This window comes from Hoplias malabaricus, chromosome 5, assembly GCF_029633855.1.
Source record: "Hoplias malabaricus isolate fHopMal1 chromosome 5, fHopMal1.hap1, whole genome shotgun sequence".
In the NCBI taxonomy this organism is placed as follows: Eukaryota; Metazoa; Chordata; class Actinopteri; order Characiformes; family Erythrinidae; genus Hoplias; species Hoplias malabaricus.
In genome coordinates, this window is record NC_089804.1 from 33,908,606 (window position 1) to 34,196,963 (window position 288,358).

General features: G+C 39.8%; 14 protein-coding genes, 2 long non-coding RNA genes and 3 pseudogenes across 24 annotated transcripts in view; 11 read left to right on the forward strand and 8 right to left on the reverse strand.

Annotated features, from left to right (window-relative positions):
• The first annotated feature begins 5,739 nt into the window (after positions 1–5,739).
• On the forward strand, positions 5,740–30,014 carry LOC136697046 (myosin heavy chain, fast skeletal muscle-like). The gene is made up of 40 exons (XM_066671926.1): positions 5,740–5,940; positions 6,279–6,422; positions 6,516–6,672; positions 6,805–6,832; positions 6,945–7,056; positions 7,147–7,227; positions 7,329–7,392; positions 7,530–7,628; positions 7,724–7,827; positions 7,914–8,052; positions 8,139–8,270; positions 8,362–8,498; positions 8,591–8,761; positions 8,847–9,171; positions 9,303–9,373; positions 9,511–9,598; positions 9,687–9,804; positions 9,893–10,016; positions 10,333–10,469; positions 10,558–10,813; positions 10,905–11,147; positions 11,263–11,439; positions 11,544–11,689; positions 11,790–11,880; positions 11,960–12,349; positions 12,524–12,650; positions 12,736–12,854; positions 13,433–13,629; positions 13,718–13,901; positions 13,987–14,152; positions 14,238–14,362; positions 14,452–14,760; positions 14,841–15,044; positions 15,131–15,256; positions 15,342–15,512; positions 15,611–15,715; positions 15,798–15,893; positions 15,996–16,127; positions 16,382–19,846; positions 25,714–30,014. Exons 1-39 carry the CDS (start codon positions 5,740–5,742, stop codon positions 16,400–16,402), a joined length of 5,817 nt encoding a protein of 1,938 aa, XP_066528023.1. The 3' UTR covers positions 16,403–19,846; positions 25,714–30,014.
• Positions 30,015–31,493: 1,479 nt separating this feature from the next.
• Positions 31,494–43,643, forward strand: LOC136697042 (myosin heavy chain, fast skeletal muscle). Its single transcript, XM_066671924.1, has 40 exons — positions 31,494–31,834; positions 32,059–32,271; positions 32,619–32,762; positions 32,856–33,012; positions 33,145–33,172; positions 33,292–33,403; positions 33,481–33,573; positions 33,675–33,738; positions 33,886–33,984; positions 34,083–34,186; positions 35,464–35,602; positions 35,689–35,807; positions 35,899–36,048; positions 36,150–36,320; positions 36,406–36,712; positions 36,837–36,907; positions 37,047–37,134; positions 37,214–37,331; positions 37,420–37,543; positions 37,837–37,973; positions 38,062–38,317; positions 38,391–38,633; positions 38,755–38,931; positions 39,024–39,169; positions 39,270–39,360; positions 39,440–39,829; positions 40,059–40,185; positions 40,271–40,389; positions 40,603–40,799; positions 40,890–41,073; positions 41,159–41,324; positions 41,412–41,536; positions 41,625–41,933; positions 42,021–42,224; positions 42,311–42,436; positions 42,522–42,692; positions 42,791–42,895; positions 42,976–43,071; positions 43,174–43,305; positions 43,548–43,643. Exons 2-40 carry the CDS (start codon positions 32,071–32,073, stop codon positions 43,566–43,568), a joined length of 5,811 nt encoding a protein of 1,936 aa, XP_066528021.1. The 5' UTR covers positions 31,494–31,834; positions 32,059–32,070; the 3' UTR covers positions 43,569–43,643.
• Positions 43,644–51,540: 7,897 nt separating this feature from the next.
• LOC136697044 (myosin heavy chain, fast skeletal muscle-like) lies at positions 51,541–61,707 on the forward strand (annotated as a pseudogene).
• A 1,850-nt stretch (positions 61,708–63,557) lies between these two features.
• Positions 63,558–65,364, forward strand: LOC136697302 (general transcription factor II-I repeat domain-containing protein 2A-like; annotated as a pseudogene).
• A 658-nt stretch (positions 65,365–66,022) lies between these two features.
• LOC136697069 (uncharacterized) lies at positions 66,023–113,347 on the reverse strand. Its single transcript, XR_010802671.1, has 3 exons — positions 113,326–113,347; positions 111,470–111,607; positions 66,023–66,108 (listed from the first exon to the last, which is right to left on the reverse strand). It is a non-coding gene; the product is annotated as an uncharacterized lncRNA (long non-coding RNA).
• Positions 69,001–80,400, forward strand: LOC136697053 (myosin heavy chain, fast skeletal muscle-like; annotated as a pseudogene).
• LOC136697056 (myosin heavy chain, fast skeletal muscle-like) lies at positions 86,859–96,910 on the forward strand. The gene is made up of 39 exons (XM_066671933.1): positions 86,859–87,059; positions 87,151–87,294; positions 87,405–87,561; positions 87,790–87,817; positions 87,948–88,059; positions 88,138–88,230; positions 88,330–88,393; positions 88,518–88,616; positions 88,780–88,883; positions 88,972–89,110; positions 89,193–89,311; positions 89,415–89,564; positions 89,651–89,821; positions 89,906–90,212; positions 90,361–90,434; positions 90,544–90,631; positions 90,719–90,836; positions 90,914–91,037; positions 91,159–91,295; positions 91,369–91,624; positions 91,718–91,960; positions 92,048–92,224; positions 92,305–92,450; positions 92,538–92,628; positions 92,718–93,107; positions 93,193–93,319; positions 93,417–93,535; positions 93,642–93,838; positions 93,906–94,089; positions 94,176–94,341; positions 94,433–94,557; positions 94,661–94,969; positions 95,241–95,444; positions 95,525–95,650; positions 95,731–95,901; positions 96,004–96,108; positions 96,202–96,297; positions 96,447–96,578; positions 96,893–96,910. Exons 1-39 carry the CDS (start codon positions 86,859–86,861, stop codon positions 96,908–96,910), a joined length of 5,811 nt encoding a protein of 1,936 aa, XP_066528030.1.
• Positions 101,210–114,296, forward strand: LOC136697055 (myosin heavy chain, fast skeletal muscle-like). Its single transcript, XM_066671932.1, has 39 exons — positions 101,210–101,410; positions 101,490–101,633; positions 101,792–101,948; positions 102,159–102,186; positions 102,288–102,399; positions 102,479–102,571; positions 102,682–102,745; positions 102,853–102,951; positions 103,042–103,145; positions 103,578–103,716; positions 103,819–103,937; positions 104,028–104,177; positions 104,264–104,434; positions 104,519–104,825; positions 104,951–105,012; positions 105,105–105,192; positions 105,284–105,401; positions 105,966–106,089; positions 106,234–106,370; positions 106,482–106,737; positions 106,823–107,065; positions 107,168–107,344; positions 107,441–107,586; positions 107,686–107,776; positions 107,869–108,258; positions 108,338–108,464; positions 108,540–108,658; positions 109,070–109,266; positions 109,344–109,527; positions 109,609–109,774; positions 109,853–109,977; positions 110,085–110,393; positions 110,490–110,693; positions 110,781–110,906; positions 111,419–111,589; positions 111,680–111,784; positions 111,885–111,980; positions 114,012–114,143; positions 114,269–114,296. Exons 1-39 carry the CDS (start codon positions 101,210–101,212, stop codon positions 114,287–114,289), a joined length of 5,802 nt encoding a protein of 1,933 aa, XP_066528029.1. The 3' UTR covers positions 114,290–114,296.
• Positions 114,297–114,588: 292 nt separating this feature from the next.
• Positions 114,589–162,432, reverse strand: cacna2d2b (calcium channel, voltage-dependent, alpha 2/delta subunit 2b). Its single transcript, XM_066671937.1, has 38 exons — positions 161,897–162,432; positions 154,598–154,679; positions 145,346–145,462; positions 145,002–145,061; positions 142,579–142,623; positions 142,368–142,491; positions 141,738–141,869; positions 139,520–139,577; positions 139,151–139,201; positions 138,721–138,820; positions 138,098–138,259; positions 137,806–137,916; positions 135,961–136,039; positions 135,539–135,588; positions 134,536–134,625; positions 132,130–132,195; positions 130,788–130,862; positions 130,625–130,699; positions 130,292–130,363; positions 129,557–129,628; positions 129,305–129,366; positions 127,861–127,937; positions 125,142–125,202; positions 124,958–125,055; positions 124,415–124,505; positions 124,226–124,288; positions 123,559–123,662; positions 123,217–123,315; positions 122,550–122,641; positions 122,188–122,235; positions 122,024–122,095; positions 120,920–121,072; positions 120,765–120,817; positions 119,911–119,966; positions 118,908–119,031; positions 118,601–118,710; positions 118,074–118,156; positions 114,589–117,768 (listed from the first exon to the last, which is right to left on the reverse strand). The coding sequence occupies exons 1-38, from the start codon at positions 162,010–162,012 to the stop codon at positions 117,667–117,669; spliced, it is 3,285 nt and encodes a 1,094-aa protein (XP_066528034.1). The 5' UTR covers positions 162,013–162,432; the 3' UTR covers positions 114,589–117,666.
• Positions 162,433–166,355: 3,923 nt separating this feature from the next.
• Positions 166,356–175,933, reverse strand: LOC136697062 (aminoacylase-1A-like). Its single transcript, XM_066671945.1, has 15 exons — positions 175,796–175,933; positions 174,603–174,737; positions 173,650–173,714; positions 173,433–173,537; positions 173,221–173,315; positions 172,898–172,974; positions 171,667–171,756; positions 170,640–170,696; positions 170,470–170,543; positions 170,294–170,343; positions 168,972–169,116; positions 168,619–168,687; positions 168,432–168,511; positions 167,973–168,033; positions 166,356–167,588 (listed from the first exon to the last, which is right to left on the reverse strand). The coding sequence occupies exons 2-15, from the start codon at positions 174,733–174,735 to the stop codon at positions 167,424–167,426; spliced, it is 1,266 nt and encodes a 421-aa protein (XP_066528042.1). The 5' UTR covers positions 174,736–174,737; positions 175,796–175,933; the 3' UTR covers positions 166,356–167,423.
• LOC136697068 (uncharacterized) lies at positions 175,809–179,860 on the forward strand. The gene is made up of 3 exons (XR_010802670.1): positions 175,809–175,971; positions 179,094–179,271; positions 179,710–179,860. It is a non-coding gene; the product is annotated as an uncharacterized lncRNA (long non-coding RNA).
• abhd14a (abhydrolase domain containing 14A) lies at positions 176,199–183,086 on the reverse strand. The gene is made up of 5 exons (XM_066671948.1): positions 182,740–183,086; positions 181,232–181,510; positions 180,490–180,605; positions 179,774–180,009; positions 176,199–179,310 (listed from the first exon to the last, which is right to left on the reverse strand). The coding sequence occupies exons 2-5, from the start codon at positions 181,486–181,488 to the stop codon at positions 179,128–179,130; spliced, it is 792 nt and encodes a 263-aa protein (XP_066528045.1). The 5' UTR covers positions 181,489–181,510; positions 182,740–183,086; the 3' UTR covers positions 176,199–179,127.
• A 1,710-nt stretch (positions 183,087–184,796) lies between these two features.
• Positions 184,797–202,545, reverse strand: hyal2b (hyaluronidase 2b). Of its 4 annotated transcripts, none has more exons than XM_066671942.1 (6): positions 198,220–198,444; positions 194,078–194,127; positions 192,634–193,230; positions 190,814–191,177; positions 186,928–187,017; positions 184,797–186,716 (listed from the first exon to the last, which is right to left on the reverse strand). In XM_066671942.1, exons 3-6 carry the CDS (start codon positions 193,203–193,205, stop codon positions 186,309–186,311), a joined length of 1,434 nt encoding a protein of 477 aa, XP_066528039.1. In that variant the 5' UTR covers positions 193,206–193,230; positions 194,078–194,127; positions 198,220–198,444; the 3' UTR covers positions 184,797–186,308. The 4 variants fall into 4 exon arrangements, with proteins under 4 accessions (XP_066528039.1, XP_066528040.1, XP_066528041.1 ...); XM_066671943.1 differs by having other exon boundaries at positions 194,071–194,127; XM_066671944.1 differs by lacking the exons at positions 194,078–194,127; positions 198,220–198,444 and adding an exon at positions 202,522–202,545.
• A 7,360-nt stretch (positions 202,546–209,905) lies between these two features.
• tusc2b (tumor suppressor 2, mitochondrial calcium regulator b) lies at positions 209,906–215,180 on the reverse strand. 2 transcript variants are annotated; one of them, XM_066671951.1, is made up of 4 exons: positions 215,077–215,180; positions 213,422–213,618; positions 212,604–212,724; positions 209,906–212,304 (listed from the first exon to the last, which is right to left on the reverse strand). In XM_066671951.1, exons 2-4 carry the CDS (start codon positions 213,568–213,570, stop codon positions 212,239–212,241), a joined length of 336 nt encoding a protein of 111 aa, XP_066528048.1. In that variant the 5' UTR covers positions 213,571–213,618; positions 215,077–215,180; the 3' UTR covers positions 209,906–212,238. The 2 variants fall into 2 exon arrangements, with proteins under 2 accessions (XP_066528048.1, XP_066528047.1); XM_066671950.1 differs by lacking the exon at positions 215,077–215,180 and adding an exon at positions 214,918–215,070.
• Positions 215,181–215,724: 544 nt separating this feature from the next.
• rassf1 (Ras association domain family member 1) lies at positions 215,725–238,683 on the reverse strand. 2 transcript variants are annotated; one of them, XM_066671946.1, is made up of 8 exons: positions 238,553–238,683; positions 236,758–236,856; positions 236,204–236,502; positions 233,143–233,264; positions 220,363–220,467; positions 219,702–219,978; positions 217,627–217,742; positions 215,725–217,226 (listed from the first exon to the last, which is right to left on the reverse strand). In XM_066671946.1, the coding sequence occupies exons 3-8, from the start codon at positions 236,493–236,495 to the stop codon at positions 217,077–217,079; spliced, it is 1,062 nt and encodes a 353-aa protein (XP_066528043.1). In that variant the 5' UTR covers positions 236,496–236,502; positions 236,758–236,856; positions 238,553–238,683; the 3' UTR covers positions 215,725–217,076. The 2 variants fall into 2 exon arrangements, with proteins under 2 accessions (XP_066528043.1, XP_066528044.1); XM_066671947.1 differs by lacking the exon at positions 236,758–236,856 and having other exon boundaries at positions 238,553–238,656.
• A 3,725-nt stretch (positions 238,684–242,408) lies between these two features.
• cyb561d2 (cytochrome b561 family, member D2) lies at positions 242,409–246,173 on the forward strand. The gene is made up of 3 exons (XM_066671949.1): positions 242,409–242,978; positions 243,395–243,432; positions 244,427–246,173. Exons 1-3 carry the CDS (start codon positions 242,855–242,857, stop codon positions 244,928–244,930), a joined length of 666 nt encoding a protein of 221 aa, XP_066528046.1. The 5' UTR covers positions 242,409–242,854; the 3' UTR covers positions 244,931–246,173.
• A 929-nt stretch (positions 246,174–247,102) lies between these two features.
• On the reverse strand, positions 247,103–270,857 carry rad54l2 (RAD54 like 2). Of its 3 annotated transcripts, none has more exons than XM_066671936.1 (22): positions 270,741–270,857; positions 262,698–262,907; positions 261,104–261,398; positions 260,806–260,918; positions 260,515–260,631; positions 260,152–260,390; positions 258,727–258,909; positions 257,498–257,631; positions 257,209–257,405; positions 256,270–256,612; positions 255,509–255,686; positions 255,095–255,319; positions 253,840–253,958; positions 253,593–253,702; positions 253,381–253,480; positions 253,023–253,228; positions 252,752–252,927; positions 252,083–252,279; positions 249,756–249,928; positions 249,552–249,641; positions 249,069–249,158; positions 247,103–248,841 (listed from the first exon to the last, which is right to left on the reverse strand). In XM_066671936.1, the coding sequence occupies exons 2-22, from the start codon at positions 262,852–262,854 to the stop codon at positions 247,898–247,900; spliced, it is 4,386 nt and encodes a 1,461-aa protein (XP_066528033.1). In that variant the 5' UTR covers positions 262,855–262,907; positions 270,741–270,857; the 3' UTR covers positions 247,103–247,897. The 3 variants fall into 3 exon arrangements, with proteins under 3 accessions (XP_066528033.1, XP_066528032.1, XP_066528031.1); XM_066671935.1 differs by lacking the exon at positions 270,741–270,857 and adding an exon at positions 268,449–268,470; XM_066671934.1 differs by lacking the exon at positions 270,741–270,857 and adding an exon at positions 266,930–267,063.
• On the forward strand, positions 268,020–279,055 carry bap1 (BRCA1 associated protein-1 (ubiquitin carboxy-terminal hydrolase)). Of its 2 annotated transcripts, none has more exons than XM_066671938.1 (18): positions 268,020–268,220; positions 268,994–269,023; positions 269,178–269,232; positions 269,373–269,505; positions 269,788–269,907; positions 270,042–270,103; positions 270,767–270,909; positions 271,877–271,955; positions 272,338–272,461; positions 273,100–273,238; positions 274,036–274,253; positions 274,352–274,485; positions 274,701–275,034; positions 276,466–276,649; positions 276,962–277,188; positions 277,535–277,627; positions 277,821–277,893; positions 278,026–279,055. In XM_066671938.1, the coding sequence occupies exons 1-18, from the start codon at positions 268,184–268,186 to the stop codon at positions 278,157–278,159; spliced, it is 2,319 nt and encodes a 772-aa protein (XP_066528035.1). In that variant the 5' UTR covers positions 268,020–268,183; the 3' UTR covers positions 278,160–279,055. The 2 variants fall into 2 exon arrangements, with proteins under 2 accessions (XP_066528035.1, XP_066528036.1); XM_066671939.1 differs by having other exon boundaries at positions 276,965–277,188.
• A 5,333-nt stretch (positions 279,056–284,388) lies between these two features.
• The window catches only part of bsnb (bassoon (presynaptic cytomatrix protein) b), a 101,547-nt gene continuing 97,577 nt past the window's right edge, over positions 284,389–288,358 (forward strand). The window contains exon 1 of the mRNA XM_066671923.1: positions 284,389–284,707. Within this exon, the coding sequence (XP_066528020.1) occupies positions 284,565–284,707 (143 nt within the window). The 5' untranslated portion in view covers positions 284,389–284,564. The remainder of the gene's footprint in view (positions 284,708–288,358) is intronic.

The following is a 288,358-nucleotide window of genomic DNA, read 5'->3' on the forward strand; positions in this document are numbered from 1 at the left end:
CAAACCTATTTATTCTGAGATTTATCCATTTTCTTTCCTCTTAGAACCCACAGCCAGGCCTTTCCTTTCTCAATTTCTACACTCTAGAATGGTTTGTGCTATAATATACTGTATATGAGCTGACGATGTATATCTACAAAATAGATCTATCTGAATTTAAAAAATCTATCTATCTGATCTACATAATTCAAAAAAGACGAACATATTATTTGTCTGGAAGGATGGAACAAAATTTCACAAGTGTCCTCTTCCTAATACAGCATGTTATTCAGAGCAACGTCCTGTAGCTAAACATCAATAATTTTCTAAATCATTTTGTTACATGTGTAGTCAGACAGTTACTTAATGTGGATCATTGCAACATCTAAACAAAGAGTTTAGTGTCTGTAACGTGTGTAAATGGCTGATGTTGCGCTGACGCTGGGTTTAGCAGACAGCTCTGCACAGAGAATTTTAATGTCTTTGGAGATGGCCCAGGTTTATTGTTTGCTAGCTGAGTGACGCCCCTCTGGTCAGCTGACTATTGAGATCCATTGTACTTGTGCTCGTCATTTTAGAACCCCGTAACAGTCCCGAACCTGTGTAGGAGCTGTCCGTGTTTGGCTCATTGGACATGGGAAAGTTTAAAACATGAATTTTTAAGTCATCAATCATCCAAGCATCATCCCAGGAATTTTAAGCTGTGTTATACTTGACACACTGGCGCAAGGGTGTGTGCGCCAAAATGATATTTCAGTGTCGGTGCTTCGTGCTTTTGCTCTGTGCCCTCTGATATTTTCTAACTTGCTTCATAGAAAACTAACACATTTAACGGAACTGTTGAAGATCAGAAACAAATCCACAGGCATTTGTCCCTCTATTAGAGACGCCACAGAGAGTCAAATGGCCCAAAACCCATAGAAGGAGCTTGTATCAATAATAAACGCCTTTAACTTTTCTGCAGCTTCTCCCACATTTAGGAGAATTGTGCAGCGTAAACTGCAGTCAACATACAGTGCAACTGTCTTAGGCACTTAAAATTATCATTATTTAAAATAATGTATCGTCTAAATAAGAGCTGTACTTGTATATGGTTCTATATAATTATTAATAAAACAGTATGTGTTCCGTGAGTGAGTGTGAAGAAAAAAGTTTGTTTCCAGATGCTCTTGATTGTATGGATTTGTGAAATCAACAACACACTTGATTCAGCATAATTAATTATGATAACCTCAAATAAAACTGTACTGCCACAAGGGCAGATGTTAAAGGTTAAACAAATACATTAACACAGAGATAATAATAATGTTATTTACTCAGATAATAGCTTGTTAAATGTAAATAAATGTATTCTCCGGTGCTGAAAACTTTTGCACAGTACTGTTTAACATAATCTGTGTAATGCCTCGTTATACTTTCTCATAAGTGAATGAATAATACACATAGAATGAAACTAAAAAGTGCAGATTTGAATGCATATCGATAAAATTGATTTCCACTCAGAACATTTGTTTTTTTTTTTGTGGTGATTTCTAAGGCATTTTGCTGCAGTTTCTCAGTCTTCTTCAGTCATCTGAAATTCATGAGCGGGAATTATGGTAATGGTATGTTAATTGAAAATAAATGTGAACTCAATTTGCGAATATTTAGTTTTCACTAATGTTTCATGAATGAGGCCCCTAATGTCCATAGTATGCGAAGGGTTTTAGCACAGGTGAAATGGCATTAGAGGTCTGCTTTAGGCTTTCCTATATATTTTCACCATCCCACTCTCTAAGAAGCCATGTTTTTGTCCTTTCCCATTCCTTACCTTTCCCTTTTCACTTAATAAATGTACTTCTGTCGCCATGTCTAGCCTTATATTATTCATTAGCTTAGGCTTTTGAATTAATTTTTTGAATTACCATACCTTTGATTATGAACCTTACCTTTTTATGTACAGCAGTTTACTCCTTTAAATTTCCTGTTCCTCTCACTTTCTGTTAGCCTAACAATTGAGTTGATTTCATGTGATGTTTATGTAGTGAATGCCGATTTCAATTATACACAGTTTGTTAAATCTCCATAGAAAAGCATGAAATGAGGCACTATTAAGCAGTGGAGATAAGCCTATACGGTCAACACTCTAAAGTAAGAGTTTTCATGCTGCCACTTTTAGTTGATGGTTTGTTATTGTCTCTTGTGTAAGTACGTAAGCCTGTCGGTTTAAGATCAAAACGAAAGTCAAAAGGCAAACAAACACAAAAACATTCATTCATTAGAACAATTTAAAGTATTGTTTTGCTAAAACATCATAGTACATAATGTAAAAAATAGGAAAATGCAAACAAGTATTTAAACTTTTGCCAAAAAAACACACAGGATGCAAGGTCAGATGTTTTATAGTTTACACAAAAAGGCAGATTCAAACATTTGTTTAATATAATGAAATATTCTGTAATATCCTATTTGTTATAGATTCCCACAAGTATAGGTTACAAGGACAAAAACAATTGACCCAACATGAATAAATGTGTACAACTTGTAAATCAGTAAATGATCTAATGATGTTAATCAAATCAAAAAAATTGTTTTAGTAAAGAAACAGAGCACCACTCACCTATCCAGGTGCTGATTTTTTCATACCAAACCAGAAGCATGCTGACACTGCTGAGCAAGTCAGAGTCATGGTGCCAAGAGCTGTAAAGATGACAAAATATCAAACTGAAACAACATCAAATATGAGTGACGAATATTCTAAAGGCTAAAGGTAAAATAAAAAGCTAACAGACCAACAATAGAAGCTTTAGCATGTCCCAAAGTGAACTGAAGGTAGGGCAGGTTAAATGGCACAGTGCAACATCCCATGGCAATCTAAGAAATATAGATGGGATTTTTTAAACACCTTCACATTTGCCAATGTTGAGTTAATCAGTATCAGGGGGCCTCACACATAGTCATGAAAAACTTTGTTATTTTTGGAATTCTCCGATATTGTTACCCTCTTGCTATTTCCAGGTAATCATTTGATCTACATTTGAACTACATTTACATTACATAAAATGATAGCCCAGTACACTCCACCTAAACTCACCTCTAGGTGTTTCAATGAGTTGTTCCTCTAACTACGGGCTAAGATTCATAATTTTCATAATTCATAATTTCACTGCACTCCTCTGTGAAAACAATATATCTTTTTACCATACTGACCTCATTTACAACAATAGCTTAATTGTATATAATTACAATTGTTACATAGCTCCAGGGTCCTGGGGTTGTAGGTTTGAGCTCTGCCTTAAGGGACTGTCTCTGTGGAGTTTGGTGGCTTCTCCATGTACCTGTATGTGTTCCGGTTTCCTCCCACAGTCCAAAGACACATGTTGTTAAATAAACTGGCTAGTCAAAAGTGTCCCTAGGTGTGAGGGTGTGAGTAAATGTCCAAGTGTGTGATGCCCTGTGATCCATCAAGACACGAGTCCCAAAGTGTGTGTGTGTGTGTGTGTGTGTTCAGCACCGCTAATCACTAGTGTGAGTGTGTCCACTACTACATATAAGTTAAATGTAGAGCTCAAATTTCGTTATACATTAGTACAATGATCATAAAACATGTACATTTATTTAATTACACTTCTTTTCATTGACTCAGGTGATGAAAGATAGAGCAAACAAGCATTAACAGAGGGAGTGTGTGCATTCTCTTAATTTTTCAAAAACAAGTTACAGAATTAGTAATTTGCAGTTTTTGGTATGTTGCAGTTATTTATTTATTTATGTGAAATATTAAAGGTTTTAATTCTGCAAATAAATAACAATGTAGGCTTATTTGGAACACACATGGGCTCGAATGGTGCCATGATACCAATTAAACCCATGCCAGAACATTGACAAATTTCTTATAATATCTTTACCTTATACTGTAAATGTACACATTTTCAAATGTGAGATTAATCTTACATTTTCCCAAAATATACCCCTTATAAATCACGTCAATATCTAATAAATATTCCTGTAAACAGATTAACTGGTAAACTTACTCTTGGTTACAATATTAAATTTGCAATCAATAACAGAAAAATCCACAAATATATTTGAAATAAAGGAAGAGACTTACTTCAGAGTGTGCCCTTCTTGAGCATCCAGAAAGCTCTTAGGGGGTCTGGCTAAAATCTTTTATAACACTTTCAGAAATGGACTGCATTCTCAAACTCTGAGAGCACGACTTGTATGGTTTCTATATCTGCATTAATTCCCACTGTGAATATTATACTAAGATATTGTGTGTCAAAATTTCAATTTATGTGCCAAGTCATCACAAGAAATACTCTATGAACTTTTCCTGACAACTCATCATTTGCCAAGTTCATATTACCTTTCATTTGGAAGGAAATGCTATAATCTGGCACTTGTAATAGATATTCCACAGAGGGCACACTCTGCTCATTTACAATTCACAATATTTTAGTCCAGGAACATAGTTGGTGTAAAGTTTATGTAAATAAACATGAATAAATATCAGAAGAAACTGAAAAACTGTACTGGTAGGATTAAAATCTAATAACATTTAAATATTTACAATAATTGACCCAGAAGCTTATGTTGACATAACAGTTGATGATTCTCCACAATACTTGTTCTTATCAGAAAGTGGCACTTCAACATACAGATAATGAAGAACGTCCAAAATGGAGGATTGATAATATAAAAGGCAATTAAATTACAAAACCAGCTGGCAGTGCAGAGTATTTTATTTATATCATAAAACGTTGAACTGACCCTGACATAAAACACCAGTGACAAAAAACAGCTTCTCCAAACATGATCTAAGGTTTCTTCACTGCCAAATCCCAATAAAAAGCACCCTCTTCTTGTAACCTTAGAATCCCTTTGAAAGTGCCTAGCATGCAAACTTAAAAATAAATCTAACTGAAAAATACACACCATTTGTTGTGTGTCCATTAGAAAAGCACATAGCAACCTAGAATAAATATTCCCATTAACGACCAAGCATTACTAATCTTCATAAAAGTATTGTTACGTTAAAACAATTCACATATATCCTGAAATGATTCATTTATCAACATGACTATTGACAGAAATTCAAGTATATTACTGTTTATTGAAAATTTTTAAAAAGTGTTATTAATACATGTAAATTATGAAGTATTGTGGGAAATTGAGGCAGAACATTTCTGAGAGTACAAGATGATACATGAGCAGATCATCATTCCCACTAGGGAGGAAGAGCATCAAGCAAGAATATATGACCAAACATAGCATGAAACTTGTGCTGAGCGATCATAAATGAAACTATATAAGAGGCTCCTCCAAGTACTGAGGCTACCCCAGGACCCCTGCGAAGGTGAGGGGATGTTGTATTACTTTCTGAATAATAGCATGTCTCCAGTTTTTTGGAATACTCACTTCATCGTGGGTAACTCTAATAATTTATTTGATTAAAATTTATTTATTCTGACCTTCCATTATTCCTTCTCTTAGAATCTGCAAACAGCCACGCCTCTGTTCACAAATTCTACACTTGAGGACAAAAAGGTAAGGTGTATGTAGTGACATGCTCTATATGAGCTAGCAATCTGTCAAAATTTAATTAAAACCATTTACAAAATCAAAAAATTAAACAAATACAAAATTGTGTAAGAGGGAAAAAAGCCACAAAATCCAGAAACTGCAGCTCAGTACATGACTTTAACCTCAGGAATCGCACTACTGTGAGTTTACAATAAGTACGACAAACATTATTTGTCTCCGCAGTAAAACGTCATCATGGGGGATGGAGAGATGGAGTGTTTTGGCCCGGCGGCCATGTACCTCCGCAAGTCAGAGAGGGAGAGGGTTGAGGCCCAGAGCAAACCTTTCGATGCTAAAACAGCAGTGTTTGTGTGTGAGCCTGCTGAGATGTACCTGAAAGGTACACTGAAGAGTAAAGAGGGGGGCAAAGCCACAGTCGAAACTCTCTGCGGCAAAGTAAGTGGAAATACAAATTATTATATTTTCAAAATTATTAGTTTTAAAAGAACTTTTGCAGAAAAACTTTATATAACACATGTGTAACTTGATTCTTTCATGTCATGTTTCATGCAAGTTGTAATTTAAATATTCATATTGATATTTCAACATTACAATGAATAAGATTCCATGAAAATGATAAAATTTGTCTGCTAATTTTGTATGATTGTAATAACACTTCACGTCAGGAATGTGTATGGACTGCAGAATCTCAGAGTAGAGAAAGCTTTAGACCAACATTAATGTTAAAGCAAATTGGACTCCTGTGTAATACTGTAATGTTCGTTATTTCACAGACTCTCACAGTTAAGGAGGATGAAATCTTTCCCATGAATCCTCCTAAATTCGACAAAATCGAGGACATGGCCATGATGACCCACCTCAACGAGCCCTGTGTGTTGTTTAACCTCAAAGAGCGTTACGCAGCATGGATGATCTATGTGAGTTTAGTGAATTAAACTAAAAATGACAACTTTTAACTAAGTATTTATATCCTGACAAACTTCTGAAAATACTCCTGTTCACAATGTCAGACCTACTCTGGGCTGTTCTGCGTCACTGTGAACCCCTACAAGTGGCTCCCAGTATACGATGCAATTGTGGTAGCTGGATACAGAGGAAAAAAGAGAATTGAAGCCCCACCCCACATCTTCTCCATTTCTGATAATGCCTATCAGTTCATGCTCACAGGTAGTACATTGTTCAACAAGTTTAATTTAAAATGGCATTTTATAAATATTTACTACTATCCCCAACTGTAGCTTTAGAAAAGGTGCATAGATTTGTTGCTGTGTACTTAATGTATCTCATGTGTTCCTACAGATCGTGAAAATCAGTCTGTCCTGATTACGTGAGTTCAGACTTGTATTGTTTAGCAATATTCCTTAATATTAATTACTTTCTATATTGTATGTATGCTCATTTGTAAATGATTCATAAAACTGTTCTAACTCTAACCACAGTGGAGAATCTGGTGCAGGAAAGACCGTGAATACCAAGCGTGTCATCCAGTACTTTGCAATGGTTGGCATGACTGGAAAGAAGCAAGCAGAACCTGTTGCTGGCAAAATGCAGGTCAGTAAATCACAGTTTCGGGGTTCTGAGAGAATTTGTGAGTGAACTCCTCACCACAACAACTACTGTCACCTCTAGGGTTCACTGGAGGACCAAATTGTTGCAGCCAACCCACTGCTGGAAGCATACGGTAATGCCAAGACCATCAGGAATGACAACTCCTCTCGTTTTGTGAGTATTAACAAACAGCGCAGAATCTCTTCTGACAATGAAACAAAATATGAATGCCATGAAAATAGATTAATTTGATGTAAACATCTTTTGACTTCCAGGGTAAATTCATCAGAATTCATTTCGGGCAAACCGGCAAGCTGGCCTCAGCTGATATTGAAACATGTACGTTTCAGGCACTGCTGGTGATTTCTGTCATTGTTCTGAAGTTTTATAAAGCATGTAGTAAAAATGCAAATAATCTAAAATACAACCTTATTGGACAAAGCATTAGATGATATGTTATACCAATGTATGAACAGATCTACTGGAAAAGTCAAGAGTCACGTTCCAGCTATCTGCTGAGAGGAGCTACCACATCTTCTACCAACTCATGACTGGACACAAGCCAGAGCTGATTGGTACGAAATCTAAAGTCTTTAATACTGTGTCATTATAGAGGAGCAGTAAAATTGTACATGTTATTGTATTTCATTTTATAATTCCTTACACACAGAGGCACTGCTCATCACCACCAACCCCTATGACTACCCTATGATCAGCCAGGGTGAAATCACAGTCAAGAGCATCAATGATGTGGAGGAGTTCATTGCCACAGACGTATGTAAAGCTTCACTGAACTACAGGAAGTTGTGAAAATATTTCTCATTCTCACTGGTCCATCCAATCTGTTTCTCTAAACACAGACAGCTATTGACATCCTGGGCTTCACCGCTGATGAGAAAATTAACATCTACAAACTGACTGGAGCTGTGATGCATCATGGGAATATGAAGTTCAAGCAGAAGCAGAGAGAGGAACAGGCTGAGCCTGATGGCACTGAGGGTATATATAAGAAATTCTTATGAGATTGTAAGTACTACACAGACCTGCAAATGACATTCAATAACACTTACACTTATTCACTTCAGTGGCTGATAAAATCGCGTACCTCCTGGGCCTGAACTCAGCTGACATGCTGAAAGCCTTGTGCTACCCCAGAGTGAAGGTCGGGAATGAGTTTGTGACCAAAGGCCAGACCGTACCCCAGGTAATGTGCAATGGTGACACTACAAGAAGTGTTTAGGGATTAAACCCTTTAAAATGAACAGACGCTCAAAGCAGACTCTTCAACTCCACAGGTCAACAATTCAGTCATGGCACTTTGCAAGTCAATCTATGAGAAAATGTTCTTGTGGATGGTTATACGTATCAATGAGATGTTGGACACCAAACAACAAAGGCAGTTCTTCATTGGTGTGCTGGACATCGCTGGATTTGAGATCTTTGATGTAAATAATACCTGAATTTAAGGTGCATCTTAAAGTTTTGTAACATTCATTTTTCAAAATCTTTAAATATCATGTTTTTTAAACTTTAACAGTTCAACAGCTTGGAGCAGCTCTGCATTAACTTCACAAATGAGAAACTGCAACAATTCTTCAACCACCACATGTTTGTGCTCGAACAAGAGGAGTACAAGAAAGAAGGAATTGACTGGGAGTTCATTGACTTTGGTATGGACCTGGCTGCCTGCATTGAGCTCATTGAGAAGGTGAGATTGCAGTCATTTTCAATTCTCTGTAACAAATCCATTCTTACATAGGTCTGTCTAATAAACATCCTTTCTCCCCTATCAGCCAATGGGCATCTTCTCCATCCTTGAAGAGGAGTGCATGTTCCCCAAAGCAACAGACACATCCTTCAAGAACAAGCTCCATGACCAGCATCTTGGCAAATGTAACGCTTTCCAGAAGCCAAAGCCTGCCAAAGGCAAGGCAGAGGCCCACTTCTCCCTGGTGCACTATGCTGGCACTGTGGACTACAACATTTCAGGGTGGCTGGACAAAAACAAGGACCCACTGAATGACTCTGTTGTGCAGCTCTACCAGAAATCAGGAAACAAACTGCTGTCCTTCCTGTACGCAGCTCATGCATCTGCTGATGGTAAGGTCACCAAAAATTGTTTACCCTACAAGATAATATGTACAAGTATTTCAAATATTATCAGCACAAATTGGTACCAGTAAAAGTACTAATGTATTATTAAAAGTATTAATGACATAATATTGATGAATAATTTCAATTGTCTGTAGATGCTGGTGGTGGAAAGAAGGCTGGCAAGAAGAAGGGTGGTTCCTTCCAGACTGTGTCTGCTCTCTTCAGAGTAAGATCACATACATATTACAATATGAAATGCATGACAAAAGTTCTACATGTCAACAATAAGCATGGAAAACTACACAAAATGTATCCAATACAAAATACCATGGCATAACATAAAAATTACATAAAACTTCACAGGAGAACTTGGGCAAGCTGATGACCAACTTGAGGAGCACTCACCCTCACTTTGTGCGCTGCTTGATTCCCAATGAGTCCAAGACTCCAGGCATGTTCTCCATATTGCTTTTAAGTATTGAAAATTTTATAGCAATATAGAACTCTATCACATGGTGACATAAATGCTATTCCTCTAGGTCTGATGGAGAACTTCTTGGTCATCCATCAGTTGAGGTGTAACGGTGTGCTGGAGGGAATCAGAATCTGCAGAAAGGGATTCCCCAGCAGAATCCTCTACGCTGACTTCAAGCAAAGGTCATTTTCAAATTCAAAGTTTTTCCAACACTCAAATGTACTTAAAAATGAAAGTGAAATTGATGCTTATTTATAATTTCTAAAACAGATACAAAGTCCTGAATGCCAGTGTGATCCCAGAGGGACAGTTCATTGACAACAAGAAAGCCTCAGAGAAACTCTTGGGCTCCATTGATGTGGACCACACCCAGTACAAGTTTGGACACACCAAAGTGAGTTAAATTACTGAATCTGTAAGATTTTATTTTTGGCAGCATATCATATGTGTATAAACACTTTCCAAAGAATGTTTTAAGAATTGTTCCTTGGAAAGATGAGCAGATGATTCATTGTTTACATGAAGTAAAAGTGGTAGTGTGCACATCATACAACAAATTAATTTTTTGAAAAACCAGTATCATAATTGAACACGATTCTACAAATGCAAAGAGCAATTTACATACTTCACAGTTTATAGGTGTATGGGATGCAAACAGATAGGTGTAAAATTAACAGTGGATAAATAACAATTAAATTATCTGTTTGTAGGTGTTCTTCAAAGCTGGTCTGCTGGGTACCCTTGAGGAGATGCGAGATGAGAAACTGGCAAATCTTGTCACAATGACTCAAGCCTTGTGCCGTGGCTACCTTATGAGGAGAGAGTTTGTCAAGATGATGGAGAGGAGGTATCTTATGTTTAGATTATGATGTTGTGAAATAACAAACTTTAAGGTGATGAAGCAGCATATTAAACTGGTACATCCTGAACTGCAGAGAGTCCATCTACTCCATCCAATACAACATCCGCTCATTCATGAATGTGAAACACTGGCCATGGATGAAGCTGTACTTCAAGATCAAGCCTCTTCTGAAGAGTGCAGAGACTGAGAAAGAAATGGCTAACATGAAAGAGAACTTTGAGAAAATGAAGGAGGATCTGGCAAAGGCACTGGCCAAGAAGAAAGAGCTTGAGGAGAAGATGGTATCCATTCTTCAGGAGAAAAATGACCTGCAACTCCAAGTAGCATCTGTAAGTATTCAAAGATCATTTTTAACTATAATAATATTAATCATTTTTTTAATAATTATTGAACATATTTAAAACTATGTCTCATTGACAGGAAGGTGAGAGCCTCTCTGATGCTGAGGAAAGGTGTGAGGGGCTCATCAAGAGCAAGATCCAGTTGGAAGCCAAACTCAAAGAGACAAACGAGAGACTGGAGGATGAAGAGGAAATTAATGCTGAGTTGACCGCCAAGAAGAGGAAACTGGAGGATGAGTGCTCTGAGCTAAAGAAAGACATTGATGATCTGGAGCTCACCTTGGCTAAAGTGGAGAAGGAGAAACATGCCACTGAGAACAAGGTTAAAATCTAAAACATATAACTGTAGTCAGTGGATGATTATTCTCCACAAATATGCAATTTTACATTAAGACGAAGCAACATTTGCTTTTTTCATAAGAAATATTGTCACACAGGTGAAGAACTTGACTGAGGAGATGGCCTCTCAGGATGAGACTGTTGCCAAACTTACCAAAGAGAAGAAAGCCCTCCAAGAGGCACACCAGCAAACTCTTGATGACCTCCAGGCAGAGGAAGACAAAGTCAACACCCTGACCAAATCCAAGACAAAGCTTGAACAACAAGTGGATGATGTAAGATCTTGTAAAACAACATTTATGACAAGAATTTACATTATAAACTAATCATATTGCCTATTTTTGCCATTCTATAAACTGCTGGTTTACATTAATTAAAGCTCGAAGGTTCACTGGAGCAAGAGAAGAAACTCCGTATGGACCTTGAGAGAGCCAAGAGGAAGCTTGAGGGAGACCTGAAACTGGCCCAGGAGTCTATAATGGACCTGGAGAACGACAAGCAGCAGTCTGACGAGAAGATCAAAAAGTATACTGCTACTCATAACACATAACACATAACTGGAAAAATTACATGCCAGTCTATAGAAACAAGAAAAAATCTTTTCCCTGCTCTGTTTTCTTAACAGGAAGGATTTTGAAATCAGTCAACTTCTGAGCAAGATTGAGGATGAACAGTCCTTGGGTGCTCAGCTTCAGAAGAAGATTAAGGAGCTCCAGGTAATTAATTGCTGCAAACTCTATTGTGCATTACCACATTTAATGGAGCACATAGGCCTAATACATGTATCTCTATAAGGCTCGTATTGAGGAGCTGGAGGAGGAAATCGAGGCTGAGCGTGCAGCTCGTGCTAAAGTTGAAAAGCAGAGAGCTGATCTCTCCAGAGAACTGGAAGAGATCAGTGAGAGGCTGGAGGAAGCTGGTGGTGCCACTGCTGCTCAGATTGAGATGAATAAGAAGCGTGAGGCTGAGTTCCAGAAATTGCGGCGTGATCTGGAAGAGTCCACTCTGCAGCATGAAGCCACTGCTTCTGCCCTCCGCAAGAAACAAGCGGATAGTGTTGCTGAGCTCGGAGAGCAGATTGACAACCTTCAGAGGGTCAAACAAAAACTGGAGAAGGAGAAGAGTGAATACAAGATGGAGATAGATGACTTGTCTAGTAACATGGAGGCTGTGGCCAAATCAAAGGTGAGTTCCTTTGTTTTCAGAGTGAAAATACATAGAACAAACAAAAAGGTCATTACAAGCACCAAGGTCAATATCGGTTTTGTGTGCATATAGCAAGAGGCTACTTTAAGTTAAGAAGCTAGTCTACATCATCAGTGACTTAGGATACTACTAATAATTTCATTTCATTTCCAGGCAAATCTGGAGAAGATGTGTCGTACACTTGAGGACCAGTTGGGTGAACTCAAAGCTAAAAATGATGAGCATGTCCGTCAGCTGAACGACCTGAGTGCACAAAGAGCCCGGCTGCAGACTGAGAATGGTAATTAAAGCCAGGTCAACTAAACTGGTAAAAACAAACAATAATATTGCTGAACATTCCTCAAATTATCCATATTGTTTCCAAGGTGAATTTGGTCGTCAGCTGGAAGAGAAAGAAGCACTTGTTTCTCAGCTGACCAGAGGAAAACAAGCCTACACGCAGCAGATTGAGGAGCTCAAGAGACAAATTGAAGAGGAAGTAAAGGTAGCATTAATTAGAAAGTATTTCATACAAAATTGTTTGATAAAACTGAACATAATACATACAGTTTCCAAGATAAATGCTATATCTGCAATATTAGCAAGAACCTATATAAATTCAACTTATTATTATTATTATTATTATTTATTCATTCATTCATTATCTGTAACTGCTTATCCAGTTCAGGGTCGCGGTGGGTCCAGAGCCTACCTGGAATCATTGGGCGCAAGGCGGGAATACACCCTGGAGGGGGCACCAGTCCTTCACAGAGCAACACAGACAGACAGACAGACACACACACACCCCTATGGACACTTTTTTGAGTCGCCAATCCACCTACCAATGTGTGTTTTTGGACTGTGGGAGGAAACCGGAGCACCCGGAGAAAACCCACGCGGTCACGGGGAGAACAAACCAACTCCTCACAGACAGTCACCCAGAGCTTGAATAGAACCTACAACCTCCAGGCCACTGGAGCTGTGTGACTGCGACACTACCTGCTGCGCCACCGTTCCACCCATTATTTTTATTATTATTATCATTATTATTATTAATAATAATGAAATTTTATTACTTTTTAGGCCAAGAACGCCCTGGCTCATGCTGTCCAATCAGCTCGTCATGACTGTGACTTGCTCAGAGAGCAGTTTGAGGAAGAGCAGGAGGCCAAGGCTGAGCTACAACGTGGAATGTCCAAGGCCAACAGTGAGGTGGCTCAGTGGAGAACCAAATATGAGACAGATGCCATCCAGCGTACTGAGGAGCTTGAGGAGGCAAAGTAAGCAAAGTCTGAAAAGTCATAAAGTAAACATATTTTATACAGTTCCCAGATATAGACATTAAGTTACATAAATTGGTCTCCTCAGGAAAAAGCTTGCCCAGCGTCTACAGGATGCTGAGGAATCTATTGAAGCTGTGAATTCCAAGTGTGCCTCTCTGGAGAAGACCAAACAGAGACTGCAGGGTGAAGTGGAGGACCTCATGATTGATGTTGAGAGAGCCAATTCTCTGGCAGCCAATCTTGATAAGAAACAAAGAAACTTTGATAAGGTGATTTGCTGGCTGACCCTGGTTCACAGAATGACACTTAACTGGTTCAGTGGAAGTGATGTTTATATTCATTCAACCTTTTCAGGTGTTGGCAGAATGGAAGCAGAAGTACGAGGAAGGTCAGGCTGAGTTGGAGGGAGCACAGAAAGAGGCTCGCTCTCTCAGCACTGAGCTGTTTAAGATGAAGAACTCATATGAGGAAGCCCTTGACCAGTTAGAGACCCTCAAGAGAGAGAACAAGAATCTGCAGCGTATGTGACTTAACAACTACAGTAAGCACATACACATATTAGTGGATAAAATAAACAAAAAATACTCAATTTCTCATTTCTGCAGAGGAGATCTCTGACCTGACCGAACAGATTGGAGAAACTGGAAAGACCATTCATGAGTTGGAGAAGGCAAAGAAGATTGTGGAAACTGAGAAATCAGAAATCCAGACCGCTCTTGAAGAAGCTGAGGTAACACCATATATAAATCTCACCAAGTAAAAATAAAAAAAGTGTCTTCTTACTATATTGTTTAACATTATGTGCTCATAAATCCTCAGGGCACACTTGAGCATGAAGAGTCCAAGATCCTTCGTGTCCAGCTTGAGCTCAACCAGGTGAAGGGTGAGATTGACAGAAAACTGTCTGAGAAGGATGAGGAGATGGAGCAGATCAAGAGGAACAGCCAGAGGGTGATTGAGTCCATGCAGAGCACTCTGGACGCTGAGGTCAGAAGCAGAAATGATGCCCTGAGAGTGAAGAAGAAAATGGAGGGAGATCTGAATGAGATGGAGATTCAACTGAGCCACGCAAACCGCCAGGCTTCTGAGGCCCAGAAACAGCTCAGGAACGTCCAAGGACAGCTCAAGGTAAGCCTTTATTGTTTTTTCTTTACTTTTTAATTCATGTAGTGTTATAATTTTAACAAATGCGATTCCTTTCACACAAGGACGCACAAGTGCACCTTGATGAGACTGTCAGAGGACAGGAAGACATGAAGGAGCAGGTCGCCATGGTGGAGCGCAGGAATAACCTGATGCTGGCAGAGATTGATGAGCTCAGATCTGCACTGGAGCAGACAGAGAGAGGCCGCAAAGTGGCTGAACAGGAGCTGGTGGATGCCAGTGAGCGTGTGGCACTGCTGCACTCTCAGGTATGTCCTGATAGATTTTAAGTTTGCTGTACATTTTACATTCCTTAGCAAATCAACTTAACATCTTTTCTGTTCTCTTTCAACAGAATACCAGCCTGATCAACACCAAGAAGAAGCTTGAGGCTGATCTGGTGCAGATCCAAGGTGAGGTGGATGACACAGTCCAGGAGGCAAGAAATGCTGAAGAGAAGGCCAAGAAGGCCATCACTGATGTGAGTGTTCACCTGCATAGATCATTTACCCATTTGAATAATAATGAAAAATCCTAAACCAAAATGTCCATGGCCTATACATTAGGCGGCCATGATGGCAGAGGAGCTGAAGAAGGAACAGGACACCAGTGCTCACCTGGAGAGAATGAAGAAGAACCTTGAGGTTACAGTAAAAGACCTGCAGCATCGTCTGGATGAGGCTGAGAACCTTGCCATGAAGGGTGGAAAGAAGCAGCTCCAGAAACTGGAGTCTAGGGTATGCTACAGTCTTTAAATTAAAATGTAGTTTTAGTACATTAGTTTAGATTTCTTTAACTGATCAGTTATAATTTAACATGATATACTTTGTTACAGGTCCGTGAACTGGAGGCTGAGGTTGAAGGTGAGCAGAGACGCAGCACTGACGCTGTTAAAGGCGTCCGCAAATACGAGAGGAGAGTGAAAGAACTCACTTACCAGGTAAACAATAACTCAGTAATGTAAAGAGCATGACATATTTAATTATGAAGCTAGCAAGTCTAAATTAACATTTTTTTTTCAGACTGAGGAAGACAAAAAGAATGTGAACAGACTGCAGGATCTGGTGGACAAGCTGCAGCTCAAAGTGAAGGCCTACAAGAGACAGGCTGAGGAAGCTGTGAGTGTGCCTTTGCAGAACTGGACATGCATTGCAAAAATGACATGCAGATATTGCTCCTTTATTAAGAAACCTAAAATGGCTGACGTTTTTCACTGACAGGAGGAGCAGGCCAACACTCACCTCTCCAGGTTCAGGAAGGTACAGCATGAGATGGAGGAAGCTCAGGAGCGTGCTGACATCGCTGAGTCCCAGGTCAATAAGCTGAGAGCCAAGAGTAGAGAGGCTGGAAAGGTAAATGTTCCCAATTCAAACAAGTTTGTATCATTAAATATAAGTATTAATAATAATCATTAACATGTAATAAAATATTAGAAACAAATCATCTTCATTTAGCGTAGATTGGCATTCTTTCAAATGATTTCACTTCATAATTACTATTGTCACTGCTGTTTTACACTATTAAAGCAACGTTAAAAAGAAATCAGCACAAAATGAGAGGTAAAATATACTGTTTATTTACTAATGATGTAACCATTATTTTTTAGGGCAAGGACGTAGGAGAGTGAAGGATGAAGACCATATCTGAAATTAACAAGTAATCACATGTAATATGCATTCTTGTTAATTTTGTTAATTCAGTACAATAAAATTGAAATCAACAAAATCAAGCATTGTCATTTTTGTCACTTAAATTAAAACTGTTGTATGGTGCTTCATTTGTTCTTGTAAAATCATTATTTAGCTGCTCAAAGACAATTTAGACAGGAAAGAGTAAATAACAAATGCAAATACACATACAAATCACCATTTGGCAAAACGCACAGCAGCCACACACGTTTTACATACACTGAACCGGAAATGTGAGAAACACAATGGAGTAATAAAATGTAAGGCTCTCGGAAAAAGAAAATCCTGTTTAAGATTCTAAGTGTAAGATGTTACACATGAAGCACTGGTCACGCCGAGTTGGCTTACAGGCTTTCCATACCTAGATGAAGTGTAGACTCTGGAGTTGCTTTATACAAACACTAACTTTTACTTTATTAGATGTTACTTTTATTACAAACAAAATCTAAATTCTAGACACATAAATGATGTTATTTTAATTTTTTTTATTTAAGTCCAATAAACATATTACATTATGAGTCCACCTAAAATTTAATTTGTTTCTTATGTATAACATATTTTGACAGCATTTTTAACAAGTCATGTTTACTTTAAACAGGAGTTTAAAAATGTATAAAAAAAATCTAAATCTAAGTAATTGGCAACTGGTGTGTTCTTTCTGCTTCTACAATACAAACATAGAGGTTGTGAGTAATGCCTGCTTTTAGCAGTGGAGCAGTGGAACTGTGTGTTCTGGCTTTTACCAGAAAGTGTGATGAGAACTAACCATGCAATATATTTGCTGAATACAATCAAATTACAAAATATTCCCACATCTAGCTTAAGGCCTTGCAAAATCTTTTACGGCATCAAAATGGGAACACACTTCCTATAAATACACTTAAATCCAGAAGAAATTTATATTAAGCAGGTTTTGCAATCTCTTGGCAGTAGAGTGGGTTTTAACTTGTATTAATATTGTAATTGATGCTACACTGAATGTAATATTTTTCATATGATCACTTTCAGCTTGTGGTTTGTTATTGTTCTTGAGATACTGCATAAAATATTTAAACAAAATTTAAAAATAATTATTTAATAAAAAAATAAAGATACAGCACTAAAAAGCACCAGCAACATTCATTTATTACAAAAATATAAAGTTTTGCTCCTGTAAAACCTCATTGTACATAATTGAATAAGAAGGACAGGGCCATTTCATTTTCTGCAAGCTCCTGCATTGAGTTAAAGGTCAATGCCAGGTGTCAAACATACTATATTATTGTTTTGGTTTAGTTATTCAGTTCTTTCTCAGTTTTACTTCTTTTGTTTTACTTTGCATGTGTTTCTCTGTTTATATTTGTAGTTGAGGAAGGACAAGGTATGCTGATCATCTTCAAGAGTATGGATTATTCAAATCATTTCATTAAGGAATCTAAGATTCTCCTCCGGCTCTCCAATTTATGACCAAGAGGATTTCTATGTTTCTCAGCTTGGGCTGTGATGAAATGTTAAATCCAACATTCATAGTTCAACCCAGAAGAAACAGCATGGAACAACAGTGCCTCTAAGTGGACATTTGGGAAATCATGTCACAAAAGCACCGTTGTGACAGCCAGAAAAAAAAACGGAGTCAAACAAAGTAAAGGCGTCAAGCAGAGTTAAAAAAGGAACAGAGACTGACGAAAGAAAAAGGTCAGACAGAATCGAATGAAAAGAAAAGGGAGCAAGAACAAGATCCAGAACTATGCTCCTATTCTGGCAGACCAAAACTCACTCGGAGAAAGGAAAGAAAAGTGCGCTGGCTCCCGCTCACTCTGAGGAAAGACGCTAAGGACAAGGGCCTCTCTTAGATCTGGACAGAGTACGCTCTGATCAGGTCTAGCATTGAGTCACTATCAGATATTTAAACCTTTTAGAAATAACTCCGTCAGATCCAGCCTCAACTTGGTGGTGGCTGGCATCCATGTCATCTCTCTCTCTCTCTCTCTCTCAGAGTCTCTCGCGACCACTTCATCAGAAGATTGCTTACAGCGCAGCCATATTCAGTTGACCTTTACTTTGTGCAGTGTTTTTTTGCGTTTCTTTGCGATTTTGACCCTCTGCAATGGCTTCCAAGCATGCTTCTTCATCCAAGGCTGGTACTGAGGCTAAACGCAAACGAAAAATGATGAAGATTGCTGAGAAGATTAAACTTTTAGATATGGTGAAGGAAGGGAAATAATAAATCCACCGTATGCTCCATCAAGAAGTATGAGGCTAACATCAGGAAGACGGCTTCTCTCTCCTTTAATAAGATGGTAAAGAGGGTGGTTACGGCTCGTAATAAAACCATCGTTCGTATGGAAGCTGCTTTGGCTGTATGGATAAACGACTGCCGAAAGAAGAACATAGCCTTTTATTCGAACGTCATCCAAACCAAGACTAGGAGCCTGTATGAGACTTTTGCGTCTGAAGAGATCGGCAGCAACAAAGAGGAAGAAGACGATGAACCGCAACCAGGAAGGTCCAGTGAGTGTCAATCTAGACGTAAAAAATCTTTTACTGCTAGCAAAGGGTGGTTGGCAAAGTTTCAGCAACGCTACCGCCTGAAAAATATTTCCTTGTATGGAGAGGCTTCCTCTGCTGAATCATACGTGAACGAACAGTTCAAGAAGATTATATGGGATGGTGATTATAAGCCCAAACAAGTTTTTAATATGGACGAGACGCGCTTATTTTGGAAAAGAATGCTGTCAAGAACTTTCCTGTTTAAAGAAGAAGCAAAAGCATCTGACTTTAAAGCCTTTAAAGATAGCGTAACCCTCGTGATATGCGGCAATGCTGCGGGAAAAGCCAGCGTTTATTTACAAGTTCTTCTCCTTATGGATAACGCTGGTGGCCACGCTACTGATTTACAGTATGACGGTGTACAGATCAAGTTTCTGCCACCGCTTATTCAGCCAATGGACCAGGGGGTTATCAGGGCATTCATGGCCTTATACACAAGGAATGCCATGGAAAACCTTGTTGCCTACGTCGATGCCGCTCAAGAAAAGGAAGAGGAAAACGTCAACGTCAAGACATACTGGCAGCAGTACACAATTGCTACGTGCCTTCAAAATATCCAAAAGGCATTAAAATGTTACCATTAACGCGAGCTGGAAGAAGTTGTGTCCGGCTGTCGTTTACGACTACAAGGGTTTTACACCTGCTGAAATCCAACACTCCGCCGTTCAGAAAGCTGGATTTTCGGACATGATAGTGCTACGGCAGAAGAGAAGGGGGGCTGCCGTCGTCTGCAGAGACATAAGAGTAGTAATGGCTGCGCAGTAAACGATAACTTCATTAGCGTATTCATTCTTTTTCCTGCACAGCTAATTCATCATCATCATTCAAGTTTTAGAACTTCTGCTTCTTTCATGGTGAGTACAGTAACAATGATTTTTTTATGGCTTAAGACTAAGGTTTTTTATGGTGTGTGAATGAAAAGTGTTTTTTTATTACTGTACTACTGTATTTATTAGAGTAGATGTGTAAATGAAAACAGTGTTTTTTTTATTAGTGTACTGTAAAGTATTTATTAGACTAGGTGCCTAAAAATATCATTCTCTTATGGTGTGTAAATTAGAAGTTTTTTTTTTTACATGTATTAGACTAGGCCTGTAGTTGACAAAATATATAATTTATAAGTATTTCTTACATACAGTACATGTATTGTTCATGTCCACATCCGAGTGAACTTTACTTACGCTAAATTACAGCTTAGGAATTACTCTATTAAAGAAACTGGTAGGATATCACATGCAGTTCCAGCTGAAAAACATTATAGAATGACTGTTTAATGCAAAGGGTGGGTTGTTAACAGCAAAGGGAGGGTTTTAAAAGTCCAAATACTTGTTAAATACATAAATAAAAATATCTGTCCTCTACTTCGCGGAAATTCGTTTTTCGCGGGTGGTCTTGGAACGCATCCCCCACGAAAAATAAGGGATCACTGTATTCATCATTTCAGAGTAGCAATTTTTTAAGTAATTCTGTCAAAATGTACTTCATTCTATGTTCAATTTGTGAAATAATCTTAAATGAGAAAATTTTTGACCTTCCAGTTTAGCCACTTAAACATCTGTGGGAATCAAACCTAGGCAGTTTAGTTCCAAGGTCAATCGCTAACAGGTTGCTCTACTTGTGGAACTTGCTTAGACATGTTTTCATTGCACTCTTTTAATGTTAGGATGAATAAGAGGTCCCGCATGAAACACACCAAACTAAACAGCCACAGGTTTCAAACACCTGACTATTTGCATTCAACGTAAAGCACTGGAAGCTTGCACCACAGCCTTCCTCAATCATTCATTACACTGTTTGAAACTGAATATCAGTAAGGAATCAAGCACAATTTCAGTCATTGTTTAAGATTTTGCAATTCCTATGAACATTAGTTGTCTTTTCAGTCTAAAACCTTCCTGTAACATTCTCTACATATAACACTGCCACAGAAATTGTAAACAAATTTCTCAATCAATGCAGCCCAGCACAAGATTCGAACCCTGAACCTACGGGTTCAGTAGGCAGTTGCTCTCAAGTCAAGCCACAAGCAACTTCTACAGAGACCCATTTTGAGCGTCTTGAAAGGGTGGAGTAATATGGAAACAAGCTAAACTTTTTTTTGGTGGCATGGTGGAGCAGCAGGTAGTGTTGCAGTCACACAGCTCCAGGGACCTGGAGGTTGTGGGTTCGAGTCCTTCTCCAGGTGACTGTCTGTGAGGAGTTGGTGTGTTCTCCCTGTGTCTGCGTGGGTTTCTTTTGGGTGCTCTAGTTTCATCCCACAGTCCAAAAACACATGTTGGTAGGTGGATTGGAGACTCAAAAATGTGTGAGTGTGTGTGTTGCCCTGTGAAGGACTGGCGCCCCCTCCAGGGTGTGCTCCTTCTTTGTGATTCCAGGTAGGCTCTGGACTCACCGTGACCCTGAACTGGATAAGTGGTTGCAGATAATGAATGAATGAATACACCTGAGAAAACCCTCAAAACAAACCCCAAACCTATGGGTCAAGGAAGCAGTTGCTTGCATGTTATGCCACAAGGGAACTGTGAATATCTTAAGCCTCTTAAAATGGTGGAGTAATATGGAATCAAGCACCATTGTTGCAAGCATTTCAAATACTTTGAATATAAAAATGGGACAAAATGTTGCTGATTGGGGTCATTTAATTTGCCTGAGTAGTGGGAAAAGAGTACTACTAGTTGACCATGTTTCATGTCTCTAGACCTTATGGTTTGGTCTGTGCACAACTTTACTTATGGAAGGAAAAACATCGATATTAATCATTTCAGTTTTGAGGTATTATTAGCAATAATAAAACACTGTACTGGAAATTTGACTCACATTTGTGTACAAGGTTCTAACAGCATTCACAAAAGCATTTTTCTGTTGTTGTGGCCCAGCTCAGGATTTGAACCCTGAACCTGAGTCAGTTGCTATCATGTTACACCACAAGGGACCTGTGAACACCCACCACATATTGAGCCTCTTTAAATGGTGGAGTAATATGGAATCAAGCTCGTTTTTGCAAGCATTTCAAATACTTGGAGTTATTATCATTATAACAAAATGCTTATGAAAATTTATTAAACATTCTGTTTCAGGTTGAAATTGGGGTTTTAAATTTCGTCACAATTTTAACATTCAAAATAAAGTTATACAAGCAGTTAAAAACATACCCAGCACCACACTGACTGATTGCTGTACCCCAGCCAAATGATGCAAAAATCTCATCTCACCATTTTATTGATAATTACTTACTTTGAGACTCCACAGATTATTTTAATACCAGGTTTGAACATATGTGGTGAAAGCCCAGTGACTAATTTGAAATGGGCATTTTTCAAAATTTCATGAGCTGAACATAAACTATCTACTTTAATAATGAACATTTATATACAAAATTGTCAGGAGGCTTGGTGCACTGTATAAAAATATATAAAACATTTGTGCACAAGGTGCACAACACAGAAGTTGTTATCCTTAGTTTTTCTGAACAGTGCCACCTTGAGGTTGATGGTGGACATGACATTTTACAGGCTATTAAATCATGAAGATATATATATATATATATATATATATATATATATATATATATATATAATTTTATGGCTATTGGGCTATGTTAAGTCTCCCAAATGGCTGTAGGGAATAATTGGCCATATTTTTTAGTTGAACGTGTTGCCATTAACGGACTGGTCAACAGGTAACTCATGGATGAATCATGCAAGATTTCACTTCAGTAGGTCTATCAGGAGCTGAGAAACTGATTTTTGGATTTTATAGCTCCCCCTAAGGGTTAATTGACACAGCATTTGTGTAGGTTCCACAGAATTATGTGCCTAACAAGATCGCTAAATTTCATAAGTATATGTGCCAGCAATCTTGATTTATAGCCATGTGACAATATTGTTGACAAATTTCTAATTTATTTTGAAGATTATTAATCAGGAGACTCCGCTGATTATTTTGATACTTATATTGTTGGGGTATCTAGGAGTGGTAGAAACATTATGGTTTTGTGGTTTTTGCCAAATATGGGAGTGGAGGATATGGGAGGAGCTAAACACACCCAATGAGACAAAAATGCACAAAACTTGACTGAACAAAATGCAGTAAGAATTTTCAGTCTAGGTGCCATTGTTAAAGAGATATGGGCCAAAATGCAAAACTTTGCTCTATAGCCCCACCATCGGGCTGATTGGAGTAATTTTCCTTGCTAAATTCTTCCTAAATCCAGAACTGAGGTGACCTTGAGCAAGGCATGTAAACCCAAATGCTCCCTAGGCACAGGCGGTGATTGCCTGATGCTCTCTGTCCTAATAATTTTATGTATTATTTGTGTCTCTCTGTGTGTGTGTTAAATATAAAGATCAAATTTCATTGTAAGTTTCTATGATAATAAAGCACAAATTTCAATTTAGAACTGCAGTGACTATTTAAGAGTTGGCATAATGCAGAAGTGTCAGTTATAATGGTTATATCAGGGCTATAAAAATGCAGAACTTGAAAAAAATTAATATTTTGCCATATTGTATGTAAATGCCACCCTTACAGCACTATAAAATTACAAATAAATCCACAAAATATTTAAAAAGAAGGGACTTACTTTAGTGTCTGCCCTTGTTGAGCATCCAGATGACTCTTAGTGGGTCGAGCTAAACTCTTTTATAACACTCTATAACTCTTTTATAACACTCAGAAATTTAATTCTCAACCTCTGAGGGCATGACTATATCTGCATTAATTCCTAATGTGAATATTATACTAAGATATTGTGTTTCAGAATTTCAGTTTATGAGCCAAGTCATCATAAGATGGTCTATAAACATTTACTGGCAGGAATCATTTGCCAAGGACATATTAGCTTTCATTTGGACATAAGTGCTATAATCTGGTACTAGTAATACATCTTCTAAAGAGGGAGCACTTTACTCAGTTACAATTTACAGTACTTCAGCTCACTGAGATTTTTCATGTAAGATTTTGTGAATGTACATTCAGAAACTTCTGAATCTACTCAAAAACTATGCTAACATAATACTACTACTACTACTAATAATAATAATAATAATAACATTTAAATTTGAATGGATTTGGTTTTAAAACCAGAAATTGAAATTAATATATTAATGGCTGTGTTAAAATGGGTAATTTAAGAGTAGATGTTTCTCCACATAATTTCTTATAAGAGACTCTAACTTCAGCACTGAAAAATTACAAGACAATAAAAGTCCAGAACCAGGCAGCAATATGAAGAGAATTTTATTTATTTACATTAATTACATTTTATTTGTTTTTATTAAAAAACAAAACAAAACAGTGACATCCCATAGCTTCTCTAAATATTATCTAAGATTTCTCATTAGAACACCTTTAAAGGTGCCAAACATGCAAACTTATAAATCTGAAAAATACAAACCATTACTTTTGGTCCATTAGAACACATAGCAACCATAAATATTCCAAATAACCACCATTCATTTCTAATATTCATAAAAGAATTATGACTTTAAAACAACTCACATATAATCTGAAAAGGTTGTTATCAAAATGATTGTTCCCAGCTTAAACGGAACAACACATAGAAAAGACTGCATCCAAATTCATTCATTATCTGTAACCGCTTATCCAATTCAGGGTTGCGGTGGGTCCAGAGCCTACCTGTATTCATTGGGTGCAAGGCGGGAATACACCCTGGAGGGGGCGCCAGTCCTTCACAGGGCAACACAGACACACACACATTCACTCACACCTACAGACACTTTTGAGTCGCCAATCCACCTACCAGCGTGTGTTTTTGGACTGTGGGAGGAAACCGGAGCACCCGGAGGAAACCCACGCGGACATGGGGAGAACACACCAACTCCTCACAGACAGTCACCAGGAGCGGGAATCAAACCCACAACCTCCAGGCCCCTGGAGCTGTGTGACTGCGACACTACCTGCTGCGCCAAAAAAGTTGTTAGACCTCTCAGTGCAAACAACAAAAACCAACCACGGAGATCACGAGTGGGCAAAACTGCATAGCTACTACATTGTGACAAATGACACAGTGGTCATGCCGTATGGTCTGCTGACAAGCATACCTTGCTTAGCTGAAATGTAGTGGCTGTGGATTGCCATTAACAACGACACTAAATTTTACGCCACTGGAATGAACTTTTATTACAAAAACTACACTATAGGGTAGTCATTGTGGAAGGATATAGATTTCTTTGTAACAGGATGATGGTGGGTACAGTGAGACATGCTGGGATAACAGCACTGCTCAGGAAGATGTGGAAGATGGAAGTTGTTGTAAATAATATTTTCTTTAGTTGGATTAAACCACTCTTCTTTACATCTAACATAGTTTGAAAGGTCACACAGTCCCTAACCAGTATATATCTCTAAACATTGTCAGACAAATATGCTCAACTCTAAGACATCTTATGTCTTACAACAGGTGAATCTATTTAATTGCAAAGTAGTGTTACCACCTAACTAGGGACAGATGGGTGAACTGGCTGGGAGAGATTTGGGAAGAATTGTAAGCATGTAGGCTACAGGGGCCACACCCAAAGTGAAGATACCCTCTTTCTCCCTACGATCAGCATTCCTCACTTCCAGCTATTATCTTAGGAACCCACTGTCAGTTAGGGTAAGATGTGGTAGCACTATGCAGTATTGAAGTGATGTTCTTGAATATGTAAAATAAAACTCATATTCAGCTTACAAGATACTGCCAATTTTTTTCATCTTCTAGGTAAAGTCAAGGACACAAGTGGATGGACTGTCCCTTGGTGGTTTCTGCGTGGATGTGTTCATCTCACCATTCCTGATAATCCAACTCAATTCTTCAGAGAAAATAACAGGAAGAAAAGCGGAACTGTTGCTCCTTTTACTGGATATATGGACACCTTGTCAATTACCATAGCAATTAAGCAATCCGGCACCCAAACAGACCCTAGAATGGTATCATCCAAACAATTGCATACTGAGAGATGGCCATCTCCGAAGGTACTTAACCCTATGAATATCAGCATACAAATGTTAGCATTACAAAGGATAACCCCTATTGTGTTGAAGGCAAACAGTATGTCTTCAGCTTAGCCCAAATGGTTGGAACAAAGACACCCCATGGTAATTACATGATACAAAGACACCAAGGTGGTTGCATCCTGAATTATCTTACAGAGTTTATGAGAAAGAGAGTGTAAGAAAAATTATTTAGAACAGCACAAACTACATAAAAGTAATAAATTAATTAATAATCAAACAAATTTTCACAAAAGAGTCCTCTACTTAATACAGCATGTTATTCAGAGCAACTTCCAGTAGCTAAACATCAATAGTTTGCTAAATCATTTTGTTACATGTGTAGTCAGACAGTTACTTAATGTAGATCATTGAAATATAAGAGTTTAGTGTCTGAAACCTATGTAAACGGCTGATGTTGCGCTGCTGCTGGATTTACCAGACAGCTCTGCACAAAGAACTTCAATGTCTTTGGAGATGATACAGCTTTATTGTTTGATAGCTGAGTGACGCCTCTCTGGTTAGCTGACTATCGAGATCCACTATACTTGTGCATGTCATTTTAGAACCCCGCAATCGTCCTGAATCTGTGCAGGTGATGTCCGTGTTTGGCTCATTGGACACTGGAACGTTTAAAACATGATTTTTTAAAGCTATCAATCATCCAAGCATCATCTCAGGAATTTTAAGCTCTGTTATACTTGACACACTGGCGCAAGGTTGTGTACACCAAAATGACATACCAGTTTCTGAGCCTCGTGCTCATTTGGTCTGTGCCCTCTGATATTTTATAACTTGCTTCAAACAAAACTAACACATTTAAAGGAACTCTTGCAGATCAAAAACAAATCCACAAGCATTTGTCCCTCTATTAGAGACTCCACAGAGGGTCAAATGGCTCAAAACTCATAGAAGGAGCTTGTATCAAGAATAAACACCTTTATCTGTGCATCTTCCCCACCTTTGTGCAGGGTAAACTGCAGTCAAGGTACAGTGTAAATGCCTTAGGCATATAAAATGATCATTATTTAAAATAAATATCTTCTAGTTTAGAGTGGTACTTGTATACGCTTATATATAATTATTAATACAACATTTCTAAAAGTATGCGTGCTGTGAGCGAGTGTGAAGAAAAAAGTTTGTTTCCAAATATTCTTGATTGTATGGATTTGTGAAATCAACAACACACTTGATTTAGCATAATGAAGTATGATAACCTCAAATAAAACTACACTGCCACAAGGAGAGGTGTTAAAGGTTAAACCAATACATTAACACAGAGAATATCACTACTTACTTTAATAATGTTATTTACTCAGATATTTGCTTGTTAAATGTAATTAAATGTAATCTCATGTGCTGAAAACATTTGCACATTACTGTGTAACTCAGCTTTTAGACGATATAATCTGTCTAATGCCTCATTATACTTTCCCATAAATGAACAAATAATACACATAGAACAAAACTAAAAAGTGCAGATTTGAATGCACTTCGATAAAATTGATTTCCACTCAGAACACTTGATTTCTTTTGCTTTTTTGTGGGGATTTTTGCAGATTTCAATTATACACTTTGTTAAATCTCCATAGAAAAGCATTAAATGAAATGAGGCACTATTAAGCAGTGGACATAAGCCTATACGGTCAACACTCTTAAGCAAGAGGGTTCATGCTGCCACTTTTAGTTGATGGTTTGTTATTGTTTCCTGAGTAAGTACGTAAGTCTGTCAGTTTAAGATGAAAACAAAAGTCAAAAGACAGAAACAGGACAAACAAACACAAACAACATTCATTCATTCATTCATTATCTGTAACCGCTTATCCAATTCAGGGTCGTGGTGAAACAACATTCATTCATTAGAAAAATGTAAAGTTTTGTTTTGCTAAAACCTCATAGTACATAATGTAAAAAATAGGAAGATGCAACCAAGTATTTATACTTTCCCCAAAAACATGCACAGGATGCAAGGTCATGTGTTTTATAGTTTACACAAAAAGGCAGATTCAAAATTTTGTTTAATATAGTGAAATATTCTGCAATTTCCTATTTGTTGTAGACCCCCACAAGTATATGTTACAAGAACAAAACACCACCATTGACCCAACATGAATAAATGTGTATAACTTGTAAATCAGTAATTATTATATTTTATATTTTATTATAAATGATCTAATCAAATCTAAGCAAAAAATGTATTTTAGTAAAGAAACAGAGCATCACTCACCTATCCAGGTGCTTATTTTTTCATACCAAATCAGAAGCATGCTGGTACTGCATGTCCAAGTTATGGTGTTGTGGCCAGCAGGTAGTGTCGCAGTCACACAGCTCCAGGGACCTGGAGGTTGTAGGTTCGATTCTCGCTCCGTTTCTTCTCTCGTTTGTGAGGAGACAGTTAGGCTTGTGAGATGCCAGGTAGGCTCTGGACCCACCGCGACCCTGAATTGGATAAGCGGTTACAGATAATGAATGAATGAACAACATCAAATATGAGTGATGAATATTCTAAAGGCTAAAGTTAAAAAAGCCAGGCCAATTATAGAAGCTTTAGCATGTCCCAAAGAAAACTGAGGGTAGGGCAGGTTAAATGACACAGTGCAACATCCATGTATTTTTTAAACACCTTCACATTTACCAATATTGAGTTAATCAGTATTAGGGGGCTTCACACATAGTCATGTAAAACTTTGGTATTTTGGGACCAGCGGCGATTGCTCTAAGACTGCAAGGGAAGCTCAGCTTCCCCTAAAATGTAAAAAAATAAGTGATCAAATATATACTGTTGTGTGTACATGTCATTGAATAAATATGCACTACAACGCGCTCAACTTTTGTTCAGATTTAGCTTCTTATCACTGGTTAAGACGCGGCTTTCCTTTCAATCATTCCCGTTTCACAGTGCTTTAAACAGTGAGGACGCTGAGCGTCCAGAGTTCAATAGCGAAGCAGCGAAGTGCAGCGAAACGAGACGAGTCATTGGATAAATGCTGGGCTTTGTCCCGCCCATCGGACGCTCAGCGTCTCTGGGGGTCTATGGGGCAGTGGGCTGGCCTTGGCTGGCCCGGACGCTCAGCTTCTGCATGATGATCGGATGATCTGTCTGAGGCTGAATCCCTTTTTGATTGACAGCGAAATGAGCGAATCAGCTCACCTTTGGTGTAAAGAGCCGTGGGAGCACAAGCGGACACACTTCACATGGGCCAAGGCCGTTTAAGCAGCCTAGCTCTGCTGGCCATTGAGAGGACACTAGTCAAGTCCCTGGAAAAGACGCCTTGTTGGTACGACAGGGTCACAGATCATTTTCTTAAAAAGGAACGGAGGGTAGAATTTACGTATAAATAAACCGACACATTTCATGATGTAGGCCGAAATTGAGCTTCCCCTCCTTGAAAGACCAGCATCCGCCACTGTTTGGGACCTCTCTGATATTGTTACGCTCTTGCTATTTCTAGGTAATTATTTGACCTACATTTAGCTTACATAAAATGATAGCCCAGTACACACCATCTAAACTCACCTCTATGTGTTTCAATGTGGAGTAATTATGGGCTAAGATTCATAATTTTCATAATTGTCACATAGCTCCAGGATCCTGAGGTTGTAGGTTTGAGTTCTGCCTCAAGTGACTGTATGTGTGGCGTTTGGTGGCCTCTCCATGTACCTGTATGTGTTTCCTTTGGGTGTTCCGGTTTCCTCCCACAGTACAAAAGCACATGTTGTTAAGTGAACTGGCTAGTCAAAAGTGTCCCTAGGTGTGAGGGTGTGAGTGAATGTGCGAGTGTGTGATGCCCTGTGATGGAGTTTTGCCCTGTCCAGCAAGGCACCTAAATCATCCCAAAATGCTCCCGTAGCACTGAGGAAGACTACACACTGCTTCAGGTGTATAGGTATGTGTGTGTGTGTGTTCAGCACCCCTAATCACTAGTGTGAGTCACTTCGTTATCGTTTGATCGTTGTATCAATGATCATGTCAATTTCTTTTTTTTTCACTGACTCAGGTGATGAAAGAAAGAGCAAACAAGCATTAACAAAGGGAGAGTGTGCATTCTCTTCATCTTTCAAAAACAAGTTACAGAATTGGTATTTTGCTGTTTTTTATTTATTTATTTGAAAAATTAAAGGTTTTAATTCTGCAAATAAACAATGATGTAGGCTTATTTGGAACACACATGGGCTCAAATGGTGCCATGATACAAATTAAACCCATGCCAGAACATTGACAAATTTCTTATAATATCTTATACTGTAAATGTACACAAACTAATGCATACATTTTCAAATGTGAGATTAATCTTACATTTTCCCAAATATATCCTTTATAAATCAGGTCAATATCTAATAAATATTCATGTAAACAGATTAATGGGTAAACTTACTCTAGGTTACAATATTAAATTTGCAATCAATAGCAGAAAAATCCACAAATATATTTGAAATAAAGGAAGAGACTTACTTCAGAGTGTGCCCTTGATGAGCATCCAGACAGCTCTTAGGGGGTCTGGCTAAAATCTTTTATAACACTTTCAGAAATGGACTGCATTCTCAACCTCTGAGAGCATGATTTATATGGTTTCTATATCTGCATTAATTCCTAATGTGAATATTATACTAAGATATTGTGTGTCAGAATTTCAATTCATGAGCCAAGTCATCACAAGAAATACTCTATGAATTTTACCTGACCAGTCATCATTTGCCAAGTTCATATTACCTTTTAACGTTACAATTCACAATATTTTAGTCCGGGGAGAAAGTTGATGTAAAGTTTATGTAAGTGTACATTTATAAACACCAGAAGAATTGAAAAACTGTACTGGTAGGATAAAAAACTAATCAAATTTAAATGCTTACATATGATTATTGACCCAGAAGCTAATGTTGACATAACAATTGATGATTCTCCACAAAATTTGTTCTTATCAGAAAGTGGCACTTCAACAAACAGATCATGAAAAACGTCTAAAATGGTGGTATTATAAAATGCAATGAAGGTTCAGAACCAGCTGGCAATGCAGAGTATATTATTTATATCATGAAACATTGCACTGACCCTGACATAAAATACCAGTTACAAAAAGCAGCTTCTCTAAACATGATCTAAGATTTGTTCCCTGCCAAATCCCATTAAAAAGCACCCTCTTCTTGGAACCTTAGAATCCCTTTGAAAGTGCCAAGCATGCAAACTTAAAAATAAATCTAACTGAAAAATACACACCATTTGTGTGTCCATTAGAAAAGCACATAGCAACCTAGAATAAATATTCCCATTAACCACCAATCATTTCTAATATCCATAAAAGTATTATGACTTTGAAACAACTCACATATATTCTGAAAAGCTTAAGAAATCAACAGCATAAACTGAACACAACGAAAAAACTGAAATCCAAGTATATTACTGTCTATTGAAAATGTAAAAAAAAGTGTTATTAATACATGTAAATAATGAAGTTTTGTGAGAAATTGATGCAGAGCACCGGTATTTAAGAGTACAAGATGATACATGAGCAGAACTCCATCATTGCCACATAGGGAGGAAGAGCATCAAGCAAGAATATATGACCAAACATAGCATGAAACTTGTGCTGAGCGATCATAAATGAAACTATATAAGAGGCTCCTCCAAGCACTGAGGCTACCCCAGGACCCCTGCAAAGGTGAGGGGATGTTGTATTACTTTCTGAATAATAGCATGTCTCCAGTTTTTTGGAATACTCACTCCATCGTGGGTGATTGACATAATTTGTTTGATTAAAATTTATTTATTCTGAACTTTTCATTATCCCTTCTCTTAGAAACTGCAAATAGCCAGGCCTCTGTTCACAAATTCTACACTTGAGGACAAAAAGGTAAGGTGTATGTAGTGACATGCTCTATATGAGCTGACAGTATGTCAAAATGTAATTAAAACCATTTACAAAATCAAAAAATTAAAAAATAAAACAAATGCAAAGTTGTTTAAGAGAGAAAAAAGTAAAAAAATGAATAAAAAGCTCAGTACATGACTTTAACCGCAGGAATCGCACTACTGTGAGTTTACAATAAGTACGACAAACATTATTTGTATCCGCAGTAAAACGTCATCATGGGGGATGGAGAGATGGAGTGTTTTGGCCCGGCGGCCATTTACCTCCGCAAGTCAGAGAAAGAGAGGATTGAGGCCCAGAGCAGACCTTTCGATGCTAAAACAGCAGTGTTTGTGTGTGAGCCCGCTGAGATGTACCTGAAAGGTACATTGAAGAGCAAAGAGGGGGGCAAAGCCACAGTCGAAACTCTCTGCGGCAAAGTAAGTGGAAATACAAATTATTATATTTTCAAAATTACTAGTTTTAAAAGCACTGTTGCAGATAAACTTTAAAAAAGACACATGTAACTTGTTTCTTGCATGTCAGAAGTCATGTAAGAACTGTAATTTAAAAATTCAAATTTTATAATTTTACATTACAATGAATAAGATTCCATAATAATAATAATACAATTAGTCTGCTAAGTACGATTGTAATAACACTTCACTTCAGGAATGTGTATGGACTGCACAGAGCAGAATCTCAGAGTAGAGAAAGTTTTAGACCAACATTAATGTAAAAGCAAACTGTACTGGTGTGTAATTCTGTAATGTTCGTTATTTCACAGAAACTCACAGTTAAGGAGGATGAAATCTTTCCCATGAATCCTCCCAAATTTGACAAAATTGAGGACATGGCCATGATGACCCACCTCAACGAGCCCTGTGTGTTGTTTAACCTCAAAGAGCGTTACGCAGCATGGATGATCTACGTGAGTTTACTGAATTAAACTGAAAACGACAACTTTTAATTAAGTATTTATATCATAACGAACTTCTGAAAATGTTTCTGTTCACAATGTCAGACCTACTCTGGGCTGTTCTGCGTCACTGTGAACCCCTACAAGTGGCTCCCAGTATACGATGCAAAAGTTGTGTCTGGATACAGAGGCAAGAAGAGAATTGAAGCCCCACCCCACATCTTCTCCATTTCTGATAATGCCTATCAGTTCATGCACACAGGTAGTACATTGTTCAACAAGTTTAATTAAAAATGGCATTTTATAAATATTTACTACTATCCCCAACTGTAGCTTTAGAAAAAGTGCATACATTTGTTGCTGTGTACTTAATGTATCTCATGTGTTCCTACAGATCGTGAAAATCAGTCTGTCCTGATTACGTGAGTTCAGACTTGTATTGTAAAGCAATATTCCTTACTATTAATTACTTTCTATATTGTATGTATGCTCATTTGTAAATGATTCACAGTTCATAAAACTGTTCTAACTCTAACCACAGTGGAGAATCTGGTGCAGGAAAGACTGTGAACACCAAGCGTGTCATCCAGTACTTTGCAATGGTTGGCATGACTGGAAAGAAGCAAGCAGAACCTGTTGCTGGCAAAATGCAGGTCAGTAAATCACCGTTCAGGGTTCTGAGAGAATTTGTGAGTGAACACCTCACTGCAACAACTGCTGTCACCTCTAGGGTTCACTGGAGGACCAAATTGTTGCAGCCAACCCACTGCTGGAGGCATACGGTAATGCCAAGACCATCAGGAATGACAACTCCTCTCGTTTTGTGAGTGTTAACAAATAGTGCAGAATCTCTACAGAGAATAAAACAAAATATGAATGCCATGAAAATAGATTAGTTTAATTTAAACATCTTTTGACTTCCAGGGTAAATTCATCAGAATTCATTTTGGGCAAACCGGCAAGCTGGCCTCAGCTGATATTGAAACCTGTAAGTTTCAGGCACTGCTGGTTATTTCTGTCATTGTTCTGAAGTTTTATGAAGCATGTAGTGAAAATGCAAATGATCTAAAATACAATTGTAGTGGACAAAGAATTAGATGACCCATATACCATTTTATACCAATGTATGAAATAGATCTGCTGGAAAAGTCAAGAGTCACTTTCCAGCTGTCTGCTGAGAGGAGCTACCACATCTTCTACCAGCTCATGACTGGACACAAGCCAGAGCTGCTTGGTACGAAATCTACAGAAATGTCTTTCATACTGTGTCATTTCAGAGAAGCTGTAATATTGTACATGATATTGCATTTCATTTTATTATTTCTTACACAGAGGCCCTTCTCATCACCACCAACCCCTATGACTACCCTATGATCAGCCAGGGTGAAATCACAGTCAAGAGCATCAATGATGTGGAGGAGTTCATTGCCACAGATGTAAGTAAATGTCCTCTATCTCCTCTGTTGTAAGCAATAGCTTTAAGGTTACACCCACAAGTTTATGGAATCACAATAAGAGGAAGTGAACATAAGATATCTCTTTATACTGATGATGTAATTTTGTTTATCACGAAACTAAGTAAATCAACACCTGCTATATTAGTACTAATTAAACAATTAGGTGATATTTCAGGATATGTGGTAAATATGCAGCAATATTACTCCTTTGTAAAAATGAAAGAAGACCACCGTCTGAAGTGACACAATTTAAAATAATAGATCAATTTACATATTTAAGAATACGAACTGTACCAAAAATAAAACAGGTAGCTTGTGTTAACTATGAACCTGTGATGGAAAAATAGATGGATATCTCTACCCATCTCACTAATTGGTAGAATTAATATTCTAAAAATGAATGTTCTGCCAAAATTACTTTATATTTTTCAAAACATTCCTTTACCACCACCTATAGATTTGTTCCATATGGAATGACAGGAGAGCAAGGCTTTGCCTCTCTTTGCTGTATTTACCATTTGAGTCCAAATTTGCTATGGCATTACTGGGCTACACAAGTAAGGTCCATTATGTTTTATTTTTCAACAAATGGTAATCCTCACTGGACAGAAATGGAATCTCAGGGTATAAATTTAACTTTTCCCATGTATATATCCTCCAATACTATGAAGAAATTGTATAAGCAAACTAGTAATCCAATTGTCAAACACATGAATAAAATATTCGTTTAAATTTTTTAAAAGAATCAGAATTGTACAGAATTTTAGAATGTTTTTTTATCTAGTTCTCCAGAGAGTGAAAATGTAAAAAAAAGTGAGCAATATTTTAAAACAAAATGCTGTCTGTTTGTAAATTTTTTTCTTTTAGAATTTAACTTCTCATGTTTAGTTTACAATAATTGCTAGAGAAAAGTTTAGAAAATATAGTAATTTTGTAACAGATTTCTTTTTATGATTAAAAACGGGGTAAAAAAAAAGGCGTAACTTTGAGATGGCAATCTAATATGATTTTTCTCAGTATATGTGTTAATGTAGCTATAATAAGAGCTTGTGCAATAGATAAGTGCTGTAATTTATGAACACTAAACACAATGCATCTAATTATATTGCAAAGTTGTGTGTTGCAGTTCCATTGTAGTTGTACTGTATGTTAAATAAATACAATGAAAAAAAAAAAAAAGCCACTGAACTTCTACAGAGACTGTGAAAATATTTCTCATTCTCACTGGTCAGTCCAATATTTTTCTCTAAACACAGACAGCTATTGACATCCTGGGCTTCACGGCTGATGAGAAAATTAACATCTACAAACTGACCGGAGCTGTGATGCATCACGGGAACATGAAGTTCAAGCAGAAGCAGAGAGAGGAGCAGGCTGAGCCTGACGGCACTGAGGGTATATACAACAAATTCTTATGAGATTGTAAGTAATGTATAGACCTCCAAATAACATTCAATAACACTCTTACTTGTTCACTTCAGTGGCTGATAAAATCGCCTACCTCCTGGGCCTGAACTCAGCTGACATGCTGAAAGCCTTGTGCTACCCCAGAGTGAAGGTTGGGAACGAGTTTGTGACCAAAGGCCAGACCGTACCCCAGGTAATGTGCAATGGTGACACTACAAGAAGTGTCTAGGTGTTAAACCCTTAAAAATCAACAGACAATCAAAGCAGACTCTTCAACTCCACAGGTCAACAATGGTACCATGGCACTTTGCAAGTCAATCTATGAGAAAATGTTCTTGTGGATGGTTATACGTATCAACGAGATGTTGGACACCAAACAACAAAGGCAGTTCTTTATTGGTGTGCTGGACATCGCTGGATTTGAGATCTTTGACGTAAATAATACCTGAATTTAAGGTTGAAATGCATTCCTAAAGTTTTGTTACATTCATTTTTCAAAATCTTTAAATATCACATGTTATATACACTGTAACAGTTCAACAGCTTGGAGCAGCTCTGCATTAACTTCACAAATGAGAAACTGCAACAGTTCTTCAACCACCACATGTTTGTACTGGAACAAGAGGAGTACAAGAAAGAAGGAATTGACTGGGAGTTCATTGACTTTGGTATGGACCTGGCTGCCTGCATTGAGCTCATTGAGAAGGTGAGATTGCAGTCATTTTCAATTCTGTGTAACAAAGCCATTCCTACATAGGTCTGTCTAATAAACATCCTTTCCCCCCCATCAGCCAATGGGCATCTTCTCCATCCTTGAAGAGGAATGCATGTTCCCCAAGGCAACAGACACATCCTTCAAGAACAAGCTCCATGACCAGCATCTTGGCAAGTGTAACGCTTTCCAGAAGCCAAAGCCTGCCAAAGGCAAGGCAGAGGCCCACTTCTCCCTGGTGCACTATGCTGGCACTGTGGACTACAACATTTCAGGGTGGCTGGACAAGAACAAGGACCCACTGAATGACTCTGTTGTGCAGCTCTACCAGAAATCAGGAAACAAACTGCTGTCCTTCCTGTACGCAGCTCATGCATCTGCTGATGGTAAGGTCACCAAAAATTGTTTACTCTAGAAAGTATAAAAGATATGTTCAAGAACAACAAATATCTGCACAAAATGGCACCAATAAAAGTGACAATATTGGTGAATGATATTAATTGTCTGTAGATGCTGGTGGTGGAAAGAAGGCTGGCAAGAAGAAGGGTGGTTCCTTCCAGACAGTGTCTGCTCTCTTCAGAGTAAGATCACTTTCATTATACAATATGAAACGCATTTAGATCTTGCTCTATAAGTCAACAATAAGCATGGCAAACTACACAAAATGTATCCAATACAAAGTACCATGGCATAACATAAAAATGACATAAAATTTCACAGGAGAACTTGGGCAAGCTGATGACCAACTTGAGGAGCACTCACCCTCACTTTGTGCGCTGCTTGATTCCCAATGAGTCTAAGACTCCAGGCAAGTTCTCCTTATAGTTATTAGCATTGTAAATGTGAAGGAGATATAGAAGTCCATGACATAACTCTTATCCCTCTAGGTCTGATGGAGAACTTCTTGGTCATCCATCAGTTGAGGTGTAATGGTGTGCTGGAGGGTATTAGAATCTGCCGAAAGGGGTTCCCCAGCAGAATCCTCTATGCTGACTTCAAGCAAAGGTCATTTTCTAATTGATAATATTTCCAACACTCAAACTAACTGAAAAATAAAAATGAAATTGATACTGAATAATTATTTCCGAAACAGATACAAAGTCCTGAATGCCAGTGTGATCCCAGAGGGACAGTTCATTGACAACAAGAAAGCCTCAGAAAAACTCTTGGGCTCCATTGATGTGGACCATACCCAGTATAAGTTTGGACACACCAAAGTGAGTGATAATCCTAAAAAAAAGTATTTTCTTGGTTCATACTTTTAAAATAACTTTCCAGAGGTATTACAAATTTTTACTTGGAAAAATTAGCAGGTGTTTCATTATTTAATATCATTACATGTAAGTTCAAGTGGTGGCGTGCACATCATAAAACAAATTCAGATTTCCATACACTAGAGAACTAAATTCTATGCTCGCAAAAATCTATTTTGAATACCTGCAGTGTAAAAGAATATGCAATGCAAACACGTAGGTGCACAGTTAACTGGGAAAAATTTTATTGTTTGTAGGTGTTCTTCAAAGCTGGTCTGCTGGGTACCCTTGAGGAGCTGCGAGATGAGAAACTAGCAAATCTTGTCACAATGACTCAAGCCTTGTGCCGTGGCTACCTTATGAGGAGAGAGTTTGTCAAGATGATGGAGAGGAGGTATCTTATGTTTAGATTATGATGTTGTGAAATAACAAACTTTAAGGTGATGAAGCTGCATATTAAACTGGTACATCCTGAACTGCAGAGAGTCCATCTACTCCATCCAATACAACATCCGCTCATTCATGAATGTGAAACACTGGCCATGGATGAAGCTGTACTTCAAGATCAAGCCTCTTCTGAAGAGTGCAGAGACTGAGAAAGAAATGGCTTCTATGAAAGAGAACTTTGAGAAAATGAAGGAGGATCTGGCAAAGGCACTGGCCAAGAAGAAAGAGCTTGAGGAGAAGATGGTATCCATTCTTCAGGAGAAAAATGACCTGCAACTCCAAGTAGCATCTGTAAGTATTCAAAGATGATTACATTACATTCGAGTAATTATTGAACATATTTAAAACTATGTCTCATTGACAGGAATCTGAGAGCCTCTCTGATGCTGAGGAAAGGTGTGAGGGGCTCATCAAGAGCAAGATCCAGTTGGAAGCCAAACTCAAAGAGACAAACGAGAGACTGGAGGATGAAGAGGAAATTAATGCTGAGCTGACCGCCAAGAAGAGGAAATTGGAGGATGAGTGCTCTGAGCTGAAGAAAGACATTGATGATCTGGAGCTCACCTTGGCTAAAGTGGAGAAGGAGAAACATGCCACTGAGAACAAGGTTAAAATCTAAAACATACAACTGTAGTCAGTGGATGTTTATTCTCCACAAATATGCAATTTTACATTAAGACAAAGCAACATTTGCTTTTTTCATAAGATAAAAAAATTTTGTCACACAGGTGAAGAACTTGACTGAGGAGATGGCCTCTCAGGATGAGTCTGTTGCCAAACTCACCAAAGAGAAGAAAGCTCTCCAAGAGGCACACCAGCAAACTCTTGATGACCTCCAGGCAGAGGAAGACAAAGTCAACACTCTGACCAAAGCCAAGACCAAGCTTGAACAACAAGTGGATGATGTAAGATCTTGTAGAACATTTTCTATGAGAAAAAAATAATTATATTGCCTATATTTGCCATTCTAAAAATTGCTGGTTTCTATAAATTACAGCTTGAAGGTTCACTGGAGCAAGAGAAGAAACTCCGTATGGACCTTGAGAGAGCCAAGAGGAAGCTTGAGGGAGACCTGAAACTGGCCCAGGAGTCTATAATGGACCTGGAGAATGAGAAGCAGCAGTCTGACGAGAAGATCAAAAAGTATACTGCTACTCATAAAACATAACACATAATTGGACGAATTACATGTCAGTCTATGGAAACAAGAAAAAATCTTATCCCTGCTCTGTTTCCTTTACAGGAAGGATTTTGAAATCAGCCAACTTCTGAGCAAGATTGAGGATGAACAGTCCTTGGGTGCTCAGCTTCAGAAGAAGATTAAGGAGCTCCAGGTAATTAATTGCTGCAAACTCTATTGTGCATTACCACATTTAATGGAGCACATAGGCCTAATACATGTATCTCTATCAGGCTCGTATTGAGGAGCTGGAGGAGGAAATCGAGGCTGAGCGTGCAGCTCGTGCTAAAGTTGAGAAGCAGAGAGCTGATCTCTCCAGAGAACTGGAAGAGATCAGTGAGAGGCTGGAGGAAGCTGGTGGTGCCACTGCTGCTCAGATTGAGATGAATAAGAAGCGAGAGGCTGAGTTCCAGAAACTGCGACGGGATCTGGAAGAGTCCACTCTGCAGCATGAAGCCACTGCTTCTGCCCTCCGCAAGAAACAAGCGGATAGTGTTGCTGAGCTCGGAGAGCAGATTGACAACCTTCAGAGGGTCAAACAGAAGCTGGAGAAGGAGAAGAGTGAATACAAGATGGAGATAGATGACTTGTCTAGTAACATGGAAGCTGTGGCCAAAGCAAAGGTCTGTTTATGTTATATACTAAAAACAGAAAATGAGAAATTAATTGAAGGTATACAAGAGGTTGGATGAAATATCACATAAATACCACTTAAAAAACAGTTCCCTTTTAGAATCAGTGATTCAGACGACACGTTGAATGGGATGGAGGTGTTGTGTATTAGATAAAATATAAATATCTTTTATTTGTGGCCAGTAAATCCATTACATATTTTGTTGCTTATATTTCTAGGCAAATCTGGAGAAGATGTGTCGTACACTTGAGGACCAGTTGGGTGAACTCAAAGCTAAAAATGATGAGCATGTCCGTCAGCTGAACGACCTGAGTGCACAAAGAGCCCGGCTGCAGACTGAGAATGGTAATTAAAGCCAGGTCAACTAAACAGGTAAAAACAAACAATGATATTGCTTAACGTTCCTCAAATAATCCATACCTTTTCCAAGGTGAATTTGGCCGTCAGCTGGAGGAGAAAGAAGCTCTTGTTTCTCAGCTGACCAGAGGAAAACAAGCTTACACACAGCAGACTGAGGAACTCAAGAGACAAATTGAAGAGGAAGTAAAGGTAGCATCAAAAAGAAAGTGCTTCATACAAAACGATTTGAAACAAATGAATATACTACATAAAGTTTCCAACATATATGCTACATCTGCAATACTAGCAAGCGCCTATATGAATTTAACTATTCATATATAATATTTTTTGAATATTATTATTATTATTATTATTATTATTATTTATGTTATTATTATACATGTTTTTATTATTACTTTTTAGGCCAAGAACGCCCTGGCTCATGCTGTCCAATCAGCTCGTCATGACTGTGACTTGCTCAGAGAGCAGTTTGAGGAAGAGCAGGAGGCCAAGGCTGAGCTACAACGTGGAATGTCCAAGGCCAACAGTGAGGTGGCTCAGTGGAGAACCAAATATGAGACAGATGCCATCCAGCGTACTGAGGAGCTTGAGGAGGCAAAGTAAGCTAAGTCTGAACAGTGTCATAAAGTAAACATATTTTATACAGTTCCCAGATATAGACATTAAGTTACATAAATTGGTCTCCTCAGAAAAAAGCTTGCCCAGCGTCTACAGGATGCTGAGGAATCTATTGAAGCTGTGAATTCCAAGTGTGCCTCTCTGGAGAAGACCAAACAGAGACTGCAGGGTGAAGTAGAGGACCTCATGATTGATGTTGAGAGAGCCAATTCTCTGGCCGCCAATCTTGACAAGAAACAAAGAAACTTTGATAAGGTGATTTGCTGGCTGACACTGGTTCACAGAATGACACTTAACTGGTTCAGTGGAAGTGATGTTTATATTCATTCAACCTTTTCAGGTGTTGGCAGAATGGAAGCAGAAGTATGAGGAAGGTCAGGCTGAGTTGGAGGGAGCACAGAAAGAGGCTCGCTCTCTCAGCACTGAGCTCTTTAAGATGAAGAACTCATATGAGGAAGCCCTTGACCAGTTAGAGACCCTCAAGAGAGAGAACAAGAATCTGCAGCGTATGTTACTTAACATTTACAGTAAGCACATACACATATTAGTGGATAAAATAAAAAAAAATCTTTAATTTCTAATCCTTTCTGCAGAGGAGATCTCTGACCTGACTGAACAGATTGGAGAAACTGGAAAGACCATCCATGAGCTGGAGAAGGCAAAGAAGACTGTGGAAACTGAGAAATCAGAAATCCAGACTGCTCTTGAAGAAGCTGAGGTAACACCATATATAAATCTCACCAAGTAAGAATAAAAAATTGTCTTCTTACTATATTGTTTAACATTATGTGCCCATAAATCCTCAGGGCACACTTGAGCATGAAGAGTCCAAGATCCTTCGTGTCCAGCTTGAGCTTAACCAGGTGAAGGGTGAGGTTGACAGAAAACTGGCTGAGAAGGATGAGGAGATGGAGCAGATCAAGAGGAACAGCCAGAGGGTGATTGAGTCCATGCAGAGCACTCTGGACGCTGAGGTCAGAAGCAGAAATGATGCCCTGAGAGTGAAGAAGAAAATGGAGGGAGATCTGAATGAGATGGAGATTCAACTGAGCCACGCAAACCGCCAGGCTTCTGAGGCCCAGAAACAGCTCAGGAATGTCCAAGGACAGCTCAAGGTAAACCTTCAGCGTTTTCTTCATTGCTCCATTTTATAAAGTTCTATAGTTCTAGAATTGTAATAACTGTGACTCACTTCACACAAGGATGCACAAGTGCACCTTGATGAGGCTGTCAGAGGACAGGAAGACATGAAGGAGCAGGTGGCCATGGTGGAGCGCAGGAATAACCTGATGCTGGCAGAGATTGATGAGCTCAGATCTGCACTGGAGCAGACAGAGAGAGGCCGCAAAGTGGCTGAACAGGAGCTGGTGGATGCCAGTGAGCGTGTGGCACTGCTGCACTCTCAGGTATGTCCTGATAGATTTTGAGTTTGCTGTACCTTTTACATTCCTTAGCAAATCACCTTATCATCTTTTCTGTTCTCTTTCAACAGAATACCAGCCTGATCAACACCAAGAAGAAACTTGAGGCTGATCTGGTGCAGATCCAAGGTGAGGTGGATGACACAGTCCAGGAGGCAAGAAATGCTGAAGAGAAGGCCAAGAAGGCCATCACTGATGTGAGTGTTCACCTGCATAGATAATTTACCTATATAAATAATAATGAAAAATCCTCAACCAAAATGTCCATGGCCCATATACTAGGCGGCCATGATGGCAGAGGAGCTGAAGAAGGAACAGGACACCAGTGCTCACCTGGAGAGAATGAAGAAGAACCTTGAGGTTACAGTCAAAGATCTGCAGCATCGTCTGGATGAGGCTGAGAACCTTGCCATGAAGGGTGGAAAGAAGCAGCTCCAGAAACTGGAGTCTAGGGTATGCTACAGTCTTTAAATTGAAATGTAATTTTAGTACATTAGTTTAGATTTCTTCAACTGATCAGTTCTAATTTAACATGATATACTTTGTTACAGGTCCGTGAACTGGAGGCTGAGGTTGAAGGTGAGCAGAGACGCAGCACTGATGCTGTTAAAGGCGTCCGCAAATACGAGAGGAGAGTGAAAGAACTCACTTACCAGGTAAACAATAACTCAGTAACGTAAAGAGTATAAGATAATTAATTATGAAGCAAGCAAGTCTACAGAAACAAATTTTTCAGACTGAGGAAGACAAGAAGAATGTGAACAGACTGCAGGATCTGGTGGACAAGCTGCAGCTCAAAGTGAAGGCCTACAAGAGACAGGCTGAAGAAGCTGTGAGTGTGCCTTTACAGAACTGGACATGCATTGCAAAAATGACATGCAGATATTGCTCCTTTATTAAGAAACCTAAAATGGCTGACGTTTTTCACTGACAGGAGGAGCAGGCCAACACACACCTCTCCAGGTTCAGGAAGGTACAGCATGAGATGGAGGAAGCTCAGGAGCGTGCTGACATCGCTGAGTCCCAGGTCAATAAGCTGAGAGCCAAGAGTAGAGAGGCTGGAAAGGTAAATGTTCGTAATTCAATCAATGTTTGTATTATTAAATATTAGTATTAATAATAATCATTAACATGTAATAAAATATTAGAAACAAATAATCTTCAATTACCAGAAATTGGCGTTCTTTCAAATGATCTCACTTGTCACTGCTGTTTTACACTATTAAAACAACGTTAAAAAGAAATCAGCACAAAATAAGAGGTAAAGTATACTGTTTATTTACTAATGATGTAACCATTATTTTTTAGGGCAAGGACGTAGCAGAATGAAGGATGAAGACCATATCTGAAATTAACAAGTAATCACATGTAATATGCATTCTTGTTAATTTTGTTATTTCAGTACAATAAAATTGAAATCAAGAGAATCAAGCATTGCCATTTTTGTCACTTGAATTAAAATGGTGCTTCATTTGTATCTGTAAAATCATCATTCAGCAGCTCAAAGAAAATTTTCTAGAGCACAAAGTGCAAATAAAAAAAACAAAACACAGAGATCACCATTTTTCAAAACTGCAAAGCTACCACACGTTTTACATACAATGAACTGGAAATGTGAGAAACACAAAGGAGTTTTAAGAAGTAAGGCCCTTGGGAAAAGAAAATCCTGTTTAAGATTCAAAGTGTAAGATATTACACATGAAACACTGGTCACACCGAGTCGGCTTACAGGCTTTCCATACCTAGATGAAGTGTAGACTCTGGAGTTGCTTTATACAAACACCATGTTATTCTTTATTCGATTTGACCTTTATTACAAGCACTAACAAAATCAAAATTCTATACATGTAAATTATGTTATTTTAAAATGAGTTACATTTTACATTTAAGTGTAATAAATATATTACATCATGAGTCCATCTAATATTAAATTTGTTGTTTTTTATGTATAACATATTTTGACAGAATGTTTTAAACAAGAATTTAAAAATCAATCAAAAAATTTAAATCTAAGCAAGAGGCAATTGGTGTTCTTTCTTCTCTTCAACAACCCAAACACAATATTCCAACATTTCAAAAGAAATTCATATTAAGCAGGTTTTTATTGTACTTGTGATACTACATAAATACTACATTCATTCATTCATTCATTATCTGTAAGCGCTTATCCAGTTCAGGGTCGCAGTGGGTCCAGAGCCTACCTGGAATCATTGGGCGCAAGGCGGGAATACACCCTGGAGGGGGCCCCAGTCCTTCTAAATACTACATAAATCTTTTAAACAAAATGAAAAAAAATCCATCTTTAAATACATCTTAACTCTATGTGGACAAATCATAAACTAATATAGTAATTACATGTGGACAAATTATGAACTGATAAAGTAACTATACATGGACAAATCATGAACTGATAAAATAACTGTATACATGAACAAATCATAAACCAATATAGTAACTATATGTGGACAAATCATTAAGTAATATAGTAATTACATGTGGACAAATTATGAAGTGATAAAGTAACTATACATGGACAAATCACTAACAGACGTTGACGATTTGACGATAGAGTACTCAGGCAAAACTCTGAATCTGGTGTGCACTGTGTCTGTATTCTGGGATAACTTTGCCCCAGGCATCACAAGTTTTCAGCATGAAAATTGAACCGCTTCTGTTTCTATGCAGATTCTTCGAGGTAAGTCAGTTAACTAGCATCCACACAACAGCACACTTGCGTTCTCCAACATCAAATATTAAGCAATTGATGCCATGTTTCCAGTAAAATTTAAAATACAAAATAATTTCAGGCCAGGCTAAATCTTGTTTTCCTTATAGGGGGAGACTAGTACTGTCTATTGGGGGTGTATTTGTGCTGGCCCAAAGTGATAAATGACCTCAAATTCCCTCCAGAATCTCAGCCTCACATTTCTTTTGTTGTGCACAATTGCTCAATATGACATGTTTCCAGTCTAAGATTGAATTGAAACTTTTTCCTAGAACCAATTTCTCAGCTTATTTCATGTCAAAAATGTCTTAATATGACTTGTTTATATGGACACTTGCATTGTCCAAACCTGATCTTCAACACAGTCCCACAGTTTAATTTGACTGGTCAATACAAAAAAATAAATAAATTTAAATCAAACCATTTAAAATATTTATGTATTTTAAACTGCAGAGAATGAAATAAACAGCTATTAAGTACAGGAAGAAAGGAAAATTTTTTACATGTTTTTGGCTTGTTTTGTGTCTTGTGAGGGTAAACAGTTTGTTGCTTTCTGTATTTATTTATTCATTTGTCTATTCATGAAGCGTTAAAAGCAATGTGCTCAGCATTAAGTGCACATCGAACATTGCGGCTCACTGAATCTGGATCTGCAAATAAGGAACCAACTTCAGTGTCATAAAATCGTGTGTTTTAAGCTAGATCTTCAGGATGTCCACTGAGTTTGTTGAATGTTCAACTATTCAGTCAGTAAATTCACTTTGCACTGTAAAGGTTTGGCCTTCTTAAAATATAAAGCTATATTTTATATTTTATGCCCGTTTGGGCAATACATAAAAAAGAAAGAATTGGAGCAGTGAAAGTGGACTAATGTAAACAAACATGAACAGGCATAAATACAATGCTAGGACTAAGATACAGGACTGAAGCTAAGACGAGTGACTGACAAAATGAATTAACAGGAGACGAAACATGATAACAGACAGGGGACTTGACACCAGACTGGTATGAAGATGGGACAAATGACTAACAGTGGGGTCCAAAAGGACAAGAAAACCAAACAAAACTAAGGAGAACTAGGAACGACTAAAGAACACAACAGTACAAGAGACTAGAATTAAAGAACTAAGCAGAAAGAAATGAACATAGCTAGGGCAAGGTAACTACAATAAGTATGTAGAGTAACATACCAAAAATACCTCCACTCTGCCCCCCTCTGCCATTATTTCCTGCGTTCAGGATCTGAGACACTGGTTGCATGCCAACTTTTTGAAACTCAACACAGAAAAAACTGAAGTCTTGCTCACTGGCCCCAAGTCCACTCTTTCAAATATTTCTGATATCACACTTAACTTTGATGGTGTGGCTGTAAAAACCTCTCCAGTTGTTCGCAATTTAGGTGTACTTCTTGACTCCTCTCTGTCCTTCAAACTTCATATTAAGGCCCTAACCAAAACATCCTTCTCCCATCTACGTAATATTGCTCGCCTTCGTCCCCTGCTTTCTGTTAAGGACGCTGAAATTCTGGTCCATTCTTTCATTTCCTCCCGTTTAGACTATTGTCTCTTCATTGGCCTTCGTTCTACGACCATACACTCCCTTCAGTGTGTTCAGAACTCTGCTGCTCGTGTCCTCTCTTATTCTAAAAAATCAGCTCATATCACCCGTTCTTCATCAGCTCCACTGGTTACCTGTCTCACTCCGTATTCAGTTTAAAGTTCTCCTGCTCACATACAAAGCTCTGCACGGTCTGGTGCCAGCCTACCTTTCTGAACTTTTACACTCCTACTGTCCTACTAGATCACTGAGGTCCTCTGAGAGCGGTGAAGGATTGGCGCCCCATCCAGGGTGTGTTCCTGCCTGGTGCCCAATGACTCCAAGTAGGCTCCTGACCCACTGTGACCCTGAACAGGATAAGCGGTTACAGACAATGAATGAACGAATGAATCAATGCTACCAAGCCATTTCATTTTCTGCAATCTCTTGCATTCACAGAATTAAAGGTGGGAGCGTAGGCCAGATCCCTATATAGCACCAATGTTCCAAGAATCCTTTCTAAGAGTTTCCAAGACATTCCTTGTAAATATAAGCATCTCTGCACTTACCTCTGCTTCCTTGTTCCTTCTCTTCACACATTGTATGACTGTCAGATATTTAACAGCTCACACATAAAGCAATTCTAAGTATTGTTTAATACAGTTAAATACTCAAAATATTCATTTACTTAAACATTTTCCTATTCGTTATAGATTCCCTTATGGTTAGGTAAAAGAACAAAACAGAGAATTTGACCCAAGATGCATAAATATGTTTAATTGGATAAATTACAAAATTATGAATGCTGTAATCATGTTAATCCTAGTAAAAAAAAAAAAACTTTCGTAAAGAAATAGAGCAGCACTCACCTCTCAAGATTCTGATTATTTCAGTGCATTATTTCAGAGGCATGCTGAAACTGCTGAGCTGTGAAGATGAAAAAATATCAAAGTTAAACAACCAATCTTCATCCATCCATCCATCCATTATCTGTAACCGCTTATCCAATTTAGGGTCGCGGGGGGTCCAGAGCCTACCTGGAATCATTGGGCGCAAGGCGGGAATACACCCTGGAGGGGACGCCAGTCCTTCACAGGGCAACACAGACACACACACACATTCACACTCACACCTACGGACACTTTTGAGTCGCCAATCCACCTGCAACGTGTGTTTTTGGACTGTGGGAGGAAACCGGAGCACCCGGAGGAAACCCACGCGGACACGGGGAGAACACACCAACTCCTCACAGACAGTCACCCGGAGCTGGAATCGAACCCACAACCTCCAGGCCCCTGGAGCTGTGTGACTGCGACACTATCTGCTGCGCCCGCGTGCCGCCCCACAAGCAATCTTCTAAAGTTTAAAGTTAAAAATAGGGTTAACAGAGCAACAACAGCTGAGTTTTCATCCAAATATGGTAATACCAAACAATATAAAAGGATAGCAAACATTTATTTACATTTACATTTATGCATTTGGCAGATGCTTTTATCCAAAGCGACTTACAAAAGAGGATCTAACATTCAAACTACAGCACAATTTATACAAAATACCTTACATTGAGTGCAATATGCCAGGAAGTAATATGTGCATTAAAGAAAGACTTTCAGTGCAAGAGATACTCTCGGAAGAGCTGGGTCTTCAAGGATTTCTTGAGTGCGGAGAGGGTTTCTGTTGCTCTGATAGTGCTTGGAAGCTCGTTCCACCAGCGTGGTACCAGAGATGAGAATAGCCTCGACTGACCTGTACGGGGGGTTAGCCGTGTTAGTAGGCGCTCCTTTGAGGAACGAAGAGGGCGGGTGCTAACATATGGTTTTAAGAGTCTCCTGAGGTAGATGGGAGCAGAGCCAGTGAATACTCTGAAGGCCATCATTAGTGATTTAAATTTGATGCGAGCAGCTAAGGGTAGCCAATGCAGCTCAACTAATAGGGGCGTGACATGTGCTCTTTTAGGCTGGTTGAAAACCAGGCATGCTGCAGCATTCTGGATCATCTGTGGCGATCTCACAGCACAGGCCGGAAGACCTGTCAGAGGGGCATTGCCAAGTCAAGAAGTTGCCACTGAAGTGTCACCTGGAGGAAAGGATAAATATAGCTCTGTGTCATCTGCATAGCAGTGAAAAGAGAAGCCTTGTGAATGTATGACTGGGCCTAAAGAGGTGGTGTACAAGGCAAAGAGGAGGGGTCCGAGCACTGAGCCTTGGGGCACACCTGTGGTGATGTGGTGTCGCGCTGATGTTTGTCCAAGCCATGACACATTGAAGGATCGTCCAGTGAGATAAGGCTCAAACCAGGAGAGTGCATTGTTCTTGTAGCCCATGTCAGTAAGTTTGTTTAGAAAGATGTGATGGTTGACCGTATCAAATGCTGCTGATAGGTCAAGCAGGATGAGAACTGAGGACTGACCTGTCGCTTTGGCATCTTTAAGAGCTTCCAATACTGACAGAAGCGCAGTTTCCGTCGAGTGGCCGCTCTTGAAGCCAGTTTGGTTAGAGTCAAGGAGGTTATGTTGGGAGAGGAATTTTGTTGCCTGCTTAAAGACAGCTCTTTCAATGATTTTAAACAGGAAGGGGGGGAGAGAGACTGGTCGGTAGTTCTCTACTTAAGAAGGAGCAAGAGAAGGTTTTTTGAGTAGAGGTCTTACCTTACACCTTCAAGGTGTTTGGAAATGTTCCCGAGGTTAGTGAAGAATTGATTACATGAGTGGCTGCAGACACAATGGACGGAGCTATGGTTTGCAGTAGGGAACCAGATGGCAAACCAATTATAGGGGCAGCTGTTCCCAAAAGATTGTCAAGCTGTCAGGACAGGAAGGATGCAGAATTAATCAACTGGCAGAAAAGTTGGTTGAAGTGGAAGTAAAGGAACAATGCTGAATCCTTCCTAAATTCAGAACTGAGGTGACCTTGAGCAAGGCACCAAATGCTCCCTGGGCACAAGCAGTGATTGCCTGATGCTTTCAATGTGTTTTTTCATGGCCACTAATAATTTTGTGTGTTATCTGTATGTGTGTGTGTGTGTGTGTGTGTGTGTGTGTGTGTGTGTGTTCACTACCATGGGTTAAATATAGAGATCAAATTTCATTGCAAATTTGTACATTGATAAAAAAAAAGCACAAATTTCAATTTAGAACTGCAGTGATTATTTAATTGTGATTATTTAGTGATAAGTCGGCATAATGCAGAAGTGTCAATTATAATGGTTAACAGGGCTATAAAGAATGCAGAACTTAAATAATAAATAAATAAATAAATAAATATTTTCCCCCATTGTATGTAAGCACTACCCTTACAGCACTATAAAATTACAATTAAATCCAGAAACGTGTTTAAAAAGAACGGACTTACTTCAGAGTCTGCCCTTGTTGAGCATCCAGGAGACACTTAGTGGGTCTAGCTAAACTCTTTTATAACACTCTCAGAAATTAAATTCTCAACCTCTGAGGGCATGACTATATCTGCATTAATTCCTAATGTGAAAATTATACCAAGATATTGTGTTTCAGAATTTCAGTTTATAAGCCAAGTCATCACAAGAAATGGTCTATGAACATTTACTGGCCGTAAACATTTGCCAAGGACATATTATCTTTCATTTGGAAATAAGCGCTATAATCTGGTACTAGTAATAAATCTTCTAAAGAGGGAGCACTTTACTCAGTTAGAATTGACAGTACTTCAGCTCACTGGGATTTTTTGTGTAAAATTTTGTGAAACTTCTGAATCTACTTAAAAACTATACTAGTATAATAGTAATATTAATAACACTTTAATATGAATGGATTTTGTTTTAAAACCAGAAATTGAAATGAATATATTAATGGCTGCTTTAAAATGGGTAGTTTAAGAGTTGATGTTTCTCCACATAACTTCTTCTTATAAGAAGAAGAAGAGATTGTCACTTCAGCACCAGGTCAATGACATGACAAAACTGGTCGATTGACAACTTACAAGACAATGTAAGTTCACAACCAGGCAGCAATATGGAGAGCATTTTATTTATATATATCATGAAATGACCCTGATATAAATAAAACAGTGACATCCCTTATTCTCCAAATAAGATCTAGGATTTATTTACTGCCAAATCCCATAAAAATGAGCCCTCTTCTTGTAACCTTAGAAGGCCTTCAAAAGTGCCAAACATGCAAACTTAAAATTAAATCTGAAAAATACAAACCATTTGTGTGTGTCCATTAGAACAGCACATAGCAACCATAAGTATTCCCATTAACCACCGATAATTTCTAATTTTCATAAAAGTATTATGACTTTAAAACAACTCATATAATCTGAAATGATTGTTATCAAAATGATTGTTCCCAGCTTAAACTGAGAAACACATAAAAAAGACTGCAGCCAAATACTATTTTCTATTCAAAAACGCATCTTAAGTGATATTAAACCACAAAAATAATGAAGCATTTTGGTGACCTTGCCGCAGAACGCCAGTGTTTGAGACTACAAGATGATATATGAGCAAGGCTTCATCATTGCCAGTTAGGGGGGGAAAAGCATCAAGGAAGAATCCATGACCAAACATAGCCTGAAACTTCTGCTGAGCGATCATTAATGGAGCTATATAAGAGGCTCCTCCAAGAACCGAGGCTACCCCAGGACCCCTGCAAAGGTGAAGGGATGCTGCATTAATTTCTGAATAATACCATGTCTCCAATATCTTGCAATACTCAGTCATTCATGGATGATTATAATAATTGTTTGAATTCAAAATCATTTATTCTAAGTTTTTATCATTTTCTTTTCTCTTAGAATCCACAGCCAGGCCTTCTCTGTTCCCAAATTCTACACTTGAGAACAAAAAGGTAAGGTTTATGCTGTAATATACAATACATCAGCTGACAATCTATATATAATCTATATACAACATCTATCTCAATGAAAAGAAAATCAATCTATTTAATCTATACAATTCAAAATGGGAAAAAATGGAACAAAATCCATAAAACTGCAGCTCAGTACTGTGAATGTACAACAAGAATGATTAACATATAATTTGTCTCTCCAGTAAATCATCATCATGGGGGATGGAGAGATGGAGTGTTTTGGCCCGGCGGCCATATACCTCCGCAAGTCAGAGAAGGAGAGGATTGAAGCCCAGAGCAGACCTTTCGATGCTAAAACAGCAGTGTTTGTGGCTGAGCCTGCAGAGATGTATGTGAAAGGTACACTCAAGAGTAAAGAGGGGGGCAAAGCCACAGTTGAAACTGAGGGTGGCAAAGTAAGTGGAAAAATAATGTATTACCTTTTTCAGAATATTGAGAAAAAGGAACATTTAACAATATATATATCTTTCAGTTTCAGAACTCATTAAGGTAACTGTAATTATGAAGTTCCTGTGTGAGAATTCTGTACTTTATTATATACTTTAGCTGAATAACAATAAAACTAATCTGCAAGTATCTTCACTTCAGGCATGAGTCTGCACTGCACAGAGCAGAATCTCAAAGAAAGATTTAAACCAACATTATTGTTAAAGAAAATTTTACTATTGTGTAATACTGTAATGTTTGTCATTTCACAGACCCTCACCGTTAAGGAGGATGATGTCCATCCCATGAATCCTCCCAAATTCGACAAAATTGAGGACATGGCCATGATGACCCACCTCAACGAGCCCTGTGTGTTGTTTAACCTCAAAGAGCGTTACGCAGCATGGATGATCTACGTGAGTTTAGTGAATTAAACTGAAAACAACAACTTTTAATTAAGTATTTATATCATAACAAACTTCTGAAAATGTTTCTGTTCACAATGTCAGACCTACTCTGGGCTGTTCTGCGTCACTGTGAACCCCTACAAGTGGCTCCCAGTATACGATGCAAAAGTTGTGTCTGGATACAGAGGCAAGAAGAGAATTGAAGCCCCACCCCACATCTTCTCCATCTCTGATAACGCCTATCAGTTTATGCACACAGGTAAATGCATTTTTCAACTAGTTTAATTATAACAGTGTTCTATAAATATTTAATATTATCCCTAGCTATGTTTTTATCGAAAATAGTGCATAGATTTGTCCATGTTCTTAATTTGCTTAATGTCTTCCTACAGATCGTGAAAACCAGTCTGTTCTGATTACGTGAGTACAGACATGTATTATTTAGCAATATTCCTTATGTTTAATTTCTTTTAAAATTGTTTATATGTTCATTTGCAAATGATTCACAGTTCATAAAACTCTTCTAACTCAATCCCCAGTGGAGAATCTGGTGCAGGAAAGACTGTGAACACCAAGCGTGTCATCCAGTACTTTGCAATGGTTGGCATGACTGGAAAGAAGCAAGCAGAACCTGTTCCTGGCAAAATGCAGGTCAGTAAATCACCATTTCAGGATTCTGAGAGAATTTGTGAGTGAACTCCTCACTGCAATAACTGCTGTCACCTCTAGGGTTCACTGGAGGACCAAATTGTTGCAGCCAACCCACTGCTGGAGGCATACGGTAATGCCAAGACCATCAGGAATGACAACTCCTCTCGTTTTGTGAGTATTAAAAAACAGTGCAGAATCTCTTCTGAGAATAAAACTAAACTGATATGAAAATAGATTCATTTTGACATCTTTTGACTTCCAGGGTAAATTCATCAGAATTCATTTTGGGCAAACCGGCAAGCTGGCCTCAGCTGATATTGAAACCTGTAAGTTTCAGGCACTGCTGGTGATTTTTGTCATTGTTCAAAGTTTTGTAAAGAATGATGTGAAAATGCAAATGATCTAAAATACAACTGTAGTGGACAAAGCCTTAGATGACCAATAATATTTTATATCAATGTATGAACAGATCTACTGGAAAAGTCAAGAGTCACATTCCAGCTGTCTGCTGAGAGGAGCTACCACATCTTCTACCAGCTCATGACTGGGCACAAGCCAGAGCTGCTTGGTATGAAATCTACAGAAATGTCTTTGATACTGTGTCATTTTAGAGGAGCTGTAATATTGTACGTGTTATTATATTTGATATTATCAATCCTTACACACAGAGGCACTGCTCATCACCACCAACCCCTATGATTACCCTATGATCAGCCAGGGTGAAATCACAGTCAAGAGCATCAATGATGTGGAGGAGTTCATTGCCACAGATGTAAGTAAAACTTCATTGAACTTCTACAGAAGCTGTGAAAATATTTCTCATTCTCACTGGTCTCTCTAATCTTCTCTAAACACAGACGGCTATTGACATCCTGGGTTTCACGGCTGATGAGAAAATTAACATCTACAAACTGACTGGAGCTGTGATGCATCATGGGAACATGAAGTTCAAGCAGAAGCAGAGAGAGGAGCAGGCTGAGCCTGATGGCACTGAGGGTATATACAACAAATTCTTATGAGATTGTAAGTAATGTAGAGACCTGCAAATGACATTCAATAACACTTATACTCATTCATTTCAGTGGCTGATAAAATCGCCTACCTCCTGGGCCTGAACTCAGCTGACATGCTGAAAGCCTTGTGCTACCCCAGAGTGAAGGTTGGGAACGAGTTTGTGACCAAAGGCCAGACCGTACCCCAGGTAATGTGCAATGGTGACACTACAAGAAGTGTTTAGGAGTTAAACCTTTAAAAATCAACAGACAATCAAAGCAGAGTCTTCAACTCCACAGGTCAACAATGGTACCATGGCACTTTGCAAGTCAATCTATGAGAAAATGTTCTTGTGGATGGTCGTGCGTATTAATGAGATGTTGGACACAAAACAGCAAAGGCAGTTCTTCATTGGTGTGCTGGACATCGCTGGATTTGAGATCTTTGATGTAAATAATAGCTGAATTTAAAGTTAAGCTGCATACCTAAAGTTCAGTTATATTAATTTTCAAAAAGATTTAAATATCACATTTTATATACACTGTAACAGTTCAACAGCTTGGAGCAGCTCTGCATTAACTTCACAAATGAGAAACTGCAACAGTTCTTTAACCACCACATGTTTGTGCTGGAACAAGAGGAGTACAAGAAAGAAGGAATTGACTGGGAGTTCATTGACTTTGGTATGGACCTGGCTGCCTGCATTGAGCTCATTGAGAAGGTGAGATTGCAGTCATTTTCAATTCTCTGTAACAAAGCCATTCTTACAAAGGTCTGTCTAATAAACATCCTTTCTCCCCAATCAGCCAATGGGCATCTTCTCCATCCTTGAAGAGGAGTGCATGTTCCCCAAGGCAACAGACACATCCTTCAAGAACAAGCTCCATGACCAGCATCTTGGCAAAACTAACGCTTTCCAGAAGCCAAAGCCTGCCAAAGGCAAGGCAGAAGCCCACTTCTCCCTGGTGCACTACGCTGGCACTGTGGACTACAACATTTCAGGGTGGCTGGACAAGAACAAGGACCCACTGAATGACTCTGTTGTGCAGCTCTACCAGAAATCAGGAAACAAACTGCTGTCCCTCCTGTACGCAGCTCATGCATCTGCTGATGGTAAGGTCACCAAAAATTGTTTAATCTACAAAGTATAAAAGATATGTTCAAGAACAACAAATATCTGCACAAAATGGCACCAATAAAAGTGACAATATTGGTGAATGATATTAATTGTCTGTAGATGCTGGTGGTGGAAAGAAGGCTGGCAAGAAGAAGGGTGGTTCCTTCCAGACAGTGTCTGCTCTCTTCAGAGTAAGATCACTTTCATTATACAATATGAAACGCATTTAGAGCTTGCTCTATAAGTCAACAATAAGCATGGCAAACTACACAAAATGTATCCAATACAAAGTACCATGGCATAACATAAAAATGACATAAAATTTCACAGGAGAACTTGGGCAAGCTGATGACCAACTTGAGGAGCACTCACCCTCACTTTGTGCGCTGCTTGATTCCCAATGAGTCTAAGACTCCAGGCAAGTTCTCCTTATAGTTATTAGCATTGAAAATATGAAGGCGATATAGAAGTCCATGACATAACTCTTATCCCTCTAGGTCTGATGGAGAACTTCTTGGTCATCCATCAGTTGAGGTGTAATGGTGTGCTGGAGGGTATTAGAATCTGCCGAAAGGGGTTCCCCAGCAGAATCCTCTATGCTGACTTCAAGCAAAGGTCATTTTCTAATTGATAATATTTCCAACACTCAAACTAACTGAAAAATAAAAATGAAATTGATACTGAATAATTATTTCCGAAACAGATACAAAGTCCTGAATGCCAGTGTGATCCCAGAGGGACAGTTCATTGACAACAAGAAAGCCTCAGAAAAACTCTTGGGCTCCATTGATGTGGACCATACCCAGTATAAGTTTGGACACACCAAAGTGAGTGATAATCCTGAAAAAAGTATTTTCTTGGTTCATACTTTAAAAATAACTTTCCAGAGGTATTACAAATTTTTACCTGTAAAAATTAGCAGGTGTTTCATTATTTAATATCATTATATGTAAGTTCAATTGGTGGTGTGCACATCATAAAACAAATTCAGTTTTTCATACACTAGAGAACTAAATTCTATGCTCGCAAAAATCTATTTTGAATACCTGCAGTGTAAAAAAATATGCAATGCAAACACGTAGGTGCACAGTTAACTGGGAAAAATTTAATTGTTTGTAGGTGTTCTTCAAAGCTGGTCTGCTGGGTACCCTTGAGGAGATGCGAGATGAGAAACTAGCAAATCTTGTCACAATGACTCAAGCCTTGTGCCGTGGCTACCTTATGAGGAGAGAGTTTGTCAAGATGATGGAGAGGAGGTATCTTATGTTTAGATTATGATGTTGTGAAATAACAAACTTTAAGGTGATGAAGCTGCATATTAAACTGGTACATCCTGAACTGCAGAGAGTCCATCTACTCCATCCAATACAACATCCGCTCATTCATGAATGTGAAACACTGGCCATGGATGAAGCTGTACTTCAAGATCAAGCCTCTTCTGAAGAGTGCAGAGACTGAGAAAGAAATGGCTTCTATGAAAGAGAACTTTGAGAAAATGAAGGAGGATCTGGCAAAGGCACTGGCCAAGAAGAAAGAGCTTGAGGAGAAGATGGTATCCATTCTTCAGGAGAAAAATGACCTGCAACTCCAAGTAGCATCTGTAAGTATTCAAAGATGTTTAAATTACATTCTAGTTATTATTGAACATATTTAAAACTATGTCTCATTGACAGGAATCTGAGAGCCTCTCTGATGCTGAGGAAAGGTGTGAGGGGCTCATCAAGAGCAAGATCCAGTTGGAAGCCAAACTCAAAGAGACAAACGAGAGACTGGAGGATGAAGAGGAAATTAATGCTGAGCTGACCGCCAAGAAGAGGAAACTGGAGGATGAGTGCTCTGAGCTGAAGAAAGACATTGATGATCTGGAGCTCACCTTGGCTAAAGTGGAGAAGGAGAAACATGCCACTGAGAACAAGGTTAAAATCTAAAACATATAACTGTAGTCAGTGGATGTTTATTCTCCACAAATATGAAATTTTACATTAAGACAAAGCAACATTTGCTTTTTTCATAAGATAAAAAAATTTTGTCACACAGGTGAAGAACTTGACTGAGGAGATGGCCTCTCAGGATGAGTCTGTTGCCAAACTCACCAAAGAGAAGAAAGCTCTCCAAGAGGCACACCAGCAAACTCTTGATGACCTCCAGGCAGAGGAAGACAAAGTCAACACTCTGACCAAAGCCAAGACCAAGCTTGAACAACAAGTGGATGATGTAAGATCTTGTAGAACATTTTCTATGAGAAAAAAATAATTATATTGCCTATATTTGCCATTCTAAAAATTGCTGGTTTCTATAAATTACAGCTTGAAGGTTCACTGGAGCAAGAGAAGAAACTCCGTATGGACCTTGAGAGAGCCAAGAGGAAGCTTGAGGGAGACCTGAAACTGGCCCAGGAGTCTATAATGGACCTGGAGAATGAGAAGCAGCAGTCTGACGAGAAGATCAAAAAGTATACTGCTACTCATAAAACATAACACATAATTGGACGAATTACATGTCAGTCTATGGAAACAAGAAAAAATCTTATCCCTGCTCTGTTTCCTTTACAGGAAGGATTTTGAAATCAGCCAACTTCTGAGCAAGATTGAGGATGAACAGTCCTTGGGTGCTCAGCTTCAGAAGAAGATTAAGGAGCTCCAGGTAATTAATTGCTGCAAACTCTATTGTGCATTACCACATTTAATGGAGCACATAGGCCTAATACATGTATCTCTATCAGGCTCGTATTGAGGAGCTGGAGGAGGAAATCGAGGCTGAGCGTGCAGCTCGTGCTAAAGTTGAGAAGCAGAGAGCTGATCTCTCCAGAGAACTGGAAGAGATCAGTGAGAGGCTGGAGGAAGCTGGTGGTGCCACTGCTGCTCAGATTGAGATGAATAAGAAGCGAGAGGCTGAGTTCCAGAAACTGCGACGGGATCTGGAAGAGTCCACTCTGCAGCATGAAGCCACTGCTTCTGCCCTCCGCAAGAAACAAGCTGATAGTGTTGCTGAGCTCGGAGAGCAGATTGACAACCTTCAGAGGGTCAAACAGAAGCTGGAGAAGGAGAAGAGTGAATACAAGATGGAGATAGATGACTTGTCTAGTAACATGGAGGCTGTGGCCAAAGCAAAGGTCTGTTTATGTTATATACTAAAAACAGAAAATGAGAAATTAATTGAAGGCATACAAGAGGTTGGATGAAATATCACATAAATACCACTTAAAAAACAGTTCCCTTTTAGAATCAGTGATTCAGACGACACGTTGAATGGGATGGAGGTGTTGTGTATTAGATAAAATATAAACATCTTTTATTTGTGGCCAGTAAATCCATTACATGTTTTGTTGCTTATATTTCTAGGCAAATCTGGAAAAGATGTGTCGTACACTTGAGGACCAGTTGGGTGAACTCAAAGCTAAAAATGATGAGCATGTCCGTCAGCTGAACGACATGAGTGCACAAAGAGCCCGGCTGCAGACTGAGAATGGTAATTAAAGCCAGGTCAACTAAACAGGTCAAACAAAACAAAGGTATTGCTTAAGATTCCTCAAATTATCCATGCCTTTTCCAAGGTGAATTTGGCCGTCAGCTGGAGGAGAAAGAAGCTCTTGTTTCTCAGCTGACCAGAGGAAAACAAGCCTACACCCAGCAGACTGAGGAACTCAAGAGACAAATAGAAGAAGAAGTCAAGGTAGCATCAATAAGAAAGTGCTTCATACAAATTTATTTGATAAAAATGAACATACTACAATCAGTATCCAAGATATCCTACATCTGCGATATTAGCAAGAACATACATGAATTTAACGTTCTAATATTATTATTATTATTATTATTAATATTTTTTTTATTATTACTTTTTAGGCCAAGAACGCCCTGGCTCATGCTGTCCAATCAGCTCGTCATGACTGTGACTTGCTCAGAGAGCAGTTTGAGGAAGAGCAGGAGGCCAAGGGTGAGCTACAACGTGGAATGTCCAAGGCCAACAGTGAGGTGGCTCAGTGGAGAACCAAATATGAGACAGATGCCATCCAGCGTACTGAGGAGCTTGAGGAGGCAAAGTAAGCAAAGTCTGAACAGTGTCATAAAGTAAACATATTTTATAAAGTTCCCAGATATAGACATTAAGTTACATAAATTGGTCTCCTCAGAAAAAAGCTTGCCCAGCGTCTACAGGATGCTGAGGAATCTATTGAAGCTGTGAATTCCAAGTGTGCCTCTCTGGAGAAGACCAAACAGAGACTGCAGGGTGAAGTGGAGGACCTCATGATTGATGTTGAGAGAGCCAATTCTCTGGCAGCTAATCTTGACAAGAAACAAAGAAACTTTGATAAGGTGATTTGCTGGCTGACACTGGTTCACAGAATGACACTTAACTGGTTCAGTGGAAGTGATGTTTATATTCATTTAACCTTTTCAGGTGTTGGCAGAATGGAAGCAGAAGTATGAGGAAGGTCAGGCTGAGTTGGAGGGAGCACAGAAAGAGGCTCGCTCTCTCAGCACTGAGCTCTTTAAGATGAAGAACTCATATGAGGAAGCCCTTGACCAGTTAGAGACCCTCAAGAGAGAGAACAAGAATCTGCAGCGTATGTTACTTTACAATTACAGTAAGCACATACACATATTAGTGGATAAAATAAAAAAAAATCTTTAACTTCTAATCCTTTCTGCAGAGGAGATCTCTGACCTGACTGAACAGATTGGAGAAACTGGAAAGACCATCCATGAGTTGGAGAAGGCAAAGAAGACTGTGGAAACTGAGAAATCAGAAATCCAGACTGCTCTTGAAGAAGCTGAGGTAACACCATATATACATCTCGCCAAGTAAAAGTTAAAAATTTACTTTTTACTAAAAAACTTAATATTACAATAAATCCTCAGGGCACACTTGAGCATGAAGAGTCCAAGATACTTCGCGTCCAGCTTGAGCTCAACCAGGTGAAGGGTGAGGTTGACAGAAAACTGGCTGAGAAGGATGAGGAGATGGAGCAGATCAAGAGGAACAGCCAGAGGGTGATTGAGTCCATGCAGAGCACTCTGGACGCTGAGGTCAGAAGCAGAAATGATGCCCTGAGAGTGAAGAAGAAAATGGAGGGAGATCTGAATGAGATGGAGATTCAACTGAGCCACGCAAACCGCCAGGCTTCTGAGGCCCAGAAACAGCTCAGGAATGTCCAAGGACAGCTCAAGGTAAACCTTCAGTGTTTTCTTCATTGCTCCATTTTATAAAGTTCTATAGTTCTAGAATTGTAATAACTGTGACTCGCTTCACACAAGGATGCACAAGTGCATCTGGATGAGGCTGTCAGAGGACAAGAAGACATGAAGGAGCAGGTCGCCATGGTGGAGCGCAGGAATAACCTGATGCTGGCAGAGATTGATGAGCTCAGATCTGCACTGGAGCAGACAGAGAGAGGCCGCAAAGTGGCTGAACAGGAGCTGGTGGATGCCAGTGAGCGTGTGGCACTGCTGCACTCTCAGGTATGTCCTGATAGATTTTAAGTTTGCTGTACCTTTTACATTCCTTAGCAAATCACCTTATCATCTTTTCTGTTCTCTTTCAACAGAATACCAGCCTGATCAACACCAAGAAGAAGCTTGAGGCAGATCTGGTGCAGATCCAAGGTGAGGTGGATGACACAGTCCAGGAGGCAAGAAATGCTGAAGAGAAGGCCAAGAAGGCCATCACTGATGTGAGTGTTCACCTGCATAGATCATTTACCCATATGAATAATAATACATAATCCTCAACCAAAATGTCCATGGCCCATATACTAGGCGGCCATGATGGCAGAGGAGCTGAAGAAGGAACAGGACACCAGTGCTCACCTGGAGAGAATGAAGAAGAACCTTGAGGTTACAGTAAAAGACCTGCAGCATCGTCTGGATGAGGCTGAGAACCTTGCCATGAAGGGTGGAAAGAAGCAGCTCCAGAAACTGGAGTCTAGGGTATGCTACAGTCTTTAAATTAAAATGTAGTTTTAGTACATTAGTTTAGATTTCTTTAACTGATGAGTTATAATTTAACATGATATACTTTTTTACAGGTCCGTGAACTGGAGGCTGAGGTTGAAGGTGAGCAGAGACGCAGCGCTGATGCTGTTAAAGGTGTTCGCAAATATGAGAGAAGAGTGAAAGAACTCACTTACCAGGTAAACAATAACTCAGTAATGTAAAGAGCATGACATAATTAATTATGAAGCTAGCAAGTCTAATTTAACTAATTTTTTCAGACTGAGGAAGACAAGAAGAATGTGAACAGACTGCAGGATCTGGTGGACAAGCTGCAGCTCAAAGTGAAGGCCTACAAGAGACAGGCTGAGGAAGCTGTGAGTGTGCCTTTACAGAACTGGACATGCATTGCAAAAATGACATGCAGATATTGCTCCTTTATTAAGAAACCTAAAATGGCTGACGTTTTTCACTGACAGGAGGAGCAGGCCAACACTCACCTCTCCAGGTTCAGGAAGGTACAGCATGAGATGGAGGAAGCTCAGGAGCGTGCTGACATCGCTGAGTCCCAGGTCAACAAGCTGAGAGCCAAGAGTAGAGAGGCTGGAAAGGTAAATAATCCTAATTTAATCAATATTTTGATCATTATTTATCAGTAATATTAATCATTATTAGACTGGTGTATATTTAATGATGTCACTTATTATTTTATTGCTGTTTTTTTACACTATTATATCAATTTGTTCAAGAAGAGAACACAAAATAACTGATAAAATAGAATATATATTTCTAATAATATAACCATGTTTTTAGGGCAAGGAGGTGGCAGAATAAAGGATGAAGACCACATCTGAAATTAAGAAGAAATCAGATAATATGCATTCTTATTAATCTTGTAAATTCAGTTCAATAAAACTGAAATCAAGGGAATCAAGCATTTGTCATTTTTTTTACTTGGTCAAATTAATACAGCAGTTCTTGTAATCATCATACAGCTGCTCAAAATAGATTTGCTATACCACAGTGCAAATAACAAAAACAAACCACAAGTTGGTAAATCGGCACAGCTACCACATGGGTGTTTTACCTACATTAAACTAGAGGCATGAGAAACCTCTACCAACACAAATTAGTGTTAAGAATTAAGACACTCTGGAAAAGAAAATCCTGTTTATGATTCCAAGCATATAGTTTTAAACATGAAATACTTGTCACCCAGAGTCTGCTGACAAGCCTCCTTTACCTAGTTGAAGTGTAACATTTTAAAATAATTGGAATCTACCTTTATTACAAACACTTACAATATCAAAAAATGCTGGTATTCATAATGTGCAGAAATAATTGTGTTGGCTTGTCCCTCTACACTCTCTGAACTGTACAAAATAGAAGCACTTTGTACACTCTAAAAAGAACCAACTTAATTGAATTGCTTCAATTGGTAACAAGTAATTCAATTAAGTTTATCCAACTTAATATTTTAAGTTTTTGAAGGTTGAACTTAAAAAATTAAGTTGGATAAACTTAATTGAATTACTTGTTACCAATTGAAGCAATTCAATTAAGTTGGATCAACTGTTCTCTTTTTAGAGTGTAGTTCTACAATTACACACTGCAGTCCATTTGTTTTTCTGTATATTTTTTACCCACCATTCACCTTGTTTTTCAATGGTCAGAACCCTCACAGAGCAGGCATGACACTGATGTGGTGGTGGTGTTTTAGTGTGTGTATCACTGGTACGAGTAGATCAGATACACAGCAGTGCTGCTGGAGTCTTAAACCTCGGAGTGTCACTGTTGGTATGAGAATAGTCCACCACCCAAAAACAGCTGACAGCATCCTGTGTTCATTGATGAAGGACTAGAGGACAACCAACACAAACTGTGAAGCAGCAGATGAGCTACTGTCTCTGACTTTACATCTACAAGGTGGACCAACAATGTAGGAGTGTTAAACAGAGTGGACAGTGACTGGACGCTTTTAAAAACAACAATAGCACTTCTGTGTAGAAACCCCTCGTACCAGCACAACACACTAACACAATACTTCCACGGCAGTGTCACTGCATCTCTAAGAATTTTCCACCAGCCAAAACATATATGCTCCGTGGGGGTCCTGACCATTGAAGAAAAGGGAGAAAGTAGCTAACAAAATATGCAGAGAAACATGTGGACTGCAGCCTGTAATTGTAGATCTACTATGTTTGATAAGTGGAACTGATGAAATGTAAAATAAGTGTAGATACAAGGGAGTTTTCCAAACCCAGTAATCGTTCAGTTTATATTATATATTGCTCCTTTAATTTCAGAAGACATTGATGTTAAGCAGGTGTCTGCAAACTTTAGGCAGTATAGTACATTTGATGACTACAGCTCACTTGATTTTACATTATAAACAAAAGTTTACATGCTGCCAGCTTGTGTGTTTTTTTACTGTTCCTTGAGTAACTACATCACGTGTCAAACTCAAGGCCCGCGGGCCACATTCGGCCCACCATACAATTATATCCGGCCCGCAAAATCGTTTTATATATCTGTTTTTAATGGCCCTGTGATATGACGCCCCAATAACACACACTACAAATCCCATGATGCAATGCAATTGCCGCCAACGGCAAGCCGCGGTTCAAGTTCGCGGTCTGTTGATGTATACAATGCTAATATCAAATCAAAGCTAGACCCCAACAATGGCCAAGAGAAAAATTTATTCTGAAAACCGAGGCTTTCAAAGCCGGTGGGAGAATGAGTATATGTTTACTGAAATTGCAGGTAAACCAGTGTGTCTCCTTTGCGGGAGTAATATCGCTGTAATGAAGGAGTATAACCTAAGACGGCACTACGAGACGAAACATGAGAACAAATTCAAAAACCTGAGCGCAGGACAGAAGCTACAAAAGGTAGAGGAGTTGAAGAAGAATTTGACATCCCAGCAGACGTTTTTCACCCAAGCAAAATCACAAAGTGAAGCCACTGTGAAAGCAAGTTTCATTGTGGCCGAAGAGATCGCCACATCAGGACGGCCGTTTACCGAGGGGGAATTCGTAAAGAATTGTATGATGAAAGTGTGCGACGTCCTTTGTCCAGATAAAACGCGAGCGTTTGCAAATGTAAGCCTCAGCAGAAACACTGTTGCTAATCGGGTTTGTGAGATGGCGACTGATTTGAAAACACAGTTGATTGAAAGAGCAAAAGATTTTGTTGCATACTCTCTTGCCGTGGATGAAACTACTGACGCGACTGACACTGCACAACTGGCGATATTTATCCGTGGTGTGGATTCCAATTTGTGCGTAACAGAGGAAATACTGGACATTAAATCGATGCACGGGACAACGAAAGGAGAAGACATCTTTGGAAATGTATTTCAAAGTGTAACCGACATGAAACTGCCGTGGGAAAAACTCGTTGGACTTACAACAGATGGCGCACCTGCTATGTGTGGTGAAAAAAATGGACTGGTGGGAAGGATGCGCTCAAAGATGCGGGAGGAGAACTGTGCCGGTCAGTTGGCAGTGTATCACTGCATCATACACCAGGAATGGCTGAGTGCTAAAGTCCTAAAAATGGATCATGTGATGAACACTGTAACACAAACTGTCAACTTTATCAGAGCCCACGGTTTAAATCACCGCCAATTCCAGTCTTTTCTGCGGGAAATAGACAGCGAGTTTGGCGATATGCCATATCATACGGAGGTCCGGTGGCTAAGTCGGGGAAAAGTTCTCAAAAGACACTTTGAGCTGCGAGAGGAAATCTGCCAGTTCATGGACAGTAAGGGGAAAGACTGCACAGTTCTGCGGGATGAAAAGTGGAAATGTGAGTTGGCGTTCCTGGCTGACATAACGTCGCATCTTAGCGCTTTAAACCTTCAACTCCAGGGACAGGAGCACATAATAACTGATATGCATGATGCAGTGAAGGCATTTCAAGTGAAGCTGCGCTTATGGGAGACACAAATGCACCAATGCAACTTGTCTCACTTTCCCTGTTGCCAAGTAATACGGAACCAAGAAAGTGCCAGTTTTCCCAAATGCCACCTTTGCTGAAAAACTCAGCGCGCTGCGCACTGAGTTCGCACGGCGCTTCAGTGACTTTGAGGCACAGAAAAGTAACTTCGAGCTGCTTCGCAACCCATTTGCAGTCGATGTGGAAACCGCACCTGTAGAAATGCAGATGGAGCTGATAGAACTGCAATGTAACGGGACACTGAAGGCAAAGTACGACACTGCGGGGCCAGCACAGTTCACTCGCTTCATTCCTGAAGCGATGCCGCAGCTCCGCCAACATGCGGCTCGAATCCTGTCCATGTTTGGCAGCACATATCTGTGCGAGCATCTGTTCTCTGTGATGAAAATTAACAAAACGTCACACAGGAGTCGCCTCACTGATGAACACCTGCAATCGATCCTGAGAATCTTCACAACACAGAACCTAACCCCAAACATAAACAAACTTGTTGCAAAGAAAAGACTCCAAGTATCAGGCTCTGACTAAATAGGACAAGAAAATGGAATGTTATGATTTGTTATGATTATACTTTTGTTTTAAGTTCAATTTTTTATTTATATTTTCAGATTTTTTAATATTCCAGCATGTACAGATTTTGAATGTATTGTATTGACAGGATATTTTTTTTATGAAGAGCAAAATATTTTAAGTTGAAATGTATTTATTTTGGAATGATATCCTGTATTTTGGTTCATATTAATGGTTAAAAAACATAAATATTTAGTCTGTTAAATAAATGGTTATACTGTTCGGCCCGCGAGTTTTGAGTTTTGGCCCCCTGTGCAATTGAGTTTGACACCCCTGAACTACATCATTAACTATGTCTGTTTTAGAGCAAATCAAAACCCAACAGGCACAAACAAGCACCAGCAACAGTCATTCTTTGCAACCAGACAATTATAATTTCCCCACAAATTCACAGGATATAACACAAATATATATCACACAATTTTTTTTAATATTGTTAATTGTTCTCTAGTTTTTAATAATATCCCATTTGTTATAGATATTAGCATGTATAGGGAAAAGAATAAACACAGGATAAAATATTGGTGCGACATGCATAAATATGCAAAATTGTGTAAATTATTACATTCTACATGATATAAGCAGCAAAGTATTTTAGCAAAGAAACAGAGCAGCACTCACCTGTCCAGGTGCTAATTATATCAGTACCAGCTCAGAAGCATGTTTACACCACTGAGCAAGTAAAAGTCATGATGCAGAGAGCTGTGAAGATAAAATATATATATATATTAAATTGAAATAACATCTAACTGAAGTAATCAAACTTGTATAGGTTAAACGTGAATATCGACAAACAATGAGTAGCTTTAACCCATCTACAGTTAATCATTGTATTGTGCCTCACAGAAGAAAGAAGATCCAAACGGAACTGAAGGCAGGACAGGTTAAATAGCACAGTGCTACATGACCATTTAAAATATAAAGACATGGGGCTCTAAAAATAAACAAGTCAAGTGTTGATGTGCACAGAGCTGAAAAATCTCATAGCTTTGAAGTGCAGTTAAAAACACTCACACATCTGACCTTTAAAACAGACATTTGAGACCCCAGTAGGGCATCACTGAGAAACTTCACTGTCTTTAACTATTGCCTAAATATTACCTCTTCATTCAAGTCTAGATGTACAACATCATCTTATTTGAAACATAAAAATACCAGCAAGGTCAGGGATGGCCAAAAACAGTTTAAACTACTTGCAATGATCACTTCAGATCTGAAACAATGTAGACGTGCTAGATTAAAGTGGAAAACAACAATGCAATGCAGCCAAAACATTAAGACCACCACCTTTTTAATGCACTCATTATGCAGTCTTTTAGCGGCACTGACACACAGAAACATTTTAAAGTTCTATAATTACAAACTTACAAATCTATCTGTTGGTTTGCATCCACTGTTTGCACTGTTTGCCCCATTTCACCCTGTTTTTCAGTGGTCAGGACCCCCATAGGACCCCAAAGAGAAGGTGTGATTTGTGCCAAAGACAGCATCTTATCTGTTGATGCACACTTTGTGTTGGTTATACTATAGTCATTCATTAGTGGTCACTGGACGCTACCCAAAGGATGTTTTTGGCTGGATGTTTTCGGGTTGGAGGTCTATTCTCAGTCCAGCAGTGACATGAGTTTAAAAACTCCAGCAGCACTTGTGTCTGATCCATTTGTAGCAGCAAAACACACAATAATACAATAATACTACATAGATACTACTGAACATAACTGCAGATTGATCCATTATGGTCAGTGGAGCTCAGAGAATGCACACTGAGTGAAGAAACAAGGAGTATATTAGTAACAACAATTTTCCATATTGTATATAAACACCACCCTTATTCTGAAAACAATTTACAATATACAATTGGCATACAATTACAGAAAAATCCACTTTTGTGTTTGAAATGAAGGAAGAGACTTACTTCAGAGTCTGCCCTTGTTGTGCAACCAGGAGACCCTTAAGGGGTCTGGCTAAACTCTTTTATAACACATTCAGAAGTGGAATAAATTCTCGAGCAATGAGAGCATGACATTTCTATAGACATATTCTCCACTTGGAGTGGAACGAAGGTTTCTATATTTGCATTAATTCCTAATGTGAATATTATATTAAGATATTGTGTTTCAGAATTTATGAGCAAAGTCATCACAAGTAATATTCTGTAAAATTTTACTGACCAGTAATCATTTGCCAAGGACATATTATATTTCATTAGGAAACAATTGCTATAATGTGATACTATTAATAAATCGTCCAAAGAGGGAGCACATTGCTCAGTTAGAATTTGCAGTATTTTTCTTCACTTATTTGGTTTAAGATTTGTGTAAATGTACATTACAATTTCTAAAACTACTTAAAACATGTACTTTTAGAATAAAACCAGGTTTAAAACGTGTATGCTTAGGTTTTAAAACCATAGGTTTAATATTTTATACTTATTTTTTTTCAAACAGTGGTTTGGCGATAACAGTTCTGCACAGAACATTTTCTTATCAGAAAATGTCTCTTCATCATGTGGAAAGAAAATAAATTTTCAAAATGGTAGATTGACATATTACAAGGCAAACAAAAGTTCAGGATAAAGTGGCAATAAGCAGAATATTTTATTAATTTATATCATAAAATTATTGCACTGACCCTGGTCTAAAACACTACCGACTTGACACAGCTTCTCTAAATTTGATTTTTGAATTTAAAGTTTTCTTCACTGCCAAATCCTATTAAAAATTGCCCTCTTCTTGTAAACTTAGAATCCCTTTAAAAGTGCCAACCATGCAAACTTAAAAATAACAAACAAAAAATATGAACCATTTGTGTGCCTATAACAACAGGTCACAATAAATAAATATTAGAATTAACCACCAATCATTTAGAATTTTCATAAAACATTTTTTGGTTACATTAATTCTCACATTAATCCTGAAATCATTAGTTATAAAAACAATGGTTTGTAATTGAAACTGACTACCACAAAGTAAAGACTATATCCAAGGATATTATTGTATATATACATAAAAAAAGCATGAAAATAATGAAGTGTTGTGGTGACCTTGCCACAGAACGCCAGTATTTGAGAGTACAAGATGATACATGAGAACGGCTCCATCATTGCCACTTAGGGAGGAAAAGCATCAAGCAAGAATCCATGACCAAACATAGCATGCAACTTGTGCTGAGCGATCATTAATGGAGCTATATAAGAGGCTCCTTCAAGCACTGAGGCTACCCCAGGACCCCTGCAAAGGTGAGGGGATGCTGTATTATTTCCTTAATAATAGCATTTCTCCAATTTCTCGGAATACTCAGTACATCCTGAGTGATTCTAATAATTTGTTTCATTCAAACTTAATTAATCTGAATTTTTTTTTCTTCTTTCCTATTAGCATCCACAGCCAAGGCTACACCTGAGAACAAAAAGGTAAGGTTTATACTGTAATATACTGTATATGAGCTGGCATAGGTAAGATAAGAAACGTGGGAAAATGCAACAAAATCCAGAAAGCTAAAGCTCAGTACCAGACATGAAGTACAGGAAACATGCCAATGTAAATTTATGATAACTTTGACAAACATTACTTTTCTCGACAGTAAAACGTCATCATGGGGGATGGAGAGATGGAGTGTTTTGGCCCGGCGGCCATTTACCTCCGCAAGTCAGAGAGGGAGAGGATTGAGGCCCAGAGCAGACCTTTCGATGCTAAAACAGCAGTGTTTGTGTCTGAGCCTACAGAGATGTATGTGAAAGGTACACTCAAGAGTAAAGAGGGGGGCAAAGCCACAGTCGAAACTGAGGGTGGCAAAGTAAGTGGAAAGATAAATTATGTATTTGTATTATGTATAATGTATTTTTCAAATCATTACATTTTCAAAAGCAGTGATGCAGACTGAAATTAAGACACATTTAATGTTGTGTATCTTTCTTGTAAGAACTGTTAATGTTCAACTGTAATTATACAATAATAATAATAATAAATAATATTCCAGAATTACAGAAGGCTCAATCTGCAAAGTATGATTGTAATAAACCTTCACTTCAGGAATGACTATGGACTGCACAGAGCAGAAACCCAGAGAAGACAAAGCTTTAAAGCAAATTGCACTGGTGTGTAATACTGTAATGTTTGTCATTTCACAGACCCTCACCGTTAAGGAGGATGATGTCCATCCCATGAATCCTCCCAAATTCGACAAAATTGAGGACATGGCCATGATGACCCACCTCAACGAGCCCTGTGTGTTGTTTAACCTCAAAGAGCGTTACGCAGCATGGATGATCTACGTGAGTTTACTGAATTAAACTGAAAACAACAACTTTTAATTAAGTATTTATATCATAATGAACTTCTGACAATGTTTCTGTTCACAATGTCAGACCTACTCTGGGCTGTTCTGCGTCACTGTGAACCCCTACAAGTGGCTCCCAGTATACGATGCAAAAGTTGTGTCTGGATACAGAGGCAAGAAGAGAATTGAAGCCCCACCCCACATCTTCTCCATCTCTGATAATGCCTATCAGTTCATGCACACAGGTAGGATTTTGTTTAACCGCTTTAATAGAATATAGCACATACAATTTAAACTATTCAAAAACACATAGTAGGCGAACTGGCTACTCAAAAATGTGCAAAGGTCTGAGTGTATAAGTGATTTTGTGAGTGTGTTACACCGTGATGGACTGGCAACCTGTCCAGTGTTATCTCTACCTTGTGCCCAGTTATTTAAATTGTTTATTAATTAAGACTAGTATCAGTCACACAAAGAGTAAACAAAGAAAATATTCTGCAAAAATCAAACATCCAGTAAAATAAATCATGTTTTTGTGCAGATCGTGAAAACCAGTCTGTCCTGATCACGTGAGTGCAAATTCAAATTACTTTAACATTTCTTAATCATAATATACAAATATATTTGTTGATTGAAGCAGATGACATTTATTTATCATTAACTGACAAAAATAAATAGTGCTGAATTGTCTAGGTATAGTAGTCACCTCTCTTTGGACGTTATCACAGAGAATGGTGATTTAGCTTATAATTACAAGAAGTACAAAAAGCTTCTTCAGAAAGTGAGGGTTTGTGCACCAATGAACAGAATATGGTTAATCTGCTCCATCCTCAGTGGAGAATCTGGTGCCGGAAAGACTGTAAACACCAAGCGTGTCATCCAATACTTTGCAATGGTTGGCATGACTGGAAAGAAGCAAGCAGAACCTGTTGCTGGCAAAATGCAGGTCAGTAAATCACCGTTTCAGGGTTCTGAGAGAATTTGTGAGTGAACTCCTCACCGCAACAACTACTGTCACCTCTAGGGTTCACTGGAGGACCAAATTGTTGCAGCCAACCCACTGCTGGAGGCATACGGTAATGCCAAGACCATCAGGAATGACAACTCCTCTCGTTTTGTGAGTATTAAAAAACAGTGCAGAATCTCTTCTGAGAATAAAACTAAACTGATATGAAAATAGATTCATTTTGACATCTTTTGACTTCCAGGGTAAATTCATCAGAATTCATTTTGGGCAAACCGGCAAGCTGGCCTCAGCTGATATTGAAACCTGTAAGTTTCAGGCACTGCTGGTGATTTGTGTCATTGTTCAAAGTTTTGTAAAGAATGATGTGCAAATGCAAATGATCAGAAATACAACCGAGGTGGACAAAGCATGAACCATAATTGTTTTTAACAATGTATGAACAGATCTGCTGGAAAAGTCAAGAGTCACTTTCCAGCTGTCTGCTGAGAGGAGCTACCACATCTTCTACCAGCTCATGACTGGACACAAGCCAGAGCTGCTTGGTACAAAATCTACAGAAATGTCTTTGATACTGTGTCATTTTAGAGGAGCTGTAATATTGTACATGTTATTTGATTTTATTACTCTTTACACACAGAGGCACTGCTCATCACCACCAACCCCTATGATTACCCTATGATCAGCCAGGGTGAAATCACAGTCAAGAGCATCAATGATGTGGAGGAGTTCATTGCCACAGATGTATGTAAAGCTTCCATGAACTTCTATAGAAGCTGTGAAAATATTTCTCATTCTCACTGGTCCGTCTAATCTGTTTCTCTAAACACAGATGGCTATTGACATCCTGGGTTTCACGGCTGATGAGAAAATTAACATCTACAAACTGACTGGAGCTGTGATGCATCATGGGAACATGAAGTTCAAGCAGAAGCAGAGAGAGGAGCAGGCTGAGCCTGATGGCACCGAGGGTATATACAACAAATTCTTATGAGATTGTAAGTCATGTAGAGACCTGCAAATGACAATCAAAACAATTTTTACTCATTCATTTCAGTGGCTGATAAAATTGCCTACCTCCTGGGCCTGAACTCAGCTGACATGCTGAAAGCCTTGTGCTACCCCAGAGTGAAGGTTGGGAATGAGTTTGTGACCAAAGGCCAGACCGTACCCCAGGTAATGTGCCATGGTGACACTACAAGAAGTGTTTAGGGGTTAAACCTTTACAAATCAACAGACAATCAAAGCAGATTCTTCAACTCCACAGGTCAACAATTCTACCATGGCACTTTGCAAGTCAATCTATGAGAAAATGTTCTTGTGGATGGTTATACGTATCAATGAGATGTTGGACACAAAACAACAAAGGCAGTTCTTCATTGGTGTGTTGGACATCGCTGGATTTGAGATCTTTGATGTAAATGCCTACTCAATTGGAAATTAAACTGCAATCCTTAAGTTCTGCTATTTTTTTATGTTTACTGAAAACAAATAATTTGATCCTCTGTAACAGTTCAACAGCTTGGAGCAGCTCTGTATTAACTTCACAAATGAAAAACTACAACAATTCTTCAACCACCACATGTTTGTGCTGGAACAAGAGGAGTACAAGAAAGAAGGAATTGAGTGGGAGTTCATTGACTTTGGTATGGACCTGGCTGCCTGCATTGAGCTCATTGAGAAGGTGAGCAACCCACACTCAAAAACCTACAATAAAATTAACTCATTTGTGACTAATAATGCAACACTTTCATTCAATGTCCCAATCAGCCAATGGGCATCTTCTCCATCCTTGAAGAGGAGTGCATGTTCCCCAAGGCAACAGACACATCCTTCAAGAACAAGCTCCATGACCAGCATCTTGGCAAAACTAATGCTTTCCAGAAACCAAAGCCTGCCAAAGGCAAGGCAGAGGCCCATTTCTCCCTGGTGCACTATGCTGGCACTGTGGACTACAACATTTCAGGGTGGCTGGACAAGAATAAGGACCCACTGAATGACTCTGTTGTGCAGCTCTACCAGAAATCAGGAAACAAACTGCTGTCCCTCCTGTACGCAGCTCATGCATCTGCTGATGGTAAGGTCACCAAAAATTGTTTACTCTACAAAGTATAAAAGACATGTTCAAGAACTACAAATATCTGCACAAAATGGCACCAATAAAAGTGACAATATTGGTGAATGATATTAATTGTCTGTAGATGCTGGTGGTGGAAAGAAGGCTGGCAAGAAGAAGGGCGGTTCCTTCCAGACAGTGTCTGCACTGTTCAGAGTAAGATCACTTTCATATTAAAATATTAAATTCTTTGAAGAAAAGGTTCTACATATCAACAGAAACATGACGATCTGCATAAAATGTATCCAATACACACTATATTGACATACGATACAAATTATATGAAACTTCACAGGAGAACTTGGGCAAACTGATGACCAACTTGAGGAGCACTCATCCTCACTTTGTGCGCTGCTTGATTCCCAATGAGTCCAAGACTCCAGGCAAGTTCCTTTCATAACATTTTAATTTTGAGATTTTTAAAGAAGTATATAAGTCTATCACATGGTGACATAACTGCTATCCCTCTAGGTCTAATGGAGAACTTTTTGGTCATCCACCAGCTGAGGTGTAATGGTGTGCTAGAGGGTATCAGAATCTGCAGAAAGGGATTCCCCAGCAGAATCCTCTATGGTGACTTCAAGCAAAGGTCATTTTCTAATCCATCATGTTTCAAAGTCGGATATAAAATTTAAAATTAACTTTAATATGCATCTTAAAAAAATATTTTTGATTTCTGAATCAGATACAAAGTCCTGAATGCCAGTGTTATCCCAGAAGGACAGTTCATTGACAACAAGAAAGCCTCAGAGAAACTCTTGGGCTCCATTGATGTAGACCACACTCAGTACAAGTTTGGACACACCAAAGTGAGTGATGATGCTGTCACTATAAGAAATCTTTTTTGCTAGAATTTCATGTTTAAAATAATTTTCCAGAAATTAAAGTACGGTAAACGTACTTTCTTATCACTAAAGGTTCAAATACTGTGAATGTACTTTTAAAGATACAACAGTGGCTTTAAAGTCCAGTTTTGTTCCCTAAATGTACAATACATTCTTTTCTCCAAAAGGAGACAGGGACATTTGTAGTCTTTCACTACTGAACTCTGTAAAATAAAAGAACATAATACTCCTGAACATGAAATTCAGTGTGAAATCAACACAATTTTAAAATCTATAATAATAATATGGTGCAATTATATTCCCTAACCTAAAATACCGAATATGTGCCCTTAAGTATACCACCAGAGTGTCAGTTTTTTTTTCTGACAGTAAAGGGAATTACCTATGGCTAAATGAGTAAGGATACACCCCTGCTTAAAGTCTAGCAGTTGTTCCCAAACTTTTCTGAAGTGCCCCCCTTTTGTAGATGACAATATTGTCGTGCATATTGGCACATGTACAAATCTTTTATTTGCAAGCTCCACTGGAATTTATTAATACATTTATAGAGAACTAAAAGTACTTGTAGAAAAAAACAAAAATAGAATGATTCTGATTAACATCTCCTAATTGCTTCACTGCACAGAAAATAAGTTACAAATCAGTTTCCTGATAGGAAAAGCCTAAAACTTGCACAAAAATGACACTTTTAATTCCCTCATCTATTCAGTGACAACTATGAGCTGGCTTTGTGATATGCCTCATCTTGTATTTTGAATTTTCTTGTTTTCCCTTTTTGAAGTGGTTTGAGAAAACTCATCATCTGCTGCACGTTTACCTCTCACAAGCTTGTCCATATTTTTGCTAGCAGTGCTCAAACGTGCATAGCTAATTTTTGTTTGCCGCTCCCTCCCTGTAATAGCTCCCCATCTTGGGAATCACTGCTGTATACAGAGATTATTACATTATCTGTTTGTAGGTGTTCTTCAAAGCTGGTCTGCTGGGTACTCTTGAGGAGATGCGAGATGAGAAACTAGCAAATCTTGTCACAATGACTCAAGCCTTGTGCCGTGGCTTCCTAATGAGGAGAGAGTTTGTCAAGATGATGGAGAGGAGGTATCTTATGTTTAGATTATGATGTTGTGAAATAACAAACTTTAAGGTGATGAAGCTGCATATTAAACTAGTACATCCTGAACTGCAGAGAGTCCATCTACTCCATCCAATACAACATCCGCTCATTCATGAATGTGAAACACTGGCCATGGATGAAGCTGTACTTCAAGATCAAGCCTCTTCTGAAGAGTGCAGAGACTGAGAAAGAAATGGCTTCCATGAAAGAGAACTTTGAGAAAATGAAGGAGGATCTGGCAAAGGCACTGGCCAAGAAGAAAGAGCTTGAGGAGAAGATGGTATCCATTCTTCAGGAGAAAAATGACCTGCAACTCCAAGTAGCATCTGTAAGTATTCAAAGATGATTACATTACATTCGAGTAATTATTGAACATATTTAAAACTATGTCTCATTGACAGGAATCTGAGAGCCTCTCTGATGCTGAGGAAAGGTGTGAGGGGCTCATCAAGAGCAAGATTCAGTTGGAAGCCAAACTCAAAGAGACAAACGAGAGACTGGAGGATGAAGAGGAAATTAATGCTGAGCTGACCGCCAAGAAGAGGAAACTGGAGGATGAGTGCTCTGAGCTGAAGAAAGACATTGATGATCTGGAGCTGACCTTGGCTAAAGTGGAGAAGGAGAAACATGCCACTGAGAACAAGGTTAAAATCTAAAACATATAACTTCAGTCAGTGGATGTTTATTCTCCAAATAGGAATTACACAAATATGCAATTTTACATTAAAAGAAGAAGCAACATTTGCAATTTTCACAAGATATTGTGAAAATATTGTCACACAGGTGAAGAACTTGACTGAGGAGATGGCCTCTCAGGATGAGTCTGTTGCCAAACTTACCAAAGAGAAGAAAGCTCTCCAAGAGGCACACCAGCAAACTCTTGATGACCTCCAGGCAGAGGAAGACAAAGTCAACACTCTGACCAAAGCCAAGACCAAGCTTGAACAACAAGTGGATGATGTAGGACCTCATTTTTATTAAAAAAAAATTCAAACACAAAAAAATCATATTGCCTATTTGTGCCATTTTAAAAATTGTTGGTTTCCATTAATTACAGCTTGAAGGTTCACTGGAGCAAGAGAAGAAACTCCGTATGGACCTTGAGAGAGCCAAGAGGAAGCTTGAGGGAGATCTGAAACTGGCCCAGGAGTCTATAATGGACCTGGAGAATGAGAAGCAGCAGTCTGACGAGAAGATCAAAAAGTATACTGCTACTCATAAAACATAACACATAACTAGAAAAATTAAATGTCAGTCTATGGAAACAGGAAAACTTCTTATACCTGTTCTGTTTTCTTAACAGGAAAGATTTTGAAATCAGCCAACTTCTGAGCAAGATTGAGGATGAACAATCCTTGGGTGCTCAGCTTCAGAAGAAGATTAAAGAGCTCCAGGTAAATATTTCTGCAAAGTGTTCTGTGCATAATAATTTTAATGGAGTGCATAAGCCTGATAAATAAACATTTTCCTATCAGGCTCGTATTGAGGAGCTGGAGGAGGAAATCGAGGCTGAGCGTGCAGCTCGTGCTAAAGTTGAGAAGCAGAGAGCTGATCTCTCCAGAGAACTGGAAGAGATCAGTGAGAGGCTGGAGGAAGCTGGTGGTGCCACTGCTGCTCAGATTGAGATGAATAAGAAGCGTGAGGCTGAGTTCCAGAAACTGCGACGTGATCTGGAAGAATCCACTCTGCAGCATGAAGCCACTGCTGCTGCCCTCCGCAAGAAACAAGCTGACACTGTTGCTGAGCTCGGAGAGCAGATTGACAACCTTCAGAGAGTCAAACAAAAACTGGAGAAGGAGAAGAGTGAATACAAGATGGAGATAGATGACTTGTCTAGTAATATGGAGGCTGTGGCCAAATCAAAGGTGGGTTTGTTCGGTTTCATGGTGAAAACACATAACAAAGAAAAAGGTCTTTACAAGTTTAAAGGTGAGAATCAGCGTTGTGTGTATACAGCAAGAGGCTATTTTAAGTTAAGAAGCTAGTCTAAATTATCAGTGACTTAAGATACTACTAATAATTTCATAATTGCATTTACTACAAGTATATATTTCCAGGCAAATCTGGAGAAAATGTGTCGTACACTTGAGGACCAGTTGGGTGAACTCAAAGCTAAAAATGATGAGCATGTCCGTCAGCTGAACGACCTGAGTGCACAAAAAGCCCGGCTGCAGACTGAGAATGGTAATTAACACAAAATCAACTCAAAACCTGAATTAACCCAAATTTTGCATCAGTATTGTACACTAATGTGCTCAATCCTTTTCCAAGGTGAATTTAGCCGTCAGCTGGAGGAGAAAGAAGCGCTTGTTTCTCAGCTGACCAGAGGAAAACAAGCCTACACCCAGCAGATTGAGGAACTCAAGAGACAAATTGAAGAGGAAGTCAAGGTAGCATCAATTAGAAAGTGCTTCATACAAAATTATTTGTTAAAAGTAAATGCACTACACATAGTTTCAATAATATATGTATGCTACATATTAGGCCAAGAATGCCCTGGCTCATGCTGTCCAATCAGCTCGTCATGACTGTGACTTGCTCAGAGAGCAGTTTGAGGAAGAGCAGGAGGCCAAGGGTGAGCTACAACGTGGAATGTCCAAGGCCAACAGTGAGGTGGCTCAGTGGAGAACCAAATATGAGACAGATGCCATCCAGCGTACTGAGGAGCTTGAGGAGGCAAAGTAAGCAAAGTCTGAACAGTGTCATAAAGTAAACATATTTTATAAAGTTCCCAGATATAGACATTAAGTTACATAAATTGGTCTCCTCAGAAAAAAGCTTGCCCAGCGTCTACAGGATGCTGAGGAATCTATTGAAGCTGTGAATTCCAAGTGTGCCTCTCTGGAGAAGACCAAACAGAGACTGCAGGGTGAAGTGGAGGACCTCATGATTGATGTTGAGAGAGCCAATGCTCTGGCCGCCAATCTTGACAAGAAACAAAGAAACTTTGATAAGGTGATTTGCTGGCTGACACTGGTTCACAGAATGACACTTAACTGGTTCAGTGGAAGTGATGTTTATATTCATTTAACCTTTTCAGGTGTTGGCAGAATGGAAGCAGAAGTATGAGGAAGGTCAGGCTGAGTTGGAGGGAGCACAGAAAGAGGCTCGCTCTCTCAGCACTGAGCTCTTTAAGATGAAGAACTCATATGAGGAAGCCCTTGACCAGTTAGAGACCCTCAAGAGAGAGAACAAGAATCTGCAGCGTATGTTACTTAACTGTTAAAACAAGCACCTATACACATTAGCAGATTTATAAATCCCCAATTTCTAATTTCTGCAGAGGAGATCTCTGACTTGACGGAACAGATTGGAGAAACTGGAAAGACCATTCATGAGTTGGAGAAGGCAAAGAAGACTGTGGAAACTGAGAAATCAGAAATCCAGACTGCTCTTGAAGAAGCTGAGGTAACACAATATACAAATCTCACCAAGTAAGTTAAAAATTTACTTTTTACTAAAAAACTTAATATTACAATAAATCCTCAGGGCACACTTGAGCATGAAGAGTCCAAGATTCTTCGTATCCAACTTGAGCTCAACCAGGTGAAGGGTGAGATTGACAGAAAACTGGCTGAAAAGGATGAGGAGATGGAGCAGATCAAGAGGAACAGCCAGAGGGTGATTGAGTCCATGCAGAGCACTCTGGACGCTGAGGTCAGAAGCAGAAATGATGCCCTGAGAGTGAAGAAGAAAATGGAGGGAGATCTGAATGAGATGGAGATTCAACTGAGCCACGCAAACCGCCAGGCTTCTGAGGCCCAGAAACAGCTCAGGAACGTCCAAGGACAGCTCAAGGTAAGCCTTCATTGTTTTTTCTTTACTTTTTGATTTTATGTAGTTTTATGATTTTAATAACTTTGATTCCTTTCACACAAGGATGCACAAGTGCATCTGGATGAGGCTGTCAGAGGACAAGAAGACATGAAGGAGCAGGTCGCCATGGTGGAGCGCAGGAATAACCTGATGCTGGCAGAGATTGATGAGCTCAGATCTGCACTGGAGCAGACAGAGAGAGGCCGTAAAGTGGCTGAACAGGAGCTGGTGGATGCCAGTGAGCGTGTGGCACTGCTGCACTCTCAGGTATGTCCTGATAGATTTTGAGTTTGCTGTACATTTTACATTCCTTAGGAAATCATCTTAATATCTTTTCTGTTCACTTTCAACAGAATACCAGCCTGATCAACACCAAGAAGAAGCTTGAGTCTGATCTGGTGCAGATCCAAGGTGAGGTGGATGACACAGTCCAGGAGGCAAGAAATGCTGAAGAGAAGGCCAAGAAGGCCATCACTGATGTGAGTGTTCACCTGCATAGATAATTTACCTATATAAATAATAATGAAAAATCCTCAACCAAAATGTCTATGGCCCATATACTAGGCGGCCATGATGGCAGAGGAGCTGAAGAAGGAACAGGACACCAGTGCTCACCTGGAGAGAATGAAGAAGAACCTTGAGGTTACAGTAAAAGACCTGCAGCATCGTCTGGATGAGGCTGAGAATCTTGCCATGAAGGGTGGAAAGAAGCAGCTCCAGAAACTGGAGTCTAGAGTATGCTAGTTTCATACAGTCAAATGTAATATACTAACAACATTTTTGGTAGATTCCTTTGACCTGGTCATATGAAATTTAACATATCTTGTTACAGGTACGGGAACTGGAGGCTGAGGTTGAAGGTGAGCAGAGACGCAGCACTGATGCTGTTAAAGGAGTCCGCAAATACGAGAGGAGAGTGAAAGAGCTCACTTACCAGGTACTGTACCAACTCTACAACAAATAGAGTATAACATAAATATATTTTTAAAACAAGGTTTAATTAAGGGCAACCATTGCAGACTGAGGAAGACAAGAAGAATGTGACCAGACTGCAGGACCTGGTGGACAAACTACAGCTGAAAGTGAAGGCCTACAAGAGACAGGCTGAGGATGCTGTAAGTGTGTCTTAATCTGTACCATATATTTATGCAGTGCAACAAAATGTGTGACTAGGACATGCAAGTACTGGGTTCCACAGCACTAAACCAGGTGGTGTTTCTCACTCACAGGAGGAGCAGGCCAACAGTCACCTTTCCAGATACAGGAAGGTGCAGCATGAGATGGAGGAAGCTCAAGAGCGTGCTGACATTGCTGAGTCCCAGGTCAACAAGCTGAGAGCCAAGAGCCGTGAGGCTGGAAAGGTAAATTCTAAATACTGAAAAAATATTTTAATTTTACAAATTGCACATTATGTTGCCTTTTGATTGAGAAGTTGCAATCACAGCCACTGTAATTAGTCTTCTATAGAACATAATATTTTCAACACTGATTAAGAATATTTTTTCGATAGTGGGTACATTACAGAGTCATTATCTATACACCCTTTAGCAGACATTAGTAATCTAAAATCTTTTTCTATTCCTGCTTTAGGATTTTTTCCTCAGTCTTCTTTGCAGAAGCCCTTTAGCTGAGATATTTTTGGTTGTCTTGCATGCGCAGCTTAAGGTCTAAGGTTAAGGTTTAAGGTCTAGCTACAAATTTTCTATATTTAGATCAGTGGAATTTGAGGGCCTTTCTAAAACCTTCAGTCTGTTTCTCTTGATATATATATATATATATATATATATATATATATATAGGCTTAGAACACAAGTTTTAGTAATGATGTATATATGTGTTTTAGGGCAAGGAAGCAGCTGAATAAAGGATGAAGGCCAAAAGGACCACCATCAATGAGAAATGGTTTAATATCGATTTCTTGTGAAATGTTCATTAAAAATGAAATTAAATAAAGCTACAGGAATGACAATGAAACCCTTGTATTTCATTTCACCTTATTAGAATAGACCTGTTAATGGTTAAAATAGTTATGTATATTTTGCTAAATTATGCCTTGTATAAAATCATAATTAGTCTGATGTGTTTCATTTATTAAAATGTGAATATATGATTTTCTGTTTAAAAACCAGTGCATGTACTTAAACTTACTTCAATCATGTGACCATAGAAGGTTCACATTAATTGATCTGTAACATATACATATACTGTGCGTAACCTTATAAATGATAGACCAATGAAACCTTTCACTATTATAAAAATCATAGATTACAGTTAAAAGTTTGGGTAAACTTCAAGTAGCCAATACAAACTTCCAAGTCTTTCATAATTTCATTCTTTCAATACAATGATTTCGGAGCACAAAAAATATCCAAATTCCTTTACAAAAATAATGAAAGCATAAAAACAGTTTAGGATTTAAAACATAAGACCTAAACTGTCAAATACAATGAAAGACCAAGAAGAAAAGCCTCTTTATGTGGTCCCTTACTGATTATGAATAATGTACCTATCTATTTCAGAGTAATGTTTATTTATCTACTTTCCCTATTATTATGAAAATTTAACATACATGGTATTATGTAAAATTATTTAAACAACCAGGGGTAGTGCAGCTGTAATGTTTAAAGTGCATAATAAAACAGCTAAACAATAGTGATCATAGTTTAATACTTTAGAATACTTTAAATAATACTTTAGAACAAAATTTCCCTTTCTTATTAAAGATGCAGAGTCTGCCATTCACGCATGTTCATATCTCGTGCCATTCACCACATTATTGCAAGTCCATATCTCCTGCTATTAACGCACCACACATTCACCCCTGTAGGCATGTTCTTATGAGCCTACATAAAAGTATATTTACAGTCGTATATTTAGGAGGTAAATATGGTCAAAAATAAACGTGTGCATACTCGTACATAAATATTTAATTTGTAGACAAAAGTCTGTTTTGTGTGTGTTTTCTACAAATACAACTTTAAAAACATACGATTATAAAAACTTACACATACGAATTGAATTATTCCAGGTACAACTTCTAGATTACGAACACGAATTGAAAAGTGAGAAAACTGTGAAAAATACGTCACTGGCCTCACAGGCACAGAGCAGAAGGCCAATCGTTTCGATATAGTGCACATGCATGGTCTGCTGCATCCTGTTTTGAAATGGTGGTGGTGGCAGGATCAGTTTACATTTTATTAGTTTGGTTCTTGGACTGAATGGACAACGGAAGAAACAAAAAAAAAAAATCCGACTCATTTATTCATTTCAGTTTGAACATACGAAAACAGGAGCGAGAATGCAGTCTGTGTTTTGAATATGGTTCATTAATTGTATTAGGAAGTGTGGGCGGGCCTAAAGCATCCTTTACACCTGGCAATGTAATTCAACCACATTCATTTATTCAAAAATAAATTATATGTTATATTTTAGATTTTTTTTAATGCTCCAGGCACATAAGCTTCATATTGCACAAGCAGGAAACATTACAACAAAACAAAACAACATAGATAAAAACAAATGACCAAAATAAAATTAAATACAACTCAGATGATGTTACTTTTAACCCTTTGGTGTCTAAGAACATTTTCTCAATTTTCTGAAATTCGCCTTTAAAATACTTGTATCATAATATATTGCCCACATGTTTTATATTAAAATGTTCAGAACATCTCTCTCAGTAAGAGAGGCCCATGTGACCTAGAGCATTTTATGAAGAGATAATCTGTCTCTAACCCTGAAAAACTTATATCCAATTTTAGAAAATCTTTATATTTCTTATGAAAAACTCCCTTTACTCATGTGGATGTATTGTTTTGGTGATTGAAAGAGTCTTAAAAACAAGCGAATCCACCAGTAAGACACGGCGAGAGGCAGAGTAGGCGTGTCTCAAGCTTATACATAGGCTTGTAACTCGGGATGTACAGTAACGCATACAGTCATGATATCATGCAATCGAGTTTCTGCACATTCAGTGTTTGAACTGTATTTCTGCACTGTGCTATCGTTAACATTAAGAGAGGCATCGTGAATGGTCGTTGACGCGCCAGCGTGTTCTTTCGACCCCAGAGGGTTAAATAAATGTGTCCTTATCATGAATATAGCTATCAGCTATACTAAAAGTTTATAATTTTAACAGTGGTTCCAGACTTGCATTCTTCACGTTCTTCACTTCATAAATTTCATACTCTATAAGGCAGATACAATATGAAGGTCACATATGAAAGCTGGAACTATCCTCTTTCCATCGGAGCAGTATTATTATGTAAAATGTGGACAACTAATGAGGAATCTGCTTCAAATATAAAACGCAGAAATATGAAAGGGAATGGAAATTAAATCTGCCTCTCGCCGTGTCTTACTGGTGGATTCGCATGTTTTTAAGATAAAACAATTTCAATCACCAAAACAACTCATCCACATGAGTAAAGTGAGTTTTTCATAAGAAATATAAAGATTTTCTAAAATAGGATTTAAGTTTTTCAGGGTTAGAGACAGATTATCTATTCATAAAATGCAGTACAATAAAAGTTATAAATCATTCATCAAATCAATGGGCTGGTTCTTGGGATTTTGAACTGACTATTCAGTCAAGTGTTCAGATTTATAATATATATGTAATCCTTGATTTTGGGGAAAAACAAATCATTAATTCATTCATTCATTATCTGTAAGCGCTTATCTAGTTCAGGGTCGCGGTGGGTCCAGAACCTACCTGGAATCATTGGGCGCAAGGCTGGAATACACCCTGGAGGGGGGCCAGTCCTTCACAGGGCAACACACACACACACACATTCACGGACAATTTTGAGTCACCAATCCACCTACCAACGTGTGTTTTTGGACCGTGGGAGGAAACCGGAGCACCCGGAGGAAACCCACACGGACAACACACCAACTCCTCACAGACAGTCACCCGGAGCGGGAATCGAACCCACAACCTCCAGGCCCCTGGAGCTGTGCGACTGCGACACTACCTGCTGCGCCACCGTGCCGCCCAAAAACAAATCATCTCTACTAAAATACATCTGTGGTTATACAACTTGTATGTATAAACCTGGAATCACTGAATTTCTAAGATTATCCTGACACTAACAAGCTCTCATATGTCTGTCTACAACTCTCCTTGTTCCAAATAAAATAAAACATAGAAATAGGACTCTAATATGTAAATACACTTCAATCCAGGTAAATACCATATAATCATAAAATAACAATTAAAATAATAATAATTGGGCAAAAGGGGACACCATAAGCTTTCATTTGACACCTCTCCTTCAAAACAAGACACAGCAGACCACACATGCGCACTATTTCGGATCGATTGGCCTTCTGCTCTATGCAACTTGCCTGTAAGTCCAGTGACAAATTTTTGACAGTGTTTTCTCACTTTCCAATTCGTGTACGTAATCTAGAAGTCATACTCTTAATAATTCAATTCCTATGCGTAAGTTGTATAAATCGCATAAAAATCGTATACTTAAGTCGTATTTGTACAAAACACACAAAATAGACTTTGTGTATAAATTACATATTTATGCACAAAAGTATATGAGCATGCACACGTTTGAACATGCTCCAGGTGCGTTGTATTTATTTGCGTTCATGAAAGATTTTGTAGTTTGGGCTCTGTTTTTATTTTAGTCGGCATGAGAGTTTATATTTAATGTATATATTAAAAAAATACCCATGGGGTGGTTTTCTACCCTCCTCCAAAAATACATAGTGCGTTTTCTGTAGTGCTGAGCCCACAGTAGTGAGAACAAAGGCTCTATTCTCCCTATTACAGGTCAGTGGAGTATCACAATGATTTTTTTACTTACTCTTTGTAATTTTAGGGTTAGAATATTATGTAGTGTTCCTTTAACACATTAACATATAAATATTCTCTTCAACTAGCACCACATCCCACATTTAAAACATAAACATAATCTCTGAAAGTATTAAGTCATAATATTATCATAATGAGAAAATGATTCTGTTGAGGTGTTGCAATGAGAAAAACTCCTAAAGGTCACAGCATGAAAGAGGGCAAATTATTATCAATAAAGTCAAATTTTTACAAGATATAAGACCATACATATGTTTTAAGGGGAAAATTCCATAATTACATGCAGGTGAAGCATGGTTTAGTAAAAATATGCCTAAATTATTTTTATATGTAATTCACACAAAGTCTACAAATGCAACACATTAAATGACAGTGTCGTTAAAATACACTGTTGATCAGAAAGCACTCGGGAATATATCCCTATGCGTATAGTGTGACTTAATAAATGCCTGAGCACTCAAAGCCGATATTACAATCATATCTTAGTCACTTGCAGACAACTTGGATTCTTCCATCAACAAAGGTCAAGGTTGTCTAAAAGAAGGAGCTACTCGGACAAGACTTGCATCTTAGTAGGGCGGAAACAATTTCATCACAGTACAAGATCTTTGCTGCTGAATCTTATGTATAGTGGTATCCTATTCACAAGCTAGAATTTTTTTATATTATAACATTTTTTTAAAAACATATACATTTATCAGCACAATGAACAATATTGTATCAAAGCAAAGTTTTTAGGATCAATTTTGTTTCTTACACCTCAAAAAAGCATAAAGAGTGTACTGACATTTCTGAGAAGTATGAACTGAAAAATGAATGATGGCATCACAATTTTTGATAAGTATGAATTCATAAAAAGGCAAAGGAAGGTGTTATACATCTGTATCAAGTCTTCAGCACAACCGTCCTCTACAAGTTGTGTGGTATTAATATCATCATTCTCACAAGATCACAGAACGACAACTGTTGTGCCAAAGTTTCCTTCTTTGTCATATGAAAGGCTCCCAAAGACCTTGAAAGAGAATTCCAGAGACATATGAGAGCTTCTCCACAGCTAAACTGGGCTCAGAGTTTGAGCCAATGCGCATTAAGGAGATTAAGCTTAACATAAGACCAAAACAATGTCTGCTCTCCAGTAACTGATAGCTTTCACATAGCAGCACACACTAGAACTTGGCCACCAAGAAGATTATTAAACATACTTGCCAAATTTCAATGATATCTTGTTTGATTGTTTTGATTTTGCTTAGGACTAACTTACACTACTCTAATGCATAATTTATTCATTTGTTATCCTCAATCACAAATATATTTATCTCTTTTCATTTTGAAAATGTACAGTCAGAAGTAAAACAAAACAAAAAAAAAACATATAAAAAAATAATAAAAGAATGGAACAGAATATGGGAATAATAAGAGTCATTGTCAGGGTCATTGTCAGGGGTAAGTGTGAAGGCATGAAATGTGCACAAAAATTCACACCTAAACAGATCTAAAAGACATGCCCAAATTGAGCGAGTTAATTTTGCTGACTGAACATTCATCTCTCTATATAAGAAGCTGCCTCAGAATCCAAGTAACAGGCACCCAACAAAGGTGAGTAACAATGGATAAACCAAAGCCCTTGGGTTTTAAATTATGATTAAAATAATGGATTTCAGAGTATTATAAATAGTATTTCTGAGTATTATGATACATTTCTGAATTGTATCTTTTACAATGCTTTTTTTTCTTATAGTTTTAAGTAACCTTAATGGAACATTTTATCAACTAACAAGTATTGGTGTTTTGATTTCAGCATCTCCAACCAGGACCTTAAGACACGTATTCTCTCTGCAAAGCACAGAGGTGAACTATTTGGAATATTATAATCGAGGTTGTTGGGATGTAGAGCTAATTCTAAATAAGGGCAACAGGACAGGTTTTGAATGTAAAAAAATTTGGAAATTTTGGAATAGGGATTTACTACATTTTCTGCTAGCATACTGAAGGTTTTCACAGTTTAGGGTCAAGTTCAGAACAAAATTAAATTCACTTCATTAAACTTCATCTGACATTAATTAACTATTTCAGGTATATCACAGGGTTGGAACTGGACACTACACGACAGCTATAGACATATCAATAATGTATCAAATAAACACCACAATTCATATTTACTGATCAGTAGCATGATCAATTAATCTGTGTTTCACAAGTTTTTGAATCATTTATGTTGAACTTATAGCTGTTCTTGCCAAATTACCTGAGGTATATTGTACTGTAAAGTGAAGTTGTACTTGTCAAACTAAGCCTGGGCCACATTCTAAAGGAAATATTAAAAAAAAAATTATAGTAATTATTATTCTTAAAACATGTTTTTGTTCTTTGTATTTTTTACAGAACTTGTGTAGAATCATACCACTATCCCTAGTCTAAAATTAGTTTCATGTTTGTTTTCTGTATTTATTTATTCATTTATTTGTTTTTTTCAAAGTATAAGCACCACCATGGGAGATGGTGAAATGGAGTGTTTCGGCCCAGCAGCCATTTTCCTCCGGAAACCAGAAAAGGAAAGGATTGAAGCTCAGAGCACACCCTTTGATGCCAAAACAGCATACTTTGTGTTTGAGCCCAATGAAATGTACCTCAAAGGGGTTCTCCAAAGCAGAGAAGGGGGAAAAGCCACAGTCAAAACTTTATGTGGAAAAGTATGTCCGGGTCCTCAATGCAGTAATGATCAATCCTCTTAGCACTGTCAAAGCTCCTAAAATAATTATTGTTCTTATTATATTACTACAGAACATTACAGTCAAGGAGAATGAAATTTTCCCCATGAATCCTCCAAAATTTGACAAAATCGAGGATATGGCCATGATGACCCACCTCAATGAGCCCGCTGTGTTATATAACCTCAAAGAGCGTTATGCGGCATGGATGATCTATGTAAGTCATATAATACAAACATTGAAATGCTAATGTTCTAAAATCTAAATGAATACTATAAATGTGATATATATTATTAGTAAAAATAAAAGAAATTTAAAAATCTTCAGACATACTCTGGGCTGTTCTGCGTCACTGTGAACCCCTACAAGTGGCTCCCAGTATACGATACAGTTGTTGTGGCCGGATACAGAGGCAAAAAGAGAATTGAAGCCCCACCCCATATCTTCTCCATCTCTGATAACGCCTATCAGTTCATGCTCACAGGTAAGTGTTTTATTATGTATTGCTTGTACTTAATAAGATAAAATATGTAACCAAAGACAATACTGGGTCTGGTATCATAGATTTATGTTCAATTGAAAACTAAAACAATGATATACATTATTGTTAAATTTTTAGATTTTCTCTTTTATAATTTGTGAACATATTGTAACTATATTGTGACTATATCCATAAACAATTTGTGGTTTATGGTTTAAATTTGTCATTCAGACAGGGAGAACCAATCTATCCTGATCACGTGAGTATGCAAATAAATGAGCATGTACTGTGCATGAGTGTTTGTAAGATTTTTTATATGTAAGAGTAATAAACAAAAATAATTCTCTATTTTCTCATTTTTTTAAATTATTAAATATTTAAATTACCAGTGGAGAATCTGGTGCAGGAAAGACTGTGAACACAAAACGTGTCATCCAGTATTTTGCGACAATCGCAGTGTCTGGACAGAAAAAGTCAGAGCCTGTTCCTGGCAAAATGCAGGTATAAGAACCGTTAATATTACTGTACAATTAATACGTTCTCAGAATACTATCTTGAATAACTGCTTTTGTATTTCAGGGTTCGCTGGAGGACCAAATCATTGCAGCTAACCCCCTGCTGGAGGCTTATGGTAATGCCAAAACTGTAAGGAATGATAACTCCTCTCGTTTTGTAAGTATGCCTCTGACCTTCCTATGATAATATAATTATACCATGGTCAATACATTCAAAACCTATATGGTTAATAATTCTAAGATTTTCTACTTTTAGGGTAAATTCATCAGAATCCATTTTGGTACCTCAGGAAAACTGGCATCTGCTGACATTGAGACTTGTAAGACACATTACTCCACAGAAAAATATTTTTAATGATCATCATGATATTATATATTGTATAACTACATTTCTTTTACATTGTTGCCCTGCACCGTTAATACATTAACACACTGCACTTCTAGATCTTCTGGAAAAGTCAAGAGTTACTTTCCAGCTCTCTGCTGAGAGGAGCTACCACATTTTTTACCAGCTCATGACCGGACACAAGCCAGAGTTGCTTGGTGAGTTTCAACAAGTCAATTTAAGACAAAATTTTAGTGATCTTTATATAGATGAATGATTGCTTAGTTGATTGATTTATAATATATGATTGTCTTTACTGTCACGGCACAGTGGAGCAATTATGTTGTTATATTCATACAACTAAATTCTTGTCAATTCCAGAGGCACTGCTAATCACAACCAATCCATATGACTATCCAATGATCAGCCAGGGTGAAATTACAGTTAAGAGCATAAATGATGTGGAAGAGTTCATTGCCACAGATGTAAGAATAGTTATTTACATTTATAAACAAATTAAATATTCATGTGTCTGAGCTCTGATTTTGTTTACAATTATTATGCACTACACAGACTGCTATTGACATCCTGGGCTTCAATGCTGATGAGAAAATTAACATCTACAAACTGACAGGAGCTGTAATACATCATGGGAATATGAAGTTCAAGCAGAAGCAGAGAGAGGAGCAGGCTGAGCCTGATGGCACTGAGGGTATGTGAAAGATTGGCTATAATCTGAATGCTGCTGTTTTGACTGGGACAAAATATTCACCAAAAAAACACTTTTCCACCAGTGGCTGATAAAATTGCCTACCTCCTGGGCCTGAACTCAGCTGACATGCTGAAAGCTCTGTGCTACCCCAGAGTGAAGGTTGGGAATGAGTTTGTGACCAAAGGCCAAACGGTACCCCAGGTGAAAACTTGCTTTTATATTACTATATTTAGTTAAGAGAAAATAAAGCATATATTGCAATTTAAAATTCAAATTGTAATATTACGCTTTTCACATTAATCAGGTCAACAACGCTGTCATGGCTTTGTGCAAATCTGTCTATGAGAAAATGTTCTTGTGGATGGTTGTGCGTATCAATGAGATGCTGGACACAAAACAGCCAAGGCAGTTCTTCATTGGTGTGCTGGACATTGCTGGATTTGAGATCTTTGATGTAAATATGACATATTTATGGTTTTGCCATATACAAGTTTACAGATAATATCTAAATTATGAGCAATAAATATTTTTTAAATGTAGTTCAACAGCTTGGAGCAGCTCTGCATCAACTTCACAAATGAGAAACTGCAACAGTTCTTCAACCACCACATGTTTGTACTGGAACAAGAGGAGTACAAGAAAGAAGGAATTGACTGGGAGTTCATTGACTTTGGTATGGACCTGGCTGCCTGCATTGAGCTCATTGAGAAGGTGAGATTGCAGTTATTTTCAATTCTCTGTAACAAAGCCATTCTTACATAGGTCTGTCTAATAAACATCCTTTCCCCCAATCAGCCAATGGGCATCTTCTCCATCCTTGAAGAGGAGTGCATGTTCCCCAAGGCAACAGACACATCCTTCAAGAACAAGCTCCATGACCAGCATCTTGGCAAAAGTAGTGCCTTCCAGAAGCCAAAGCCTGCCAAAGGCAAGGCAGAGGCTCACTTCTCCCTGGTGCACTACGCTGGCACTGTGGACTACAACATTGTTGGCTGGTTGGACAAGAACAAGGACCCACTGAATGACTCTGTTGTGCAGCTCTACCAGAAATCAGGAAACAAACTGCTGTCCTTCCTGTACGCAGGTCATGCATCAGCTGACGGTATAATGAATCTCATTTCATAATTTTTATTTGCTTATTAAAAAACATAAATTTTATTGTTCATAGTTCAAAGTTAGATTCTTTAATGCAAATCTCAGGAAACATAAACTTACTACTGGTATCTACTGGAATTCTGTCTACCAAATAGCTGAAAGTGGTGGAGGAAAGAAAGGTGGTAAAAAGAAGGGTGGCTCCTTCCAGACTGTGTCTGCTTTATTTAGGGTAAGAGACCTTGAATGATGATTTTGCAAATATGTGCAACATATTTTCCTACAAATTAAAAATTTTTTTGTCCTACATTTTAAAAAATTGACCATGTTTGTTTACACAGGAAAATCTGGGAAAATTGATGACCAATTTGAGAAGCACCCATCCTCATTTTGTCCGTTGTTTAATTCCCAATGAATCCAAAACTCCAGGTAAGTATGACTTGTGTAAATGCAGCTATTTAAGAAAACTACTTTTCCTTTGGGAAATTCAAAAATTAAAAAAAACTTAAATTCCAGGTCTGATGGAGAACTTCTTGGTCATCCACCAGCTGCGGTGTAATGGTGTGCTGGAGGGCATCAGAATCTGCAGAAAGGGATTCCCGAGCAGAATCCTCTATGGTGATTTCAAGCAAAGGTCAGTTTTCAATTTTTTTATATCAGAAATAAATTTAGCAATTAATATCACAATGGAAATTATATTTTCTGGCACAGATACAAGGTCCTGAATGCCAGCGTTATCCCAGAGGGACAGTTCATTGACAACAAGAAAGCCTCAGAGAAACTCTTGAGCTCCATTGATGTGGACCACACTCAGTACAAGTTTGGACACACAAAAGTAAATAACTTCATCTTAAATATGTTCATACTGCATTGACATATTGAAAAAAATCCATTAATTATATATTGAATATATTAAATATTACATCTCCTAGTAAAAAATTCTATTATTGCTACAGGTGTTTTTTAAAGCTGGTCTGCTGGGCACTCTGGAGGAGATGCGTGATGAGAAACTAGCTGAGTTAGTCACAATGACTCAAGCCTTGTGCCGTGGCTTCCTCATGAGGAGGGAATTTGTCAAGATGATGGAAAGGAGGTATTATTAAATTACTATGACTACTGTTTGTATTTCAGGTTGCATCACATTGACATGTTTCTTATTTTCACAGAGAGTCCATCTTCACTATTCAATACAACATCCGCTCATTCATGAATGTGAAACACTGGCCATGGATGAAGCTGTACTTCAAGATCAAGCCTCTTCTGAAGAGTGCAGAGACAGAGAAAGAAATGGCTGCCATGAAAGAAAACTTTGAGAAAACGAAAAAGGATCTGGCAAAGGCACTGGCCAAGAAGAAAGAGCTTGAGGAGAAGATGGTATCACTTCTTCAGGAGAAAAATGACCTGCAACTGCAAGTGGCAGCGGTACTTATTTCAGGCTTTGGTGGCAAATTTCACTGACGTTTCAGTAATATCAGTAAAAGTTCATTATTAGTAAATTTAAATTTAACTTTAAAGGAAACGGAGAATCTTTCTGATGCTGAGGAAAGGTGTGAGGGTCTCATCAAGAGCAAGATCCAGCTGGAGGCCAAACTCAAAGAGACAAATGAGAGACTGGAGGATGAAGAGGAAATCAATGCTGAGTTGACGGCCAAGAAGAGGAAACTGGAGGATGAGTGCTCTGAGCTGAAGAAAGACATTGATGATCTGGAGCTCACTTTGGCTAAAGTGGAGAAGGAGAAACATGCCACTGAAAACAAGGTTAAAATTATTATTAAATTATATTGCTTACTACATTTCTCTACTTAAATTAATTACAATTAATTGATAAATACATATTTTATTTAGGTGAAAAACCTCACTGAGGAGATGGCTGCACAAGATGAAGCAATTGCTAAGTTAACCAAAGAAAAGAAAGCCCTCCAAGAAGCACACCAGCAGACACTTGATGATCTCCAGGCAGAGGAAGACAAAGTTAATATTCTGACAAAAGCTAAAAGCAAACTGGAGCAACAAGTGGATGATGTAAGATTTTATAACTTTTCATGTACTGCCTAAATATACCACATCCACATAAATGACCTAATCTCACATGAATATTTTAGTTAGAAGGCTCTTTGGAACAAGAGAAGAAATATCGAATGGACCTTGAGAGAGCCAAAAGAAAGATTGAAGGTGACTTGAAGCTTGCTCAGGAGTCAATAATGGATCTGGAGAATGACAAACAGCAGTTAGAGGAGAAGCTCAAAAAGTGAGATTTTTTAAAAATGAAAATTAGCATTTTTCTTTGATATGTTCCTTAAAGATAAACAAAAATGTCTCCCTCCCTTACGTGCAGGAGGGATTTTGAAACAAGTCAACTTCTCAGTAAAATAGAAGATGAACAAACTATGGGTGCTCAACTACAAAAGAAGATTAAAGAGCTTCAGGTGAGTTGCAAGATTCATTAAATTAAAACTTTGAAGGGCTGCTGAAGAATCTAAGTTCACTTTTTTACAATACATTCAAATTCTTTTAGGCTCGCATTGAGGAGCTGGAGGAGGAAATCGAGGCTGAGCGTGCAGCTCGTGCTAAAGTTGAGAAGCAGAGAGCTGATCTCTCCAGAGAATTGGAAGAGATCAGTGAGAGGCTGGAGGAAGCTGGTGGTGCCACTGCTGCTCAGATTGAGATGAATAAGAAGCGTGAGGCTGAGTTCCAGAAACTGCGGCGTGATCTGGAAGAGTCCACTCTGCAGCATGAAGCCACTGCTGCTGCCCTCCGCAAGAAACAAGCTGACAGTGTTGCTGAGCTCGGAGAGCAGATTGACAACCTTCAGAGGGTCAAACAAAAACTGGAGAAGGAGAAGAGTGAATACAAGATGGAGATAGATGATCTGTCCAGTAACATGGAGGCTATGGCCAAAGCAAAGGCAAGTTTCTTAAAGAAATTCAGGAAAAATTACCACATACAAACTACATCATGTAAAAATATATTTTGCTCATTCAACTTTACAGGCTAATCTTGAGAAGATATGTCGTACATTAGAGGACCAAGTAAGCGAGTTGAAAACAAAAAATGAAGAACAAATTCGCCAACTTAATGATGTAAATGCCCGAAAGGCAAGACTTCAAACTGAAAATGGTATGAATATAAAACTAAATAAACCCTAAATATACATAATAATGGAATAAATTATGCAACAAAATTATATCTAAACTGTAATCTTTTGTGCTAAAAGGTGAGTTCGGAAGGCAACTAGAAGAGAAAGAGACACTTGTTTCTCAGCTGACAAGAGGCAAGCAAGCCTACACCCAGCAGATAGAGGAGCTAAAAAGGCAGATTGAAGAGGAGGTGAAGGTATGTATCAGTTTTTAAAAACATACAATATAACTTTTTATATAACATTTTAGAAGAAAATTCAGTATATTCCATCACAAGATACAAAACATTTAATCATCCTTAGGCCAAGAACGCCCTGGCTCATGCTGTCCAATCAGCTCGTCATGACAGTGACTTGCTCAGAGAGCAGTTTGAGGAAGAGCAGGAGGCCAAGGCTGAGCTGCAGCGTTCAATGTCCAAGGCCAACAGTGAGGTGGCTCAGTGGAAAACCAAATATGAGACAGATGCCATCCAACGTACTGAGGAGCTCGAGGAGGCAAAGTAAGAATATCTAACATAAAACCATAAACCAAACTGCATGGCTCAATTAATTCAATACTTCTTACAGGAAAAAGCTTGCCCAGCGTTTACAGGAGGCTGAAGAATCTATTGAAGCTGTGAATTCCAAGTGTGCCTCTCTGGAGAAGACTAAGCAGAGACTGCAGGGTGAAGTGGAGGACCTCATGATTGATGTAGAAAGAGCTAATGCACTGGCCGCCAATCTTGATAAAAAACAAAGGAATTTTGATAAGGTGAAGAAACTTTTCACTGAATCCATAAAATAACACTCAAGTCTGCAATCAGAAATAAACATTTAATTTGACTCAATTTTTTTCAGGTGTTGGCAGAATGGAAGCAGAAGTATGAGGAAGGTCAGGCTGAGTTGGAGGGAGCGCAGAAAGAGGCTCGCTCTCTCAGCACTGAGCTCTTTAAGATGAAGAACTCATATGAGGAAGCCCTTGACCACCTGGAAACCTTGAAGAGAGAGAACAAGAATCTTCAGCGTATGTGTTATAAAACATGGTACTACCTAATTATTTAAATATGTATGAAGATCCACATCTTTAATAAAAATATTGTTACTTATTTCTGCAGAGGAAATCTCTGATTTAACTGAACAACTGGGTGAAACTGGAAAGACTATTCATGAGCTGGAAAAGGCAAAAAAAGCAGTGGATTCAGAAAAATCTGAGATACAGACTGCTCTTGAGGAGGCTGAGGTACAAAAATATATACAAGCATTACAGCATTCTCAAAACCATTAACTTTCAAAAAAGATTAGACAATACAGTATGTTAAAATTGTATATTCATGGTCTGTTAGGGAACACTAGAACACGAGGAGTCGAAGATTCTTCGTATTCAACTGGAGCTCACCCAAGTTAAAAGTGAAATAGACCGGAAGTTGGCTGAAAAAGATGAGGAGATTGAGCAGATTAAGAGGAACAGTCAGAGGGCGATTGACTCAATGCAAAGTACCCTTGATGTTGAGGTTAGGAGCAGGAATGATGCACTTCGAATTAAAAAGAAGATGGAGGGAGACCTCAATGAAATGGAGGTTCAACTGAGCCATGCCAACAGACAGGCAGGCGAGGCACAGAAACAGCTCAGAAATATACAAGGACAGCTTAAGGTACAATATGATTTTTTTCCTGTCTAATTATTGTGCTTTGTAACAATCGTTCTCAACTAGTATTATTTTTCCAAGGATATTAATTTATGACCTATGGTTTTCACACCAAGACTTTTTTGATAACGGAAACTGTTAGCTTACTGTATATTTTTTATGCAAGTCTGTCAAAACAAAAGCTCAACAACAGATAACTGGCACACAAGTTGAGAACCACTGCTCTATGTTATCATTTGAGTTAATACAGATAACAGCTCCCTGAACTTACACACAGGATGCACAACTTCACCTTGATGATGCTCTCAGAGGACAGGAAGACATGAAGGAGCAGGTCACCATGGTGGAGCGCAGGAATAACCTGATGCTGGCAGAGATTGAGGAGCTGAGATCTGCACTGGAGCAGACAGAGAGAGGCCGCAAAGTGGCTGAACAGGAGCTGGTGGATGCCAGTGAGCGTGTGGCACTGCTGCACTCTCAAGTATGACAAATGCATCAAACCACTGCATTCTCAATACATTCATTACCTTTCAACGATTGTAATGATGTATTCTTTAACAGAACACTAGCCTTATCAACACCAAGAAGAAGCTTGAAGCTGATTTGGTTCAATTTCAAAGTGAGGTAGATGACACAATCCAGGAAGCACGTAATGCAGAGGAGAAGGCAAAGAAGGCCATCACAGATGTAAGTGTCTTGCAATCAGTTATGTCAAGAAAAGCATGTTTAAACATCAGGATTTAAGTCCATATTTGTCTGTCATTCAGGCTGCCATGATGGCAGAGGAGTTAAAGAAAGAACAGGACACCAGTGCTCACTTGGAGAGGATGAAGAAAAACCTTGAGGTCATTGTAAAAGACCTGCAGCATCGTCTGGATGAGGCTGAGAACCTTGCCATGAAGGGTGGAAAGAAGCAGCTCCAGAAACTGGAGTCTAGGGTATGCTGTACTTTAGAACATCAAGAATCAGTTAACTATCAGCACTGAGTTATATATACTATGAGTTATCCTATGAAACTCACTAAACTGTTACTGCTACAGGTGCGTGAGCTGGAGGCTGAGGTTGAAGGTGAGCAGAGACGCTGTGCTGATGCCGTTAAAGGAGTCCGCAAATACGAGAGGAGAGTGAAAGAACTCACTTACCAGGTATCAACACATACATATCCACATGTTCAGAGTTTAGCTGCAAAATAAATTGAACACAAAACGGACGATTACTTAAAATGTTTTAATACAAAGACGGAGGAGGATAAGAAGAATGTGAACAGACTGCAGGATCTGGTGGACAAGCTGCAGCTCAAAGTGAAGGCCTACAAGAGACAGGCTGAGGAAGCTGTAAGTCCATTACATGCTAATATTACAATAGCAAATCTGTATTAAGATTCATCTGGATCAATTCATGGTTTCCAAAATAATATTTGTGAAACGCTACAAATCAGAATATAAAATATTTTATTGTAAGTAATAGTATGTTTCTTTAATAGGAGGAGCAGGCAAATACACACCTGTCCAAGTTCCGGAAAGTGCAACATGAGCTGGAGGAAGCTCAGGAGCGTGCAGATATTGCTGAGTCCCAGGTCAACAAGCTGAGAGCCAAGAGCCGAGATGCAGGAAAGGTAACTCCAAGTTCAAATTAAAAGATAATTAAGTGAGCATTTGTTGCACAGTGGTACACAATAGTGGTTTGTCATCACTGTCCACTTAAACATATATGTAAAAAAAAGAAAAGAGAGAAAAATGTGCATTGTTTTTAATTGCAATTTCCAGGACCACACTTGGGCACAAATTACATACAGAAAAATTGATGTATGTCTAATAAATATTTACCAACACAAACAAGAAATGTGATTTATGTCAATGCATCAGTGTCAAACATACTACATTACCATATCTGTCCTGTAGTTTAATTATTCATCTCTATTTTTCTTAGGGAAAGGAGGCAGAATGAAAGAAATCAAGATCTAACAAAGTTGCAAGTATTCATATAATATGATTTACTGGTGAGATGTTTTAATAAACTAGTAGGAATAAACATGCATCTGTGCTGTCATGTTTATTTACTGTGCATTTCATGTTTTCCATTTTGCCCCTTTACTTCCTACAATACTTACAGCAATATAAATCAAAACATAGTTGTATACACTCCCCATCTTCCTTTTTACCTAGTTCCCCACAATCCCTAAACAGGTCACAAGTTCATCATAGGGCATCACACACCCAGTCACTTGCACACTCTGGCCCTGTGGACAGAACAGTCAAAGACTCAATCCACCTTAGGGATGGGCGGTATAATGGCAAAACCCTATTTATAAATGTGGATCTGTACCACTGGGAGGAGGCGCTGTTGGGACTCACGGACTGATGACAACATGCTCGAAAAAAGGTGTGGCCCACTATAGTTTTGAGTTTAGTACCAGGTTCGGGTAATATCCCATCAAGTCTACTTTTTGCTCACATATATGAGGCTGTATCCTCTAATTGTGTGAGATTTGTGCCTATATTAGTTGAAACACTCTGATGTATAGCCTGTTAGCTCACTTTACTAAACCTAGCTGTCCAATTATCTGGACAGCTTTTATGTTAATCCAGAACAAGTCACTCGTCATCACTCTCTTAGGCATGAGATTTTACCTTCAACACTGTTGGTGTACACTGAGCTGAATAGCAGCTGTGCTGAGCTGAACTGCTAAAGGTTTGTCATCACTCTTAAGTCCCCACTGCCTAGTAATACAGTATATCATGTTAATACTTTGAGATGATATGATGGGATGAGAAAAATTGATACCATCCATCCCTAATCAACCTACTAACGTATTTTGGACTGTGGAAGGGAAAACACAAAAGAAACCCACACAGACACTGGTGGAACACACCACACTCCTCACAGGCACCTCAGGAACCCAAGACCTTGAGTCGCTGTTGCAATGAAGCTACCTGTTGTGCCACCGTACTGCCTCCTCTCAAAATCATAAAATTTTACAGTTAAATGGTACATAAACAATACTGATTACCAACTGTATTGTCATTTTGTTTCCATTGTATGCAGCTAAAAATGTATAAGCCTAAAACAGCCAAACTGAGTACAGTAGTTGCCAAATTGCACCAAAGAGAGCTTGACCTCAAAAATATTTTACTCACTACGCCCGCTAAAATTGTCACTGACATTATTATTCTCAAACAACCATAAAATGGTGAAAATTCATGCCGGTGTGAAAGCTAACAACAATAAATATCAGTTATAAAAAAAAACTGCAGTCCGCACAAATAAATTATTTAATAATAAAGGTGATTTCACAATAATTGTCAAACAATTAAGCAGAGATTGCATACTGTACTGCATTAAAACTAACAGAACTTGCATTTCTTATCGAAATTTTTGTGGTTTAAACATTTTTCCCCTAAGAACAGAGAGGACTGCCACAACAAGAGTACACATTATGTGAAAAAATAAAAACTGTAAAGCATAGTAGAGGATCTATAATGTTGCTGGGGCTGCTGTCTTCTAAAGACAATAGAGAGCATGTTAGGATACATGGTATCTTGCATTCCATGATGTGCAAAAGATCAACTGAGTGTGTAACATATACATTTTTGTTTATAACCCTAACCCTAGATGAATACAAAAAACATGCAAATAATCCTATTTTATCACGTGTAGAAACTGTAGAAAACATAGTAACCTTCACAAATATCAGTTTAAAAATGACTACTGCCAAAAACAATGTAAAAGAAATGTGCAACATATTTGTTGCTGTGACAATTATGCCATTTCTTCATTAAGATATTGCTGTTAAAAAATACTTACCTTTGTTTCTTAGCTCTCAGAGTTGATTCAGTCAAGTGCCACTGTTTGTTGTGTGCAAGGATGATTTCATTGTGAGTGCCACAGATAGCCAGGTTCTGCAGTAACCAAGTCACAATAAGATTCTCACACTGTTGCCAAACAGTGATGGTGTGAGATCATACTTATAAAAGATAAGTTATGGGTATTCATTCTCTAAAGGCTCTCTGACACAGAGCTATCCAGTATCAAATGCTTATTGAGCTCATGAAATCATTTTGTAAGGGTTGTTGTTTTAAAAGGCCCAGGTCACACAGCCAGACCTTTCAGACAACAAACCACTTCAACTAGGAATAAAGAAAGCATGAGTTTCACACTTAATAGTATAGTCTTATTACTGTGTGTCATTATTGCTTTTGTCCAAGAGCAGCATTTATAAAGTGTCAGCTCAATCCACATGGAGACATCCGGCATGAAATGTAAAGCAAATAATCTAAATTTAAGTGTAAGTACATGTTTTTTAGTTTAACTCTAGGCTAACTCTAACTCTCATATGATGGTTCCATAGCTGCTCTTCTCGAAGCTCAAATCAGCACCAACACCAGCACCTTTGAATACATTTCTGTAGACCCTTCCAACTGTTTTTTTTTTCAAGAACATAACAAACATATTACCTCTATTTTATAGTAGTGACATTTAGCTAAATGAACTGAACCGTAGCTTCAGATGAGAATATTTCTAAAGGATTAAAAGGTTTTAATCTCAGCCAGACTAGTTAATAGATTACAGGAGTAAATGAATGTGGCATATCTCATCTGATACCATTATGTATACCTATAAAAACTTCATTTTATTTGATGGAGTTAATATTACATTATTTTGGCTGACTATTTTATTGACTTAATAAAAATAATAGTAAATTCAGTTCACAGAAGCAGAAGATGAAGTCCAGAGTGTCACAGATGGCTATTATTCATGTTTTGAAATAAGTTTTAGTAGTTAATAACAGTAGTTGCTAACAGTAGTTAGTAGTTAATAACAGTAAAACGCTTAACAATGATATGTCCACTCCTTCCTGTTGTGCCAGATTTGTCTCATGGACAGCCAGTTGTTGGCCCAAGGCACAGGCCAAGGAAAACAGCTGAAACTAACTCCAAAAGGCTATGGCAGTTAATCCTGGAAACAACCTTTGACATCTACACCAGCTGTCACACCACCCACCATTCATTCCTGGAGTGTACACATTAAAAACTGCAGTCTGTTCATTAATAGGCAAAAAAAAATAGTTCTGAAAAAAGTCCATCAAAATCTGTTCCTTTCAAAGGCTATAAGAGCTATAGGTTGAATTTGTATACTCACTTGTATATTGTGATTTTAAAATCTCAATAAAAAGAGAATAAAAAAATCTACAGTACAAATACACAATAATGTGAACAAAACAATCACTCAGGTGAATTCAAATCCTAAATACAAAGACTAAAATAATTCTAAATAATCTAAGAACAGCAGGAGATCTGTGGGAAAATAATTTGAAAGGGGTTTGAACCAAATCAGTAAGTCATCCATTTAGTTTATATCATCCATTTCTGGGTTTCTGCCACATGGAGAAAAAGGTCAGTGTATGTTTGCATCTATTTAAGGTTTGACTATAAAGCTCCTGTGAACATAGGTCAGTGACATCTGAGTCGTCTCCACAGCTGAAAGAACCCTTTTATATTTTGAGCCCATTCAAAGGTTTGTTGTGTTAAGAACATAAATTAAACTAAAACACAAAATCTAAGCTTAAACTAAAGTATCACAGGAAAGTACATTTAAACACACACGAACATGATTTATCAATGCTATTAAATATATATATATATATATATATTTAATTTTCCTTGTGTAGACACATGGTCATGCAGGAATCACTCAAAAAAAAAAAAAAGCAATGACATTTCCAAGGCTTCAGTAACATTGTCAAAGAGATTCCTTATTGAGGTTTCCACAGAAAATAAAAAAGTAGCACTAGATGCAAGGTGTATTTTTACACCCAACAAAAGCAATGTTATGCCTAATAAGGAAAGCCAAAACAGAGAGGGGACCTTTGCGACCAAGTACAGAAGTGAGGCTTCTGCTGACCAAACAGATGCATTTCTATAAAAGAGGCAGACAAAAGGCCTCCAACAACACCGGTGCAGACAGGGACCCAGCCAACAAGTGCCCAGTGCCACAAGCCAAGAACAAGCCTGAGATTTATTTAAGGTAAAATGCTCTCATATATACTTTTTCAAACTAAAATATGTTATCAACAGTTAAAATCAATAACATTGCAAGTTAATTATTTTTCTATCAAACATTGATAAAAATGCTATGTTTTTCTTCTCAGAAATACCAACAAGACTACTGTTCCTCTGTAGTTAAAGCGCATTGAAAAAAAATTCTAATATTCTGTCACTTTTTGTTTTTATCAAAGAAAAAGCAATTATGGGAGACAAAGATATGGACTGTTTTGGCCCGGCTGCCATTTTCCTCCGGAAGCCAGAAAAGGAGAGGATTGAGTCCCAGAGCAAAGCTTTCGATGCTAAAACTGCCTACTATGTGTCTGAGCCCACTGAGATGTACCTGAAGGGTACACTCAAGAGTAAAGAAGGTGGCAAAGCCACTGTTGAAACTCTATGTGGCAAAGTAAGTACTGCGTTTGTAGAAATAGTAAAACATTAACTTTTACCTCATGGCCAATGTCAAATCTCCTCTCTCTTTACAGGTTCTCACAGTAAAAGAAGATGAAATTTATCCAATGAATCCTCCTAAGTTTGACAAAATTGAGGACATGGCCATGATGACCCACCTTAATGAGCCCGCTGTGTTGTATAACCTCAAAGAGCGTTATGCAGCATGGATGATCTACGTACGTGTAAAGCAAATACATGGGATGTTTTACTATATTTGTGTTTCCATGGTTCTACTAAAATCATCTGTTCAGTATAGAACTGCTTTAACCAAAATAATAAAGTCAATAACCATTATGCACCTCAAATATTAAATTGGAATCTTATATTTTTGTAGACCTACTCTGGGCTGTTCTGTGTCACTGTGAACCCCTACAAGTGGCTCCCAGTATACGATACAGTTGTTGTGGCTGGATACAGAGGCAAGAAGAGAATTGAAGCCCCACCCCACATCTTCTCCATCTCTGATAACGCCTATCAGTTCATGCTCACAGGTAACAAAGAACTAAATTTACACAGGGACATTCCTTACCTTCATTTACCCTGTAAGATTCTATGTGCCCTGAACAACCAAAGATGCTTCTCCAATCCACTGAAAAGAATATGAAGCATTATATACATCCTCTGTCTATTCCGGCATAGAAAACTTTATATAAATTAATACATGAAATTATTTTTCATGACCTTTTCTTTGGCTTTACTAGATCGTGAAAATCAGTCCATCCTGATCACGTAAGTTTCACGCATCCTGAAAATTAGAACAGAATTATTTAAAAACATTTATTCAAATTACTCTTCAAAGGTGTCTAAAAAACATCTTCTTATACCCTCAGTGGAGAATCTGGTGCAGGAAAAACAGTTAACACAAAACGTGTAATTCAGTACTTTGCAACAATCGCAGTGTCTGGACAGAAGAAGGCAGAGCCTGTTTCTGGCAAAATGCAGGTCAGTAAAAACTTCAGTACTGCAGTTATTCCATGGCATCTCAGCTCAGAGTCTTTCTAAAAACATTTCACATTTCCAGGGTTCATTGGAGGATCAGATCATCGCTGCCAACCCTCTGCTAGAAGCTTATGGCAATGCCAAGACAGTGAGGAACGACAACTCCTCTCGTTTTGTGAGTCATTTCCCAAGTAACATAAGCTAATTATATTTAAAAACAGGAGATAATTATATATTCTTGTGGAAAATGTGTATTAATCTGTAATACTGTGTGTGAATAAATAGGGTAAATTCATAAGAATTCACTTCGGATCCTCTGGAAAGCTGGCTTCTGCTGATGTTGAGACATGTAAGTATATTTACTACTTGAGGTCTTTAGTCTCATAAATAAATAAATAAATAAATAAATAAACACAAAAGGCAAATTATTCTAATTATTCACACCTCTATGTGTAGATCTACTGGAAAAGTCAAGAGTCACTTTCCAGCTGTCTGCTGAGAGGAGCTACCACATCTTCTACCAGCTCATGACGGGACACAAGCCTGAACTACTCGGTATAAAACATCTAATTTCAAGCTAATATTTAAATATTTATTTCGGGTAAATTATGTTAGTTATTAAGTCAAATGTTCTTATTTGGACAGAGGCACTGCTCATCACCACCAACCCCTATGACTACCCTATGATCAGCCAGGGTGAAGTTACAGTAAAGAGCATCAATGATGTGGAGGAGTTCATAGCCACAGATGTAAGCAGTTACAAACGCACATTTTATTTTGAGTGATCATAATTCTATTTTGTTTTTAAAAGTATTTCTGTGCTTACACTGAAATAAAATGGTGTCAGATCTAAAAGGGTCCACTAGTAACAAATTCACTAACACACCCAGAAGATTTAATGTTTTATTAAACAAATTCCAGGCATTATTATCTCTGTCAAACTGTGATGTGTCCTCTGTTATGGAGAGGAATAAACACAAAACTCGGCAAAGCGCAGGGTCCTCAGAACTGAAATTGAGAACCTTTGCTGTAGAATCTCTGCCAGATGTTATGTTATGGCAGAAAAAACACATTTTGTGGACAGGTGAACTGATTAAAAAACATATGGAAAGATTTTTGTTTATCCATGTGGAAAAAAAAAATTTTATGTTTATAATTTAGTAATTATCTTGATTGTTTAGACTGCTATTGACATCCTGGGCTTCACCGCTGATGAAAAAATGAACATCTACAAACTTACTGGAGCTGTCATGCATCATGGCAACATGAAATTCAAGCAGAAGCAGAGAGAGGAGCAGGCTGAGCCTGATGGCACTGAAGGTAAAAAATAAATATGTTAATATTTACTGGGTTTGTCCACATGAAATACAACAATTATGCTTAAATACGGACTAATATGGAATTCTCTTTTCTTGTTTTCAGTGGCTGATAAAATCGCCTACCTCATAGGCCTGAACTCAGCTGACATGCTGAAAGCCTTGTGCTACCCCAGAGTGAAGGTTGGCAACGAGTTTGTGACCAAAGGCCAGACCGTACCCCAGGTAATGTGCAATAGTGTAAGCACTAAAAACAAAAGGTTTTAAAATCATAAAAATCAACACATTAATAAACTATACTTTGGAATTCTTCAGGTCAACAATGCTGTCATGGCTCTGTGCAAATCTGTCTATGAGAAAATGTTCTTGTGGATGGTCGTGCGTATCAATGAGATGCTGGACACAAAACAGCCAAGGCAGTTCTTCATTGGTGTGCTGGACATTGCTGGATTTGAGATCTTTGATGTAAATATGACATATTTATGGTTTTGCCATATACAAGTTTACAGATGATATCTAAATTATGAGCAATAAATATTTTTTAAATGTAGTTCAACAGCTTGGAGCAGCTCTGCATCAACTTCACAAATGAGAAACTTCAGCAGTTCTTCAACCACCACATGTTTGTACTGGAACAAGAGGAGTACAAGAAAGAAGGAATTGAGTGGGAGTTCATTGACTTTGGTATGGACCTGGCTGCCTGCATTGAGCTCATTGAGAAGGTGAGATTGCAGTCATTTTCAATTCTCTGTAACAAAGCTATTCTTACATATGTCTGTCTAATAAACATCCTTTCCCCCAATCAGCCAATGGGCATCTTCTCCATCCTTGAAGAGGAGTGCATGTTCCCCAAGGCAACAGACACATCCTTCAAGAACAAGCTCCATGACCAGCATCTTGGCAAAAGTAGCGCCTTCCAGAAGCCAAAGCCTGCCAAAGGCAAGGCAGAGGCTCACTTCTCCCTGGTGCACTATGCTGGCACTGTGGACTACAACATTGTTGGCTGGTTGGACAAGAACAAGGACCCACTGAATGACTCTGTTGTGCAGCTCTACCAGAAATCAGGAAACAAACTGCTGTCCTTCCTGTATGCAAGTCATGCATCTGGTGATGGTAAAGTTTTGAATAATTTTGGTTCATATTTAATTAAACCCTACAGAAACATTTTTAAATTAAGCCCTGTTTTAAAAAAAATAATATTTACTGCTTTATTTTTCTAAATAATAAAACAGATGCAGCAGGTGGCAAGAAGGGAAAGAAGAAGGGTGGGTCCTTCCAGACAGTATCTGCTCTGTTCAGGGTGTGTTCTGCAGTTTAAAGATATTTATTTAAAGTCAGAAAATTAAACTAAAACTTAACTCATCCACACTTATAACCAACCTATTTCAACAGGAGAACCTGGGCAAGCTGATGACCAACTTGAAGAGCACACATCCACACTTTGTGAGATGCTTGATTCCCAATGAGTCTAAGACCCCAGGTAAGTTAAATGTAGATATATGTAAATGTAAATAGAGATATTTGAGATCTTTCAGTAATGACTGTTCCAAAAATAAACTATTTTTGTCTAGGTCTGATGGAGAACTTCTTGGTCATCCACCAGCTGAGGTGTAACGGTGTGCTGGAGGGTATCAGAATCTGCAGAAAGGGATTCCCCAGCAGAATCCTCTATGGAGATTTCAAGCAGAGGTATAATCTGATGAATCTCAGTTTTCATATTTCATATTTCTGCAGTTTTAAAAAGTAAAATAGTCTGAATAAGAGTAAGTTCAGTGGTTTTATATTGTTGTCAATATTACAGTTAAGATCAAATCAAATTTATTTATATTGGGCTTTTTACAACTGACATTGTCACAAAGCAGCTTTACATAATTAGTAACAGAAAAGATTGTTTGCATCAAAGCCCAGTGCAAACAAGCCGAAGGCGACTGTGGCAAGGAAAAACTCCCTCAAGTTAAGAATTGTCTCTAAATGTATCCATTCATTCATTTTCTGTAACCGCTTTTCTAGTTCAGGGTCACGGTGGATCCAGAGCCCACCCGGAATTACAGGGTGCAAGGCAGGAACACACCCTCGAGGGGGCACCAGTCCTTCACAGGGCAATACACACTCACACATTCACTCACACACTCACACCTATGGACACTTCCGAGTCCCAATACATCTGCCAACGTGTGTTTTTGGACCGTGGAAGGAAACCAGAGCACTCTGAGGAAACCTTGTATATTTATAAATAATTTAATTCATTTCCAGATACAAAGTGCTGAATGCAAGTGTCATCCCAGAAGGGCAGTTTATTGATAACAAGAAAGCAGCAGAAAAACTGTTGGGTTCTATTGATGTGGACCATACGCAGTACAAGTTTGGACACACAAAAGTAAGAAACAGACTTGAAAGCTATAGTAAATACATATATAACTATAAAATGGATAGATTTTATTATTTAACTGCCCTTTAAAAAAAACAACCCTGAGCATTCAAGGCCTCTTGTGAGTACTTACAATTTCACTTTTTCTCATAGGTCTTTTTCAAGGCTGGTCTTCTAGGAACTCTTGAAGAAATGCGAGATGAAAAGCTAGCAAACCTAGTGACCATGACTCAGGCAATGTGCCGTGGCTTCCTTATGAGAAGAGAGTTTGTCAAGATGATGGAGAGGAGGTCCATGCCAAATAACATATAGACATAGCTGGATATATTTGTTTTCTAATATATATGATGAATTGTCACTGCAATCATTTTTTCACTTCTTCTGTAATGTGTCCTTAACAGAGAGTCCATCTTCACCATCCAATACAACATTCGCTCATTCATGAATGTGAAACACTGGCCATGGATGAAGCTGTACTTCAAGATCAAGCCTCTTCTGAAGAGTGCAGAGACTGAGAAAGAAATGGCTGCCATGAAAGAGAACTTTGAGAAAATGAAGGAGGATCTGGCAAAGGCACTGGCCAAGAAGAAAGAGCTTGAGGAGAAGATGGTATCCCTTCTTCAGGAGAAAAATGACCTGCAACTGCAAGTAGCATCTGTAAGTATTAAAATATGTAATAAAATAAAAGACAAACATTTTTGGAAGAGAAACAGTTAGAAAATTCTGTTGTTTACTTTAAAAGGAAGCAGAGAACCTCTCTGATGCTGAGGAAAGGTGTGAGGGGCTCATCAAGAGCAAGATCCTGCTTGAAGCGAAACTAAAAGAATCAAATGAGAGGCTTGAGGATGAGGAAGAGATCAATGCTGAGCTGACCGCCAAGAAGAGGAAACTGGAGGATGAGTGCTCTGAGCTGAAGAAAGATATTGATGATCTGGAACTCACCTTGGCTAAAGTGGAGAAGGAGAAACATGCCACGGAGAACAAGGTTTGACTACTATGAGATAGAAATCAGGCATTTTCATTTTTAAAAACATATTCAAAATGAATAAAATGCATTATCTTACATGTATAAAATATTCATTCATAGGTGAAGAACTTGACTGAGGAAATGGTCTCTCAAGATGAGAATATTGCCAAAATTACCAAAGAGAACAAAGCCCTCCAAGAGGCACACCAGCAAACGCTTGATGACCTCCAGGCAGAGGAAGACAAAGTCAACACTCTGACCAAAGCCAAGTCAAAGCTTGAACAGCAAGTTGATGATGTAAGGTTTGATAATTAATGTAATATGTAATGTAAATATATTCCAAATAAGCATTATTGAGTAACACTCTTAAATGCACTGTTTCATACTAAACAGTTAGAGGGATCTCTAGAACAAGAGAAGAAATTAAGAATGGACCTTGAGAGAGCCAAAAGGAAACTTGAAGGTGATCTGAAACTGGCCCAGGAGAACATAATGGACTTGGAGAATGACAAACAGCAGTCTGAGGAAAAACTCAAGAAGTATGCTTTTCAAAATAATTATTTGGTCAGTATGAATGAAATGTTATGATATGTATATGGATACATATGGGTGCTCTTTTTCTCAATTTCCTACAACAGGAAGGACTTTGAAACAAGTCAAATCTTAGGCAAGATGGAGGATGAACAGTCTGTTAATGCACAATTGCAGAAAAAGATAAAAGAATTACTGGTACATTTATATTTCCATCCTACAATATATTGGTAGTTTGTAAGAAAAACGTTTTAACTAGAAAACTGACAATTGCTTATGATATCGTTTAGGCTCGCATTGAGGAGCTGGAGGAGGAAATCGAGGCTGAGCGTGCAGCTCGTGCTAAAGTTGAGAAGCAGAGAGCTGATCTCTCCAGAGAACTGGAAGAGATCAGTGAGAGGCTGGAGGAAGCTGGTGGTGCCACTTCTGCTCAGATTGAAATGAATAAGAAGCGTGAGGCTGAGTTCCAGAAACTGCGGCGTGATCTGGAAGAATCCACTCTGCAGCATGAAGCCACTGCTGCTGCCCTCCGCAAGAAACAAGCTGATAGTGTTGCTGAGCTCGGAGAGCAGATTGACAACCTTCAGAGAGTCAAACAGAAACTGGAGAAGGAGAAGAGTGAATACAAGATGGAGATAGATGACCTGTCCAGTAACATGGAGGCTGTGGCCAAAGCAAAGGTATTCTTAGGTTACTTTAACTAAAGTTTGATTATATTCTTCTTCCACTGTGCAACATTAAACCACATTTTTCTGACAGACTAATTTGGAGAAAATGTGCCGGAGCCTTGAGGACCAACTAAGTGAAGTGAAAACAAAATATGAAGAAAATGTTCGACAGTTGAATGACTTGAGTGTTCAGAAAGCTAGGCTTGCTACTGAGGCTGGTGAGTGGGCAAAATACTTTAAATCCCTGCATTTTTATTGTGATGAACTAGCACTAACTTAAGCTATTTGAATAGGTGAGCTTGGACGCCAATTAGAAGAGAAAGAGGCTCTTGTTTCTCAGCTGACCAGAGGAAAGCTGGCCTATACACAACAAATAGAAGAGCTCAAGAGGCATAGAGAAGAGGAAGTTAAGGTAAAGCATAGTATTAATAGTTTATCAATCTTCATATTTTATCGCATTACTTAAAATATGCAATACAAGCCTTATTAATTAGCTTTACATCATATTTATTTACAAAATAAATAAATAAACCTTACAATCTCACAGAACCTATTGATGGTAAAATAAAGTAGCCTTTTGCTCCCAAGGACAATGTAATAATAATCAGTGTTGAATAACACTGAATAAGAATATCTTTGTACTATTAATTTCACTCTATGTTCTTCTACTTTATACTGTATTATAAGCAGGTATCAGTAACCAGTAAAATCAGTAGATTTTACACAAGAAATATTTTTTTCTCATCCTTTGTCCAATGATACTGTAAAACACATCAAATGTTCACTGACATAATAATAAAATATCACACATACAATGCTTTAGGCCAAGAACGCCCTGGCTCATGCTCTCCAATCAGCTCGTCACGACTGTGACTTGCTCAGAGAGCAGTTTGAGGAAGAGCAGGAGGCCAAGTCTGAGCTGCAGCGTGGAATGTCCAAGGCCAACAGTGAGGTGGCTCTGTGGAGAACCAAATATGAAACAGATGCTATTCAACGAACTGAGGAGTTAGAAGAGGCAAAGTAAGCACTATAAATTAAAAATAATTAAATCTTTTCAAATTTACAGAACAACTCATTATTTGTGCATTCATTCAAAGGAAAAAGCTTGCCCAGCGTCTACAGGAAGCTGAAGAAACTATTGAAGCTGTGAACGCCAAGTGCGCTTATTTAGAAAAAACTAAGCAGAGACTACAGGGTGAGGTGGAGGACCTAATGACAGATGTGGAAAGAGCTAACGCCCTTGTGGCCAACCTTGATAAGAAGCAAAGAAACTTTGACAAGGTAATAAAAGAATTTTGTAAACACTTTCATCATTTAAAAGAGTAAATTGGACTAAAACTGAATTTTCTTCCATTATTTTAGATCTTAGCAGAGTGGAAGCAGAAGTACGAGGAAAGTCAGGCTGAGTTGGAAGGATCGCAGAAAGAGGCTCGCTCTCTCAGCACTGAGCTCTTTAAGATGAAGAACTCCTATGAGGAGGCCCTTGAACATTTGGAGACCCTGAAGAGAGAGAACAAGAATCTTCAGCGTATGTGATCCAAGCATTAGCATGAAGACAAATTTCTGCTACAAGGATATCAAATTAAACTTCTTGATATTTCCACAGAGGAGATCTCTGATCTGACTGAACAGCTTGGAGAAACTGGAAAGACCATCCATGAGCTGGAGAAGGCAAAGAAGAGTGTGGAGTCTGAGAAATCGGAAATCCAGACTGCTCTTGAGGAGGCTGAAGTTCGTTTTTGTTTTTTATATTAGATTACATTTTAGATTGAACTGCATTTGGAATTTTAAATCTGATTTAATTTACTATTTTAACTAATGATCTGATACATCCTCAGGGCACACTTGAGCATGAAGAGTCCAAGATTCTCAGAGTCCAGCTTGAGTTCAACCAACTGAAGAGTGAGATTGACAGAAAATTAGCTGAGAAGGATGAGGAGATGGAGCAGATCAAGAGGAACAGCCAGAGGGTGATTGAGTCCATGCAGAGCACTCTGGACGCTGAGGTCAGGAGCAGAAATGATGCCCTGAGAATCAAAAAGAAAATGGAGGGAGATCTGAACGAGATGGAGATTCAGCTGAGCCACGCAAACCGCCAGGCTGCTGAGGCCCAAAAACATCTCAGGAACATCCAAGGACAGCTCAAGGTGTGCTTTCCAAACTTTTGAAATAAAAAATTAACATCTAGTCTTGAATAAAAGAAGACGAGGATTACAATATATCTTTATTTAAAACATTTTTAGGATGCCCAACTGCACCTAGATGAGGCTGTCAGAGGACAGGAAGACATGAAGGAGCAGGTCGCCATGGTGGAGCGCAGGAACAACCTGATGCTGGCAGAGATTGAGGAGCTGAGATCTGCACTGGAGCAGACAGAGAGAGGCCGCAAAGTGGCTGAACAGGAGCTGGTGGATGCCAGTGAGCGTGTGGCACTGCTGCACTCTCAGGTAAGACATTCTAGCTAAACATTTTGCTATATATTTTTGTATTTTCTTAGAATGCGGTAAAGGAATATTTGTTGTTTTTATCAACAGAATACCAGCCTGCTCAACACCAAGAAGAAGCTTGAGGCTGATATGGTGCAGATCCAAAGTGAGGTAGAAGACACCATCCAGGATGCAAGAAACGCTGAGGAGAAGGCCAAAAAGGCTATTACTGATGTGAGTGTAAATTTCACAACTCTGAAATCATTTTAGAAATAGCCAAACGAAATATCCTACACATTCAATATTTTTGTCCCAGAAAACACAAAAACAAAGGCAGAAATTCTGGCAAAACATAATATATCAAATAAATGTATCAGTACAAATGACTTTTTGAATGTTTCACCACAAATCTGTATGAATTAGTGTGTAAAGTACAGATACCTTAATCTTAGCCTCCTGAAAATGACACCATTAATGTGTTTTTCCCTAGAAAAAATTAGCTACCACATCCAGGATAATCTGTACCTTGCTTGATTGTTTGATTTTTTTCAATCTGTTTCTGCTAATTTTAATTAATTAATGTTAAGTATTCTATTTAAAGTAAAACATTATTGTGAATTATCTTTTTCATTATTGTCAATATAAAATATCCTCGATTCTTAATTAGGGCCCCCTTAGAATATTACCTCCTAAATTCATAAAATATACAATATAAAAAAGAAATCCTGTTAAATATTTTTCACCAGGCTGCCATGATGGCAGAGGAGCTGAAGAAGGAACAGGACACCAGTGCTCACCTGGAGAGGATGAAGAAAAACCTTGAGGTTACAGTCAAAGACCTGCAGCATCGTCTGGATGAGGCTGAGAACCTTGCCATGAAGGGTGGAAAGAAGCAGCTCCAGAAACTGGAGTCTAGGGTTGGTACTCGGTATAGGCTAAAAATGAAAACAATAAAATTATGTTACCAATCCAATAGTTATATATATGATATCAAATATACGTTCTAGGTGCGTGAACTGGAGGCTGAGGTTGAGGCTGAGCAGAGACGTGGTGTTGAGGCTATTAAAGGAGTGCGCAAATACGAGAGGAGAGTGAAAGAACTCACTTATCAGGTAAAAATTTTATGTAGACTAGACTTTATGTTTTTAATACCTTTTTATGGTAAATGGACTCTGCATTACATAACTCTTGACAAAATTTCTATTTCCACAGACTGAAGAAGATAAGAAGAATGTGAACAGACTGCAGGATCTGGTGGATAAGTTGCAGCTGAAGGTGAAGGCCTACAAGAGACAGGCTGAGGAAGCTGTAAGTAGAAATTACACATTTCTTTGAAATAGATTTAAGACCTAAATCTACACTAGTTTAAATGTTCTAGTTTAAATGAAAACTTCTAAAATATTAACAAAACTCTAGGCATATGTAAAGGGGAGCTAGATACTTGTTTAGAATGTTATGCCTTACTTTATAAATTCCATTCCCCAAAATACGTGTGTCAATCCATAACATTTGCTCAGCCACAAGTTTGAACAGAGGAGATAAAAATACTAGCGTAAAAATTATCAGAACCAGATAAATTGTTAAAAATGTAACTTTTTATAATATAAAAAGGTTATATAAATACACTTAATGTATTTACAGAGTTTGAAATATATTTAGTGTCAATATATGTGTTAGACAAGCAAATAAATGTAAATAATTCCATTTTGGGATGATAATATATTGGGGATGTAGGCTATATTAATATATTCACACAGAGCCTTCAGCTGTCTGGTTCTGTTATATGATTACAGATTTCCTCTCTTAAATTCTTTTTTTTTTCTTCAATAAAAGCCACAAAATATGAGTTTCCTTGAGTGGTAAAAACTTTAAAATTTTATTTCCATGGTTTACCAATTTTACCAATCGAGTCTAAAATACTTGGCTTTAAGTAGTAAATGCATTTTCTTTTTTCAATAAATAGTATTACAGTCAGTGGGCAGTGATAAATATTTATTTGTAAGTTTGTAGCCTATTCAAAATCAGCAAACTGTTAAACTATCTGGAATATAGAACAGAACATAGCTAGAGGTTATAATTTGAACTTTTTATAAAATCCTTTGTATGGACTTACTTCATTCATATTAATGTATTACTACTGCTATTGATAATAATAATATTCATCATCATCATCATAATAATAATAATAATGTTAAATTTAATGTGAACTGTAGATATAACCTTCCTAACGCAGCCACACTAATTTACTTTTGAGTCATCTAGTTACAAAACTAGCCTATTAAATATCAGCTGTTAAACAATAATGTAGCAATATAGTAATAATTAATGTAGTTTAACTCTTTTATTCTCTCTATAAATATATCAATGTACAAATATTAATATTACATATACTACTATTAATCGTAATGTTTAATTTAATGTAAACTGTAGATAGCTAGTTATGCTAACGTTATTGATAACAATATCGCTAATGTTACTGCAACAAATATGCTAATTTATCGAGATTAATGCTAATATATCGGATATATATCCAATATACTCTCATATTCTGTCATTACCAAGCATTTTCGTCTTGACTTTAGTGGACTTATTCATTTTTTTAACACGTTTTTTTTTTAAATGTCTGTTTCTCTCTTTACTGAGGTTGACTCACAGTAAGTGCACGAGCCTTCCTTGTCGAAATGAGCTACTTTGCATCTCTGCGCATGCTCAGACCAAAGTTTTCTCCGGTGCATTACACTGTGGTATTTTACTGTTATTATTTGCTTGAGTGTTCTAAATCTGTACACGGCAAATTAAATGTAAAAAACTATAAAACCATTTCTTTTTACCGTAATATTTTTTATATAAGGTAAAAAATACCTTATAATTTTTTAATAAGTTGATTTGCCCTGCTTATTCTTCTGTAGGCAGCATCTTCTGATACACTATATTTAGCTTACCTACAATTTTATTTAAACAACTGTATAAAGTACAGTATATAAGTACACTATAAAAGTATAAAAGTACACTATGGCAGAACATTTCCACAAGGTAGCACAACTCGTTAGAACAGCGCCTCCCCTCAGCGATCTTGACGGGGAGAGCCTTGTATAACAATGGAAACAGCTGTAGCTAGCGGATCCTTATTAGCAAAATAAATAAATTTTTGTTGCACATCAGTTTTACTTTAGAAGAAAACACATGAAACTGGCTAAATCTCTCTCAATAGCACACGTTCATACTTGTGTTGTTTAGGAACTACATCACAAGGGCAGCAATTTCTCTCATATTCACTCATACATTTGGGGACTGCTCCCCAAGACCTTGCTTCACATCAATAACATTTTGTTTGCACAGGAGGAGCAGGCCAACACTCACCTGTCCAAGTTCAGAAAGGTGCAGCATGAGCTGGAGGAAGCTCAGGAGCGTGCTGACATTGCTGAAGCCCAGGTCAACAAGCTGAGAGCCAAGAGTCGAGAGGCTGGGATGGTGGGTGATCTCTGCTGACTTTTGAAGGTCTTCAAAAAGATGAGCCTGATTGTTTAGATAGCCTGAATATTATGATGTGTGTAAAAATGTGAATATCTAAGAAATCTGTTTCTTTTTCATTTCAGGGAAAGGATGGTGTTGAGTAGAGAAGCAATGTGAAGGAAGTGGTCATAGTATGTGGATGAACTGTGTGACATCTTTTGCAGTGTGACTACAATAAAAAGAGCATCAATGTTATACATTATGATTTTTGTAGTTCAGTGATTTACCACAACCCATTTAGAGATTTATAAGGTTTTTATATTGGTTTCTTGTGAAATGTTTGCACACAATGTTTCTCCTTTAAGCCCTTTATAACTGTGGTGTGCTTTTTAATGGAATTTAAATGTAAAAACAGGGCGAATGAGGGAAAGCAAACAAACACATCACACAAAACTGACGTGAAAAATATGAATGTCTTTATCACTAATTATCTTATAAACATTTTCAGCTTATCATAGGTGAATGACACAATATGATACAAAGTTAGCCTTTCTGGACATTGTTGTGCCATCTGTACAAAATGGAGCAATACGGAAGACTCAAGAAAAAGAGACAGAACTCCCTCACAAACATCAACAAAGACAGTTAAAAAAAACAGAGGGAGAAAAACATTCCTATTCACATCATTAAATTCACTGTAATACTCAAGGCTTTTACATGACATGATTATGTTAATACAAATCATTTCAAATAGCAAATAAATATCAATAATATAATTATTTCAAAAGTATACAAACATCAAAGCCAAGCCTTAAACCAAAACGGCCACGTTGAAGCTGCATCATGCTGTTTCTTTCACTTTCTCAGTCTTTGCATTCATTGTTGTGCTCTTACAAAGAATTAGTTAAAGGTAATATTCCCAGGATTGTAAAAGATTAAATGTAAAAAAATTTTAACACAAAATTCTACACTAAAAATAAATTCAGTGCAGAGTCCACATAGGCCGTCTACTCAACCTGACAACAACCTGAATCCAAATTGTGGGATCTCTGAATATTAACAAAACATTTCTAGAAAACTTAGTCGCAACTATACTTCTAAAAATCTACAACAGAATAAAGACTACTAATGCATGTGCACATATCAAAATTAAAGCTTATAAAAATTCCACACAAACTGAAGATATCTGAACTTTTTTTAAAAATGTAATTGCCCATTTAGGACAACGGCTGCAGAGTCTCGGGCAGTTTCCAAGCTATGAATGTGCTTCTGTGGATGACTAAAATTTGGAGTTAGAAATGGTTCTCTGATTGATATCTGCACTGTTTAAAAAACATCTACTGAAGGGTCACTTGGACCCTGCAATGCCTTTATTTAGAAAACATAACTATACCTTATCCTGTTGCAGTTATATTTTTTGAACTAGATTTTTAGCTAATTTTTAAACCCATTTTGGCTGAAACGCTGACCAAAATAAATGAGTTAAACATCAATTTAAACATCAATTTGAGGAGACATCTTACATTATATTTTTTAAATCACACAGTGCACATCAGAATTTAAACTGCACTAGTTCCATGAACTCTGTAACAGTCACCTATGAACCTTAAAACAACTGTAGTATCTTTGACGTACATCTACATTGTGGCCCCTGTACAGTGCATTGTTTTCTCACATTGCATGGCACTAATAACATATACAAGATATATGCTCGTACCTTGCAGCAAATATCAAATCAGAGACCATTCTGGAATTAGCCTGGAATCATTAGTTAAACTTTTAGTTTCCCATCATGCACAGGGAAAGCACAACAGCAAACATTCTATTCATCAAAAAGAAAAACAAAACTTAAGTTACATTAACCTCAGCTCAGCGTGGTTTTAGAATCTCATATTTACAAGAACACACAGGCAAAATAGTAGATTGCTTCCCTACAGACACAGGCAAGAGCACGGGCCCAGAGTTTAGACAAGGAATCATACAGCCAATCAAAAGAGAGAGATTCCAGCTGAAAAACAAGATTCACTGCTGCTGGAAATTTCTTAGTGCCTCAAAACAGGAGCGTTTTTAACCAGAGGTGGGTAAAGTAAAACATACTCAAATAAAAACATGATGACTGCAGTAAAAGTAAGTTCCCAAAACTAACTGGAATTAAACACTTCTCCTTTAGAGAGAGACTGGGGTCAATGAAAATTCTCAGAACCTCAAGCATCACTCAGCACAGGAGCTGAAGTGTGGACCACTTTGTTCTTCTCTTTCTGAATCATTCAGTTTTAAACAAAAAAACTCCGCAGCCATGGATACGACCTGGTCACAAAGCAGCTCCTCTACAACACTTTATCACCTAACATCACACAATCACACTACATACACAGAGAAATAGAAACTGAATTTGAATAGAGGAGATGGAGCTGAGGGGATGTAAAGTTTTAAGAATTGCCTTTAAAATACTCCGGAAAGCACTGAAAATAATAAAATAAATTTACAAAATCATATACTGTGTAAACATAACTAGTTACTACCCACTTCTGGTTATAAAAAATCTCTGGTTATAAGTCATTTTTATCGTCATCAGGTATTCACATTAGTTCAGGATTGGCCAAACCGAAGACCCCTACCTTGCGTCTGTCCAGTAGGAGTAGTGCACCAAGGCACTGTTGGGTAGCAAATTAGGCAGCCAATTTTTACACAATGTACGCCCTTTAAACATTCTACAAATATCTTTTCTGAAATAATAAGTCAAATATATGTCTTTAAAAGACATAAGGGCCGTACACTAGATATGCATAACGGGTTAACACCTCAGAAGCTGTAACAATGCAAGATGCACATTTTCATAGGAAGTGCTATTGTCATCAGTACATTTACAATAGTATTGTAAGTGTAATGTTATTGTAAACACTGGTCAAGATCCAACACACACGTCTCATCTCTGATCCACTGCTGGATTTGGCAAGCAGAAGCACATAGTACATTTATGTCAACTTGTGTTCCAAAACAAATAAACAAAAAATAATTACATTTGAAAAAGAATTAACTATCAAAAACAAATAAATAGGACAAATAAGGAGTCTGTAGAAGATATGCACAATGACAGGTCACCAAGACACAAACAGCATCTCACCCAACCTGTCCAGCTCCATACAGAACACTGCTCTTCCTAAAAGCACTTCAGAAAAGGAGCAGGGGTTTGGAAAGACACCAGGAGCAGTGAGGAACATAGAGACGTGTGAGAAGCAGGAGATCGCTGGTTTACGCTGCATTTAAATGTTGGTTGGGTGGAACTGGTTTTTCCATTCATTTCAGCAGAGCTGTGACAGAAAATCCAGTTCATGTACGACAAACACAACTTTCAACCAAAACACACTAGTAAAGCTGTCGCTCAGGTCCGATCTGAGCGGGTCAGATGTTCTGTTGCCGGATTTTTTCCAAATCAGATTCAAACCACATTTATAGATGATTCTAATCTGATTCTGAACATGTGCATGTAAACACAGCTTAAAAACTCACATAGCAGAGAGAGAGAGAGAGAGAGAGAAACTTAAGGTCGAAAAACTAGGTACAGCAAAGTTAACTGGATCAAGATGAGGACTCTGATTGGGTGGTGTAAAGAATGGCCCCGCCCACATTCTGATGTATTCTCCTGAAGAGAAAGATGCAGAAAAAGATGAGAGAGAGAAAAAGAGAGAGAGAGAGAGAGAGAGAGAGAGATGAGAAAAAAGTGAAAATGTTACACATACTGTAAAAATTACTTAAACCTATAAATTATTAACAAATCAGGAGTATTTTTACATACACTTTAATTTGAATGTGTCATAGTAAAACTAAAAGCTTAACAGCTAATAAAGAAAATGAAAAAAGTTGGTTTTATACGGCTGTTAGAAAAAATCCCAAAGTATTATAGAGAAATGTTGAGTAAACACATGATTTACTCCAATAAGTTCATACCCCCTCGTTGTAGTCGAAGCACTTCTCTGGTCCTTTCCTGTACCGAGCTGGACTCCAAACATCACATGGAATGTGCTCCTGAACTGGAAAACGCTAAAGAAAACCTCCAGGATTTGATAATAACTGGTGTAATCTTAAAGAAACTGCTGGGGCTATAAACACTCCTTCCTTAACACCCAAAACAAAACATGTTTACACAATTACGTTAATCGATAACACACTACCACACGTGGCCTACAACTGCTCAAGCCTTGCTGATATGTCACACATTCATTCATCTCCTTTGGCTTCTTTCACCTGGATCTCTATTATTATCATCTTTTCCGCTTAATCGATTTCAGGGTCACTGTGATCTGTTTTATCTGCTCTTCATTTTAAGGACATTTAATACTGTAAATAATCTCTGTGTGTCTTGTTTATTCAGTATGTGACAAATTCTGGATATGTGTAACTTTGAGAAATGTTGGAACGTAGGACTAAGTCACAATTATAAAGTGGTCTCTGTGTTTATACGAGCTGAAGGATACACTCCGTTTTGACTTGTGTGAGTCTCTCGATTTTACAGGAGCTGCAGGGCAGTGTTTCAGCCACAACAAACAGCAGGTTGGTGTTCTCTATCCTCTTAACATGGAATAACCTGAGAGAGAACGGGGAAAGGACTGTCAGTGTAGGAATTTAACCCTAGAGGTGTTAAGTTAACAGAGAACAACATCGCACCTGTTACTTGGTCGTGATAAAAATGATTAAAGCAAAGAAGCTCTGCAAGGGACTACATTCCGTGTCTAAAATTACAACACATTTAAGACACAAACACACGCACAAACTGGGTGGTACCTAGAGCAGTTCCCGCAGTCCTGCAGCATGTTGAAGGAGTTGGTGTTGTTGGTAAAGTAGAACTGGCTTTGAATGGACACACAGCCACTGCCTTTGGCTTCTGTTCCATCAGCAAAAACATCATCTACAACACAACACAAGCCAGTGATGTACAGTTATTATCCAAAATTCTCAGGTGCCTAAGATTATTATTATTTTTTATCATTATTATTTAAAATCATTGATCTTCTCATTAATAGTGTTGCTTGTATAAAACTGTATATAAATAATTTTTCCTCTAAAAAGTAGTATCTGTGTTATGAGCAGGAGTGTGAAGAACTAAGTGTTTCCACATGTTCTCCTTCATCCTTCACTTGGTTTAACATATTGAAGTATTTATTAACCGCTAAAACTAGGGATAGGATGATAACCTCAAATAATACTGGACTGTCACAAGGAGAGATTAAAGGGTTAAACATACACACTCAAACACACAATATCACATTCATTGGAAAAATGGGGTTTAGTTTATTCTAATGTTAGGGGGTTGTTTGTTGTTCTTCTATGAACAAATAAACTCTTACTGCTCGGATAAACAGCTTTAAACAAGTCTCATTTTCTCTGGAGTCTAAAACCTTTGTGATATAACGTATCACCAGTGATAACACACACTATGCTGTGGCTTTATCTGAATTACTACTGACTCAAGGCTTGTGAAAAGGTGGTGAGAAACTGTGCAAACTGTTGTGTGTAAGGACCTTGGTTTTTCACGTTCTTTGATTTGACGTTTGCAACAAACAAAAGAAGCTGTCAGTTTAGATTCAGCTCCAACAATGCTGATTAAATAAAGTGAATAAATTAATTTCTCAGGTTACTAAGGGGGTACACAAATCAGTCACTACAATTTCAATAAAATTTTGATGTAATAGATCAACAGTAGCTGCAGACTTTTGAGGCAGCAGATGAAGTCCATACGCGGACCCAGTGTGCAAGTCCTAGAGTAGATGTAGTAAGGCACACTGACCTGTGTTTAACCAGCTTTTGAAGGCCAAGCCATGCACAACCTGCTGCAGCAGAGACCTGAAACAACAATGAGTTAAAGTTTTTTAACTCCAGGTGCAAAAATATATACAACCCTGAAGAAATAACATTATCACCACCTCCTTGTTTGTACACTCACTATCCACAGGAGCACTTTGTAGTTCCACAATGAGTCCATCTGTTGCTTGGCATACTTTGTTAGACCCCCTTTCCCCCTGTTCTTCAACGCTCAAGAGGATGATACAGAGGAGGTATGATTTGGGTGGTGGATCGTTCCAGTGCTGCAGTGACACTAACGTGGTGATGTGTTGGTGTGTGTTGTGCTGGTATGAGTGGATAAGACACAGCAGTGCTGCTGGAGTTTTTAAAACCTGTGTCTACTCACAGTCCTCTTTGTTAGAGTGAGGGTAGAAACAAGATGGTAGTCATAATGTTATGGTCGATCAAAGTATGTGTAAAAGGTAAAAACACAATCAGTATACGCACATATGAATTATACTTATGTAAGTACTAATTATGTAAGTTTATCTATTGTCTGAACAAAGAAAAACTAAATTTGTTTAATTAAACCATTTCACACTGACTTCCACTGAAAGTCAAGGTATAATATGTAATAATATTTTGTTCCAAGTAATTCTGGAGCATTTCTATTGGTCCAGTCACCATGAAATTTTCACACAGTGTGCTGCGTTCAAATGATGTAGTAAACTAAACATTCACAAACATGGGGATATTTTCTGAAGAGGCCTGGCTTTGTAGGGCATGACTTGGAATAATGTACAGGGAGTTGTATATTATGTTTAAATAAAACATTTAAAATCAAATTGAGAGGCTCACCAAGCCACAGCGGATGTCCACCAGGCCAAATTCAGCAAATCAGGGATGGACGGCTGGAAAAGAAGGAAAGATTAATAGAAACACAAGCATACACTCAAACACATTTTTCAAGGTGTGACCTAACATGCATGTTGAGTTTTTTCTGGTAAACTGACCACAAAAAAGCGTCGAGGGGCTGCTCCGGTCCGGCTGCTGGCTGTGGGCTCACACACGGACTCGTACTGAAACGACTGGTGGCGAGCGTAAATGGAGTTACTGTAGAGAGCATGCATCAAGTAGGGGTCAACATCTCCAAAGAACAAGCCCACCTAGGAGAAACAAACAGAAACAATATGAGACAAGGTTCATTCAGAGTCAAATCAAAGAGAACATAACCGCCATTTCTCTCTCTCTCTCAGGGTTGGAAGAATGGCCCTTTCTGTCCCCCTACTCCAGATGTGATGATCTCTTAGCCAACATACAACATTTGTGTAAGCAGTGTTCTCCTCCAAGTATGTTGAGCTTCAATCTTAGCAGTGTGGCAAAGACTGAATGTGTGTGGGGTGTTCTGTTACTAAAGGGGTCAGTCACACTGTACTTTTCCTTTTATTCATTCGTTCATTCATTGTCTGTAATCGCTTATCCAATTCAGGGCTGCGGTGGGTCCGGAGCCTTTCCGGAATCACTGGGTGCAAGGCAGGAACACACCCTGGAGGAGGCACCCGTCCTTCACAGGGCGACACACACCCACACATTCACTAACACACTCACACCTATGGACACTTCTGAGTCCCAATCCATATTCCAACGTGTGTTTTTGGACCGTGGAAAAAAACCAGAGCACCCCGAGGAAACCTTCTAAATTTATAAATAATTTTATTCATTTCCAGATACAAAGTGCTGAATGCAAGTGTCATCCCAGAAGGGCGGTTTATTGATAACAAGAAAGCAACAGAAAAACTGTTGGGTTCTATTGATGTGGACCATATGCAGTACAAGTTTGGACTCACAAAAGTAAGAAACAACTTTAGGATGGATTTTATTATTTAACTGCCCTTTAAAAAAAACAAACCCTGAGCATTTAAGGCCTCTTGTGAGTACTTACAATTTCACTTTTTCTAACAGGTATTTTTCAGGGCTGGTCTCTTTTCCTTTTAATAAATCTTTAAACACTCAAATGTTTGATTCTGTAGAGATCCATCAAATAACAACACTGACACGTTTAGCGTAACCTAAACCTCTGGTGTTTGTTTACAAAGGAAAGACTAAATTGTTGGCACCTTCTTCCAGTGGTCTCTCTGATTCGACATCACCAGAAACCCCCCGTCATCAATCAGGTAGCAAAGCAGATCCTGAAACAACAGCAGATTTACATAAAATCCCCACGTGGGCCAAGTTTCCTCTGCAGAATTCAAACAAAGACAAGAAGAACAATGTTTCTTACATCACTGTTGACTTCACAGTCCATCTCACAGGATCTGGAGGGACCACACTGCCCACACACACACACACACACAAAAATAAACCAAAAAACAAGGGTTTGATTTTATAGACTAATCATAAAGTACTACTTTGGATAAAAATCAAATTTTTAAAATCCCAAAAAAAACAAAATGTAGTAGATTTCCTCAGTTATGTAGATCAAAAAAATTATATACAGTATATACACCACAAATTAGCATTATGCTAATTTAAGACATACTTGTGACATTATTCTAGGCAAAATAAAGAAATATTATTGTAATACAAATGCAGATTATAACAGTCTTTAGTAACAAACTAAAGTCCATTGTGTGAAAACTGTACCTTATGGGAGCCCTGTCTACTGTCGGACACGTTACTCGCCAGGATCTTAAATTTGTCCACCCACGCCTCCAAATCCAGCTTAACCCCCACCACTAAACACACACATACACACACACAAACACACACACAGTTACTGTAGATGTCATGTTTAAAATTGATTTTATATTAATATTTAAGGGAGGGCAACAATAGTCGTGTTGGAAAACTTCACAGTGTTATCCTTCAGGATCTTAACTTGACCTTATCTACACACACACACACACAACACACACACACACACACAGGTTAAATTACTTGTTAAAATTCTGATGAATATATTTATAGACTGTCAGCACTGTCATCTAGAACTCTTTACCCCAGAGAGATTAACTTTAGGAATTGTGAGGAGATACTTCTAAGGCAGAGTTACACCCCACACAATCCCCCCCAAACACCCTCGTGTCCAAACACACACACACACACACACACAGTCTTGTCTCTGTGGTTTCAGTGGACATTATATATCTTAAAAAACATAACTTAACCATAACTACTACTAACATATTCCATTTCAAAGTTTGTGACTGGGTGGATTTACCACAATGTGTAAACAGATTATGGACCCACAATGAGACAACCCCCGCACACACACACACACACACACCCACACACACAGACACACACATACCTGCTGGTTTCAGCACCTCCCCCTCCAGAGTGACCTCCACTGCAGTGGTGACCAGGATACCCACAGTGCCGTTCTCCGTAATCAAAGGGTCATCCATGGCTTTCAGGTCACAGTGAAGGCGTTACAAAGCAGTGATTGTAAACAGACACAGACAGGTGCAAAAGTGTGTCCACTCCTGGTTAAAATGCCTGTTCAATTTCTGAGTGAAACACATCCTCTTTTCTGTACATTTTTGTAATATATATAATGAAATTATGTATTATGAAATATTTATGTTTATTTTTAAATATTTATTTATTTAAAACTGGAAGTAAAGCAGAATTTGTGACAGACATAACTCACACATGCGAGTCGGTGCCCTGAAGATGTAGCCTTTATTATCCAGACTGCGGCGGTAAAAGTTAGAATTGAGGGGCTCTAAATCCTCATCCCATGATTCGGCCGCTCTGATAAACACACACACACACACAGAAAATATTCAGATCGGAACATTAATAGGACTAGATGTGCAGCATATAATACGTACAAATAAGCATTTTGTGTAACGTATGATTGTAATTCAAGTCGTTTTATTCAACAAAAAATGAAAAAATTACAAAAATGAAGTATTAATACGCTATGTTCATGTTCTAACATTGGAATCCCCATCTTTAAATCATCTAAACAAAACTCCCCAAGAACAGAACGCATCCAACAGATGCTTTTGCAGCATTTTTCCTGATGGAGCTCATAATGAATGCAGCGACCAACACATTCTTCACTTGCCATTTTCACAATATTTAGGTTATTTTTGTCAAATAACAATAGAAATGTCATTTTTAAGACTGCAACAGTTACCATGAAATCACAAAATAGAGGGAGAATTTTTGAATTACAATTATATGTTACAAAAATAATGTTTTAAAACCTATTTGTACACCAATTAAAAATACATAAAAGTTTAATAAACCATTATATCATTATATAATTGTTTCATTATTTAAATTTGTACTATGTCCAACACACTCACGAGTTTGGATACACTCTTGTTACACCTCCATTAGTGATGGCAAACAAGGCCAGGAAGCCATACCTGCCCCAGAGTGAAGACACAACATAAAACCATAAAACACAAAATAAAACTCCTCCTAATGTCCAGCAGTTTTTATGACATATGCTTCCATACATGCCATTTATCAGAATATCTCTGAGCTCTCACGTGTTCAGGTCTTTGTTCTTCCAGACATTTGTGGCCAGCTGCCAGATAATCCCAGAATCCAAAATCAGATTATGGATGAGACCCTGGTCACCTGTTTCATACAAAATATTTAAACAGACATTTATACAAGAGACACAATGAGTTTCTTTTTCTGCAAAGGACAATTGGCACTTCTAAAACATGTACCACAAATGTTACTATAACAGTCACATAAATTAATAATATAAATATCAAAAATCTTTTGGGTTATTATCTACACTCTATCTCAAAGGTATTGGATGGAGGTCCATCATTCCAGAGAACATAGTTCCACTGCTCCACACACAGCCCAGTGCTGGAAGGTTTTATACCACTCTAGCCAACACATGGCAGTGGGTATATTTAACTTAAGTTCATATGCAGCTGCGCCAGTGTCCTATTCCATTTCATGCTTTTCAATAGCGATTATGCACACTGTGTTTACAAATGAAACCTTGTGTACAGTTACTTATGGTTGAAAACAGTGAGAGAGAGAGAGAGAGAGAGAGAGAGAGAGATACATACAATCCTCTGTCTCAGGTGTGATTTCCACCAACAGGGAGAGGAAGTTTTCCAGAAACTGAGTGTTATTCTCTGCCAAGTGCAGACGCTTACAGTATTCTCTACAAAGAGAGAGTGAATGCAACAACATTAAACACACACACACACAGAGAGTCCTGTGTATTAAAGTGTGTGGTTGATTCTGTACCTTGGGGCTAAGAAGACATGTCCAGTGGTCTCAAATGAGCTAGGCAGAAGAGACTGAAGATCTGTACACACACACACACACACACACACACACACACACACACACACACACACACACACACACACACACACAGGGTATATTCATGGAAAAGTTTATGTTTTAATCAATGACTTTCAAAAAGTAAACATGAAATAAGACCATTTTACTTATTTAAAATCATTTAAAAGAAAAAAAGCAGTTAAAAGGCATAATGTTAAATATGAATAATCCTGACTAGAATTAAATGTATTATAGATGATATTTTTGGAGATCATGGTTTTTAGAACATATTAGAGCTAATATTTTTCGAGTAACAGAGGAGAGCGGTTTAGAAAAGTCAGGAGCGCCCCCTAGAGACTCCTACCAATTCAGTCTAACACACCCTCCAGACGATTTGATTTCGGTGCCAAACTCTTGGAGGTTAAGTGTCTATTTTAGCAGCGACTTAAGTCACAGAGTTTCTGGTTTCTGTTTGACCGTGACCCCATGAAAGAAACGGTTCTGTGGTAAATACATTTCTTTTTAAACCAGCAGAATGTCAGGACTTTGCCAGGTCTAGTGTCAGGTTTTCCTTTAAGACTCCGGCAAGTTCTCAAGTCGGATTGGGTTCACATTTCTGGGACAGTTTCCCTAACCTTCACAGAGATCAGTCAGAACAAAGTTCAGACCCCAAGACAGCGGCAAACTGACACCAACCAAACAGGACAAGCCTCTCCAAAAAATTTCACCAACCCAGTGTCGACAGGCTGCTTTACACAGCTGCACTCACTCAGCCAAGAATCAGCTTCGAGCTTTAACACTACCAACAGTCAGTCTCTCTCTCTCTCTCACACACACACACAGTCTTGTATCCATAAGCCCTACTAGACTAACGCTAACAACTCCCTTGCCTTTACCTTAAGGGTAATGGTTACATTGTGGGGACCAGCTGTTAAATTCAATAAGCTTTGGCATGACCATATTCAGATACAGAATTGCCAAATCATTAATACAACAACATATAGCATTAAGAACATTACAACATGTTTCTCACTTTCATCAAAAGTAATATTAATAATAATAAATATAATGGAACAACCCACAGTCCAAAAACACACGTTGCAGGTGGATTGGCGACTCGAAAGTGTCCGTAGGTGTGAGTGTGTGAGTGAATGTGTGTGTGTCTGTGTTGCCCTGTGAAGGACTGGCGCCCCCTCCAGGGTGTATTCCCGCCTTGCGCCCGATGATTCCAGGTAGGCTCTGGACCCCCCGCGACCCTAAATTGGATAAGCGGTTACAGATAATGGATGGATGGATGGAACAACAATCTAATACTGTAATATTAATAATATTAATAATTCATGTAATAATCAGGCAACCAGTTAAACATTATAATTAAGCTTAATTGAAGTATGAAAATGGTAACAGATAGGGCATTTGTGTGTGTGTGTGTGTGTGTGTGTGTGTGTGTGCGCGCGCTGGTCACTCATTATTCCTTACTGTGTGGCAGGCAGATAGGTATCTCGCTGCGTGAGTGGTTTTTTTTTCAAATTTTGGGATGTAACTTTCTCGAAATTCTTTGTATTTATCACAATTGGTAAGGAAGTGCAACTGTGCTACTGCCGGCAGTGTCTCTGGGGAGGCAGGTCTGTCTGTAGCGGACAGTCTGTACGGCCAGGCTTTGGCCACTGTGTTTATACCTGCTCAGTGTGGCTCTGTGTGTGTGCTCAGTCACCGTGCTGAGGTACCTGCTGTGGTTTTAGGGCCAGATATCACTGCATTCTGCTGTGTGTGTGTTCCAGTAGGTGATGTAATTGTGTGTTTGGAGTGTTATAATTTGGTTGACTCTGATTATGGGTGTTTCAGGCTGGTCCTGATGGGGGTTAGTGTGAGTTAGTGAGGTCAGGGTCAGGACCAGCTGTGTGAGGGAACTCTTCTGTTTACTCAGCTCTTGGCGTTGCAGGGCTTTGTAGTGATAGGAGCGGGGGTCACTGATTTTTTAAATGTAGCCTATATTAAATAATTCAATTTTGTATTCTCAGTAACAGAGGGTACTGGCCTAAAAAAAGTCCCCACAATGTCCTGGTATATATACACATACACACAAAAGCATGTTGACCTTCAGCACTTTAGCTCAAGACCCACTATGCGAAACATCAAATCTTTACTGGACACTCATGACCCAATCTTCTGGTCAAAGTTAAGACTCTGAATTCACAATAATATAAATAAACTTACAGTGTATATACTGTTTTTATAATCAACAACAAAAAAGTCCCCTAAGCCCACAGTCCCTGTATCGTCAGTGGCCAAAAACATTAAATGAAATATGAAATTTGAAAATGGAGAAAACATGATAATCTCCTACAATTACACCACCCACCAAATGTTCAGAGCACCAAAACGTTAAAAGAGTTTTAATATAAATGTAGCCTTTGCTTGTTTGCAACGAATCTGCATGTAAAATAAACAACTATTCATGTTAATTCTTTATAAAAACAAAATTCTACGTGTAAACAACTATTTTATCAACTCTGTGTTGCAGTAACCTTAATGTTATGGGCTGAAAAATGAACCTTTTTGAAGACCTGCTGTTTCAGACACAAATAATGTCATTTATGACATGGACTTTATGAAAACACAAGCACAACTGAGACATTTACTGTAGTAAAATATATTTTTATCTTAACGTGATACTCACACTGAAGCTGTAGCATGACGTCACTGAGGTCGGCCTGGATATAATACTCGCCATAGGAGGGCAACACCAGACCCAGACTGCAGAGGGCAGCACACAATCACACAACACAGTCACACAACAGAACAGACAGAAAAGCAAGACTGCTTCAGAGACAATATGGGACATAAAAACAAAAACAAATACATAAATCCAGGGGGATTTATTTACAATATTTAGTATTATTTACAATTTTTATTCATTCCTATATTAATTAATGTTTTAATTTTTTTAATTATTTTTTTCTGTATTTATATTTTAAACTTTGTTTGATTTACGTATTCATTTACTTATTCTCTTTTTTCCATTTATTCATTTGTTTATTTCTGTATTTCCTCCTCATTATATGCTAATAAAGGGGGCATGTTTTTCACACTCAGGCTTAGCAGTCAAGTCCACAATACAGCAGTTGATTCCAATAGACGTGTCCAAGAGCACAAATGTTAGGGCGAAGGTTGGTGTCGGATCTCCACAGAGAAGCAGCTGCTTGCCTCAGTGAAATGGAGCAATGCATGTATCCGCTTGTTAAGTGTGATGCCCTGCCATTTCATGGGTCTATCATGGATCGTGCCTTCTGTCCTGTGTCATACATTTATAGACATGTGTTTGCTGTTTGAATAAAGCTGAATGCCTTAATCAACCATATGATCTCAGTTCAGGAGTTCAGAAAAAAAGACTGAATTCAATTTAAAATTAAGCAAATGTCTTTGGCAGTACTTTTTGCACATTCACAGCTCATTTTGATCTGTGTGAGCTGTCGCGTGGACGGACTGTGCTGCTCCGTCTCTGGGAGCAGAGGTGCCATGGAGAGAGAGCTGTCTCTCCCGCACACGATCAGTCCTGGTGTTCCATCGAGTTGTACTTTGGGTAAATAAAGGCCTCCGTTATTATACAGCCGAATACCACTGATAGAGCAAGATATGTACAGTTGATCTACAGTATTGGGCATCAATCAACCAATAAGAAATTTAAATTACAAATAAATGTGTCAGGTAAGAAAGAGAGAAATGAAACTAAATACACAAGCAGGAAAACAGACATTTTAATTTAAAGTAAGGTTTAATTTATTATTTTCTCTGTGGTTTTATTATATTTATTATCATAATTATGAAGGAAATTTATTTTATTGAGTCATTTATTAATTTATTGATGTATTTTTAGTTTTGACAGGTTTGGTCCTTCATTCTGGATCACTTCTGTCTGGACTGTGAAGAGAGAAATGTCAATGTGACCAGATTTCAGCGGCTTTAATGTTCATTCAGTCATTCATTCATCTTCTGTAAGCACTTCATCCTGATCATTGGCGTGGTGAAGGTCCAGAGCCTACTCTGCATCACTGAGTACAGCTCAATTATTCAGAGGAAATTTGAGAAGTGTAAAAAATGATGATTTATAATATAGGTCTGACCTGTAGTCTGTGTCGTTGATGGGGGTCCAGGTGTAAGTTCGCACCACATCATCAATATAACGCTGAGGAAAAGAGACTGAGTTATCTTTCATCAAAAGAGAAGAAACAGAGCCTGTCTGTATTGTTTGTGAAGAATGAAAGAGCTGAATGAGCCCAGATTGAGCAGTAAAATATTTTATTAGCAAATCAGCAACAACAAGTTCAAACCAGTGGCTATACACTCTCACACAAAGCAGGGAAACGCATAAATACCTCGTCCATGGACTTGACCAGAGTTTTGATGGTCATCTCTCCAGAGCGGCCATCTATCATCTGCCGTCGAATCTTAGTAACACAAGATGAGAAAACTCACTTTACACTACACAGCTTTCAAAATGCAGTTAAATAAATATGTAAATGTGTTAAATATGTTTCTCATAGTAGAGCTACGCTAACAATAACACTGAACAAAAACAAAAAAAGCACAAATGTGTGCTATCTTTGTAAAGTACAGCTGCACAGAGCATTATTTATCTTTCATGTTTGTGGATTCGTTAGTCAGGATGCCCATGGTGTAACTTTGTGATCTGTAAGAGGTTCATTTGCATATTGCAGCCCTGTGAGGTCAGTATTAAACAAGATTTTCAGGTCTGCCTCCCCTTCTGGTGTCAGATGGGGATATCCTGCCCGCTCGTCTGAGTCTCTCCGATCACGGAACTGTGTTCTGTCTTGGAGTAGGGAAGGATACATCCCTTTAAAGAATAGTATTGCTATTATCAGTATTAAAAATTGTGCTATGCAGATCTGTACCTTCACTGCATCGGTTACAGTCACAGTGAGTTCACTTTTAACTGTCTGAAATCCCTCCTAACAAAGCTGGGTTTATGTGTTAGCTGGAAAAGTTAACTTCAGAGTCAAGACTTTCCAAGCTGCACATAACCCCTGATCCAAAGTTGGACGGAGCAAACATGTTTGTTTTGAAGTTAACGCTTATGGTTATGTTGGTACCTCTTGTTTATTGTTGTCCTCCACCTCAGCGTCCAAGAAGTCCAGAGTCACAGGTTCAGGAAGGTCAACAGCCTGAAAATATAATAGAAACCCTGGTCCAGTGTGTGGACACTCATCTCCTTTTGATTTCTAGCTCAAATACCGTAGTACTGTGATATCTCTGTACTATAACACACAAACTTATCTCCTCAAACCCAGAGAGTGGAGAACTCACTAGCTCCCTCTAGCTACCTCTACTCCAGTGTAAGTGAACAGAGCACAAACAAAACCAGGCAGAATACACAAGTATGACTTGTCTAGTCTACTCCTTGTTTATGCAGAAACTGATCATACCTTGGTGTGGAGGTTCGGGTGGAGGAGCAAGTATCCGTTGGGGTTGAGGGCAAAGATGTATCCATTGGCTCCCAGCTGTATACAGAGAAATAAAGCTCATATATGTCTTTCTTCTGAAGACGTGGTTAAAAATGAAGTGTGAAAACTAAGAGAGAAAGCTCACGTTGTAGCGTGGAGCAAGTCTCTTCAGTTCGTCCAAGTGCACATCCACACCCATCACTCCCAGGATCAGCTGGTTCTACACACAGTAGGAAAACAGAAGCTGAGGTTTGGAAGCTGGGTTAGGATTAGGGACAGGAATTCCAGGGAATGTCTATATAGGTATACTTCACAAATCCAGTTCTATACACACAAGTAAAAAAAATATTACACGCTCATAGTTTTGCTACAGTTGTAGCGGTGAATATGGTGCAAAACACACTCACAAACTCATATAAAACATGCACAAAAGTTGCAAATTTGTAAACCAATATGTGAATCTGTGCAATGCGAATCAAAAACAAGTCAATGATTACACCTGCTCCAGCCTGCGGCTACGAGTCACAAATGCTTTTTCTTTTTCATTCACACAGTACAACTCCCGTGTGCTATCACCTTTGCACTATATATCTCAGTCAGTGTGGTGCAAATTTGTATATCTGTAGAACAAGGGCCAGGCACGGCTCAGAGATCAGCGAACCCTTCTGACCAATCAGAGGGCATATTAGGCACATGTCAAATGCTATTGGCTGAGGTGTCCTGGTTCTGTGACTGAGCGCCTCCTATGAAAACTCCTCTCCAGAAAACAAACATGGAGGACCGGGAGTCCATGTAGAAAATGGAATAGAAAACGGGAATTTGCTCTTTTATTTCTATGCCACTTTAAGTGTTCCATCAGAAATCTGATAAACAGTTATTTCCCGTTTCTACAGGTTTACAGTAATTTCCCGTTTTCTAAAAATCTACAGGGTTGCACAGAGGTTTTCTCTGTGACTTCAGATTTACTGATACACATCTGTGATTATTTTCTACAGCTAGAAACTTAACTGTCACAGGTGCTCAGGGGTTTTGCGCCAGATATACCTCCATAAATGTCAGGATTAAAGGGGAATTCCACTCAGAGAAACTTACTGATTTAGGATAGGTTGTGAATGGAACCAGTGTCCACCTCTAAAAGCTCCTAAATAGAATGTTATTACAGTAAATGGTCCTGAACACAGTGCTGATGTCTGGCCATAGTCCCATCACCATCATTTCATATAAAGCACTTTAAACAGGTGGAGTTGCTAATGGTGGAGAGAATATAAAATACTGGGTGTGGTTTGGAGACATGGAGACGCCTGGTTCCATTCACCAACACTGGAGGGAAATATAATCCCACACATTTTTCTACAATCACCCTCTACAAAATTACTGCAGAATTTTAGAGGTATTATGGGGGAATGAGAAAATTCTATGTGTATCTTATGATATGCAGGATACCAATTTTAAAATAGACAGACACTGACAAATTTGAAAGGAAATACCTGTGAGTTTCCATCCATAGAGAGGTTAAAAACAGGCATCGTTCCAGTGACCACAAGCCCCAGACCCTGCCAAAATCATCACATCAGCATTACTTCATCATTACATTACTGCTGAGGTAGAAACTCATATATTTATCTGTTACTTCAAGTTGTTTGTTTCTTTAATCTTTCCGAACACAAACCCGAACAAAACAACAAGAAAAAAAAGAGTTCTGAAAAGATGATTTAGAAAAAATCAAGAGATCCAGTGGTCAACACTGGTCTTTTAATGACTTCAAAATATTTCTGATCCTCTGCGGATCGGCTAGCAGTCAAACAATAAGCCTCTGATTGGATTAAAAAGGTAACGTCCAGATGCTGGATGATGACACTACTGTTTATCCCTGAGAACCAGCAATAAAACCAGACTCTTTCACTGTAAACATAGTAGAGTTTATAGACCAAATACAATGGCTTCAAAGATCTGCTGCTTGGGAATTAAGGTACAGTAAGTGTTGTTTAAATTCTGTACGTGAGCAGACATGCCGCCAGTAAACTCTGTGAGTGCTTGGCTTGTTTGATGAGGCAGGGAAAAAGTAGAGTGAGAGGAACGGTGGGGAATGATCAGGTGTAGACTGGCTATGCAACAGTTTACACCAGTACAAACATAACTCTACTGAATTGAATAGATTTATTCACTGTTACCACAATGAAACATTCTCAGGTGGCACTGGTAAACAACTGGGTCAGCTCAGAAAATCAATTCTCAGCCTATGATTTGTTAACCCATTTTAGATTTACCAATCACTGTTTCTTTGTCAGATTGAGGGAGGTGGTTGGTAACACACACAGTGGCACAGTAAAGATCTCCCAGACTGGTGTTGGGTGGAGTTGGCAATGAGTCACAGCACCGGTGGCTCTGATGGAGACAGTATTTCTACCTCTTCATCATCTTTAAGCATTTCACAAATTTATTCCTTACCACGGTTTCCCAGTTTTCTCCTGGGGTCAGTGGTGATAGTTCTTTACTGAAGTAAGAGGGAGAGAGAGAGAGCCCAAAGTGAGAGTTAAGACAGACAGAGAGAGACAGGAAGAGAGAGAGACATTCAAAGAGAGAGGGGCAAGAGTGAGAGAGAAAAAGTATGAGAGATAAGAGTGAAAGAGGCAGAGGGAGACAGAGTAAGATATAAAATAAAGAAGGAGTGATACAGTTTGAGAGATAGAGAGAGAGAGAGAGAGAGAGAGAGAGAGAGAGAGAGAGAGAGAGAGAAGGCTAGAATGAGCTGTGTGCTCTGACTGTCGCCCCCACAGCATCAACACATTTGGAGGAGAACTCAAGCTGCCATTCTCAGAGGAAAGCAGATCTCTAAACTCTCACCAACAGCATCCAACTCCAGACGGCAGGCTGTCAGAGGAAATCACTCCATCTCAGCAGATCTGACGTTTGAGAGGAACACAGCGACTTCAGCAAAGTCAGTGTGCTGCACCCTTCTGTCCTTCTGGCCTCCGCCTCCAACCCCTGGGCATCCCAAACCTCTTCCTGAACTGAAGGGCTTTAATCAGGAGTGTGACCTGATGGCATTCAGCCACATAAACATCAGTGAGGTCAGGTGAGTCAGAGGATTCATTCTGGATCAAAAACACTGCTCCAGATCATCCCAGATATCCAGAGTCTAGTGATGTGGGTTTTTATACCCCTCTAGTCCATGCTTGTCTCTAGGCAAGATGTCCAGATCATCTGTTTTCTGAGAAAATAGTGGCCCACTGATGGAAGATTGTTTGCTGGATTCTCCTGCGGCCCAGACCAGACCAGACCAGCTGCTCACCTTATTATTATTATGTAGCATAATGACACTTCATTGGTGATCATTTAAAATTCAATCTATAGTTTGATCAGAGGAGGATGGGTCCTTTGTGAGTCTTGGTTCCTCCCAAGGTTTCTTCCTCCAGCCTCGAGGGAGTTCTTCCTTGCCACTGTCGCCTTCTGCTTGCTCGCATTGGGCTTTGATTTAAATGTTCTGTTCTGAAACTGTGAAGCTGCTTTGTGACAACGTCAGTTGTAAAAGGCGCTATACAAATAAATTTGATTTGATTTCATTTGATCACATTTTCTACAGTGCTGATCTTTAAACACAGTTTCCACACTATGGGGCAACTCAAGTACAGAGGGGTGTTCACAGACTTTGGCAAATACAGTGTATATTTAATTGCTTATATAAGTAGATGTCCTGCATTTTACACTATATTTAAACCACACACATACACACACACACACACACACACACACACACACACACACACACAGGCTCTTGATGAAAGTTTTCTGAAGCAGAACCCAGTTACGTAGAGGCCATATGTCAGAACCACAGTCACGTGTGGCTTAGGGGCGTGCAAGCACACTTTAATGAATCAGACAGACTCTCTCACCAGGGCATCCTGATAGACGTTGGTCCACTGCACCTGCTTGGCACTTCTCCCAGCCAAAACCATGGGACGTCCCAGCACGTCCAAGTACTCCTAAAAACACACACACACACACACACACACACACACACACACACACACACACACACACACACACACACACATTTAAGAGATAATTAGCACAGCACATTTTGGACAAAGTACTAGAAATGTGATTATAGGGATAAACACTGAAATATGCCATGTAATTTAAAGACACACAGTTTGAAACAAAACACACTTTTGATTTAAATAAACATAAATTCAGAAACTTAAACACTGTATTTTAGAAGGCCAATTTTTGAACAGTTTACTAGAGCTCTATTTATTGGGGAAAAAGGAGCAATAACTTATGCACAGGCCACATTTTCTTATTTTATCTTTTGATTCCAATGTGTTATATTTATTAGTCACTCTTTAATACTGCATTAAAATGCGTACTGTTGATGATCAGAGAACTTAGAAAATCGAAACATATACAGCTGAAGCAGACAGCCTTTAATACAATAATGGCATAGACAATTTGAATTACACCACTGTTAATAGAGCTGATGTTGAACCAGGACAACAATTGGCTCAGGAGCTTTACTTTGATTGATTATCAAGTGCAAACTGAAGCAAACCTGAGGAATATCATTTACTAAAGAATATGTAAACAAGGCACTAGGGCATGGACATGTTTCCATACAGATACAGAACAGTCATAGTAGTCATATGTCAATGAACGCTTTTAAATGACATTTTATGCAAATTTGATAAAGAAGGGCCACTGTGATTGGTTAGAATGGTAACTTTAATGCTGAAACCTAATTGTTAAAAAAATTATATGTGATATTAATAGAGATAACTGCACGATTAGTATCAGCTCTCCGAGCCCAGAACATTGACAGTGGAATAGGTGTGTGTGTGTGTGTGTGTGTGTGTGTGTGTGTGTGTGTGTGTGTGTGTGTGTGTGTAAGAATCTCACCTGGGTGTTAATCCTTATAGCACAGATGGAGCGGATCTCAAAATAGTAACCTGCAGCATGAAGATAGGAGGGGGTAGAGAGAGAGAGAGAGAGAGAGAGAGAGAGAGAGAGAGAGAGAGAGAATGGGGGGTAGTCTTTATTCACCACAATGCATTGTTAATGTTAATGCAGTCTCCAGCTCCAATACAGCAGCTAATACATCACACAGTAAACTCAAAACATATGTTTCACCACTCTTAATGGTGTGCAAGTTTGTGTGTGTGTGTGTGTGTGTGTGTGTGTGTTATGGTCTCTCTTAGAAAAGAAAGACACCCAAACACACAAAATATCCTCAAAAGTAAATTTCAAGGATAACAAAGGGGACAGTGGTCCTAAATGGCTACACACACACACACACACATACATAGACAGATAATTCTCACCTTTGTTTGCGCATGCGATCCACTGCAGCGGTGTGATGTCATAGTTGTGCTGCCCCACGGAGAAGGTAAACACTCGAACCTTCAACAGAGTTCACACACAGTTTCGTTTAGTCAGGACTCCAATACATAGCTCAGCTGTAATTACCCAGCACTAACCCTACACTCACACTGAGACACTGAGCTGTGTGTAAGAGCACTCAGACAGAGTCAGAGGCATATTACAGCGTCAAGCACACTCCACACATTGCAGCCCTGGGATGTCTGTAATATTTACATCTAATTCTCACTGTGTTAGAAATCTCACAGAGTTGGGAGCGGTTGCTTTCTCAAGGGATGGAGAGGTCTTTAAAGGGGACATAATATGAAAAATTCACTTTTTGAGTGTGTGTGTGCTTTAATGTGTGGATATGCACAAATTAGATTTGCACCATATTGAATGATATATTTGGGGAAAAACTGAGAGCGTGCGTATGTTGTCATGTGTGAGCAGAAAAAAACCATTTGTGACTCATAGCCACAGACTTGAGCAGATGCAATCACTGATTTGTGACTGTGCAAGACAAATATCCCAAAAATAAACCTAAAAAAAGAAATACCATGTTTCCTGGTGCAACTGTAGCAAAACTGTGAGTGCATGATATTTTTGTATTTGTGTGTGTAGAATTGGATTAGTGCACCTGCAATGAAGAATTTGTGAAGGTGTAACTGTTAAGTTGTATTAACCTGTATAAGAAATATACAGGTTTGCAACTCCTGAAGAGATACTCTATGTGACTTCAAATTTATTGATACACTATTTTCTACAACTGCAAATTTCACTGTCACATGTGCTCAAGGGTTTGGCACCAAATATACCTCCATAGGATATCTTCCCTCGCAATGCATTGTGGAAAGAATCTTTTTGAACGTCTTATCCAGCCTCTACAGGCATCAGCTGTGATACAGGCATCTCACGTGCTGAATCCCTAGCAGCCAGCAGGAGGTTCAACTGAGTATGTGGCTGGCTCCTGGTTGTTTCCTAGTTCTTCCATTGTCAGAAATTGTAACTATGTGATGTGCTCTGTCTATATATGTTTGGCAATTAAAGACTCATGAGATGTACCTATGCGCTATTTTAGAGGACTGGTTGGTCACTGGTTGATCTAAAGCTGCAAACACTCCATTACATCAGTGAAAATTATGATTCACCTGAGAGCTAATCATCAGTTCAGTAGACATTTACCAAAAACAAATATGTGTAAAATATTCTTCACAGCTCATGAAAACTGGATCAACATTCCTGAGTGCCCTGACATAGGCAATGGACTATTGTCTGGATGTTTTGGGGGGTTGAACTGTTCAACAGAGAAGCAGTCTAATACATTCTGATGATAAACATGATAAAAGCAACTGATAATGTAAGAAAGGGCAGACAGCTGTACAGAATCATCTGCATGATTAACCAAAGCAGGTGCTGTTTGTCCAAAATGACTGAGAAACACCTTTTATGTGGTGCACAAGTAACTAGATGATGTAGAGTTTAAACAAGTAATTTTGATAACTTCAATTCTGATCAGAGAAATGCTCCAAACTGGCTGAAGTACAGCGTGTATATGGGAGAGGCAGAGAAACTGGGCCCCCCACAGTTAGGCTGAGATTTACTGAAGGTTGGTCTAGGGGATTATTTTATAAATAAAAGAGGTACATTTTTTCATCCAGGATCATCAGAGTACACACAGCCTCCTGCTTGAGAATGAACTCAGATTTTTAAAATAGAAGTAACAAATAATACTAATGCTCAGCCGTAGAAAAACTTGGAAAGCAGACAGTAGATGTTTGTGAGGTCAGAAACAGCTGGACACTCACTGTCTTGTTGGGCCAGTTGTGTTTCTGAAAAATCTCCTGAGCCCTGTCCTCTCCTCCATCCGTAAACAGCATAATGATCTTATTACAGTTCGCTCTGGGTACCTTTGTATGCTTCAGACCAGAGAGAGACAGAGAGAGACAGAGAGAGAGAGAGAATAAGAGACAGAGAGAGACAGACAGACAGACATTCCAGTTTATATCAGAATGATGAAGTCATTACTGCAGTGGATGCATTGCAGTACTGTGTGTTGTGTGGTTGTTAATTGGGAGGGTTGTTGTATGTGCATCTTACATTCAGTAGCTGGTCGAAGGCAAATTCGAACCCTCTCTGATACAGCGTGGTTCCCTTCGCCTGCATCTGAGCCACATGCTCCTTAAAGATCCTTTTATTACGAACATTAGCCTGAACCAGGTGCGTAAAACACGGCACCACTGCAGCAGCCTCATCATTAAACTACACAAAGAGAGAGAGAGAGAGAGAGAGAGAGAGAGAGAGAGAGAGAGAGAGAGAGAGGGGTGGGGGGAGGGTGAGAGTAAATTAATTAAACAAAAGGAAAAATGGGAAACAGAAAACAAAGGGATATGAATAAATAGATCAAACACAAATAGAAACAACCAAAGCAAAAAAGAATGAGGGAGAGGAAGTGAGAAAAAGGTCAGAGAGTGAAAAAGAGAATGAAGAGAGAAATAATTATGGAGAAAAAGCAGAGAGAGAGAGAGAGAGAGAGAGAAAGAGAGAGACTGTATGAGTCATCAGATCACTATCTGGAGTCATGAGAAAATCTATATTTAGAGAGATCTCACACTCAATGTGTGTGCGTGCATGTGTGTGCGTGCATGTGTGTGTGTGTGTGTGTGTGCACATGTGTAAGAAATATTAAGATGGTCAAATGTCATCAAAACCTTCTCACTCACCCGTGCTACGTTAACATAGTCATCGTCTGAGAGGGTGTCCAACATCTCCATTACAGATGCTTTTATTAACTTCAGAGTCAAACCACTCACACTGCCACTACTGCAGAGAGAGAGAGGGAGAGAGAGAGAGAGAGAGAGAGAGAGAGAGAGAGAGAGAGAGAGAGAACAGAGAGAGAGAGAGAGATAGAACAGAGAGAGAGCGAGTGAGAGAGAGCGAGAGAGAGAGAGAGAACAGAGAGAGAGAGCGAGAGAGAGAGAGAAAGATAGAACAAAGAGAGAGTGAGAGAGAGTGAGAGAGAAAGATAGAACAAAAAGAGAGAGAGATAAAGAGAAAAGGTTTTAGGAGATTCACTGCACCATGGTTGCATGTCACACGCTGCTGTGGTTATAGTGATTACAGCTAAATATAAGAAAAAACAGTGGCACTCACACATCTACAAGGATGACCATGTCTTTGGGTGATGAAGCTCCTTGGATGTACCTTTACAGCACAATAAGATACATTTAGATCAACAATGTAGAACATCTAATAAAACTAACAAACATACATTCACAAAATATCCCTGAATATACCCATTACTTAACACTATAACACAACACTTTTCCAGTAAAAAGTCATCAGGGCAGACTTTAAATGTGTGTTTTGATTAGGTCTAATTGTTGTGTATTACTTAAGTTGAACTTCCCAACTCAGAACTTGTTAAGGTATCTGTGCTGGTTATGTACCTTGTTGCACAATGAGTAAGTGAGTGAGAGAATGAGTTTCAAACCAGTTCCACTAGGGGCTACGCAGACTAACCAGGGTCTCCTCCGAACGTCGTAGAGGTCGATCTTATCCCGGGCTTTCCACGGTGTAGCTACAACACGCAAACATAACATAACACAAACAAACCCATATATCAATCTCCGCTGCTCAGCCATAAGACACCTCGCCTAATGGCTTAAAAGAGAAACTCACCTTTCATTTTTATTTAATCCACTTTCCTGTCGTAATTTTTTCTAATAATAATAATAATATTTAAAGGAGCAATCTGTAAGATGTTTACTGTACTTAAAATGTTCAGGGTGTGTGATCATAGATTAAGGAAACAGTCAAAGCTAAAACACTGTTGCCTCTCATAGCATTGCTGAAGCAGTATATTCTAGTGATGTGTTTATCGATACTCAAATATTGATACCTCTGATACTAGATGTAGGTAATGACAAACATGTGCAATTATTGTGGTGTTTTTTATATTGAATTAAATATTTAAATTTAATTTGAGTCACCCAGTATTATAAAACAGCAAGTGTTTGTATCCCCTTATTGTAGGCTATTTGGAGAAACTACATACATAGTTGGATCTAAATAAGATCAGGCATTCAGTGCAGAATAGGCTCATCATTTATTTTGCCCTGTGATTTTATATTGTTTGAAGATGATATCCCAAGAGCAGCAACACTCAATATAATGAGCCGTTATCTCAATATACATCAGAGTTTAAAATAAATAAATAAATAACTCTAATAATATCTTGTACTCTATATGAAGCGATGATTTGAAATACACTACTTTTTTTTATCAGACACATTAGGTGTATTTGCACAAAGAATTGGTATCGGATTGGTATCGCCGATACCAGTCTGAATTTTACTCAGTATCGGATCGGAATGGAAATCAGTGATGTCGAACATCACTAGTATATTCTCTTTGAGAATTGCCCGGTCCAGAGCGGAGCTCCTGTTTTCCCACACACCGAGGTCCTGTCTGGGATCCCGCCTATTGTCCAAGCACAAATATTCCAACCATACCGTGTTGCCAGGTCTACAAGCATAGCGTCTTGCAGCCATGAAGTGACCAAGTGAACAGAGTTAATGTAATATATTAGCGGACCCAAAAACCCACATTGCCCTTCTAAAAATCTCCATGACCAGAGACAGAGTAAAATGAGAGAAAAATTGGCCCTGTGTTTGAAAACTGGTGGCGGTTTAGAAACAGCAACACTCGAGAACAGAGCCAGAGCTGGCTAATTTTCTCCTGAACAGGTAACAGCAAATAACTTCTGGAACAAATATAGAAGTACAGATGCCTATGTATAGATTAAAAGGAGTAAATCCATAGGTTGTGTGTTTAATATAAAGAAAGTGAGGCATAGCGATGTTTGAAAGGTGTTATGACTGTGTTTTATCGAAAAGCGTAAATACCATTTTTTGTTTGTTTTAAAGAAACTGATGCAGATTCATGTGTGTTTCTCCGTGGTGTGTGTGTGTGTGTGTGTGTGTGTTTTGAACAAATTAAGGAGTAAGAATTGTGTTTGAAAAGCCTTGCATATTCACCTATTTAAGGTGGAATGGAGACAGAAAAAGTAAGCGTTTCACTAGTAAGCAGATGTTTTAGTGACATAATTTACACATGGTCGTGTGTTTTAAATGAATAAAGAAAAATAAGAAGTGTTTCAAAACGAGTACGGTTCATAAAACCTAGCACTAGCTTTAGTTTCGCATATTTATTGTGGATTTGGACAGTAAATACTTGTAAATGCAGGGAAACGGCAGCCGCTAGTTTTTTTTTTCTTGCATAGGTAGATGTTTTAGTGAAATAATGAAACTGCATTATAGTTCCAATTTTAAATGCATGATGTCAATATTACAGATTGCTCCTTTAATAATTATGTCATTAACTGGTTGTGAACTGAAATGCTGAGTAAACTGATTGGCCTTTGAGTGTGGTGTTTGCAGGATGGGGGACTGGATTACAGATCGATACAATGCATACATGTATTAATACATAGTGTATAGTGTGTCAATTACCTTGCATCCTCCTCCAGGAGGTAACTGTTGAGTAATAACTGCCCAAATCTGTTACATTTGTTTTTAAATGATGAATTCATGAATTGTAAACTCTGCCTAAATGTATGGTCTATAGTATTAGAATAATTGTGTTACAGCACATAATAAAGTATCGCTGGGTATAAAGTTTTATAGTGTGTACAATCAAAAGCAGTGATTCTGTGTGGGTCAGAGGTCAGAGGTCATACCTGGGTAGTACCTGGTGACCCCGGTGGCGCTGCCAAAAGCCTGCCAAAGCAGTGAGGGGTCTTCTCGACTGTTCTCCATAAAGACCCTCTCCAAAGCCTGAGTCCAGTTTAACTCATTTAGAATCACAGGAGCTAGAGAGAGAGGGAGGGAGAGAGATGGAGAGAGAGAGCAGATAGAGGGAGGATGAGGGAGAGAAGGAGAGAAAGAGAGAGAGAGATTAGACATCATTACCTAACTTAAAACCCTCTGGGACACATTCCCATTTCCCACTGCTATCAATTTTTACACTTTGTAAATCAGACCCGTGTTTTTGCCGTGAGCTGTAGATAAATCCCCATGTGCAGGTCTTTCCCGAGTCTCCGAAAATCATGCCACGACAGGTCACCTTCCATTTGGACGATGTTTCAATCCTCTAACAATTTACAGCTGTGCCACAAGAGCGATTTACTTGTTTGGGCTTATTAACATCCGCCTTGTTCCACCACAGAGCGCAGAACATTGTACTGTTCTCTGGACATAGTGGGTGACACAGTTGGGGTTCGATTCCTATCTTGGACAATAACACCACATTACACTAATAAAAATCCTGGTGCAAGACTCCTAACAGTGCTTTAGTTTAAGGTTCACACCTCCTTTGTAGATGTCGGTAGGGATCTGCACCGCCGTGTAGGAGTAGTTCACATTGTTCTTGAAGTTTGGATCATATACAAACTCCAGCTTCAGAGACATTTGAGACTCAATCTCGTCTCCATCCTGCGAACACAACCAGTGTCAGACAGAAACCCGTACACACACCAACACTGCGCTATCACGGACTTACAATGTAATCAATGCACTCACGTAATCCAGCTCAGCTTTAGAGTCATAGTACTCAATGTCCCACTCCTGCAAAAAAGGACAAAATCATTCATTTTCTGTAAGCACTTCTGTCAACAGTTTCACCAAGTCACTCACCCACACACACCTTTGGACAGTTTCACACTATTCCAACATGTGTGTGTTTGGACTGTGGGAGTAAAGTTGAGCACAAAGAGGAAACCCACATAGACACTGAGAGAACACACCATACTCCAACCAGACCGTGATGCGAGGTGGGTTTGAACCAACAACCCCAGGACCGTGAGCTGTGTGCACCACTGTGCTGCTATTTATTATTACTATTATTCATTTTATACCCAGTTTTTGCTGCATTTTTCCTAATTATCTACCACTGTGGACAATGATGGGGAAGGGGCTGATTTACAAAGTGAGTAATAGGGAAGCTATTTACGAGAGACTACATGCAGAGAGTGATTAAAATACATCCAACATTTGCAGCCATTTAGGCATAAAATTATTATAAATAAATATAATTATAAGGCTGAGACTAAAGTAGACCCAAAAAAAAGTACTGTAAAAAAAAATAACAAAGCCTGAAGCCGGTCAGCTGTGGCAGGCGTATGGAGGTGGAGGAAGTGTTTTTCAGAGTAACAGAGTAAATCATGTGGAAAAAAAGAGCTGCCACACTCTGCACACCTTAAAGCCCCCAGCAGCAAATCAGGCTCAAAACACACAGCAGAGTGGACACAACCATGTCCACAGTCACAGTGTGAGTCACAGTGTGAGTCTGTACATATACACAGCAGTGTGCAAAGTCTGGGTGCCCCTACTCAGATGATGTTTCTGTGGATTTTCTGAGTGAACATAAGAGACACACCTTCTGCACATTTCATCACTGTGTATTAGCTGAAAAAGAATATACCACCGCAATTAAGAACACAAAATGTGGCCTGTGCCCCTTGCGCCCAATGATTCCAGGTAGGCTCTGGACCCACCGCGACCCTGAATTGGATAAGCGGTTACAGATAATGAATGAATGAATGAATGAAATGTGGCCTGTGGCTTAACCTATGGCTTATGTCATATGATGTTAATTGATTTTGTGTCCTAAATGCAGATGAAAATGCCCTATTTAAAGGCAGTGCTTGGATTTGAATCCAAAGCACTTTTTATAAAATTGAGAGAACGTTTCCTCACATCTATTTTTGCGCTGGAAAAAGAGTCATTGTATGAACACAGCCCTTGTTCTGTAAAGGGGAAACAAAGAAGGTGTGACTCAGTCTGAACTGGCTGAGGAGCCCTCTCATAGTTTTCCACTCAGCCACAGCTAAGAAACAGCATCCGGAGGCATTTGGACAGTGGAGAGACTCCGAATGCTGAAAAACATGATGAGATGAGGGTGTGGCTCTGTTCCTGCTCCATAGATGGGTAAAACTGATTTATTTTTGCTGGTAGAATACATTACTTAAGGTAGAAATTACTCTAAATTGTAAATAAACACAGAGTGGAAATGCTATACACTATTTTCTGTGGTAAATCAAACAGTGAATAAAAATTTACAGACGTTACACTTCATCCACTGCATAAGAAATGTGTGGTGGATAACTTCTAATTCTCTCTCTCTCTCTCTCTCTCTCTCTCTCTCTCTCTCTCTCTCTCTCTTACGTGCAATGGGGTCAGGGAAAGAAGAGCTGTGCTGATCTTCACTTCTTCTACATCAAAGTAGAAACATCTGGGCCACTGGTGACGTAGTTACATCGATCTAAACCAGGCCAAACTCACCAGAGGGGGAGCCAGGAAGACACAGACCTACTGCACTCTCACATAACAACTGGTGAAAAGTGAGTGTACTGTCATTTTTTGCCCAGTTTTCTTCTGAATTTACTTTGCCCTCCCTCTGGCGGTGAAGTTGGGAGGCAGAAGGCAACACAAGCTCCCTCTGAGACACATGAACCACCACCATATCGTTTCAGTTTAGCTTCACTGAAGCTCAGCACACTTGGAGGAGAACAATAATGGCCCAACTGTTTTTTCTTAGATATAAATAAATAAATTCGGAGGCATCCAAACAAACAGCGCATTTGTCTTAAAAATCTTTCCTAAATCAAAACATGTCCTCTGCCAGAATGTGAGTAAGAATTTACTGGACATTTCTGCTTGAAAACAAACAAAAAAATACATGCAGGTCATTTCCTTTAATAGAAATAATGCTAACATCCAATCACAGGGTGCTCTCACAACAGCAAGAGTAAAAGGCAGTGCATTTCAGTAGTTCCTAGTGTTCGGATCATCCAAGACGCAGGGCAATGCCAGGTGTGTTCAGGATTTCTGACTAAAACTGTGCACATTCATGTGTGATAGGCGCTGTCTGTCTAATGCTTCATGACCCACAAAAAACAGAGACATATAACAAACAAGGAGAATGGTATTAAAGTCCACCTAACCTTGATGCTGTCCTGCCATCGATGAGCTTTCTGCACTCTCTCAGCTTCACTGGCCAGTTTCTGTGAGAAACAAAACATTTGCATCTGATTAATACACCTTAATTAAGCATTTGTTAAACTGAGGGAAGCAGCCTTAGTTAAGCACTTAGGTGTGTTCTCTGTGGAACAGGAATTTAGTTATTTTCACTGAGAAAATCCATTAAAACATGGACAGGAAATAGGGGTGACCAAACTAGACCTTTAACCCCATACATTCACCCCCAGCTCATTAAAAAAAAGGACATGGCCTGATTTCTGCACTCTTGAGTTCAGACAGCACCACGTGGTCAGAGGTCCCCTCTCACCTCCAGAGCTCTTTTCTTCTTGGCCAGCAGCCTCTCGATGTCGGTCGCCACTTTCTCCACAATTTCTCTGGGATTGTTTCGAATGAGTCTGTACTGCCTCCTCTTCTCCAGGTAGATCTGAAACACAGTGAGAAATCAAAAAGATGTCTTCATTTTCAGCCTCCAGACTGACTCCCCACACAACTCGTCCAGGTTGAAATGGCAAAAATAAACAAATAATCTTATTTGAATACACTAAGTTTTAAGTTACAGAGAAGTAAAGCAACACTAGGTAGTATTTTTACCTTAAAATTACACCTTCAAAATCACAGTGATGCTCCACTGAGCTGTAATAGTGAGAATAAAGCCTCTGTCGTTGCTACTCCAGGATCAGCTGTGCAGAAACTACACTATGTAACTTATGGAAGAGGGTAGTAAACCAGCTCCTCCCTGCCGCCCTGATTTAACCCTCTGGGGTCAAAAATACGACTATTCGCAATGTTTCTATTAATATCTTAGCGATAAGACAGCGCAAAAATACAGTTCAAACACTCTGTGAATGTGCAAAAACTGCTCTTTCGATTGCATGTTATCGCAAGACTGTATGCGATACTGTACATCCCGAGTTATGAGCCTATGAATAAGCTTGAGACACGCCTCCTCTGCCTCTCGCCGTGTCTAACTGGTGGATTCGCTTGTTTTTAAGACTCTGATAAAACTATTTCAAACACCAAAACAATTCATCCACATGAGTAAAGGGATGTTTTCATAAGAAATATAAAGATTTAAGTTTTTCAGAGTTAGAGACAGATTATCTCTTCAAAAATGCTCTAGGTCACATGGGCCTCTCTTAGTGAGAGAGCTGAGATTGTTCTGAACATTTTGATATAAAACATGTAGGCCATATATTATAATACAAGTACTTTAAAGGCGAATTTCAGAAAATTGAGAAAATGTCCTTAGACCACAAGGGATTAAGGACTGTGCTGTAAAAATGTGTTTTGATGTAAAGGGTAAGTACACTTCTTCACATCTGCCGACTCTATGTCTGGTAGACCGTTTTACAGTGCTGTGAAGGGGGAGGGGCCACAGTGAAATGCGCAGTAGGAGGAGGCGGGGCTCAGCTGTGTAGTTTCAGACTGGTGGAATTTTAGACAAAGTACAAGTGCAATATGTCATCTGTGGACGGGAACACTTGCAGATTTGCCAACTGTGACGCCTCATTGTACACTGGTACAGAGCTACATATTGTACAAGAGAGTTTAACTGATGGGGGAGTTGCAGAGCCCAAACTGACAACAATACACAGGCTTTTAAAATATTTGGGGAAACCTTTTGCATTTTAAGTTCTGATTTATCTTATTATTACAGGTCTTGGGTGTCATGGCTGTTTTAAGAGATTGTAGAGGATTAAAGGAGTACATTGTATGTGAAGATGGCTGTCTCTATTTCGATAATAACTGGACCTTGCAAAACCAGCAGCTGGATTTATTTCTCTAATAAAAGAGGGTATAAAGAATGTCCAGTTTGCCGTCCAGGACACGGTCTGAGCCAGAACAGCTGTAATTCTCTCAGCGTAAAAGGATTTAATTAAAGCTACAGACTCTTACATTCCTCTCTGACATTTTAAGGGGAGGATAGTTTGCCTCTCAATCTGTGTGTGTGTGTGCGTGTGAAATAAATGCCCCTCCACTCGCTCTGGCGTTATTAGCAGTTTGCCTGAGGAGATTATATTGCTCCGACAAGTCTCTGACAAGTCATTTGGACAAAAGGCCATGAAGGATTTTAAAAAAGCATGTTATAAACTTAAAGTACCTGTCAGTCTCTTTTACTCCAAAAATAGAGTATAGAGAATTTATAAAATGAGGAAGGTCATGTTTTAAAAATGTTAAGTACAGAATCTCTGACACATCCAGGCCACTAGGTGTCAGCATAAGCTCTCAGATATGAAGACGAACCAGAAAATTCTCTCATATTTACAGTTGGTTATTTCCCATTTAACATTAAAGGAGCAGACAGTCATGTGAGAGGTATTCTGATGCCTGGATGTATCAGAGATTCATGTTGTGTTCGGGTGCTCATTGGAAGGTTGTATGTATCGGGTGGTTAAGTAGTAAATATGACTTCACTGCATTCAGGTGCTTGGCTGATGATCCACACACTGTACACAATATGTCCCCAAAAAGTGATTTACAACACCTAAATAACAACTAAATGTTTTTTGAGTAAAAACAAACCTGAACATAATATTTGACCTTTACAGAAAACATGCATAATAAAACTATTCAAATACATATTTGCCATTTTTTCCTAAGGAAGGTCACAGGTCACAATAACTCGTTTATCATCGAGAATCACAAGTTTAACAGTGGTGACTACGGCTTGGTCCGCTGTTCGCGTACAATTTACAAGTCAGAAAAATGGTATTTCCCAATTTCTGACATCATCTCGAATGCAGCATTAGGACTAAACAATTCAAACATGGCCGCCCCCAGCTGGGGACCCACTGTATGAAGTACAAAGTATATTTCAGTCAAGGACAACTATTCAGTTTGATTCTTTATTTCCTCTGAGCTTCATCTTATGGAAAATGTTAAAAATCACTTTAATAAAATATTTTTTGACTATTTTTGTGGTAAAATTGGCTGACTGCACCTTTAATCCCACAGTTGGATAAATGATAATTTCCAGATAAACAAGCATCTTTAATTTCCTTCCTGAGATGAACGCCGAGGCTCCAGATGGGATGGAGGGGTTCTTTTCTTGGGAGTTGTGCCTAGGGGTCCCTGAGAGACACTCTCTCCCTCCTCTAGTCTCTCACTACTATGGCTCTCTTTCTCTTCCCTCTGTCTCTATTCCTCTTCTCTCTCTTTCTCTCCATCTTCAGGACTCTAACTCTCCTCAGCAGTATCTGAAGCCATATGTCATGACGCTCACACAGATTAATGCAAAAATGAAGCAAAGGGAATGTGAAAGATTCAAGTCTCTTGTTAAAAATCCCTTTATCTCCAGGACTGCACACTGCAGGAGAAATGTTATAATAACTAGGTTTTAATGTGAGTAATTCTGGACCGTTTCCACTGGGTCTGTCATTGTGAAATGTTGAGGAGATGGTGTGAAATGACATGAAAAATGAATAAATAAAGATGAAAAAGAGCTGGAATATGGCAGTGATATTGCGTATGAAATAAACTGAGGTATGAGAAGATGTAGATGTGAAGTGCTCTGAAAGAAGAGAGCGGATGTGTTTTCTTGTTGATTTACACGCAAAGGCTATAAATAAACAGGTTCTGGAAGATGCTGCGAGTGTGTGTTCTTCAGGCACTGTGTGTGTGTGTGTGTGTGTGTGTGTGTAGGAGTTCTGCCCAGTTGGACATGCTGGTATTGATCTGATTGTTAAATCCTGGTGGTGGTCTCAGTGACAAGCTGGATAATGATTTCTTGGTTTGGTTGTTGTACAGAAGTAATGAGGCATTGTGCCTGCTGTTGAGCGTCAGTTTCAGATCTCTCAATGACAGAGAAAACACTGCTGCATTAAACACACCCCAGCAAAGAACTGCCAGATACAACAAACGAGCCGGTTCAATGTAGACTTGTGTCTCCATACCACCACAAATTAATTATAACAATAACAGTTTACACCACAATATGCATCCAAATTAAACACAGAAAAATGAAAATAAAAATAATATAACTCTTATATAAAAAGTTATAAACAATAAATACAATTACATGTAAATCATATATATGATTGAATATGATGAAGAAACACATTTATTGATCCCCTTAGGCAAATTGCTTCTCTGTATTTGACCCATCCGTGGCAATGAACACACAAACACACACGAGTGAGGTCCTGGGAATTAAATTGGTGTCCCTCCGGCCTCAAGCTCACTTCTCTAACTAAGGCCACAAGCATCTAAGGCCCCAAACAAAATTTTAGGCAAAATTTAAAACGATTTAAAAAGATACTTATATGAGCAGTGTATTTGCTCAAAAAATTATTTTAGTGATTATACCCTATCCCATTTTTCTAGTGACTGTAATACTGTGTGCATGTGACTGTGTTTGTTTAACTCTTTCCAGATCTTTCCTTGTGACAGACCATTGGACTGAGTCCAGTATTATTTGAGGTTATCATCAAATCCCTAGTAATAAATGTTTCAAAATATTAAATCAAGTGTGCTGTTGATTTAACAAATCCATACAATCAAGGAGAACATCTGTTAAACACACAGCTACTACTATATAAACAAGATTGATTTTGCTGTATTTATGTTTTTGTATTTTCGCAACCCTGCACTGAATGAACAGTTAGACACAAAAATTAAAGGCAATGTTCACAATTATAATCAAAAGACACTTTTTAAAAAATAAAATGCAGTAGATGTTTCATCACCATTCGATAGCTCTTAAGTCTGTTTGTGCGCTTGAACGCGGTCTGATGTGTTTACGTAGTCCCAGTGTCTGTAAATAAATGAAAAAAAAAAAAACCTTTTTGGTCTAGTATGCTAGGTTGAGAGATGCTGGACACTGTGAGAAGCTGCACTGACCACAGATCTTTCTCTCGCTCTCTCTCTCTCTCTCTCAATATTTCAGGAGAATGTATGATTCTGAGCATTGTGATAAATTTATGACAAGCCCCTGAGCTACAGGACGGCAAACAATAACTAGAGAGGTAGAGCTATGAGAGAGGTATTTATGATCAATTCTCCTCTAAAGACATGTGGACCTGTCAGATGAGGGACTCAGCTCAGCGTCTGATTGGTTGAAACGTCCATGGATTCAGGGGAAATTAAAGAGGAAAAAACACCCAGATCTCAAGACTTTATCATCTGCAGCCAGACCATTTGCTCTTCTCCAAAACAGCATATGCACACGTCTCTATCTTTCCATTTTTCTTGTAGTGGGAGATGAATATGTTTTATAAATTTTTTTATATAAAAGAAATTTGACTTTTTGGGACTAATACTTGAAATTGAGACTGGTCACTCAGAGACATCTCAGATTTCCCCAAACCCAGATTGGAATCTGAGATGACCCAGAGGGTCATAAAACAGAATCTCCAGGCCCTTTTTATGACCCAAGGTTGATTAAACCAGCTCCCCTCAGTGGAATCCAGAGAGACACAAAAACACTCCAAGAATCAACTTATGCTCTCTGTAAAACTGTTTAATCAAGAACTTTTCAAACCATTGAATTAAACCTTAAAACTGTAAAATTAATTCCAGTTAGACAATCAAAACTGGAATTATAACCATGTATTTAAAATGACCTTTTTATGAACTTATTCAGGATCAAAGGTTGTCACATATATGTGTGTTATTTGGTTAAGAATTATGTAAAACACGGTTTTGTCTGAATGATATTACTTTGTGAATCTTTTACATTACATGAGTATGATTTCGAAATCTTGGACGCTCATTCAACAGGAATCGTCCTTAAGTCTTTGTCTTGTCAAGTGTCACAGAGGTTCTAGTCTAAAAGAACATCCAATTAGAGGCAAGAGATGCTCCAATCCTCAATCCCTGAGGATCAATCAAACCTTCCAGAAATCCCAGCACGTCTGTGAAGTCCTGCAAGCCATCTCCAATGCTGTCCAGGGACAAGTAAGGTCACATGGTTTCATTTCGTTCATAGCTCAAGAGATTGGTGCTGAACGCTTTTCTGGGATAAACTATAGCCTTTTTAGAATTTTAGTTAAATATCATAGAGAAATTCCCTCATATACTAATCTCCCTCATGTATAGCTGTAATCAATTTCATTTTATGAATGTATAATCAATATTTGTCCAAGCTAAAACTGGACAGGTAAGGACACTACATACCACTTAATGGCTCCAACCGTGGTGCTTAACAAAACTAATTTAATAAATTATTATTAGTTAAATAACAACTAATTATCATTATCTATTCTACTCTTTCAGACTCCTGCAGACCATTCTCTCACAATCGCAGTCCAAACACATCAAAATGGACTCCAGATTCAGACACTTTTTAAACAACAGCCAAAAACCACAGACACCAACAGAATTACACAACCAGAGTAAACAAAATGGAAACATACACCTCAAATGGAGACTGAACCGTGCCGTGTCTGCACCTCTATGACACCTGCTAACAGATGGCTGGGGCATCGCTGAGGTTCAGACACACCATTACAGCAGAAGACAAAACACCTTCAAAACACAGTCTCAGAATCAGGGATTCAGACAGCCAGGGTTTCTTACATCACACACATAATGAACCAATTCTGTCAAATCAGGGTGGGTTTTTTCAGCTGCAGGCGAAGAGCGGAGTGGACAGTGGAGATGGAGGCATTAACAAGATGCATATTCATAGTTCAGAATGTGTGTGTGTCTGTGTTGCCCTGTGAAGGACTGGCGTCCCCTCCAGGGTGTATTCCCGCCTTGCGCCCGATGATTCCAGGTAGGCTCTGGACCCCCCGCGACCCTAAATTGGATAAGCGGTTACAGATAATGGATGGATGGATATTCATAGTTCAACTTGCACTAAACCAAGACGTATGGAAGTTATAGAGTTACATCTAAGCCACTATTAACATTTTAGGGGTTTTTTTTATATTATTTTGTAAATCACTTCTAAATCTGTAATTCTGAACACCTGAGGCCTGGAGGAAGACTTTAATTGTGGAAGTCAATCTAACTGAGAACATTAAAAAAAAAAAAACTTATCAAAAAGAGAGAAAAATCTATGATGTTTACTGAGACAGAATCCAGGTGTCGGCTCTGACTCCTCTGCGATGAGGAAAAGATTATCACCTCCGCAAACTGTACAACTTGCACACTTGATGCAATTCCCACAAAGTTGCTCAAAGAAGTACTACCAGCTATTATTGATCCTCTTTTAACTATAGTAAACTCATCCCTTAGTCTGGGCCATGTACCCAAAGCTTTTAAACTAGCAGTTATTAAACCTATGATCAAGAAACCAAATCTTGATGCTAGTACACTGTCTAATTACAGGCCTATTTCTAATTTGCCATTTCTGTCCAAGATCTTAGAAAGAGCTGTGGCCCAACAACTTAGTTCATATCTACATGAGAATCATATATATGAAAAATTCCAATCTGGATTCAGGCAACATCATAGTACAGAGACAGCTCTAGTCAAGATAACAAATGATCTTCTTCTTGCCTCTGATCAAGGCCACGTATCCCTGTTGGTGCTTCTTGACCTAAGTGCAGCCTTCGATACAATAGACCACGATATTCTCATAGAAAGGTTAGAAAACATGGTTGGAATCACAGGGACAGCCCTATTATGGTTCAAATCTTACTTAACGGAACGTTATCAATTCGTAAAAGTAAACAATCTAAATTCAAATTATTCTAAAGTAAGATTTGGAATTCCACAAGGCTCTATTTTAGGACCATTATTATTTACATTATACATGTTACCGCTAGGCACAGTTATAAGAAACCATGACATTAACTTTCACTGTTACGCACACGACACACAATTGTATATTTCAGCCAAGCCCGATGACAAACACAGATTAAAGAAAATAGAGGACTGTGTAAAAGACGTGAAAGGCTGGATGTTGCGTAACTTCCTCCTTCTAAACAGCAACAAAACAGAGGTCCTGCTTTTGGGTCCAAAAGTGGCAAGAAATAAATTATCAGATTTAATTTTAAATCTAGCTGACTTTCCAATTAAACCTGGTTCAGCAGCAAAAAATCTTGGTGTCATAATTGACCCGGATTTATCATTTGATCAACACATAGGTAGTATCACTAGGACAGCTTTTTTACATCTTCGCAATATTGCTAAGATTAGAAATGCCTTATCCCTTCAGGACGCAGAAACATTAGTACATGCCTTTATTACTTCAAGGCTTGACTACTGTAACACACTACTGTCAGGATGCACCAGCAGCAATTTAAGAAAACTTCAACTAGTTCAAAATGCTGCAGCTAGGGTCCTCACTAAAACTAGAAAATTTGAACATATCAGCCCAGTTTTATCATCACTTCATTGGCTGCCTGTTAAATTCTGCATTGACTACAAAATTTTGTTATTAACATATAAAGCTCTACATGGGCTTGCTCCTGAATATCTTCAAGATACAATTTCCTATTATGAGCCTCCACGTTCACTCAGATCACAGAATACTGGATTTTTAATTGTTCCCAAAATTCAGAAGGCCTCAGCTGGGGGAAGAGCCTTTTCTTATAAAGCCCCCAAACTCTGGAATGATCTTCCAGAAAATGTTCGGGACTCAGACACAGTCGCAATTTTCAAATCTAGGCTAAAAACACATTTGTTTAGTTTATCTTTCGGTAGCTAATGCTCCCCCATAGATAAAGGCGGCAGATCCGGGGGGTCGATGGACACAGGGAATTATAGTAAACTGAGACGCTGGTGCTGTCGTCCCGTCGCTTCTCGCGATCACTCAGGTTTGTTGACGGTGGAGCGGAGGGATGCCAGTGTTTCAGGATGCTCTCGTGTCTGTGTGTCCTCCTGGTTCTCTCCTTTTAGTTAAAGCTGTCATAGTCAGATCTGCCGGAGTCATTAGCCACACTCTGGAAATTTTCATATTTTTTACTTTACAAACACAAAACAGTTCAAAACTAATTCCATCCCTTTACATTTTTCCGAGTAAACAACTGCCCACCTGTCTGTCTGGACACTGATGGATGACTGTCGAGACCCTCCTCCACGCTTCAGACCAGCTGCCCACGCTCCAGCAACCACCAAGTGCCTTCAAGCACTGAAGGTCAATCCTCCTACTGATTGACCAGAGGAGGATGGGTCACCCCCTGTGAGCCTTGGTTCCTCCCAAGGTTTCTTCCTCAGCTGGGGGAGTTTTTCCTTGTCACTGTCGCCCCTGGCTTGCTCACTTGAGGGTTTTACATTTGTTTTTACATTTCATGTCAAATCTTTCTTACTGGAATTCTGTGAAGCTGCTTTGTGACAACATCTGTTGTGAAAAGCGCTATATAAATAAATTTGATTTGATTTGATTTGAATATCAGGACATCCAGCTATGGTAATTGACCAAATTTGATTGATAAGTGTTTTCATTTGTGAGGAACTTTAATAACGCCACCTTGAGCTGAAGAGTGGAGACGATTCAGGACTCCTGATATTCAGCTCAGGGCCAACTTTGTAACACACATACTGGGCAGAACACTCTGGAAAGGCAACACAGTTATTTTTACTGCACTCAGTACACACAGAATGCTCTGTGGAAAACCACCATTATCTGCCAATCAAACACACACACACACACACACACACAGAGTCTTACCCCCTTTAGCTGCTGTGCTCCACTGATGTGCTGCATGACTCTGTCAATCTCTTGCTCTATTCGTCGAGCCCAGTGCATTATCCTGCAAAACATACACACATACACAAACACAAACATCTACATATCAGTGAGGTTAGACAATTAATTTGTTTTTTTCCATCACACAATCCCTCAAAGTGTTTTCTCCTGGATTTTAACTCTGGAGTTTATAACGCAGCTACTTTACAAAAACAAGATACTTTAACTTTCCGTTTTCCATATTTATATGTCTGAAATTATTTATAAAACCAACAATTTAAATGTAAAATTCAGCCTCAGAACAAGTGCTTTTCAGCCACAGCGAGATCTCAATGATTTTGTTTTATGGAAAAAAATCTCAAGTAGTTTTTCAAGAAGAAGTTTAATACAAAATGGCAAAAGGGGATCTGTTTAGTGACCCACCGGTGTGAGTGTACCCCCTGGATGCACAACTGGCCTCGCCGTCTATGGGAATGCATTAGCAAAAGGTTCCGAAACCTCCCACAGCATTTTTCGAATCTATATTATTAACATTAATATTAGTATTAAGCCTTTAGTTCTTTCATTTGACATCAGTTATTAATTATAATTCATGCTAACAAAGCTAAGTGAGTCATCCTTCTTAGAGTGTGAGAGAGAGAGAGAAGATTACAGACAAAGAGACACAAAAGGATGAGGAACACACTCTGCGTGTGTAACATACACCAGTAATTATCCTCAACACAGAGACAGTGTAAATCTGCAGCAGCTCCGTTAAAAGCCCACTCTCAGCTCCTCTATATCTCTGCAGCCCAGCAGACCTCATACACAACTACAGCAAAGGATCTGGGCAAAAGTATTTGGACAGAGTGAGTTGTGACTGGCTGTAAACTACACAGTGAATTTTTAAATGAAACTGGACAATTTCAGTCAAATAATCACAGAACACAAGCTAGAATTCATTCCTTCATTCAACTTCTGTAAGTGCTTCATCCTGTTCAGGGTTTCAGTGGAAGGCACAAGAAAGAAAACACCATGGGTAGTGCTAAATTCTATCAGAGGAAACCACACCCTCACCCACTCACTCACACAATCACACCTGTTCAAAATTTCACACCCTCAAACTGTCACACACACATTCATTCCTGTCAAAAATTACACTCACCCAGTCACTCAAACTCACACCTGTCTAAAATTACACACACTCACCCAGTCACACATACATTACACCTGTCCAAAATTACATAGACTCATCCAGTCACTCAAACTCCTGTGAACACCTATGGACAGTTTCATTGTTCATGCACTCATACTTCTTGACAGTTTTACACACTCACTCTGTCACTCACACTCATCCAGTCACTCACACCTGTGGACAGTTTCACACAGCCACTCACACTCACTCACTTGCTCTGTATTTGGACAAATGACCAGATCCTTAAATCATTTTGTCATTGTTAGTTGCACATATTTAGAAGTAGGTAATGACCAGTTACCAGTTGATCAATCATGACCAGTTAATTTGATACACCGTTAAACTGAAACTATCAGTGCTTATCTTACCATAGTCAGTGTTTTAATCCAATGTGTTAGTGTCCAAATACTTATGGAGTGCTCTGTACAGCTTTAAGCCATATAGAGCAGTATGTATTAGAATGTAGTGTCAGTAAGATATTGACATGCTGTAATAGGTTTAATAAAGCAGTTACACTAATCAATATCATCACATTCTGGACAGATAGAAAGTGTGATGGGCTGCGCAATAACTGTGATATCAACACAAACAGAAAACAGATCAATAAGTGTATAGAAGTCAGCATTTATACAGACTCTATGAGCTGATGTATAACCTGATGATACAATCAATATTGTGCTCTTATTTTGGAGTAAATATGGCCCCTATACCTTTGTTAATGATGTATATCCAACACAGTGGAGCTATAGCATCAACAGCAAAACAAATATCAATAATCCAAAAAATACAATAATACAGAGAGTAGCGTAATTGTGAATATGTCTCCAGGGAAGAGAAATAGTGACACAGAGAGAGAGAGAGAGAGAGAGAGAGAGAGTGAGTAGTGTTACTATATATATATAAACAAACCAAATGCCATCTGCAGAAAGAGTTGGGAGATAAATATTGTATTGTCATGACCCCACATTTGAGTGCTATTAAGATAATATGTAGCGTCTTTACCTGCCCAGTTTCAGCTTGGACATGGAGGCCATCAGGTTGGGCGACATTACTCCATTACGTTATTATAAAACTTTATGATCCCCTTTTAAACACTGGAAATGTTATATGGAATTTCAATCTGGGCTTGGGGCGAAAAAGTGACTAGACTAAATTCTGAATATTAAAGTCCCAAAAAGTCAAATTTCTTATGAGAGAAATTAAAGCATGTTCATCTCACACTAAAATATACTGCAGCAGACACAGGCAAATATCTTTAATTAAATGACATCATTTTATTAAATTTTTAGGGCGACAACGTGGCACAGCAGGTAGCGTCACTGTCACGCAACTCCAGGTTCCTGGGGTTGTAGGTTCGAGCCCCGCGCCGGGTGACTGTCTGTGAGGAGTATGGTGTGTTCTCCCTGTGTCAGCGTGGGTTTCCTCCGAATGCGCCAATTTGTGTCAGCGTGGGTTTCCTCCGAATGCGCCAATTTCCTCCCACGATCCAAAAGGTTGGCAGGTGGATTGGCGAATGTGTCACCCTGAGAAGGACTAGTGCCCCCTCCAGGGTGTATTCACACCTTACACCCAGTGATTCTGGCTAGGCTCCAGACCCACCATAACCTTGAACTGAATAAGCAGTTACTGTCGATTAATGAATTAATGTTTTATTGGATGTAATACTGTAAAATATGTCAAATGTTGAATTATTTGCTTTGTTTTTAATGGTCTTACTGGAAATTAATTTTTAATGTGAGTGCATTGTGCTTGTGTCTGATAGTCATAATGTGTATAATGTGTCATTAAAATATCCAAGTATCATAATACGCTATTTTCTGCTGGTCCTGGTAATTTCTATTATGACATTGACACAGGGCAAAGGCCAGATTCCAATTTACGATAGACACTTTTTTGTGCACAGATCTTATGCTGTATAACTGTGGACACTCAAAACCTGAAATGGACACAGATTTACACAGAATATAACAGTGATGTAAAGGATTTTTTTGGTTACTGCAGCACAACCTCAGGGTCATCACAATATATCAGATGCTATTTCCTCTGAGAGAGCAAGTTATGAATTCAGTGGGGAGACAGAGAGAGGCTATAAAACATAAAAAATCCACTGAGCCTGGCTAGCTCTGTTAGTCGCTAAGTAGAGCCTTCTTACAGCTCCAAACAGTTGCTTATAGAGGCTTGTACACAAATATGTAATTTTAAATTGGAATAGTGTTGAAGTAGTGACAGAAGACAAGGATTTGCCAAAAGAATAATAACATGGAGCAGAAAAATTAAAACCAATTTAACAAACTTCCACAAAGCCAGTCCTAGGACCACTAGCCCTTTGCTAGCCTTACTGCCCAAATTATTTCTGCAATTACCCCAAAGTAGATAAAACAGGAATAAAAACAAACATTTAAGTGAATAAAGCAATGAAAATCAAGGTAAATCTGTCTTGTATAATTCTAGCTCCTAGAGCTAACAGCTCTGTTACTGCATGAAACCATCCCAGAGGGTTTAGCCACCACATTTAGCTTAATCATATTTGGGCAGTCTACACAATGGCTGCGTTCGAAATTGTGTGTTTCCATACTGAATAGCATGCAAAAGCAGTACACGAGGATGATTAGGGTGGAGCTGGAGCTGCGGAACTTAGAAAAAATAATGGTGGAAAGTGGGGAGCCGGCTATTTACAAGTACGATAGAAAATAAATTAAAAAAATGTTATATATTATGTTTATGGACAACATTAAATAATGTTATGAGTAACTCTGCGGAAAACAACAAACCAACCTTGATTGTTGTTTAAAGTGATATTAACGTAACTTAGAAGTGAAGGCTAGTGAGAGTTACATTTCTCCTGAGGTAAAGGATCAATAAATTCCTCATAGCGTATCTTCATAGTTACTGCCTGATGTCACTTCAGTGTGGAGTTAGAATCCATGGGGGAAAGAGCCCCGTAAGATTCACAAAAAGATAAAAAATTAAAACAATGGAGTTGGCGAACAGGGCTTTTAGTGGGTAGTGGGACTTTTGTCATTGGTGGTGTGACATCATATGTCAAAGGACATTGGTAAAATGGCGGAAGCAGTGTGTCCGATTTTGCGTGGATACTGCACAGCTGCACACTGAAAAGTGCTCTGCTAAGTTAAGTCAGGCAGTGCGCACTGGATCCATTTCTGTACATACTGTTCAAGTATGCGATTTCGTATGCAGTCAGTGTCTGTCAGATGCCTCATTTGCTTTTACCACTCTTAATATATTTTAATTGAAACAGTGGAGTTAATACAAAATGACCAGTGGTGGAGTATCCCAAAGAAACTAAATGCAGAGTCTAATGGCTAATTTCTGAAGCTTGCAGCCAGTGTAGGCATAGCACCAACTATAACAAGAATGTCCTGCTTTTCACATTGTCATTCACAGTTAGGACATTGACAAAAAGTCTGATATTGTGTATCTTTTTCAATTTAAACCATCAAACATCTGTCCTCCTCAAGTCTATGTGTCAGATGTGAGCGCCTATCTGATCCAGGCCTGATTTACATCTCTTCTTCCTCCTCTGTGTCAACACATGTAAACCTGAGCCGTACAGCACTACTCCATTCTCACCTGATACATACACCACAGAGGGGTAGAGGGGGGGGGGGGAGAGAGAGAGAGAGAGAGAGAGAGAGAGAGAGAGAGAGAGAGATTCCCTGACTGTTGCAATATTAATTCTTTATTGCAGGAGTTGGCGCTGGTTGCCGTGGCAATACAGCTTCATTTCAGAGCCAGAAACCAAGCGTTAGAAAGAGAGTAAGAGAGAGAAAGATGAAAAAGGGAGACAGATAGAGATAGAGGTTGGCAACAGAAAGGGGGCATAGATAAAAAGGAGAAGAAAAGATAGAGTAAAATAAGAGACAGATGGGGACAGAGAGATGCAGAGAAAGAGAAAAGAGAAATATATGATGATAAAGAGAAACCAAGAGAGGAATAAATAGGTAGAAATAGATACTGGGGAAGAGAAGGAGGAACCTCATTAGAAGAGGGGAGGATATAAATACACACATAAAGAGAGAGAGAGAAAGAGAGAGAGAGAGAGAGAGAGAGAGAGAGAGAGAGATAGTGTTGATATTGGATGCTATTCATCATTCCCAAACAGGCTCTGATTCCCACTGTCCCACAGAGCTGCGTTCTGATTGGACAGTGTTTTCTTTCTCCCAGCAAATCAGACTGTGATTGGATTTTATCTCTGCCCCATAGACCTGCTCACGCATCTGTGATCTCTCTCTCTCTCTCTCTCTCTCTCTCTCTCTCTTTCTTTCTCTCTCTCTCTCTTTCTCTCTCTCCAGCTGTTCTTTCTGTACTCTCTGAAGTGAACATGTTCCCAAAGGAGAGAGTGGCTATACACTCGGGACATAACTGTTCCAGCAAAGTGTCCATGATCCTCACCAAAACAGCCCTAGAAAGAATAATGCGGACAGTCACCCAAAGTCATGCCAACTTCAACACAATGCCAGCACTGGCCTACACATTCAAGGTCATAAGTAATGCTAAGAGTACAGGATAACATTAATATACTCAGTGTAATGGTAAGATTAACTGAGGACAACCCTAATAATACTCAGGGTAATGCTAAAAGTAACCCAGAAAATTACATCTATGTCGGAATAGTATCTAAAATTGTATGATGCACAGTAATGTAACACTATTTAATTTAATTCCTGACTATTTCTGTTGGTTCACTCAAAATATTTACTTTTTAATAAGACAAAGAAGACATGGGCAAATAATGCCAGGACAATAACTCACTGCTAAAACACAAACCCATTACCATGAACACACTGAAAGTGTCAAGGCAATAAATTCCCCTCAAAGTGTACCTTGTACTGAATAAGACATTATGTCCTGTGGCTGAGCTTTTTACAAAACATTTCAAAGGCAGTCTCAAAAGCAAGGATACAAACTGCCAAGGTTTCAGACCTCACACACCTAAGGAACCAATCACGTCAACTCAGAGTGGTGCTTCAAACTGCAGGCCTGGGGTAGGGGGTGATTGGGGCAGGGAGTAATTGCATATTCATAGCATATACTTAATGAAGCTGAAGATATGGAGTTATATTCAAGTCATTTTCAAGGTATTACAAGACTTTAATCTTTAATGAATCCTAAATCTGACATTTTGATGAACAGAAAGGAGTTTTTGGAATGACAAGATGCGGACTTGAAAAACTTTTGAGGTGATTAAATCTGGAAATTGTTCTGTTTCTGGAAAATTCTTTTGGAAATTTGTAATAAAATTGGCAATAAAACCTTTTATTTTAATATACAATAAGCACTTCAAAGTACGTCTGTGTATTAATTGTGCTGTTAAAAAATGCCCTGCCTTACTTTGTGAATAAAGATGTCTTGTGTAGTCGACCCTTTTCCATTTATTGAAGTCTGATTTCCCTTCCCCAGGCTGAAGCGCACTTTGTAGTGAACTAGAGATTGAATTGAGACAGAGTTCATTCGCCGCGCTTTGTTTGAGGAATGAAGTCTGTGAGGGTTTAACCAACTAATGTTCCGCAGCAGGAGAAATATTGTTTTCCACTGCTTTTGCGACAAGCCACGCCTTCTACTCTGGTTTTTGTCACTAGTATCGCACCTCTTGCTCTACGATAGGTTGGCTCAATGATTAAGGGGCGGGAGTTCAAGGCACCACAATGATGAAGGGCGTGGTTTTCCCTGAAAACTGGTGTGAAATAAACGCACAGAGAGCTGTCAAATAAAACGGCTGTTTGTTAGAGACTTCCCACTCAAGGAAAAAACACACACACACACAAACGACAGCTGGATTGCGTAACAGCCGCGAATACCTGCCGACCGATTAACTTTCTCCGTTTAGAGCTGGAAAGTGACCAATGAGCGTCTAAAGCAACTGGTAGAAGATGGAAAAAACAAATTAAAGCGGATTAAACTGATGAGGCGACGCTAACAGGCTAAAAAATCTACCAATTCTACGGTTAACGGTCGCCTCACATTCAAAAATAAGCGGCGCGCGCTGTGAGAACTTGGAGCCCTGCCTGAATTCAAATCAGAACCCGTAAGAACAGCTATCTCTCCCTCTCGGGTCCGGTGATGCGTCTCCAGACGCCAGTACTTACGTGTAATGCTGCGGAAAGGTGAGGCTCTCCACTCCAGTCCACGGCACGATAAAGATCAACATGATCTGAAGAGAAAACACGCAGACGGCGCTGCAGGAGCGAGTCTTTATCGCCATGTTCCATTAAAACTGCTCAAAACGAGGACCACAAAATGGCTCGAAATGGAACAGATGTGCCCGGACCCTGGGCGTGGAGACCGTGGAGATGTAGATAATCTGGGCCGTAGATGGCCGTGAGGACGCTTTTTCGTGGTGGTGGTGGTGGTGATGCTGCGTGTGTGAGGAGACTAGTGATGGAGAGTTCGCTTCATTTTGGGAGAGTCGACTCTTTAGAAGTGTCAAATGATTTGAATTAATTCACAAATCATGTCAAATAAAAATATTTTTATATTCAATCACTAAGGTCATGTAGAAGAGACTCAACGATTAAATTTGACTTATGGAGTTCCATTTTTTTATATATATAGAAAGCCAGGCCTTTAAGCCTACTGAACTAAGCAGGGGTGAACGGAGCTTGAATATCTCGTAAATGTCTCCAGAAACAAAGATGAAGGTAAATTCATAAAGGCCAATATTTGGATTCATATCCAGGTTAACACGTCTGTGTAGAGGGTAAAGAAAAGTTAGGACTTGGGTATTGATTTGATCCATTTACAAAAATTGATTCAAGCGAACCGATTTGTTCTTGACTCAGAGTCGCATGGGACTGCGGAGCCGCCTACAAATGTCCAGCTCTTTACAAACACATTTATCCAAACTTCTCAAGAGTTACAGCACTGATCAGGGATCAGGTATAATGGCTTTTACATAAAACCAAACTGAGTTCACTGTTGTATTTTCAACATGGAAATAGTTTTTAGCTATGTGAATGAGTGTAGTATAGTTACAGATGTGGATGGAGAGTTACCACTGACAATGGATGTAAGGTTACCATGGAAATAGATGTAGAGTTACCATGGAAATGGATGTACATCCTTTAAAAAAAGGAGTTCTTTAAGAGTCCTTTATTAAAAATACAAATTATCTTTCAATCCAGTGAGTTTTGTATAGAAGTATTTGTATGGTGACTATTTTTTAGGCTGAGGTAGCACCTTTTTGAAAATGTCCCATGTAGCACCTTTTTGAAAATGGCTTCCAATAATATCATAAATGGCCCTTCTATTGTAATAAACTAGAATCATAACAATAGAAGCACATTTGTGGTGCTGTAGATTTAGGCTCTAAATTGGATGGTTACCTTAAATAGAGACCGAAAATTAGCATATCACCTCATAAGTCAGTGTACTGTTATGTTGGACATAGCTTGAACAGTGCTGAACCTACCTAATCTAACCCTTACAGGGTTCTTTATCTGATGATTGTGTTTTTATAGTCCGTACTGTGATTTCCCTGCAGTATTTACAAATTCCTCCATAATCTCTGGAAGTGGGTGAGTGGATTTTTCAATGGTACACCTTTATCCAGGTAAGACACCACAGTTTAGTTCAGCTTTGTTAATCCTCTGTGAATTGACTCAGGAGTGTGTATGATACACAGTTGTTTTCCTCCTCTCTGTATTCACCTGTTAGAGCTCCAGCAGAGTTGTGCAGACCCCTCACTGCCTCTTTGCTTAAACCCACATTTCAAAGCAATGGTTTGTGAGGATTTTTAGTTCTGTTAGTTACCTCAACCCTGAACTGGATAAGCAGTTACAGATAATGAATTAATGGTTTGTATATGCTCTTCATGATGAATGATCTCAGGTTCTCCTCATGCACACTGTACAATGTACAACGAAACACTCTAGTGCACTAGGGGCTGTGAGTACAAACCCAGAGCAGCTGGCAGCCATCCCCAGGAGCAGTTGTGGGTTCAGTTTCTTCGTTAAAGGGCACCTCAGCTGTGAATCGAAGGAGGAGGAGAGTGTTGTTCCTTCACCCCCATCACCCCCAATTTTCCTGCTGGTCGTGGGAATCCAGGATTGATCATACATCATCAGCACCTGACCTCACTGATGTTGAGGTACAGTAGAGGTACATTTTGGTCACTAAAGGTACAAACTGTGTAAATGTATCTTTAAAGGTACAACAGTGTTTAAAAGTCCAGTTGTATTCCCTAAAGGTACATTACATTCTCTTCTCCAGAAGGAGAGGTGAATATTTGCAGGTTTATATAACTGTGTCAAATAAAAAAAAACCTAGAGATGAAATGGGGCGTATGAAATTAACACAATTAAATAATCTACCATTATAATAGAATAAGGTAACGTTATGTTCCCTAATTAAAGGTATAAATATGTACACTTGAGGGTACCACCACAGTGACAACCTTTCTGACAGTGTACTCACAGAAATGTAAATGACTTAACCTTGAGCCTTCCCAGAATATTAGAGACAATGATGTGTGTGTGTGTGTGTGAGAGAATTTCAGCAGGCTGTAATCCAGCTGCCATGACCTAAACTCTGCAGCCTAATTACTGATACACTCTGACCAAGCTGTGCACTGCATGAGTCTCTCTCTCTCTCTCTCTCTCTCTCTCTCTGCTGTGTGTAATTATTGCGGGTGTTGCAGAGCTTTGTCAGTGTCTCTGAGGTCTCTATTTGTCTCAGTATGGTTTTCTTTTTGCACAACTGCAGGCTGTAATCTTCTCCAAGCAGAAACATCCTGCTCTATAACACCAGGGGGCAGAATAAGGGGCCATTAAAGCAGCACTTCAACATCTTACAGATTCCATTACCTCACACTATCATTCCAAGATTGTCTGTATGTAGAAGGGAGCTGTAAATCTATTTGACACTACAATCTCTAAAAGCGAGTGCTAGTGTGGTACAAACACCTCAGCACTGGGCTATGGAACATCAGAACTGTGTTATCTGGAGAAACTGAGGTCATCCTATACATTTGGGACGAGTTGGATTGGTGTTTGTGATCCACGACTAACCCTCCCACATCAACACCTGACCTCACTGATGGTCTCATGGGTTGGATGCATTCAGTTTGTGATGGAAATTTGTTTATATAAATGATTCATAATCAATAGAGATATTTAATCAGCAATGGCCACGCATATTTGTGTAAACTGAAATTGTTTTATTCCTAATTCTCTGTGTGAGACTGCAGACTTGTGTGTGTGTGTGTGTGTGTGTGTGTTTCAAATAACATATCGACGCCTCCCTTTGTCTCCAGACCAAGGAGATAGAGGGGGAGGCACAGGCCACATCTGGAAAGGTGTTAGAAATACAGGAGATGGGGGGAAACAAATGGTGGGAAACTCTGAGTTTTGGGAACAGGATACAGTAAAAGATGACTGAAATGTAAAAGAGCGAACAGATGGTGTACTTCAAAGGGTTTTCCATGTATAAAAAGACGCTGATCAAAAATGGTCGGCAGAGAGGTGAAAAACAGCGTTGCGCGCACGTCCCTCTCTCACGTTAATTAATAAATGCTGTCTCACTTGATGCCGACTCAGAGAGCTGTCTTATTTTCTGTCATGATTTTTCCACCACAGGTTCTTCACAGAAATGGTCCAGCATTTCATGTAAAAGCTTTTTAGAAGAGTGGACTGTTCCTGAAGTGAAGAGTGACACACTCCCGATGAATATCCTTCAGTTCAGAAATAATGTCAGAGGAGCAGGTGTCCAGAAACGTTGGGCTGTACAGTGTATCTGATACTGAAGAGTATGCCACGGCACATAGAAATAATAATAGTGAAAAATCCATACTGAAAGATTGAGAGTCATCCCTCATTCTTTATCTTTCACTCTCTTCCTGTCCACCACAGGTTTTAATCTCTCTCTGCGGGGGCTCCTCAGTGGTAATGATCCTGACCTTACAGACCCAGCTCCAGCAGAGGGAGAGGGGGTGAGAGAGAGGGAGAAAGTGAGAGAGAAAAGATAAGGAGGGGGAGGTGTGGAAACAGAAAGAGAGGAAGAGATGGACAGAATAGCTGAAAGGAGTGGAGAAGAATGAGTGAGAGAGAAATTAGGGCGGGTGGGATGGGGAGAAGAGAACAAGGTAGAGGGAGATTGGGAGGAAAAAAAGTGAGACAGAGAACAGAAAGAGGGAAATTAGGGGGCATGAGAGGTGGGGAAAAGAAGAAAGAGTGAGTGATTGAGAACAAATAGAGAGATTTGGGAGAGGAGTACAAGACAGGGAGGAAAGAGAAAGAAATTGAGGGAGAACAAAAAAGATCCTGAGCATATTGTTTAACAATTTGATCATTCCTATTCAGCCCCTATTACCTTAAATAAAGTTTAAATAAAGCTTTAAAGGGGTGAACGTGCCCTGATCTTAGACTTTAACAACGTTTATTTATAACATTATAAATAAATTCCATAAGAAATTAAACATCTGTGATAGATTATCTCAGTGGTCATTAATGCCCCCATGTGGCCACACTCTGCATTAACATCTCCACTTTCCAGAGACTACAATAAAAACAGATTGAAGTTTAAAAAGTTTAATAAGTTAAAATCAACTCAATGACGTCACACCAACAAAAAAAAATCCCTCATATCTGACAATCCCTTTCTATTTGAAAATAATGTTTAAATATATGAGATGCAGTATTACATTTCATTACATTAATCACATTTCTACAGAAACAAAGTCCTACCATTGATATGTCTCTAGTAATTTCCCCGAAAGTCTTCACATTTCACTTGATTTTCTAATCTCAGAATAATTTCCAGCCTTTAACCTTTATTTTGACATTTGTCACACATTCTTTCTTTGTATGTGAAGACCCTTTTTTTTTTAAAATATATTATTTAAAGGGCCCATATTACACATTTGCTCATTTATTTTTACCCTGATGTACTTTAACACATGAATTATATATTATTTTATGCATCGCCTCATTTTACTTGACAATTTTTACAATCTCTTTAAGACATAAGAAGATGACCTCTGTTCTGAAACACTCCTCATAACTGCCGCGTGAGTTTTTTTTTTTTGTTTTTTGTTTGTTTGTGTTTACATACTGCACCATCTCTTTGGGGAAATTTAGTTTTCCCCTTTTCTCTGAAACAGACCCTTTAAATAACAACATGAGGTATGAATGTACTTTTTTCAAGATGAAATGATCCATGAATTAGAGAAGACCCCGAGAACAGAATGGAGGTTATATCATGGTTTTTTCGTGGTTAAAAAAGCAAAACTCCTGAGTTATTGCGTTAAAAGCTCACAGGCAACGGTTGAGGAGTCTGTTCTTTGGTGTTAAGGAATCAGAAGCCATCAGAAATAAGTGCAAAACCTGTAGTGTTCAGAAAGAGAAATAATGGAGAAAAGAGAGAGAAAGAGAGCAAGAGATGGGAAAATCTAAATTCAGCCCTTGAAAAAAGAGAAAAAGGAAGAGAAATGAAAAAAAGGGCAAATAATAAAGCAAGACAAGGACAATGTGTGTATATATATATATATATATATATATATATATATATATATATATATATATATATATATACACACACACACACACACGGAAAATCTGATTCTCTGATTCTCCATATGAGAAAATGGCAATTGAGTACATAATTGTGTGTGCATGTGTTTTATTCCTCTCCTCTCTGAGCTGGTACAGTGCTCAGTGAGGGCAGCAGTCTCTCGTACACATTGATACCCCTGAGGAACACTCCCTCATTCAGGAACTCGTTGTGATCGTGCAGGAGGATCGGGGTGCAGTTCATCGGGGAGAAACCAATCGCAGGGATGCCAGACTACACACACATACACACAAAGAATTAGACTACTATAAATGTATACAAATTCACATTACATCAACACAAATGTTAAGGATGTGGCCAAAATGGCAATGCCTTGCTCCCTGTTCCCTACAAAGGCAAATAAAAATGTGCAATATTTTCAACTATTTTAAACGGTCTCTTTTCATAACACACACTCACGCACACCCCTCAGGAATATAAGAAGTGTAAAGAATGATTTCCATTTCCTCATTTGTCTCGCTGCAGACTCCTCCAGTTCTCAGACAGAAATAGAGACACATGATCCTCTCAGTGTAGAGAGCACTGTGGTAATGGATGAAGCCTGTGAAGATAAAACACTTGCAAAATGCTGGTGAAATGCTAACAGCAGCCACTCACCGCTCTGATGAAACGACTGTCTGTGGCCGCTGGGAAAATCTCCTTCTTCAGCGTCATGTTCCTGTTAGAGAGACATCAATATTTTAGCTGTAAAATGTCTTAAAGTAAACACCACTCTGTTACTGTGACAATCTTTAAAGGACATATTCTCCCCTCTTCCCCACAGTGGAACATGGTTCTGTTTCTTAATGAAACGTTTGTGACCTGCTTTGGTAAAAACCCCACAAGCCCCACAGAAGTGTTCTCTGAACAGCGTCTAAACAGCCCTGTTCAGTACGCCCACTTTCAGCAACTGTTCCTTTAAATGATAATGAGCCGCTCGATGTTCACACCCACCCGACCGCACAGCAGAGAGCAGCAAGGAACAGAAGCTCTGGTTTTTAGCCATTTTTGTTCTGGCTTTACTTAGATTCACTGCAGGAAGTGCTGAGTGTATTACAGAGGGTTACATTCGCTCACATGGCTTTGCAGGTAGAACTGAAAGCATTCCACCAGGGGTCGCTCTCATCCGTAGACGTGGTGTTCTGAGGCATGAATTTCTGTGAAGGAGGAAAAAGGCAAGAAGGGCAAGGAAAAGAGTGAAAGTGAGTGACACAGTACTGGTGTGTAACAGCAGAAAGTATTTCATTGTACGTGTTTCACTGACCTGTGCAAACTCATATGTGATACCCTCTCCAGCCTCTGCACACCAGGCTTTAATCTGCTCCTCAAACTCCTGAACACACACATACACGCTGCATTTAATAAGACTCAGTATGAGCTCCACATTGAATAATCTAAACAGCTGAAGATCCAATAAAACAAAGATAAATCTAATTCCACAGAATCTGCATGTGGCCCAGCACTTATTCTAGCAGCACTAAAGGATTGTTGAAAGTTCTGTGTTTTCATTTTTTTTATTAATAATTAGTTAGTGTAGAAGTGTAGAATGTGTAAAGTGTAGAAATATGAATATCACAGCCATTAATGCAAAAGCTGTACACACACACAAACACACACCTGTAGATTGACAGCGGGTGGGATTCTCAGGTCAAAGCTGACATCCATTTCTGCAGGAATCACGTTGTAAGCCACGCCCCCTTTCACCATTGTCATGTTCACAGTGGTGACATCACCCAGTGTGAAACACTCAGAAGTGTCCAACCTGAAAAGAAACACATTCGTCATAAAAATAAATAAATAAAAACAAACACATCAGCTGCTGAGCATTTGTCATCAGTGATCCTTTACATCAAAACATCCCTGAGAGCAAATTAGACTCATGGGCAACATCCTGTGTTTCTCTGAATGGCTGGAAATATGACTATGATTTATGAAAAATTTCATGGTACCCCGCTAATGAAGAACACCAGGCGTTCCCTCAGAGCTTGAAATGTTGAGCACAGATGTAAACACTCAAGGATTGAATACAAGATCATTTGAAGGTAATATATAATCTGCTGGTTTTAGGATGTTAAGCTGCAAAATTCAATCAATGTTTGTAATCCAGTTCAGGACTGCGGTGGATCCAGAGCCTACCCGAAATCACTGGGTGCAAGGTGGGAACGCACCCTGGAGGGGGCGCCAGTCCTTCGCTGGGCAACAATATCATTCATCCATCCATCCATCCATTATCTGTAACCGCTTATCCAATTTAGGGTCGCGGGGGGTCTAGAGCCTACCTGGAATCATCGGGCGCAAGGCGGGAATACACCCTGGAGGGGACGCCAGTCCTTCACAGGGCAACAGACACACACACATTCACTCACACACTCACACCTACGGACACTTTCGAGTCGCTAATCCACCTGCAACCTACGGACACTTTCGAGTCGCTAATCCACCTGCAACGTGTGTTTTTGGACTGTGGGAGGAAACCGGAGCACCCGGAGGAAACCCACGCGGACACGGGGAGAACACACCAACTCCTCACAGACAGTCACCCGGAGCGGGAATCAAACCCACAACCTCCAGGTTCCTGGAGCTGTGTGACTGCGACACTACCTGCTGCGCCACCGTGCCGCCCACAATATCATTCATATTTTATTAAAATATTACAAACAACGCTACAGAAACATTCAGTTGAAGCAGTTTATTGAATAAATTCTGCCAACTCTGTGTAAAAAAATCAGTTCAGATATTATCCCTGCACATGAATATTTTAGCAAGGTAACTCAGTCAGGGGGTGTATTCCCCGCCTTGCACCCAATGATTCCAGGTAGGCTCTGGACCCACCGCGACCCTGAATTGGATAAGTGGTTACAGATAATGAATGAATGAATGAATGAACTCAGTCAGGCTGAGATAATAGATAATATAGAGTATAATGTTATTCTCCTCACCTCTGCTTCTCTTTCTCTCTGAAATCCAAGAAGGAGTTCATTATTCTGCGCTGGAAACCACAACACAGCACACACAGCAGCAGGTCAGTCACATGTTAACAGGATTAGTTAATTTTTTTAAAGAAAAAAATTTTTTTTGAAAAAATAATATAGCTTTTTGAGAGTAAAGTACTCACAAGTTTTTCAGCAGCTGTGTTCTCCACAAACCTGGAGCCATGACCTGGACTTCCAGGACAACGCACTGTGATCCCTACACAACACACACACAGAGTGACAACACTTGTTGAGGTAGTGAGTTTGTGTTGGCTTCAAAATACTCACATTATTGTATTAGAACTACACTTACACCAGGGGTTTCTCTCTCCATAAAACACAGTAAAGGCTTCAGTGGGATTGGCTAGACCTGACACACACACACACACACACACACAGAAACAAAATAATGCATATTATGTACAATGTATTATGTAATATATTCTGAATTTGTAATCAAATGGCATTAAACATACAGTACTAAAGGGCTCAGCAGATTTCTTGCCATGACAACATTCACAAAGGTTACACAGAGCCCAAAGCATCTTCATAACCTTAAAAGCTTGTGTACTTTGTGGTTTAATTTTGCCGGGCAAACAACAGGTTTTGTTGTGTTGCGTTTTTATCCATGGGGCTTGTGCAGCTCTTTTTTATTTCATAATATATGCCCTGTAATAGTAAACATATGTTAACTTGAATCACATACATGCATTAATACATAAGTATTTCTGTTTAACTATGTAATTACAGACGTATGCAGACATGAGGACACTGCTGAAAGAACTTAACAAAAGAGGCGTCAAATTACCTAAACCATTTTCAAACCATTCATTCATTCATTCATTCATTCATTATCTGTAAGCGCTTAACCAGTTCAGGGTCGCGGTGGGTCCAGAGCCTACCTGGAATCATTGGGCGCAAGGCGGGAATACACCCTGGAGGGGGCGCCATTCCTTCACAGGGCAACACACACACTCACACATTCACTCACACCTACGGACACTTTTGAGTCACCAATCCACCTACCAACGTGTGTTTTGGGACTGTGGGAGGAAACCGGGGCACCCGGAGGAAACCCACGCGGACACGGGGAGAACACCATTTTCAAACCACTTTATTTGAATTATTATTTAATGTAAATATAATGAACAGCAACAAGACAAACAAAGAAAACACCTAAAGCTAAATTTACTTCAGGATCAATAAATAATCTTTTCTCTCTCTCTAAAGGGATAAAACATTAACACAGTAGTTTAATTCTTCACTGCTGCACACAGCGAACTGTTAAAGAACAGCTCAATGGTTTATTTATTAATTTAATCATTGTTTTGTTCATTTACCTTCATCCAAAGCAAAACCCACATTGAGCTTCTGAAACTCAGAATGATTTACAAACGTCTCCATCCCTTTATGACCTCCGACCTCTTCATCTGGAAACAAAGTGGACTGACATTTACACAAACGGCAGAGGAACACAGCTATCAGCTGGGATTAAAACACACAGACATACATTTAAAAAGCTCTAGACAAATAAAGACATAACTACATACATCTATTCCCTCTCTTCACTGTGAGCAAATGATAATCCCCAAACTGCAGATTTAATGGATGTTAATGGAAAAACGTTTTTCTCTCAGAACTTCAGACCTTTACATTAGTCCCTCCAAAGTTTTAACATGAAGCAGGGAATTAACTGGGACAAAAGAGTGGTTTGCTGTAAATAAACTCTTTATAGAGTTATTTTTTGTAGTTTTGATTTTATGTTTTATTTAACCCTGTAAATATGAAGTAATAATCCAGTTGTGCCCACTTTTTTATTTTCTGAGTTTATACAGATCAGCAAACTAGAAACAGATATCAGTTTCCTTCCCTTAAATGTGTAATATTGCTGTGTACAATTCTATTAATATGTTCATGAAAAGCCAGTGGGAGTATGGTTAATAAATAGATGCTTACACTAGATAAATATAAACAAATACACTTGGGCTAGACAATACTTCTATAATATATCAATATATATTGCAATATAAAATGTTATAAATAAAATGTTAATAAGAATGATATGATTTTTAATCACATTTTTTATATTTCACTATACATTATTTACAGCATCTGTAATGATGTTCTTTACAGGGCGCTGCCATCAGTTCATTGCACTAAATTTTAAAGTTAGTTTAAAAATATTAATATTGACAAAGCCAAGAGGTTTTGTTTTGTGGTGATGTCATGTCGCATTCAGTTCTTGGCAGTTTTTCTGTGTTTTATTTTTTGTTGTCAATATCGATATCGATATCTGAATTATATCGTACTGAACTAAATTAAGAAATATATTGTGATTAAATTTTAGGCATATCATCCAGCTCTAAATAAACTATATAAATATAGACTAATAAAATAAATATAAAATATCTAAACCAGATAAACATGAATAAATAAACTGGTTAAATTCAAATTGAACTGTATACATACAGATAAACAAATTAGATAAATAAACAGGAGAAATATAAATAAACTGAATAAATAAAGACAAATAAACCTGATACTGTGTTTTGTTGGTTGTTGTGTTGTTACCTGGAACAAAAGTTAAGTGGATTGTGCGTGGAAATCTCTTCCCTGCAGCTTTCAGATGACGAATAGCTTCAATGTACCTGTACACACACACAATCTCTGTCCTCAATGTCAAATTTATAAATTAAAACCCAACACTTGTGCCTCAGTTTTGTATTTTTAAACTCCTACCTTAAATTATTATTTGTTATTATTTATTGTTTTTAATATTCCTTAAACATACTGCTCTTTTGCTCTGTGGAGAACTGCACCCACATGTTGTTGTACATTTTACAATAACAAATGTATTCTATTTCTAATTCTAACCCTGCAGCAGCAGAACTCACTGGATAGTGACACATTTCATGTCCTGAGTTCCTCTGCCATAGATGTTTCCTTCAGGGTCCTTCACAGCAGCAAAGGCATCGTATTTCCAGTGTTCCTGCAGATACGGGCAAAAACACAGGTAATTACAGTCACAGCCAGGCTAAACACATTTAGACACTTTTTGGGGCTTATGTAAGTATTATTGATGGTGTATCAGAAGTTCTATACTGACCTGATAAACAGGAACAACGTCAGTGTGAGAGTTGAGGAGGACAGACTTCAGCGCTGGATTAGTTCCTGTCCAGGTCATGATGGTCACCACTCTCCCAGGACACACCTGAGAGAGAAAGATAATATTACAATTATCATTATAATTTATCCTTATATAATAAAACTGCTATAATTATTATGCATTAATATAAACAGTACACATAAATTAGTTGATGCACCTCTATTGTCTTCATGGGCAAACCCAGCTCCTCTGAAATCCTGGTTAGGAACCTGATGGCAGCATCTGTACACAAACACACACACTACAGCTTAATTTAGTACATTAACTTAATACATTTAACATATACTAGACTGCATCACACTGGATACACTCAATCCTGCAGTAGGTTTCTGGGTGAATGTGATAGGTAATGGATTGAAATGTCTTAAAATTCACCTGTCAATGAGGCATCTGTAAGTGACTGTAGATGATTTTCTAAGACAGGAAAATGTTGACATTCCTCAGAAAATGTTGATTTATATTTGGTTCATATTCCCAAAATATTAATAATTTTCTGTTTATTCTGAATTTATATATTTACATATTTAATATGTATTTTATAATATGTTATATAAATTTTACATATATTTGATTTTATATTTACATATACTATATAAATATAAGATACGTGTAAATATAAAATATATAAATATACTTTTATACTGACCACATTTCAGTAGAGAACCTGTTGTAGCTAAATACAGCTGTATACAATAGTGTGTTCAAAATGTATAAAAATACTGTCATCTGAGTTTTTAAAGCTAAAACTTGATTAATGATTATAATAAATTATATTTTACCTAATGATTTTCAACAAAACAAAAAAACACACTCAGTACTACAGAGAATATTGCAACACCAGAATACACATGGTACAAAAAACAGGAGCTGCTTTAAACAGTGTTGAAATCCAAGACTTTTATATACTTCCATATGTATGTGATGCTTTAACTGATCTCAGTAAGTGTTTCATGTGTAGAAATGTTGATATATTGTATGTGATGATAATGCAGAAGATAAGCATCTGATTTTTAACAGAGCTCAGGGACACAGCGATCCTTCATTAAGTGGGGAGAGTTTTAGGAGCAGAAATGCTGCAGTAATTTAGATACCGGGCAGTAATTTACATACCATAGTCAGGTTGGGGGTGGACGGTCTTAATTTGGAGGTATTCCCTGAACAGAGCCACTGAGGATTCTTCTTTAAATCCCCTGCCATCTTGTGTCCCCCCGCCTCCACTCGGTCCATCCTGATCCGGCAACATAACTGTGAAAGGAAAACAAGGAAAACAAAGAAGACAAACAGGTGGATTATTAACCAAAACCAACCCTCAAGCTGCAGAGAACACAAACCGCTGCTGTGTCAGCATTTCCAGGTTTAGACTTTGTACTGTCATACAGAGAAGTAATAAGAGCCTATTATTTTATATGGGCAAAATATTACAAATACATTGTGTTCAAATCTAAAATGCATTCCAAATCTAAAATTGAACAGCTGATCTTTAGCACTTTGCATTTTAAACTTTTTATGAAACACAGACTTTATGCATATTTCACATAAAGAAAGAAATGTGCAGAAAGCTGTAAACTAATAAATACATTATTCACAAATTATTAATTTAGACATTAATATTATATAAATGATAAGAAATCATTTTAAATATGTAACAATTTTCACTTCGTATAACTCAATTAAATACACAGGCTTTAATATTTAACACAGTTCAAGGGCAAGGGGGAGATTAATGTAAAATCTGTGCAGAAACATTATATATTAGTATTATTATACTATATTAGATACTATGTATATAATATATAATGTATTGTAGTCAAATAAATAGGATATTATTATTATTATTATTATATTTTATTGTGTAATGTATCCATAAATATAACTATTTTAGCTTTAACTGAGCAGCTTTAACTTACAAATAACGTTATTTTCAGCTATAACAACCACCCAGATATACGCAAAGGCTTATTTACAACGTCACAAAACAATAAAACCTTTTTACAATATTTGTCTAAATATTATGGTTTAAAAAAAAACAAAAGCAAACAAAACTGATCTGAGACGTTTTCTTTCGGAATTTCCCTACCACCTTAAAATGGGAAGCCAGAGGCGTCGGGCACCTGAGGCACCAGAATCTGACCGCAGTAACATTTAAGGTGGAACGGAAAGGTCCCAAAAGAAGCTGACGAATGAGATGACAAATTGAGCTCTATCTCGATTAGGATGTTTAAAGCTAAATAATGAATAGTTTTAAAAATAATAACGAAGCCTTATTAATAATTTTAAAAGCAGAAAAAAGCCCAGACTCTTACCTTCGCCTGTGCTTCACAAACCCCACAAACTTCGGACTAATTCTATTTTATAACAGCTGCCATTTCGTAACGAGGCCGAAGCAGTCGCTCCACGAATCATCGAGGAGGGAAAGGGTTGGGCGATCCCCGGCTGCACACCTTCGTGGGGCCCACGTGGATAGACCAGGGGCTCTGAGGTGAGTCGTGTACAGTTAAGATGGACTCTATTTCTACCCACCCTTATTTGTTTACATTATGCATTGTAAATGTACCTTATTGTGCACAGTTACACAGATGAGAAATTCCATTAGTTTTTTAAATGCGAAATTAATTAGTTGATCACAATAGAGTGATTTATAAAAAATATTGTGATGTCAAATATTTTCTTATTATCCAGAACATAAATACACAGAATACAGCTGTTTCATTAGTTTATTTTCCATTAAATCCAAAGCAAACTTTTTGTTACAGGAAAATTGTATTTTCCTTCAAGATTTCACATATTTTTCCACATTATTCCCAAGTAAAGCTGGTTAATTTAAGCCAAAATGACTACTGTCCAATATGAATGTCCATTTCACCTCCTAGACAGGCTTGAAATTTGGGGTTAACCCAGAAAATCCGGCTTTTGAAATACACATGGGCACTGGGATTTGATTTAGTGCCAAGTCTGCACTTTCTTTTTTTTCTACATACAAAGCTATTTACAAGCTACAGACCAAAGACAGACAGTCATGTTCACACAGACTATACATGGATTTGAATGAATTAAAACGGCTTATAACATACATACATACATAAATAAATAAATAAATTAATTAATAAATAATGACCTGAAGGACATTACTGATGTGTCTTGAATAGATGTTACTGAAAGCTGCTAACAAGGGGGAAATTGTGAAAACATCCTACACAATTCTAAACTTCACTAATAATTATCACCTCCTGTGTGATTCATACTGATAAGGAAAAATATTTTCACAGCCCTCTTACAGAGCTATTAATACCACAGCATGAATCACAAACATGCACATTATTTTTAGCATCAAGATGGGGTTAGATGAGATTTCAAACTATAGACACCCTCCAGAAAAGATTGTTTAAATTCCAATTACACACTTTTAATTTAGTTAATAAAAATTCATCAATAAACTTGAGTGAAATTAATACATGAACTCAATCTCAACAGGGAGCAATGCAGAGACATCAAATACAGGCCCAAACATTTGCTAATTCAGTTAGCTTGCTTTCATACAGTAACCACTGATTTAAAAAGCTGGTGACCAAAATGAAAATGATGTGCAGATACAGACCTAATGTGGCCAACTAATAATTGCTTAAATAAGAGAGTACATTCTTATTTGGGCCCAAATCCCTATGGAGAAGACGTGTCTCTTGCTGCTTTATGTTTGTCTTGAGATGCTCTTTTAGCATCATATTGCAGCAACAGATACCTACATTAACCCAGTACGGTAAAACTAAAGAAGAACGTTTCAAATGCCAAACAGGTCTTTGCTGGTGGACTGCATCTGAGTTTAAGTTGGAAAAAATGACAGGAAAATGCAGGAAACCCAGACTTTCCAACATTGGAGTCTAACCAGAGTGAGTTTCCCCAAACTTTCTCCCAGAGGCTTACCCTCCTGCAGAGTTTAGTTCCAACTCTAAGCTGGTACACCTGCCTTTAATAATCAGATGTGTATGAAATCCTTTATAAATCTGGATCAGCTGGGTTTGATTAGAGCTGGATATCGATTCTGAGAAAAGACTGTTCTCCAAAAACAGTGAATAAGAGGAAAATAGTGACTTCAGCAACTACATTCTCCAAATATCAAATCTGCAATTCATACATTCATTCAATTACTATAAATTAAAAGCATGTATTTTCATATCTTGCAGCACAAATTCTGCATTTCTGCCTGTAAATAAATACATTTTATTATAAGCTGAAGTGTCTTTTAGAGCAAAGTGCAAGTTAAAAAAGCAAATTAAAGCTGCCACATCTCAGTCGCAAGCATTCACTGAATTATTAACGTTCAGGTTACGAACAGGTTAGTGCATGTTCTTAAAAATGCCTCTACCAAACCGGCTCAAATAATAATAGCTTATGTCATTATGCCAATAATATAGCAACCGGATCCGCCTGGTTACACAGGAAATGAGAGAACAACATCAGATTAATCCAGTAAAACAGCCACCAGTCTCACTGAATAGCAATAATTTACACAGCTCCACCTTAAAACACACTAGAATACAGGGGAACCCCAGTATAACCACAGCAAAACAATATTTAAAAATATTACTTCTAATCAGTAACTGATTTGTTATTGTCACTGGGCTTTAGGTAGCAGACAGCTCTGCATACTCGGTTATATAAGCTAGATCTCTAGCTAGCTAGTTAGCAAGCCAAGATCCTTTAACTCTCCTTGGTAGATAGATAATTAGTAAACATGTTAAGGGGCAGCTAGTTAACTATTTAGCAACAAAGTGATGTTAGTAACAACAAAAAGCAAGTGGAAATAAACTGGATTAAGCCTGCAATGTTTAAATGAAATAAAATACATATGGTGTCAGACTGACCATTAGACTAAACTGAGCACTTTTAACAGCAGTGTTTATGGATCAGTGAATGGTTTTTAAGGTGGAATGAATTGTACATGCAGGTTTTACCAAATTACAAACACTTTTGTATATGATCCCTATATTTCTAAGAATACGTTCACATTACAGGATGAAAGAGATATTAAAATTAGGATTTAATGGCCTAAACATCATAGTATTAAAAACAGATATTTTTCAAGGTGTTCTTAAAATTTTGGGCACTTTATGACTCTAAATGACCATTCTCAATCTTCTGCAATCAGAAGCTTATAACACCCCTACTGTTTCCTTAAGGCCTAGTTTGGGTTTTTGTTTTCAATATTCTTAAAATATAATGCATTCATCATGTCAGGAAGATATAGTCGAATGCAAATGGTTGGTCAATTAAATGAAAGATAAAAGTGGCCAGTGCAAAAGCTATTTTATAATTCTGTCAGTTATTTTCACTTACTGTGTAATATTACATATTAATTTTAAAAATTATTACTGTATTTCTATTAGTAGTGGTGGTGTTTTATTATATTATACTTACCTATTATTAGTATGTTAGCATTTTTATTTTACATGTTCTTAGACTTTGCATAGAAGAATTTCATTACATTTTGAATAAATTAAATAAAATAATGAAAATTTGTCCGGGCTGAAGTGAAGTGTGTGATGACAGATATGGGTTTATTGATCTGTAATGTGAACGTATGATTTCTCTCTCTCCCTCTGACAGATGTTCTTATCTCCGGTTCTGCCCCAAGATATGGTCAGTGGAGTGTGCTGAGGAAGTGGAGCAGGGCCTGGTGGAAGTCTCTGGGTTTGTCCATGTAGCAAGCGTGACGTGCCCCAGGCAGTTTCACCACTGTGTGGTTGGGAAGCTGCTGCAGATTCTTCAGAGACTGAGCGCCAAGGTTAGTGTCCAGCTCCCCGTACACAATCAGAGTAGGGGTCTGCAGTGGGAACAACAACAAATACAGTAATAATAATTAAAATTATCATATGTATGGTATTACTATTTTTATGAATATTATTTTTATAACAGCAGTTATATGTTATTTCTGTCAGAACAAAACCTGCATTTTTGTTGTTTCTCCTTTGTAACATAAAGTGAAAATGCCATGGTTATGTATGTAGATATATGATTTTTATATATATATATATTTATAATATATTACACAAAATACATAGTAAGCATGAGGTAAACAAAGCTGTGATGTAAGAGACGTACAGAAACACAACGTACAGATTAAAGAAACACAGACAGGACTGAACTGAACTACACTGTTCTCCATTGTGTACTATATTCAGTATTTAAATATTTATATGAATAATTGTGCTGGTTTCTTGAGGAAAACCCAGGAACTTACACAGACAGACACAGACACACACAAATCAAAAACCACACACACACACCTGAATGTCCTGGTACTGCTGTGGAGTGAGAGTGCGCGTGGCCACCGGAGCGATGGGGATGAACCCATGGAGCTGAGAACTGTATTTCTGGAGAAAAGGCAAAGCGTATTGACCACTCATCGATGGACTCAGTAACACAGGAGAGCGCACGCCCAGAGCCTCTAGGAAACGCCTCAACAGCTCCACACGACTCTCATCCGACTTCACTGATTCGGAGGCAGGAGACTTACCAAACCCTGAGAGAGAGACCAAAATGAAGATATGAGCAAACCAAGAAAAGTTAACATTGTATATTTTTTTAGGTTAAAAACATTGGATACCAACTGATGAACCACAGCTTTTGTCTAATTAAAGCTAATAAAACAACATTTAATATTATTATTAAAAATATAAAAATGCTTTAGCTACATTTGTGTTTTATTTGGAAAGAAAAGGATCTGATAATACCACCTGCTTTTTACAGTGCATTCATTTTCTTATTCTTGCTTTTGTAAAGTTACTATTGACATGAGGTTTTATTACTATAGAAACTCATTTGTGGACTCTTCTTGGTTTAGGTTTGTATTGTAATAAACTCAACATGACAATATAGTTCCCATCTCATTACACTTGTTTACACTCCTCCTCAGCACTTTAAGAGACCTTCTACCTAGACCTGTCAGTAAGGTTCCATCAGGAACAGAAAAGATAACCTCATATTTATGACAATCTCATACCGGGCAGGTCAAGGGCGAGGGCCTGGTAGCCGTTCACAGCGAGTAAACTGAGCGTGCCCAGTTCCTCCCAGGTTTTTGAGGTGAAGGCTTGTCCATGAAGGAGTACCACCTGCAGCCTGTCGAAGAAACAACAGTCTTTATTATTACAGAATCATTATTGGTACAGAACATCAGTCTTTACTCTTATTCTTCCAAAGCATTTTAGCCCGATCCTTTAGGATGAACAGACTGACATAACTGGGTCAAAAAAAAAAAAAAAAAACACCTCAAATGTGTGTGTGTTCAGAGTACGAGTGTGTTTTATATGTGCAAATGTGTTCCAAGAGTGCATTAATGTGTATTCTTTAAATGTATGAGACTGTTTTCTGAGAGTGAGAGTGTACTTTGAGCATGTGTGAGAGTTTGCTACAGTGTGTGTATTAGAGAGAGAGAGAGAGAGAGAGAGAGAGAGAGAGAGAGAGAGAGAGAAAGAGAGAGGGGGGGGTGAGTGTGTGTGTGTGTGTGTGTTTGAGTGAGAAAGTAAGTATCTGGGCAGTATCTGTCAGCCAGCCAGAGTCAAAAGGTAGAGCCTCTCTGTGTGTTTGTATGTTTTGTGTGTTCTGTGTGTACCTGGGCAGTATCTTTCGGCCGGCGGTGTCAATGGGCAAAGCTTCTCTGTGTGTCTGTGTGTAAGTGTGTGTATGTACTGTGTGTTTTTTGTGAGTGTGTGTGTGTATGTGCGTGAGAATGAGAGAGTGAGTACCTGGGCAGTATCTGTCGGCCGGCCGAGTCAATGGGCAGAGCCTCTCTGAAGAAAAGCGGGGGGTCGCTGGGCAGCTGGCCGGTGCGGACAGTGATGTTGGGGGTGGACGGTGGAGAAGACGAGGCGAGCGCCATCCTCTGGACGGAGAGAGACGGCTCCATGTTGCCCTGCCTCATCGTGGGCAGCAGCAGGTACAGCAGCACTGTGCCCAGCAGAACCACTCCCAGCACCAGCACTCGGTTACGGAACACATTCATAGCCCTCTGAGAACGGGAGAACCTGCAGCAGCACAGAACAGAACATTTCAGACCTGGAGAACCTGAGGAAGAGGAAATAAAAACAACTCAGACCTGGAGAACCTGAGGAAGAGGAAATAAAAACAACTCAGACCTGGAGAACCTGAGGAAGAGGAAATAAAAACAACTCAGACCTGGAGAACCTGAGGAAGAGGAAATAAAAACAACTCAGACCTGGAGAACCTGAGGAAGAGGAAATAAAAACAACTCAGACCTGGAGAACCTGAGGAAGAGGAAATAAAAACAACTCAGACCTTGAGAACCTGAGGAAGAGGAAATAAAAACAACTCAGACCTGGAGAACCTGAGGAAGAGGAAATAAAAACAACTCAGACCTGGAGAACCTGAGGAAGAGGAAATAAAAACAACTCAGACCTGGAGAACCTGAGGAAGAGGAAATAAAAACAACTCAGACCTGGAGAACCTGAGGAAGAGGAAATAAAAACAACTCAGACCTGGAGAACCTGAGGAAGAGGAAATAAAAACAACTCAGACCTGGAGAACCTGAGGAAGAGGAAATAAAAACAACTCAGACCTGGAGAACCTGAGGAAGAGGAAATAAAAACAACTCAGACCTGGAGAACCTGAGGAAGAGGAAATAAAAACAACTCAGACCTGGAGAACCTGAGGAAGAGGAAATAAAAACAACTCAGACCTGGAGAACCTGAGGAAGAGGAAATAAAAACAACTCAGACCTGGAGAACCTGAGGAAGAGGAAATAAAAACAACTCAGACCTGGAGAACCTGAGGAAGAGGAAATAAAAACAACTCAGACCTGGAGATATATTCATTTGGAGAATTACGTTATTTTTCATTAAAAACTAGATCCATACCAAATGAAATCACAGACATACGAGCAACCAACGCTATAATAAACAAAAAGCAGTTTATATCATATACAAACAAACAGAAAAAATACAGCTATACCCTGCGCCAGAACACGGAACACTGCACCATTTAAGGTGGAACGAAGCCATTTAAGGTGGAAAGGGAAATGAGAATAAGAAGCTGGTGGACAAGCAGAATATCATCGCATTTTTACATTTATTTTTTTTATTTAGATTTAATATACACAAAACAGAAGCATAAACTTCAGAAATTAGCCAGTTTTTAGGCCTCTGTCCACATTAAAATCCGCTGGTTTGTTTTTGACCACAAGCTTTAATACATCGCCATAAACAACATCCACATCCCGAGACTCCGAGAGACTCACCGCGCCGAATTTAGAGAGAAACACAGTCCCGAGGAGCGTGGACACACCGATACACCATCATAACAACATCAGCGCACACATTCACAGCAAAGAAAACGCACACACTGCATAGAACACAATAACAGGTCCGAGCGCAGACACATCCCCCCAGCATTGGTTCCGCGGTGTTCTGTTTTCTCGTATCTTCATTTCTCTTCTCTTTTCTTCTACATTCCTTTCATCTTTTTTTCATTGACCATTTCTGACCATCCTTCTTTCGTTTTCTAATCATTTCTTTCTGTTCTCTTCATCATTCTTTCTCTTTTCTTCATCATTCTTCCTCGTATTTTCTTTTCCACGTTTCTTTCCTGTCCTCCCCCTCTTCCTTTCTTAGAAAGTTAACCTAGTTCCTTGTTCATGGGACGTAGATTGACGTAGATATAAACTACTGACTGGTGATAAATTTGAGAGAGTATTGATGGGTGGCCTGTGGGTCCCTGTTTTCTTTACTCTCTCTCTCTCTCTCTCTCTCTCTCTCTCTCTGTCTCTGTGTGTGTGTGTGTGTGTGTGTGTACTGGACTGTACAGTCATTTCATTTGGTACATTGTTTAAATCTAACCCATGCCTGTCAGTGACATAAATGAGATATGTCAGGCCCAAGCAGTGTTCCTTTAAAATGCGCTTGTTGAGAATCAGAAATCTGATCATTTGTCATTTTCAGTTGCACCCTGTAGCCTGCAGTTCATCTCTGTTACACAGACCACAGTGAGTAAGCACATCACAAAAGCTTCTGTAATCTGAAATACAATAAGCTGTGGACAGGGAATTTCTCACTTGGGGGTAAAGCAGTGTGTGTGTGTGTGTGTGTGTGTGTGTGTGTGTGGTGGGGGTGAATAATTGTGGGCGGATTGTGGTGATCTAAAACATTGCTGAGACTCTGGTCTGGTTTGAGTTATGGAACAAGGCTTTCTCTGTCCTGCCAGGCCAGTAATGTTGCCCTTGGCTCTGTCCGATTACCCCCCTTAGATTTGGGACTGATCCCAAAAAACTGAAAGTAGAAAAATTAAAGTAGAGCAGAAGTGAACAGCACAGCATTGCTCCAGTGAAATGGTTTGGGAATGATGATTGGTACTGGCCTTAAATTTATTTTTAAAACGTATATATAAACGTAGCACATAATAGTGATGTAATACACTGATATAATACAATAAGTATTATGGTAATACTGTGAAACAAAGGTATGCATCAAGACCAGATCAATGGAACCACTGTGTGACTCTTGGGAGTCCTAGATTCTTTAAACACCTACATACTCAGATGCTTAGACAGTAATATAGATAAATAATATCTGATATCTGATCTCAGTCATGTAGCTCCGGGGAGGCTGTGGGTTCAAAAACACTGGTAGGTGGACTGGTGACTGGTGTGAGTGAATGTGTCATCCCGTGAAGGACTGGCACCCCCTCCAGGGCTTGATCCTGCCTTGTGCCCTATTAATTCCGGGTAGGCTCCATACCCACTGTGACCCTGAACTGGATAAGGGGTTAACGACAATGCATGAATGAATGAATATCTGATATCAGTTCTAAGATATGACCCTATCACCAGGAGGTCACTGGTTCAGACCACGGTGATGCCTCAGCTCTCTGGGTGGGTCGGAAGGTTCTCTTCCATCTCTCTGCTCAACAGATGTGATAGCTCAAGTCTTAAGCGGGTCAGTGTTGTGTTAGTGGAACTCTCAGAGGAAGCACGTGCTCACCTCCACCCTCCAAACAGGCTGGGGGCAGTGTGTGTGATTAGGGGAGACTGATTGACAGGTGGGTGGCATGTTATGTGGCAGATCTGGGAAGTTGGCGCTCTCCTCCTGCGTGTTGAATTATCCTGTGGTGGTACACGAGCCTCGGTTTGAAAAGTCCCTGTGTCTGGTCTCATGCTCTCCTTCCACTTCCCAGGTTGGGGTCATTTTGTGATATTTGGGAATATTATGATTGGGAAGAAAACACAACACAAACTTGAGTAAAAATGTTACTTCAGGCCACACGTGGAAATCAAATACCACCACAATTATTAAACCCATTTTTATTGTAGAAAATAATAATAGTCATAAAAATGCTGTTATAAAATCTTGGATCTTTACCGAAATATAAAACATTTTACCCACAAAGCAAACTTTGCACACATCTGGGATAAAAAGAACAAGCAGAATTCCATTTGAAATCTTCAATATTAAAAATAAAAACCCACAAACCTAAAGGATTTTGGTAAATGATACAGTCAACGTCTCTTAGAGCTGAACACTTTTGAGGCAAATCGTTTTATGAGGCACTAAAAAAACAAAACAGAATACACACGCACCTAATACCCCTAACACATCAGCTCATTCTTAGAGAAACATATTGTTGAGATGGTTTCACATCTAAATTGAAACATTTTCTAAAATAAACAAAATAGAAAAAAGAAACAATGGCACAAAATATTTTTCAGTTTTCATCAAAAAATTTCTTTATAAAAATTCAAATGTAAGATATTTAAAGAAACGATAAGACCACAAGTTAAGCGGAAAAATATTTGTGCTTTGGTGAATGAAACAAAAACATGGGAAATGTTTGTGACACTATCCAGCAGTGGTCAGACAGAGGCTTTGTGTACAGCTTTAGTACAGTCTGTTGGTCTTTTGTCTGTTGTTCTTTATTATTGCATCTGTTACGACACGCTGAACCTGAGCGTGAAGTATAAGGCAAAACAACGAACATAATCCGGCAGATTAAAGCTCAGAAAGCACTTAAATGTTTGACCCGAATACAGACATCACCAAGCACCCGTCATTAAACAGATACTACGACAGTCGCACAAGCTCTACAGTCCATCCTTTCAGGCACAGTTTAAAGACCTTCCCTTTTTCCTTGTAGTTTCACCTCCTGTGCAACAGGGGGCACCAGCTCCTGTAGCACAGCACTGAAATACCAGAAACAAAGCAGCAGGGGTGATATTTCCAGTTATCTTCTCCTCTTTCACTCCATGTTGATTCACGATTCACTCCAAGTTGATTTGTGCTGCCTTCACGTTCTGCCGGAATATATTAAACACAAAATCTCAGACTAAACAGCTGCAAATTAAAATCAAAACTACCTGTGGCTGTAGTGGACAGAGGCTGATAGTGAGTAACTTAACTTTAACTAAAAGTAGCTTCATTAGAAAATCATTGTTTACACAAAAGATGGCAGCTAACATTTGTAAACTTTGTTTTTATTACATTCATATATATATATAGTATGTCTGATAAATGTGAAGAACATTCTGAAACAGAACAGGATTTGTTGAGGTGAAGCACCCCATTTGTGCACTGCGTTTGGTTCAAACTGCTAATCTACATAATAACAATCTAATGTAAGCAGTCAGTCAAGGGCATTTTTCACATAAGATATTCATAAAATCAACATATTCACTGGTATCCAAATGCAATCTCTTCGAAAACCATCCTCAAACCCTACATCGTAGCTACGAATTCGGACAAACCCGTGAAGGCAGCAACATCCTTTCCTTAGCAAAGGAGTTTGTAGCGTTTGCTAACACTCCTCCTTTCCTGTTCCTCATTGTGTAAACTCCAGGATTAGCTTTAGCATTAGTATTATCCCCAGCGCCCCCTGGAGGTTGTAAATGTTAGTGTTTCTGACAGATGACGCTGTGCTGCGAGAGAGATTCTCGGTGCAGCTGTTTCCCCTGTAGCCAGTGTAACACTGGCACTGGAAATCCTGTCGTAGCCGGGCTATATCGTCCTGACTCATCTGTCCCCGGAGGGCGAGTTTATCCTCCCGGAGCTCCAGCTTGTGTGTGTCTGCGCTCAGGTGGAGGTACGTGTCCGTGTCCGGCTGTCTTCGCAAACAGCGTCCACGGTAGCCACAGAGATGCCGACTGCACTGCTCAGCGGCCGAGGAAACGTTCAGCAGGTACCGGCCGAGAGAACCGAGCAAGAAATTTCTCAGGCTCCAGCAGCTCGTCTACAGCACAGCAGAACACACACTGTCATCTCACAGAGCAGCATCAGGGCAGACATTGATTCAGAGTACATACAGATTAGTTCATAGCAGATACTGAATAATTCACACCAGACATTGTATAGTTCATAGTAGATACTGAATGACACACAGCGGATGCTGAAAAACAAATACAAAGTACATACTGAATATGATTTGGTATCTGACTACTTACGTTAGTGCTGGCGTAGGAAGAGTCTCCCCAGAGAATCACACCTGCTGCTCCCAGAGATACACTCTCACCTATAGTAGAGATCAGGTCCATCTAGAGAGAGAGAGAGAGAGAGAGAGAGAGAGAGAGAGAGAGAGAGAGAGAGAGAGAGTGAGTGAGTGAGTGAGTGAGAGAGAGATGGACAGGATATTGTGGGAGAGAGAATAGAAAATAAAGAGGAAGACCAGAGAAAGAGAGGGTTAGGGAAAGATTTTTCTCAATTTTCTTCTAGTCATTAATCATCATCAAAACATTTTCCATCCAGAGTCATCAGAGTGTGTACAATCATACACAGGGTGAAACAGATACACCCAAGTCTCTCTCTCTCACACACACACACACACACACACACACACACACACACACACACACACACACACACACACACACACACACACACACACACACACACACACACACACACACACACACACACACACACACACACACACACACACACACACACACACACACACACAGTGGAAAATGACATGATTTCTGGAATATTCTCTGCATGTATCCGATCACAGTTAAGTCAGTGCTACTGACCTGGAGCAAACACACACACCCCTCTCATTGTACGTGTTCATGGGTGTGTGTTTAACTGTCTTGGAAAGAGAAATTTTTTCTCACATTCTGCTCCTCTGAATCATCATTCACAGCTATCACTGAACACCCACACACACAATTAATTAAATGGTTTAGTGAAACAACTCATTTATATAGTTTCCTGTATTACAGTTTTCCAATCAATTTTTATATTCTCTCTCTCTGACCATCCCACACACACACACATTTTGTTCTCATTTACTCATTCTATCTCTCTCTCATACACACAAACATTAATACCCACTGCTCAGCTTGACCACCTTAGACATTTAAAGGAGTTGATAAGGAATGTCTGCCTTAAGGCTCAGGTGTGCCGTGGTTCAGAAATACTTTATTGATCCCAGAAGGAAAAGCTGTATTTCTGAGCTTCACACAGACTTCAGACCCCACAGACATTATTTTCAGATTAAAGTAGATTAGATTTACATTAGTTAAAGTAAACATGAGCACACTGAGCAGCCTGAGTCAATGTCTGACACCCCCACTCATATGTATAACATCTCTCTGATCTGACCGTGCTGTAAACCGTAGATAAACCATGACTCTGTCCTGACTGTCAGTTTATCTCTGGCTCTGGAACTGAATTCAGACACAGTGACTGGGACCCAGTCCCCATATCGCCCCCAGCTTGTGATGTGTCCTTGGTTCCCGTCAAAACTGGTGGAAACACTGGATAGGACCAAGTTTCAAAGAATCCTGAACAGAACTAGTTCAGGGACCAAAGTTCATTTGGTGGAAAAGATGGTGTAAACTTGGTGTATATTTCTGTAGAAAAGGCAAGAGCTCAATGGAGCAGAAGTAGAGAATTCTCCTTTTGAGGAACTAGTGGGATGTGTGTGTTATAAATACAAACCTAATCTTAAGCTACAGGAAGCTGGAAATAACACAGTCACTTCTCATGATGTTCTCACGAAATCACACACACACACACACACACACACACACACACACACACACACACATACACACACACTGCTGCACTCAGCTAAACAGAAGGAGGCCGGACCGGACAATTCATGCACAGTTCAACCAACTTCTACCACTGAACTCCAGAGATGTGAAAAAAGGTCATATGGCTGGGCTAAAGATGTAAAAAGCCCCCTAGGCATTGGAACTGAATGGAGCTTCATCCATCACTTCTGGGATGAGGTGGAACTGTGTCTGTGATCCAGAACTAATCCTCCAACATCAGCACCCAACCTTGTGTCTAAATTTCATCAAGTCTTCACAGCAATGATCCAACATCAATGTAAATGTCTCCCAGAAGAACAGAGGGTGTTGAGCCACTGCAGCGAAGAGGAACACACTCCTGACTAATGCCCTGAATTTCAGGAGAAATGTGAGGCATTTTAAGGGGATAAATCCATATAGTTGACAGTTTTCGCAACAATTCAACAGAAAAAAAGCCTCATTGACCTCAAAAAATAGAATTAATCCCCAAAATGATCCCAAAAACATCCTTTGCCCCAAAGTGGTTTCCATGCCCACAATTTAGAGCTCCTTAAGCTGTACATTATATTGTTTGCTGTAGAAACCAACAAGCCACAAAAGGACACCCCCCTTGGCACAGACGAGGCTGTGTTTCGAGAAACAGATCCCATGTGAGTGTAAGAGTGTGTTTGAGTGAATGTAGGGTCTATACTAATCCCCAGGTCCAGTGTAAACTCTGTTTTGTTTGTATGAGCCTGTTCTCTGCCAGAAGAAACACACACTGCTTCTGGAATATGAATAATTAACAAGAACACAAACAGCACTTCACTGTGTCCCTCTGAAATCCTGATTTTCCGTCAACCCTGCTCTAGACTCAGTAAGCAACAGTAGGTAGTATTTCTACCTTACAATTACAGATTAGAAATCATTGTCATGCTCCACAGAGCTGTAATAGGTTGTAAAAAGAGCAGAGGAGCAGAAGCTCTGGTTTGTAGCCATTTTCACTCTGTGCTCTTTGTGACTGTTTTGCGGAGATTAACCTCATCTTTTTACGCTCTCACATTAACACGGGTCCAGCACTGTGATTGGACAGACTCAGACAAGGGGGCGGGGCAACTCTAAAGTCTCTGCACTTGACGTCAGAAGCAGAGCAGAATCAGAACGGCTCGTTTTATCCCATGTTTTCTGACTTGGAAAACTCTGTAGTCTTGTTTTACAGTGTGCAGGTTGGTGGGCTAAAGATGCAGGCATTATTTAATTTATATCTAAATACCTCTTATTTGTTTAAATATGTTGGAAATAAATGAAGGTAAAGTTATTTAAAACATAACAAAAAAAAAAAACTGGTTAGCAATGGATAACATTAAAAGAGTGTAGCTGGTTTACATAAGTTGTGACAATTATTTAGTTTTTAAATTGTCTGAAAAATGTGTTAAATAAAAGGTTCTACATTTCCAGTGCAACTGTCATGCCATATGATTCTTTAATTAACTAATTGAGTGCCACCCTCTCAAAATGTTGTACAAATGTACAATTTTCATGACAGCGGAGTAGAGTACTCTTAACCACTCTACTCCAGAAATTCTTCTCGCAATCAATGTGGTTAACACATCATGCATGGGTAAAAAAACGTCAAATACCGTGAAACCGATAATATTGAAAAATACCGTGATATAGAATTTTGGTCATATCGCCCAGCTCTAACTGGATGTAGAGCAAAACAACAGCAATAACTCAACACTTCTAAAGGGTGAAATATCCTGACCCAGTTGTGGCTCACAGCTAACCTCCGCTGACCCGAATAAACTTCTCTTAGACAAAGTTTGTCTTTCCATAAAATAAAAGAGCAGACTGAGGGCACTCGGATCCCTCGCTGGAGAAAAGCCGAGTTCAAGGCAAAGCCAGAATTCCTTCCTTTAAACAGGGCTCAAAGAAATCTCCTGAATAACGAATCACAAACATAAACAAGCCGCAAGCTCAGAGTTTCCCGTCCTTTAACTCTTCAAAGTCTTGACTGCACTTGACACTCCACAAGCTCCTCACTGCTCACAGAACAACAGGGGGATAAATAGTTATAATAAAGCCAGGTGATGGCTTTAGTTAAGGTGAAGAAAGTGTCATTTTCCACAGTGTGTACGTGTGTGTGTAATTATATATATAATATATATATATGACAGGGTATTTTCTGTCCTCAGTGAGCAGTGTGAGTTCACAGGAGTATGTGGGCTGTGTGAAGGTGAACACTGAGCTGTGTATTTCTCTGACCTCAGAGATCAATCTGTATATGTGTGTGTGTGTGTGTTTTTCTGACCTCTGTGAGCAGAGTGAGTTCATTGACGTATGTGGGCCGTGTGTAAACAAACACGGGGCGTACGGTTCCGTTCCCTGTGGATGCGAGTCTCATCCCCTCTCTGATCCGGTTCCGTACGAACTGTCGTCCTATAGCTCTGTCTTTCAGAGCCCGGCTCAGGTAGATGGATGGGTAGAGGGCGGTGCTCTCGGTCCACAGCCATTTCAGCTGGTCGTTCCTGGTCATCTCCACATCCGGACAGCGGCCCGTGTAGTTGTCCAGGCTGCTGCGGTAGTTGTGGTTGTAGCAGTCGGGGAAGAGGTAGAAACCCCAGAGCTGCTCGGGTCGGAGATTCTTCGCCTCACGAAGAGTCTGCAGCATGAACCTGGAAGGATGTATTCAAAATTAAATAAACCTTCTGTTTTAAATATCAGGAAAAATGTTTTAGATATAAATCTATGAGAGACAGAAGAAAACTGCGCTGCTTTAGATTTGGATCACTTAACAAAAGGTATTCTAAAAACGTAACTAAAAACATAGCTTTTTAGACTGGAATTTGTATAGAAATGTTTATTTTATTGTATAATTTTTAATCTGTTATGTAGTATATGTTATAATATTTGACATATGTAAAATAATTCTATAAGTGTCATTATAGGGCGGCACGGTGGTGGTAGTGTCAATCACACAGCTCCAAGGACCTGGAGGTTGTGGGTTCAAGTCCCGCTCCGGATGACTGTCTGTGAGGAGTTTGGTGTGTTCTCCCCGTGTCTGCATGGTTTTCCACGTTGGTAGGTGGTAGATAGATTGGCGACTTAAAAGTGTGTGTGTGTGTGTGTGTATATATATATATATATATATATATCTCCCTGTGAAGGACTGTCTCATCAGACTTTGAAATATTACCACCTTTGAATTGGTAGCACTGAATTTATTTTGCAGTGAAATTATGCATCTGAATATAATTGCTCTTGAATAGAACTTGTGAATTTTCAAGAACACATTTTCACTGTTATTATTCAAGGTTAATAAATTCAGATAAAACACATTCAAGCTCAAAAAAATTCAAACAATATATTCCGAAGTATTTTCTCAAAACTACATGTTTAGCTTCCTTCCCCGGATATTATCTCTTTATTTCAAAGTGTCTCAAAAATCTGAAAGGCTCATTGAAGACACTATATAACAGACTATTGATATCCTGAAGATGAAGAAATTTTACTGCGGAAGTTTTCTGTAATGGCCCTGTGATCAGATCAATATCAACTATCAATAGTCTGTTATATTGTACCTTCAATGAGCCTTTCAGATTTTTGAGACACTTTGAAAATAAAGAGATAACATCCACAGAAGGAAGCTAAACGTATAGTTTTTCCACGGTATGGAATTTGTGTTCGTATTTCGCCATCTAGCGGCGACAGAATGCAACTAGTGCAGCATTTAAGGTGAAAGAGAAAATCCTAAAGAATCGATTGCTTATCCTTTGTGTCCCGGATGTGTATCTGAATTTTTTAACTCGTATTTTGGTATCTGAATTTCGTCTACCGAATTTGAGCAACTTCAAAATATATTGTTTGAATTTTTTTGAGCTTGAATTTTATCTGAATTTATTAACCTTGAATAATAACAGTGAAAACGTGTTCTTGAAAATTCACGAGTTCTATTCAAGAGCAATTATATTTCAGTGCAAAAAAAAGATTTTTAATATATTATTGTGCTTATTATTATTTTAAATATATCCACAGGAATGTGTGTCCTCTGACTGTGGTAGGGAGATGTGAAGTGATAACTTAAAAAGAAATAGATATAAAAAGAAGAGAGTCTGCACTAGAGGTCCTTACTGGCGTGCAGAGAGCTCAAATTCCTGCTGCGCCACTTTGGTGACCTGCTCTGCCCCCCACTTAGGGTTCTTCTGGGCAGTCAGCTCTCGGGATTTATTCCTGTATATATTCTTGGTGTCCCAGTTGCGGATCCAGAGGGGTCTCCACTCCTCCCAATCCAGGACGGCCAGCCCCTTGGCTGAAGGTTCTTTAATGTACTTCGTTATGCCTTCGGGCATCTTGTTGATGTGCTGTGTAAGGCTGGCAGCCTGAGGAAGTCCTCCGTTCACCGGCGTCCCATCTGACTTATAGTATGGGTACAGACCCAAACGGTCTTTATAGAAAATGGTAAGGTTCTGCCTCACAAATCCCTCGTTCGGAGATGCCACGATCTGGAACTGATCCAGCGGCATACGAATTGCATGCCGAGGAACACAGTCCTCAGTGGGAGCGTTCCATGCCAGCAGAAAGGGTTTCTGGGAGTAAAGGGGCCACCTGGTGGACCTGAGCTCCTGAGAGAGGACACCGCTGCTCCACAGAGCCAACAAAATGACGAAGAAAGTGAGGGAGAGACCAAGAGGAACGGCCCCCATCTCTCACACAGGACCACACCACAACCTGTAAAAGCACACACACAAAGCACATGGTTATTATAACACAATATATATATATCATCAGTGCTTACAAAACCTTGTACCTCTGCTTGTATTGTTTTTTGATTTACAGAGCAATTGAAATGGTCTTATCCAGTTGTTACCAATTTTTTCTGCAGTGCCACACTTTTATAGATGAGGATATTTTCAAGGCCACCCTAATCCGACAAAAACCCACACACACCCATTGGCTTCCAAATACTAATTCATAACCCTAACGCTAACCACACTAAATGAAGTGACAAATCATCTTTACAATTGGAATTGAGGTTAATTTGAATCTCTGTGAGAACGCAGTGCAGAAACATGGCTCACACTCTCTCTGATATTGTAGAGTCTGTCCTGTCCACTCCGTCTCATCACCAGGTCCTACACCCCTCACATTCTGAGGCCATGAAAAGCTAGAAACTGCTCGATTCATGTGTCGCTCGAAATTGTGTCTAACTGACCAGTGAGCATTTCAGACATCATTAAGAACTATCCATCATGTCAGAGACCCTTAAGTCTTAATTTGGCGTTTGAGCAACATGGGAAAGTTTCATGCTGCAGAAGGCATTTTGGAAAATTGTGACAGTAAAACAGCAGAGCTTCAGAACCTGAGGGGCTTGGGGGTGGGGGTCTGTGCATGTTCTATACACATTTAAAACAACACTGTAGTATTTTTACCATTGAATTACAGCTTCAAAAATCAATGTGCTTCTCCACTGAGCTGTATTAAGTAGAACAGATCCTCTGTTGTTGCTACTCTGGACTCAGCACTGAAGAAACTGCACTATGTATCTCATGTAGGAGGGTAGGAACCTACCCCTTACCTCCCACTCCCTGTTGATTTCAGGACAGTGCTGGAAATTTCACTCTGCAACTGTAGGGGAAATCCAGGAGCAAAAATATCAAATCATACCTAGTGTTACTTTAAAGACCATTTTAAGAAACCATGCAAAATTTGTGATTCCAAACTTCCCTTCATTAATGAGTTAGAGCTGTGAAACCTTCACAAAAACAAATAAACAAACAGTAATGCTGGAAGGGCAGCTGTTTACATATTTTCCGACATACATTTTACAAATGTATAAAAAGACATCAAAAGACTGAAAGCACGTTATACAACACAGTATGTTCTTCTACACACAAAGAGTATCACACCATTATTACAGAGTACACTATGTACTTTATACATTAGTGTCTATCAGCAGTGGAGACCTGGAATTGATTAACAACACAGTCCCAGCAGTACAGTACTCACAGGTGTGTGTGTGTGTTTTCACACATTCCTGCTGTCTTGCTGCATTAGCATTACAGTACCACACAACACCAGGGGGCAAAAAGGGGGGGGGCAGTTTAAAGGACACAGGTGACCCTCAAAAGCCTCAAATCTGCTCACAATGAGCAGGACAATGAGTCCTGGTGCTATTTCTGATTCAAACTGTCTGGACATAAATAATTTATTAATTTAGAGGTGTATAATATGACTATTTTACCAAAGCATGACTAATTACACAACAATTATCATTCCTGACATGGTCAGTCTTTACAGAACACAATCACCCCATGCTTCATGGCACAGAGAGCAGATTCTGTGCTGTTAAATTAGATTTAATACAGCTCAACATAAATGTTCAATACAAATCATTAAATAATTATTTAAGCTCTAATAAACATTTTTAACTTACTTTTATCCATAAAAAATACAAATTGTACATTAGCATAGCAAATAACAATAGTAGAGACTTGACACTACTCGTCTTTTCTTCTTCTCCATCAGGTAAATTCGGTCCTGGACCTGGAACCAGGTTCTTTTTCAGTCCGTGCTCTCTCGCGGTTCCAAGCGAGCCAAGGAGGGACTAAACTGTGATGTGGAAACCTTGCACAGAGCAGACTGTCCAGTCAGTCATCACTCTATGCCACGCACAAACTCTCCATCTGTAAAATCTCCAGCTACAGCAGAGATCACATTTGTTTTTATCCGACTCACAACGGCAGCTTGTAAAATTAGGTTGTACTCTTCTAAAGAGGTTCAAACGCTCCCTAGATCGGTGGCCGACAAAAGAATGCAATATAAGGAAGGAACACACTCTACTGATCTGCCTAAAGTGACGACGAAGTTGAATTTAGTCCCAAAAAACAACACACCAATACACGATGAGTAAACAATGATTAATGTTACCGCCACCACTGTTGTGGTTTCCAAAGCCTGCTGTTCCCGTTAGAGACAGGGTTTTGAGACACCAGATACATTTAGGGTGGGGGGAGCTGTGGTAGTGGAAAACCAACAAGGGAACAAACAGAGTTGAGTCCAGTACATTAGTGTAGGTACCACACAGTGAAAAAGCACCATTAGAGATTAGAGAGAGTCATAAAATGTCATAAGTGAAACAATCAACTTATTAAAAGGTTACAAATCATATGTGTAATAATTTAGACGTTCAGTTAGCATGATGCTAATTTGTGCTCCCACTACTTGTTTGCCTCCAGCGCAAAACTCAACACAGATCGATCATATCAGGGGAACACAATGTATGAAACCAGGTTAATCTGACCTTCTCCTGAATGATCTCTTTAATAAAGGAGGAGACTACAGGTCTTCTGCGACCTTCCTGCTCTGTCACTCCTGCTGCAGCTTGTCAGCTCTTGAGTCACAACTAAGCTACAACAAAAACAGGATCTATTGCAAAACATTTTCAAAATGAGTGTTTCGTCACATTTTATCATCCAATCACTTCCTATTGTTTCATAAATACACTTAAATATTTCACACACAGTAAACTGCAGAGAACAGGACAGGTTTGATTTGGGTGGTGGATCATTCTCAGCGCTGCAGTGACACTAGAGTGGTGGTGTGTTAGTGTGTGTTGTGCTGGTGTGAGTGGATCAGAGACAGTAGTGATGATGGAGTTTTTAAACCCTGTGTCCACTCACTGTCCACTCTGTTAGACACTCCGGCCTCGTTGGTCCACCTAGATGTAAAATCAGATGTAGATGTAAAGTCAAAGGCATTAGCTCATCTGTTGCTGCACAGTTTGTGTTGTTCGTCCTCTAGTCCTTCATCAATGAACACAAGATGCTGTTGGCCAGATGTTTTTAGCTGGTGGACTATTCTCAGTAAAGCAGTGACACTGAGGGGCTTAAAGACTCCATCAGCACTGCTGTGTCTGATCCACTAATGCCTGCTCTGGAGAACAGTGTGAAAGGGGCTAATAAATATGCTGAACATGGACAAAGAAACAAGAAAGTGATTATATTAATTTGGCTGATGGCTGTACACGAGCATACAGACTGAGTGCAGTATGTCAGTGGGTTATGTAAGCGGTCTTTACCGACACTTACAGGATCATTATCATGGGGTCAGTAAGAGACGCTACTATCTATGCTCGGCTGTGTTTATTGCACTATCAGCATTAGCACATGCCACAAACAAACAAACAGAGTGTAAACAATATGTAATATGTAAACAAAGAGTAGACAAGCGTAAACAATCCAGACCCATTTTAACTGGCACCAGTGAAGACTGAGATGTTTTATTAGCAGTAATTCCTGAATTTCTGTATAGAGTTTTGTTATTTTATTGTATGCTCCAATAAATTGGGGCTTTCAATGGTTCTTCAAAAATAATGGTTCTGTAAAGAACAATATGTTCTACATAAAAATATGTATGGTAAACTGTTTTTATTATTGATAGAGTGTGTCATGTATGATTTTATGTGCCAACATTTTTCAAAACAGTTCTATACAGAAACAAAATGGTTCTTCTATCATTAAGATGTCCTGATTTTTTAGTGAAATGTTTCTTCTGAAGGATGGGGAATGTATGGTACATGGATCTACAGAGCAGCTTTTAGAGAATGGTTCTAGCTAGCACCAAAATGATAAAAGAGATGACTTAATAATCGAAATAGAGGTGATGCTACATAGAACAATATAGAACACTTTCTCCATCTGAAAATCTGTGGTTTAATTTCACTATGCAAAGAGCCACTTAAGCATACACAAGGTAGTCATGGATCTAAGCTGAAGCAGTGCTTTAAATCAAGAACCCCTTAAAGAACCCAGATTAAGAGTGATAATAATAAGAGCGAAAATAATACTATGATAGAAGATTTTCCAACGTGTTGTTTGGAAACCAGATCTCTACAGACACATTACTTTATAACACATTACTTTATAAGAAGATTAGACTTTATAAATGGTTTTTGAGTCTTTTAAAATTAGTAAAGCTAATTAAACCTGTCATAAACATTACTCTTAATAACAGTAATATAAATATTATAAATTGTAAATAAGCACAGAAACTGGCAGTGTCACATTTACAAGTCCATGATTTCACTGTAGCATACTTTAATTTACACATTTTACTCTTAATGTAACATAGCCTACTTTCATTTTTACTTTTAACCTGTGACTACATTTATATCTTATTGCTATAACAAATAAACAGGCTAAATGTGACCTGTTGCTTCTCAAATGGTCAGCCTACATTCATTTAAAGTAACCTGTTAAAGCTCTTTTAAAACTGTATTCTCCATCAGTCACCATTATATCTTTGTTAAATGTCAGTTATTCTTCAATAAGAAGAGTGTTTATAAACATTAGTAAACTATTAATACGGAATTTTAAAACAATATATAGCTAGCCTACCTTTGTCGTGCATTGGTCTTATCTTCACATTTTTTAGCTTACTGAGCATTTGATCAAATCTTGTCTCTGCTTTGCATTTCTCAAGGTGTAACACCTTTTACACATTTTACATCTCTATCTATATTTGAGTAAATTAACCTTAAAACACTAAGAGTTACGTTTTCTGATCCGTACTTCTCTGTAACTCATTCCATTGTCTAAAAGAGGATAGCGAAAGTTTAATAAAGTTACTCTAACGGTTAGAAGCTGATAATAAAGCTCTACAAACACGAGTTCACTACGTTTTCTGACATTTTAAAGTTTAAAACAGAAGAAAACTGACCCCAAGAAGACGTTCAATGTTCAGGTTCAGGAGACCGGCTCAGTCCACAACAAATTAAACTCCAGCAGATTCGCTCCATCTCTGTCCAAGTGGGATTTCAAAAAAGTCTAATTTCGATTTAAGTTTAATCTAAGGCTAAACGAGCCGCTTTGTGGCAAAATTACCCCGTTGTTTTGACTTCTCTACCGCACCGATTCCTCATCTCTCCGCCTTGAGCAACGTTTCACCCACAGACTGAATGTGCTGCGGATACGGCCTCGGACTATACCTTTATGTCGTGAATAAAGGGGTGTTCCTGAAAGAAAAACTAAGGTAAACTACGCTTAAAAACACAGAACATATATGTTTACTATCTGAATATAATATATGTGCATTGTTAATTTGTGAGCATTTTAGTTTTTGTTTTTTTGTCTTTACTACCATAAGAAAATAACAACATTCCACAGACACCCCTATTACGGAAATGAACGAGTCCGCTGGTTTCTCTGCTGGGGAGAAGACGGTGAGCTACAGAAGCTCAGGACTGGATCGGGTTTCACGATTTCAAGATGTTTTTCTCCAGAAAGTCATTCCTTTTCTCGCTTTTTTCCACTCTGTTGCGAGAAAGGTTCTGGCAAAAAAAAAGTGGCAGCCACGAAAAGACCCCACTGTTGAAAATTCAGAGAAAGTTTTCTGTTCTTAAGTTCTGTAATGATGACTAATGTTTAATCTTTATTAGTGATTTATGAAGAGTTGATATCACAATGTGATCCTACTGAACACTTTAGTCATATAAGATACCCTTATAACCCTTATGCCAGTGTCTGTAGGTGGATTTGTCTATAACTTTGTTCACACCTGGGTGATTGAAACATAAATGTCCAGCATGCATTATTGGCATTATTTGTGAATGGGTTTGTAATCCAATCACTCCAAATACGTTGTGAATGGCTAGTGAAATAACATTCACTAGCCATTGGAGGTAATGGAGTTCATTTGTGATGACTTGAATTTTCTGCTCATGAAAAAAATGTATATTAATATTCCAAAATAAATTTTTGCAGAAACTTTGCTGGGTCCACCACATCACTTTCATTGTCCTCTGATGAGTGCTGCTGACTGTGCAGATAACTATCCTGTTTCCAGTGCAATATGTATATTTCATACAATGACTAAAACGGTTGTTGTAATGATTTATAGGCCAACTTGACATCCACAATATTAAGTAAACAAAGAGCTGTAATATATGTGCTCTCTGAGCCCTTCCTGTTGGGACCGGGGGTCTCAGCAGTGCTGAGCCACCTGATGCTGAATGGCATTCTCATGGAGCCCTCTGAAGGCTGAAAACACTCAGTTATTTCCTTTAGGCACCAGACTGGCCCCCTACAATGCAGCACAATATCACACACTTTAACCCCAAGGCCTTTCCTTTAACGCTCTCTCCCATGCACACACGCACACACTCAGGGAGAGGTCAGTTATTATCAAGAGCTGCTTTCAGACCCTTTAAGTGTAAAATTGACCATGAGGCCTCTCTGATCATGTGAAAGTGGCCACTTCTGCACCCATTATGTGCCACAGATTTCAAGGGGAAAGCTTATGAGTCAGACTCAGACTAGACAAAGTGCTCACAGATTTTCAGATTCAAAATTAGCTGTGTCAACTAAATAATGAGTTTCCTGTTAAGCCACAGAGTTAAAAAGGAAAATCGTCTTTTTTTCCACAATTCATCTTTTCTAAAACTAAAAAGGGTGATTTAGAGTAAGTTTTTATACTGAAGTCTCGTTTATACTCCTTAACGTATGAAAAAGAATACGTCCGTTTCAAACATTATTACCATCACTGCCTACAGATTTCTATGCGTAGGCCTTTAAAAGTTGGCGTGGATCTTAAGACGTACATTAACTAGTGGGCTGTTCACAGTTTTGACAAAAACAAGAAACCTGGAAACGGTGGAAGCTGATAATGTAATGTTACTCAGTACAAAAAAGATGAAAGGATCATAAACGGCAGGGATCTGAGAGTACGGTAAATACTTTACCACATGTGGACAGAATTCTTTTTACCAGAGGTCGCACTTGCATGAACTATGGGCTACGCTGCCCTCCATGGTTACCAGTGGTATTGCACTGTTCCGTCTGTAAGCTTTCAAGAACTTTTCAAGAAATATTTTTGTTGTTACAGTTACATTACCTAAGGTGGAACTGACTCAAAATTCAGGAGAACACTATCTGCTTGAAAGTAAACGAAAGTAAACACAGAGCCAAAGTGCTACAAAACTAACAGCTCGAGTTACAAATAGGTTTCTGTGGTAATTCAAACAGTGAACAAAAATGTAGACAAAAAATTACACTCCAACCAACAACAGGTTTGCTTCTTACTCACCACCTTAGCTTCTGAATGAACACAGCTTCTGAATGAACACAAGCAGTGGGAAATTTTGTTTTGTTGTGAGAACAGTAGCTCTCCATAATCGTGTTTGTTGCAATTAATGCTGCTAGTATTAAAGAGCGTTTTGCAAAGCAAACAATAATCCAAAGTGACTTCTTGATCATCTCTTGTTGAGCCTTTAGCATGTGCTGGAGTGTCTCACTTTCACACCATTGTCTGACCACAGTCTGACTGTTGAGACTGTGCTTTAACTGCTCACTGTTCACTGTGTTTTATTAACGCAGCTCTTAATAAACTCAGAGCTGGACATTACAGGCCACTGAACACTCACTGTACCTCCATCACCCTCCCTTCATACTGCTCTTTGTTTATACACTGCTCCTTCTTTGTTTTATTTAGTTTTGAGCCAAGGAGGTTGGGTTCCCCTCAGTGTCCTCTGCTCTTGATGCTCAGAGCAGAGGTCTGCACTGCCCGCGGCACAGGACTAAATTTAATTGTCCTATGCGGGAAGCGGGTGCTTAACCAATGCAGTGGCCAGGAGCAGGACAACTTAAACATGTAGAAGAATTCCGCAAATAAATAAAACACTATTATTGTCTAGAAACATAATAGTCATGTAATAATTACCACACGTATTATGAATTTGGGTGAGTGGATGCGAGACAAAATCTAGCAGGAGTGGGTGGGAAATGGGTACCACACAGACCTCTAGCTCAGAAGGAGTATTTCCTGCCACTGTCGTCTCAGAGGTGTTTACTTAGGTCTCAGAACCAGAATTCTTTAAAGCCATTTTGTGACAGGTCACAACACTGACTCTGAAGTTTAGCTGAAGTTTATTTCAGAGCAGATTGATCCAGATAGAGAAGGACAGCATGGCCCCCCACAGGACCCAAGGGTGTCTTTGAGCTGATGGTCTGTTCGTTATTTTACCCAGGTAACAATTCCTGCCCTGGAATATGGGTTTATGATGCTGTACCCTCATGTCAATGTCAGAGTTGAGTACGTCAGACTGGGACTGACAGGGGAACTAATGTAAATCAGATTTTTTACGATGCTGCTGCTTTCAGGGAGTAGACACCAGAAGTTTTAGGTCAAAGGTCCACTTTGAAGTATGTTAAGGCCAGAGAGCAGGAAACCTGACTACAGTGGACATAAAGAGCTCAGAGAGAGACTTCAAAGTGTGTGCGTGTGTGAGTGTGTATTGCATAATCAAACAGTTCCTCTGGAGCCATTATGAGTGCTGTGTGAATGTGTGTGTAAGTGTTTAAAGAAACTGTCCACAGCTTTCGGAGGTAGAAATTCCACCGTGGACGATGTACTTCTTGATCCTTTATTTCAAACAAACACAGCATCATACGGAACTCATAAACGGGAGACTGAGGTTTCTATGAGCCCCAGTCTCTCTGTCAGCATGAATATTTATTTATTCAGACAAATCTCTTCTAAAGAATCTGCTGAACTGGAAGAACGCAGATCTGAATCAACAGAAAATCCAATGTTAACCCATTACACATCTCTCTCTCTCTCTCTCTCTCTCTCTCTCTCTCTTTGTCCTTTAGACACATCAACTCTTTACAAAACAACTTCACAAAGTGTCACTGATGCAGATCACAGCGGAAATCCCTAAACACAAGAACACGAGAAAAAGAGCCTTTTGTGTTTCAGTTCCCAACTGTAAATGAGTGAGTGAGTGAGTGAATAACCTGCCTCTAATACAATGACATTAAGGCTCAGCGTGCTTGGAGGAGAACACTAAATGCTGATTCTGTTCTCTGACACACACACACACACACACACACACACACACACACACACACACACACACACACACAGGTCAGCCATGCTCTACAAATTTATTTCAGCAGAAACTTGACCGAAACAAAGGAGACAGAAGGTCCCAGGGACATTTTATGAGAAAAGTAGGGTACTCACCAAACTGTAGTGACCAAATGACCAGAGAGTATGAGAGAGAGAAAGAGAGAGAGAGAGAGAGATGTCAGCGCAGCTATCGGAGTGACACATGCATTTCATTCCAGTCTATTATTGACCACACCTTTGGTCCTCCCCCTCAGCTTCTGCAAGCAATTTAACCCTTTAAATCCCAGGCTTCTTATTTATGTCTAGTAATGATTGTCCACTGGAAGCAATTACAGCACACACACAATGTTTATTAGGTAAGATCACTGAGTTCTGATGTCCATTCATAGGTTTGCTTTAGGACCACACCACACTTTCCAGAAACCTTTCAATAGTGAACTGCTATTCAGTAGCTGTTATGAATTATTTACCATCTTGCACTCACCCAGTCACTGACAAACTCACATCTGTAGACAGTGTTCACTTATGGTAAGTGTATAATATGTCAGTTTAAAGAGGCAGAAACAGCCTGCAGGGATGAGAAGTTGGAAAATGAAGTAAAGTGAATTATGACTGTTTTCGATATCCACACACAAAATATTATTATTATTATCGTTACACTTATATAGCGCCTTTGTAGACACCCAAGGACGCTTTACAATCTACACTGCTCAGAACGCTCAATTCACACACACACACACTGGCGAGAAGCGGCAGCCAAATGCGCACAGCGTACTCTCAACCAGAAACGACCGTCCACCTGGAGGACTGCATCGGGCACTAGGATTTCACCCAGGACAGAGCGCCAATCCATATCTGGGCACACACACATTCACACTCATTAACTCACAAACCAGGACAGTTATTACAGAAGCCAATTCACCTACCCTCCATGTTTTTGGACTGTGGGAGGAAACCGGAGCCCCCAGAGGAAACCCACGCAGACACAGGGGAGAACATGGAAACTCCACCCAGATGGGACTTGAACCCAAGATCCTATCGCTGGGAGGCGAACGTGCTAACCACCAAGCCACCGTGCCGCCACAATAGAAAAGGAGAAACCACAAAAATATGTAAAAATGTACCCTATCAATCCATCCATCCATCCATGGTCTACTGCTTATCTGAGTCTGGGTCAAGGGGACAGCATTTAGAGTAAAGAATCCCAGACCACCCTCTCGCTAGCCACCCAGCTCCCGTGAAGGGATACCGAGGGCATACCCAGGCCAGTCGACCCTTTAAAAAATGTGGGGCAAATTCACAAAGACTGGACTGCAGCTGGAGTCAGTGCTTCAAGAACCACCACGCATAGATGTATGTATGCAAGACATGGGTTTCAGCTGTCGCATTCCTTATGTCAAGCCACTTTTGAACAAGAGACAGCATCAAAAGCGTCTCACCTGGGCTAAAGACAGACTGTTCTCTGATGAAAGTAAATTTTGCATTTCCTTTGGAAATCAAGGTCCCAGAGTCTGGAAGAAGAGAGAAGAGGAGAGTTTTAGAGCACTTAATGCTTCCTGCTGCTGACCAACTTTATGGAGATGCAGATTTAATTTTCCAACAGGACTTTGCACCTGCACACAGTGCCAAAGCTCCCAGTACCTGGTTTAAGGACAGCAAACTTGCCTGACCTTAACCCCATAGAAAATGTATTAGGTATTGTGAAGAGGAAGATGCAACACACCAGATCCAACAATGGTGAAGGCCACTATCAGAGCAACCTGGGCTCTCATAACACCTGAGCAGTGCCACAGACTGATCTACTCCATGCCACACCGCATTGTGTGACATTAATTCAGGCAAAAGGAGCTCCAACTAAGTATTGAGTGCTGTACATGTTCATACTTTTCATGTTCATACTTTTCAGTTCGCCAGCATTTCTAAAAAGTTGCGGAACTCCTCACTGTCTCAATGGGAGAGCCCACACTGAGAGGAGCCAGTTGAGGTGGTTCAGGCATCTGGTCTGGATGCCTCCTGGACGCCATGTTTCGGGCTTGTTCAACAGGGAGGAGACCCTGAGGATGACCTACAGGTGCTGGTCATAAAAAAAAAAGCATAGAATCCTGAGACCACCAAACTGGACATGCTCCTACACTTGGCAACACAGATAAATTCTCTCCATAAATGTTTTGAACAGAACCAGTGACAACGGGCAGCCCTGAAAAAGCCAACCAGGCTTGAGAGGACACCTTCTTCAACTTGACAGCCTCCCTCACCCAGGGTTGTCCACCACCGGGTGCGGGGAATGCCACCACAACAGGCACTGACAGTCTTGCAGCCACAGATCCAATCGGCCGCCTCAACAATGGAGGTGCAGAACATGGAAAATTCGGACTCCATGTCACCTACCTTCTCAGGGATGTGGTCAAAGCTCTGTCGGATGTGGGAGTTAAAGATCTGACATGTTTCTCTGCCAGATGTTCTCAGCAAACCCTCAACACACATTTGGGCCTACCAGGTCTGTCTGGAATCCTCCCCCACCATCTGATCCAACTTACCACTAGGTGGTGATCAGTTGACAGCTCAGCACCTCTCTTCACCTGAGTGTCCAGAACATATGGCTGTAGGTCAGACAATATTACTATAAAGTCGATCAGTGAAATGCGACCTAGGGTATCCTGATGCCATGTGTACTTATGGACACCCTTAAACCCCAACATACAGGCGTTGAGGCGGGAGGGCTATAAGTAAGCCCAGTCCCACCCTATGCCTCTCACCCTGGGCAACTCCAGAGTGAGAGAGGATCCAGCCCCTCTCGAGGAGATTGGTTCCAGAGCCCATGCTGTGTGTCGAGGTGAACCTGACTATATCCAGCTGGTACCTTTCAACCTCAAACACCAGCTCAGGCTTCTTTTCCACCAGAGAGGTTATATTCCATGTATCGAGAGCCAGTTTCAGTAACCAAGGATCAGAATGCCCTTGGCTGCTACCCAATCCACATTACTCCAGACTGTTATTCCTTCAGGCTGAGCCCAACCCGGCCCCATAAGTAAAGGTCCAGCCACCAGGCACTCACCAAGGAGCCAAAAATTTGACCTCATATCAGAGCTTTTCATATAATTCATTTTTGTTTTTTTTCCCCCAGTGTGATGCTGAACTGTCCTCCGGGCTTTAACAACTTCCTTATCATCTCCTTATTCCACAGAGATTAGAACCTGTATCACAGGTGGCAGCATGTACTCGGTCACTCAGTGTGTGTAAAGTGTGTTTATGTGAGTTAAATTCCTCCCCAGAGTAGAGGGTATACACACTTGGTCACTGAGTGCTCGGTTTAAAACTTTGGGAACAGGACTAGATGATTATTAGTACACACCACTGTAAATCTAGTTTCAAAAAACATGTATAAACATTCCTTGGACACTTAATGGGAAATACTTGAAGCTCTACTTTATTGGAGAGACGGAGAGGCTGCTGTCACAAATGTAAATGTACAGGGTCAAAACCTGGGTATTCACAAGCATTCAAAAGAAGCCAAAAGCATTATTAATTTTAATATAAATTATATAAATTATATATTTTTAGTGTAAAACCCCCCCCCACAAATATAGAGACACAAGATATTGGTTTGTTTGCCCTGTGAAGGACTGGCACCCCCTCCAGGTTGTGTCCCTGCCTTGCACCCAATGATTCTGGATAGGCTCCGAACCCACCGCAACCCTGCACTCAAGAAGCGGTTGCAGATAGTGAATGAATGAAAGATACTGGTTTGATGGTAATCATGTTTCAGATAAATTGATGAGTGGGTATGGAGTGTTTATAGTTTAATTTTCTCTTGCTAGCCTCTATCTGACCTCAGCTCCCTCCAAAAATGTCCCAATAAACAACCCCCTAAATCTCTTCCAATTCCCCTTGTCATCTTTTTTTAAATCTTCCAGAAATTTACCAAAGCTCAGAGATCCCTTAATCTAAGCAATAACTGAGAGATTTAGAGGACAGTCCTAACCTGGAGAACAGCATACACACCTATTTGGGAAGGGTTATAATAATAATAATAATAATAATAATAATAATAATAATAATAATAATAATAATAATAATAATGATGTATACATACAGCTATTCAGAGTGTTTCACAATAGAATATTTTGAGAGATTGCTAGTCACAATAAGCTTTCAAAGATAAGTCTGCAAAAGAAGCTTCAAATAATAGCCATCTGAAATTCACTCCACACACTTTTTAAATTTTAAAGAAACATGGTTGCCCCTTATGTTTAGCTGGTTGTGAATTTGGTGCGGCACGGTGGCACAGCAGGTAGTGTCGCAGTCACAGAGCTCCAGGAACTTGGAGGTTATGGGTTTGATTTCCGGGTGAATGCCTGTGAGGAGTTTGGTGTGTCCGTGTGGGTTTCCTCCCACAATCCAAAAACACACGTTGGTAGGTGGATTGACGACTCAAAAAGTGTCCGTGAGTGTGTGTTGCCCTGTGAAGGACTGGCGCCCCCTCCAGGGTGTATTCCTGCCTTGCGCCCAATGATTTCAGGTAGGCTCAGAAACCACCGCGACCCTGAACTGGATAATTAATGAATGAATGTTATAAGTGATGTGCGTCAGTGACACTTTTCTGTTTCACATATGTCAGAAATGTTCAGACCAGTTTGTGTGAGAGAGAGAGACTTTGACCTTTAGGATGTGGGTGAGTTGCAATCAAAATAATGACACCCATAAACATGCCCAAAGACGCATATGTGTGTTTCCTGTGTCAGAGGTGGAGATCAGTGTGTTTCCTCTTTTTCTGTCTTCCATGAGAGGACAGTGCGGGAAACACGCACATGCGCGCGCGCGCACACACACACACACACACACACACACACAGAGAGAGAGAGAGAGAGAGAGAGAGAGAGAGAGAGAGAGAGAGAGAGAGAGAGAGAGAGAGCAGATTGACGTCAGCATACAGCAAAACCACCAAGTACACAAGGACAAACACTCATGAGGACAGTAAGGACGGCTACAGGAAGTTGACTCGGGTTCAGGGTTTCAGTGTTGTCCTGGATAAGAGTCTGATTCAGCTTTTCAGTGAAGTACTGAGTCAAAGTTACACATCTCCCCATTACACATGCCCTACTCACTAGTGCACTATTTTGGAGTTCCTCCATTTTGTAGTGTGTTAGAAAACATGTCGTACAATTTCAGGGCACTCAACCAATCCCACAAGTAGGGTTGCCACTTTTCAGAAATGAAAATAAGGGGCGCCCACAGAAGTAATATGTTCTATTTTGTACCTGTGTTTTTAGTAAAGGGCTGATTAAGAAAGCAATTAGTCATACTTAAAGCTTGACATGCTTTATTACCAATGAACACATTCTCTTATAATGTGCGGTTAATTAAACCTTAAATGAAATCTGTTGGTGTGGAGTGTGCAACAATGAACTTTTATAATATAAAATAAATAAACTGAGAACTTAATGTAACTTAAGTGTATAAATATAGGGACTTTCTTTGAACTAATTACTCAGTAGGGCAGCATGGTGGTGCAGCAGATAGTGTCACAGTCACACAGTTCCAAGGGACCTGGAGGTTGTGGGTTTGGGTGACTGTCTGTGAGGAGTTGATGTGTTCTCCCCGTGTCCGCGTGGGTTTCCTCTGGGTGACTGTCTGTGAGTAGTGTGGTGTGTTCTCCCTGTGTCTGAATGGGCTTCCTCCGGGTACTCCGGTTTCGTCCCACAGTCCAAAAACACACGTTGGTAGGTGGATTGGTGACTCAAAAGTGTCTGTAGGTGTGAGTGAACGTGCGAGTGTGTGTGTTGCCCTCGCACTGGCGCCCCTTCCAGGGTGTATTCCCGCCTTGCGCCCAATGATTCCAGGTAGGCTCTCGACATATATATATATATATATATATATATATATATATATATATATATATATGAATAAATGGTTTCTTTTAATTTATTTATTTATTAACTGTGATTAGTATGATTTATTAGTATAATTTATTATTATGATTTGCTCTTTAAATGGCCATATACTGCATATTATGCATATTAAATAAAAGATTATTCATTCAACTTTAAAAACCTCAACGTCCTAAACAATCAATTAAACCACAATAATCTACTAAAATAAGCTATCCCCATGCACTGACATCTTCTGGCAAAACCACAGCCAGATAGGGAATAAGTCATAGCATAACATCCCATACCGCATCAGTCTCAGGAGATGATTGGGGTATGAAGCATTATTGTATTTAGATTCTTCAACCCCAAATTTCGAAGGACCCACTGACACTGGTCACAAAATAAAACACTTCTGGTTTCAAGCACTTTTGTGTAGCAAAAATGCAATTGTTTACATTATAAGGACACGAGTCTCTTGCTGCCCTAAACTCCATCGCCAAATAGAGGACGAGGGCAATAAGGGCATCTTCACATGTGCAGGGTGTGGAAATCATGTATGGAGTTCAATATGGAAGTAATTAAGATATTCAGTGCATTCAATCATGCACATTTTTACCAGACTTGATTTTCAGACGCTCTCTCTCTCTCACACAAACACACAGAATATAACCAGTGACACTGTGATATGGGTGTGTGAGTATGACAGGGGACCTGTAACCATGGCGACACTCACACATTCTCCCATCTCTGGCCATTTTAAATTCCTCCCATGTGTATCTGGTGTAGTCTCTGTGCTGGAGAGCAGCGAACCCATCGTCACTTTCGAGTTGGAGTTCGGCCCAAAGGCTTTAAACTAAAACATCCCTCCCACAGGAAAGCGCTGAGAACAGCCTAACCCTCTGGGAGAACGCTCGAGTTGAGGTCTGAGGCCTCTATAACTGATTTAAAAACCCCAGGCTGAATGTGGTTAATGGGAGTAGTGATCGAGGGGGAGGATGATAAATGAGGAGTCGGGTGGGGTTAATATCAGAGATGGGTAAATAATCAAATGTATGCAATTTCCCACCTTTTCTTTAAAATGTATTTGGTGTCTTAAGTTTGTTTCTTCACACCTGAGCTACAAGGCTGGGATGCTGATACATTTCTGTGAAGTTCTGATGGCATGCATTGATGAGAGAATTAGTGCAATCAGGTACTGATTAGGTAATGGATGGAGATCCACTCTATTCACACCCCTCTAGCCTTGGCATTGAGCATAGTGAGATTTGGCTCACGTGCAGCTGCTTCAAAACATCCCATTTCACTCTAATGCTTTTCTATCAACATTATTCCTACGGTGAGCTCAATGATAGCACTCTGAGGTGTCTACAAACTTTTAAAAATAGTGTCTTTAATGGTTGTGTCTGAGACGGCTCCCTCTACTGGTGAGGTGGTGTTACAGACTGAATTTTCAGCAGGGTGCTCCATATATTACATTTATAACTACAGCCCATAGCTGCTAATCATCCCTGGCTCTTTCTACTACCAAGAATATTTGGCTTAAATCATCTGGCTAAATAAGGAGCACTACTATGGGTAAGAAAACCTCAAAAAACATTAAATAAAGGACAGACAACAAAGTAGTGTGCATTTGAAGGTGTTATTTAAAAAAAGAAAAGAGAAATCAACCAAATCGTACCATGTGCAATAAATTAACAGTGAATTTACACTCGCCACAGCAGTGGATGCAGGGTGGGTCACAGTGAGTGATGCTCTGCACTGCTGCCCAATCACAGAGCACCGTTTAGATTGTAACACTTTACAGTAGGTCATCACTCATAAGGCTGAATAGAACTGTAATAATGATGGGCTTAGACCTGCATAAACATCTACAAAGGTTTATTTCAACAAAGGTGAGTGGTCAAAGGGCGGGTTAAGTCAGGTTCACCCTGGATAGTTTTTGATGGCTCACACTTTCTGGAATAATCTTTTATAGATGCTGATGTAGGTTCATGTCAGTGGTGAGGCTCATAGTGTCATACAGGCTTATGAATGATGACCTATAGTGAACTGTACTAAACAGAACATAACTACTACAGCATAGTTCACAGCCACTGCTAAAAGCCTTGGCAATCTATCAGTCATTTCTGTTTATTTCATAAATATGTTCATAGTTTTCCACAGTCTGCTACTTTGTGTTGTGAAGCTTTGGGTTCCTGCAACATCATCCAACGGCTCTCCCACAGTGTTCTACATGTTCTAGAAAATTTAATTCCACACACTTGGAAATAAAGGGCCAAAGATGCCATAGCTGAAGCACTGCTGGCTCCTGAAGGTCACAACACACTGATGACATTTGACCAGTGTCCAGGAAAGGAACAGATTCACAGAATGACATGGTGAGTTTGTCCACAATCAAACACTGCTATGGCACACAGACTAAAATGTGTTTCCTCATGTTGGTTCGTGTCTGTTTCGTTACGATACACAGGCCTTTACAGGATTAAAGTGTGAAGAGCAATTTAAGGCTTGCAAATTTCTAACATTACACACAGTCTAGAACTACACATCCAAGCCAAGAACCTTCATTTTCAAGGGTGTAGAAGTTTGATTTTAAAGGGTTTGAGAGAATTTAAACAGTTCCAGACTTAACACACCGTCTAAATCATTCGCTGTCACTCTACAAGGCTTGTGGGATATGATCTGATTGCCCCTACATGATCACACACTGTCACCAGCAGTATATGACGCTGCAGCTTGTTCAGAGAAAAGTTTCAATGTAATTTTTATAACAATATATTCTTCACTCACTATCGTTTTCAGGTTATTTTTGGTTGATTGAAACAACATATTGCCATTTACTATAAACTGACAAAAGAGCGTGAAAAATATTGAATTTGTTACGCGTTACAAACATACAACCACATGCGCGCACGAGCATACATACTGATGCTTTAAAACGTATTTGTACACCTAAAATTAGTTTAGTATCCATCACGTTGCATGTCCCCTGTGTTTCACTGCACTGATTAATCTATTCGTGGACTCTGATTGGTTAAAAGGGGGCTAGAAATCACCATGCGTTTGTGTGTGTGTGTTGAGGAGACGGAGACTAGCCAAAATCAGCTAAAAAACAAAGCTGAGGCTAGTGTGAAAACCTCTTTTCTGGACAAGATGCTCGATTGGATTTAATACATAAACTGTGAGAGCAGTGGACGACCTGATTGAATGAGCACTGACATATTCTCTTTAATTATAAAAAACAAACCAACCAAAAAACACATTCTCACCAATGTTTCCCAAAATCTCGTCCACATGAAACAATAAGTATAAAAAGGTTTGCAGCAGGGGGCGCCATTGAAGTAAGAGTTGTATATGTATCAGATGACACCCAACAGCGCCACTCTGTGGCTTTGTCTTTTTTTTATGTTTTTATCAGTAAATAGTTGACCATAACTTTTAAACGGTAAATCATGATCTGGAACAAATCAATATCACACAAGCCTACCCTCTAGAGCTGAAAATATGTAACTGTTTAAACGGTTCTCAAAGGTGTTAGCCAGTTCTAGAATAGCCAAAGACAAACAAAAACAATCATTTCGTGGTTCTTCATCTAAATAATCTACAGCTGTAGCACACAGACGGAGCGCAGAGGACGAGGCACTAAAGCAGACGCATCGCCTCTCATCGCTGATCATTAATGATGACCGATTCACTCACACTCAGGCTCTAGATTGCAGTCCAGTCCTCTCTGATCTGGAGACAGGGATTAGACCAGGATCGTTATTGTCTTTCCCACATTACAGTCACTCCCTGTCTCCCACAAACATGCAGGGAGTGGCCTCATGGGGGCTCTACCGTGAGAGATAGTCTATCCAGGTCCCAACACACTGAAGCCGATGGGAGGAAGATGATGAGGACGAAGTGGAGGAAGAGGGACGGAATCACCATGAAGTGTGTGACCTAGGTCTGTTCTCCTTCATCAAACCTCACAAATTATGACTGGGAAATCTACGTGGAGGCAGGGGTGATCCAGCTTTATAAGTCCCTACAGAGAGAGAGAGAGAGAGAGAGAGAGAGAGAGAGAGAGAGAGAGAGAGAGAGAGAGAGAGAGAGAGAGAAAGAGAGAGAGAGAAAGAGAGAAAATGAACAATTACAGAGACTAAATGAATGGGTCTGATAATGGTTTCTACAGAAAAGTGTGTTATATAGCAGCTCTCTGACTCTATAATGTTCATTTGGTTCATGTTGATTCAGACCAACCCTGACTCCTCAGAGTAAAAACTGGTGTGGTGCTTGTACACACTGCCCCCTGTTGATATCAGGGCGATGCTGACAGGGACAGACCTGAGGTATGAGGTTTTTATGGATCCTTTTCAACTTTGCTTTCTTCCGGCCGTTCTTCGTCACCACTGTCTCCTCATAGAACTCGTGAGCCAGGTCTCCATCTTCATCAAAATACATGGAGCTAAAACAAACATGCATAAGGACACAAATGAATTATGAATTTAGAAATGAATTAAGGGGAAATATGTGAACATCTAGGCCACACCAGAGAAAATTATTCACAACCCTTCTATAAACTGAACATCTAAAGGCGCTCTTCAGGATCTGATTGATTAAACCTACAAATCTTATTCACAGTTTATTTTCTCATGTATATTGTGAATTATCCCTATTCATTCATACTTTTATTTTCTGTAAGTGCTTTACCCTGAGTGTGAAATCGTTTACAGGTGAGCGACTGGGTGAATGTGTGAAATGTTCCACAGGTGTGAGTGTGAGAGATAGGGTGAGAGTGTAAGTAACTGTGTGAGTGCATGATGCCTTGTAATCAACTGACACTCTGTCCAGGTTTTCCTTCTCCCTTGGTTGCAATGATTCTAGATTGGCTATAGACCGACTATAACCCTCCACTACAATTTAGGATGAAGCACTAAGGGAAGATTAATGGATGAATGAATGAATTAATGCATGTTCCTAAATGAAAAACCAAACCCCCACAACAATCACAAATAAACATATGAACTTAAGTATTAGTGTGTGTTTCTGCCACTTTTTGTTGTTGTTGTATTTTATTTCTGTGATGTTTTTTTCTGAACCAGACTGACACCCAACCTGAGCCCCCAGCCTGTTTGTGTTGATGGAGCTATATTTATCCCCACCTCCTCCTGGTAAACACGAAGGGCGTCCCGTTTCGGAAGCTGCGAACCCGGGCCAGGCTCTGCTCATTGCCCTCTTTGGTCACATCATCTCTGCATCCCGAGCCGGAAAAAGGCCAGTAACCTTTACCTTTGGAGCCACTGCCGCCCATCTTAGCCGCAGGACATTATTTTCTTGGCCCGTGCACTCTCACTCGCAGCTGTGTGGGAATAAAAAGAGCAGGACCATCAGGGAAAGGATTTTGAAAGCACTGCAGGTTTGGCAGTGAGTGTAGAACATGAGAACATGACCCAATCTGAAGCGAGACATTGGTGACGGCTGCAGAGGCGATGCAGTTGCTATTATTTCTGTGATTTGTGGCACACAGGATGCCTACTATCCTCAAAACTAGGTCTATTTATAACTAGTCATAACTTTGCCTTTTGGCAAAAGCTTATTTGTTAAGAATATCCACATATTGGAATTGGAAGGTAAAATAAGTTTATATCTTTTCAAACAATCCACATAATGGCTCCAGATCAGACAGACCTATATTATGCTAAATTTTGTCTGTGACAATAATTAATAAAATTTTAAGTGTGTCAAATGAAGGAATCTTGGTTAAGACAGTACTTGTTGATACTGAGTGATGAACCCCATCTGACTATGACCTGCTTGCTAACCAGTAAACCCTGCTTTCTGAGACAGACCCCTGGTTCTTCCTGCAGTCCAGAAAGTTCTGAGTGAGATCATGTCCAGTTCAACCCTTTCTGCTCCTTCTCACTGCTAAATGAATTAACAAATATTTGAAAGGTTTGAATTGCTCTATATACTTTAACATTGACCGCTGTGAGGCTTTGATGGCATTCAGCCACATAATCATCAGTGAGGTCAGGTGCTGGTGCTGGATGACAGGTTCTAGATCACAAACAGCACTACAACTCATGCCAGAGGTTGTAGATAGAGCACTGCTACTGCTCCAAAGCTCAATGATGGGGGCTTTATAACGTTACCCCTCTGGCCCACGGTTGGTATTGGGCATGGTGACCTTAAATTCGTGTCCTCACATTTCACTTCATGTTTGATTAAAGAGATTATTCATACTGTGTTTGTACATTGAAAATATGGGAACTGACTTGTTTCCCAAATTTATTTCCCATATTTCCCATCACTATTAATTAAAAAGGGGTTCGCAGCTTTTGAACCATAATCTAAAGATAAAACCATTATAATAAGGTGGATAACTTAGGAGGATTGCTAAATAGGAGTGTACAGCAGACTCAAATTCATACATTTAATGTACTAAGCAGGCTGAAACTGGAATGTTTCTGGAATTTTCCATTCCACCTTAAATGTTGAAGCAGTTCCATTCGGACGCTTGAGGGTTATATTCCGGCGCCAGGATGCATCTGCTGCAGCATTTAAGGTGGAATGGAATATTCCAATAAAAAGCCGCAGAAAAATGAAGACACCTCTATTTTCTCTACAAAAATAACAAAATATGAGCAGTGACACTTACTTGAGCCGAGTGTACTTCACTTAATACAACAGGAAGAATAAACCTCTGCGTTTATATCGTAAAATAGGCCCCTTTTACCCTCTATTTCTCTCTTTATTCTTGAAGAAATAAACAGATAATCACGCTCTAAAGGCCAACGGGAAAGATCAGACATCTCACCGTAGAACTACAGGCCCGTCCATATCACAGCTATAATAAAAGTCCTCCTGTTTCGCTATATGTTCAAAGATTAAGTCGACGTATACTAACCTACATAAGTTAATAAATACCTTAATTACAATATATTAAGCCGATCATCTAAGAGTCTAGAGTAAATATGTGAAAATTCAATCCTGAAATCCTGTTTGTTTTATTCTTTCTGCTTATTCACACAGACGTAGCATAAGAGTCATCAAAAGGGACAAAAGCTTGATATAATAATAAAAATATTTATTTTTAATGAAAAATGCAGAAACAAGAATCCGTAATAAACATAGAATAGTTATAAATAATAATAATCAGTATTATAATAATTACAATTATTTAAAATTACAATTACAATTTCTACTTTTTGCTTCTAAAATATGAATATTTCTCTTCTGGGAGGCTTTAAGTTTTTTTTTGGGTGTGGTGTTAATAAAAAAAATAAGAAATATTATATATATATATATAAAATTGTTATATATATATATATATATATATATATATATATATATATATATATATATATAATTATTGTATATATATATATCTGTGTGTGTGTGTGTGTGTGTAAGTATTTAATTATTTGTGGTCAGTAATATCACTGTCAAATAGGTAATTGCCAAATCACGAGACAGCGCAGTGATTTCTTCCATATAAAAATGTAATAGAATCACATTTTTATAATAACAATCATTCATGTTAAAAAATCTAATCTTCATGAGGTTTTAGGATTAAGAGGTTTCAGTGTTTTTGAGTTTTTCTTCCTGGATTAAATGATATTTCCACAATACAAAAAGTGCTTATTTAATTATTTAAAAACAACAGTGTAAAGTCATTAAGTCCATGTTACAGGAGGTAATTCATTCATCCTCTATAAATCTTTCTACAAACACAAGGCAGGAACACACATTGGCAGCACACAAATCCATCACAGGGTGTCACACACTTACTCTGTCATTCACACCTGTGGAATTTGCAAATACAACACCTGGTTCACCTTGATATAATATCACAGGATTATAGCTTTTAACACACAGCTGTTCAACCTCAGAAGCTTTTAGAAAATTCTTTCAGCTTCTTCAGCAGCATCGACAACAGCTCCAGGCTTATTTTCCCAGTGTATAGTCACAGGTAAATGATAATAATAATAAAAATAAAACATTTACATAAATAGCTGTCTCAGAAAGCATGTTTATGTTAATCAAGGTGTCTGATCATAAGTTCAGTCTCCAACGATGCCACAGCCATCCATAAGCTAGGGTCCAAGAGTCTTTTTGTTTTGTCTGGGTGCTATTTCTTAGCTGGATGCTAACCAATGCTGGCGACAGCTATGTGAGATAAAGTAACTGGGCAGTTAGTGTCCTCTTCAAACTGTTTTGAGCTCCAGTCATCTGGAGTTAGCAGCAGTTCAGAGAGAAGCTGTGGCTGGTTTCAAACTTCACATCTTTCATGCTAGGTCGCACTGTGTGACCTAACCGGGATAAAAAAGTGTATGTAAATTTAAAAGATAATCACCAGTTCTGTTTGAATTTTTGTTTGTAGCAACTTGTTAACTTGTTAACAACTTGTTTCTGGACACATGCCACTTTGTTTACTGCGGGTGTTTCACAAAAGACCTGGTCCTATTTATTATGATACATTTTGTCGGTGACCATATTTAATCAAATTTTAAGTGTGTCAAATGAAGGAATCTTGGTGAAGACAGTACTTGTTGATACTGAGTGATGAACCCCATCTGACTATGACCTGCTTGCTAACCAGTAAACCCTGCTTTCTGAGACAGACCCCTGATTCTTCCTCCGGTCCAGAAAGTTCTGCCGGCTGTGTTTTCTTCAGTAGGAGGCACTCTATTGACCTGTGCACCTCCAGCAGCCCTTTGGATTTCAGGTGGTGGTGACTTTAACATTAACACTCTAGCTACAGCCATGTCCAGCAGTGAGATCATGTCCAGTTCAACTAAATCTGCTCCTTCTCATTCATCCTGGGGAGCTGAAATTCCTTATCGCCTCCTTCATCTTGTCCCGGGCCAGAGAGTAGCGTTGGACAATCTGCCGCACGTGATCTTCTTCCTCTCTCTGAAGGATCCTCAGGAAGTTCCTCAGCTCGGGCAGGCTGAAGGCCTCCCACTAAAAAAAAAATGAGAGAGAGAGAGAGAGAGAGAGAGAGAGAGAGAGAGAGAGAGAGAGAAAACAAGGAATAGTTACTGCAGTACTCTCAGATCTGCGTTAAAGTAGACGAAGAAGAAAAAGAAGAACGATTGCTACTTTATTAATTCTATAAAATTTATTTTCTGCATTTAACTCATTTATGGTAGTGAAAACACACACACACACACTTCCAAGCCCACCTCTCCAGTCTGATTATTATTTCTCTAGCCAAAATCCCCTATTTCAGAAGCAGCAGATCAGTCAAGACTGAGTTACAGAGTCTGACGTTTGTGCTGTTAGATTTGACTGAAAATGTGAGGCTAATGTTGTTTTAAAGTTACACTGTGCAGAGTGTTTGTATCGTGTAAACATGACTCACATTGACTTCTCCACTCTCGTTCTCCCTCAGGACGAAGCTGAGGGTCTTCTCACTGGGTCCAGCACATAGACGCAGGAATAACGGACACTCCTTGTCAAACAGTTTCCTCACATACACTGAGAGAAGGAGACAGAGAGAGGGAGAGAGAGAGAAAGAAAGAGAGAGAGAGACATTTTTTACACCCCTTTTATTTAAATCATGTTTTAAAAATTCTGATAATCAAAATTTCAATAATAAAAAAACCCAAAAAGAAATAGAAATAACAGGGCAAGCTAACACACACACACACACACACACACACACACACACACACACACACACACATGCCCAGCATTTCACCAGTGCAACTATAGCACATTTGTATAAACAAGAGACATAAAGCTTCAAATAATACACAATTTCTCCTCAGAGTAAGCCATGTCAGAAACTCCACTCTCAGATGTGACTCCTTGTGTCTGTATCCTTTCCCTCAGACCACAAACTGAAAGACTTCCAAATCGCTTCAAACAGAGTGGAGGAGAACAGAAAGCCTAGGCCTCTGAGAACTTGGCCCAGGAGTTCAAACAAGGGCAGCAGCCAGGAGCATTCAGAGAACATGTGAAACACAGGGTCAGGGTTATTACAGAAACTACATTGTGGAAGAACTGAAGGGTTAAACCTAGACACAAAGTCATTAGTGGGTACAGCACAGTGCAAAATCCTCCACGGGAGGTCCCCACAATGTTTGGGCAGAGGGCTTTTTTACAGGAGCCTCCACGAAGGCCTCACGCCCTGAGGAACAGAAAGACAGGCTCTTCACTTAGAGTCATGGCGTCCTGCCAGCTCCTGGAAGTGAGCAGTCTTCGCACAGCTCTGGTACAGCGCAGTTTTACCAGATGTGGAGAAAACCATCCTCTGTAAGCCTCCCATGGAGAGAAACTGACCACCACTGCTCACAGTCTCAGGGACACACAGGCTCACACGGAGTTCTGGAAAGGGGACTGGGCCAGACCACCAGCTAAAGAAGCTAAGGCTTTAAATGTATTGGGCATTTGACCGACTGATTTCTCTGATCTATGTCAATCAGATGTCTAAAACCTGTGACTCCGGCCGTAGAGAAGGCTGTGCCAATCATGCCCAACTGGAGGTTCTGATAAAGCAGAAAAGGGTTTGAAAACAGAAGCTCATCCAGTCCATAATGTTCAGCATTGTCCCTCTCCAGAGAGAGAAAGAGAGAGAGAGTGAGAGAGAGAGAGAGAGGGAGAGAGAGAGAGGAGGAAAGAGAGGGAGGGAGAGAGAAGGGGAAAGAGAAGGAGGGAGAGAGAGGGGAAAGTTAATTGATGTGAGAGCCTTAAGTACTGATGCTTACCCATTGGAGTGAGAGAGTGAGACAGGCTGTGAAAAAGTAAAGTGCGACAATATGAAGACCTGTGGAATGGTACAGTGGATTGACACAGTGAAGTGAGACAGTGCAGTGAAACAGGAGTCATAGAGTGAATTGAGACAGTATAAAGAGCTGTGGATTGAGACAGTTGGGTGAGACAGTGGAGGGAGAGAGTAGAGTGAAAGTGTGGAATGAGACACGAGTGAGACAGTTTGATGAGAGAGTGGCATGAGAGAGTGAAGTGAGACAATGGATTGAGAGAGTTGGGTGAGAATAGAGTGAGAGGGCAGAGTGAGACAGTGGGGTGAGACAGTGAGGTGAGAGAGTGGAGTGAGAGAGTGGGATGAGAAAACAAAGTGATACAGTGGAGTGAGGGAGTGGCGTGAGAGAGCAGAGTGAGAGACTATAAAATGAGGTGAGTGAGTAGAGTGATACAGTGGAGTGAGACAGGAGTGAGAGAGTAGAGTCAGAGAGTGGGGTGAGAGAGTAGAGTGAGTCAGTGGGGTGAGAGAGTAGTGAGACAGTGGGGTGAGAGAGTAGAGTCAGAGAGTGGGGTGAGAGAGTAGAGTGAGTCAGTGGGGTGAGAGCAAAGAGTGAGACAGTGGGGTGAGAGAGTAGAGTGAGACATTTGGGTGAGAGGGTAGAGTGAGACAGTGGTGGTGAGAGATTAGAGTGAGGCAGTGGAGTGAGACAGTAGAGCGGTGATACTGACCTTGTCCGTGTCTCTCTCCCCGCTCGTACAGGGCGTATTTGGACGGATTGTCCAGGACAGTGAACTTGTGGAGCAGAGCGGTGATGACCTCTCGGACATGAGTTTGTGAGCTCACGTGTAGCTTCTTCACTGTGTCTCGTGGCAGGTAGAAGGATGTCCTGCGCTGAAGGAGCCCTGCCCCCTCTGAGGGGGAGGGGCTATGGGGCTGTGGCAGGGACACAGGCCGGGAGAGTTTAAACTGGACCTGAATGAAACCAGTGTACAACCCACCACGATTCTGACAGAGAAAGAGAGAGAGAGAGAGAGAAAGAGAAAGAGAGAGAGAGAGAGAGACAGAGAGACATTACCATGACAACCATCATGAAAACATCAAGATATTTCCATATACTCTTTAAGCTCAATTCACTATTGACAAAACAATAAAAACAAGGTCATATTAATTAATTTTTTTTGTTTAACTGTATAAACAATATTTCAATTAGTGATAATAGTAATAGTAGTGTAGCATGTTTGAAGTAATCTCTGAATGATCTGTTTTATTTTCTGAAGATTCATGTCATCTGCCTCAAGATTTGATCTGAGGAAATTCTGGATATTGATTTGGTAAAAACTTTATGTTTCAGGATGTATTTATAGACACATTGAAATTATGGACACTCACCAGAGTCATGTAGAGATTGCTGTTGATTTGAGCATTGTACTCTTTAATTTTCTGCTGAACCTCAGTGAGTGAGAGCTCTTTCCTCCTCCAGTCCACTGGATCATCCTGAGGAGACACACAGAGGACAGGCCATCACTTTCTGAGTGATAAAATACAACAGAGAGACTGTACACTGTAATACAGCTAACTCACCACAAGGTGTCAGTAGAGATACTGTAGACTGTAATATTGCTAATTAACTGCAAAGTTGTGACTGTCTGTGAGGAGTTGGTGTGTTCTCCCCGTGTCCGCGTGGGTTTCCTCCGGGTGCTCCGGTTTCCTTCCACAGTCCAAAAACACACGTTGCAGGTGGATTGGTGACTCGAAAGTGTCCGTAGGTGTGAATGTGTGTGTGTCTGTGTTGCCCTGTGAAGGACTGGCGTCCCCTCCAGGGTGTATTCCCGCCTTGCGCTCGATGATTCCAGGTAGACTCTGGACCCCCCGCGACCCTAAATTGGATAAGCGGTTACAGATAATGGATAATGGATGGATGGTTTCAGTAGAGATACTGTAGACTGTAATATTGCTAATTAACCACAAGGTGTCAGTAGAGATACTGTAGACTGTAACATTGCTAATTAACCACAAGGTGTCAGTAGAGATACTGTAGACTGTAATATTGCTAATTAACTGCAAAGTTTCAGTAGAGATACTGTAGACTGTAATATTGCTAATTAACCACAAGGTGTCAGTAGAGATACTGTAGACTGTAATATTGCTTATTAACCACAAGGTGTCAGTAGAGATACTGTAGACTGTAATATTGCTAATTATCTGCAAAGTGTCAGTAGAGATACTGTAGACTGTAATATTGTTAATTAACCACAAGGTGTCAGTAGAGATACTGTAGACTGTAATATTGCTAATTAACCGCAAAGTGTCAGTAGAGATACTGTAGACTGTAATATTGCTAATTAACCACAAGGTGTCAGTAGAGATACTGTAGACTGTAACATTGCTAATTAACCGCAAAGTGTCAGTAGAGATACTGTAGACTGTAATATTGCTAATTAACCGCAAAGTGTCAGTAGAGATACTGTAGACTGTAATATTGCGAATTAACCACAAAGTGTCAGTAGAGATACTGTAGACTGTAATATTGCTAATAAACTGCAATGTGTCAGTACCGATACTATAGACTTTAACACTGTTAATTAACCACAAGGTGTCAGTAGAGATACTGCAGACTGTAATATTGCAAATTAACCACAGGGTGTCAGTAGAGATACTGTAGACTGTAATATTGCAAATTAACTACAAGGTGTCAGTGGAGATACTGAAGACTGTAATATTGCAAATTAACCACAGGGTGTCAGTAGAGATACTGTAGACTGTAATATTGCAAATTAACCACAGGGTGTCAGTAGAGATACTGTAGACTGTAATATTGCAAATTAACCACAGGGTGTCAGTAGAGATACTGTAGACTGTAATATTGCTAATTAACCACAAGGTGTCAGTAGAGATACTGTAGACTGTAACATTGCTAATTAACCACAAAGTGTCAGTAGAGATACTGTAGACTGTAATATTGCTAATAAACTGCAATGTGTCAGTACCCATACTGTAGACTTTAACACTGTTAATTAACCACAAGGTGTCAGTAGAGATACTGCAGACTGTAATATTGCAAATTAACCACAGGGTGTCAATAGAGATACTGTAGACTGTAATATTGCAAATTAACCACAGGGTGTCAGTAGAGATACTGTAGACTGTAATATTGCTAATAAACTGCAATGTGTCAGTAGAGATACTGTAGACTTTAACACTGTTAATTAACCACAAGGTGTCAGTAGACATACTGCAGACTGTAATATTGCTAATAAACTGCAATGTGTCAGTAGAGATACTGTAGACTTTAACACTGTTAATTAACCACAAGGTGTCAGTAGACATACTGCAGACTGTAATATTGCAAATTAACCACAGGGTGTCAGTAGAGATACTGTAGACTGTAATATTGCAAATTAACCACAGGGTGTCAGTAGAGATACTATAGACTGTAATACAGCTAATTAACTGAACAGAAATACTGTAGACTGTAATATTGCAAATTCACCACAAGGTGTCAGTAGAGATACTGTAGACTGTAATATTGCTAATAAACTGCAATGTGTCAGTACAGATACTGTAGACTTTAACACTGTTAATTAACCACAAGGTGTCAGTGGAGATACTGCAGACTGTAATATTGCAAATTAACCACAGGGTGTCAGTAGAGATACTGTAGACTGTAATATTGCAAATTAACCACAGGGTGTCAGTAGAGATACTATAGACTGCAATGTAGCTAATTAACTGAACAGAAATACTGTAGACTGTAATATTGCAAATTCACCACAAGGTGTCAGTAGAGATACTGTAGACTGTAATATTGCAAATTAACCACAGGGTGTCAGTAGAGATACTATAGACTGTAATGTAGCTAATTAACTGAACAGAAATACTGTAGACTGTAATATTGCGAATTCACCACAAGGTGTCATACTTCTAACTCACCACAAGGTGTCGGTAGAGCTACTATACAGGTCTTTTCACACTGATTTATTTGTACATCAGTAATTCATTTATTTCTTCATTGCCTGTAACCCTTATCCAATTCAGGGTCACAGTGGGTCCAGAACCTACCCAGAATCACTGGGCGCAAGGCAAGAACACACCCTGGAGGGGGCACCAGTCCTTCACAGGGCGACACACACTCAATCCTATGGACAATACTGGAGTCGCCAATCCACCTTCCAATGTGTGTTTTTGGACTGTGGGAGAAAACCAAAGCACCCGGAGGAAACCCAAGCCGACATGGGGAGATCACATCAAACTATTCACAGTCACCCAGAACGGAACTTGAACCTCCAGGTTCCTGGAGCTGTGTGACAGCGACACTACCTGCTGCGCCACTGTGCCACCCACATCAATAATTAAAAGTAATAAATATATTAAATTGCTTTGCGAAGGACTGGCACCCCTCCAGGGTGTGTTCCTGCCTTGTCACCCAATATTAAATAAATAAATAAATGAATGAATGAAAATACATTAAATTACATCTTCAAAATCATACGCAATGATTCTGACAGAATCACAATCTCATTCATGTTTTTTGCCAATGACATGAATTTATTATGGTGGCGCAGCAGGTAGTGTCGCAGTCACGCGGCTCCAGGGGCCTGGAGGTTGTGGGTTCGATTCCCGCTCCGGGTGACAGTCTGTGAGGAGTTGGTGTGTTCTCCCCATGTCTGTGTGGGTTTCCTCCCACAGTCCAAAAACACACGTTGGTAGGTGTGTGACTCCAGGTAGGCTCTGGACCCACTGTGACCCTGAATTGGAGAAGCGGTTACAGATTTATTGCCTTAATGTGAAACTGATCAGATTTTTTCAGGACTGTGTGGATGTGTGAAATCCCATCTTTCCCAATCAGATTTAAGTCACAGGTCATTTTCATTTATGAAGAGTTAAGATCTGCCATAACCCATCTGAGCAAAAAATCTGAATTGGTTAATGAGGATTATAATATGAACATGTGGCAGCTGCCCCAGGTCCAGTGTTAGATAAAACACAAACTGTGAATGAAAAAGTGAAAATTCATGTGTTGAACTGAGACCAGTAAGCATCCCCAGTCTTTGCCTGGTGTGTATGTTAGTGGAGCACTGCATCAGATCAGTTTCTGCTGTAATAGGTAATATATGGTGTGGCGGATGGGAGAAAATATAGATGCGGTAATAAAGGAACACATGTCTGTCAGTCGAGTCTGAGTTCTATAGAAAACAGCAGATGGGCCATTGTCTAAGTGTGTGTTTGTGGTGTTTTCTCCTGGGTGTTTATTCATGCTGAACCCTGATGTAATTAGTTTAAGACTGAGACAAACGTCACGGTGGTGTCTGATCTGATTTGATCCGTCTGCCGTTAACAGAGTTTATTCATATTTAAATGAGAAGTGTGGCATAAGGTAAATAGAGTAACTCTTGACAAATATAAATACATTATGGGTCACAATATTCTGACACAGAAAATCCTTTAAAATGATGATTTCATTGATTATAACCTACATCTACCTCATACAAATCTAACTCTAATGTAACCTAATTTAATCAGGACTTATTCTGCTCTGTCTGCTGTGAAATATGGGGGTGGTATTGTCTTTTAAAAAATAACAACATGCACACACTGTTTATCATAATAACAAGGTTTATCACAATAATGGTAATATATCAGTGTACCCCACCCAGCCCAAGTTAATCTCTGTAAATAGCTCTACACACTCTGTGGACTAAAGTGTGTGTGGAGACCTGCTCCTCCAGAGTTTCTTCTGCAGTAACTGTCTTCACTATTTTAAAAAGACTTTACACTAGATGCTGAAACATAGTTGTGGGGATTTGAGGGCCGACGGTCCCATGAGCATTAGTAAAGTTAGTAAAGTAAAGTAGTAAAGTAATAGGAAGACTGAGACTATATGTTTGTGTTGTTGTGTGTGTGTAGTTCCTCACCTCTGCCCTGTTGGGTTTTTTCCTAAGAGCTGAATTGTGTGGTGTGTAAATTTCAAGTTCTGAGTCTGAGTCTGTGCTGCAGTATCCACTGCTCGAGCTGCTGCAGGACATCACACACACACACACAAAATACAAACACACACAAGTCTGCACAGGACGGCAACTTTAACTGTGTCTGCACTGCTGATGTTCTCACTGCAGCCTGAGCATAATGAACGCTCCGCCCCTTACACTTATTTAACCCCACCCCCTGTGAGCCCACCCAGTCACAGGGTTGTATCAGGAGACCCCCATTATCTCCATAGACAATTCACTCAGCAAAAAGAGTTATTATATTATGATAATAAAATAAACATAATAAACAGAAGATAAAGTGTCATCTCTTTGAATGATGTAATATCAGTTATAATATACTTTACTCAAAACTAAGACTTTTTTATGCAGACGTTTTGCATTAAATTAAATCATATACATCCAAATAGCGGCGGCACGGTGGCACAGCAGGTAGTGTCACACAGCTCCAGGGGTCTGGAGATTGTGGGTTTGATTCCCACTCCGGGTGACTGTCTGTGAGGAGTTGGTGTGTTCTCCCCATGTACGCGTGGGTTTCCTCCGGGTGCTCCGGTTTCCTCCCACAGTCCAAAAACACACGTTGCAGGTGGATTGGTGACTCGAAAGTGTCCGTAGGTGTGAGTGAATGTGTGTGTGTCTGTGTTGCCCTGTGAAGGACTGGCGTCCCCTCCAGGGTGTATTCCCGCCTTGCGCCCGATGATTCCAGGTAGGCTCTGGACCCCCCGCGACCCTAAATTGGATAAGCGGTTACAGATAATGGATGGATATACATCCAAATATATCATTTAAGTACCATCTACTCATTCTCAAATTATATCTCTGGATGTGGATTTAATTTAATGCAACCATTTGTGGTAAAAAATTAAGTAAGTAGGGCGGCACGGTGGCGCAGCAGGTAGTGTCGCAGTCACACAGCTCCAGGAACCTGGAGGTTGTGGGATCGATTCCTGCTCCGGGTGACTGTCTGTGAGGAGTTGGTGTGTTCTCTCTGTGTCCGCGTGGGTTTCCTCCGGGTGCTCCGGTTTCCTCCCACAGTCCAAAAACACACGTTGGTAGGTGGATTGGCGACTCAAAATTGTCCGTGTGTGTGTGTTGCCCTGTGAAGGACTGGTGCCTCCAGGGTGTCTTCCTGCCTTGTGCCCAAAGATTCCAGGTAGGCTCTGGACCCACCGCGACCCTGAACTAGATAAGTGGTTACAGATAATGAATGAATATAGATTTGCTCTAACTTTGTTATACAGAACATGGTTATGATGATGACATATCTAATCCTACAGTATCTTTAATAAATGATTGTGTAACAGGTCATTGTTTATAGGTTAGTTTGCTGTGACCAGAGGAAAGAAAACACATTGCTGCTGTATCTCAGTTCCATCTAAACCAGACATTGCTTTTCTTACATAAACCATTACATTTAAAAGAAAATCATGTTTTAAAGTTAGGGTTAGACTAGTAGTAGTAGAGTTACTAGTGACTAGTAGTCAGTAGAGTTAGAGTAATAGTTAATTTAGGGATAATGTTGAGGTAAGTCTCCATAAAATAAATGTATGTTAATGTTATGAGTGTGTATGTGTGTGTGTGTATAAGGGGCAATTATCTTTTTCTCTGACCAGCTGTCTGCTCTCCTGCCCCCACCAGAGACCCAGTTTATGGCCCCCCCTCAAGCCCTCATTACATTACTGCCTCATCAAACAGGACACTTCAGTCCTCCTTTCAGAGCTCTGCTCATTTACATACACGAGCCTTAAAGGGACAGTAAGGGAAACAGCAGGGTTAAATCTGAGCGAGAAACAAAGACTGGGGAATGAACTAAAAACAAATCCTTGATTTTTGAATGTTTTAGGTGCTAATAGGGGGAATAAAGGGAAGTATAGGCCCTTTAAAGATAAAGCTTTAAATCCAGAAGATGTCTCCTTGCCATCTGCTGCTTTCAGTTTGTGCTGGAAACCGTTAGGACTGGGTGATATGGCCCTAAAATAATATCACGATATCTCAGGGTATTTTGGCGATAACAATATCCTTGGCGATATGAAAAAAAACATTGAAAAATACTTTTTCATTTTCATTTTTGAGATTAGACTATGGCCACAAAATATATGTTATATATCAATATTAATTTTATTAAATTAGAAAATATGTATTTATATTTAATAATATTTTATTTTAGTACAAATCTAGTTGTACTAGATTAAGAACAAACAACAAATAAATGTGTAAACATTTGCTGATTTTGTAAACAACCATAACTTATCAAGGTTTGACATTGTATAAAATAAAAACAGTTGCTATGCTGAGTCAGTGTGGTCTGTCTGCTGGGGTCAGAGCTCACGTTGTCTGTTAAACTCTCCTAATGGCATTTTTTACTTTCCAGGTACTCAACTGGGTGCCTCTGCTCAAGGTGGTGAAACAGATAAGTTGTGTTTGTCTGTTTTGTTGTTACAGGCTTCTTTCATATCTTATTATTGCAGTGTTGTGTTGTACATCTGATATTTTATTTCCAAACCTCCTCCTCAAGGCTGAAGACATTCCTCTTTTGAAGCAAATTTCCTCCGTACTTCACTGTGCCTAAATGACTTATGTTATGAATGTATGCCATGTTACATGCAAATGTATGACATCATTACATTAACAAGTCAGAATATCATTGATTTTTTATCATTTAAAAATATTTTTGATATTACTGTGCAAGATACGATGTGGCACAGCCCTACAAAACCAGTCCAACCTTTTTAAAAAGTCCCAGTGTCTGTAAATGGGAAGAAAAAAAACTCTCTCAGTCCGGTATGCTAGACAGTCTCTCTCTCTCTCTCTCTCTCTCTCTCTCTCTCTCTCTCTCTCTAATATTGACTTATTTTTGCTGCTTTGCATCAAATAAAGTGGAAATGTCTCCAGATTCAGGAGACGGCTAACTACTGAAAGTGCTACAAATCTAAACAAATGAGATTCTGTGGTAATTCAAACAGTGAATAAAATTTTACAGTTAACTGTACCACGTTCAGCCGTGTCCAAACACCAGTCGTTTTTTTCATCAAACACACAATTCCACCTTAAAAGATGCACAGCAGAAACTTAGTTTCCTCATAATGCTACATGTTCCCTTTAACTAAAGGAAAATTTATAACTTAAAAGGGACGTACATTCCAGTTTTTTGTTTTTTTTTGACATTTTTACAGAGGAACACAGGAAAATAACAGACAGCTTTTAAAGTAGATGATCTGGACTTACACGAAAGACAAGAAAATGGAGGATATCAACCCTTTAAAGGTGTAATGCTCCTCTGAAGTGGACTCAGACACACAAGGGAGAGCTGTTTTACAGGACACACTGGAAGGAAAGGTGAGGGTTCTCTGAAAGAACAGCTGCTGTATTGTCAGAGATTTTGTAAACGGAGTGACGGAGTGTGCGGTAAATCCAGTTAATGGGGGCTCTAACCCCTCACCCTCTGTCTGATACTTACATGTTGGGTGTTCCATGTACTTCTTTTTCAGTTTTGGATATAATTAACGTTCATATATGAACGTTTTATATATATATATATATATATATATATATATATATATATATATATATATATATATATATATATATATATATATAAGAATCTAGTTTCAGCTATCAAAGGGGTGTGGGTATATCAGACACGGAGCATTCACTCTTTCAGCAGTGTGTGCTGCAGTAGCTCCTCTGTTGGATGAGAACCAGGTGGACTCACTTTTGATCATTCATTCATCCATTAATTTATTGTCTGTTACTGTTATTACACACCCTGGAATACACGCCAGTGTACTGCAGGGCGACACACATTCACTCACACTTTTAAATTGCTATCCCACCTACCAGAGTGTGCTTTTGGACCGTGGGAGTAAACAGGAGCACCTGGAGAGAACCCTTTGTACATGAGGAGGAGGGGCTCGTCTATGATCAATACTACCTTAAAATTCATAGCAGCGCAGGGGGTGCTGCTGAGCTTGTAATGGAGTAAGTCTTATTAGGTTTGAGCTCCCTGGCACCTTTTGTTTTTTAATGTTTAACAGTGCTTTCATTTATACAAAGACTAATACAAGTGGTGCTCAACAAGTACGTTGGCATTCCAATTACATAACGACCACAGCGCCCTTGAGGTTTTGTACTCGCAAGTCGAATTCGTCAATTTTGTACTATCAAGTACGACAGTTTGAACTTGACATATTTTGTATTGAGAAAATGCAGATGAGTCACCCATCTTTGTGGCCTGAAAAAAACAATAACGCTGAGGTTGGTGCGAAATGCATTCTGGGATCTGACTCTCTCATGCCTACAGAAGTCATGTCCCAGTGCATCCTCGATATTATGGGCAGAGCAAGAACACATCCGGGTATTTGAACTGTACTTGACTAGATGTGGATTTTAAACGGAACAGTACTTGGGCTGAGACTGATGACGTTTCCCAAGAACACTAGAACACAAGTACAGACAAGAACACATATTGAGAAACAGCTAATGCTATATTATATGACTGACACATTCAGATGGTGTACTATGATTTGTGCATGAAATCTGAGAAGCATTCATTTTCAATAAATTTAATATAAAATTGATAGGAATGTGATTATTTTAGAGGATTTATTTTGAAATAACACAATGTCTTGATATCTTCATGACTTGTGGCTCTTCTTTTGAAACCAGTTCACCTTCACGCTCATACACTAATGTTTAGGTACGTAAGAAGTCGATGTCACTGTCACCTGAGCGTAAGATGCCATGGCATTGGCATGTGCCAGTGTTATCTGAACGTAAGTTGCTGATGCCCTTCCATGTTATTACTGCTACAGCTACAAGCAGAAGTGGAGATCATGAACACCATGGTGGCGATTCTTTCTGAGTTTGACCAGATGAAGGCCTCCATTAAAGAGGTGGAGAGAGCACTGTCTTCCTGGTCAGATGAAGTGACATCATCAACATCAACAGGTGAAAGTGACTGCGTGGAGTGGAGGATGAGGAGGTATAATATCAGGATTCTGTGGGGTCCTGACATCACTGGTTCGAGCTCAAACGCATCAGTCTCAAATGGTGCTTTTCCACTGCATGGAACCTACACGACTCTACATGACTCTGCACGCCTCCTTTGTTTTCCACTAGCCAAATCTTGACCTGGTTTCAGTTTTCAGTCCCAGCTCGCTGGGTTCCAACCGGTAGATACTAAATAGTGACTGACCTCCCTCCTTTTTAAAATTGGCCCCAAGAAATTCAAATACCTTGGAGTGTGGATCACACACAACATTATTTTCAGCTAACTACTAGCCCAGGGACAGAACACTGAAAGGTGGGCTTCCCTGCCGCCTTTATTTATTACCAAAATTTTTATACGTATTTTAGTGTCTCCCAGTTTTTTTCACCAAATTCGTTGTTCAAAAATATTATCTCAACTTTTATTTGAAATAAAAAAAAACTGAATTAAAAGAACTACTTTGCAGAGGCCTCAGAACATGGGAGGGATGTTTCATACATTATTACTGGGCAGCCAATATCAGGGCATTGCTTTACTGGATGAGGTGGGATGCTGCTGCCCACCTCTTTACCTGCCTTATTATGCTCTAGTTTACCATTTACAAAGTCTGTTTCTAGTGTCACCTTCAGTCCTGTGAGTATACATACAGTCAAAATCAATGATGGATGAGTCCTTTGCAAAATGCGCTACGAGGGGCATGGTGTCATTAGCAAACCTCTATATTGACTCAAACTTTATTTCATTTGAACACTTAATGTAGGAGTATAATGTTCCCAGGTAGGGCTGTGCCATATCGTATCGTTTGCGATAATATCATCATAATTTTTATATCAATAAAAAAGAAATCACTATCATGATAACTGTGATATTCTGACTTGTTTACGTAATGACTCAGCACAGTGTCACGCCCTCATCCTGTCATGGCTGTTTTCCCTGCCATGTGCTCTCTTAGCACATGGCTCTGTTTGTTGTTGTCCATGTCTCCGCCCTAGTCCCGCCTTTGTTCCGCCTCCTCGTTTGTGTCTCATTTGTTACCCTGCCCTCTCATTATCTGTTCCAGGTGTATCTTGTCTGTGTCTGGTATTTAAGTTCCCTTGTGTCTCTCCCGTTTGTTGGTCATTTGTACTCTTTTGGTCCCTGTTGTTACTGCTGTCATGTTATCAAGTCTGTCTGTCTCCGCTGTTTCTTCGTCATTGTTTTCCAAGTCTAGTCTGTCTCTGCTGTTCCTCGTTTCGTTTCCTCCATCGTGATTTGTTTCTCAGTCATCGTGTTTCCTTTCTTTCGAAGTCTATCTGTTTTGTTATTCTTTCGTAAATAAAGTTTGTTGTGTTTTAGCGTGTGCGTTTATTGTTTGACTGTAAAACACCTACAAAACACTCAATAAGTTTAATTTATGAAAAATGTATTAGATATGATTTGGCCTTTTTGGACTCTCTTAAAAGTAAGTGGGAAGCAGATCTGGATGAATCAATTTCAGAAGCTGTCTGGCATAAAATGTTGGGGAAAATCTTTTCTTCTTCTATTTTTCAAGACATGCTGTTATTCAGTTGAAAATTATACACCGGCTTCATTGGACCCCACGTGATAGATGTAAGTACTCCACTGCCACTTTCATTCATATGTTTGGCAGTCTTTTTTGACACATTTTCTTCAATATTTGGACAGAGAGTGGCTCCATTGCCATTTATTGTATTGCTCAGTGTAGCCCCGGCAGGTGCCTCTCTCAGTGGATGAAAAGTAAATATGTTGTCCTTTTGTTCGCGTCTTGCTAGGAGACTGGTTTTGCTTAAATGGAAGAGTGCCAACCCACCATTGGATCAGGGAAGTCATGTGTCATCTCAAACTCTAAAAAGGTTAGATACACCCTTAATGGATCTGTTGTCAAGTTTTATAATAGTTGGCAGCCTCTTTTAAATTTAGTTTCAAATCTGGAAGCTGACAGCATCATTATGCAACTCTTATTTATGTCCTTTTTTCTATTAATATTTACTTAATTTATTATTACTATTTATTTACTTAATTTATTTTTCTTGTAACCCTTTAAAGCCAAACATATCAAATATGATACATGATCTTTGGAGGTGGCTCTTTCATCATCTAATGAAGACAAATACCGAAACAAACTTCCATCCTTTTGGGGCCAGTGTTCTGAGTTCTCTACTGAACTGTGAATGAAGTGAAAGCATTTCCATGCATTTACCAAACCATTACAGAATTGTTGCTATCATCTTGAAAACCCTGGAGAAAGTCTCAAGACTAGTTTTTGTTAAACTGAAGCAATTCCAGGAATGACAGGAATGATTTTACTTGTTGTAAAACTAAGCATGTTTTTTTCCATTTCACAGATGTTGTGTATTCTACCTGAAATGCTCATTAATTATAATAAATATTCAGAAAATGTAATCTGTTCTTTACAGCAGCAAAATGCATTTAGACAATTTAAAATTCTAAAGTATTTTTATGAAAAAAAATTTAGTTTCAATTTAGTTTTCCAAAAGCCTCAGACAGATTCAAAGGTAGAAGCTGAAGATGATGATACAGAGGAGTGTGGGAGGTCTGTAGAATGACCTCATACTTCAAGCCAAGGTTCAGACAGTAACAGAAACAACCTTAGTTCCTTTAAATATGGAAACATGGTTGGGCTGATCAACAAAAAAGAGCCTTTGTAGTTTTGCTGTTTTTATGACCACCGGTGTATGAAATGTAAAAAGGTCAGAATGAAGAACAGAGTACTAATAGGTCAAGGACCTCTGGAGCAGTGTTTCATATCGGCTCAATTTTGTTTTCCTGATAAGTTCTGAAGAACAGAGACAATCATTTGCTATTCATTGTTTAATTAAAATCAATCAAAATGAACCCTTTAACGCCTGACACATGAATTAATAATACAATAAAACAGATTTTTTTTAAAATCACACATTATGTGGAACTTTAACTAACAATCCTAATGTTGTTAATTTAATCAATTTTAGATTTTTTTTTTTGTGTGTAATTGGTCTTTCATTTAGTTCACTGCATCAGCATATTTTTACATTTCTGGTGTTTGAAGGTGGGGTGGTATTTGATGCTTCTGTCATTAAACTATGAAAACAATAAAAAAGACCTTGTTTAAAAAAATAAATAAATCATGGCAGCCCTAAAAAGAGCTATGGGGAAGCTATGGAAGGGAATCTGTATGTAAACAAAGCATCTCCTCACCACGTTAGTGTCCGTCTCAATATCCTCGCTGTAGTCCGTCTGTCCAACTGCAACCTCGGTGTGTGAGCTACAGTCCAGCTGAATAAACGGCTGACACCGAAAATGACATGTGTACCTACAGTCTGGACACACACACACACACACAAACACTTAGAATGGATCTCATATCTCTGATTTCTGCCTGTTCTACGTTCTACAGCCTACCATTGTTGAGGACGTATTGGTCCTCTAAAAGTACATAGTGCAGTCTCTGCAGTACTGAACTCAGAGTAGCAATGAAAGAGTCTCTATTCTCCCTATTACACCTCAGTTGAGCATCACAATATTTTTGATGCTGCAATTTTATGGTAAAAATATTACCCAGTTATGCTTTAAGCTCAGTAACAGGGAATGAAGGGATGATGGTGTGAAAGACATCATTTCTTTAATGAGATGTTGGGGGAGGAGCTAAGAGGTGAAGACATGTAAACGAGGAGGAACAGTTAAAAAACAAGCATCCCCCACTGTCTCAGAGTAGTGTCTTAAAGGGGAGCTCCACCCTAATACTAGTGTTCTGTATGTCATGTGTCATAGCAGCACCGAATTCCTCATCCTCCACTGCCTTCAGTGTTGTTCTTTTACTATTACCCAGCATGCACCACATAAACAAAAAACCATCCTCCAGTTTGGGCCAGAGATAAGGCTTCTACAACACTGCCATCTAGTGATGAAAATATAAAGAAACTTATAGGGGAAGACAGCTACTGAGATTTATCTCCAGTGGTGGTGAATGGAACTAGGCGTCACCCCTCTCCACCTTCACCAGCGACTGCCACCCGTCTATAGAGCTTTATATGAATAGATGGTAGTGATGATTATTACGATGATGGAAAATTATCTGTAAATCTGACTGGGGACTGTTTTGCCTTGCCACGCCCTGCATATATTCCTCCACCAAATAGAGTACTTTAAAAATGTTTCTAGTGCAAATTCATTCATTCATTCATTGTCTGTAACCACTTACGTGGGTGCAGAGCCTACCCGGAATCATTGGGCGCAAGGCAGGAATACACCCTGGAGGGGGCTCCAGTCCTTCACAGGGCAACACACACACACTCACACATTCGCTCACACACTCACACCTAAGGACACTTTTGAGTCGCCAATCCACCTACCAACGTGTGTTTTTGGACTGTGGGAGGAAACCGGAGCTCCCAGAGGAAACCCACACAGACACAGGGAGAACACACCAAACTCCTCACAGACAGTCACCTGGAGCGGGGCTCGAACCCACAACCTCCAGGTCCCTGGAGCTGTGTGACTGCGACACTACCTGGTGCACCACTGTGCTGCCACCTTCTTAAACTTGGTCTTCTGAAACATTGTCTCAGACATCAGCACTGTATTTACATCAATTTACTGTTCGCATCTCTTTTATAGGAGGACGTCTGGTTCCCATCAACTCCACTGTCCACTATTCAGACACTAGGACTTAGCATTTCACACCCGTACTCTGTTTACGTCTCCACCCTTTTATTATGCACCCATTATTAATATACAGATTCAGTTTAAGGTCACTCGAAGTCTTTGGCTCGTTTGCCTGAATGATTAATTCATCTGTCGTCTGTTTCTGTCTAACCCAATTCCGCTCCCCAACTCTCAGGCGACAGCATTAAATCTGCACAGGAGCAGAAGTCAGAGTTGAAACACTTCTTACAACTTCAGGCCTGAATGGGTGGAGCTATACTGCCATGGGGTGAACAGATGGATCTATGAGAATGTGTTGGTTTATATTCAATCATTCGTGTGTTTATCTTCAGGTCATCACAAAACTGTTTTCCATGCTTCGGGCTCTTTATTGTTCGGCTGTGACCAGTGAATAAAAACTGAAGAGGTTAAAACAGGGTCAGATTTTATTTCAGGAATGTAAATGCCGTTCAGAATCAAAATAAAAGAGAAGGATTTCCTGTAGCAATAACCTGATAACCTATCTCTCTGTCCCAAACACACACACACACACACACACAGAGAGAGACACACCAGAATCAAATCAAACATGTGCTCTGTGTAAACATCCCTTTCCTATTGCTCTGAGATTCGTCATATCTTCTTCCACTCTCACTCTGTTTCTGTGTGTGTGTGTGTGTGTGTGTGCGTATATGTGTTATTTCAGTGCTGAATAAAAACACTGGTGTGTGTGGACAAGAACCTTTCAGTCCCTCATGATTGTCTCCCAAATACCAGTCACGCACAGATACACACACACACGCGCACGCGCCCACACACGCACACTAGTCTCTTATCAGGCTGCTCCCAGGCCTCTTGCTTTTCTCTTAAATCTGAAGCCTGTGACAATATTATAATCTCACCTCGATTTTACTGAGAAACTAAGCTCCAAACCATAAAAATAATCACTCCCAATGGTTCCTTAAAGTGCTCCAAGGGTCCTTTAGTTAAAGCAGTAGTTCTAGGAAGCACTGGAAAAAAACTGTATAGATAAGTGGTTCTTTGCCTGGTTGTAGAGTTCTTCTCTGCAATGGAAAACTTATTGTAAATGGAACGTAAAAAGGAACCTGTTTATGCTCCATAGAGTGGGTCTCACAAATGGGGACGGCCATGTTTACAGTAGGCCACTAGCTTTATACTTAACTAAGGCTTTAAAGCCCAATAATAATATTAATAATAATCATAATCATGGTCTGCACGGTGGCACAGCAGGTAGTGTCGCAGTCACACAGCTCCAGGGACCTGGAGGTTGTGGGTTCAATTCCCGCTTCGGGTGACTGTCTGTGAGGAGTTGGCGTGTTCTCCCTGTGTCTGCATGGGTTTCCTCCGGGTGCTCCGGATTCCTCCCACAGTCCAAAAACACGTTGGTAGGTGGATTGGCGACTCTAAAAGTGTCCGTAGGTGTGAGTGAGTGAGTGAATGTGTGTGAATTGCCCTGTGAAGGACTGGCGCCCCCTCCAGGGTGTATTCGCGCCTTGCGCCCAGTGATTCCAGGTAGGCTCTGGACACACCGCGACCCTGAACTGGATAAGTGGTTACAGATAATGAATGAATGAATGAATCATAAGATACTCACAGACACAGCGAAGGCTTTGTTGGTACAATCCCCAAATAAACTCTCCGCAGAGGTCACACCAGGTCAGCTGTGTGTAGCTGCATGGCTGGAACTCATGTCCTTCTCCCCATCTCCCTGAGTCCCAGCAAGCGTCCTCTAGTCTCACAGAGTCTCCCACCAGTCTCACGCTGAAGGTGTGCTGGAGCTTCGGAGACCTGACCTGCAGATCCACAGCAGGTCCACACGGAGGCGCTAGCTCAATCCTATCATCAGGGGCTAAGTCCTGCAGCTCAATCAGCTCCCACTTTGCCATTTTGAGCCTAAAACACACACACGCACTATTGTTGCATGCAGACAAACTAATGAAGACTCAGCACTCCAGAGAACACAGTTCCTCTGCCTAGTGTTAGCCCTATTTACCCCTCTAGCTCATGTTTAACACTGGGCATGGTGACCTTAGGCTTCATGTGCAGCTACTTCACAGCATCCCAGGACAATAGAGGTCTTCAACCATACGTCAAACTCTAAACCATGACCCTTGGACTCTCAGAGCTGTCTCTCTGTTCCTGTTGTACCTGCATGGTTACCATGTCCCTCTCCTCTCGGTTCTCCGACTGCACTCAGAGCAGAGAAGCTGTCCCTTGTCCGCCTGACTCCTCCACATCTGGATTAATCTGAGGGCAGACGGACGGATAGTGAATGATGTCGCAGTAGGTCAACACTCAGAGAGATTATAGCAGAATTATGGCAGGGGCCACATCTGTCCTCCGTAATCCTTTACCCTCTCAGCATCAGTGACAGTGTTAAAAGTGATACTACACACAGCACTTAATATTTTATTTTATCATTATTTATCGTTTTTTTTTTTTTTTGCACAACATAGAAAAAAGGAAAGATTTAAATTTGCTTTAACAGTAGAAAGTATAATAATGTACAGGGAAAGTAAAGAAACCCGAAAAAGGCTTGTATGAAGCACTTTCCCTCTGAGCAAAAAACAAAAAAACAAAAAGACAGTTCAGAGGTTCAAAAGAAAATGATTGAATTATATAATACTGAAGAAAATATATTTTTAAACATGAAAATAAAATATACAGACTATTTACTGCTACTGTTATTAGTATTAATACGGTCATTAATAATAATAATAATAATAATAATAATAATAATAATAATAATAATGAGGAGGAATAATGTGAGGTCAGGTCAGCCAAAGAAGAAATCAAAGTTAGTGATATGTTTTTGTCACTCATCTTGATAAAGATGCTACAATAATAATTATTCATTCATTCATTCATTCATTCATTGTCTGTAACCGCTTATCCAGTTCAGGGTCGCGGTGGGTCCAGAGCCTACCTGGAATCATTGGGCGCAAGGCAGGAATACACCCTGGAGGGGACGCCAGTCCTTCACAGGGCAACACACACACACACACACACACACACATTCACTCACACACTCACACCTATGAACACTTTTAAGTCGCCAATCCACCTACCAATGTGTGTTTTTGGACTGTGGGAGGAAACCGGAGCACCCGGAGGAAACCCATGCGAAAATCAGCCAAACTGTACTGAGAGAAATATTAAACTAACATTAGCCTTGAAGCTCCAGTGCAAATCTAAAGCAGGAGAAGCCAAACAGGTCTCATCTGAATTACTTTTGTAATAAGGAGCTAAACTTGCTGACTGTAGACTGTGACAGAAATTTTCCTTTAATCACTGGGTTCCATTGAGTTAAAACAGGCTTGATCAGTATGCGGGACCTGAGGGTTGTGTGGATTTCTGCCTTTTTCTCAGGACCCTGTTTTTGGCCTCTGTCCCAATCCAAACACCCCCTGAAAGCCCTAAGCGGGGCACACACTCACAGCCTGGCAACAGGAAGCAGCAGAACCAGCTTCTTTCAGCCAAATGGGTCATGGCCAGGCCCAGAATAATCACATACAGCAGGACATAATCAGAGCTTATCAACTCTGTAACAACACTGGGTATAAAAGCAGAGCCGTGGGGATGGATCTCTGTAACACACTGAAATGAAATATATATCAGACGCAATTAACCTTTTTGGGTCCAAACATGGACTCAGACTTCAGCTTTCAATTCTCAGAACTACAGAAATTACACATTAGGTACTGAATTGTTTATGGAAATTATATTACATGCATGTTAAAGTTTTTTTAGTTTTAGGAGTTAGAGTGGTGCGCACTGACAAATCAGTGCAGTTACAGAGGATAAGGCCTTAAAAACAGTGTAATACACTACTGTAATTATGAATAAAACTGCTGTACCCTGAACACACACTAAACACACACTTACGCGCTAATCACACACTAACACACAGACAACCTGCAGACAGAGAACAGACTCCACTGACCTGGTATCCCTCCGCAGTCTGACCTCAGTCCACTTCCAGTTAAAGCAGTGTGTTTTACAAACTGCGGCTAAATCCAGATCCGCTCCATAGACCTGCACCCTCTTTTCATCCTCCTCTCTGCCGCTTCTCACTCAATCCGGTATGCTAATCTTTCTCGCTCTCTCTCTCTCTCTCTCTCTCGCTCTCTCTCTCTCTGTATATGTATGGGGAAACACGCTCCAATCTCCACACACACACATAAACACGCACGCGTCCTGCGCATGCGCACCACATTCAGATTAACCATAATCCCGGATTATCGTTTGTCCTGCTTCACAGAGAGAGAGAGAGAGAGAGAGAGAGAGAGAGAGAGAGAGAGAGAGATTGGTGCAGGGGTAGATCTGTTCTGAGGTGAGTGACACCAGGAGCTGGATGAGTCCCGCCTGCAGGAAGGAAAGAGCAGGAGACAGAGCTGTCTGTGTCGGTGATTTTCTTGTTAATTGGTTGTGAATGTCTGATTTGGTACGGTCACTAAATTCTCCACATTAATGAGGTCATTTCCTGGAATCAGCAGCACAACAAACAGCTGACAGTCTCACAGACAGAGAGACAGCTACAGATAGAAAGAGAGAGAGTTACAGAGAGAATAAAAATACAGTCAGAGACAGTTATAGACAGACAGTTAAAGACAATGATAGAAACATTTACAGACAGACAGAGAGAAAGTTACAGACATACAGATTTAGGGCCCTTTCACATGATACGCGGCAAAACCACTGCGCTGGCGATGCCATTGTGGCCCAGGGCGGCCTAGAAGAGGCATATGCGCGTACTGACTGACTGAGTGACACCTAATGTTGAAACGCGCATGCGCGAGTAGGAACTGTTAATTCAGCCGTATTGCACAGAGAGAGAGGTGGCAGCGCCACTACATTGTCTGTTGTTAGTTCACCCATATTTCACATTCCAGTTCACAAACTAAATTTGGAACTGTTCGGCGGTGACCAGAGATCCTCTTTTCCTTGGACAAGTACTCTTTTTGGGACATAAAAAATGCATGTTCAAGGGGTCAGGTTATTGAGAGCTGAATTGGGACACATGCCGTTTCAGTGCTGTAGGTCCATCATTCACCGCAGTGCAGCTCAGTGTTTTACTGGAGCCTCGAACAGAAATGTGTTGAATGCTGTTGAGGTAATATTTATCATAGTCTCTTCTTTATGTTTGGAAAATGTTTCTGAGACAGCCTTTTGTTTTCAACTATACATTTAATAAACAGAAAGTCATCTTGTCTGTCCCTATAATAGGGTGACCAGACGTCCTCTTTTACCCGGACATGTCCTCTTATTTAGACTTAAAAAATGTCCGGGCGGAATTTCACAAACGTCCGGGATTTTGTTTTTCTAGAGTTTACATAGAACTTCGAGAAGCGTTTCATTCACAAACTAGTCCCGCCCTCCCCTACTCCGATTGGTTCGCTTTAGTAAGAAAGGGGAGTGGTGAAGTAGCCTAAAATCTTTGGGTTGGACGGTCTGACTGTAGCGCTACCGTTATTGGTCGATAACCTTCTCTGTAAACATTTAATTGGTCAGTCTGCACGTCAGTAGTCGTCCACATACCCCCCCCCCCCCCCCACCTCCTGGAGACGTGTCCTCTTTTTCACCATTTCAGATCTGGTCACCCTACCCTATAACCACACGAATACACAGACACATCTCACTGTTACTGACTTTCTGATGAGTAAATTACATCTACACAGCTTTGTTTAACTTTACACGAAAACAGACAAAATCTCCGGATTATTAAAGTCAGAACACGAGAGCGAAGTGTTACTCAAAATAAACGGCTGTTTATTTGTTACAGCACCGTTTTATCAGTCAGACCCTTATAGAAATATAAATCGGTACATAAATATCTAGTTCCAACAATGCCCTGTTCCTTCATCAAATATGGATTATTTGTTTGATTAAATGTTAAGGTGCTTGGTTTTACAAATGATCAAAACAAGTAACAAGTAAAGTAAACTCATTTTATAGTTTATTACTTCTTATTATTGTAAACAAATACATTGATATGAAGCACTAACACATCTCCAGACCTTCCAATTAAAAGGGTATGTATTTTGGGCTTTCCTGTTTTTGAAATGCCAGAAAAACCTGTGACTATGGCTAATGGCGGTCAGACTAAACTATGCTAGCCTAATTTCTCTTTTCTCTTGTTTGGAGAGAGCAGCGCCACTTCACACTGCCGCTGCGCGTGCGCTGTGCGCAGGAACTGACCATTTTTGTCTACTTTCAGTAACTTAGTGTGCAAAAAGCAGTGCATCAGAACCATGACCTAGATTAATTATTTCTAAGTCTTGCCCCATTGTTAAGAAGAAGTAATATGTTTTTAATAAGTAATAAATTATTAATAATTAAATATTATTATAATTATTGCTGATTGCTGATAATGAATAATAGTTATTATTTTTAAATAAATCATTCACATTTCCTCACAAAATGCGAAAATGACAATGGACCTTGCATTAGTTAAATACAACTTTATTAAATTTGCATTCATTAAAGGAACTGGAACATCTCTCACACTCCTTATTGTCATCTTTCTCTTTCCTCCAACCTCATGTAACCCAAAATGCACATATGAAATTTGTTAAAAACAGAGTAACTCTGATCATCAAAATAAAATTTGAACATTTAAATCATAATAGCCGTTGTGGAATAGGTTCAATACGTTAATACACTGGATTCTGAACAGGAGCTCAAGCACTCATATAAAAATCGTCGGACATCAGACAACTAGTGATGGGAATTTCGGCTCTTTTTGGGGAACTGGCTCTTTCGGCTCCTAAATGGCTCTTTGTTTTACCACTTATTTCCACTGGTACAGATCAATATTACCTACATTTTACTTGACTATATGGACAAAATATTATTGTTCAACATTAAAAATAATAAATAGTGTTGCAATGGCCAATTGTTTTTATGGCTGTCTTGTAATAACTCACTGATTGCACTCACACATTCAATTGTATAAATAACAGGATTTTTATTTAAACACCTTAATAAAAAAATCACTTGTAAATTCTGAAATATAGTCAATGGAACCCAAAAGGTAGGTATTTCAAAATAGCTTATTAAATTAAATAATCATCCATTTCTGGGTAATAAAATAAACAAATACTCTGCAAAGTGCAAAACAGCAGCATTCAACGGTAGTGATTAAAACAACCACAACTGTCAACAAACATTTAACTGATTTAACATTTTCTTCAACTATTTTTTGGAAGGCAGATTGGCATTCAGGAAAACCAAGTGTCTCAGCTTTGCTTGTTGTTCTCTGATTGGTTGAATGACAAGCCTTAGAATAAAATGGCTCGGTCTTAGACGGGAACCAGCTCTCATCGTTCACTTACAAGAGCCGGCTCTTTGAACCGGTTCGTACGCGACCGACACATTACTACAGACAACACAAAACTGAAAGAGTTCGCGCACAGAATTTGTGCAGGTCACGCACAGAACTCAGAGCACGGGCAGAACTCGAAGCACTCGCGCACAAAATTGAGAGAGCACGCGCAAAAGTCATGGAACACAAACGTCAGAACTGGATATTTTTTTGCAAGTTATACGTTTTATGTTTGAGATGATGTTTTGTACGATTCTTTTTGGCACAAATCTGATTCCATACTTTTACAGACAGAAATAGAATCTAGTGTGTGACATGTGTGAACACTCTCTTTTATTTATTGTTGTATTAATCTCAACACAAATGTTTACCGTCTACATAAACCAGATATTGGTCATTTTTAAATTGACATAATTATTTTTCATTTTTATGATGTTATATTGAACATTTAAATAAGAAACCCCTAACTAACGACTAACTAACTTTTATGACTTTTATTTTGACGAGAGGTCGGTGTAGCGGAGCTGTGGGACACGTCCTGGGGTTAGTTGATAAAAGTCTAGTTTCTGATTCGACTGAAAACATTAAATAGTTTGAAATTAAATCTGATTTTCACCGATTTTAAAGTGTTTATCCGCTGCGGCGCAGAGAGTTTCTGAGGAGGGAACACTGTTCTGAAGAGAGAAGTATGAAGGACAGTTAAAGAATCTGAGAGAGAAAGAAAGAGAAAGAGTATCGTTAATAAAAGAGAGAGAGAAAAAGAGTATCGTTAATAAAATAGAAAGAGTATCGTTAATAAAAGAGAGAGAGAGAAAGAGAAAGAGTATCGTTAATAAAAGAGAGAGAGAAAAAGAGTATCGTTAATAAAATAGAAAGAGTATCGTTAATAAAAGAGAGAGAGAGAAAGATATAAAGAGAAAGATGTCCGTCTCTGAGTCTGAGTCCAGACTTTACAGCTTCTCCAGATTTCTCAGTGGGATTTGTGCACACTTGGTGTGTGCGGTCTTTACCGGCCTGATGGTGGCGCTAGCGAGGCCTGGTTCCAGTGAGTAACATCTTTAAGCATTACATTTTCTAACCCAGAATTTAACAGGATTAGTGATTACACCAGCCCTAGCATCCCCTGACCACACAGGAGCACTCTGTAGTTCTACAGTTACAGACTGTAGTTTATATGTTGTTTTGCATACTTTGTTAACCCCCTTTCACCCTGTTCTTCAATTCTCAGGACCCCCACAGAGCAGGTATGATTTGTGTGGTGGATAATACTCAGAGCTGCATTGACACTGACATCGTGATGGTGTATTAGTGTGTGTTGTGCTGGTATGAGTGGATCAGACACAGCAAGTCTGTTAGAGTTTTTGTAGAGCTCCAGATTGAACCTAGATTGTCAGCAGAGCTGATTAACTGGACAGTGAATGTATATGGTATATGAGAATGATGAGGTTTTTGTGATTGCAGGTTTGTTCTCCTGGCACCCATTCCTCATGACACTGGGGGTGAGTGAAGTCCCATCTGTCATTTGTCATGACCGTGTTTATATAATCCTAACTCTACTTGTTCTCCTTATTCAGGAAAGATAATTTAAATCAATCTGCGTAAATTTAAATGCAGGCACTTACAATTTCACTCCTTAGAATATAGTTTCAGATGCCAAGCATCTCAAGGGAACTGGCTTGTAACTCTCTGACTCACTCACTCATATACACACTAACATACACACTAATATACTCATACACATACTCATATACTCAGAGTACTGTGAAAAAGCTAAAATAATTGATCTTCTCCAAGTTAGGGCTTGTATAAAATTATAATAACAATAAACAAAAAAGATAATACAGTAAATGGTTTTTATTCATAACATTAGTATCTGTGTTGTGAGCAATTGACAACCAGATTGTGTTTCCAGATGTTCTACTTGATTGTATGGATTTGTTAAATCAACAGTACACTTGATTGAACATAATGAAGTATTTATTAACCACTAAAACTAGGGATTGGATTATAACCTCAAATAACAATGTACTGTCACGAGGAGAGATGTGGAAAGTATTAAACCAACAAATTCACAGACACACTGTATCAGACTCACTGCAAAAATGGGGTTGGTTATATTCTAATATTAGGATTATTTTGTTTGCTTTGTGTAAATAAACTTGCACTTTTATTCATTCCATTCTAATGGTGGAGTTTCACTGCTGTGTTTGGTGCAGAGAAATCTTACTTTATGAACAATGAGAAAAAATTCTTCATGCATTTGACCAATGAGATGCAAGCAGAATTATATTTGTCTGTTTTTGAGTGGAGCACAGCTGATTCTTTACACAGTGTGCAAGTGGACACTTAACACTCACTCACATACATACTCATGTTTAGGAACTGCACCACTGGAGGGTAGCTATTAACTGCTTTGCATCAGACACTGTGTCCTTGTTTTTTTACTGTTCCACTTGGATGATCCATGACTGATCGCGTTCTGATCTCTCCTAGTTCTCGTTTCTCATGACAGAGGCGATTCTGCTCCTCTCTCCTCATGTGTCCCCGGCGTGGAGACTGAAACATCAGGCCAAAACCCGTCTGCACTGGGCTCTTCAGTGTCTCTGTGCCATGTGTGTCCTCCTTGGCCTTGGGGCCATTTTCTACAACAAACACCTGAATGATAAGCCGCACTTCAGCACATGGCACGGTCTCATCGGGTTGATGACGGTGTGTTTGTTCCTGATCCAATCTGTGGGGGCGCTGCCCCTTCTGTACCACAAACTGGCAAAGGGCTGGTCGCTGGCGAAGCTGAAGCGCTACCATGCGGCCTCAGGACTCCTGACCTATCTGATGGGAAGTGTTAGTTTACTCCTGGGAATGTGCTCCATCTGGTTCACGTCCAGTGTTAGCGGATATCCCTGGTACCTCATGGCTTTCTGCCCGACTCTAGCCGCCCTGGTGGTCATGAACCAGGTCACAAACGCTTACATGGCCAAGAAACGGCTGCAGTACTAAGACCTCAGCTGTACTTCGACAAAACTATGGGATAACATCCAGATGTTTGGTGAAAAACTCTGACTGTGTATGACACCATTATTTATAATACTTCCCCTCTTCTGGAACAGTTCTGGTTTTTAATTTAACGTCTGTGACCTGCTTTGGTCAAAACCACAGAAGCCCCACAGCAGCTTTCTCTCCGTCTAAACAGCTCTGTTCAGAACGCCCACTTCCAGCACCTGTTGAGCCGCTTGCTGTCCTAGTCTATCTAGAGTAAACAGAAAACTTAATTAAATTTTTACCAACCATCATTAGAAGCCAAAATAAGCAACAGATTTATATTCCATATAACATTCCCATGGATTTGTTCTGTTCTTTATGATTTTAGGAACATCTTCAAATGCTGTCAGTTTCAGTACCTCATTTTGTTACATTCCTTTTTAACTTTGGTCATCCATGAAACCCCTAAACCTCCTCTCTGTTCCGAATTAGGGATTTAAAAGCAATTTCCAAAATAAAAGTTGTCTTAGGCGTAATGTTACATCTTCACCATCACTCAGTACAGACAGACCTATGAAAATGCAATTAGCCCTTGCCTTTTTTCCAGCCACCAGACAGGATTGGTTGCTTAGTTGTGTGAGGAGACCCTGGCTGTATGAATCTGTGTTTCTGAGACTGACCAGCAGAGCATCACCTCATGCACATTCTAAAAATGTTAAACGATAGATTTACATATGAGGGGGCTTAGACTTTCAATGGAGGGTATTTTTAAAGCAACACTAGGTAAGATTTGGTTGGGGTAAGTTGGGTTTCCTACTCTCCTTCCAAAGTTACAGTGTAGTGCTGAGCCTGGAGTAGAAACATCAGAGGCTCTCTTTGCCCTATTATAGCTCAGTGGAGCTTTAAAATGATTTGAAGCTGTGACATTAAAGTAAAAATACTACTCAGTGTTGCTTAATTGGTTGGTTGTAGAGAAACAGTGGTGGTGAATGGAATCAGGTGTCTCCATGTCCACAACACAAACCCAGCATTTTATTTCCTCTCCAATTTATATAGAGTTTTCTCTGAAGACTATTCTGGACCATGTTGGAAATATCTTTTAAAACGTTGGAAAAAAGTATGCCTTTTGTATAAAAAGTGTGACTCGGTGTACAAAGGGAATTTATTTACAGCAAGAAAAAGTTGAATTTATTTTCTGTTAAAACAACATTAAATAAATACAATGTCATTTTAATTTCCTCCTGTGCTAAATACAAGAGCTGATGAGTTGATTTCTACCTGTACATTGTGTGTGTGTGTGTGTGTGTGTGTGTGTTCTTTCCTGTGGTTCTGTCACAGATACTGGTCTTAAACTCACCAGAAAACAAAACACACACAAAACAAAAACCTGGAACTTATGAAGATGTCGCTGGCGGAAATGAACAGGTTTTTGTTGATTTCTTTTTTCATAGAAAACAATTCACAAAAATAAAAATGCAAATAAATTGACCCTTATAAATAAATAAATCTGGTAAAACAATACATCAAAGAAAAGACAGTTATACTTCCACGAATACGATGTTACAAAAGAAGATATAAAAGAATGCGCCGTTTTAAAGAAAAGTCGCCGCAGTGAAATGAGTCACAAGAAAACATATAGATAATTGCCCAATTAATAAGAATAAAAATAAAGACTGACACGGACGTCGGTCAGTGAGACAGCAGTGGTGGGCAGGTCTTGAGGAAAGTACACTGACCGGCACAGAGAATGACTGAGGGACCAGTTAATCAAACGACAGGAGCATTAACGTTAGCATAAACACAAAAAACCTGGGACATTCCACATTGATTTTTCGAAGCCACACTTTGGTCATTGTCGTTCAAACATGGATGGATGGCACAGTATATGAAGTAAGCACGCATCCTACATGTACCAAGAATTTCTGAACTCAAACAAATTTGTGGGCGGGGCTTGTGGGGAGGTAACAGTCTACACAATTTTAGGTTGGGCTTCACTTTACAGGGAACCCAAAAAACACAATTAGAACTGCTGCAGGAGTAAATAACATACCACACTGTCATATAAGGCTAATAACGATTAAAAACTAACCCCAACTACATCTCCCTCCACCACAAGGCTCCGAAGGCTAACAGGAAATACATTCTTTGAGTTTTCTTGTTTTTTTTGGTTTTTTTTTTGTATTTATCCCCCCCCCCCCCCCCTTTATTGGAAATACCCAAATTAAAGCACAGGAAATGGCTATTTGCTCATTGCCTTATCGTTAGACCTCCCCTTTATATTTTCTTTTAGTTGTGCTCATGGTTTTAAATGAGCAAAACCCACCTTACTGTCAAGCTCTTGATTTATACAAAAACTGGTCACGTTTTCTTTTCTCAACCCAAGAGATGCTACAACTTCTATCAAGCAGCTAAATATCTCTACGATCACCTTTTACTGACGCATCCCGCTCTGGGAAAAAAAAAATGAAAAAAATAAAAAGCACCGAGATCTGGTCGCTGTCAGAGAATTGCAGGAGCCTCAGAATCATATGCAGCTGCTTGTGGAAGCTCATGTTCTGGTCCCTTACTGCACTGCATTTGTTATAGCCCCTTTTCACCAGTCCCATCCACAAAGTTTGGATCCTCCTGGTCCAGTCACAAGTCTCGTTGATTTTCCGTGTGTGGGTCAGGTCCTCTATAGGGAACAGACTCACTATCTTACCGCACAGTTCCCACTTATTTGTCGTGTTTAATACATTTGGGGAAAACTTTAAAATGAGTTTACACAAGCCACATTTAATGTTTTTTTTTTAAGAAAATAATAATCCCCAAATTCATTTCAGCACAAAAAGCTGGAACGCCGTTTCCTTGTAGTGGACATGAAGTCCTCTTTCTTTCAGAAAATCAACAAACCCATGTTCATCTTCTCTGAAGACTGAGACTGAAGACTTGTTTTGACCCGAGAAGAAGAGTCCTTTGTAAAACAATGCAGCCAATCACAGCGCATCACTGACCAGTCACTTCAATGACATCATCATCCGAGCTGCTCCCCCCATTCTCAGCGAGTGTGGGATGTGTGTCCTGTCGCCTCAGTGCTGCCCCCAGCAGGCTGGAGGTGGAGAGGAAACTGGGTGTGGCAACAGCAGCAGAAGTGGAGGATGAGGAGGAGCTGGTTGGAACTGAAGAAAGAGCACTCCCTGGGTGCATGGATGAGTTGGAGAATATTCTGGAAGAGTCTGGGAGCTGACCGTACGGCATTGAGAAACCAGACAGCATGCTGGCCATGCCGGGGTTAAAGAGGAACGGGAGGGAGGAGGATGACGATGATGACGAAGAAGCTACAGAAGATGAAGCGGGAGCTATGCTAGTTGTAGGCTGGGATGAGTGAGAGGAGCCTAAAGTGTCAGTGGGGAACATGGTATGCAAATCCGCAAGAGTTTGTCCCACCTGAGGCAAGAAGTGGGACCGGTTGGCTCCGCCCAGAAGGGGAGGGTTCATGTGACCCAGGGCGCCCAGGAGGGCCGGGTGAAGGCCCACAGGAGGCATGGAGAAGCTGCTGCTCAAAGGGAATCCTGCGAAACTCCCAGGGCTCCCTGCTGGTGCCGAGGTCCGTTTGGACCCTCTGTTATCTGCCATCAATTTCCTCTTCAGGCTCTGAAGGTCCAAAGTGGAGGCGGAGCCAGAGCAGCTGATGACATCATCACTCAGCTGCCTGCTGTGACCATCTAAAGACCGGCCCGGCCGATCCGGACCAGACGTTTCTGCCATGTCCAATGGCAATAGAGCACCGTCTCCTGCGGCAACTGCTTCGTCCGTCTCGCTGGTGTAGCGCCGCAGCTCCCTCAGCAGGTCCGGGCTGTTTGAGGATGAAACTCTACGAAGAGGACTCAGTCGCTTTGGCTCCGGAGATGCTCTGCCGTTACTGACCGGACGAAGGACAGAACCAGAGTCTGAGAGAGAGAGAGAAAGAAAATGATACAGGAAAAAAGGAAAGAAAGGAAGACGAGAAAGACAGAACAAAAACGGGGGAGTGATGTAAGAAACAGGTTTGACACAGAAAGTGATATTAGAGAGACAGATTGTGAGAGTGAAATAATGAAAGAAAGAGGGAAAAAATTCAGCATTTCATATTTACTACAGCTCATGTGTTTATTTTTGCATCCTGATGATGTCACACCTCTAGACGCGGTTGCTGCTCCATCGCCACTTCTCGTCTTTCCGGAACGGATGGCGAAAATCCTCCCGTCATTGGTCCTGATGTATGTACCTGAGGACGCAACACCACCCAAGATTAATCTAAGATTTTAATCCAGTGAGCTGGTGTCTCTCAAGAGTTTAAAATAAGACTTTATTGATCCTGGAAAAAAAAAATTGTAGCATCACAGTACTGTACAAACTGCACAGGGTGGGGGTTACAAAAATACTTCTAATAATAAGATAATATAAATAAGAGGGGTCTGTATACATATGAATTATGTACATGACATGCAAGAGGAGCCTTGGTAGACTAAATAAATTAAAATATTGAGCATTGTACTACATCATATCTCTATTACTGCACTGGATCGCTGTTTCCCCAGGATGCATCACTCTCCTATTCCTCACTTGCTGTTTTAATTTACCCTTGGTGTCTCATGACAGATAACATTCCCCACCGTACCTTTCGATCCTTTGATGACGTGGAGACTCTCTCCTGCGCCGATTCGTGCTTGTACATCCGTAGAGCTGTTAGTGCCCGGGATCACAATGTCTGCGATCACCAAAGAGGAAAACAGTTTAGGGGGATTTTTTTTAAACAGCATTAAATGCATAATGTGAGTAGCAGAGCTGGACGGTTTAGTGTGTATTTGTGTTTTTTTTTTACCAGTGGTGGTGATGATGCGTTGTACATAAACTCCAGCTTTCTGTAGGTAGTTTACAGGGAAGGTGGAGTTGGAGGCGTGACCTATTCCCACCTGCCGTGGCATCATGGGAATTGGAGTGGATTGAACTGGTCGCACACTCGCTATTGGCTTCTCGTCCAAGCGACCTGGACGCCTGACGACAAGGGAAAGAAACACTTCAAACACATTGTTCTAGTCCAGCCCCTCTGTCTGTAGCCTAGCTGTTTGTAAAGGTTCACCCTCTGAAAATACCTTTAAATCACAAGTTTCAATGGCCCTCTTTAGAAAACCACTGCCACGGTGAATTAATTTGTAAGCTAAGACAAATCAAGTATGAAGTGTCATTTACAAGAAAAACACTGCAGCAGACTGCACTGGACAGTGCTCAGAGGAGAACTGCAAAAATCAATGAGCAGCAAACTGACCACATAGAGACCCAGATGAAGAGAACAGAGACACAGCTTCCCTTGCCTGGAGTAGGGTTACCGAAGCCCCACCCTGGAGCCAGGCCTGGGGGAGGGGCTCCTTGGCAAGTGCCTGGTGGTCGGACTTTCACTCATGGGGTCCGACCGGGCTCAGCCCGAAGAAGCAACATGGGTCCACTCTCCCATGGGCCCACCACCTGTGGGAGAGGTAGTAATCCGGGCCTGGTGCATTGTGGATCGGGTGGCAGCCGAGGGCAGGGGCCTTGGCTTTCTGATCCTCGGTTACTGAAACTGGCTCTTGGAACATAGAACGTAACCTAGAACGTAACCTCTCTGGGGGGGAAAAGAGCCTGAGCTGGAGCGCGAGGTTGAGAAGTACTGGCTAGATATAGTTGAGCTGACCTCGACACACAGTATGGGCTCTGGAACCAATCTCCACACAGGACTGAGCACACAGGACCAGCTCTTTACCCTCGCTAGGATCCTGGAGGGTGCGTGGGAGTTTGCACGTGTTTTGTGGATATGGAGAAAGCATTCGACCGTGTGCCTCAGGGTATTCTGTGGAGGGTGCTCTGGGAGTATGGGGGACTGGGCTCTTTTCTACGAGCTATCCAGTCCCTGTATAAACAGAGCAGGAGTCTGGATTGTATGGCTGGCAGTAAGTCTGACTGGTTTCCAGTCAGAATTGGACTCTGTCAGGGCTGCCCGTTGTCACCCGTTCTGTTCATAATTTTTATGGACAGAATTTCTCGGTGTAGCCAAGTGGTGGAAGGTGTCCGGTTTGGTGGTCTCAGGATTCCATGTCTGCTTTTTGCGGATGATGTGCTGTTGTTGGGCTTCATCGAGCCAGGACCTCCAGGACGCTCTTGCTGGACCAGTTTGCACCAGAGCGCGAAGTGGTAGGGATGAGGATCAGCACCTCAAAATCCATGGTACTCAGTCGGAAAAGTGGAAAAGCACTCAGTGGAGTGCTCTCTCCAGGTTGGAAGTGAGATCCTGCCTCAAGTGGAGGAGTTAAAATACCTCGGTGTCTTGTTCACGAGTGAGGGAAAGTTGGAGCAGGAGATTGACAGGCGGATCGGTGCAGCATCAGCTGTAATGCAGGCTCTGTACCGGTCAGTTGTGGTGAAGAGAGAGTTGAGCAGAAAAACAAAGCTCTCAAGTTACCGTTCAATCTACGTCCCAATCCTCACCTATGGTCACGAGCTTTGGGTAGTGACCGAAAGAATGAGATCGCGGGTACAATCGGCTGAAATGAGTTTTCTCCACAGTGTGTCTGGACTCTCCCTTAGAGACAGGGTTAGGAGCTCGAACATCCGGGAGAGACTCGGAGTGGAGCTGCTGCTCCTCCACGTTGAGAGTAGCCAGTTGAGGTGGTTCAGGCATCTGGTCCAGTTGCCTCCTGGATGTCTTCCTGGTGAGGTGTTCCGGGCATGTCCAACGGGGAGGAGGCCCCGGGGAAAACCAAGAACTCACTGGATAGACTACACGTCTCGACTGGCCTGGGAACGCCTCGGTATACCCCTGGATGAGCTGGAATCAGTGGCTGGGGAGAGGGAGGTCTGGGTTTCTTTACTCTGACTGGTTCCCCACGACCCGGACTCAGATAAGTGGTGGAAAATGGATGAATAGATGGAGCAAACTGACAAAAGTATCAGCAAACAACAAAAATGGCACATATAATTAGTTAAATGGATTTTCATGCAATGACAGAGATGAGTTATAGTTATTGTGTTGTATGTTTATGTGATGTTTAATGCTTAGACAATACCAATGTAATTATGTCAATAAAGCAAAGCTTGAAGTTGATTTTGTAAACAATGAACAACAAAAAATTAATAATAAAACAAAAATTAATAATAAAAAACTGAGGAGTCACTGACCAGTTCCTCTGGCTGAAGGCTGGTATATTGGAGAGGGTCTGGTCAGTGATGGGGTAGTAGTGAGCGTAGCTGGGCCGCTGGTATGGCACCGATGCTCTCTTCTCATCCTCGTAACTCTTCTTAGCAGCCTTCTTTTCCGCTTTTGTCAGTTTCATGTCCTTTCGGTCCATCAGTAGAGACTCATGCTGGAAGGGTTGCTGAAGTGTGAGAGAGAGAGAAAAGTGAGAAACACTTAATTTGTCATCAAAAAAAGATTAAATTACAGATGATCCGTTCAGACATGCTGGGGGCAAAAATAAATAAATGAACAAACTATATATATAGTCCAACTGTTTCACATAAAAATTCATTACATTCTCTTCTACAGAAGGAGAGAGGAATATTTATTATCTTTGATTATAGAACTGTGTAAAATAAGAAAACCAAAATGTCAAGTCCTGGAGATTAAATGGGGAGTAAAAAAACTCCCCAAAATAACTTAAATTCTACAATTAAAATAGGAGTATGGCACAATTATGTTCCCTAAATTTAAGTGCTGAATAAAAGTACCCTCAAGTGTTTTTCTGAGTGTGAAGGCTTAAGTCCTCACTAATCAGGAATGAAAGAAACTGGCTTTCTTTTCTGAATTACAGTGGACTAAACAAGTCTCTTCTGATGAGGAAAACACACCTTGGTGATGAGCTGGGGAAACCTAAGACACGCATCTTTGATGACATCCTCAGTGTGATCATTAGCCATGGTGTCTACTTGGCCCTGATCAGGCTCCTCCTCCACAAAGTGTAGCAAAGACTCCACCTCCTTCCGAGTGAAGTTCAGAACAGGGTTCAGATCATCAACCACTCGATCTGGAGACAAACCAGACACACATTTACATTTGCAGAAATCTGTTGATGTTAAAAACAACATCCAGAATGAAGTTCTTATCCTCTGTAGTTCTTACCTGACATTCCCTGTTTGGAGACCTGCCGGTCGTAGATCTTCTTCTCGAGGGTGTAGTCACACACCAGTCTGTAGATGTAGCAAGGTTTACGTTGACCGTAACGATACACACGACACACAGCCTGTGCATCGTGACATGGGTTCCATGAGGCGTCAAACACCACCACGCGGTTCGCACCAATCAGATTCACACCTAAACAACCCGCCCTAAAACAGAACCAATCAGATTCAGACGTACACACCACGCCCTGAAACAGAGAACCAATCAGATTTTCCTCTAAACATGTTGCCCTGAATGAAAGAACCAATCGGATTCCTCCTAAAAACCCTACCCTGAAACAGAGAACCAATCAGATTACCTGGTGGAGAGCAGGAAGACCCAGGTTGTAGTGTTAGCCGGATCATTAAACTGATTAATTAGTCTCTCTCTCTCGGAGGCCGACGTGCTCCCATCTAACCCTACACAAACAAAAATAAAAGTTTTAGTTTTTGACGTTGAAAAAAAATTCTAAAGGAAACACTGAACTATGCACAAAGACACAAAGCCCGAATTATTTCCGCCAGAACTCACTGTAGTAGTTGATGCTCCGAACCCAGTTCTGGGTCTGATCTCCAATTTTGATCGGCATCTGCCTCAGACACAGGAAATCCTCGATGACTGTCAGTGTGGACAGGCTCTGGCTGCAAGACAAATCATAATCGAAGAGTAACCCTTAAAACTTCAGAAAAAATGACTAAACTCCATGATTAAAATATTTAACAGGAGCTGATCAAATCAGTGAGGCTCGACTAAATCCACCCAGAAAGCAAACTCTAACCTGAAGACCAGGATTTTATCTCCTCTCCTGACACTCTCGTCGATCAGGTGGAAAAGCAGAACCATCTTTGCTGAGTTTTCCAGAACGCCTGTCTGATAGCCACTCATGATATCCTTCGCCTGCAAAGAGAGAGAACAACAGATCAGCGCTTACTTCTTTTCTGGGAGAGTTTATATAACCGCAGTCAGGTTTTTATTACAATGTGGGTAAATTTTACAATCAGTGACTCAACAAGGGGTCTCTAACATTCATCAGTTCATATTTTGAGGATAAATTTGTAAATTCAACATGTCATTTTTTTCCATTTGATATATTTAAAGAAATGGGATTTCATTTTTTTTTTTTTTTACATTTTCTAGTTTTTCCATTTGTTCCCCTCACAATCTGAATTATTCCTCAATTTTAGAAAAAATGTTAAAAAAGGACTCTACTGCATGTTTTAATTTTTCCAGTGAAAGTGGTAGCCATCAGAGTAGGGGGAGACTGACATACTGTACCTCTTTGCAGGTAAACCCAAAGTTTTTTTTTTTTTACCCAAATTTTCTGAAAATTGAACTGATAATGTTACACACCAATATAACATATGCTAAGAAAATATTTCCTTCTTTTACACAAAAAGGCCACTTCAGGGATTTAAAAAAAAAAATCCTATTAACATTCATTATCTGAAACTGCTTATCCAATTCAGGATCAGGGTGGGTCCGGAGTCTACCCGGAATCACTGGGCGCAAGGCAGAAGCACACCCTGGAGGGGGCGCCAGTCCTTCACAGGATGACACACACACACACTTACTTACACACTCACATCTACGGACACTTAAGTCGCCAATCAAATGTGTTTTTGGACCGTGAGAGGAAACTAGAGCACCCAGAGGAAACCCATGCAGACACAAGGAGAAAACACCAAACTCCTCACAGACAGTCACCCAGAGCGGGACTTGAACCCACAACCTCCAGGTCCCTGGAGCTGTGTGACTGCAACACTACCTGCTGCACCACCGTGCCGCCCCATCTTATTAACACACACACAATTATACGTGCGTATACACACACACGCAAACATATGAACATTAAGCATTCATGATGATCACAAATTTCAGGACCATATTTCCTGTGTGACAAAAATAAATAAACAAACAAAGTATATACAAAGGGAGTTTACATCAAGCATAAGGTTGGGAAAGTAGAATTGGGCCAATGGGACAATGAGAAATTAACCCAATACAGATAAATAAACCCAAGATAAAATTCGTACCCATTCGTAGGTGATGACCTGATTGGCTCGTTCCTGTAGAGGAGCCAGGGCCATCCCAGTCAGCCCCACCTTACTGTTAGCAGGGTCAGAGTTTTTGTTTTTTAACCCCGGGCCAGAGCAACGAGTGCCCGAGGTGGAGTTCAGGTCATCCAGGTCCAGGTCCTGTTCGTTCGCCAGGTTCTCCTTCTGCAGAGCTTCGTACAAAACATCGGGATGGTTCCAAATCTGAAAATAAATAACAGGAAAACACACGGGTCTGGTGAGGAAACAGATCAGCACTCAACCTCTAACATTAGCCTGTTGCAGAGAACTGTTAACAGAGGACTCACAATGGTGTTTGTGATCCAGAACCAATCACCCAACTGACGTAGGCTCAGTTTAAATGGTGGAATAGGGCAACAGTGTGGTTAGTACCTTGCAGCAGACGCAGAAGGCTTTGAGAGGGTTTAACCCGAGCCAGCCACTGTTCCCTGCCTCTCGGAAACGGTTCATGAACTCTTTATAGAGCGCCCTCTGCAGGGGAGACAGGCGCACCAGGATCACATGCTCCTCTTTAGAGGGGAGCTGAGTCTCCAACACATCGTGACCTCGCCTGGAAAAGACAGGAGATTCAGATTCAAACATGCGAATTGGATGAACAGAGCTGATTCTAAATTATTTGTCCAAAATTCTTGTTTCTACACAGACAGCATGTTACAACATATGTGCGCTCCTGACAAGCCTGTTAGTTCTATTGTACCATGAATAACTTCTCCAACTAATGATGGAATATGCAGTCAGTGTCAGATCTGAGGCTGTATGGGGATATTTTATTTTGAAGATGGTGTTTACTGCTGCTATATATATATATATATATATATAAAAAAATAAAAATATACACAGCAGAAGCCATGTGCTAAATTCTGGTGTGACTGTGAGCTGAGGGGAGTAAATGCTGGTTGCATGAAGTGAGGGGAAAAAGCGGTGATGTTATTGTTGTCTAACTACTCAATGACCCCCTTTGAGGCTGTTGCCTGTATACAAGCAACGTGTAAGGCAGGTTACTAGGAACTGGGACATTCTCAGAGCCAATACAGATTTATAACATGACCCTATTACCATGTGCCAAGACTCAAAGAGCCCAGGTCGATTATGAAAAATTAATGTAAAGCAGACTCCTGTGTTGTATCCCTCACCTCTGTACGAATCCCTCCAGCAGGCTGTGGAGGACATGGCTGCGGTACCTCATCAGCTGGACGTCCTGCGGTGTGCTGTCAATACACTGACCGTTCAAGATGGGACGCTCAAACATGTTGCTGAACTCCTGCCGTGTGCCGAGGAAGTCCGGCCGGACGAAGTCCACCATGCACCAGTATTCAATCAGGTTGTTCTGCAGCGGGTAACCGGTCAGAACCACACGCCGCCGCGAGCGGATATTTTTCAGAGCCTGGGATGTGCTGGCATGACAGTTCTTTATACGGTGACCCTCGTCACAAATCACCACATCTGGACCCGGTCGGGACAGAGCCTTTTCAATACCTGACAAACAAAGAAGGGAAATAACAATTAAAAAGGGGCAATCGATTACTTTCTGTTATAAAAGGGTTGTTGTCCCTACTATAATCTACTCTGCTTTCCCTTCTCCTGGTCCTGGAACTGGGTTCTTTTGTAGTCCCTGCTCTCTCTTGGTTTGGAGCGAGCTGAGTATGGACTAAACCATGATGTGTAAACCTTGCAGAGCTCATAAAATTACAACATAGTCTTTAGAAGAGGTTCAAACGCTCCTTGGATCAGTCGCCAATCTACTGATCTGTCTGAACAGATGACGAAGCCGTGTTCTGTCCCAAACATCAACACACCAATACATCATGAGTGAACAACACTCAACGTTACTGCCACTGTTCCCGTTAGAGACAACACCGGGTATATTTCAGGGGGGAGCTGTGGGTGTAGAAAACCAACCAATCAGGGATCAAGCAAACAGAATAGAGCAGAGTAGGTACCATGCAGTGGAAAAGCACCATGTGTCACTCGCTCTTTCTGTCATTATTGTTCAGCAGTATGTAGATTCTCCACAAAAGGGTGCTCTAAATAGCTTTAAATGCCCAGCTTTGCTGAGACTCACTGTGACAGACCTTTCATAAGCTCCTGCTGTCGGTCCTCTTCATCCAGGTCGATAATGACCGGTCCCGCAGGTTTTTTTGATTTCCTTTTGCGGCCAGTGACGAAGCTCTTCTTGAGGGAGAGCAGGCGGTACATCTCGTATCCCATCAGCAAAACCCCTCCGTCACTCGTCCACTCATCCACCACTTTTGCCCTTGCTACTGTCGTCCTGCAGACACAATAAAGAGAAGATCAATAAATTAAACAAATCACCTAAAAGTAATAGTTTAAAACAAACTGATGTAAACTCTTTGCAATTACTTGTGCTCGTCATTGAGGATGTGCACTTTAAAAGATCGGTGGGAAATATGGGCTGGATCTGTGTCTGGAGGAATGGACTCAGCTGGAGGCAACCAGAGATTGAACTCTGCTAACCAGTTCTGTAGTGTGTTTACCTAGAGAGAGAGAGAGAGAGAGAGAGAGAGAGTGAGAGAGAGAGAGAGAGAAAGAGAGAGAGAGAGAGAGAGAATCATTATTAGTATAGTTGAATTCAGTGCTATTTAAAACTTATTTTCAAATCATGTTAATATCTAATTATTGAGAAATATAAAAGGGAAAATGTTATACCACAAACCCAAAAGCAGCATTCTCCACTTGTCTAAACAGCCATGTTCAGAATGCCCGCTTTCAGCTTCTGTTCCTCTAAATGACAATGAGCCTCTCGCTGTTCACCCTGACCCGAGCGCACATCAGTGAGGAGCAAGAAGCAGAAGCTCTGGTTTTTAGCAGTTTTCGCTGTTTTTGTTTTCTTGTTTTCACCCAGTGCTCTTATTTCTTCATGCTCTTGTGTCTTGTTTTGCTGCATTTTACCTCGTCTTTATGCTCTCACATAAACGCAAGTCCAGCGCAGTGATTGGACAGACTCAGACGAGGGTGCGGGGCAATCTTAAAGTCTCTGATGCCAGAAGCGTAGCAGAATCAGAAACGCTCGTTTTATCCCATGTTTTCTGACTTGAGTAGCACACAGAAAACTGATTGGGTGGTCTTGTTTCACAGTGTGTGGGTTGGTGGGCTCTAAATTCACGTATTAATGTGAACATGCACTGAACAATTTTTAATATGTAGCCTTTAAAATGTCCTGACGCACATAATTTATCATTCTTAAACAACTGAGCCCTTCCAATGAAAAATTATACATCACCCATTTCCACTGTTTAGTAATATTGCTCATCCAGTGTTAGCAGTGGAGATAAACAGACTTCAGGTGTGAGCATATGTTTACATTCAAATATATAATCTAATTTGTTATGGAAATGATTTAGTGACAGCTTTGATCTTACAAGAGGGCATCAAAATGTCAATTTATGGTGAAAACACTTTAAACAAAATCATTCACATGATTCTTGGCTGCAAGGACTAAACTGTAAATAAATCAAATGATTACGCTGGACACATTGGTTTTAATGCACAAAGAGCAGAGATTGATTTTGTTTGTTGCTTCTGTGTACAGAGTGCATTGATTCATTCAGAAATCAGAAGTGGGGTCTTACAGGTACGATGGCGAGGACAGTTTTGGCTCCTGTGTGCTTTAGCAGGATGTCTATGAAGGCGATGACCTGCAGGGTTTTGCCCAGACCCATGCTATGAGCCAGAATACAGCCGAACCCACTGCTGGTCTTGTAGCGCTCCAGAGACTCCACCAGATTATCATATAGGAAACGGATCCCTCCAATCTGACACACACAGACACACACACACTTCATAGGACATCTACAAACTTTAACTCTCAAATAAAACATCATTCCCGCCAAATGGTGAAGTCAAGTACTACTTTAAGGATCACCTAACACAGTCTGGTTAATCAAAGACAGACTGGGTTAAATCAATATGGCTGGAGACGGAACATAACAGATATATGCAACACAATATCATCAGCTCTGTTTTGTGGTGGTGTCCTCTTTTGGAGAATTTTACACCTTATAAACATTAATGGGTGAGTGAGGAAGTAAGTTCCAGGTGGTGCTGTATGCTTTGTAGTTGGTGTGTTTTAAATAATGTTAGTGATTTGTTCCTTCCTCTGTGTGCTTTAATGTGGTTACTGTGTCATTCCTGTGTGTGTGTGTGTGTGTGTGTCTTTCCTGCGTGTGTGTGCGTGTGTGTCTTTTCTGAGTGTGTGTGCATGTTGTACTTGGTGATGTTTAATATTGTTAGGGTGTGGTTCCTGATGTGTTAATTTTACCTTGTGTGTTTTAATGTTAGTGTGTGTGTGTTGTGCCTGGTGTGTTTTAACGTTGAGTGTCATTGCTGAGTGTGTGTGTGTGTATACCTGGTGTGTTTTAACGTTGCGTGTCATTGCTAAGTGTGTGTGTGTGTGTGTGTACCTGGTGTGTTTTAACGTTGCGTGTCATTGCTGAGTGTGTGTGTGTGTACCTGGTGTGTTTTAACTTTGCCTCTCATTGCTGAGTGGGTGTGTGTGTTGTAACTGATGTGTTTTAATGTTGTTAGTTTGTCATTGCTGTGTGTGTGGGGTATCTGGTGTGTTTTAATGCTGTTAGTGTGTGCTTCCTGAATGCATGTACATGTTGTACCTGGTGTGTTTTAATGTGTCATTCCTGTGTGTGTATTGTACCTTGTGTGTGTGTGTGTGTGTTGTAACTGGTGTGTTTTAATGTTGTTAGTGTATCATTCCTAAGTGTGTGTGTTGTACCTTATGTATATTAAATGTTGTTACTGCGTAGTTCCTATATGTGTATGTTGTTCCTGGTGTGTTTTAACTTTGTTAGTGTGTCGTTCCTGGTGTGTTTTTATGTTGTTAGTGTGTCATTCCTAAGCATGCGTGTTGTACCTGGTGTGTTTTAATGTTGTAAATGTGTAGTCCCTGTGTGTGTGTACTGCACCTGGTGTGTTTTAATGTGCGTAGTTCCTGCGTGTGTGTGTTATACCTGGTGTGTTGTTCCTAAGTGTGTGTGTTGTACCTGATGGGGTTTAACAGCTCCTGCGATCTGAGGAGGGAGGAACAGGTCTTCCTCCTCGGCCGGGTGGTTGATGTTGACCAGAACTCTGCCCTGGGGATCCGGCTGGTTCAGAGCATCATTAATGTGTGAGCCGCTGCTCTCCTCTGTCCCAGGACTTCCTGAACGCTCTTCCACATCTTCATCTCCCTCACTGCTGATGGGCAGTGCGTCTTCATCACCAGAACTCAGCTCAATCACATCTGACAAGGATTAAAGGAGTATTCATTTAAAAATATTCAGATAATTATTACAGGTGTTAAGAATTGTGGGTACTAATTTTGGGGTTTAAGGAGAATGTGAGTCTAAATGTGTGTGTGCGCATACCATCTCGTGGCACAGATTTCAGAGGTGGTTCGGCTACTCTGGAGTCCCCTTCATCTCCGCTACTGTCCAGACAGATCACCTCACCCTTAGCAATTGTTGCCAAGAGGGGAACGTCCACTGTGACAAAACAGAAACAAAAAGAGACGGTAAATAAAGGCAAAGATCAAAGGGTCTTGCCTTTCTAAAGTGCTTTTACAAAAAAGCATATGTTGACTTGTGTCTATTATGTATAGAAACTTGCCCCCAAACACATACATGCATATAAACAGTCGATAGAAATTTAGTGTGTACCTGCAGGTAAAGGATAATCTTTGCGCTGCTGCTCCAGTCGTTTTCTCCTCTCTAGCTCCTCCTGCTGGGCAGCTTTAGTCCCTGGTTCCAGCTGGTGCTCCTTCAGCAGCTTCCTACAGAGGACACAACAATATACACACTCAAATACACACACGTTCCTTAACAATAAGATTAAACAATACAATTGAGCTGTAAATGAGGCCTTTTCACAGTACACAAAAGAATTTAGAATGAAAAGAAGAATGAAAGATGTATTAAAATAATAACAACACTAATTATTCAGTAGCTGACACCATACCTGATGTTCCTCCTCAGATGAGCAGGTTTGGCGGGTTTTAAACTTTTCTTCTTTTCCTGATCCTCTTTCTTCTTCTTGTTTTTCCTCTTGTTTTTCTTGGCGCTCTCTGGGCTGGAGCCGGCCGCAGACTGACCACGAGATCCCTGAGGAGTTGACGGTCGTGAGGTGGACCTGGATGAGGGCTGAGACCCTGGTCTGGACGAGGGCTGGGGGGGTGTGGCAGAGGTGGAATCACTGGACTGGGATGAAGAAGGTGCAGGGCTTGGTTGCTCCACCTCCATTCTCTCTGACTGGTCTGTAAGGATGTGCAGATGTTAAAATAATCATTTAATATTAGAATTATCTGCTCCATATGAAGAGTTAATCCCATTTTACCACTTGCTCCTACCATTTTTAGTATCAGTAGTTGTTAAGATAGAGGAGTGGGGTGAAGTTTCAGGCACACTCCAAACAGAGGGTTATGACACCTTGTGCAGCTCTTCTGATATCACTGCAGACTGGCAGAGCTGCTACAGAGCACCACAACTGATGATGTATCAGGGTCATCCCATTTTGTAGGGGGAGAATTTAACCACTACACCCTGTAACTCAGCTCCAAGAGGCAAAAGGACACTTAATAAAAGGTAGGTGTGAAAACAAGAAATGGGATTGGGCCTATGTCTTCATTGCTGCCTTCCTGGTGCTGACTGATTTGGAAAACTGAGAGCAGAGAGTGCTTGGGGCTACAAGTGTTCCAGTGAACTGCTCCACTAACAACCTGACCCACTTCTTACCCCTACAATGACCTGCTCCACTCCAAGTCAACACACAAAACATTGAATGAATGAAAGGACTTCCTGGATCAAGGGCATAAAATCTTTATACTTTTATGTATATTATGTACATACAGAGAGACATCCTTGTTTCTACACTCATTCTCCATTCTCTCAGCTCCACTGACCACACAGGAACACTGTAGTTCTACAATTACAGGCTGTAGTCCATCTGTTGCTCTGAATACTTTTGTAGCCCACTTTCACCCTGTTCTTCATTGCTCAGGACCCCACAGAGCAGGTATGATTTGGGTGGAGGATCATTCACAACACTGCAGTGAAACTGACATGGTGGTGGTGGTGTGTTAGTGTGTGTTGTGCTGGTACAATTGGATCAGACACAGCAGTGCTGCTGAGGTTCAAATACCTCAGTGTCACAGGTTGGACTGAGAATATTCCAGCAACTAAAAACATCGTGCCGACAGCATCCTGTGTCCACTGATGGAGTAGAGGACGACCAACACAAACTGTGCAGAGACAGATGAGCTACTGTCTCTGACTTTACATCTACAGAGTGAACCATCGAGGTAGAGGTAGATAGTGAGTGGACACAGGGATTAAAAACTCCAGCAGCACTGCTGTGTCTGATCCACTTCTACCCGCGCAACACACAGTAACACAACAGCACCACATCAGTGTCACTGCAGATCTGAGACCACCTACAAAATTCGACTGGGAAATGTCTGACCATTCTGACCTGTCCCACTCAGCTCGGAATTTAGCAGCCAGTCTGAAAATCCTCTGAAACAAAATATACTGTTCTCATCATGAAGGATTTTTACCTGCAGCATCATCGTCATCTTCTTCCTCTTCATTATCATCATCATCATCATCAGCGTTGTTCTCTCCATCTGCTTCTCCTCCTATCTCCTCCTCGTCCTCCTCCTGCTCGCTGAGGCTCTGCTCCAGGTCATTTTCTGAGAGCGCCTCTTCTGACATGGTGTCCCCTGGGGTCTCCAAGAGCACTACCTACACATCTTCACACATACCACCTTAAAAATAAAAACACACTTAATACTTCCCATACATACACACACTTATCTCTATAAATCTGAACACCTGCACAAGAAACACCTTATTCTGTTATTTCCACACTGTGTCTTCATGTACTGTCACTTTAAAAATAAGTTACCAAGCTGTAGTCACATGACTCTGCCCCTATCTGCCACATGGAAGCAACCTAAATGGCAGGCCAAGCAACTCGAGCAGCTAGTACCAAAGAAAAACATGACGTCTGTGGTTTGGATGTGTTGTGTTTTGACTATAATTAAGACATCACCGAACAAAAACTCAAGTGTAAATGCTGAGAACAAACAGTTTCAGCAACAAAAGCAAAAATCACACACCAAATATAAACATTCATTCATTCATTCATTCATTATCTGTAACCGCTTATCCAGTTCAGGGTCGCGGTGGGTCCAGAGCCTACCTGGAATCATTGGGCGCAAGGCAGGAATACACCCTGGAGGGGGCGCCAGTCCTTCAGAGGGCAACACAGACGCACACCCCCACTCACACCTACGGACACTTTTGAGTCAAAAATCCACCTACCAACGTGTGTTTTTGGACTGTGGGAGGAAACCGGAGCACCCGGAGGAAACCCACGCGGACACGGGGAGAACACATCAACTGATCAAATCAAATGTTGCTGGGAGGAAGAAGCTCCCAGCAACATTAGAAAAAATATCCCAACTTTAATACTGGAGCATATTTACAGCACAAGCCTCGTCACCGAACTATAAATATACAAAAACAAAATTTTTAATTAATCGTAATTAAATATACAATTTATCGTGATATTGATTTGTGCTCATATCGCCCAGCACTAATATATATTTATATAATCCTAAAATAAAACACGCAGACCACATTAAATGGACCAAGACACTTCAATAAGACTTTCTCAACTTTATAATCTATAGTTTTTTTTTTCATTAATAATGTTTTTATTCTGTTAAAATTAAACCAGACAAACATTTTCCAACTCCTTTTCCACCTGAGTGGGAGTTAAATAAATAAACAAACATGAGAAAGAGAGAATGAGAAAAGAAAGAGAAAAAAGGAGAGGCTTACATAAGATCTGATTACATAAGAACAGTGCTGAGCGCTTCTGAAGAATATGGGCCAGTAGGCTGAACACGACACACTAACACACTCTCTCTCCCTCTCACACACACATACACACTTAACTCCCACCGACTCCAGGACTGAGACAAACACACACTGTTCTGATAAAATAAAACTCCAGTAAACAGCATCCTTTAAAAGTGTCTGGTGTTGTAAATAAACTCTTGAATTCACTGTTTTGATGTTGGAAAAACAGCCTCGTTTTTATAAACCTGTTTATTCAGCATACAGCTGTTTAGCGCCATCCACTCACACAGAAGTCACCTACACAGCTACCGTAATGAGGGAACATAAATACAAGAACAAGTCTTAAAGTGCTAACGACACTTTTCCACTGCACTACTCTACTTGACTTTTTTGCTTTTCCATCAGACAGGTACCTGGAACCGGATTCTTTTTTTAATCCCTGATCTCTCATGATTCATTTCAGGGAGAGGGAACTGTGGTAGTGGAGAATCAGAGTAGAGTCCTGTAGAAGTGGTACCATGCAGTGGAAAAGCACTGTGAGCAAAACCAGAACTGACTGGTGTTTAGCCACAATCTTTGGTAACTGTCCTTAAATGTTCACCCAGTGATAATAGCCCTGAATCAGGAGAATTACAGTCTCCCTCTACCCCACCTTCCCCCAGAACTCCAGGAGCTCCACTAATGACCTATGGTTATTCATTAGCAAACAGCAGCCCTCACTTCTTATTTTCACCCCTGGACATTTTGCGTGGAAAAGAAAACATGAAACCACAGGATCACCTGGATTAAAGGTGCACTAGGCAATTTCACCAGAGCACCTGTGTGTGATGATGTACTCCACATACCTTCCACCAGAGATTTCACAACCTGAATTCCAGTCAGCGAATCAGTCAAGGAGATCTCTGGTGGAAAAACCGGTGGCCCACAACAACAAAGACAGATGCTCTGTCGCAGAGTCATGTTTTCAAACCGGTTTTCTCAAGAACAGAATGCACTTTTGTTGATGCTACTGCTAAAACCCATTTAAAATTATGTTTGTTTTTATTATTTTATTTATATTAAACAGAAGATAAAACAAAATTCACCATCTACAAAATAGCTTAACCGAATCAATACTTGGTATTTGTATTCACTTCTCAAAATATATACAGGGGGTCCTCAACTTACGATGTTGATCCGTTCCTACGTCGCGTCGTAAACTGATTTTCGGTGTAAGTCGGATCATATGTACATACTGTACGTAAATAACATACTGTAAGCACTTATCCTATCCTAACACCTATCCTCCTCGGTCCTGAGCCGCGAAACCGTGTTATCTTCCGCCGCACACACCAAACACGAAGTTCGCGTTACGATGTTTACGACGCAAAACCACTTAAGCCGAAACAAGGCTTTATACAGTAAATGGGAGATGTGTCGTAACCCGAAACATTGTAACTCGGGACTGACGTAACCCGAGGACCTCCTGTACTGTATTTATATGCACATCAGCAACTTTCTTTCCAAATAATGTTTATTTATTTTTTTACTATTAAGATTTACACTGTTTCTTTTATTTTCTTGTTATTTTATACTTGGTGCTTTTAATTTAATTTTGCCACTGACACTAAGAGAATTGCCTGCTACATCTGGAACATGTTGAGTAATGGTTTGATTCTGAAGTGAAATTATTTATTACCCTTAAGACTTTAGTACATTGTGTAGTATGCTGTAGCTTGGCCACTAACTTGTAAAAGGGTTTGTTTATTCTTTCTATATTTATTTCTACTCTTCTATCAAATTAACACTGCAACAGACAAACAAGCCCCAGGTCCATGGAGTTTGTGAACATGGCTCTGTTATAAACGTATGTTCATCATTAATTATTTGCTGAATCCCAGGAATGTCATAAAACATACATGAACTCGTCCATATGACACTCCTCAGCTCACTCTCCCTCACTGGTTGAGAGACAGAGAGCTAGAATTGGACCTGACCTGTTAGGTCAGTTGAATATTTTTTAATTACCAGTTCTAAAACCTGTTAAATTGAAGTTAATAACATTTTTTACTAAATGTTGTTTATAGACACACACCAACCTAAAGTTACACCCTATTCACAATAACACGGGTTTCTCAAAACACCCACAGAATCTCAATTTCAATCAATGATGTGGTTGCTTCGTTTTCTACAGGTATTACGACAGGAATGGAGTCAAACTCACTTACTGAACACCAAATAACTCTCGCTCCTTTCTCTCATTCTGTTTTGTAATTTTTATCTAATTCATTACACATTTCTATACTGTGTACGAACTCGTCTCATTTCTCTTCATCTTACTCCAACTCGCTTTTCTATTCGTCTCATTCTCTTTTTACTTTCTCATTTTCATTCCCTAACCCATTTCTTTCTTTTTGTTTTGTTTGTGTTTAATGTCTCTCCATCTCTCACTGCTTACTCTTCTATTCCTCTCAGTTCTTCTGTTTCTCTTTGCTATCTTCTCCAAATTCCTATTTCTTTTCTCTCATTTTCTTTTTCTCTCTGAAACACAGCGGGGTGTCTGGGGTCTATTGGGCATATGCTGATGTGTTTTCCCATCGCTGATTCTCCGTTCCACCTTAAATCCAACAGTACCCGCTGCGGTATTTAAGATGGACTACAGAGTTCGGAACGGAAGGTGGTGGATAAAAGGCCAGATTTGGTGTAGAATCTTTAGCGGTCGGTGAATGCGATTCTATGTGTTTTTAAAGTGTTTTAAAACCGCCCTTTTTGAAATAAGAGCGTTTTATCGCGTTATCGACGGCCCTCGCGCTGAGGCTGAGCCTCCATTGTCCCGAGATGCAGCAGTAGCTCAGCCGCTAGCCTTCGCAGATAAACTCCCGAATTCCCGGCGCTACACCCCGCTCCCAGACCCGACACCGCGCTCCTCCGGCCACTTTACCTTATGTGAGCTCCTTGCCGCCGACTGCTCTCTCTGCCCCCACGCCACCTTAAAAATTTCAGCCTTTAATTCGCACAGAAAACTGGACTCTTATTTTTCCATCAGGTGTCACTCTTACAGCGTCCCGTTTCTGAGCAAACACCGACGCTCGATGGTTCCTCTCCTCGAAAAAGATATAAATAATAATAATGTAAGTGCTCACATTCTGCAATATTTATTTTTTCACTACATTTATGATAACTGTGTGACGTTCAATAACCTACCTTTGGTGTTTTACAATTAGACAATTATAATAAATAATAATGAACACAGCCAGACTCTGTAGAAAGGGGCTGGGGATGTTTTAAAGCAGCGCTTTAAATTATGTTCACCTTAAAATTACAGCGTCAATTTCATGGTGATGCTTCGTTGTAATGGGGAGAACAGAACCGCTGTCTCTTTACTTCTCTATGCTCGGCACTGAGAAACTGCACTGGGTAACTTTTGGAGGATAGTTAATTTCAACGAGAGTTGGCAGATTCACGACACGCTATTAAAACAAATAATAAATAGACGTGAAATAAGAAATAAAACCATATAAATATGTGATTATAGCAATCAAGCACAGTGTTATAAAGTGTGTGGCAATATAAAATAGTGCAACAGCTCAGATTTACAAAGTAGCAGCAGAACCAGAGTAGCAGGGACTGTGGATAGAGCCTTAATAAAACACACAATGGGAGTTTGTACTAGAAATAAGAAAGGTTTCTTCAAAGAGAAATGCATACGGTATAAATAATTTGTTTATTAATGCATGCTATATAGGTGTTACGCACATTTAAAATAATAATAGGCAGTTATAAATATAAAATGGTCATCAACTATTGCTTTCCAAATGAAGGGCCCACACTTATGTCTGCACTTTTGTATAGTTTTTAAAAAAATTATTTGGAATTTCTCTCCAAAGCATGCATTATATGTAATTACTGACCACATGTACGTGTGAAGTGGACCACGGGGAAAAAAACACGGGGTAAAAACACAAGCTATGGGCACTTTAATTACATAAATATCAAACACACGCACACAGCGCCGTTCAGTGGCCATTACAAGTAAATACGTCTGACGCCATCAGTCCTCGCCGAGCAGAGTTGCTCCTCCATTGTGTATTTACGCGCTGCGGGGAGAAGCGCTCAGAGAGCCGATTAAAATATGATTTTAGCTGCGGTTTTCTCCAAGACTTGGACTTAAAGCGGCTTTGTTACCGTCAGAAAGATGAATAAAGGCTGGCTGGAGCTGGAGAGCGACCCCGGTGAGTAAACAAACATCAGAAACACCGAGTAACAAAAGAATCTCCCAGAAACAACAGCTTTTACTGACAGTAGGGGCATCCACATACAGCCGCTACATACAGTTCCCCTCACCTGTCTCAGGTACACCACCCCAGAGTATCCTTACCTACCTCAGGTACACCCATGTAATGTCTACTGCCGCTAGCACATTCACCTGCCTCAGGTAGACCACCCTAGAGCATCCTTACCTGCTCCAGGACCTCCCGGGGGCCCAGCTCACAACTCAGACCACTCTAATCTGCCTCAGGTACACCACCCCAGAGCACACTCTCCTGTCTCAGGTAAACAACCCCAGCTTTGAAACAGCGGCGTTCCAAACATTGTTTCAGACAGACAGGGTTTCCTGTGTCACACACCTCATGAGCCAATCACATCAACTATGGGCTTTCCAGCTTCAGGCCAGCGGTGGAAGTACGGTGGGTGGAGATAGAGACGGAGATTAATTGCATTGATGCATACTGACAGTTTTAAGGCGTTAGGGGACTTTTATTATGGAAATAGCTTTTAAATCTGTAACTCTGAGGAGTTTGTATGGGTTTAATCGCAGACCTAAGCCTTAGGACATGCGTGTTCCATAAGAAATAAGATGATGATGATGATGATATTATTATTATTATTAAGTTTGATTTATATAGTTTGATTTATAACCCTAGGACGTTTTATAGAGTGTTTAAAAAACACTCTCTCTCTCTCTCTCTCTCTCTCTTTCTCTGTCTCTCTCTCTTTCTCTCAGGACTGTTCACGCTGCTGGTGGAGGACTTCGGTGAGTCTACCTTCAATACTCTTCAGAATATTTTGAAATGACTGAGGTTTTACTGTGGTTAAAGTTGACCTTTTATTTTTGCTCTCTCTCTCTCTCTCTCTCTCTCTCTCTCTCTCTCTCTCTCTCTCACTCACTCATTCTCTGTGGTGCTCAGGTGTGAAAGGTGTTCAGGTGGAGGAGATCTATGACCTGCAGAGCAAATGCCAGAGGTGAGAGAAATGTTTAGTGGACACAGAGAGAGAGAGAGAGAGATTTAAACTGTAGTGTAAAAGCTGGGGTTGGAGCTATATGCGCTGTCTCTGTCTCTCTCTCTCCCTTTGATCCAACTCTGTCCTCTGGTTCTGTTTAGTCCTGTGTACGGCTTCATTTTTCTGTTCAAATGGATCGAGGAGCGTCGCTCCAGGAGGAAAGTCTCCACACTCGTGGACGAAACCTCGGTCATCGACGATGATATCGTCAACGACATGTTCTTTGCTCATCAGGTGAGTCCTGGGTTGTTGTTGTTTTTTTTAAAGAGGTTCATATCAAGGAAAACGTGGGGCTTGTGGCTTTTTCATCATGTCTTGTATTCTCTCAAGCCTTCATTCACTCCCAAGTCCTCAGACTGCACATAACTGTGGAGTCAGACCATGATGAATTCTGCAGGATTGTGATGTTAGAACCATGAACACATTTATATAATGAGTGAAAGGCTGAAAATTCTGTAAATATTGCATTAGCTGTTAACCACATTTGTTCACTGTGTCTGTGTATATTGTGTGCAGCTGATTCCAAACTCTTGTGCCACACATGCGTTGCTGAGCGTCCTCCTGAACTGCAGCGGGGTGGAGCTTGGAAACACACTCAGCCGCATCAAAGCCTTTACCAAGGGCTTCAGTCCTGAGGTACACTCATACATACACACACATACGCACCCTGTCCCCTCCTCTTTCTGGGAGCACTTTGTCACTTGCATCCTCACGTTTGGACCCACAAAACTGGTGGCTGTGATTTGATTTCTGTCTCTTTCTCTCCACAGAGTAAAGGCTATGCCATTGGGAATGCTCCAGAATTAGCCAAGGCCCACAACAGCCATGCCAGGTACGCATTTCTGATGGACAAAGACTTGGTGTATCCCTGCCATATGTCTTCAGCCAATCTGGAAGAGTTATAGACTTTAAACGTTTACTACCACTCTACTACCCCTAATTTCCATCGGCTGTGGACACGGTGAACACACCCATGTCCAACATCACATCAGCCTTAGTTCATGAGGGTCAGGGGAAGGGTTCCCCTGTCCCTCCCCTCAGCACAGGGCACGCTGATGGTCAGCACAGATGTCTTAAGGCTGATGTGAGGGACCTAGGCATTTGGCACTCTCTTCGAGGTTGTTGAGTTGTCCAATGACTCTGCATTAGTGGTATTAAAAAAAGAGGTGGGGGATATCGCATGTCTCAGAGGAAGAAGGTGTTTGTTCTCACCCTCCCAGTGTGTGACTGGGGACGTTTGACAAAGAATGATTGGGCTTTTTCCAGATTGTAGATGTAGCCGTGCATCCATCATATTGAGGTTTATGTAGGTGTAGTGCAGTAAAACTAAAACAATGTGGTAAAATGAATGTATTTCTACCAAATTTAAGAACAAAGAGGGATTTAAATGATATGGAAAAGACAGTTTCATTAAATTAAGTAGATTCAGTCCCCCCCTCCCCCCTTGCTTTTGCCCCAGCATTCTTTACCTCTTTCTGCTCTTGTTTCCATGGAGACCGGAGCCACGGCACCTTCCAGAGAAACAGAATGGCATCAGTGCCGTCCGGACCATGGAGGCCTTCCACTTCGTCAGCTACGTCCCCATTAAAGACAGACTCTTCGAACTGGATGGTCTCAAAGCCTACCCCATAGACCACGGTCAGCTCCACAATCATCATCTTATCAGCTTCATCAGCTTCATCATCATCACAAAAGCCTCCCTTCACATGTAGAAATATTAGAAAACGACAATAAGAGAATGTTAAGTTAATAAACAGGACTTAATCCTATTGTTACTACTGTAAAACCTTTATTTTAACACTTTCTAGTTTAACAAACACGTTTGTACAAAATAAAACAATGTTTAACAGTTAATTTAATAATCCAGACACAGCTTAACTATTGATTTAATCATTAATGCCATTGTTTTTTTTTATTGCGATATTTATGGTTAAACGAATCCAGAAAGAATTTAAGTCTTTCATTCGTTCATTCATCCATTGTCTGTAAGTGCTTCTCCAGTTCAGGGTCGCAGTGGGTCTGGAGCCTACCCAGAATCACTAGGTGTGGAACACACCCTGGAGGGGGCACCAGTTCTTCACAGGGCAAAACACACTAACACATTCACTCACAAACTCGCACTGGAAAGCATTAAAGTGAAGAGTTAAATGAAATGATAATAGGATTATAATTAAAAGTATTTATAACAAAGATGATAAAGTGCAAAACCTAAATGCAAACATTTCCAAATTCTCAAAACTACCTGAATGATAAGAAGTATTCATTTTCTTTTTTTTATTCTTATTGATGTATAATAAATGACTAATAATGAGGTCCTGAGTATTGTTATTGTATTAATCATTTGACTTGTTTTCCCTCAAGCAACATGATTTAAAACTGCTCATAAAACATTAACAGCTATAAAAAGGTATTGATTGACTCTGACTAGTCCTCAGTTTAAATAATCATAATTTATTAATGTGTCATAACACTTTCACAAAAGACTATTATGTACAGAGATTATAATGTGTTTTAATATGTTCACTGGAGACAGTTAATCAATTGCTCACTCTTGATCTCTCTCTCTCTCTTTCACTCATTCCTTCCCACTCTCTCTCACTCTCAGGCCCATGGGGAGAAGAGGAGGAGTGGACAGATAAAGCTCGGAGGGTCATTATGGAGAGAATTGGACTTGCGACGGCAGGGTAAGACCTCTGAAACAAATGGAGAAAACAGAACCCGGCTTCAGTTGTCTCCCAGATCTTTGGTGTTTGAGTTTTGCGCTAAGAGGCATGATGCTAACTAAGACCCCGTTGACCTCTGCTGCTCTGATGGGTATCAGGAGTAGATCTGGATAGTGATAATCCACATCAAAAGACAGGTGTAAACACAGCTGGGACTCATTTAAACCAGATTCACTCAGAGTGCTTCAGGAGGGGGTCTGAAAGGCATTTCGATTGCTCTAATATCTAGTATATCTTTTTAGAAGAGTAGAGTCTAAGGAGAGGAGCACACTCCTGATTAACCCTTTATTTCACTAGGAAAACTGAAATGTGCCATTCCTGATCAGTTTCTCCTCTTCCACAGCGAACCATATCATGATATCCGCTTCAACCTGATGGCGGTGGTCCCGGACCGCAGGATGAAGCTGGAGTCGCGTCTGGAAGTTCTGAAGAAGAACAGGCAAATTGTTCTGGAAGGGCTCCAGCAGGTCAGTGAAAGGGGGGAAAGTGTGTGTGTGAACAAATCAAGGCGCTCTATCCACTATGTTTCGCTCTGTCTGAGCCTTGCTGATTAAATAAAAAAATAAAGGGAAAAAAAAACACTGGAACATATCATGATTAAAAACAGTTGTTTGGTGCATGTTCACATTTAATGTGTGGATCTGGAGTGCACCAACCCACACACTGTGAAACAAGACCACCCTGTCAGTTTTCTGTGTGCTGCCTAAGTCAGAAAACGAGAGATAAAACGAGACGTTCTGATTTTGCTCTGCTTCTGACATCAAGTGCCGAGACTTTAGAATTGCCCCGCCCCTTCGTCTGAGTCTGTCCAATCACAGCTCTGGACCCGCATTTATGTGAGAGCACAAAGATGATGTTAAACGCAGCAAAACGGACACAACAAGTGCTGAGAAATTAGAGCACTGAGTAAAACTGCTGTGTGCTCTGGCCGGGGGTTCAGTGAGCAGCTCATTATCATTTAAAGGAACAAAGATAGAGAATAAAATGAATCACATGAATCAAAAAATACGGAAAATGTAAATTATATTTTATCCTACAGAGGGAATATATTTATTCATAATTGTCTTTCACTGTTTTATGTTGTGCATGTGTTTCTTCGTTCCAGGCCATTCGAGCGTCCCAGCCAGATGCACAGCAGGACCGTAAACAGACAGATTCCGGCACTTCTGAGGATACACCCACTGCAGTGAAAAAAGAGGAGGCATCGGACACACCTGTGAGCACTGAACAAGCTTCACCTCCAGGTGTGTGATGTTTGTGACTGTGTGTAGGACACCATGAAGTGTACAAATAAATTTGTACTGTATAAGTGTAATTCAAACATTCTCATTGGTCATTTTATGGTAGCTGTTGTGTCATATTAAGAATGACAATTCTCATTTTATTCAACAAAAAAATAACCTAAAAGTGAAGTGTTAATGCACTATGTTCGCAAACTCTACCATCGAAATCCCCGTTTTTAAATTGTCTAAACTAAAACTCACTTGTCCTTTTGGATACAATATTATCCCCAAGAACAGAACAAATCCATCACATGCTTTTGCAGCGCTTTTTCCTGATGGAGCTCATAAGGAATTCAGCTACCTAAATTCTTCACTTGCCTTTTTCACACGAATTCATTTTTATTTATGTTTTGTTTAATAATATGGTGATTTTCATTTTTAATACCACACAAGAGTTATCATAAAATAAGAGCAGGAGAATGTATGAATTCTGAATTACACTTATACACGACAAAAAATACTTTAAAACATGTTTGCACACGTTATATTTTGATGTCTATAACATGTGTTGATTTTCTCCCCGTGGACGGATGGACACAGCTGTAGGTATGTTCAGATCTGAGCGAGAGTAAAGCTGTATGTTCTCCTCTCTCAGGGATGAATGCTTTAAGCACTTTGATGTTGCGTAGCTGTTAGAAGTCCCATTTCTCACATATCTCTTCCTCATTTTGACTGTCCCTGTCCTTATGCATTGTCTCAGAAACATCTCCTGAACTGTGAGCTGCTGCCTTGACCGATGCATGTTATTCTTTGTGTAGATTCTGTGAATGGTGGGAGTGCCCCCACAGCCTCCAGTTCCTCAGAGAAACCCAAGGCCAACTTAAAGCCCCCCACAGTGCCAGCAGGCGGTGCAGCCCCTCCGACTCCAGCTCCACCTGCACCGCCTGCCCCGCTGCCTGTAACCAGCCAAAACCCAGTGGTCCAGCGGCTGCCCGCCTTCCTGGACAATCACAACTACGCCAAGTCCCCCATGCAGGTGAGAGTCGGGCTTGATACCAGTGATTCTGCTCCTTTAAAATGAATGCGTTAATGTCCATTTCATGTGTGTGTGTGTGTATATACATATATACACAGGAAGAGGAGGATTTAGCCGCAGGAGTGGCTCGTGCTCGTGTTCCTGGACCCCCTCAGCCGGCCTACTCTGATGACGAAGAGGACTATGAAGATGAAGAAGAGGAAGAGTGTCCAGCCGCAGGAACATCGGGCAGGTACGTAGTTGTGTGTCTGTGTTTGTGTTAAGGGGGGTGTGAAAAAAGAGAAACCACCCAGAGCCATGTCAAAAAAGCTTTTCAGGGAGAATCTCAGTTTTACAGTTCAGAGATGAATCAGACTGTTTTGTATGTCCACGTGTGTGTGTGTGTGTGTGTGTGTGTGTGTGTGTGTGATACTATGTGTGTTCCCCGTGTGTATGTGTGACGGACAGATTCTGCAGGAAGGCAAGTCTCCGAACGAGTCGTGTGTCTCGCAGCAGTAGCACCCCAGCTGCATCAGCAGGCGGCGCAGTCTCGGGGGTAGAGGGACAGCTGGCTCTGAGCATGCTCACTGAGAAGCTGAAGAAGGAAGCACAGAAGAAGGAAACCATGATGACAACGACTGGTTCCGCCCCCCTGAACATCCGCACAGAGGGGCGCACGGGGGGCATCAGCATTATCTCTGCGTCCCAGCCGTCCCCCACACCCAGCAACGAGAGCACAGATACCGCCTCCGAGATCGGCAGCGCATTCAACTCCCCCCTCAGATCCCCAGCACGCTCACAGGTCAGTGAGAACCTTATCTAGAACCCACAGTTAGGGTCTACTAGTAGTACCTGACTACTGTAGGGTCTACTACTACTGTAGTCGGGAGTACTTACATATTTAGAGTCTGTGGTGGAACATTACAGAACATACTGCAGAGAGTGAGCTAGTATCTGGATCCCAGAATAAAGTACTGTTTTGAGGGTCCTGAGGAGATTTTATCCAGAACATATAGTTGAGGGTATAGTATGGATATTATCTAGAGCCTGAAGTGTGGCATAATCTATAAGGAATACCAGGGGTGGTATCTAGAGCCTATAGTGGTGATAGTTCAGTGATGAGGCTTGTACTGTAGATATGCTCCAGCATTAAATATGGGATATATTTTCTAATGTCGCTGGTAGCTTGTTCCTTGCTTGTTTTCTGAGCACTGTTTATATTTGGTTTTTGGTTGTACTTCACTGTGGTTTTTGTCAGTGTTTACATTTGACTACTTTTTGTTCAGTGTCATCTTGTAGTCAAAACACAGCATATCCATACCACAGACTCCACATACCGCAGTGATTTTTTTTTTGGTACGAGCTGCACGAGTCGCTTGGTCGGCCTCTGTGTTTAGGTTGCTTCCATGTGGCAGATGGAGGCAATGTCACGTAACTACAGCATGGTAGCGTGGTTTTAAATGGACAGTACATGAACACACAGTGGGGACATAACAGAATAAAAATAATCGCTATAATCATATAGATTATGTCAATTAGAAGTTCTGAATGACAATTTAGATTAATTTTCGATCAATTGCCCAGCCCTAGCCTGTGGCATCACTTTTAAGAATACATCATTAGTGGCCTGCTGGCACATGGCAGTTTTTCCTTTCATCTGATGGTGGCAGCAGTGCACAAATGTATAGGATATTTCATCACAGTGTTAATGAAGTAAGCTAAAGAGCATATCTACAGCCTCGCTAACCCGTATGATGCAGTCTAGGGCGCAACACAGTTACAGGTTACAGTGGACTGCCCCTTCTGGTTTGACCATTTCACCCAAGGACTACTTGTACAAACTTTTTTGTATTTAGTTGGTTATGTATTTTTAAGGAATATAAGACATCCTTTGCTATTGAGTTCCATAGGTATGAGTAGGCTGAATTACAGTCAGTCTACATGAGAAATAATGACAGAATATACGTGATGTGTTTTAAATATGTTGTGTTGTGCATAAACGTTTTAAAGAAAATGTTCATCCTAAACAGTCTGCAGTTATATGCTGGATTTTACACTCTTTTGATATCCTTTTTGATGGCCCTTCACACATTTCATATGATCCAGTTAGACACCCCTGAAATACAGGGAATAGTTGGGATGATATCTAGAAACTATAGAGGAGATGGTATCTACAGCCTATGGTGAGTTATTACCTAAAATTGATTGTGCTGATGTCGCCTCTTCACCACAGGCTGCTACACGCCCCTCCAGCCCAGTGGCATCCCACCTGAGTCGGGTTCTGTTCGGAGAGGATGAGGGGGTTCTGCGACTGGACGCCCGACACAATCGTGCCGTGCGAGAGCTGGGGACAGTGGTTGGCTTGGCACGATTGCAGCTGAGAGATGATGGAACTATGTACACATTGCCCCCTACAGGTCAGGAGTCTCTCTCGCTCTCTGTGTCTCTGTCTCTCTCTCTCTCTCTCTCTCTCTCTCTGTGTGATGATAGACAACACAAGCACTTGTTAGAATCAGAGGTTAGTGTTCTCCACCAAGGGTGTTGAGCTGATGAACAGAATCAGAGGTTAGTGTGCTCCTCTGAGTGTGTTCAGCTGATCTGAGCAAATCTAACATAAATGATCTCGGCGAGGGATCTGCTTTTGATCTCCATGTGATCCCTGTCTGATTGGCGTGTGGTCGATGCTGGACTCTGATTGTGAGGTGGTCTTCTCTTTGTGCTTGTATCAGAAGGAGCGTCTGACATAGTGAAGAAAGCGAGTAGTGTGGAGAAGAGTGAGAAGAAAGAAGGGAGCAGTGCAGGAGCAGAGGAGGGAGGGAAAGAGGGAGCATCTCAGGAGGTGAAAGTGAAGGAGGAGAGGAAGGGGACAATGGAAGAGAAAACAGCCACAAAAACTGCCACCTTTGCCGAGCCTGAGGCCATCACCAAACCCAGCGGAGAGAAATACACCCCCAAGGTGAGGATCGAGGAAGATCTGATGCTTCACTCTCTAATCTTTATCTCCAGCAAAGTTATGTTAAATAAGAGATAAGAAATCCTATGGAATAAAATGCCATTTTTATACCCTTATTACCACTTTGAGTGAGTAAATAAAATAAGAGTAAAATAACTGCAGATTTTTATTACATGTGTTGTTTTGCTGATGATGTGTGTATGCATTAGTAACCCGGTAATGTTGAGAACATTGTTATTTATTTATTAATAAAATTAAATTACACAAGCCTTGTGCTTCAATGTGTTTTAAATGCTGTGTTTTCTGCTGTTTATTTTCCTCCTCTCTCTCTCTCTCTCTCTCTCTGTAGGAGTTGCTGGCTCTGTTGAAGTATGTGGAGGCTGATATTGCGAACTGTGAGGTCTCTCTGAAAGAGGAAGTGGAGAAGAGGAAGAAATTCAAGGTATGAGCGCTGGGTTTTCTGCTATGCTTAAACCATCGCAGTTAGGTTTTCTTATACTTGGGTCTGTGATCAAGCGAGAGATGATACAGAGCTGTTAAAGATCACTATAACTATATAGTATAGAACTTAAACTATATTTTACTATAACTATAAAGATTACCCTTCAATGGTGTGTGTGTGTGTGTTGCTGCAGATTGATGATCAGAGGAGAACTCACAACTACGACGAATTCATCTGCACTTTCATCTCCATGCTTGCACAAGAAGGTACATCTCTTCTCCATATTTGGTCAGGTGACATATAAAAAATCTGTACACTACAGCATATTCTCTCTCTCTCTCTCTCTCTCTCTCTCTCTCTCTCTCTCTCTCTCTCTCTCTCTCTCTCTCTCTCTGCAGGGATGTTGGCGAGTTTGGTGGAGCAGAATATTTCAGTGCGGAGGCGGCAGGGTGTGAGCATTGGACGACTTCATAAACAGCGTAAACCGGACCGACGGAAACGATCCCGGCCTTATAAAACCAAACGCCAGTGAACACATACACACACACACACACACACGCACACGCGCACACGCGCACACACACATTTCTGAACAAAACCCTGACATGCACAGTACTTTTGAACTCTTCAAAACTGAACTGTTATTTGTCCCAGAAGCATCTTTGACCTGTAAAGCGTCCAGTGATTAGAAATCTAATGTATACATAATAAACACCAATAAAATATTAATAATGAATATAAAACAAATCCATTCATGAGTTGGTTCACTTCATAAGAATTATTCCTGTGGTTTCCACAGGAGTGGGTGGCGTCATTGTGCGGACCAATCACAGTGTGTATATATCGTCGCTTGTGTAAATTCCTGGTCTGTTAGAGGATGTTTGTTTGTTTATTTGTTTGTTTTATGTAAACAAGTTTGTGTTTTTGAAATAGAGTGAAGCTGAACACTTGTGCTCAGAATGTGGCTCGTTTGTGCCAACAACAGCTAATACAATCAGTGTTACACGACAGTAACACACCGGCTCCTACCTAAACTCTCATTACACCGCCCACTCATACAGGCCTTCATAGGAACAGTTGCTAGGTTCAACAAGTAATAACTCAGTCTAAACGTAGGGGCTATCATGAATTCTGAAGTGTGTGGTACATTGGTTTGAATGGCATTAGTCCAATGCTCTGCAGAACTTGTCTAACCTAGCAACAGTAACTATGAGCACATTTGTGGGCGGAGCTTGGAAAGGGCAGTAACATCATGTGTGTTTATTTCTGCTGTGAGTTTTCTCTGCCATTCGAGTGTTGCTGTTAGTGGAGGGCTCTGAAATGCTGTTTGTTTGTACATATAAATGTGTATAGCTCCAGTGTCATTTGTAGAATCTTAACACAATTTCTCTCTTTTTTCTGAACACAATAAAATACACAAACCTGTAAAACAGTTTCTCTGAGTCTGGTTTATTTCTCTCTCTCACTCTCCTCTGTTCTCTCTCTCTCTCTCTCTCTCTTTCTCTGCGGGGATTCAGAGAGGAACATGTGGGCAATTAAAAGAAATGGAGGAGAAGGTTTACAGCATTTGTTTATTTGTTTGTAAGTGAAATGATTTTTCTCGCTGCGCTCTCATATGTTCAAGCTCTACAGTGTAAACTGCTCTCAGGGCCGAGGGCTTTATCCAGTACTAAAGTTTGGGTGCTACTCAAATGACCTTGATTTGGTGAGTAAACACATCCTCTACAAAGGATACACTTCTGTTTATTTGCAGAATTTGGCTGATTTATTGGACATAAACCTCCACCCCACAATAAAAAACGAGGGGAAAAAATAAATGCAAAAGCCATGTTTTATATTTTGTCTGGGTTATTTTTCTAATGATTTGCTTCAAATTAAACAGATTTTTTTTTAACTAAAATTAAACTGACTAACAATTTAACAAAGTTAAAGTTTATTTTGACATGGCTCCAGTACACTGCAGCCTGCCCGAGAGTACATAGATCCACAAACTGTTTCTGTTCTATATTAAAGTCTAAAGATGTCATTTGTCACCAGTCTTAATAATGTAAAAGACGTTTACTGACAGAAAGGGACATGCAGATGTTACGCCACCTAGTGGTGGATCCACTTTTCATTCAGAGAAAGGGTTCCGAGAACAATGCTAATGTTGCTAACAGTGAACAGTGCATCACTATAGCAACCGTCAAAGCTAGATATTAATTCACTGTTATATCCATCCATCCATCCATTATCTGTAACCGCTTATCCAATTTAGGGTCGCGGTGGGTCCAGAGCCTACCTGGAATCATTGGGCGCAAGGCGGTAATACACCCTGGAGGGGACGCCAGTCCTTCACAGGGCAACACAGACACACACACATTCACTCACACACTCGGACACTTTCGAGTCACCAATCCACCTACCAACGTGTGTTTTTGGACTGTGGGAGGAAACCGGAGCACCCGGAGGAAACCCACGCAGACACGGGGAGAACACACCAACTCCTCACAGACAGTCACCCGGAGCGGGAATCGAACCCACAACCTCCAGGCCCCTGGAGCTGTGTGACTGCAACACTACCTGCTGCGCCACCTTGCCGCCTTTTGTTATATCCATGTATACAATAATTAGAGCAATAACAATAATTTTAATTTATTATTATTATCATTATTATTATTATTATTGTATACTGAAACAGTTATATAGCGATAATAGTCCATTAAAACTATGTGGGGACTGTTCAATTAGTAATATTAGTTTTTAAAGCAGTTACTCCAGAGTATAACAATGTTAAAAATTGTAATAATAAAGTGTTTGTATCACAACCCCAATTACATTCAGAAAAACACACAGCAAATTTGAAATAAAAGATAATATAAAATAAACAAATAAGCACACAGGCTAACAGTGAATTAATTTGACGGTTGCTATGGTGATGCACTGTTCAGGCACTGTTAGCAATATTAGCGTTGTTCTATGAAATCTTTCTCTGAATGAAAGTGTTTAAAGACCCTTTTGGAACGTTTTAATGTGTCAGTTACTGTCAGAAATAATTGTGTCTTATATTTTAGCTAAATTCCCCACCTTTGTTTTGACTGAGAAATTTAGCATTGCCTCAGTGTTTATCTCAAGCGCTAACAGAGATCTCTGACTCACGGCAGATTTAGTTAAATGTTAAAAAAAAAACCAGGACAAACTTTTGCCAAAACTGTGTTTGTTGTCCTAGTCTGTGTGTTTGGATAAAAGAGAGTGAAAAGAGGCAGATCCTGCTCCTCCAACGCTTCCCTCCATCTGTCACTTTTCCACTACTTGGTGGTGTGTTGTGCTGCCTTCAAAGAGAAAGTTTGGCTAATAAAACAAGTTCACCTCATTTACTCATTAAAGGTACAATCAAACGTTTTAACAAAACACACACAAAAAATGTATTTTATGAGAAAATGTAATTAATGTGCACCTCACAACAACTAACATGGTCCCTGAATGAAAGAAGTATACCAGGAATATATCACATTATGTGGATTAGGGTTTAGTTAGTGTTTGAAACAGAGTCCTAGTTGTGGTTTTAAGTAAAAATAGCTGGATATGAGAGATTTAACTGTACTTAATAATAATAATAATAATAATAATAATAATAATAATAATAAGTTCACCTAATATAGCTCCTTTCCCAAACCCAAGGACGCGTTATACGTACATTGGGGGAGAAACAAGAATCAGAGAATTAAGTTACTGGGAGTAAAATAAGGGAAAGGACTGTTTTTAGCAGTGATCTGAAGGAAGATAAAGTTGAACAGTTGAAAAGAAGAGGAGGAAAAGAGTTCCAAAAATCTGCCACCCAGGGTTGAACGTTTGAGGAGACAGTAAGGAGAGCAGAGATGGAGGAATGGAGGCAGCGGGAAGGACCATAAAAAGAAATTAGTCTAGACAGATATGAAGGAGCCAGACCATGTAGAGCCTTGAAGATGGTAAAAGGATTTTGTATGTAACCCTAAACTCAACAGGAAGCGAGTGCGGCTGCTGGAGAACAGGTGTAATATGTGCCGTACACCTGGTGGAGGTAAGGACCCTAGTTGCAGAATTCTGAATATATTCAAGATTTACAGTTTATCTTAACTTAGGTTATGGTTATGAGTTTATGCAGCATGATGTCTGAAGCACAGACATAGGATCAGTGCAGCAGTTTTTATCTGAGATGGCGGCTGGTCTGGGGTTCACTGCTTTTAGTGAATTTGGACAGATTCATGTGTTCATTTCAGCGCAACAGGGGCAGTGGCGCAACAGGTAGAATCACTGTCACATAGCTCCAGAGACCTGGGGTCATGTGTTCGAAACTTGCATTGGGTCACTGCCCTGAGGAGTTTGGTGTGTTCCCCCACTGTGCAGAAACACATGTTGGTAGGTTGACTGGCCATGCAGGAGTGTCCATAAGTGTGAGTGTGTGGTGCCTTGTGATGGACTGACACCTTGGTTACAGAAAATGAATGGTTAAATTAGTTAACAATACTTAAGAGTATTGAGTACCAGCAATGCATTTTGTTGTTGTTATATTAAGCGTTAAATGAAGTTGTAGACACTTAAAGTAACTGTGTATGCATATTTCTGACATTTGAGTTTATGAACTTAAAAAATTTAAGGCAACTGACTGCCTTAATTTTTTATTTTATTTCTTTTAACCTATTCAAGTTTACAGTGTAATGTTGTGGAGTTTGTCAAAGATCATGAGTGAAATCTCTCTCTCTCTCTCTCTCTCTCTCTCTCTCTCTCTCTCTCTCTCTCTCTCTCTCTCCCTCTCACTCTCTCTCTCTGCATTCCACTGGTCAGACCCTGCTGACCACGTACAGATACATGGCCTCTGTGGTTGCAATGGAACCAGACGGAGAACGTGTTCTCTTAATATCTTAACATCGTCAGTGAGGAACCTTTCATCCATTGCTCTTTTCTGTGTCTCTGCTTGAGTTTAACTGCAGCTCCTGCTGAAGCAGCTGGAATCAGGTGGTTATCGATCAGGATGGTCGATGATGTCATCAGGAACAGCCTGAAGCTATAACTCTCTCAGAAAAGTTCAGAAGCTTTCAGAATGTGCTGCGTCTTCGCTCTCTCTCTTGCTCTCTCTCTCTCTTGGCAACACTATAAAGCCTCTCTTGCTTTGCAGGTGCCTATGGGTAAAACATGTTAATGTTTGACATCAAAGAGATTCATGAGCAACAAAGGCCTTTCAGACCTCATAGAGCATCAGTTCAGCCTCCACAAAGCTGCTATGAAAGAGTTCATAATACACTGCGCACGCACACACACACACACACACACACACACACACACAACCTGACAACTCCTCACCACACTGAAGTAATAACAAATGCATTAAAGGATCATTATAATAAATGCTTACAATAAAATTACAGTTTTAAGATCATTGTGATGCTCCACTGAGCTGAATTTCCGTTGTTGCTACTCCAGTGTCAGCACTGTAGAACCTGCACTATGTAGCTTTGGGAAGATATCACAAACATGAACACATTCACATAAAACTGGCCATTCATCGATTACTTCGGCCCCGCCCACTGAAGTCTCAGTTATGCCTAGCCAATCAGAACACACCTCATTTGCATACATCCTTGTTCTCTCTCCTCCCCATACTTGTTCATAAACTCTCGCCTTCTTTTACCTCCAACCTCATTACTCCTCCCTCCTCTATCCCACCTCCTTCTTTTTATACCTCTCCTCCTCTTCCTCTTTCTTTTCCTCCTCCTCTTACTCCCTCCATCTCCTCTTACCCCCTCCCTCTCGTGCGCCTGCCCCATGGTAGTGATGGGAAATTTGATTCACTGTAGCGAATCGATTCTCCTGAACGGTCTATTTAAATGAACCGAGCGTCCGAGTAAACGATTCGTTGATTCAGGACTCTAACTTTACTCTCATCTCCTGCATTCCTAATGCGAGGGAACGAGCGGATGGTGCACACGGCACGAGCTTTCTGGAGCGTTATGGGTCATATACTCCGATCAGCCATAATATTACAAACACCTCCTAGTGTCTACGCTCAATCTCCACACTTCCTCTGTGCTCTACATACGTTTGTTTGCCCCCTTTCACCCTGCTCCTCAATGCTCAGGATGATCTGTGTAGTGGATCGTTCTCAGTGCTGCTGTAACACTGACGTGTGGTGGTGGTGTGTTAGTGTGTGTTGTGCTGGTACAAGTGGATCAGACATAGCAGTGATGCTGTGATCCTGTGTCCTCTCACTGTCCACTCTTTTAGTCAATCTTACCTCGGTGGTCCACTCTGTAGATGTAAAGTCAGAGACAGTAGCTCATCTGTCGTTACACAGTTTGTGTTGGTCATCCTCTAGTCCTACATCCGTGGACACAAGACGTTGCTGACTGGATGATTTTGGTTGGTGGACTTTTCTCAGTCCATGATCCACCGCCCAGATCTGTGGGTGTGCAACTATCTTACATAAACGTATATACTACTATTAAATCTGTAATACCACTTTTATAAACTGCTTATTATGGCTTTTTAAAGTCATTAAACATCTTTTGTACTACATAGAACTGGCGGCAATTATGCTGTTTATCAAACAGCAAGTGTAGATTTTTTATTAATATTATAAAGTTACTTATCTGAAAAATTGGATGTGGCTCGGTTCGTTGGGACGGACTTAAAGAACCGGTTCGTCAATAGGAGTCGACTCAGTGTTGCGCATGCGCGTTTGAGGCGCAGGTCGCTGGATTGTAGGAGAATGATGGCGGAAACGGAGCGGCACTGAGCTCCTCTCTCTCTCTCTCTCTCTCTCTCTTTCCCTCTCTCTGTCTGTGTCTCTCTCTCTCTGTCTCTCTATCTCTCTTTCGCTCCAGGACATTTATCTCTTTAATTCTCCGCCGCCGTAGCTCGCCCCTCTGTTTTCTTTCTCTTTTCTCTCTCTCAATTTATCTTTCTTTCTCGGACCGGTACAATGGGGAATGAGGGTAGCGCGGAGGCAGAGGGCGAGGCTCCAGGCTCCGGTTCAGCAGCTCCCGGCGCTCCGCAGCTCAACAAGCCGAGCAACGGCGCTGCGGGCCGGGCAGAGGCTATGGGAGCAGCCGCGGGGAACAACAGGTACAGCGCCGCAGCGTTGTCTGGGTGTGTGTGTACTGTGTGTTGGTGTGTGTGTGTGTATGTCTGTGTGTGAGTGTGAGGGCTTGTATATTCAGCAAGACATCCATCCAGCTATAATGCACACCAAACACATTAAGCCATGGGGATATACATCAATATAGGGTCCAAGTCCCAACAGCCGTGCATAGTCACACACACACACACACACACACACTAACGTCCATACACACATATAATATATACATTCATGCTAGAATTAGTGTCCATACATACATCAACATCAAGGCTTGCTCTGAATCCAGAGCTTTCACAAACACATAGAGGTACATCTACACATAGGTATGTAAATAGATAGATAGATAGATAGATAGATAGATAGATAGATAGATAGATACTTTACTGATCCAGACAGAAATGTAGCACCCAATACTATATCAGCATGTTCCTACTGTGAGAAACAGATGGAGAAATACACAGGTGTATATATGGGAGTGGAGGGCTTAAAATACTAGACAATTACGCCAGACTAGAGACCGATCAGCAATGAGGAGTGAGGTAGATCAAATTCGTCTGTTCCTCCAAACAAACATCCTTCTTTTTATCTATCCATACATCTGTCTATGAGCTGTATATTCATTCAAGCTACATCTATGCATACATCTATATATCTAGACTTATGACTGTGTACACAGGGGTGTGTACACAGCGTGCGTGTGGATCAGACACAGCAGTGCTCCTGGAGTTTTTTCATCAGTGGATGCTGTCGGACAGATGTTTTTGGTTGGCGGACTATACTCAGTGTTACTCAGATGTGTTTAAAAACTCCGGCAGCACTGCTGTGTCTGATCCGCTTGTACCAGCACAACACAAACTAACACACCACCACCACTTCAGCATCACTGCAGCGCTGAGAATGATCCACCACCCAAATCATACCTGCTCTGTGGGTTCCTGTGCGTTGAAGAGCAGGGTGATTATGGGCTACAAAAGTATGCAGAACAACGGATTGACTTCAGTCTATAATTGTAGAACTACACAGTGCTATTATGTGGTTAACTATTATTAAATGCTTAAAGATGCTTTACATTTAAGAAAACCAAGCCTCCTGAGGTCCACTGATGAGCTCGCTGAAGATGGATGTATGTAAATGAGCTCTGCTCTGATTGGCTGGCATGATTCATAAAGCAGCCCAGGCTGAAACCCCCCTCATAAGTTCAGTGTGAGGAGCTGAGCCAGGTATATGTGCTTTGTAGGTGACATGGAGACGTCTGGTTTCATTCACCAGTGCTGGAAAGAAATCTGAGGGAGTCAGTCAAGACCGAGTGGACAGTGTGTGTGAGTGTGTGTGTGTGTATGTAAAATGGACAATATCTGAGAGACATTGGAGAGAAATGAGAATTGTGAAGTTGTTTCTGTTTGGGGGAAATGACTGTGCAGCATGAGGCTGGTGAATGAGTGCCACACCTACAGAGAGAGAGAGAGAGGGAGGGAGAGAGAGAGAGAGAGGAAATAGAATAAGAAAGAACAGAGGGAAAGCATGGGGCTTAAAGAGAAGAAGAAGAAAGAAGTAGAAAATAGAGAGCGAAAGACAGAAAGAGGGTGGAGAAAACCAGAGCCAGAACATTGAAAAAGAGACTAAGAGGGAATAGGGAAACGGTAACAGAGTGAGAGAACAGAGGGAGTGTGTGGAGCTGCTGGTGGGGATGGTGTGTGTGTGTGTGTGTGTTGTGTATGGTGTTGGGAGAGAGAGAGAGATGATGAAAGGTCTGTACATTAAGTATTGATAAAGTTATGACGAGACGCCATGTGAATCATTTATTACACAAGCAGAACCCCCCGCTCTGTCCCCCCCTCTCTCTATCACTCTTCTTCTATCACTCTGTCAAACCTCTGGCATGTTTTTTTCTCTTCATCTCTTTCTCTGTGTGTGTGTGTGTCCAAACCCACCTGTCAAAAGTTTAAAACACACAGACACACACACACACACACAGAAACTCTAAGTTGTTGGTGTGTTTAAAAGTTACTGGAGTGATGAATGAGAGAAAGAAAAATGAGAGAAGAAAAGAGGGAAAGAGGATGTGTGTGTTCTCGCTCTGTCTTTCTGTTCTATATGTGCTGGGTCAGTGTGAGCGGGGGATGGACGGAGGTAAAGTGAGATGAGGGAGAGACACATGACGAGGGATGAGGTGTGAAACTGGAGCTGGGGGGAAGTAACGTTTTTTAAACGTATTAGTTTTCAGTTTAAAATCAGAGCGCGGTGAGAAGTGGGCGTGGACTCAGGGGAAGTGGGTGTGGCACACAAGGAAAGTGTTGTGTCCTCAGGTCACCACAACACAAACACTTTAAGATTAAAGTAGGGGTCAGTCTTTGAGTTTACCAATGTATGCTCCATAGAGGGGGTTCCCCACATGGGGCAGTGTGTGTGTGTGTGTGTGTGTGTGTGTGTGTGTGTATGTGTGGTTTGGCTCGTGTTTAAAATTGGTTAAGTACAGAATCTCTGACACATCCAGGCCACTAGGTGCACTGTGTCCACAGTGCTGTCCCTGGTCCTGAAACTGCTCTTTCAGGTCCTGGTTCAGCACTGTGGCTCTGGACAGCTCCAGCATGTCCTACACCTCCAGTGAAATGTTCAGAGAAATGAGAACTGATCACTTTACCATTTCCACTTCCACCCACCCATCAGCCACAAGATTATAACCACTGTCTGGTGACATGAGTAACTCAGATGATCAGGTGACACTGATGACTCCTCCCACAACATCTAAAAGAACAAATCAGACACAAACTCCTGATTTAGGAACTGCCCCTGATGCCCCTCTGTGGATGCTGTGTCTCCAGTGTGTGGACACTGTCTCTACTTTGTGAATGCTGTGTCTCCACTGTGTGGACACTGTGTCTTCTGTGTGGATGCTGTATCTTCACTGTGTGGACATGGTCTCTGCTGTGTCTCTGCTGTGTCTCCGCCGTGTCTCTGCTGTGTCTCTGCCATGTCTCTGCTGTGTGGACGCTGAATCTTTAGATCAGTACAGAAGATTCTCTTTCCAGATTTTTTTCTTTATTCTGAGAATTTTGTGGAGTGTGTGTGTGTAAATATGTGTGTGGGCAGTGGGCCGCAGGGGTCAGTGGTGGACTCAGAGGCGGGTGTGTGGGCGGTCTGTGTGTATGTGTGTGTGTGTTTGTGTGTGTGAGGGAGGCTGTAGTTGTGTGTGTTACAGCTCAGTCAGTGTGTGCTCTGAACTCCTGTTGTTTACTCCTGTAAACTTGGGGGGCCAGTGAAGACCCTGCCGCAGGGTTTTTTCCCAGTGTTGTGTATTTTATACGCACTCCAGTCCGTGGTGTTTATGTTTCCTACACGGTTACATCTGTAGGGCTGTCACTGTTGATGATATTGTCACAGTCGTCCCCCGTATCCACAGGAGAACCATTCTCAGGCCGTGTGGACCCTTACACTGAGGAATAGGATGGCCTCTGCTGCTGTCTTCTGTGGTCCTTATACTTTCCCAGAAATAAAAAAGCGGTAACACACTTCATGTGTGTGCTAAAATGTCAGATGTTGGCGCTGCTGCGGTCGTAGATCAGTCTCCAGGGTCAGTCTCTCATGTTTGACCACAGTTCATTATCAACCTTTATAATCACTCACTTCAAAATTAT

Coding starts and splice junctions, on each gene's coding strand:
- LOC136697046 (XM_066671926.1), top strand. CDS start 5,740: ATGGGGGATGGAGAGATGGAGTGTTTTGGCCCGGCGGCCATGTACCTC. Junction 14,153..14,237: donor AGAGAACAAGAATCTGCAGC/GTATGTGACTTA, acceptor TCATTTCTGCAG/AGGAGATCTCTGACCTGACC. Junction 15,894..15,995: donor AGAGACAGGCTGAGGAAGCT/GTGAGTGTGCCT, acceptor TTTCACTGACAG/GAGGAGCAGGCCAACACTCA.
- LOC136697042 (XM_066671924.1), top strand. CDS start 32,071: ATGGGGGATGGAGAGATGGAGTGTTTTGGCCCGGCGGCCATTTACCTC. Junction 41,074..41,158: donor AACAAAGAAACTTTGATAAG/GTGATTTGCTGG, acceptor CAACCTTTTCAG/GTGTTGGCAGAATGGAAGCA. Junction 42,225..42,310: donor TGGCACTGCTGCACTCTCAG/GTATGTCCTGAT, acceptor CTCTTTCAACAG/AATACCAGCCTGATCAACAC.
- LOC136697056 (XM_066671933.1), top strand. CDS start 86,859: ATGGGAGATGGTGAAATGGAGTGTTTCGGCCCAGCAGCCATTTTCCTC. Junction 91,625..91,717: donor TGCAACTGCAAGTGGCAGCG/GTACTTATTTCA, acceptor TTAACTTTAAAG/GAAACGGAGAATCTTTCTGA. Junction 95,902..96,003: donor TCCAGAAACTGGAGTCTAGG/GTATGCTGTACT, acceptor TTACTGCTACAG/GTGCGTGAGCTGGAGGCTGA.
- LOC136697055 (XM_066671932.1), top strand. CDS start 101,210: ATGGGAGACAAAGATATGGACTGTTTTGGCCCGGCTGCCATTTTCCTC. Junction 107,066..107,167: donor AACATGCCACGGAGAACAAG/GTTTGACTACTA, acceptor ATTCATTCATAG/GTGAAGAACTTGACTGAGGA. Junction 109,267..109,343: donor GAGGAGTTAGAAGAGGCAAA/GTAAGCACTATA, acceptor ATTCATTCAAAG/GAAAAAGCTTGCCCAGCGTC.
- cacna2d2b (XM_066671937.1), bottom strand. CDS start 162,012: ATGGCGATAAAGACTCGCTCCTGCAGCGCCGTCTGCGTGTTTTCTCTT. Junction 137,917..138,097: donor CCTTCGACCAGCTACTGAAT/GTAAGATGCACA, acceptor TCTGGTCTGAAG/CATACAAAGGTACCCAGAGC. Junction 129,367..129,556: donor TGGTCAAGTCCATGGACGAG/GTATTTATGCGT, acceptor TCTTTTCCTCAG/CGTTATATTGATGATGTGGT.
- LOC136697062 (XM_066671945.1), bottom strand. CDS start 174,735: ATGTTGCCGGATCAGGATGGACCGAGTGGAGGCGGGGGGACACAAGAT. Junction 171,757..172,897: donor CCACTTAACTTTTGTTCCAG/GTAACAACACAA, acceptor CTTTGTTTCCAG/ATGAAGAGGTCGGAGGTCAT. Junction 168,034..168,431: donor AGTTCTACCTGCAAAGCCAT/GTGAGCGAATGT, acceptor TCTCTCTAACAG/GAACATGACGCTGAAGAAGG.
- abhd14a (XM_066671948.1), bottom strand. CDS start 181,488: ATGAATGTGTTCCGTAACCGAGTGCTGGTGCTGGGAGTGGTTCTGCTG. Junction 180,010..180,489: donor CCTCGCCCTTGACCTGCCCG/GTATGAGATTGT, acceptor TCTCTCTCTCAG/GGTTTGGTAAGTCTCCTGCC. Junction 179,311..179,773: donor AGCAGTACCAGGACATTCAG/GTGTGTGTGTGT, acceptor TTCCCACTGCAG/ACCCCTACTCTGATTGTGTA.
- hyal2b (XM_066671944.1), bottom strand. CDS start 193,205: ATGGGGGCCGTTCCTCTTGGTCTCTCCCTCACTTTCTTCGTCATTTTG. Junction 191,178..192,633: donor TTTGAGCTCTCTGCACGCCA/GTAAGGACCTCT, acceptor ACATCCTTCCAG/GTTCATGCTGCAGACTCTTC. Junction 187,018..190,813: donor AACTCACTCTGCTCACAGAG/GTCAGAAAAACA, acceptor CTCTCTCTCTAG/ATGGACCTGATCTCTACTAT.
- tusc2b (XM_066671951.1), bottom strand. CDS start 213,570: ATGGGCGGCAGTGGCTCCAAAGGTAAAGGTTACTGGCCTTTTTCCGGC. Junction 212,725..213,421: donor TTCGTGTTTACCAGGAGGAG/GTGGGGATAAAT, acceptor TGTTTGTTTTAG/CTCCATGTATTTTGATGAAG. Junction 212,305..212,603: donor ATAAAAACCTCATACCTCAG/GTCTGTCCCTGT, acceptor CTCTCTCTGTAG/GGACTTATAAAGCTGGATCA.
- rassf1 (XM_066671946.1), bottom strand. CDS start 236,495: ATGGCAAAGTGGGAGCTGATTGAGCTGCAGGACTTAGCCCCTGATGAT. Junction 233,265..236,203: donor ACAAAGCCTTCGCTGTGTCT/GTGAGTATCTTA, acceptor GTGTGTGTCCAG/ACTGTAGGTACACATGTCAT. Junction 219,979..220,362: donor GCAATCTCTACATGACTCTG/GTGAGTGTCCAT, acceptor TTTCTCTGTCAG/AATCGTGGTGGGTTGTACAC.
- cyb561d2 (XM_066671949.1), top strand. CDS start 242,855: ATGTCCGTCTCTGAGTCTGAGTCCAGACTTTACAGCTTCTCCAGATTT. Junction 242,979..243,394: donor GCTAGCGAGGCCTGGTTCCA/GTGAGTAACATC, acceptor TTGTGATTGCAG/GTTTGTTCTCCTGGCACCCA. Junction 243,433..244,426: donor CATTCCTCATGACACTGGGG/GTGAGTGAAGTC, acceptor GATCTCTCCTAG/TTCTCGTTTCTCATGACAGA.
- rad54l2 (XM_066671936.1), bottom strand. CDS start 262,854: ATGTCAGAAGAGGCGCTCTCAGAAAATGACCTGGAGCAGAGCCTCAGC. Junction 260,919..261,103: donor CATCTGAGGAGGAACATCAG/GTATGGTGTCAG, acceptor TGTCCTCTGTAG/GAAGCTGCTGAAGGAGCACC. Junction 253,229..253,380: donor GTCTTCCTGCTCTCCACCAG/GTAATCTGATTG, acceptor GTTCTGTTTTAG/GGCGGGTTGTTTAGGTGTGA.
- bap1 (XM_066671938.1), top strand. CDS start 268,184: ATGAATAAAGGCTGGCTGGAGCTGGAGAGCGACCCCG. Junction 269,024..269,177: donor GCTGCTGGTGGAGGACTTCG/GTGAGTCTACCT, acceptor TGTGGTGCTCAG/GTGTGAAAGGTGTTCAGGTG. Junction 269,233..269,372: donor CTGCAGAGCAAATGCCAGAG/GTGAGAGAAATG, acceptor GGTTCTGTTTAG/TCCTGTGTACGGCTTCATTT.